The 288,358-nt window shown below is 42.9% G+C and overlaps 4 protein-coding genes across 7 annotated transcripts; 1 reads left to right on the forward strand and 3 right to left on the reverse strand.

Moving 5' to 3' along the window:
• Nucleotides 1–20,231: 20,231 nt before the first annotated feature.
• On the forward strand, nt 20,232–164,753 carry WDFY4 (WDFY family member 4). Its single transcript, XM_075107505.1, has 62 exons — nt 20,232–20,363; nt 26,322–26,595; nt 32,925–33,039; nt 33,644–33,747; nt 35,193–35,339; nt 35,722–35,911; nt 37,062–37,251; nt 39,341–39,501; nt 39,839–40,291; nt 41,903–42,007; nt 42,880–43,070; nt 45,640–46,250; nt 50,584–50,677; nt 56,922–57,136; nt 59,247–59,344; nt 59,725–59,932; nt 60,199–60,275; nt 60,984–61,202; nt 62,238–62,422; nt 64,810–65,041; nt 67,011–67,162; nt 67,716–67,827; nt 67,941–68,131; nt 69,740–69,892; nt 70,288–70,361; nt 71,202–71,363; nt 73,054–73,145; nt 74,139–74,238; nt 75,014–75,219; nt 75,836–76,005; nt 76,553–76,678; nt 77,137–77,298; nt 77,411–77,608; nt 79,133–79,250; nt 79,813–79,970; nt 80,415–80,653; nt 82,915–83,024; nt 83,960–84,151; nt 84,716–84,855; nt 102,390–102,467; nt 103,575–103,778; nt 104,578–104,629; nt 106,036–106,202; nt 115,231–115,379; nt 116,509–116,629; nt 119,007–119,092; nt 120,527–120,589; nt 133,595–133,637; nt 134,427–134,546; nt 135,110–135,227; nt 135,934–136,043; nt 141,205–141,358; nt 142,796–142,887; nt 149,519–149,728; nt 150,266–150,413; nt 151,248–151,405; nt 153,073–153,231; nt 157,102–157,281; nt 160,044–160,226; nt 160,842–160,929; nt 163,124–163,235; nt 164,342–164,753. The coding sequence occupies exons 2-62, from the start codon at nt 26,335–26,337 to the stop codon at nt 164,406–164,408; spliced, it is 9,573 nt and encodes a 3,190-aa protein (XP_074963606.1). The 5' UTR covers nt 20,232–20,363; nt 26,322–26,334; the 3' UTR covers nt 164,409–164,753.
• Nucleotides 123,172–124,236, reverse strand: LRRC18 (leucine rich repeat containing 18). Its single transcript, XM_075107506.1, has one exon. The coding sequence runs from the start codon at nt 124,219–124,221 to the stop codon at nt 123,442–123,444; it is 780 nt and encodes a 259-aa protein (XP_074963607.1). The 5' UTR covers nt 124,222–124,236; the 3' UTR covers nt 123,172–123,441.
• A 7,791-nt stretch (nt 164,754–172,544) lies between the features above and the next one.
• Nucleotides 172,545–213,166, reverse strand: VSTM4 (V-set and transmembrane domain containing 4). Of its 3 annotated transcripts, XM_075107516.1 has the most exons (9): nt 213,000–213,166; nt 207,180–207,578; nt 199,992–200,057; nt 198,474–198,581; nt 194,384–194,417; nt 189,240–189,346; nt 188,330–188,391; nt 176,176–176,254; nt 172,545–173,480 (listed from the first exon to the last, which is right to left on the reverse strand). In XM_075107516.1, the coding sequence occupies exons 1-9, from the start codon at nt 213,052–213,054 to the stop codon at nt 173,398–173,400; spliced, it is 993 nt and encodes a 330-aa protein (XP_074963617.1). In that variant the 5' UTR covers nt 213,055–213,166; the 3' UTR covers nt 172,545–173,397. The 3 variants fall into 3 exon arrangements, with proteins under 3 accessions (XP_074963617.1, XP_074963619.1, XP_074963620.1); XM_075107518.1 differs by lacking the exon at nt 172,545–173,480 and having other exon boundaries at nt 173,601–176,254; XM_075107519.1 differs by lacking the exons at nt 172,545–173,480; nt 176,176–176,254 and adding an exon at nt 176,262–183,110.
• Nucleotides 213,167–232,908: 19,742 nt separating this feature from the next.
• On the reverse strand, nt 232,909–256,895 carry TMEM273 (transmembrane protein 273). Of its 2 annotated transcripts, XM_075107615.1 has the most exons (6): nt 256,751–256,895; nt 251,435–251,485; nt 250,531–250,641; nt 248,301–248,325; nt 236,022–236,048; nt 232,909–235,219 (listed from the first exon to the last, which is right to left on the reverse strand). In XM_075107615.1, exons 1-6 carry the CDS (start codon nt 256,803–256,805, stop codon nt 235,174–235,176), a joined length of 315 nt encoding a protein of 104 aa, XP_074963716.1. In that variant the 5' UTR covers nt 256,806–256,895; the 3' UTR covers nt 232,909–235,173. The 2 variants fall into 2 exon arrangements, with proteins under 2 accessions (XP_074963716.1, XP_074963717.1); XM_075107616.1 differs by lacking the exon at nt 248,301–248,325 and having other exon boundaries at nt 256,751–256,866.
• Between the last annotated feature and the right edge of the window lie 31,463 nt (nt 256,896–288,358).

Genomic DNA, 288,358 nt, shown 5'->3' on the forward strand with positions numbered 1-288,358 from the left:
GTTTTCCATTGCAGTCACTTATTTCAGAATCCTGGACTCCGCCAATTGCTGTACATAAAATACTGTAGATGAAAAAATAAAGTGAAATCCATTGAGGCTAGCCAGGATGAATGATTTTCCAGAAGGCCCATTTATGCACATTAAGATTTTCAGTCTGTGAGATTTTACACTTTTCTAGGTCTTATGAAAACATAATGTACCTCTGAATGCATGTTTCTGAGTTACAGATGCGAGCCTGCTGATGAAACGGCAAGGACTGCATTACACTTGACAGTCACCTCTAGAAAGGCAAATTATTCTCCTCCATACCTTTCACAGATGTTAAGAACTATACCCCAGATGTCAGGCTCAGGTTCAGGCTTTTTCAAAAAAGTTAGCATTTTCAAAAGCCTGACTGTCTTTAAACCCAGGAGCTTTCTTAAGGACCATCCACAGTGGAACAAAAATGACAGCATTAGACGTCGCAAGTGAAGGTTTAAAGGTACATTCTCAGCAGAGATTTGGAAATACAAGGGGAGCTGGTGAAGCGTTCCTATTTACACTGATGCAGGGAGCCTGAAGCAAAGAGCTGGACATGCACACAAGGTGGTTTGAGTAATTCAGCAAGAAATCTACACCAAATACATGAACACCCCCAGCTTCAGCGTTATTGCTGCCTCCTATCACATTCAAGTGAAATCACAAGCTGTATCCAGAGCTTTCTTGTCCCGTCTCTTCATTCTGTCTGCTCAGAGAAGTCACACTGCCTCCCTTACACAATGAAGTCCTCAATGGCAGAGCTAACAGCCACTATTCTGAGAAGCTGGCCAAGCTCATGCAGAAGCTTGCAGCAGATCTCCTGACCTTGTTGATGCTCACTGTCAGCAACAGATTCTTGCAGCCTTCTCAATATCTTGCTTGCCCACTATTTACCACCTGAATCTGCATTGGCCATCCCAACTGAGAGCCCAGGGAGCGTGAACTATCGTTTCACATTCAGCTCATTCTTGCAAGGTGGGAGACTTACCGTCAAGAAGCATTCAGCCTCTTCAGCACTGCCTGTTTACAGCTCCTGTGAACAAGAGCTATAGAAGAAACTTGCAGGATTAGATCCTACTTGGTAGCATTTGTAAGAGGTTACCAGTGCTTTGCCGCAGCATTTCAAAAGTAGGAAAATCCCTGAAGTTTCAAAAGCCATCAAGCCGGCTCTTTTCATGAGTTCTAAATTCACTCAGAAATAAACCTAGCTCTGCACAGTTAATGAACCAAACAGAACAAACCCTGAGAGAATGACATATACCGCTATAAATTGAAATTGAATCACAAAGGTACACTACAGTTTGTCCCCCAAGCAGCAGTAGCCCAGAATCTAGAATATCTGTCCCATAACCAGACTTCAATATATCTTAATATACAACTTCCAGATGAATTGAAAAAAGTGGAAGAATGGCAGGCACGCAGTTGTGAAAGCCTGTGTTCCTTGCTCTGACACAGACTTCCTGCACCACTCTAGTCACATCAATTAGCTTGTCTTATCAAAGCTATAATAGCCCACAGGAACGCTGGATAACAAATATATTAAAGACTGGAAGGAGATTAGACACCCCTTAGAAGGGGGATGGCAAAAAGGCAGCACCTACAAAAGACTTCCTGAACTTCTACAGAATTGTGTAACTAAAAAATAAGTACATATGACTTTACTGGGGGTGAGGCTGTACGTATCTGATCCTGACACCTCCAGATGGCAGGAAGCTTCTTCCTTCCAAGATACTAACAGCTATTTAATGGGCTGTTGGCATTTTAAGAACAGTTCGGCACGTAATACTGCTTTTATATATATGAGGCAAAGTGATATTTGGCTGGAAGTATCTGTCTCAGAATCACAGCAGCTAGAACCAGTGGCAATTCCCCATTTTATAATGCTGAAGGAAAACCTAATCTTTACATACTTTTCTGACTGCATCTGCTTTTGCTCCTAAATGACATTAATCTAGCCTCTGTTCCTGATGGGTGGGAAGATATCCCTCTGAGGCCAGCATTAGGCTGCGAATGGCAATGATGCTCAACAAATGCCATCTCAAATGAGGAACTGGTGCTGCAGCAGGAGATCACATAATACATCCCCTGCCAGAGCACGTCCTCCAGGTGAGCAGGAGTGGAGACATCAGCTGTGCCCAGCTCCAGCTGATCGCTTTACAAACACTGCATACTACAACTCTCGGGTCTGAACAGCTCGAAGCAGCTGTTGCAAACACAGGGCAGGTTTTTCCTCCTTCCTTTGTCTTGCCCGCAGCTCACACAGAACGACTTTCCCCACCTCCTGCTTCCAGCCCTGGAAGGATAAAATGCTACAGCAACCTGCTTCTCCAGGATGCTGCAGGTAAAATTGTCACAACTGTGTCCAGCTGCTGTAATGAATTTCAGCATTAGAAACACAGCATTAGCAACGACCACAGGGGTGCAAAGCCTCTGTCGAGTCCCAGGACAGAGTACAATTTTTGAATCATCCCTGCTGCTCAGTCCTGACATTGGAGATGATGTTGCTGAACACAAGCTCAGGTCCCTTCCACCTACGCTTCGTTCTCCCCGCACCTTTGCAAGCACCGCTCGCTCCCGCAGCCCTCCCCAGGGCCGGCTTTGGCCAGCTGGGCAGCAGCCGCTGCTGCTCGGGGGGATCTCCGTGGGCAGGGGTAGAGGCTCTCCACCACTGCCGGGAAGTTTCCCCGCACCAGCAGAAAGTCCCCCTCCCCACAACATGAGGCGCAGGGGAAGGCACACTCACCTCTCCTGGCCTGCCTGATCTTGGGGCTCAGCATGCTCCCGGCGGGGTGCACCGCTGCCGGCAGCCTCAGCAGCCGGCCCTGGCCCCAGCCGCCGCCCCGCGCATCGCCGCGCCCGCCGCTCTCTGCTCAAACGCCACTTCTCTCCACTTCCAGCTCTGGCTCGGGGGCGACGCTTCACATGGGGCTACATAAACCCTAATGCATTATTTATCCAGCCTCGAATTAATTCCCATCCAAACTAGGCATTAAGTGCCTCGGTAATTACTGTCGATAAATCACTAGCACGCAGACACGAGGGCTGGACCTGGCTCCTTCTGCTAATTGGCCATGCATCAGTGTTATTAATATGCCTCTTTCAGGGAGCAGCGTTGATCCTGCACTCCCCCTCTGCATCTTCCTCTGGTCGTGCTCAGCAGATGCTTTGACTCGACAAGGATCAGATCAGAAGCTGAATCTCTTCAAGCCTGAGCCAGGGGGAAAAAAGGGCACAAAGCAAATGCCGAGAAGCTTGTATATCTGATAAGGTTGTGCATTAGAAGAAATACTAAGTGCACTGGTCCAGAGAGCAGCGGCGTGCTGGGCTGCCTGCTGAGCCCTGCATCCCTCCTGGGGAGGTATTCCGGTGAGAGCCGGGGAGCTGAGAGAGAAACGACCCACTGCTGCTCGCTGCAAGGAAGAAAATTCTCTCCTGCCTGCACTGACAGCCTGGCCGGAAGGGCACAGGGGAATGCCATCACTCCATTTTAGCACCCATCAGTTTTATTTGTACTCCTTGCTAAGCTCTCCCTCACCCCTCCCTGGGAGGAGGCAAAGTCTGCAGTCAGTAATAGGGGGAGGAAAGGACAAACATTTGATGAAATAGTTAGATACTATTAAACAGATACATGGAGGAAAACTGAATCTGAGTAGTTGACACCACCTGCCCCTGGGCTGCTCTTAGCACAACCTCCTTCCTCACCATCCCCACCTAGCAGGTCCTTTTGCAGTGTCAAAAAGGGGGTAAATATTTCCCTAGCAATGTACATGCCCTGCAGTATCACCCTGCAGGTTTATATTGCTGGGATGCATTGACAAAAAGCATCTGAGATTGGCCGCTTTCTCCTCTGCCAAGAAGATCCATCATATCTTGGGTACTGAATACTGGCCATCAGGTCATCTCTCCAATAGTGCAAGAGGTACTCTGGCCCATTCCAGAGGCTGTACTTGTCAATGTGCCACAGTGGCTAAAGATGTTCTGGACCTTTAGCTGCTTTAGCAGCTGGTGGAACCAGCTGCTTAGAAGTGATTGTAAATCTCTGGGTTCATGTCTGGGTTCATGGTGGCCCTCTCAGATTTATACACTTGCAAATGAGCCTAGCGGTGGGATCTGAATTGGGGTCTCTGCCCTGAATACACAGGCTCCTGCAGTTATCTCCCCACTAATCATCTTTTACCTGGGCTTCAGCACAGTGAAGTGATGCCTTGGCTCACAAGACTAGTGAGTGTCCTGATACTGCAGATAACCAGCAAGAGCACTGGCAGAGGAAAGTTATGCTTCTGCCTTTCTGCCCAACCTCAGTCCCTGGATCAAAAAGTCATTCCCACCAACCATTTAACAGAATTCTTTCTATCCTCATATTTTTAGCATTTCTTGTCTGCTTTGATGGTCTTTATACACATCATTTTGCAGCTTGAGCAGGAAGCCAAAAGGTGTGTACAACAAAAACAAGAGATAAAGTTAACTGAACTTTTAACCTCATGGGAAACATAGGACGCTTCATCCTCCTAAGTCATTTCCCATGAAAGCTTGATTTCCCCTCTGGGGAAAGACATTATATAGGGGCCTATATAAATAATTATCATGTTTGTGGGTAAAATGAAAACATTCAAACAAATTACAGCCAAGTTCAACACTAAACCCTAACTTTGAAGGTTTTTTTGTTAAATAAAAAAATACTCAGTGTAAACAGAGATAATCAATTTGATCCTGTTTGAAATGCTTCGCTTTGACATTTTCTTCTTAAACAAATTGCTTCTTAAAGCAATTTTCAAAAGAGGCACATCATTTAAATGACTTTTTAAAAGTTGGAAAATTCTTCTTTTTTTCCCCAGCTTACACAATAAATTCAGACCTGAATTTCTTCGATGTACTGTTTAGGGTAAATAAACTATTTGGGGGGGGAAGAGGGGAAGCTGTAAAAAATGCCAGCTGAGAGAGAAAGAACCAGTCACCTCCAGCAAGTGGTTCCATGCTGGCTGTGGTGCTTTGCTCTGGCAATTTAGAGAAATACTTCCTGAAAGAAACACTGAGAATAGGTCCAACAGAAAGGTAGCCTAGCAAGTGTCTAGAAGGAACTAGACCCTATGGGAATGTTTTATCCCTGAAGCTTGTGGACCAAACTACTTAGACTGAGCAGGATAATTAGGACAACATATCTCAATGTTATGTATTTACCGTAATTCTCCTGTGAGTGGCACAGCCCCTTTCCCTCCCACAGCTAGTTTCTCAGGGTGTGTGTTCCTCAGCTGTACTGACCTCACAGAACCACATCCCACAGGGACCCTGCCCGTGGAGCAGGGCTGGGAATGCACTTCATCTGTAACCCAAGTCAGCACTTCACCTGCAGCTGTCCCACACCACTGCCAGCTGCCCCTTTAACACACATACCTAGCAAGAGGCTTTTTGAACATATACTCTTTTATATAAAAAGCCTCTATGTAAAAGGTGACAGAGCTCAGAGTAGTCTGTGGTGATGCAGGAGGGGAAAAAGAAAAGGTTGATAATGGCTGATTTAGGTTCTTCTCTACACACCAAATTTTGTCTGACTCAGATACTGCTTCCAAATGGCAATGGTATTGACAACGTTAATTACTTGTGAAGGAGAGTAATTGCAATCTGAAGAGTACATAATTTACGTATACTGAAGTTCATCTTGCAGTTCATCTAGGGAGAATTATTTCAGTGCAGTAATTTCACTTAAAGGAAAGGATTGTAAAGATGTGAGAAATGAAGGAATAATATGTGAAAGTTTTACTTTCACTCTGTTTGCATCGGGTCTCTCCCCAATTATGTAGTCACATAGCAGAAAAAAAAAGGATACTGGTTTAGCCCAGCCAGGGATATATTAGCCCTATATTTCATTGTTAAATAAAAGCTGGTAAGCATAGCGGTGGTAGAATTGAGGAAAGAGAGACACCAGTTCTCCCCTAGCAAAGGTATCTTTGAGGGGAACTTGAAAATATCCTGCTTAGAGAATTTAGACAGAAATGCCAGAAAAGGCACATGTGCAGGCTCCCCAGCTTGAGAGTCCCTGAAGTTGGGTGCTGAGCCTCAGACTGAGTCCTTGTACCAGCAATTCTGAATAATGCCTGGCTGTTGCTGCAGAACACAACTCATCTGTGTTTTTGCTACTGAAGCCCAGGGTTGTGATACCAGAAAAATTCTTTTGCAGAGGTACAGAGGGAGTGGCAGTAGAGTCACAACAAGCAGCAGCATTGTTCTTGCACCTAAGCACACTCTACAAGGACTACAGAAACCTACACTGGGCCCCTGAAGTGCATTAACAGCCCTAACAGCCCTGACCAGCCTCACCTGGCCACCACCCACACCCTCTGCCCATAGGCCCAGGAGCTCCATTTAAGCCCAGGCTCAGGGCTTTGTATCTAGTCTAAGTTATCTTGTAAGAATATTGATCTTCAGATCAGCTATACTGTTGTATAGGTCTGGTAATGGGATCTACGGACTATTTTTTCAGCTTGGCTTTACATCTGCCTTATTGCTGTAGATCTAGCAATTGCTGGATTATATCTGATATGGGTAATGTTCATCCAACTTAATTCTGACTATGAGCTGTGGGTGGCTTTCCTAGCTTGACCCTAGACCTGCTTCATCATTATGAATGCGTCTGATGATCTGGACTCCTGATTGAACCTCACCATTTTTTTAAAGTCTTTCCTCCTTACCTCACTCAGGTACTGGAGCGACTATTCCTTACCCTGCTGTGTTATCCCTCCCTTTTCCCTGGGGAGCAAATGGCCCTTGCTGGTCATCCCATTCCAGAGCTAGGCTAAAAGTGGCCCAATTTAGCAGGCTTCTTGGAGAGACTTAGGAAGATGCTGAACTGTAGGCAATAAGACTTTTATGACTGACTGATCGGAGGCAAGAGGGGCGTTACTGATGGCTGGAGATACCACTGTGAAGGTATGTACCAGTTGTTGGAAGCCACTGCTCTCATGGATATATCTCCCTGCTTGTCCAAATACAGAATGGCAGTCTATCATAGACTACTAGAAATCAGCTGACTAACCAAGTACTGGAGAAGCACTACTATCTGCTTTTATGTGAATCTAAAAATAAATATGCTCATTAATTATCTGCTGCCTGTTTGGAATGTGGAAAAACTCTTCTGTATATCACAAGTGTTTGCCATTGATTGCTAAGCATGCATAATGAAGGAAGGTGATGTAGCCTAGGGATTAGAAAACTTAAGGAGAGGGGGGATGCATGGCCTCCAGCCTGAATGCTGACTGATTTCCCATGGCTACAAGCAAGATATTAATTCCCAGGTCCCATCCACCTCCACGCAGTGTTTTGAAACTTGGGATTGGCAAGTGATACCTAAATGCAGAGGATGATAATGATAATAAGTTACTGCAGCACGGACACTCACAGAAGATATGATTCATCTGTTGGCGCCAAGGCTGATGGCTGGAGGCTATGAAACATGTTGGGTGCTTGAGACGGAAGAGTGCGTGGGCCAGTGAAGTTGCTGAATCTGTGTGGGGGGATTGAATGGATCTGTTTCCCCAGGCTGCACACACAGCATGCTGTCACCTACCAATTATTACACAGCATATGCTTCTTCCTTCCTCCTCATCTTCTGATTCCATCTGCAGGCCAAGGACTTGTTGTAACTAGCTGATTGATATATTTTCTTTATTCATCAGAAAGATGTGTCTGGATCAAAGCCCAAGATCTAATCACCCTGGACTTTGGCACCATTGGAATCCAGATCCAGTTTATTTAGATTGCAACTTCGGTTACAATCTGTTCTCATATGGTATAAAATGGAGTTGATGGAAAAGGGTCCAAAGAGACAAGGATCATGGTTTGCATTTTGCGATCAATAACTGCAGCAGCATTGCCTCTGCAAGACAAGCTAGAATAATTAACTGTAAGGAACTGTGGGAGTTCTGCTGAAGGAGATTGCACATAAATTGACAACTTTTCAAGTATCTAATGACCAGAAGGATTTTCAGTTTGATGTGACCCCTGCTTCCAGGCTAAGTGATCACCAGTTCAAGCCTCTTGATGGTTTTCCAGATGAAAAGGGCTGCTGGTCTTCCAGCTGCCAGTAACCAATGGTTTTACTGGCAGTCTTAGGCAATATAGCAAGAAATACTCAGATTGTGAAGAGAGAATTCCCCAGTTCTCCTTTTGAGACGGCCTCTCTAGTACCAGGTAAGCTGATGATACAGGATGGAGAAGGCTGTGCACATGTTCTGGGGCAGCTCTGGAAACTGGAAGCTTAAAGGTGTTTTTGATGAAAATTAATAGTTCAGGGATTATCTAAGGCCAAGAGATAAGAAATGGAACAATTTCTTTAGGTTTGGCTAAAAATTAAGAAAATGCATAAGGCTAATGGCATCTTGGGCTTCCCAGGGGTAATGCTTCCTGGAGGAGGCAGTGAATATGCCAAACACATCAGGGCTTCTAAGAGAGGACAGAACTATGATCTTGCGGAATTACACTCAGCAAAGGGGGTTAAGGCGGAGGCTGTAAACAAGAATAATTTTGAATGTTTTGCAGAGTGAAACTAGGCAGTTTCTGGGTATCTTTCTAATTCTTTGAAAGTTACTCTTCCTTCCTTTCTAGTCACGTTCCACAAACAGGTCAGGACTAATTAATCTTTCATTTCAGGATGTAAGAGTGAATCTCTAGAGAGCAGCTACAGCTTGAGAGGAGGCTGTAACACAGCTGTCATAGACTTCAGCTGGGGCAAGAGATGTACCAAGCAGAAATACTGCTGGCAGCCAAAGATGGCTTTAAATTTTTTCTCCTCTGCAGTGATGAACATGCAGAAAGCATACCTATATCCCTGCAAGGTCTCACCTACTACTATAGCAAATACCTGAAAATCATTTCACTTCATTCAGAGAGTGCCCTGTGAGTAGGAAGAATTGGTATTTCACACGTGATCTGCAAAAGCACTTTGAGATTACATGTTATTCTTCATAGTAGATAAAGAAAGCCTGACTTGGTATTTTCTTTCCCTTTTTTTGTTTATACTTGACAAACATCAAAGATCTTGATGTGGCCCTTCTGGTTTTGCTGTAAACAGCGGTCTCTGACCATGCTGAGGGTGTGCTCTGTACTAATGGGAAGCAAAATCTTTAACAGAAATTCCTGATTCCTGAAGTTGTTGGGCAGTGCAACTGAAGAGGTGAGAAAGGAAAGGCTAGACAATTCTGAATGATCTGATAAAGATTCCCAGCTTTGTTTTGTGATACACCTTCATACATTGGAGGCAGGCAAGACTTAGATTGTAAATGTAAAAACTTTCTTAAAAACAACAAATCTCTTATAAGTCCATAGATTCCAGACTTCTCTAAGCATTATAAACAGTGAGACAAAGCATGTTCTCAGTTCTTATTTAAATTTATATATTTTCTGTTCTGTACTAGTCTTTGTGGTATCATCCTTATTACACCAAGGGCAACTCAAGGAATGGAGGTTATATGCCCCCTTAAATACCAGAAATTCTCTTGCTATTGCAGTATTCCTAAACATGTCTGCAAGCAAAGTTTTTCTTCAGTAATGAAGGGAAACATAGGGTTACTGAGGCAGGACGGCTCCAAATATAGCATCTCATTTGCCTTTCACAGGGTAAGGAGATAAATTACATATAGAAGGGACGGTAGTTGTACGGACAATGAGTGCCTGTCTTAAATTTGTGCCTAGATGATAGCTTTATTAATGAGGCAGTCAGAAATCTTTTTACCCTTGCAATATCTACTGGAGATGCCCCAGGGAAGATGAGAGACTTTGAAGTATTTGTTTCTGCTCCATACAAGATCTAGTAGATATTTTCTAATCTGAAACAGAATGGCAATGACACTGGAATTTGTGCCTTATAGCCTGGTAAAATAACGAGTAATGTAATTAAGGTAAATAGAAATAAATTATTCCCAAATTGCACTTGGCTTGAAATCTGTGTCATACCTGAATGTGGGCTACTCAGATCATTGAGGACTAGGGCACATCACCTACAAGGAAGGGTTAAGGGAAGCAGACTTGCTTAATCTCGCAAAGAGGCTAATGGGAGATGTAATAGCAACCCACAGCTAGTTAAAGAACAGTTTCAAAGACTATGAAATCAAACACTTCTTGGTAGTGGCAGATGCTAAAACAAAAAGCAAAGCCTCCAAGTTTCAGCTTAGAAACTCAGACTGGAGCCTAAGAAAAACTTTTCCACCGGGAGGGTGGAGCAGCACTGGGGCAGATACCCACAAAGCAGGTAAGATCAGTCTTCAGAGGTTTGCATGATGGCTATTGGTCTGGTGTCGATGCTAGCTCTGTTCCAAACAGAAGGCTGGACTAAGTAGCCTCCAGAAGTCCCTTCGGTCCAACATTTTTGTGAGTCTGTCTGAAAGTGTGGTTTTTGCTGCTATATTTGCTGGTCTAACAAAACGCTGCTTTTCTCTCCAACCCTTGCCTCACTATCACCTTCAGACTGTCGCAGGTCTAACAGAGCTGCTACGCAATCAAACCTGTCACATCAGGGAAATAGCAGCTGAAGGTCTTCCCTTCATCATTGCCTCTTTCAAATGGATGATTCTTCTCTCAGAAATTCTCTATTAAATGAATTCTGATATTCCCTGAACTTAATTTCCTGATTCCAATACAGAAAAGCATTTAAAGGCTTAACTTAAACCATGAGAGACTACTCACATGCTTCACATCAAAATACACGCTTAACTGACCTGCTGGATCAGAATTTATTGGAGTAGTTCATGTTGTTTGGATTTTGCAGTATGTAAGCAAAGCTTAGAGCCTCAAACTTCAAAGGAAGCTACACAACCACGTCCCAGCTAACTGTTCTGTCCAGCCCAGGTGTCTGATTCTCATTGTATTATTTACGCAGTTATGCCTCCACTTGTAACTTGACATCAGTCTGCCTTACTCAGATCTCCAACAATATTTATCTGTTTGAGTTTCCCTGACAATCCTGGGACTGGTGGGTGTGAAAGCCTGAAGAGATTACTGATTTTTCCCCCATTCGTATGTTCCTCTACACCCCCAGACCTTCCCTGCACCTTTGAGACAGTGACAGCAATATATCCTTTAGTCAGGAGCTGCAGGACCTCATGAATCAGCTGCATTAAAATGCAGTAACCTGGGCAATCACTTATCCTATCTGTTATCTATGGGCCTAGAAGAAATGAGGTCCTTGATTCAGAGAGGAGATACAGAAATGCATTATTTAAAACTTAAATGCTATCTCTGCAGAATGGATTTTTTTTCTTCTTTTAGTGGCAGGAACCAAAGAGCAGTGGATGCATATTTTAGACACTGGGGACTGAGGCTGGCATCCTCAGGAACATACCTCCTCCTGCTGTCTCAGGGAAAAATATAGTCATTTAGGCAGATCTGATTCAAAATGAAACTAGGGTGAAAACTGGAGGCTAGGTGAAAAATGAAGGGAGCTAAAAATTTCAGATGTGATGTTATTTTAACACTGACCAATTTTTCTTCTCTTTCAAATCATTTTAAGTGGAGGGGAAGAAAATAATGACATTAAAACAGAATTGTACTGATTAATGACTTCTGGACTTGGATTTTGGAGGTCCAGGTAATATCTGTGGCTCTGCCACTGCTTGGCAATGTGGCCCTGGGTATGTCACTTCAATTCTTAATGTCACTGTTTCCAGCCTGTGAAATGGAGATTGGAATACCGACCTCTCTGATAAACTTTTCAAGATGTGTGGAAGAAAAAAGCCCAATAAAATGGGTTTAATAAAAGTAATATTACTTATTAAGCAAAAATGTGACCTGAAAATTTCTTCCTGTAAATATTTTTGGATCAAAATGTAACTGAAAAATGCAAAAAGCATTTTTGTTTTTTAAAGAATAATGTGATATTTCCATGTGGGGAAAAATAATTTAGGGATCACAGTTTTTTAAAATGAGCATTCAGTTTAGAGCAGATATAATCCTCATAAAAGTGGTAATCTGCATCTTGTTTACAAGGATACCTGTTTCCTAGAAGATGACAAATATTTCTTCCCTTTCCCTTCCCCAGTATTACTAAGTGGAGCAGACTTATTTAGACTATCCAACTGTGTATTTATACAAATATCTTCTCAGATACAATCTGTGGAGGTTGTCCACTTATAGCAGCTGCAATGTAGTGAGTCTGCACAGAGATACTTCATTTGAAAACCAGAAATTTGTAGCACCAAAAAAACTCCCCATGGTTCTAAATCCTTAACAAGACAGCTCCTAAGCTTGTGTTTCTGTAGGGAATTTACAGCTTAGAAAAAAAAAAGTGTACCAAAAAGCTCTATATTACTGGATTTACAGACACAGAACTGAACTGTTCATTAAAGTTGTATGAATAGGAATTTTTTGTTGTTTAAAAACAAACAAATAACCTTCTAAAAATTATTAACTCCCCACAAATGACATTTTTCTCAGGGTATTCTGTTTTATGCTATGCTTTATTTAGCCTTACTAATATTTTTGTTTAATGTTTAAACGAAAATTCCTTTTCAAAAGAAAGCATCAAGTAGTTTACTTTTTAAAGTATTGAAAAAACCCTCTTCTATTAAATATCCTTTTTATTTTTTCCCTTGCGAAAGCTGACCCAATTTACAAGTAATTTGCTTCCAGCCAAAGGTCCATTCTTCATTCACAACCTTTTATCTGCTCTGCCACATGCTGACACCTGTATAATTTGTGCCCAAGAGTGAGAGGGTCACAGTAGACCATTATTTTCAAAGTGGCTTCTCTGCTGGGTGCCCGACCGAAACCTGTCCGTTCTAGAGGCTGGTGGGGGTGTGAAAATGTAATCCTTTATATCCTCAAATTCCTGAATGTAAATAAACAGGAAAGTCAGTCGTTACGGTCTGGGCTGTGATACTCTCCTGTCTCATTATTTAAGATGGACTAAGGACAAGAAATGGAAACTGCAATTACAACATGAAAATGAACTGCCTACCTACAGCTATATATGATTTCTGCTGCTTCATGTAAGAGCAGACCTGGAAAGCCCTTCTGTCATACTGCCACCTGGTGACGCTCGGAGAGGAAGGTACCAGCACAAAAGATGCTCAGAATGTAGTGCCCATGCAATCGCCGAGACCCACAAACCAGGGAATGTCTGGGGCACAGGCTAAAAGGCTGTAAGATATAGTTTCCTATTTATGGTCCGTATTGTGTGGGAAAGAAAGGCTCTGATATGTCTGGCAGGAATGCCTGTATTGGGCAAAGGCAGGCTGTTTGAATTTTTCTTCTTTATTCTCATCTCATTTGAGAAAAATAAAAAGAAATAAAAATAGAATATAAAACCTTAACAGAAATGAAAAAGGATAAGAACTGAAATAGAAATAAAAACACCACTAGGGCCTGGCGAACCTACATTAAGTATTTAGTTATACGCTTGTCATCTGTGCGTTTAGGATGGCTTTTAAGATGGATCCCATCTCTGAACTACTCCTTCAGCTGTGCAAAATAAAACACGAGCCATGAGACTGACTTTGACCAATGTTTTTTGCACTGGTAACTCTGCCACAGGTTCTGGTACTAGTTTGTTGGTTCTGGTACTAGTTTGTTGCTACATAGTTGGCATGAAGGGGACAGACCTTGCAGATTATATTCTGAATGTATGTTGGTCCCAGACTTTTACAAGGCAGACTTCTGCTTCTTTCAGGTTAGAGGGAACTGCAATTCCTCTAATCATTTTGTAGTGACCGATGCAATGACAGACAATTATTTAAGTTTCACCTCATGACTGGTGTCTGTTTTTTAGGCAGCTTAACAACCCTTGCTACTGAGTAAGCCGCCTCAGACCTTCATGTAAAGCCTGCCATTCACATTTCCCTGCTTACAGAGAGACAATTTTTCCAGGCAGAGAGAGCCCTAGAGACCCTGTGTCTGACTGGCACCCTAACGCACAACCTTGCAGAAGGAATTTGCCTGTTTGTCAGCTCTGAGCCCCTGCTCTCCAGCCCTGGAAGGGTATTACAGCAAAAGGGACTCCTCTCCGACACATAGCCGCTGAGGAGTCTGTTGCACTTCCCTCTTGTGGTGAGCCTCTCTGCAAGGTGACCACTGCAGTCTTCTACAGTTCCTCCCTTACTCCATGTGGTAGCAGCCCCTGCTTCAAATTTGAAAGCTGTGCTTTCAGGTTCTGCTGAATACAGTGAGCTTGCAAATAATCACGGGGCCAATGGCTAGTTTCTTGTTGCTCTACTTTGTTTTTCTAACAAAGTATTTCTACGTGTTTAGTGCCAGAGTTTAATTTCAAGTCTAATATTACCTCTCTGCTGAGCAACAGCAGCAATTTTGTGTATCCTTATAGGTCAAGTTCCTAACACAAAAGAAAACACTAGCATAGAACCTGGCTATAAATTAGGTAGAGATTAAGGAGGTTTTTCTTATTATTTACCAGCCTAGAACAGAGTTATCTGAACACCGTAAAAGCAGTCCTTTCCTAGGAAAAAAGGAAAGCACAGCCTCCAGGGAAGCTACTCAGCTTCAAGAATTGTTTTTTAAACCAGATCATATCAGGTAGCAAAACTACTGCGTTCATCAGTTTCCCCATTCCTTCTGTCCAGAATTTTGCATGCTATGGCAAAAGCTAGCAACCAAATGCAACTGGAGTATTAGTTCTGTAAATAAGGAATTAGAGAGAGGAGAAGATACATGAGTCTAGTTCAGAGAGCTAGAAGAATATTTGTGGAAAAGCCAGGCTTATCCATTAATAGGGTGTGACATCTTCTTAAGCATGCTTATTAGCTATTTGAAGGTACCTGAGTAGTTATCACTGTGTGAAAGCAGCTTTCCAGGATACATGCAGAGTCTCTCTGAGGGCGAAGCTTATAGGAGAGTAAGGTTGCAGGAGCTTATAAATAGACTTGGAAGCTGCAAAAGGAAAAATAATAATAATTAGTAGTGGACAGATCAGAGATGGAAATGTGTTTTCTCTCATACTTGTGTTGCAAGGATTTTGCTTAATTTGTTTAACCCAAACTTCAGGCTCCCTATTTCCTCTACGATGACAGTTGCTGCAGACTGTGCAAGCTCCGCAACATCCTTGCCGAGAGTAAAGAGCAGTGTTAAACAGGAACTAGGACCAATTTCTGAAACTTAAGAAAGTGGTGTTGTCTGCAGAGGTTTTGGTGCTGCTTCTGCAGAGAATGAGAAGAGTAAATCTTCCAAGAAAACAGCTCTTGGTCAATATATGTTTATGTAACTATATCTTGTGCTTTTGTCTGAGGCTGTGTCTGACAGTGGTATTTTCTGGTAAGTGCTATGTGTTAAAGTCTACTTCTCTGTTTTGCAAATATTTGTGAAAATTTTCCAGCGGAACTTCTGTATCATGATCCTTTCATTCAACAGCTTTTGAGCTGATTATGAAAAGAATTAATTCCTTTGTATCCTGTAGCAGCAGAAAGTTAATCTGAGGTCCAAGAGGTGGGAGAAGTGGTATGCCGTTATATTCTGCATTAGCCTTTCGACTTCCTCAATCTCAGTAGACTAACATGCCTTCTAGTGTGGAGATCATGCGTTCAGCCAAGCTGCCTCAAAAATTTTCCTGCATAATATTTTTCTATTCAGTAGGTGGCATTTAATCAAAATAGCAACTTCCCAGAGGAACTTTCATATTTGATACGTCTTTTTTTCCCAGGGGGAAAGATTCTGTTCATTTGATCAAAGTGTTTGTTTCTAGCACTTTCAAACAAGAATGTTGTCGCTTTTGTTACAACCAATTTTTAAATGTGGTTTCTTTTTTCTTGTGTTTTTAAAAGTTGATATTGTTTCACTAACTCTAGAATATTTTTGTGGCATTTAGTTATGCATAGAATTAAAAAAAAAAGTGTTTTAAAATTAGTTAGGGTATTTCTGTGATTATATAGTCCAGTGATTTCCCCCACCCCACCCCCCACCACTGACTACTTTTAAAGGAGCCACAGAAGATGAGCAAAGTGAGGGGCTGTCAAGCAGCAGAATTACACTTGCTGTGTAAGGGTTCATAGGAAACTACTTCAGGATTGCACAGATTGGAAAAGGCTGAAAACCGCTGCACCAGTCTGACCCCTAAGATGCAGGCTGTTGGATATACTGCGGTCCACTCTGTTTAAACTACAGAAGCATATGAAAAAAACCCCATTTTGATTTACAGACTTTTGTTGATGGAGGGAATTTGTTCCTATTTCCAATGAAGTATTTTGAAATAGCAGAATTTCATGTGACAAATTATCCTTGTCATGTAACACCGCTACCACTGATCAAACCTTACCAGTGTCAAGGTGCAGGCTGCATGCCAGGAGGCACAGAGGATGGCTTGCGGACCGCCTGGCCTTGCTCAGGTAGAAACTTCCCCAGGGGAAGAAAATGGATCCCTTTCCTGAAACAAGGTAAGAACTTGACTCCAGCACCAACATTACAAACTGCCCCACATTTTTACAGCCACTCAGTCATGGTGCCAGAGTCGTCAGTGGTGTAACTAGACCTCCCGACTGACTCAGAGTGCTTAGGCCCGAGGGGTGCGGGAGGGCAATGGGCAGAGAAGCGTTGCCTCGCAGTTACACTTTAAGTCTTTACCAGCTACCAATCTCGTGTCTTCATCAGCCTGAGCTCCATTTAATTAATTTAAAGCTGAATTTTAGTTATCAGAGCAGGTGTACAAATATGCAGGTACACGCTGCCTTATCTTCCTCAGAGGTGGTGGTGCTGCCTGGGGGTGGCAAGCCTGGGCAGGAAGGGCCCTGGCCCACTTGGGGGCTGCCTGGCAGAAGCTGGCTTTTAATTCCTGCCTTCTCGGGGCTCTGCCCTTCAGGGAAAACCTGGCCAAAGAAGTGGGGTGGCTGTCCCTGCTGCCCCGGGCCTCCCTCATGTATGTGCCGGGCGGGGAGGCACAGAGATGCTGAAGCTCACAGACCTGTGGCTTTTCGCTTCATGGTCCCCTGCTTTCGCTTCTTTGGGAAGGTTTGCTGAAGGAGCTGAATGCCTCCTTCATTGCAGATTTCAAGGTTTACTGAGGAAAGCAATGAGTGAAAACGATGGTTAAGCAGGTAGTTTAAATTTTTACATTGCTTTTCTCTGTGGTCTCTCTGTCAGCTTCTGTTCTGCCACTGAAAAGAGGGGAGAAAAAAGAAACAGGGCCACTCCCCTTTACAATGTTAAAGAAATGAAAAATGATTCAATGAACATTTTTAAATCAACGATCTTTTTATCAAGAAAAAAGAAAGAAGATAGCTGAATTTTAGCAGCAAAGATGAAGAGTGGAAAAAACCTGCAGTTAGCTGAACTTTTGGGCACTACAGTGTTGAAAGGGCCGTGCATTTAACTGGCTTTTTTTCTAGACTGAAGGTTATGAATGTGCAGCAGAAAAATGCATTGGCTCAGCAAAATCAGCTGCATTTTATTTCTTTAGTCTACAGGGAGAGAAACTTGCTGAAGGGAGAAATGCAGGCCTTTCGGCAAGGCTCTGTCCTATTCGGGTTTGCAGTTGGGCCTCAGGCAATGGCAACTGCACAGCAATTGCAGAGGACATGTTTGCTCTCGGTGTAACCAGTCAACCCATTTGGTGAATCTAATGCAACTGAAATCTACTGCAAGCTGGGCTTCAGGACAAACCTGCAGTAGCTGACCTCTAGCCTCAAACTGGAGAAGTGTTGTTCTTCTAGCCATTCTGGAGCACTAAGATAACTAAGATACCTCAGTGTGGGTGGTAATATTACCGTAAAGGCATGAAACAGGGATTTTCCACTTGTGTGTGGAGGTTAGAGTGGCAAAAAAGAGAGAAGCTTAATAAGGATCAACATAAGGGACATTATTTGATGCTGAGAGACAGATGGACCTTGCAGTTATCTCCAGATCCTTGCCTCAGGAAGCCCACTGTATGTCCAGCTCAGGCAGGACATCTCATCTCCACTGGGCTGTTCATGATCTACTTGAGAGTGCTGCCTCTATCAGATGACAATTTCTCAGTCAATAGTGGTAGGGCTACTTCTTGGGTCCAGGAGGTTACTAGTGCCCTTTCTAGAAAACTTCAACCAAGATGACAGTTCCTTTGAACTAGGTGCCCTGCACATAGATGTAAATGCAAGTACGTAAGGCACACATGCCTTTTTTCCCTGTGAGACTGGGGGGAAAAAGGATGAAGAAAGGAAGGATTTTTCTCTCAGTTTTTGTAGGTGGAGGCACAATGGAAGTGGTTGTTAATATAAGAGCCCAAACTGACAAAGGGCATTGTGGCACCACCTCCTATTACCTCAGCTATTAGCTTGTCTTTACCCTTTGAGATATTTTTACCACAGATAATTTGGTTACAGTTGTTTTGCTCCAGTGAAGCAGAGATTAAGTGGAAGGGCATGTTGAAACTCTGGACTTTCGGCCCCTTCAGCAGTTAGCGCAGAAGAAAAAAGAGAAACGATGCTTCCTCTGCTGTGTGGATTAGAAATCTGCTAATGACTGTGTGACTGCTTGAGTCCTGACAGCATCTAGTGAGGGGGGCACCACCGGGTAGGGAAGGCTCCTGGGAAATAAACCTCTCTGATCAAACAGCATGGAGGGGGTGCTGCAAATGACCTTCTCTTTTGTGGTCTTAAACTGACACTAAAAGGGTGGAAATGGAGCCCGTTTAGGCTTGTTTCTGAGTTAGGAAAGGGAAAACAATGATGTTATCTCTGGGCTGGTATCAATATTCTCTTCTGTGTCTCTGTGTTTCTGCCATTTATCTAACCACTGTGGTTTTGGCTAGATTGTAACTGGGAAAGTATCGGCTAATATGTGAACAGCCTAAGGCAGAAAAGTAGTGGATGTGTTGGCATAGCCTTCCTCCGGCTGTGTGAGCTTGCTTGGCCTGTGCGCAGAGCTGCCCAGAGGTCTCGCAGCCCCATCAGCACAGCGCTGAGCTCAGCCAGGCCTGCGCGTGGCTACTCAGTGGGCTCAGTAAAGCCTCCAGAGACAACTTCCACTGGAGCTGCCCTGGGTGTGGGTAGCTCAGAGTGTGACTTTGCATCTGCCTTGAAAACACCCTGTAGATTATACTTAGTTTGGCTAATGCTTTCCAAACCCTGGTCAACTTAAGGCCTCTGTGTGTACAGACTGGAGTGGAGTATTTTCCTCAGGATCGAAGGCGTATCTCTGTTTGCAGCAAAGCTATGGAGCTGCTTAATTCCTGGCATAACCTGTAAAGGGATGAACTAAATCATGACTGTGTTGCTGCCTCTATTGTTGATATTCCTTTCAATAAATACAGTTCCACAGTATGAGATGAGAACAGTCCTCTGGGAATGTTCTATGCCAGAAACATGGCTGCATTTAGAGAGGTCCCTTGTGGTATATAGGTAATCGCTGTCCTGTTTTATTAATTAACCCTATCAAACAGTGAAGTCAGTCCCTTCAAGATTTGCTGCTTCTACCTGCAGAGACATCATGAGTCTCCAGTCTGGATATTGCCCTACCTTAGCTGGAAAAGAAAGTTAGTTTTCCTCCTGAATACTTTTTCAGGCATTTGTGTGAAGTAGATGTTAACAGAAAACAGATGGCTTTAACCACCTAAGACAAAATCCCCTCCGGTTTCAGTCACTGTAAGGTCATGGCCCCACTGATTCTCAAGGTCACCATAAAATTCTTAGGGAGAAGCAGTTTAGGAAACACTTGAATATCCTGTGTAAACATGTTTAAACTCCACCTCCCCTTAAAAACCAATTATAAACCCTTTCAGATGTATTAGGGAGAACAAAACAACTAGGAAGTAGGCTTCCCCCAAAACCATAGATAATCTAGGCTCCTTTATGTTGTCAGTGAGTTTACAGTGCTTGTTTGGCTCTTGATCTGAGTAGCTGCCTTGACCATTTTAGTAGAGGGGTCAAGGACATAGCATTTACCTCAGCACTCAAACATTTCTTTTAAGAGTACTGTGTTTGAGGAAGGACTCTGACCACAGGTTGCACAGAGAGCATGAGCTTTGTAGTGCTGTATTCCTGTAGTAGTTTGGTAAACCTTAAATTTAAAACCAAAATGAAACAACACCCACCCCACCCCCGACACCCCTTTTCTCTGTGAATATGGTATGGGGGGTAATACTTGGTTACTCTTGACCCAGGGAGAAACATGCAATGCCCGCCAGGTTTGTGTGTAAGCTGACTTGTTCTAAGCTGCTTTGAGAGCTTGGCAGGGCCTGAGCATGTGGCTCATTTGGTCTTCACTTCTGCTTTCCTCAGGAAATAAGTGCAGCAGCTCATCAGGTGATTCACAGTGGAAAGTTTAAACAGCAGAGTGGGAGCTGCTGCATACACCAAGATGCCTAGTAGAACACAAGCAGTAACACTCGCTTCTCTGGATGTGGTTATTGACTGCAACAGGAGCTGCCATATCTAGGAGCCCAGGTATGTCAAGAGATATGCTGTGAAAGCCTAAGGAACAGGCTGTTAACTGTTGAAGGAAACTGCCATATTATCTGCAATTGGTTTGTTACAGTAGGGTCATTTTCAAAAAGCAAAGGTTTCAGCCAAGGTTCACCCTAAACAGCAGTACATGGAGGAAAAAGGATCAGCAGTTCAGTTGTATCCTTTAATCTAGAGATGATAATAAGATTGCAGGTGTCACAGGTATATCTGTTGCTGTTGCTAGTGGAGACTTGTTAGACTTGGTTCAGCTGCATGTCCTTATCTAATGAGCTGCTGTTGTGAGATGATCATAATTGCCCTGGTCTGGTTCCTTTGAGTTTGTTGCAACCATGCTATCTGTGACCGACCAGAAGCATTCTGTTCGCTCTTGAGATGGGGGCATTACTTCACTTCCAGGAGGACATCATCTCAAAAGCAAGTATATCTGTGTATATATATCTGTGCTTCTCTCTTGGCTTAGTAAGGGTATCTGCAAGTCAGAGAAGAAACAGTTCCCAATTAGATACTTAGAAGCTATTTTTTAAAACAGAAAAAAATGAAGAGTGAGCACACGAGGGACAGCCTAAGTCAGTTTTATAGCTACTTTTGGATTGCATTGAGATGGTCTTCAAACAAAAATAGAGAAATGCAGTTAAGTGTTTGAAACTGAATTAATAATTTGTGAAGTTGTACTGCAGAAATGCCTGTCCAACTTAGATGTACTCAAAAAGTAAAAACATACCTGGACAAATAAAGTCCTAGTGTAAATGAATGCAACTCATTTATTTGGTAGCAATAGTGTCACACCTTCTTGAAACAAGCTGAAATTATATTTATAATGCTGAAAAAGTAGCAGCAGTGCCCTACTGGAATGGGGCTTACTCTTTGAACAGTATTCAACCTCCTCTAATCTCAAAAGTGTTTTATAACCCCTGTTATTTGTATTTTGTCAACTATTTGTATTTCAAGGCACCAGCCAGGTTAGACTCCTATTGTATAAAACACTGTGCCAGAACTTAGGAAGAGAGAATACCTTCCCCATATAATTTACAATTAAATGGACCTGGCAAGGATGGGTAGGATATTGAATTCTGCAACTTGTTTTAATTAGTTGCAGTCCACATTTCAGAGAAGATAAATAGAGTAAGATCAAACTGTAAATCTTTTTAGTGGTGTTTTTAGGTTTGTCTCATGAAATATGTGAAATACGATCACTAGACATAGGACTGATAGGTGTAACTAATTAAAGAAAGGCAGAGGGAGCTTGGGGAGGAAGAACTGAGGTGTTTAGGAAGGACAGAGGTAAGACAGTAGTAGGCACTGGCACAGTGCTCATTCTGAGGTACTGACATTCCCTGTGAGCAGGGTGGCATGAGCCACAAAGAGGGAGTTTGTGACTGAATTGGGAGAGAACGAGAATTTGTGAGATAAGCTGTTTCATAAAATAAACAAGCAATGCCTTCTACTGCTTCTGTTATGGCATCAGACAGCTTTCCTGGGGAAATAGTGGAATCCCTGTTATTAGCATTTAAAAGGATTGACTGGCGTGACTGTGTAATGAACAGATTTATCTTGGTTGACAAGGAAAAGAAGGAGGTATTTTAAAAAGGTATCCCACAGTGGATTTTTGGGGTGCTTTAAGCCGTGTGTTTCTGATACTGTCACGGTTTTAGCTGGGATAGAGTTAATTTTCTTCACCCTAGCTGGTATAGTGCTGTGCTTTGAAATTAGCATGGAAAAAAAACTGTTGAGATAACACACAGATGTTTTGGGCTGTTGCTGGGTAGCGCTTGTACTAGTCAAGGACATTTCTAGCTTCCCATGCTCTGCTGGGTGCACAAGCAGCCGGGAGGGGAGGGGGCACAGCTAAGAGAGCGGATTCAAACTGACCAAAGGGATATTCCATAACATGTAACGTCATGCCCAGTGCGGTACCTGGGAGGGGCTGGCCGGGGGAGGGGGGGAGCAATCGTGGCTCAGGGAGGGGCAGCGTCGGTCGGCGGGTGGTGAGCGGTTGTCTCACTTGTGTTTCCGTGGTTTTTTTCCCTTTTTTTCCCCTTTCCCTTCCTTTTCCATTTTATTATATTAACATTAGTGTCATTACTATCATAATGCTTATTACTATTATTATAATTTTATTGTAATCATTAAACTGTGCTTATCTCAACCCACAAGTTCTTTTGCTCGTCCAATTCTCTTCTCCATCCCACAGGGGTGGGGGGGGAGTGAACGAGTGGCTGCATGGTGTTCAGTTGCCAGCTGAGGCTGAACCACGACAGATACTCACCAGAATCCTAGATTTTAATACTCAAGAAAAGGCTATTAGGAGAAGAAATTTTTTAAGCAGGTAGTCCTAGTACTATGGGTCTGATATTTAGTCTCATCTGCCTCTTGTTGTCTGGACAGTTGGAATAAATAAGGAGAAAAGTTGTAGTCCTCATTTTGCCTTCATGTACTTTTGGAGATTAAAGATTTCCATCTATCAAATATCTAATCTCAATATCTAACTCAAATATCTAACATTTTTTTGCAGATACTTACAATAAAAAGTGGATTAAACTCTGAAATTCGGTATGAGACTTGATTGTATTTTGGTCAACCATCTTGCTTGGAGACCCTTCTGTGATAAGAAATGATTTTTAAATATATAAGTAAACTCCTTGATCTTGTGCAAACTGGGATTTTGTAGATGTATGGGATCATTCTTTGGACTGCTGGGGGAGTTAATCGCAGATAAATATAATTAAAATGTCACTAAAATAATAATGCTTGTTCAGCCTGTAAGCTTTTAGTATCAGAGTTCTGCCTGTTCTGCCAGCTTTGGACAGGCCTTTCTTCCCTTTTGTCTTATCAGTCTGAAAAGGTGTAGCCACATTGCAGTGTGATTTTGCACAAGCTTAATTTAGAACAAAAGGGAAAATACATTAATAAGTTCCACTTCCTGTCTGTTACTGGACACTACTTTCTGAATGATAACGAGATTTATTTGATATATTTTCACTTTCCCATCTTTTAAAATCTTTACAATAATACAAAAAGTGTGAATAATAATATTTATAACTTATCAAAACTGAAATAAGCTGTTAATTTGCACTGAGGATCAGGACACATAAGACTTTTTCAAAATATTTAAGCTATCCGTAATACCAAAGACACGTGAATGTTGGACCCTGTGATATTGTGATTGGTCTAGAAGAATCATTGTCCTCCAAGAATAATAGAAAACACAAAGGATTTAGAAGTCAAATGAAACTGTAGATGCAAGAAAAGGCTATTAGGAGAAGGAATATTTAATGCAGATAGTGCAAGTGGAGGCAACAGTCTAACACTAGAGGACTGATACTTAGTCTAATATGACTTCTGTACTCTAGACTGGCATAATCCTCATTTTGTTTTCATGTACTTTTGGAGATGAAAGACTTCTATGTACACTCAAATGTCTTATATAGTCTGTTACAGTTAGGTGTTTATTAATGAAGTTGTGTGTGCGTATCTGGTTTTAATAGTTTCTGTGGAGAAAGGAAGAATTCTTTCATTACGTATATTCATAAAGTGAGAATTTTTTGAGTGACCAGCAGTGCTTGCCTTAGCTGTGCCATCAGCAAGAAAGTCCTGCTAATTATGAATAGAAAGGGAGAAAATTGGTAAACACGCTTGCAGTGCCATTCAGTGTAGTGCAGTTCAAGTATTGCTGTTGACTGGTCAGTCACTGACCTTCTGAGGCCAGCGTAAGCACTTCATTTCAGCTCTTCATGCCACAGTTTCACCATCTGTAAAATGTTTTTCTAAAGGATTTTGGGCTTCTCTATACAAATGACCGAGGTGAATGTAGACACTAGGAGGGAGTTACTTCTTAGCACTGATTTCAGCGTAGCAGAGCAGCTTCCAAGTTGAGAAATTTCACTTAGGAAGAGAGTGGTGGCATTTGGGATGGGATAGCAGCCTCATTGCAAAAAGTAACTCTGAACTATGCTCACTGAACCCCCTAGAACAGTACCCAGGCTTTCTCAACACTCTGTGCAGCTTCATGATGACTCAAGCGAGCTGAAATCCCATACCAGGGTTAAGTATAACATATGACAAATATAACTCCCACGCAGTCATGAGGAACAGAATCTTCCTGTTTACTCTGTGCACTGTCATCACACTTTTTCTGCTCACAGGACTGTGTTGTCTCAGCACAGATAATTAAGGAAAACAACAGCAGCAAAACACAAAATATTGCTGTGGTAGGAGGTTCCAGACTGACATCCTTGGAGACTGATCGAAATTTTGTAGCCCTTCATCTCCTAATGAAGGACAGTGTATGGGCTGTGGTAGAGTAAGTTACCCTCTGCTGTGGTGTGAAGGATCATCATTTGCATCCAAGCGTAGGTGTCTGCTGGGACCATCAGCTTGCTGCAGGTGGTGTGGTGCACAGTCACAATGTAATGTCACCCTCTTCACCTCTGCAGTATGGAGCTCTGCCGTGAGTGTGGAAGTGAAACTTGTTCATCTGACTTGGAGCCGGCAGGATGCAAACAGTAAGCAAGCTTCATAGCTGATGGATGGTAAAGGAAGAGAATCCCAAATGTAGTATTAGTGTTGGCTCAATTTCTAAACCAGTCTCTCAATAGCCTTTTTCAAAATTTATTTTAAGGGTTGTATGTATTGGTAGTGCAGGAGATCTGACTGATTTTTTTAGTTACTCTTGCTTTTTGACATTTTTATTGACAAGCTAGAATGGCAGTCAAAGAGGCACTATAGAGAAGGAACCTATTTCCTAGAAATGAAGGTATAGTGGTGTTTTCCTTTGAGGGGCTGTAATGATGTGTTAAAGATTCTTCTAGGGTCTCAAAAGACAATATACTTGGTAAGTAAAGTGATGAGCTACACTCATCTTGGTGACGACTCCCAGCCCACACTATGATAATTTATGTGTCATATTTTGAGTAGTCGGACAATGTCCTAGACGCCAATAAGCATATGGCTGATTTTAATGGAAACTGGAGAAGCCTGATTTCCACTGGTGTAAGCATTGTGATTATGTAGGCTCTGGGTAGCAGGGTGAGCTCACAGAAGGCTAAGGCAAAGGAGCAGAGTTGCTGTGGATTCAAGGCTGTGTCAGTGACTTCCCAGAAGACTATGGATGAAAACAGGCCTGGAAAGTAGATGAGAGGACTTGGGGTTGAGATAAGGGTACCAGAAGGATTCCTCTACCTATAGTGCGAGATGAACCCATTGCATATTCAATATGATGGAAATGAGGCTGCTGGAAGCACCTTGCTCCTTCATTGAGGCATATTCATTTCAGTTTACAGGAACAGCAAAACAGGTAAAGTTGTAGTGAAAATACCTACCTCTTGTACAGAGCTGTACATCTGCAGGATAGAAGAGCTGAATGTGGCTGCCTGTATGGGCCAGCACACTCACGCAGGGAATCCTTGGCTTTTCCACACAGCTCCTATTCCAGCCTGTGCTTCAACCCTACTCTAGGTGGGGCATGCATCAGAGATGTGCAGCTTAGTATAGCGTCCATACTCAATGAAATGTGTATCCTGGCTCTTGGGTAATGCTATTCTGTTAGAGATATGGTGATGGTAATAGTTATGACTTGTTTAGAGTTGTGGTGACTGAAGTATAGAGAGAAGATTGGGCTCAGTGGCAAAGTTGAGGCTGGAATCCAGATTTCCTGCATGGTTTACCAGTTTGTCCTGTCAAAGCCCAGATGAGCTGTGTAGCATATGCACATGTGTCTCGTGGGAGAGAGATTGTTCATGTGATTGCAAGGTGGTAATGCTCCTGTCCAGGAGCAGAGAGCTTTGCAATCAGAATTGGAAGAGTCAGTGGCTGCCGGCACTTCCATGCTTCTGAACTCCCCGACTCTAATAATTAAGACTGTCAATGTCTAGTTTCGTGGGGCAGTTGGCTGGTAAGAGATGATGCTAACTGTAAATAACACAACATCTTTACCTTCAGGTCTCATTTCAGCATGGACAGAGCAGCTGAACTCATGTGGCAGCTGGAGAAGTCACCTGGCAAAGCAGGACAGCAAGAGCAAAGCCCTGATGATGGAGACAAAGCAGAAGTGCTGGGACAGCCTGATCACAGCAATGACAAGGCACCTCAGAGCCATACCCTCCAGTGGGAGACTCTAAGCAGACAGTTTGTGGAGTATGAGCAGGTGGCTCCATTTCTTATCCCAGAGGAGCAACAGAGAAGGCTGCTGGACTTTCTTCCACTCTTCTTAAAGGTCTGTTCTCCTTGTTGCCTTTGGTGCAGATGCCAAGGATATAAATTTACGTTGCTTTGTCCGTTCTGTGGTCACCCTAACTGCCAGTGGAGTTAATTGGAGCATGATCCCTTTGTCTAGGTGATAATTACCTTAATTCCATTGGGATCCTGGGAAAACGGTTTCTTGTCCTCCTTTCATCTAACTAGCCTGCTACGTTAGCATGAGAAAAGTATATGGGGAGCACTGCTTTACTTTCATGAATGGCTAAATTCTATTCTTGGAGTCAAGGGGTATGTTGGTGCATGTTTCAAAGTGAGTACCCTGTGAAGAGGTTACTTCATGTCTGCCTCATCTATTTTATTACGCAGGGCAGCCTGAGCACGGTTTCAGTCTGGGAAAACATGGCTGTGGCATGCAGCCAGCTAGGGGAAATGCAGGAGTACGGTCTTAAGAAGGAATTTTTGGCTTAATGGCAGTGCTGATGTCTAATTTTAGTGCTTGAGAGAGGAGTTGTGTTCTAGGCGGGGAAACTGTGGCATGAGGAGAGGAAGGTCATACTGTAGGTGAGGTACACAGCTGAGAACTAGAACATCTTAGTTACCAGGCTGCCCTACCCACGCCCTAGAGCTTCCATCAGGCAAAAGTTTCTGAGATGGCCATATTGTTAGGTGAAACTGGAAAAGCTCTGTAGTGAATGGGAACCTTATGGGTTGGTTTTGTTTGCTAGAGTGTGTGAAATGTACAGGGTGACAGAATGGCAGAGCTTAATACTGAGAGGAGCAGAACACCTGGCCTTTCTTTAAATGAACAGTGGCCATGTTGTAGTACAGAAGAACTGGTTTTCTCTTTAATTACTTTAGGTATTTATGTGTATGGAATCTGTGTTTTTACACTCCCTCACTATGTAAGTCTTTCAGAAAGAAAATAAAAGCTTCTTTTTGGTGAAACCATATTTTAATCATGGCATATTTCAGCCATCTGTACTTGTGAGTTTTCAGTGTTTTGAGTGACCAAACTGAGACCCACCTGTTCCTTACCTAGCTGAGCCAATTTTCTAAAAAGGAGTTAGTGGGTAGGTGAGAAAAAAAAGTTAGTGACATGGTCACCCTGTTTATATGAAAGCACTGTGGGACATAAGAAGTGATACTCTGTAGTGAGAGGGACATTTTGAACTGTGCATGCAGGGAGATCACTGTGCTCAGGGCTATGAAATGTTTGGTGTCCATGACAGTAAAGGGGAGGAATAACTTCCAGATAGTCATAACGTTTCGCTGAATGGAGCATGGACCTGTGAAGCTTGTAAATCTTGCTGCAGAGCAGGACTTTGAAATCGCTGGTAGATGCTGGTGTCTGTTAACAGCAGGTCACCCACTGGTGTGAGTGTAACGCAAACAGCTGAGCTGCAGCTAGGATCTGGTGATGCCCGTGGTGGAGAGTTTGCTGTGTTTGAGTACAAGCTTGCCCTGGCCCAAGACAATGAAGACAAAATGAATAGAAGGGTCTGAAAAGGTAGTGAGTGTATAACCTGGAGCCTCAAAAGGGGCCTTCTCTTTTAATCCAAATGGCCCTACAGATATTTTATTACTGAACAAATCTTTCACTTTTCATCACTTCCTTCAGCTTCTGGATTTGTTTGGGTAGAAGCATGTCCCTCCTGAACCAAGGCTATATTTGGACAGAAGAGTTGTTGCTCTCTGCATACACGCCTGTCACTGGAAACGAATCTCTCTCTGCGTATGGCACTACATGTGCTAGGGTAGACTTTGCTTTCTTGGGAGCTCACCACTGCTTTATGAGCTCAGAAAAATTCTGGCTTTGCAAAGGGGCAATGTTCCTTCCTCAGCCTTCAAAGAATGCTCTTCAAAGTTGGGTCAGGACTGATAGTATGGCATTTTTCTGTAGAGGAGCACCTTCTTATTCCATGTATATATATATTTTTTTTTTAAATGGCTTGCTGAAAATTGCATGGCAACAAGATGCAACATTTTTGCTTGGAGCAAGAGCCATGTGCTCTGCTTTTCCTAGAGCTGTTTTCAGACCTCTTGTCTTTTTTCCTCCTAAAGCTTCATGGAGACCATACATTCTTAATGCTTTGAGGGTAGAAATTCATCCCAACAAAGATAAGCTTTGTTGTAGAAGATAGCCTCTCCAAACTGCTCCCTCCCCCTCTTGTAAGTAATGTATTATAGGCTTTTTGTGAAATTCTTCTGCTGAGGTTTTCCTGCCTCAAATTTACAGTAAAATTGAAATTCCCAGATCTCAAGGTTTCTGGCTTCTGTTGTGGCTTTAGTTTTTGAACACCATATAGTGAACATGAAGTAAGCAAGTCTTGGCGAGATGAAATTATATAGAAAAACTTCAGATTTACTGATCATTAACTAAGTATGAATAGTGAGAATGCCTTCTATGCAAAGATAATTTTTTTGAGTGAAACTTTCAAATGACAGAAGTTGTTACTGAACAAAGGTGATGGAAGCTATAAAATCTAGAAGTCTTAGGAATTCAAAATTGGGCAGCAAAGCAGGAAAATGTTTATTTCTCATGACATATGAGAAATAAACTTTAGTACCAGTGGGTCAAAGGACAGCTATTCCCCAGGAGGCAAGCTGAGTGTTGCTAAGGGGCTGGCAATGTTGTGTATATGCATGTCCACCATGTGTTTCCCTTTTATAGGGCTGAACTTTATATGCTTTAAGGTTGTAGAAAGTGATTTCCTGAGTTGTAGCAATGCTCACAAAGAGGGGATTTAAAATTCCTAAAGGATATTTTGGCTACAGAATATATTCTGAATGGAGATGCAAATTTATCATTAGCCTAACACTTGATTTTGTGCCCAAAGAGAGAGATTCTTCCCCTTCACTTTTCTTAGATGTATCAGTGGAGCTTTTCAGTGCTGTGTAGGTATTTAGGTTCAGATGTGTGTCTAGAGTATTCTGGCCTTGCGTCATTGATTTAGGAGTACATTGTGGAGGATCTGGCCCTTTAGCTTTGAGTCATCATGTCCTTCCCCATATGACTTTTACTCCCTTTATATACCAGCCTTCTGCTTTGCGCTAAGCCCCTGGGCTGGCTTGTGGAAACGCGTCTCAGTGAGTTGTACGTGTTATGAAGTTCTTTCAGAAACTACCTTGCTTCCTCATGTTTAACAGGGGACTCTGCATAAGTCCTCTCCCTCCTTGGAGAATTTTAATATCTTGTTTTTCCTTTCCTTGTTTGATCATGCAGATGCCAGCGCATCTCTGCCTTTTTGTCTTAGAGTGCTTTAGGTCTTACTCAGTTGGCTGGAGAGAGAGAGCACTAACCAGGAGCTACCTGGGATGTGGGGGGTCATTACTCACTGATACTCCTTGACGTAGAAGGAAAAGGTGTAGGAGGGAAATGCTAGTCATCTGCTTGTGATTCAAGCCTAGGATGGGAGTAATTTTAATGTGCCCTTTCTATTTTCCCTCTTGGTGCCTCAGAAAGTGTCAGAATGTACTATTACATGGCTGGCTTCTGAGCTAGCGTCTCACCATGAAGCATGCAATAGGAAGGACAGATGGCAACAGCAGACACGGGGAACTTGTGGCAGAATCTTAAACATGTAGAAACAGGCTTAAGAGGAAGAAAGAAAATCCGATTACATTGATACCATATTATTTGAATTTCCCCTGAAGGCAGACATCCTGGAATGGAGTCAGGTTGATATTCTTCCAGATACAGATCTTTTATAGGCTCAAAGATGAATATGGAGCTGATGAGGTCTGTTCTTAGAAAACAGCAGATTCTAGAGGTTGGTGTCTGACCCACAGGAAGATCCCCTGTAAAATCAAATCAGAACATTAGTGGTCTGGTCTGTAGTGAGATGGAATAGCTAAATTTTTGCACAAGTAGCATTGCTATGAACCTTTGATTACTGCTTTCTGCTACGTTACGATCTAAACTTCTAAAATTTATCCTGCGTTTTCATTTAGCAGTAGAGTGAGTATAACAAGTCCTTTCTGAAGTGTTTAGGGGGTGTTCCTCTTTGAGGCAGAGGGACAGGAATCTATCACTGCTTTCTTCTGAAAAAGTGTATAGCTTAATGACAAACAATGTATATTCCTAAGTGGCTGTGGATTTCTTGTCATTATGTTTCTTCAGTTTGCTTCTGTTCTTTACAGATCTTCCCTTACTTCTGCATCAGAAGCAGATGATTCAGTGGACTTTGCTCCTGCAGCTGATGGTCTCTGAAAATCATTTATGGTCAAAATCTGAAAAAAAAAAAAAAGCTTTTTTTTTTAATATTGTTGATTAAAAATTAATTGATAGGCACACTTTTTTATTTCACACTTCTGTAGCCCAGGAAAACAAAAAAAGAGTTGGGTGCAGTTCCAGAGAGGTCAACGTAGTAAAATGAAGCAAAAAGTAGGTGCTTGTCTGATTGCTGACAGACAGCTGGCACTTGGTGGGGAAAGAAATAGCTTGTCCACAAGCCGCCATCAGCAAGGAAAGAAAAAGTAATTGAAAGCAATGGTTGGGAAGGAAATAAAGTGTGTAGAGGATCTTCTTTCACAAAGAGTTGCACTGATTTCTTGGCAGAGAGTCTTATGGGTTATCTGCTCCAAATTATTTTAGGAGAACAGATGTCTTATTATTTTTGTTACTCTCCTTTCATCATCTGGCCTTGCAGCTTGATTTTTCTGAGCTTTTAGAAGGAGGAGACTTTTGTGAAGAAACTTTTCAAGGTTGCCGGGCACAGAGGTGTCTCTGCCTGGTATTTAGAGGTGAATGCTGCACTATTGCTGATACACTGATGTGTGTAGCATCAGTGTTCTGTATCAAAGTGTTGGTATCTGATTGTCAGAGGCCAGCTGGGTGTCATAGTATTAGTCCACTGGAATATTTTTTTTATTGCTTTTGAATTTTTTTCCCCCAAAGTCAAGGCTAAGAAACATTTGAGAGGGGATCTGTTTGTCAGACTCAGAGCAGGGAACCATCAGTTGTTTGCTGTTGTTCCTTTTGTCACTTTTGCATTGAATCACTTGTCCATTCTTAAACAAGTAATTTATAAACTTATTTATAAATTGTTTATAAATTTGTCAATAAATTAATTTTCCTTGTCTAGCTATGCATTTAGGACTATGCCTTCCTGTTTAGGGGTGCTTATTGTAGCATAGAAAATGTTTAGAAATCCTTATCTGGTAAACATTTACTGTCATCATGTCAGCATTTTAGAAGGGCATCTTCTTCTCTATTAGCACTGATCTGTACTCATGGTGTAAGCTGGCTTGTAATGTTGTAAATTCCTAGCTGGGCAGGGTTGTCACTCCTTATCCTCCTTAAGCACGGTTGTACATCTTAACCTCATGGGTGGATGGGTTAGGCAACTCTTACTGCTGCAAAATCACATCCAGTGCCTTTTCAGCTAGAATATACCTGTTTTTTTCAGCTCCTTTCCTCATGTTTTCTTTTATTTCCTTAGTTTGCAACAAAGATTAATTCTGTCTGGCAAGAAATGCTGATTTTATGAGCCTTACTTTCCTCCACAAATAGAGTAGAATTGAGAGGCAGCAACTTTGTGCATGTATTGAAAGAAACAGCAACACCCCCAGCCCCCAACCCCAAATAAACAAAAAAAAACAAAGGATTTTGTTCTGTGACTTTTATGAATTTATTGACTTGAAAGAAATAGTTCAGTTTCAGGTGAACCTTGGCTAGTATACTGCTACCTGGGAGCAGAAGTCCTGTGTGTCAAAAAGACACCTTGGTTTCTTTCTGACAGATGAGTTGCAAATGCTCCGTGAGAGCAGCAGTTCCAATCCCATTTCAGTCTTGAAGTAGCTGAGACTGTGCAATGACTTGCTGAAGAGGGAAAATGCATTTTTTACTTCTAATTTTTATTCAATTGAAAAGTCAGGTTTTGTTGATGACTAGCTTCAGTTTTGGGGAGACCAGTTTTTGGAGAAGGATGTACTTTTACTGAAAAATCCTTGGACAACTGTAGCCATAACCTCTTCAGGGTACAGGGTGTTTATGTTGTATTTCAAAAGGGGCTAACATGCTTTTTGATACAAATAATTAGTGGCACAGGGGCTATGACAAACATTTACAGTGTTTTTGTTGGATTCAATGGAGAAAATAATATAACACCTCTCTAGTAGGTGCATTATGTGATTCAAAAGGTAGTTCCAGGTTGAATTTCTGTGTCTGTAGTGTCGGGCTCCTGCCTGTCTGGCAAATACTGCTTAGTGGACTACACTGGCTGGGGAGGGACTTTTGCAGGGGAATGTTAGCTTTATGTTTGTTTGCTTATATTTATTAGCACTTCTCAATCTTCCAAAGACATGCTCTATCAGAAAGCTTTAACAGTAACACTTGAATTTCAGGCCTGGGAAGAGTCTGGTGGAGTAATTGTATTCCCCAACATTCAGCTGTTAGCCAGTGAGGTTTCCAAGCTCCTGACAAAAGAAATTAAGAGGAACCTCAATGGCAAACCTGCAGGTAATGATCCCACACCATATCCACTGGCTCCACTTACTCTGGGAATATGCTGTCATTCAGCCTTCCTCTGTGCTTACCTTGAGGGAAATAAAGGGGGAACAGGAAAATGCTAAGTGTAGCACGGCAGATCTTTTAGTAGGTGTGAGCTAGCACTGGTTTTGGATGATTGCACTGAAGATCTGCCCTTGTATGTTGTGCTGACCTTGGTTTTGGAACTTTTGTAGCTGGAAACATATAACAGTGCAGCTATGCAGTAAAAGAGAAGGCTACATGCTATTCTGAGGAGCTTTCTTTAATGAGAAAAATACTGCTAGCCACACACAGCTTTCCTGGTGGCCACTGCACATTCTTTGCACTGGTCAGCTGGCAGACTTCCTGAACTGAGCTGGTATTTCCAGTGAAGATCGTCCGTTTGAAACATGTAGTTTACATGAACCGACCTGAGCGTGATGCTGGATGAAAATCCTTTTATGTCCTTCTATGCACTTCAGTGGACTTGTGCTGCTGTGATTTTGTTAAATTTGTCAGATCTGTTAAGAAAGGATCAATGCAGCGTATTCATCTTTCATGAAGGATTTAAAGTTTGATGTTTTTATGGTAACAGAGGAAGCTCGTCTGGCTTTGGAGCAATTGCTACAACGAAAAGGGGAAGCAGGAGATGGCCGTTTGCTCCTGAAGTCGGTGTATGTTCTCTCACAGACTGACTTGGTAAGAGAAATGACTACAAAGGGTTTCTTTTTTGTTTTGTCTTGTTTTGGTTTTTCCTTTTTATTTCAGAGAAGCTGGGTAGCCACCCCAACAGTGGAACACGTAAGTCTCAATGTTTGTTATCCCCGCTGCTTTGTGCTTCAGCATGCCCATGGTATACAATCAGATAGAGGACACACTACCAGGTTTACAGTCCAGGCTTTTCTAAAAGAGGGAAGTAAGTGCTCAGTGCTTTCAGATACCCTTTTTGTTTTGATCATCAGGCACCTGTTTTTTTCTAATGCTCCTTTGATTTATCTCCACCACCCACTTACGTATCACTGCTTTTCAACATTTTTTTTGTCACTCCAGCTTACATATCAAAAAGATGCCTAGTAAGGACCTGTCTGTCTGGTAATGTAATGGTTGGATTTTCCATCCTCATATCCTCTCACTTCGAAGCATTTCAAAGCATTTCACAAACTCTACTTGTACAGCCATCCTGTATGCAGACTGGTCTAATCAGTACACCTTGATGGGCATCAGGGATGCCTGACATTGAGCTGAGCAGTTTGTCTCAACCCTTTTTCAGATATGTGAAAATAAAATCTTACTGTCAGCTTCTAGTGGACATGGTCTGTGTCATAAGGTGCTCTATAAAATTATATATTGTTAGAGCATGAAGTTTCTGATGAGGTTTGGGTTTTTTTCACAGATTTAAGACATTACCATTTTTTGTAGCGCACACACTCACAAAACTTCATACCACAAACCTCACTTTTCTGTTTAATTTGCTGCTGATTTTTGGTTTTATTATCATGTGCCCAGCAGGCACACTGGGACTACTCTAAGTTGTACACTGCCGTAGTAAACATGGAAAGAAACTAAGTGTTGAGAAACACTGTGGAGAAACAGTGCCTCATGTATTTCTAGAAGCTATAATTAGAAGTGTGCGTGCAGTTATTCAATGTTACAAAAGGAAGGGCATTACAGCTAAAGTGCTGCTATGGTGCTATGGTGGGTCAAGGAGGGAGTGGAGAATTCATGCTTTTAACATATCAGGCCTCTGTAGCTGCAGGTGTCCTGTGCACTAACGATAAAGGGGGCACTGTCTGCCCCTGGACTTACTGCTATTTTAGCTGCTAGTTAATTTGCAGGTTGTGTGCTTTATCAACTATAGGTCTCCTTCTGCAGAACGTAGAAAGTACCTCTGTCAAAGCTGGAGTTCAGCTGGAGTGAGAAGTCCTGGGAACAGCTATGGCAACACGCAGTCAGTGTGTTTACTTCTGCCAGGTGGTTTTGTGCAGCCACGCTGTGTGACTGCCATGCTGGTGTGCCCTAGAGCACTTGTAAGGACAAAACACTCCAGTAGCTCTTTCATCTGCCATGACCACAATCAGTGTGTAGAAACACAAGGAAACTGTGGGCAGCTTCTGGAGGGGCTGATTTTTATTTTCCTTACTTAGAGAACTATGTGGAACATCATTGGATCTGGCCTTCCAGCTGCTCTGATGCAGTGCCTGTACCTTTTCTTTACTTGTCCTCTGAAGAAAACCAGTGATGATGGAGAGGCAAGTGAGGATGACATTCAAACTCAGGAAATGCTTGTTAAGGTGAGATGTGGCTCTGGGGGTTCATTTGCCCTGAGTAGTCAGGTGTTCACTTAGGCTTTTAGCTGGTGATTGATTGAAACTGCCAAAAAAGGGAGTAAATTTGGACTGAAAAACCATTGAACAAGCAGCAGGAGCAGTATAAAACAATCTGAGATGATGCTACTATATCTCTTTTTTTGTTAAACAAAACACATGACTTTGTAAGTGGGGAAGAATCCATTAGGAATATCCTAGCGGTAGTTTTACTTGTTCATTTCACTGCATCCTTCCTCTCGGCAGTAGTATCAAACTATAGCCCCTGCTCCTTCCCCAGTGGATTTTTCTTAATCTCCCAGATATGTGTAGAGGTGTTTATTGTATGTGATGTTTGTTTGCTTTTCAGATAATGCTTAACATGTACAGAGAGGAACAAGGTGTAGAGGAACTTCTGGCAGCTGATAAGCTTCAGTCATTAATTATAGCAACTGCTTCCCTCTGGGACCAGTGTAACCACTCATGGAAAGTACCTACAGGCCATGTGCTGAGAACAATTTCAAAGGCTCAGACCAAAACCAGCATTGTCTACCTACAAGGTTTGGTTTAGTAATCTGGCTTCTCCTTTCCTCATAGCTCCACTGAGAATCAATTCTCAAGAAGAGTCTTCCTGGGATAGATTTTTATTTCTACATTATCTGGTAGTCAGTCAGCTGCAAAGTGTGGGCTCTTGGCTTTCTAGACAGGAGCTTTATTTTGTACTGATAGCCCTCTGGGAACTGAAGTTTTTTCTACACAAGAAATGAAAATACAGGCAAGAGCCAATCCTATCTGATCACACCAACGTAGGCAAGGACAAGATGTATTATGGTATTGTTAATTTGTGTGACTCAATGTGTGACACTAAGGCTCATGCACACTCTAAATACAAGGTTGAGGACACTGCCAGAGGAACGGTATCTTTTGGGACAGCATCGTGATTGGTTGAGCTACATCCTCGTTTCTTCCTAGGCTTCATTAGAGTAAGAAATTTTATTTTTTTTTTTGTAATTAAGAAGTGCAAAGGCCATGAGTCTCAATTTTAGGAGGAAAAAAAAATTATAATCCACCCTTTACTGTCAGTATTCCTTGTCATGGGGTAACTGCATATAGGTACATTTATTTTTTAAAACAAAAGTTTGGCTTCCTCGGTGAGATTGAAAGCCTAAGGAACGATAGTGATAAGAGTCCATTTGTGCTAAGAGACATTTTGAAACTGTCCTGGAAGGACTGGCCATCAGATTAGACAAGAAAACTAGGCTTCATTGCTCAGAGCAAGATGTGTCTACCCCATTACATATGCCTCATTGAGGAAAGAATTAATCTGTGAACTCTGCAGAGAATGTGTGATTGACTTAGTATAAGACAATTAAATATGTCCGCCTCAACTTACCTTGTACTTAGCTGGGTTCACTGTATATGAATTTTGGTGAGTACATGGGTTGGAAGTTTATACTCCTGAAATTGAATCAGCTTATGGGGTTTAAGCAAAGAAACGTGAGCATACTTTAAAACCAGAAATGTTCTTCATGTAGCCTCTGAGATGAGTGTGATGTTCATATATCCTCTTGTCTTTTCTTTCTAGAACAAGAGTTAACAGCCTCCTATTTTACTGGGAAATAACTTTTCAAGCTTGTTCAATTTTTGTGTAACTTTGAACTTGTTTGACTGTCAGTTCTTAAATACCTGCTATATTTTTTCCCCCAACAGCTGTGGACTGCATCAAAATAGCTGTTCAGAATCTCTTTAAACTGGCTGATACCCTACCTGCTTGTGATGTGTGTGAAGCTGCTAGTATTGTCTTGTGCTTTGTGAAAGATTCTTATCCCATATCATCAGCTTTATTAACAGAGTTTGAAAATAATGATGGCTACCAACTCCTGCTAAAAATTTTACTCAGGTAAGTAGAGGGGTTTTTAGTGGGCTTCTAGAGGATGGTAAAACTTCATTTTCAGAACGCATGGTGTTCTGTTGTAAAATATGAATCATGTAGGTAATCCTGTGTGGATGCAAAGCCAGTAATAAAGACCCCGATATGGGTCTTCTGTTGCTGTTTTAGGAAGGGAAGCAGTACATAACTTCTACTGAAACCATAACGGAAGTTAACGGTAGGAGAAATTTGTCTACAGGTGGGATAGGGACTTACTGGACACAAGACAGAGGCTCTTCATCAATTAGTATTAGAGGGGATGTAGGTCAGGGACATTTGTCTCGGTTAAGGTGAGATCCTGATCCAGGAATGCAGTCAGCTAGGGAGGGAAAGCTGATCTCCTTGCTGTGCAGAAAACAAACAAAGAAACCTGCCCAAACTTATACCTGAAATGGTTACGTTCTTCAGAACTGAGATGAATACCAACATATCGGGACAAATCCCCACTAGTTATCCTAATCAGAAGTACAAAGTAGAATCTTCTACTCTCCTTGTCTCCTTGCATTGTCTAACCAGGCTCTGAGTTTTGCTAAGTCAAAACAGTGCACTGTACCACCTCCCCAGAAGCACTTAGGAGCTTTGTTCTGGTTTTCTTTAATATTATATAAAGAGAGCATTTCCAGATGTTCTCAATCTATTGTTGTTTCCATTCTGACTTTGCCTTTTCTTGTACTTCTCCAACACTTCCAAGAACTTTGGTCCCTGACCAATGTGCTAGACTGAAGGGAGGTATTTTGTAATTTAGATCTAGCGGATTGTAATTTGAATCATAAATCTGAAGATGTCCATAGGTGGGTATGATTTCTGATGTTTTTTGCATGGCACAAAATTATTAACCTACAATTGGAAAAAGTTTTGCCTTTTTCTGACTATATTTTCTTTAGTTACCATAGATTGTCTAGCTTTCCCATACAAATAATCTGTGTCGAGATGTATATTTCTGATTACATTCTAGCCAGAGAAGGGCAGAAACACCCAGTCTTTACCATAAGGGCTATGACTGCCCCCATCCTTTTTAACTGATGCAATTAGGCTGGAGAGACAGAAATAGCATACAGGTGTTCAGGGCTTCAGGTTAGTCTCCCTTCTCAGCATATGCTGGCAGAAAGGAATAGACCGAGAGCTTCTTTCCTGAATGTTCTGTGTGACCACGTTTTCTCTTCTCTGATGTTCGGAATTTCTTTTTCAGCTGAAAAGAATCTTGCTGATAGCACTCTTTCCTACCAAAACAGACAGCAGCATTTGTCCTGGTCCCCCCCACCTTTTTTGTTTTCTTGATTTGAATAAAACAGAACATATTTGTTTTTCTTCTGAGATCTTCCTAACTTCCAGGATCTGTCTATTGTTATGCCACTGACCCATGCCCAAATGCTGCAGCTTTCCTTTAAGAACTGACCCCTCTAAGCAGTACAAAATGGGATGACATGATAAACAGCTGTTTATCTGCCCTTTGACAGGCTCTCACTTCAGACTAAACTATGGCAAACCCGGGGTTACAGTTCAAACTGTTTCCTTACATAGGAGAGGCTTCATGTCTGACTCACAAAGCTCAGGCAATACAATATTTTTCCCTTCCTAAAGGCTGAGATTTTTCTGTCATTTATCTCAGTTAGCAAGTCCCTTACCTTGCCAACCATAGACCTCCCTTTTAATGCGAAGAGTTTGGTTTAATTCTTTGATCTCTCACAAAATTTAAGTTTTTACTCCCCAAAAGAGGCATTCTTTTGGAAGGAATTACTTTTTTTTTTAAAGTACATGTAACTGGACTAAATTCCAACATTTATCTTCCTTTTCTTCAGAAGACTCTTACAGTGTCACTTCAGTTTTCTTCTTCAGTTTTTAAGTTTTGTTCTGATTCAGAATGTGCCACCATGGTGTGGAGTTACTGTTTGCAAGATGGTTAAACAAGTCACAGAAATCAGACAAAAACACAGTAAAATCGAGTGGGGAGGAGTGGGGAGTAAAATGGGTAGCTCCTGTGTGCTCAGTACCTGGTGATATATGTAAAATGTTTGTATTAAATGCATGAATATATGACTGTCCTAAGTTTTGTTCCTAGATGTGATGGGTTGCAGCAAAATGAAGGAGACCCCTATCTGGATGAGATCTTGGACATGCTGACTTGCCTTACAACCTGTGGAAAAACTGAACTGAAAGTTTCTGGCAATATTGTACACCCGCAATTACCGCACTTTGATTTTGAACAGACGCGGTCTTCTGGTATAGTGTGTATATATTTCTCTATGTGGCTATGCAGGCAGGTCATAGAAAAATGAAGCGCTACTCATTACATGTCTTAAGATGAAGAAGTATGAGATAGCATCGTCTGATCTATGTGCTTAACGCTGCAGGAGCCTCAATGCTACCTACATCAAACTGGACTGACCGTGTCAGCTGTAGGGTCTGATACAAGGTTGAGAACATGCCACCTAATCATAACCCTCATGTCTGTGACTCCTATTTCCACCCTCAGACATGATTTAACATTATAGTTATGGTGCTTGCAGTCTTAAATAGCCTTGATTTAAAAATGATTTCACTTGGTTTTATCCCACAGGAATGACAGTGAAAAACCTCCAGGCTTTTCAGGTGTTGCAGTCCATTTTCCAGAAAAGTAATGATGAGCACCTGTGCAGAAGAGTCTTGGCAGCAATTGGTACCATCTGGGCCTGGGACACAGTGAACTTCTTTCTTCTGGAATGGACACTACAACCTATCAACCAGTTTACTGACATAATCCATTTCAAACCACACCCAGTCCAAGTCCAGTTCTTCAGACTGGTGGAGTCCATAGTGCTAGACCTGTCCTATGTCCCCCATGAAATTTTGAAGAAGGTTCAGTATTTGATAAAGGAAAACATGGTGCCATTCTGCACCTTAACAGCTCTCTGGTGCCTTCTCAGCATGACCAAGAAGGACGTGTTATTCAGTGACATATTCCGTGACTCTGGGCTTTTAGGCCTACTGCTGGCACTTCTGAGGAAGCAAGCCAAAATCCTGAGGAAGTCAGGTACAACGTAATGTCATTCATAATGGCTGTTGAAGTAGGCAGATCAATAGGGATGGATGAATCTCTTTATACAGTCAATTTATAAATTTTATATACTGGGTAGCTGGATTTTGTCTGCAAGCCAAACGGCCCAAGTTTATGACATACTAAGCTGAGTCCTCTCTGAAATCTTAGCTGATTATCATTCTGTTCACTAGCCAAACAGTTCTGGGCTATTCTTCACCAGTAGACAATGAATTTTTCTGGAGGGTACCATTCAGCCCACCCTTTTAAACAGGTCTCAATTTGGGGTTCTCTAGAATGCCAGCTTGAGAGTAGGGGAAGAAAGAGCTTTCCACAGTGCTTAGTTCCTCGGAAAATAACATTTAATCCTGAGGACTGATGATGGAAAACTGTTTCTTGAATTTTGGCCATATATTATCCACAATTACTACCACCCATTGCCCTCTGATATAGTTACCTCCTGTTATGAAAACAGGAAGATAATAGTCCTGGTGTGGTAACTGTGGGATACAGCTGACTTAGGGGAGAGACTCACCTATTTAAAAGTTTATACCTGCTATTTTAAAGGAAAAAAAATGCATGATAGCATTTTTCTGTGCTTATGAATTGGGAGATACCTCTAAATTTCAGTAATAGTTGTTTAAAAAAGCAGGAGGGAACCAAAGTAGTAGGTATCACTTCTGATGCAGCAAGAACGATTGAATTATTTATATGCATTTATTTCAAGCAACAGAAAGTTTATGAATTGTAACAGAAGTTCTGGAGTGCAGACGTCCGTTACCTGCAAGGACACTTAGATTGGTATTCTTTCTATCAGAGAACAAGAGTTTTGTGCAAGAGCACTGAGATAAGGATTGTAAAGATAAATACCAAGAAAACGTACCTTCGGTTATGAGCTGGTGCATCGGGGCTTTCTTCTGTCTTTGCATTAATATCACTGCCTTAGATAGCTAAGTGATCTAAACTTTGTTGAATGGCTATGTATTTTGTAAATTGAGACACGCGGATGGAGGAGGGCAGGTAGGAAGACACAGCATGAAATGATCACTACTTTGCTCTTTCGGCTTCCAGAAGTTTAGCCTGCAAACTTCAAGACTTTTAGATCTAAAAATAACCCACCTTATGCTGTCTGATCCTGGAAATACTTGCCTTTGAACATGCAGAGGGTTTCTGCTCTTCGTTTTTAGTTTAGGCATTTAAGTACTCCGTGCTACTATAATATTTTACAACTTCATAGCTCATAATCTGTAATATTCTTTTATTTGTGTGTGTTCTTACCAGGTATCACTAAACATGTAACTCTACATCAGTTGGGAAGAGGAAACACCTCTGTAACCAGTATTACCTATGGTTATGCTGGAGATCTGGGCTGCAGAGCATAGAATCAGACCTGTGTTTCCCAATCCCAGACTAGACTGATGACTAGATCTAGATAATGCCCTGTCTGTATTTTGTTGCTTATTTCAGGGTTCAAGTAGCCTGTAAGTAATACTTAAGAGAAAACTAGAATTTGATGGAAAATGGGGTTTCCTTTTTGGTTTAATGTATTTTAGCTGCAGTTAACTATGTCTTGTATAAACTGTATTATGACTTCTAATATATGGACAGCTGGAACCCATCTGCCTGGCCTGGAAGAAGGCACTGAGAAGGAGTTAAATGCTGTGATGCTGAAGATGGTGGCTGCCCTTACAGCGGGGTCTGTGAGGAACACTGGTAAGACATGACATATGACTGCATTACCTTTGTGGTATTTGGTGGTAAGTGGCTGCAATGCCTCTTAAGGAGCAGCAACGAATTTTCCAACTTTTGTGCTTTAAGAAGTGGAGGGCAAAAGCTAGAAGTGTAGGGATAACAGAATTACACCAGGAAGAAATGTGATAGAGTTGTTCTCATCCTGCATAGTGAGCATTATCCCAGTAGTCACCCTGCTTCCCTTATCCATGTGGATACCCCTGAAGAATTTGCATAGAAAACACAAACTTTCCTTGTGGAAAATGAAACTGCGTATGAGTTTTGTGTATTGTTTGTTTATCCAGATTTTCTACCATGTTATCAATTATTTGAAATCTTGATGGGATCAGACACATGCTGAGCAACACTTATACATTTAGTATTGGCATACCTAAGAGGCGTATGGGTTGGAAATCTTGTGAAAAATAGTAATACAGAAGTGAACTTTTCTAGATACTGGAATCCACTCACTTAATTTACTCTTGAATCCTAGAATCATCATGTTTGCAGCATCTTACACAGTGCAAAAATATTATCTCAAACTATCAAGCAGTCCACTTCATAAACTAGAGATATTTAAGCTGAAAACTAATGAGGAGCCTTTTCCTTTTCAGTCATTATTGTATTGGGAATCTGTCATCTCTGATGATTAGAATCCACGGTCATCCAGTCATTTTATCCCTAGTTGCTCCTGTGCTGTTCAGTTTCTGTCATCTTTAGCTTAACCAGCTCTTCTTGCCTCTCCTGCCGTATTTGTAGAAGTGTGACACTTCACACCAACACTGCAAATTGGCATGTGAAAACTACAAATAAATATTAGTTTAACTAACAAATGACACCATATTTGTCCCCAGTTGTTCTTAAGGACTATGGAATGGTACCGTATATCAAGATATTTTTGGATGATGAGTGCTACAGGAGTGCTACTCTCAGCATCTTGGAGCAGCTGTCAGTCATCAACTATGAAGAATATATGAGCATTATTATTGGGGCCCTCTGTTCTTCTACTCAAGGGGAACTAAATCTGAAGCTAGATCTTCTGAAGGTAATTAATGTGCCTTCCCACTTGGTTGTTGCTTTCTTGGCAACTGCTTGGCTTGTTGCAAACTGCTCTTAATCTCACCCCTAGCCCTTTGTTTTTTCCAAGAAGGTAAGTGCAGAAGAAAAAAGAACCATGGGCCAGTTATTGATTCTGGTAAATTCGGGGCTTTGATTTTTAGCAGTGCGTGTGTGATTGGCACCTTCACTCAGTATCAGATTGTGAAGTATTTTGAAGACTTAAATAGTAATGCAGGACAGAGAAATGGAAATGGTGAGGGCACAGCTGTATGAACAGTTCTATGTAATGTGACAGATAAAGGAGAAACAAATGTGAGTGAAAGTGGAGGAGATGTGCAGGGAGGATGTAAGAAGAGGTAAAGGAGTAAGACTGGGAGGAGCAGGGTTGGCATGAGATGAACAGCTTGATTCTGATAAGTTTCCAAGGTTGAAACTTTGTTATCTTTAATTTTGTCATCTCTTGCATACACCAGTGTCATGGAAAAAGTGAGATGATGGAAAGAAGGTGTCTTATGCATTTTAGAGGAAAAAATTAGAACTATTCATAGCCTCTATTGAGTTTAAAGAGGGTCTGATCCATAAGCAGTGAGGCGGGGAAAGAATCAGTGTGGTTTAGATCACAGGCATCAAATGGAAATGCAGCGGTGTTGTAAGCACTGATTTACAGTTTCATTCTACCTTCTCTACAAAGCGTGAACTGAATTCACCTTTCAGTACAATATAGAAGCTGCTTCTGTTATAAGAACCATGTTACTTAAAAAAAAGTGACAAAGTTTATAGCTTTGATTTGAAACAGTAAACTTTAACAATATTTGTGGAAAAGTTGAGTACAGTGTCCAAACGAATATGAAAATAAATGCAGCTTCAGTGTCTAATTTTGACAAATGATAACTGTATTAAAGCATAATGTAAGCAAATGAATTTATTATCTACATCCTTTGGGACTGTGATTGTGTTACACATAAATTCAGATTGATTTGCTAATATATATTTAGCTGTTAAAGCCTGAGCCCAAATGCAATTAGCACTGCCGTATTCCAGCGTGGCACGTGGGCAATTATGAGGAATAACAAATAATGGAATGTGAAATAAATTCTGTTAACGTTAACTGAATTAGGGGGTTTCCAGCAGACATCAGTTTTATAGATTCAGGACAGAGGAATACTAACTCATAGGCGATTAAATTCTAACTGAGTTAGAGCTGGAGGAAATGTGGTTACTGTTGACCTTCTCTGAAATGTGTTAAAGCCATCCTGATAACTTCAACTCTGAATTATTGAATTTACTCCCTGTTCAGAAGTCTCTGCCTGGTTTGATACATTATCATACAAAATTGAATGACAGTAATAGAGTTCCCCTCCCTCTTCAGTTCTGGCAACCCTTTCTCACAGTCCTAAGTCCTGTTACAGGGAGATATATTTATGTTAGAAACTGTTCCTATTCAGCAGGTTGTGAAGTGAGCCTCTTTCTCTGGATATCTGTTGGGAAACTTTATATGTAAAATTAGCCCTTTCCAATGTGAAGAGGTACAGACTCAAATCTGAAACGTCCCTGGTGCCTGAAAGAGCATCATATTCAGAAAATTAATTGAGGAACATTCCCAAAACCTGGGATGGATTACATTCAAATAGAGTAAGACAGTTTCCCTGAAAGCTCTTTTTTCTCGCTAAGTTTACTTTCACCACTACAACTTTAAATAACTTTTCTAGGTTTGTTTTAAAATGGCAAGCCCATAGTATTCAAAATTTACAAGTGGTATAGGGTAGTGTTCATGCATGTGTAATATCGTCAAGTGGCATTCGCCTAAAACATGCTTTAAGTCCATTGACATTAAAGAAAATCTAATGACTTATCTTGGGATCTGACTCTTCATGGCTTTTTTTCCTCCAAAGTGTTGTGCAAACTTTAAAAACAGCTTTGCTGAGAAAGGGAATTATAACTGCCTTTCTTAATGAGCAGAGCTTGCTGCTCGCTGTATTCTTTGGGCCATCCTGTGTCGCTTTTTTGAAAAGGGTCTGCTCAGTCCTATAAGCAAAAGGCTAGTGTGGCTTCTCGTGTATTCAGGGCTGTAGGAAGGCTTGCCTATAGAGAGCTGTGCCTCCTTCTCAGTTTCTGTATAAGGTTATTTACAATTTAATTTCTGTTTTCATTTATTTAAGGCAAAGGCAGATTTCTTGAAAGAGTCTGAGACTGATGAAAGAATAGCCAAAGGTCTGAAGCTACCAGTCAAACTGACTAGGATATGTAACACAGGAAATATTTCTTTGCTTACTCCTCTGAGCACTATTCCTTACCAGTCAGGCTGACTCCATGGTTGCTCCTGAGGGTGAATTCAAATCTTGGTTGTTTGACCGATTGGGAGTATGGGGGAAGGGAGGAGGAGAAAATTTGTGCAGTGGTGACCTTTGCTTTGACCAACTATTCCTTTTTTCTTCAAAGAGTGAAATTTCAGTGAAAGAGGCTTGGTACAAACTTGGAATTTTAAAATATTCTAAAGTTTCTTTGTCCCTTTGTTTAAGCACTACTTCTGTCTCCTTTCTTGCCAATGTCTGTAGTCACTCCTGAGGATACTGGAGAGTCCCAAGAGCCATTCAGCTTTCAGAACATGCAGTGGATTCAACGGACTCTTGTCCCTTCTCTCAGACATGGAAGGTGCATTGCAGGACCCTCCATCTGGGCTGTGGACAGTAGTTGGACAGAATTGCATATTGGAGCTTGTTTTCTACACGCTTCAGGGGATAACAGCAGCCCTGCACCTGGACCCTGTCAACAGCAACTTCTTCCAGAAGAATGGTCTCTTTGAAAAGATGGCAGAGGATCTTGGGTCACTTGGATGCTTCTGGACACAAGGGGAATGGCAAACCCCTCTGACCCTTAAGAGGACAAGGACATTTGCAGAATTCTTGGATGCAGCTTTCAGCTCTTCAGAACCTTTCCCTATGTGGCTAAAGAACTGCATATGGATTCTGAATTTTCTTGATCACATGGTCAAAGGAACCCTCCATCTAGAGAGCTACTTCAAGGAGAGAAAGCCAGAGATGGGAGAGGCATCAAGAGATGATCAGAAGGGACCCCAAACTCAAGAAGAGCATCCTGTTGCTTTCAAAAGACCAGGCAACAAATTAGCTGCCTCTGCCTATAGGTTATGGGGAAACTCTGAAGAGAAGTAAGTCTTTATTTACTGCAGGAAATAAAATAATAAGACTGGTATCTGCATTTTATTTGCTAGTAAACTGAGGTAAGGTGTGAAATAACCTGCCTAGAGCAGACAAATCAGAGGCACAGTCCCAACTCCCAGGCATCTGCACACAAGAAATCACCTCTTTTTGAAGGTAAATGGTGATAAACACTGGGCCATAAGTGTTCAGTGGAGAAGTGGGACACACAACCCCGAGAGCTGTAGAGTTTGTGCTGAAGGTTCTGACACATGCAATGTGGGAGCAGGGCTGGGCTCTAAGGAAAGGGTTGCTGGGACCTGAAGCTTGCGTTTAGTCTCGGCTTGAATCTGCCCCAATCAAGTTTTACTTTTTCAATTATGTGGAAAGCTGTTTCCAGTCACCTGATAACTTGAAATAGGTTTTATTTTTAATGTATTTTAAATGCTGCCCCATTCGTATGTGTCCAGGCACATGTGTACAGATGCACATGCTCTCACTTATTTACTTATACAGCTGAAATACAGAAAATTGGAAAAGGGATAGTAATGCCATCTGCCTCATATAATGTGGGATTACATCAAAATATATATCCTTTGCAGGAAGGAAAGACTACACCAGAAATCAACATAGGTGTCAACTGGAAATCAATTCTGAATAACTTGTATTTCGTAACTTGTGAGATCTTCTTGCCCCTTCAAGCTTTATCTTGGATCTCTCAGTCCTTTTCTCAAAAATGTTTCTGGTTGGAGTTATGCTTAAAAAGGCTAAGTTTATAACTGTGAGATCCCTTCAGGCCTTATTGTAGCTTATTCTACAGTCATCTTCCAGCTTAAAGACCAAGTCAGGTCTGTCACTCATAGGTGTCACTGAAGTCAGCAGAACTTTTGTTCCCTGAGTACTGAGGCAGTCTGATTCTGGTCATATGTACTTGCTTGAAGCAGCTAGAAAAACTTGCAGTAGATTAATTTGCTCCTTGTGCAACTGGTTTTAAAATAGTCATGGAGGCTTTTGTTCCCTTTTACCACTCTTCAAATTATACCGGAAGCTTCTGGCTAGAGGCTCAGTGCTGGGAAGAGGACTTGGTGGCTCAGGAGGAATGAATAATCTTTTCAAAGTAGATCTTCCTAGCCCTATTTGGGAGAATGTGGGTCAATGTACAAGAGTGTATGGATGGTGGTGACTGTGAGGAGTCCGTAGCCTATAGCTTAAGTGTGTGTATAAGGGATGCTCAGGGAAGATAAGGGAGAAAGAGCAGACGAGTGGCCCTGCTTGGAAGGGTATGGCTCTGTCTTCTCCTTTGGCTTGTCCTTCTCAAGTTACTAGATCCGCAACATAAAGCGAGGCTTCCTAGGTCCTTGTGTTGTTTTGCCTGCTGGGCTGTGAGGCTGTGCCATAACTGAATGAATACCACTTGTGAAGAAATTAATCATATAAATTGGGATCCATTCAGTTCACAGTGTCTGGTTTGGGAGAGTGTTTAGCTTTGATTCTCTGATGTGAAGGCACAAAAGGAAGCCATATTAGCTAGAGGTGGCTGGAAAGTGCCCAGGACAAGTGTATGCAAACATAGCAGAGGAACGTGTACTGGCAAAATGTCAATCTTCAGGCCACACAGTCTGTATCCTTTTCCAGCAGTAAATTTTCTAAAAATAAAAATAAGAAATCAAGTTCCCAGAGTTTCTGCAAGCCTGTGGTTCCCCTGATGCAGCTTCCTCTTAGCTCTACTCCACACTTGCACTTCCTCGGGAAGAAGGCTTCAGCCTGGGGCTATGCAGCTTCAAAGGAGGAACTTGAATGTAGTGAGTGTAGGTGGCCTGTGATGCCCCATCCTGCAACATGTATTTAAGATCCCTAAAGGGAGGGAAAGGAGGTGATCCTACAGGAGCCTGTGGCAGAGGCAAAGGGAAACCAGCATTTTAACTGGATAATATTCTAACCCCTTTCACTGTCCAGTGGTCAATGATGCTGCAAGCTGCTGGGCTGTAGGGAATCGACCCTTTCATTCACATCTGAGAAACAGCCCTCTGTGTTCCTGCTCCTGCATTAATGTTTGAAACACCTTCTTTAACTGACGGGGTCTCTGTTTATCCTTTTGCTCCTGGCAATTAGAGATATCTTACTGCAAGCTGTGTTAACTGAGGCTGATCTCTTTTTGGGAGGGAAGCCCCTCTTTGTGCCCACCCTAGCAGAATGGCTGCTGCAGCTGCTGAAACCACAGACTTACTGTGCTAATGGCTCTTCAGGTTCTTTGTGGCATCTAATTCTGTACCCAAACTGTCCTATTTGTCTTATCTTTAAGTAGTAGCCAGTGCAGAGCAGACATGGGATTCATGCCATGGTACTGGTGGGGTAGATGGAATGGAATCATGGGGCTGACTGGAGAGCCCTAAGGCATGAGATATTTGCAGGAGTGAGGAGCTGGTACTTGGAGACAGCTTTTGTACCAAGACAAGCCAGAAAATGAGGGCCTCTTGGAAAACCACAGAGAAGGCTGGAGATAAGGCTTATATAATATTCTTAGAGAGGGGCAACTGTGCAGTGCTGGTAGGGAAGTTGAGATGTAGTTTGATGCTGGATAGGGACTTTGGATTTTCCTTCTTTGTTCTTCCTTCTTAACAACCCTGGAAAGTGCTAAACCTGCCAGGCAGTGCTCAAAAATAAGAAAACAGCTCCTTATAGTTATGGCAATGTCTTTACTATTTAATGATTTTATTTATTTTTAAAGGGTCACTTTCTATTATTGTCTTCTGATATTCAATATTTGTTCACTCACATTTTATCTTTGCTATGCATTATATGGCTTATAAAAGCTTCGGAGGTAACTATATTTCTTCAGTGCCTAATCCTTTAGGAAAACTGTGTGTTAGGAGAACTGGACATACTGCCTGGCAATGTACTTCTACAGTGCTGGAGATGGAAGTTGGAATTGAATTGAAAGCTTGGGAAGTCAGTCCCTGAATACAGTGGCTTAGGATACAAATGAACTTGTTCTGGGGAGCACAGCCAAGCAGGAAAACAGACTGGAATTTTGATCCTATTGATTCTAGTGGGCCTGGATTCTTCTTTTAAAGGTGGTTCGGGTATTTTGGCAGAGATGGGAGGCGAGCATATTTTCAGTGTGTACTTTTTTCTTGTTTGACATTTAAAAACCCACCCACATTCATGCCATGTCATGTATGTGTCCACACTGGAGCCGTTGCTGAAGTAAGAGTTTACACCAGATCTGATTTTGATTCATTACACAGGAAATAATGCAAATGAGCAATTTCTTTGAAAGTATCTTTCTTGAGGGTGCAGTAAGAATTATTTGTCACTGTGTGGCAGTGTGCTACACATTACTCGCTGCTCTGTCGTCTCAGATGAGCCTTTTTGGAAGTGGCTAACATGCTGATTACAGCCTTTTTACCCTCCTTTAGGTCCCTTGTAAAAGCTTTTATTTATACTCCCTCCTTTACCTGTATGCTTTGTTTTATACAGTCCATAAAGCACAATATGCTTTATCTTTTCAGTCTAATTATGGCTGTTAGATGTTGCCTTTGCTTTTTCTCACAAGGTCCGTTTGAGACAAATGTTTGACAGTGCACCTCACAGCTCCAGGTCAGAGGTATACCCAGAAGTGCTGATGATACTCTGAATGTGGCAAGCCTGCAGCACCTAAACTAGAGTTATTGCTATGCTGTGGCTTCATCTTCGAGATAGATCTGACCCTTAGCCTGCATCATGGCATAAGCAGATCTTCTCTGTGGTAACTCTGATGCCTCAATTCCTTCCTGTGCCTGAAAGTACAAAGGTGATACATGGCAAAAATGAAAAGTGGGGGGGAAGCACGGATATTTAACTTAGTTTTACTAGTTTAGGCAGATTCTGGTGTTGGAAGGGGAGGGTGGCGTACTGATTTCATCAAGACTGTCTCATCTTTGCTTATTGCTATTATGGGTTGAATGTACTGAAGTTATTGTCTGATGAAAGCTACAGGCTGCTTGAAAATAGAAAATATAACACTAGTTTGGGGCTGATGCATCAAAGAGATCCCTCTGGTTGTCTGTTCTCTGTCCTGCAAGTACCTTCAATGGCAAAGCTTGTTTAAAGAGGCTGCTGCACATCTTTGAATGTTCAGGTCCCTGAGATGTGAGCTCATGAGCGGGTCATGTCCTGCCTTTGTTACTCAGAGGAGGCTTCCAGCTCTTCCAGGTCATCTGTCTTGTTTGCTTAGTTTCAGATGCTGAGCCTGGTTACTGCTAGGAGGATTTAGTGCTGTACTCTCCTGGAACATTGTTGGACCCTCTTTGCTGTTGTTAATGATAATCATGATTCGAAGCCTTACACGTCTTTTTCCTGCAGGTGGGAAATGGGAGACTGCACCATTGTACATCCAGGTGCTGTCTGTGTTATGGTGAGGTTGCTGCCAAAGCTGTACAAAGAGGGACACTCTCAGGTGAGTCTGAACATATCGAAGTGCCATCTAAACAGTGTCTACTACTCTTCTGTAGCTTCATTTCCAAGAATTGCTTACTCTTTGTAGATGTGGAAGTATTAAAATTTACCTAGAATACTGGCAGCGGGAACAGCGCAAACTTCACTGAGTCAACAGATAGAAGACCAACAACGGCTCTTGACTATCAGTTTAACTAAGCGTTTCTTTACCTGTCTGATGCAGCGCATGTGTCTTGGTCCTAGAATGCTTACTGCAAAGGCACAAGTGTAGAAGTCCCTTGAAAATTGTTTAAAATATTGCTAATGGACCTAGCAACCAGAACAGTCTGGCTTTTTAGGCCTAACGGTCCATAAACTTTCAATGCAGCTTAGAATCTGCTTTGCTTTGTCAAACCTTCCATGCACAACCCCCTCTGAACAAGCATATTGCCTATATTGTATCTGCTGTCTGGTCTAAAATATTTGAATACATGTAAAGGACATACAGAGAGATTGAAATAAAACCAGCTTGTTCATCCAGCGCTATGGAAGGTGGGAGTGCAAATACCTGCTGGCACATCCCAACCCTGTGTATCCCCAAGCCATCAGCTAGTGAAATTTTGTTAATTACAGTAATTAATTTCTGAAAAACTAGTAGAACAGTTGGATGAGAGAGTTTCTTCATGACACTCTATCGGAGTTGGTTCTAGGGCTGAGGTCTATGAGAGAGAAAGCCCCTCACCCTCAGCAGATGGCAGTGTTCTGAAAAATATGAAGGGCTAGAGCTCAAATTCCAGTCATTTCAGTTCCATATTTAAGTGTATTCATCTCTCTTTCCTTTCTCGCTCCTCTTTTCTCAGTCAAAAAGAAATTATTACTAATAGTGTTTGTTTAGTATTGCTGTTGTGAATAGGATTGCCCCAGGTAAAATGAGACCACTGTTATGTGGGGCCCTGAGTCAGATTCCAGCTAGGAGTTAACACGTGTTCTGAGGAGTTTTTCGTCAAGTGACCCACAAAAAGGGCAGAGGAAAAATGGATGTTTTCTGGCTAATTCTATCTAAAAGTGGGTGAGAGAATGAGTAGATCCTCATGTCCCATAGCTTGGGTAGCTCACTGATGCTGCCGCGTAGTGACACAAAAGGTGGGACTTCAGTATCTTTAATCATAACATATACTTCTGCATGACCCTTGTGAAATGAGATGCCACTTGGAACACAGGAGTCAGGCAAGAATGGATGCAGAAGGTAGACCTCAATGGCCAGTGAAGGGGAACTGCTTGGTAGAAGGATAATAACTGAAGGAATTTCCCTTTGAATGGATACATTCTGTCCCAAACATGGTACTATTCTTTCTTTCAGTGCAACAGCGATATGACAGATAATTTCTTTATTGATGGAGGTTTTTTACTGCGGGCTTTCATTTGAAAAGCTGAAGGGGCTTCTTGCTCTGGGTTTAATACTGAGTAAAATAGTACATTTTTAGGAGCAATGATGAAGAACAGACAGTAACTCTTCTCTTTCTGCTTGTTTTAGTACTATGATAGATTTTCTAGGCCCAGGTGTTCAGGAGTAATCTGGAAAAATCTTTGGAATCAGTTCAGGTCTTGCAAATCCTTTGCTTTCACAGAAATGGCAATGAGAGAGCACTGCTTTTACAGAAACATTAATGGAACTCAGTAAAATTAATGTACTTTGATCCTGACCTCAGAGATAATATCCATTTCCTGCCAAATTTGCTGCTTATCAGTGACCTTTGTCAGACCCAAACAGGCATGGGCTGAAGCAACATTGAGCCTGTCAGCATAGAAAAAACAGTAGCAGACAGTAAAACAGGTGGTCTTGCACTTCAGCCACTTCTGACTGTCTAGAATGACAATTAAAAGCTGAGGAGAATAGATCTGTGGTTGTATATTGCTGCCATTCCTAGATATGGTCAAGAATCATTTGAATGTCATATGGGTATGAAAATTTGCTTAAAAGCCTCATGTTCGTGCCTAGGACTAGTACTAAGCCAATTCCCATCAAACTGCATAGTTTGACCAAATACAAGGTGGATTTTCCTTTTATTAATACGCTGCCTGTTCCACGATGAAAGATAGCCTTGTCGCATGTTTCAAAAACTAAGTACAAGGGAGACAGGTTAACATCCACTTTAGATATGTGGCTCAGGATAGTCACAGTTTCCCTTCAGACATATCTCATCCTTGCCTGGCATTTTGGAACTGTGGCTTTTAAGACTTCAGAGTGTCATGCCAGATCTTTCCCGTTTGCGGTGTCAGATAAGGAGATCTAGATCTGACAAGACTGGGTAAGGGAAAGAAAAGAACTTGAGAAGAGAATCAAAGCATAATTCAGTTCTGTGTCATCATCCTGGCAGCTTCCTTGTGAGTACGGACAAAAAATTCCTCACATTATTCATTATGTAAATTATCTATACTTTTGTTAAATAATATTATTGCTTCCACAGCTGGATTTGTCCTCTCTATTTTTATCCATGTCTCTCCTGTGATGAACTGGGGTCATATTCAGATAGTTGTAAAACTAAAACGTGCGTCAATAAGGACTTTGCACCTCTTTAGAAGACCTTTATCTGGGTTTTAAATTTAGCCTAAACTAGTTGTTCTTACTGCGGATGTTAACAGCATAACACTTTCCAAGTAATTGTATTTCTTAAAAATGTAAATTCTTTCTAAACTGAAAGGTCTCTGACACAGTTAGATATGGCCCACAGTAGACTGTGTGACATTTGAGATTTGTCTGCCTTCAGACATATATTACTAATATCACTGCTACTGTAACTGTTAATATCTCAGTGAATTCCTAAATTATTGCACTGCATTATCTGCACAAGGGAGTTCTTTGGGTATTCGGCCAGAGCTTCATTCCCCTTTGGGTTGTGCAGCCAAGGCTTTAGGAGGTAGGAAAGGAGAATGGACCAGAACTCCGGTAAGAAGGAGGAGACTAGAAACACCCTGGCAGTGGGTTCTCCAGCCTGGGCTGGTAGCTGAAGGTCAGCTCCTTCCCCTGGACACTTTCTTGCAGGCTTTGCTCCAGCCTTGTCTCCTGGGGGACTTTTCTTTGCTGAGCCTGTTCTGATTACAGCACAACTTGAAGAAAATGCACAGCCTGTCTGCATATTCCTTTACGAAGTTATTTTTGGGCTTTTAGTAAGAAGTTTGCTTGTTCATTGATCAACCAGCTTCTGAAGCTTTCACTGTTTATACAGACCAAGCAATTTTCCTCCTGTACTTCCAAGCCCACAGCCTGTCTCTGAAGTTGCACTAAAATCTTGGTAATGTACCCTGGATTGAAGAGATAGCAACTCTGCCAAGAATCCCTGGCTAACTATACTGAAGATATTTTTCTGCTTTGTCTTTTTTTTGTGCAATCATATCATTTGTAAGGTGGCACACAGAGACAGCTCTGCCTTCCTCTTAGGTGTCTGATGAATGTCATATGATAGCGCTGCACAGTAGCTTAGAAAAATGAGGAGGAGACACTGCATTCAGCTAATAGTGCGGGGGGGGGGGGCAGAATACTGCACCTAAAGGTAATCTGGAATTTGGTGAGCAAAAGGTCTGCCAGATCACAGAATTAACAAAAGGATTCTTAACATTATGAAGGCATTTTGTTGCCTGGCTTCAAATCGTCAAGACTTGCAAGTGTGTTTTCTCTAGAAGGGATGGACTAGAAGGCAATAGTAGCCCTGGTATTCACATGAGCTGTAGCTTCTCTTACACACAGGCTCTACTAAGGGGAAATGTGAAAAGCCTGATGGAGATGATATAGTTTATCTGAGGCATTTAACTAGGCCCTATATAGGTCATGTTTTTAGAAAAGTAGAAACAGTTCACTCAGTTCATAGTGTTTTTTCCCCTGTCTACTTGCAAGGAGTGTATGAATACAAGTTATTCTGTAATTTTGTCAAACCAGTTATATACCCTCAGCAAAGTAAGTTTTGCTTGTTAAGGTCAGTGGTGAGAGTTAATTAACAAAATATTGTGATAGAATGGGAATGTTCTGGCAGCTGGGAACTATGCACCAGGAATTTGACCTGTGATGAATCTATGAATTATTTCCTTTTGATAACACCTTAAGGAAAAAAAATTGCAGGCGATTTTAGAAATGTCTCAAACTCTTTACAGAAAATGGGTTTTGAGCTGATGGATGTCTACCTTTTCTTTCAAAAGCATGATTTAAAATCCTGGGTCACTTGGAACTCTTTGAGGCAGCACTTCTTTCGCTGCCTTGATTTCTTCATTAGTAAAACTAAATCTCTGGGGTATGTTAGGAAGTTAATTCTAATTTTCTATGAAGGGCTGCTAGCTTTTCAAGTGAGACACGCTCCCAAGACTGAAAAGTAAGTTTGCTTTATGCAATTGCACACAGAATTATTACTGTATCATTCTTAAACCTAAGAAAATGACAACCTTTTGAAATGAACCCACACTACCAAGGGTTCAAAATTCTTGCTCGTCTTAAACATAGCGTAATAATTTTCAAGACAAATAACAGTGAATTAAATTCAGCTATCAAGTCTTGAAACTGTGGGCTCTTAGGAACAAGAAACTGGGAACCACTTAAACAGATTGGACAAATTTCTAGGCGACATTTCTTCCTTAAGATTCTAATCTGAGTTAGAGCTCTGAGCCCAACTACATTCTAACCGCACCTTCAATATCCTGATTCATGGTGCAAGTAATATGTGTTAGGAAAATCAATCCAGACATATAAAAACACACAGCCTGCTTTCCTGGCCACCATTAATAATATTTCCACTAAAATATCATTTTACTGGAACTAAGGTCCATGAAAATGACACTTTTTATTCAAAATGAGGCAATACTGGTATTGACAAAGCTGCTAAGCTGATGAAAACAATCAATTTTTTTTTTTGTATGCCATTATGCTTTTACTGGATTTATTTTGGAGTAAACCAGTGGTTTCACTTAGTCAAGACCTGCGTCTTTCTCTGTTTTCATGTGGTTTTATACATCCAGATACTTTCCTGCAACTAGTCAAAAATGGAGTAAAATAGTAATTAAAAGATCCAAAAAGTTATAAGTGATGCTTTGATAAACTGCAGCAATAAGTGCCTCTCTGTGAAGAATAGTGTAGTTTAGTCTGGTGGATGATTTCTGTATCTAATGAGACGCAGAGTGAAAGTTGTGTCACTGAGAATGAACAGTGATTCAGAGAGAAGAAAATGTTATCCAAAGAACTCACCCTTCAGATATCAAAAATAGGGTGGGTTGGTTTTTTTAACAAAAACAATATGTATGTTGCATTGGATGTGTTATAATATTATTTTCTAGGTGCTGTAATTGGACTTTTGTTTGCTGAGCACTTTGAAAACAAATAGCTCGTTGGCTTTGAATTTGTCCTGTACTGGTTTTGAGTTTGGTCCGGATGCAAAAGAGCTGAATTCCTTTTTACACTTAATAAGCTAGCTTATTTTGAATCCAGTGAAGCTGATTCTCATTCACGTTATAAAATCAAATCCTAATGTCCTAACCTGCATGTCTTCCACTATTGTTGTCCTTTTCTTTCAAAGTTTGCATAGATATTTCTTAGAAGAGCGTATGAGAAAGCCAAAGAGCTCTTGGGGGTGGGGAACAGTTCATCGTGTAAGCTTTGTGTTTAAATAGGTGATGCACAGTTAGTTTTATGTGAAATCTGGTAAGGTCAATGGGGAGGCTCCATTTCTAATTGGGAACAAATTGCTCTAAAGATAATTTATGAGAATTGAGATATTTCTTTAAAAGCATTAAGAAATAATAATGAAGTAAAGCTTCGATTCAGCAAAACATGTAGAGAAGTATTTGAAATTGTGTTTCGTGATACTGCTAGATACAGTTTTGTTTAATAACAGTGCTTTTAGAACAAAGAGTAGATCATGTCAACCTGACTCTCCACAGGCTTAATGTTAAGTATATTCTGAGTTACTGTGTTGGTCTTGGAGCTTATGACTAATAACCTGCCCTCGGTGGGGGTCCCTTCTTTTGAAGGAGAGCTGATTGTTCTCTTCCTTCATTACCATAGTGTTGTGGCAGGCAGGCTCAGCTTGGATGGCCAAGCAGCTACTCAGATGAACATATGCACACTGTTCAAGCACAGAGCTTTATAGAACAGCTGTGTGGTTGTACTTGAGCCTCTGGCCTTAGAGGCTTCTTTTCTGGGCTGGATTTTTTCACCCAGAGATTTGACAATTACCGTATACAGTTTTAGTTCCAGCCTGCTGACTTCAGTTCTGTGTCTGTTTCAGCTTTCCCAGGAAATCCAATGTGCTGTGGTTGACCATATCCAGTCCCTGGTGAAGTCGGAGAAAAGCCGCCAGGTGATGTGTGGATCAGGCTTGCTGAGCACCATCATAACTTCCTGTCAGGCTGCCTTCCGCAATGAGAGCCATCCACTGCACCTGCCCCTCACTAGAGTGTTTGAGAAGCTTGCATCACAGGCTATTGAGCCAGATGTGTTAAGGTATCAGATTGTATCTAATGGAACCAATTTACTTTAGTGATGCAAATTTTTTGCAAAGTTTGTGTAATAATTGGATACCTCCTGTAGTGCTCTGATTCAGCAAGACTCTTAGCCTTTTGTTTCAAGTCTCAGTTAATACTGCTTCTGTATTGATCACACGGTATATATACCTAAATGGCTTACTGAAGACTGTATGAGTCCGTACCGTTCTGCTGCATCATCTCTGCAGGGGTTGTAAAGCCATTTATGAATGGTAACTAGTTAAGTAATTGCAAAACAACTAGGCTTATTCAGGATTATTCTCTCCTGGTATTCATATGGAGGAGCTGTTTCCTAAACAGTAAAAGTGACTTTCTCTTAGCTCAGATCCATGTAAATGGCAAATGCAGAAATAAAAAGTGTAGTCATGCTTCTCAATCTCTGTTGTTTCTACTTTGAGGATGTGCTTTCTTCTTTAATGCTCACAAATGCTAGGCATAAGAGTACTTACTAGGCAGAGTACAAATGGAGTTGGATATGCAGTGGAGGATTAATTTTATTTTTACTCAAATACAGAACAGAATTTATTTTTTAAAAAATGTAGTTTTTTCTGAAAGATCAGTAGTGTGCAAAAGTATTTCTGAAGAACATAAACCTTTGATTTTTTCCAACGGGAAAACCTTGAAAGGGGAAGTGTAACGCAAAACAAATATTTGTGACAAGACAATGGAAAACATTCCTTTTGTTTTATTTGGGATGTCTTTAAAATTTGGTATCCAACAAGAACTAATGGAATCATAGAACAGCTTGTGTTGGAAGGGACCTTTAAAGGTCATCTAGTCTAACCCCCCTGCAGTGAGCAGGGACATCTGCAACTAGATCAGGCTTCTCAGAGCCCTGTCCAACCTGGCCTTGAATGTCTCTAGGGATGGGGCATCTGCCACCTCTTTGGGCAACCTGTGCCAGTGCTTCACCACCCTCAGTGTAAAAAATTTCTTCCTTGTATCTAGTCTAAATCTACCCTCTTTTAGTTTAAAACCATCACCCCTTGTCCTATCGCAACAGGCCCTGCTAAAAAATTTGTTCCCATCTTTCTTATAAACCCTTTTAAGTACTGGAAGGCTGCAATAAGGTCTCCCCGCAGCCTTCTCTTCTCCAGGCCGAACAACCCCAAGTACCTCAGCCTGTCCCCATAGGAGAGGTGCCCCAGCCCTCAGATGATTTTCTTAGCCCTCCTCTGGACCCCTTCCAACAGGTCCATGTCCTTCTTGTGCCGAGGCCTCAGATCTGAACACAGCACTACAGGGGGTTCTCAGCAGAGCAGAGGGGCAGAATCACCTCCCTTGACCTGCTGCCCACACTGCCCCCGATGCAGCCTAGGGTGCGATTAGCTTTCTGGGCTGTGAGTACATGCTGCTGGCTCACATCCAGCTTTTCATCCACCAATACCCCCGAGTCCTTCTCTGCAGGGCTGCTCTCAATGTTTTCATCCCCCAGCCTGTACTGATACCAGGGGTTGCCCTGACCCAGGTGCAGGACCTTGCACTTGGCCTCATTGAATCTCATGAAGTTCATGTGGGCCCACTTTTTGAGCTTGTCCAGGTCCATTTGGATGGCATCCCATCCCTCAGGCATGTCAACCGCACCACTCAGCTTGGTGTTGTCTGCAAATTTGCTGAGGGTGCACTTGTTCCCACTGTCTATGTCACTGATGAAGATGTTAAGCAGTAAAGAGTACTGGTCCCAATACGGACCCCTGAGGGACACCAGTTGTCGTTGTTCTCCATTTGGACATTAAGTCATTGACCACTACCATCTGGATGTGACCATCCAGCCAATTCCTCATCCGTCAAAAACATTCCACCCACCAAATCCATGTGTCTCCAATGTAGAGCAAAGGATGTTGTGAGGGACCATGTCAAAGATCTTCAGAAGTCCAGATAAATGGTATCTGTAGCTCTTTCCTTGTCCACCGATGTAGTCACTCCATCACAGAAGGCCACTAGGTTGACAGGCACAGAAAGTTGGCCTCCAGAGAGCTGAGCTGTATTTTCATGGTTGCTATGACTCCAGAGTGTCTGCCTTGATTGTTTTATCTTTTTTTGGTTGCTTTCTTCTTCTTTCATGTTAGGCAATTTCTTTCGTTGGGAGGTTCTCCACCACTACTTTCCAGGACCAAGGCCCTTTCGAGTCAGGGGAGTGATTCAGCTAACACAGCTCGGAATGAAGGTAAGCACACAATGAACAGCCTGTTGCTGATACAGTGGTTGGGTTATACATGTCTCTGTAATAACAGGAAGCAGCTGTTGGAGTAGGTTGCTTCAAGACAGTCACAGTGAAATTGGTGTATGCCCGGATGTTTTAGACTGGGTATTGCCCAGGTTGGGTGGTACTTGACCAATGCTGAGAACTGATGTAATGACCAGCAGAGATCAAATTGTAATACGTGTACTGAAGCCAGATGCTGACATAGGCTCAGACTTTGGATGTGTTAGCTGAAGAGCATGCAGTGCTGTTCTTGGCAGTTATGAATTTAATACGGGCAAAGCCTGTGATTCAAAAAACTACTGGAGACACTGATCTGATTAGGCACTACATTGATCTTGTAGGTTCAGAAAAGGATGTGGTGGACAGTAAAACAGATTGTCAGACAGTTGTGCCTGTCAGCAGCTCTCCTTGGGTGTCTAAGGGATCTGCATTGGCACTCCAGACTGCAATGAGTCTCATCTCCATGTCGTCACCTCGAAACTTCCAGTTCCGCAGCACTGCTTTGGCTCCATCGTTTGTGGAGTTTGACATGTCCATGGAAGGATATGGGTAATGCTGTGGTTGCTTTTCTCTTTAGCTGCTCTGCAGTCTCCAAGCCCTTATTCTGGACACAACAATTAATCGTGTCTCTCTCTTAGTCAGTCCTTGTGCCCTATCGCTGCCTTCCTTGCAGCAATGTTGCCACCTTATTTTGTTATTGTCTTATTGCTGAGACCCTAGACTCTGCATTGCTACCATGATTCTGCACTATTCACTGGCGACCTTCAGGGATCATTTTACGTTTCTGATGAATGGGTGCTTGCTTGTTTTTGTAGGTGCTTATATCTCCCTACCCTGGCCACTGTGATGGGACCGAGTGCAGAGCAATCCGTCTCAGGAGGAATTGGCATGGGTAAGCACTTTGACTCACCTACAGCTTCCTGAAAGCACTGACTTTTCAGCACCACTGAAAGCATTCAACATTTGTAACAAATGGCAGTAAATAAGCTGTGTGTTTTGATAGTCTTCCATCTCTGTATCCCAGGCCAGCTCTGAGCTGTACAACTCAGGCTGCTCACCAAAATGTAGTATCAGATGCAGCTTAGTAGTGTGATGAGTTAACATTAACATTAGCAATAAAAATTTAAAGCAAACTGCCAAAAAACCCCAGTCGTAACAAGTAAAAGCCACCAGATTTTAGGGTAATCTCCCACAGGAGTAGAAACTGTCCGTAACATGAGATGGGATTCTCCTATAGATCAAAATCCTCTATTAGGTGAACTGGGAAATAGCTGTACCTCTTGCTTCCTGAATTTTGTGAAGCTTGAGAAAACTTGTTTCTGTTTCAGTACTTCCCAATTGATGAGCTCCGTCGCATGGAGATCTGGTAATTATTTCTCATCAGTCAATTTTAGGTCACTTATACATGTGCACACACTCACATGTGCAGCCTCTATGATATTGAAGATAGACAGTGAAATCTAATAGAACAGGAATTAAACCTCATATTCTAATGTTGGTTCTCACATGGTTTGGGCTACAAATGACACGGAAAGCAGTTTGGTGATGTCTACACAGGGAAACCAACTTCCTTTCTGCTTTTTTTGTTTCCTACCTGCAGGCATCAGAATGTTCCCTCCCTCAAGTGGCCTGACTCTCTCCTGCTGGTTTCTGGTTAGCAAGTTTGCTTTGGTGCACAACAGTCACCCACTCCGTTTCCTCACAGTCGTGAGGCACATGTCAAGAACAGAGCAAGAATTTGTTTGCTTTTCAGTAAGCTTCTTCCCGCAGGACCGTTCTTTGGTCATTTCCACAGAAGAAGTGGAATTCCAGCCGCTTGGTAAGGCTCTTCTCAGTCATGCTGCAGTGCCGTGTCCTCTGATTATATGGAATTTGTTAATGAACAAATTTCATCTTCTTATAAGTACCCAGAATGTTAATGAGACTTTTTTATCTCTTCAGTTTTCTTCTGGCAGCCTGTTGTGATTGGAAACCTTGGTCATATTTCAGTTTTAAGTTTGCTGTAGGCACTGAGAATTATTTTGTGGCCTGCAACATATGATAAAACTTATAGATATTCTAAGGAAAACTTTTGAATGTCAGTTATGGTTGTGTGCCCTTGTGAGGACTGGGCTTGAACCGGCTGGTCCCTGCATGTTCTGTGTGGCAGTTGACAGGTTTGGAGAGTAGGACTGAGGAGTTTGGGAGTGATCTAGCTTCATAATCAAACAGCTTATTTCCTCTCCTCACTTTTAGAATGTTTTCTATCATGCCAGCCTATTAATCTTTTTTACTTCTAGACATTTATCCCTTTCTCCTTATTGAGTACAGTAGGTGCTTCAAATGTGAATGGGATTGAACATTGCAAAGGAGATTGGGAATGGAGTGGGAATAGAAGCTGGGATTTTTTCACACACTGTTGACGTTGTGTGAGTGCTCCGATTCCCTGAGACGACATTAAAAATCCCATTTAAAGCTTGCCTCTTTTCATAAAAACTACAAATTAATGTACAGAGTTTTATCATCTCATGAATTCACTAGGATTTTTTTTCTGTCAGCTAACTCAGTGAATATCCTGAGGGGTTCTCTTAGAGAATATGTTGGCTTTGTCCTAGTTCAGTCTAGTTTTGCAGCATTGAGGCAGCTAGCAGGTGTTATTTGGGAGTATAGCACACTGTTTGCTGGAGGGATCTTGAGAGCTGAGCAAGCGTCAGGTCCTGATAATAGACCATCAGGGAGTGTTTTAAAGACATTGAACAGAATAGCACCAAATCACTTTCTACCCACAGAGTCATGTTCACATTTGATAGCTGTGTCCCTGAGGCAGGGGAGGGTGAGACTTTCTGTTGACTGACCCCTGTTTTTGCTGTTACAGATATCATGGAACCCGAGGGTGAGGTGCTAAATCCCTCCCCGTTTCCAGGGCAAGTCCAGTTTGGCTGTGGCAAACTGCTGGTCACTGGTCAGTGGCACCATCTCACAGTGACAGTTGCTAAGGAAGCAAAGAAAAGCTGCATTGTGTCAGCCTATATAAACAGTCAGATGATTGGCTCTGCAAAGGTAAAGGCTCTCCGCATAGATCTTATGCCTGACATTTTCCTTTCCTTGCTTTTCATGTTCATCTCCCCATGCACATACCATGACTTTTCAGTCATAACCTGAGACACTCAAAGCATGGTGATTCGCATACCTGACATGTGCCACTCTGTACCATGCGTGAGTGGAGTCAGAAATCCATATAAACCCAGGGGTATTTGTGCCGTTTTTCAAAAGTATGTTATCAGTTTATACTGATGCTTTGAACTACTTCCCCCCTCCCCCCTCAGAATGCAGATAATGAGGGCAATTTTGACTGGGTGCACTCATCTGAGAGTTCAGGTTAGCTTCTTTGGAGGTACCTCAGGGTTATGTTGATGAAATTCAGTTGTACTCAGGCCAAATTCTTCTGAATTGGCTAGTGTGTTTGAGGATCTCTCAGTTTACACCCAAGATTCTCAGAAGTTGTCAGCTATGAAAGTACATCACATTAAGGTGTGACCAGAGAAGCCTAAACTAAAGGTCCTTTGGATTTAGGCTAAAACCTGCAAAGGTGATGAGTTATGTAGGGAGCCTCCATTTTTAAAGAAAGGCCTGGAAAAAGGGAAAGGTTGCAGAGAAATAAGCTTTTGTGACTGGCTAGCTCTTTGCAATTATCCCAAGATGGATGGAATTTCCTCAGGCATCTTTCGTGGGCTTGTTTTAAGCTGTCCTCTTCCTGTTACACCCGTTGAACAATCAGCTGAGTCAGTGGACTTTTTCCCACTGCCATTCTAAGCATTCAGGAACAGGTAGATGTCCCTCTGAGTTAGTTGCTCAATGTGTGAGATAGCTCTTGAATTAAAATAATACTTCTTTTTTCAGTTAATAGAAATGAAAGAAATGTTTCAGTTAGGAGAAACTTGTAAACTTCAACGATCTAAACTCATGAGTTCATTGCAAATGTTGGTGTAGCTAGTATTTCCCCTAACGTGCCATTTCTTGTGATCTTGTTACATAGGAGTTGGTTTCAGGTTGCATGAGATACCACAAGAAAGCAATCCAAATGCACCTGAAGGGCTCATAATCTACAGGATAAATGAGAAGAGCCCGTGGTTTATATTATCATTATGCTCCTACTTTTGAAGCTAATCTCAAATTATTTCTGAGATTTCATTTTTGGATTTTGAATGCCTCCAGGCTGGCAATGTTGAAAATGCAGCCTATTTCTATTGCAGCTCTGGTTGGTGTGGTGCTTTTTTGTTTTTAGACTCCTTTTATTAATTGAAACTTGTAACCTTGGTCTCTTCTTTCTTGTTCCTATTTCTAATCAATTTCAACACATGTAAATCTCACTTGTGTGTTTTTTATACTTCCCTTGTAAAAGCAACCTGTTTAATTCCAAATATTCTCTTTCCCATACTTGAGAAAAATGATCTGTCTTCTAAATGCCTTTTGGGACCTATATCCATTTCAAGAATGAAAATTTAATTTAATTTGCCTTCCTTCAAATGAGACTGAAAGTCATCAATAAAACTAGGCCTAAGCATTGCAATTGATTAAAGAATTCACAGCAAAAGTGTTTAACATACAGTGAAACAGCTCATAATAAATAAAACAAGCCTTTAGTAAATAAATGATGGTCCCAGTGCTGGGGTCTCTGACATGAGGGAAGCCTTCATCTTGATGTGTACAGTGAAAAAAAGATTGTGTAAGAAACAGGAATTGCACAATAGTTGTTAAATACCAAAAGCTATTTTTGGGTTGTGGGGGTGGGTTACGGTGTTGTATCAAGTCCTGCCTTCTAATATTGACCAGCTCTGTCTTCTGCATCTCAGTAGTCAGAGATCAGTAAATGCTAGGAGTCTCTCATCCTAACAGCAAATTGTTAAAGGTGGGGCGAAGCCCTGAAGTGCAATACAGTTTCTATCCAAAAATTTCCAACTACTTCCTACTAGAGCTGTCCATGTTTAAATAAAATAATGGACTCAATTTAGGAAGCTGAATCCTTATTTTGACAATATAAAAAATAAATGGTCCAATTTACTAAACGATGTTGCTTTCACTGAAGCTGACTGGTGCACTTGGACACTCTACAGTTTTCAAAAACTGTTTATTATCTAGGTGCCCAGTACAAGGTGTGATCTGCAACTTGACTTTCTGTGTTGGAAGTCACAGTCTAAGTAATGAAGGTATGAACAGGAAAAATAAATCTGGGCTCAAGATGGAGGATTTTTTCCTAACACTTGAAATGATTTTGACTGCTTTTTTGAATAAAAAGTAGGCTTGAACATTCCAAAATGTTTATGCTTGTGATACTTCTGAAAGTCCAGTTTCTAAACAGTAGCTGATAATTGTGTTGCACGACTGACTGGGACTTCATTGAAGAAAGAATTGGCAAGTCCCCTCAGTGAATTCTTCCTCGGTTGCAGATGCAGTATCTCCAGCCCTTACCAGGTAGCTGTATTTCCATGGAACCCTCTTCCTTTATTGATGTCTATGGGTACATAGCTACTCCTCAAATTTGGAAACAGAAGTCCTCTTTGACCTGGCGCCTTGGCCCTACATACTTGTTTGAAGAAGCCATCTCTGTGGAAACCATGGAGGTGATTAATAAGCTTGGCCCACAGTACTGTAGCAATTTCCAAGCAGTACAGCTTCAAGGTATGTGATAATTCTCATATCCATCACTATTTGTTTGGCAGGGCAATGGTCCTCTTATTCTCATAATCTGCTTAGTATTCCAGCTGTGCCTAGAGCTCTTTCTAAAAGTGCGAAACTCTGTATTCCTGAGTGGTGTACAAGACTAGTAAGATACCATGAAGATCTTGTAACTCACTGTAAATTGGGCAGAAAAAGAAGGGCAGGAATCAAGCTGTAGACAGAGCTGGAGAGTAAAGAGGGATAATATGCCCTTGAGGTGTAAGGCTGCAATTTCTGTTGGACAAGCATTAAAGCAGCAGCTTTGTAACTGAGACATTCTGCATTTATGGTGCTACAGAAAAACATGGCAGAAAAAGAAACATAATTTTTAATTGCAAATGCCTGCAGAGTTGGAGAGAGCGTAGGGGAGAAGAGGGGTAGAGGAATAAGTTACATTCCATTTAATGAAGAGGCTTTTTAACTAAAGTATACTGTTAGCTTCAATTATTAAACAAGCAGAAAAAACATTTCAGTTATTGATTACAGTTTGTTCAACAAGTAGTGCGTTCACCTCTGTACTAGATCTCGGGATGAAATGGCATGTTCATCTCCCATTTGAAAAGAGCAGAATAATCCCATCTGGTGATGCTTCAGCCTAAAGCAAAGTGAAAAAAGACTGGCTGGAAGTACTCCTTCAGAAAGCTGTCTGTCTAGGCCAAAAAAATCTCCACGTCAAGCATGGGAAGGGGTTGTTGAAAGAGAAATTGTATCAAAATACAACCCTAAAATAAGAATATTACCAGTAGAAGTCAGAATGGCCATCTGACACCGGTGATGCCCTGATGCAGGGAAATCACAGGGCACTGTACAAGATGTGATCTTGTCACTGTGAAATGATCTCTTCCCCTCCACCTCCACCCCCCTGCCTCTTTCTTTGTTTTTGGTTTGGGTTTTCTGTTAGTGGTGGTTTGGTTTGGGTTTTTCGGTTGGGGGGTGGGGAGGTGGTACCTAACATCTCCCTATTCCATAAAAAAACCCAAATAAATTTTTCTAATGGAAATTTAGACTTAAAGCTTCAGCACAAACCCCGAGAATATTATAGTTTATTTCTTAAAATTTGTTTTAAGGAAACAGCAGTTGAATTGTTTCAGCAGTGTTGCATCCCATCTCATCAGTATCTCTTTGCTTCTCGCTAATCAGCAGCAGCTGTGTGGCGGCTTATCCGTAAATCCATTTCCTACTGGAAGGGAAATAGGTGACACAATCTTGGGATATTTCTTCCGGTTAATCTTCACGTGGAATACGTGCTAACTCTTTTTGCCTATAAGGGCTGTGTCACCAGCATTAGTAAACAGCTCCATAAATCAACTCTTTTCCCAGTCTATAAAATTGTCAAAAAGGCAAGATTCTTTTTAAAAAGAAAGGTACACATAGTTTTTCCAAGTGCAAGCAGGAATAGAAAACTCTTTAATGAAAAGCATGTGAAAATTTCATACAATCATTAAACTGCTGAACCTGGTAGTTTTTACGAGCTTCTCATATGTTGTGAGTTGGCAGCTCTGAAGTTTTGCCTCTGTCCTTTTTCTTCCACATGAATCCTTGCTCCTAGTACCCTTGAGAAAGCTCACAGTACCATGAAAGGCATCTGAAATGTTTTCTCTGCTCAGAAAGCTTGCTTGTTTTGTGTGGACAGAGAAAGGTTTATTCTGCACTTCTCTGAGCTTCATGAGATACTGGGAGAGAGGATGCAGGATTTACACAAAGCAGTACCCAGAGGAGACAAGCCAAGCATGTCTCCTACTGGCGCTTATGCGGGCAAGCTGCCATGGACTGTGTTGCAAAGGGTGAGGGCTTTTTTCTGATTATAGCTAAGTCAAAGTCAGATTCCCGCCTAAACTTTGGTTTCCTCCAGTTATTTTTCATCTGCCTTTCTCCTCGCATGTTAAGCATGCAAAGTTCCTTCAGAGGTTTATAGTCTCTCTTGTTTCAGGTGAGGACCAGTACAGTGATCTTAGTCCTACACCTCTGGTGGCAGAAGAGAAGATTTCTTTTGGAATCAATGCCATGTGCTCCTGTCTCACTACGGTCCAAGATATAAAGAGCTCCTACAATGAAGTAGATGGTCGGCTGATTGCTAAAGAGGTCACAAATTTCCCTTATTTGTCTTAAACACATTTTTGTCTTTTTTCCGATTGGTTTCCTACAGCAAAGTGTTTGACTTTGCCTTAATTGTCTATCTTCAGGGACTTTTCTTTTCCAGCTTCTCTTCCCAATCCTTAACTCCATTCTACCTATGGTTTTGTTTTCATCTGTGGAGAGGATTAGATTGGACAGTGTGAACAATATGTTAAAAGCCTTTCTTGAAACAGCAACAGAAGCCACAGTTTTCAGGTCTAATGATAATTTGTTTCAGTCTGTGATTTCTTAATGCCTTCACAATGATCTTTCACATGCTATTCTAGCATTCTTGCCAATGCCAGGCCTACTAACATGTCGAAGTAATGGGGTTGTGTGATATTTTAGGTGGGTGAAAGTTTGTCTTAACAATCAACTTTGAAGGAAAAAAAAAAAAAAAAAGGTTTTCATAGTCTGACAGTAAGAAAATAATCTAAAGGATTAGAGCGTCTCCTTGTTACTTTTTATCTCTGTAATACTACCATGTTTTTTCTTAAGATGACTCTCTTATCTGTTTTAGATTGGGATTAACTCTCGGGACAGTGCAACTCCAATATTCCTGGCTAAGAATATTGCTGGACACCTCTCGGGTTCCTTGCGGACAATTGGGTCAGTTGCTGTGGGCCAATATGGTAAATGCACTATGCCTTAATGTTTCATATTTTTTAAGAGTTGGGCCTTTCTCTGTCCAATAACAGATTTAGTCCATGTAACTTCCTGGTAGAGTAACTCTGCAATTTCCTAGGGGTAAGAGTGTTCCAGTCCTGTCCAGCAGCTACTAGCCTGAACTTCATCGGAGGCCCTGCCATTCTCCTGGGTCTCATTGCTATGGCCCGTGATGACCACACCATGTATGCAGCTGTCAAAGTCCTGAACTCCATCCTGAATAGTAGCCCAATGAGTGAAAAACTGATGAGGCACATGGGTGGATACCAGGTAGATACTCTTTTGCTCATTCATTCTGGCTATAGTCTTGTCCCAAAACCTATCAATGGCAATGAACCAAGCATATCCTGGCTATCGGTCCCTATGGTCGGAACTTAGTAATTTATGAGATCTTTGAGAGGGGGTATAGGATAGTGCCCTAAATCCTGGGCTTACAATCTCTGGGAACCTCTGTAACAGTATATCTGCTGATGTGAACATGATGACAGATGCCTGTTGCTCAGACCTGACCTAATAATGGAAGGTATTATGCTGCCCATATTAAGATTACTATAGTTAGTCAAGTCAAGGCAGCAGTTTTGAGTGACCACCCTTCGCCTTTTACCAACACAACTCCTCCCATAAGAGACCACTTCTCAGGCAGGTCCGCTTCCTGCCCTTGGCTCATCCGGCATAAGATTCCTCTTTACAGAGTGCCCAGTTTAGGGCTGACAATGAATTCCTATGACTCAGTCTTAACTGTGTATTAGAAATTGTGCTGATATAAATAAGTGCTGCCTGGATTTCAAACTATATTGATTAGGTCTGTCCTAAATCTTTCAAACCTGAAAGCTATGCAGACTGAAGAGTTTGGTTGTCTCAGGGCTTTGGAAAACCAGGGCAAATTTTAATCACTATATATGCAATATTGGATGAGTTAAGGCTCAAGTGTGATGTTTCAGTTCAGTATCATTTACTTTATGCTGCGTAGGCTAAGCAGAGTCTTATGGAACAGAGAAGATTCCTCAACAGAGATGTTTCCAAATGAGACACTTAAGATTGGGGTTTCATGAATGATTAATTATATACTTCCCATTTTCCCAATTTATGAATTATTCATAAATTGATCCTGATCCGTATAAATACATTTGTTGTATTTAGATATAGCTTGCCCAATCCTTTCTTGTAGGTGAATGTCAGCCTTCAGATTGTGCACAGGCTGTTCCTTTTGACTTTATGCTAAATAGTGTTCTTTCCAAGTGAATGATCATCATGTTGCAATGGAGTGGGTTTGCTCTTTGTTTGGATGTCTGAACCCTTTTTTTTTTAATCAGCCAACTAATAAAAATGTGTCTTGATACATATTTTCAAATTAATGTCTATTGCTCCCAACTTATTCAAAATGTAGTGACTTTCTGAACGTTTTTCTCACTGTGTCAGGAACTCATTGAATATTCAAAGATAGACTCAGTTGAGAAACTGGCAACGTTTCACACAAATGTCTTTTGTTTGAATTAATTTTTTTAAAAAAAAACTAACACCATTTGCAAGCGGCTGGGAATACATCCACGAAGAATAGTGTAGAAAACTTACTGTGGTTATTTACAATCATATTTGTATGTTGCTTTTTGTAAATTCCATTCAGCATAATATGGCATGTATTTTGCTCCTGTTTGATGCCACCGAGTTGTCAAACTCCTTCAAAAACTTACCCTTTCACTTACTGCACAAAATTTTATGCCTGGACTGAAATATTCACTTTCTTCCTGATGCTTGTGTAAGATGTATGCATGCATGACTACAACAGCCAAGTAAACTGTGCATTTGTATTGAATTTAAAAATTATATATTAGTTTATAAATACAGATTTATACTGTTATTTAATCTTTTTTTTTTCAGTTGCTGACCTATCTTTTGAAGAAGAAGACCCAGCTGTTAAACAACAGGATTTTACAGTTAATATTCTCCCTAGTGGGCACAGCTGAGCTTGGCTTTGAGTCTTCAGTCATCAAAAATTATAGTGCATTCCAGTATGTTCTCTGCAATTTTGAGGTAAAACTGCTAATGTTATTTTGTGTTAAAGATAGCTTTATAATATGAGGTTTGTTCATATCACCTCCTGGATCCAATATTTGGGGTGGGGTGGGGTGTGGTGATGTTCCACACTGTGGTTCACCAGGGGAGGTGGTCCTGCACTGGCAGGTCCTCTGTCACCATGGCATACCACTGCAGTTTCTGGAGTGTTCCTGCAGATCCTGAGGGCTTGCTCAGGAGCAACTCCTCACACTGGCAGGGATTTCCCAGTGCCTGCAGGCTGCCATGGCAGAAATGACTGAGCGCTTATGATGTTGTTCTCCCTGAACTACTTGTAACTGTTTCTCTGCCACAGGTTACTGTCCCCTCAGCTCAGCAGAGCAGTAAAACCTCCGCTTTCCTTTGTCTTTCAGCTTTGGTTGAAGGCACCAGAAAATCTTGACCTTGCTCTTTTTTCACATCTTGTGGAAATCTTGAAGTCCTCCAGGTACACAAGCTAGTGTTTGAATCCGTAACATGTGGGACAAGCTCATCTGTAACCTTAAGGTGGAACTGTGAGGTGGATATGAAGGGTCCAGTTCTAGTTGGAATCATTTGACTCTGGGAGTGAATCCTTCCTGTATTGCTCTTTCAAGGCTGGAGTTAGTGTTTTGATCAGCCCCTGAGATGACTGTGGGGCCAGACTGGGAAAAGCTGTCTGGTGACCTGGTTCACATGGAACCACTGCTGTACAATGGAAGTTTAAATGTCTGCTGGGGAGGGGAAATCTAAATGTTTGAATAAGGTATGAAATAATAAAAAAATTTATAAGTGAAGTTGTGTTTAAAATCAAAACACAACCCAGGAAGACTTTCTTATATCAGTGTACTTCTCAGCTGTACTCAGCTGCACTACAGTTAAATGTATCTGAACAGACATAGCATGGCAGAGGGGCTGAGTAGAGCAGGGTGCTGGATTCCTTCTTTTTGGTACCAGAAAGCTCTGTGCAGAGCTGCCTGGTGTCCCTTGCTGAGCTTTACAAGAATAGCATTTATTTCCACCAACTCACTGCTTGAAAATTCAATAATGTTGTTTCTTTGAACTTGTTGAAATGCAGCATTTTCTGCAGGAGAGGGCAGATGGGAAGAGTAGCAAACACACAAAGAAGTCTTCAGATCTCCATCACTGACACATATTCAATTTGTCTGACAGTGTTTGAAATGTTGCCAAAGCAACATTAGAAGCCAATGGTGCAAAGTATCAGTGCAACCTGAGAATCCTTTTAGCTGAAACCCAGCAAATTTGGTTCCTTCCAGTAAAACCTTTTAATAGTCCCTGTGTTTTACAGAGATGGATGTCAGAATGCTGTAGTTGCCTACCAGGTGCAAATGGTGCCCAAGCTCGTTTTCCTTTTCAATGACCCTGAAATCAGTAACTCCAGGATCACCGTGGCCTGCACTATTCTCTCCCATCTGTTGCAAGGATACTTTAACACAAGAGATGTTCTCAGGTAACCTTCAAGTGTACAGATTTGTCTCAGTTTGCAGATGAGCTATACTCCTGACAGCGTTGGAGAGAGCTCTACAGTAGAACTCCCCTTATCTTTGGTAGGAGCCCCCAGATCTTTGGCAAGTGCAGGATCCCCGCTGATAAAAAGCTTTTTCATGCTTTCAAAACAGAGTCCAGTCCAACTTTTGTATTTATGTGATGATGGGTTGGATGATGACCCTTAACAATGACAGCACAAACAGTTCTGCTGGTATGACTAGGACTACTCAAAGTCTGTACTTAATATCTGGTTTCATTAAAGCCTGCCCCTAAAGCAATACTTTAAAAAGCAACAACTTGGCCCTAGTGAATTACATACCTAATCCTGTGGGCTTGGCTTATATCCCAGTAGCTACCCTTTTTGTTCTTGCATTTCAGTCAGTTAACATAGGGTAGTCAGGATTTCATGAAGCAAAGAATATATATCCTTGTTTGCTTTCCACAGAGTGTAAACACTGCTCCATTTTGTATTCTCAGCCTAGTTGCATCAGCCTGTAGCCTATGAACTGAGGAAGGTCCACACAGTGCTGTCTGCAGCCACCTACCTCCAGGGAAATGTACTGCACAGACAACAGCTCTGTTGTTTAAAGCTATTTGTCCAAATAAAAATTAGAAACAGAGTTGTATGTGGAAGCTGTGGTCTGGGCAGTCAGGCCTTAGCTCTGTTGAAGAGTACATGTGCCTCAGGTAGTTACTGTGGAGTAAGCTAATACGTGAATTTACTGCTTGCCATCTGTTTTGTGGAATTACCCGTATGTGTGTTCCTACCCTGGGCTTGTATGTGTTAGCCTATTCTTTTTTCATACAGGTGTGAGCAGTGGTTTTACTATATCAAATTTGCCATATAGTAAGGAGTGTGAAGGAGCATTTTTTTTTAAATACCATTATTTGTTATTCTATGGTAACTTGATTGGTTGCCAGGCTGACAAAGTGCTGAGTGAGTGGATAAAGACAGTCCCTATCCCTCTCCTTCCAGCTCCAGGAGAGCAGAGACTATAGCAGGCTCTCAGCAGCACTGAAGGGCGCTGTGGTTTCTGCCGGTCCCAAACTTTTGACACATGTAATGGAAATTGCTGTGTGGACCGTTCCTGGAGAACAAGTGGTGTTCTGTCCCTTAAGAAATGCCTTTCTTGTGGGCAGGAGGAGGTTATGAACTTTCAGTGCATATGTCACATTGATTTATCTATCCTTAGAACCAGGTAATGTGCTAAAGCAAACTATGAGTGAAAAGAGATTGCCAGTCCTCCTCCCTGAGCAGCTGCTGAGGTTTCTTTGCTCTCTATGTGCTTGGAAACCAAATGGTGATACTAGTGATATCTGAATGCCACAGGGAATTCAGAAGCCTTGGTATGAACAGAGTGCTTAATTCAGTAGTGAAGTAATGGTGAATGGTGAAAGATCTTTAAAATCAAGAGGTAAAGAGAAAAATGTTTCCATAATAGAATAGACACTACTTGCATCTGTAGATAAATGTCCTTTTTATTTGCTTCCTTATTTATGAACTTTTGTATTCCTATTCCAACCCTACTTCTGCAGCTGTTAGAAGTTCTGATGGTTGTTATTAACAGTTGTTACTTTGAGATTACATGCAAATCATTAATTAAATGAATGTCTGTCTGCTGACCAAAACTGGTTCCATCTTTCTCTGGAAGGATTGGATTGTTCCTTGTTTACACTTTGAAACCTTCTTCTGTGGATGAAAATCAGATTTGCCTGGATGGTGCAGCTGAGATGCCCAATGAAGGTGAGTAGCTTTGGAGTATGTGTTCTGATAAATAAAGTACTTCCCTCCTTTCCCTGGGCATGATGAACCCTAAATGCAACATGGTGCTTCTGCCTCCAGTGACAGGAAGAGACATAATTCAAATGACTTAATGTGGAAAGGGACAGACTGCACTGAGGTGACCTGAAATTGTGGAGAAAACTTGTATTGCTGCAAAGGCATGGTGCGAAAAATAGTGACATGACAGTCACTGTTGATATATCCAGGAAGGCCTGACCTACAGCAAGACCCTCCTCCTGTTAAGGGAGTTCCCCTTTTGTCCCCTCTCTGCTGATAAGCCAGCAGTACTTTGGTTTCATTGTCCAGAGCCTACATAATGTTGGGTTTCACAGATATACACAGAGATGAAGGCCACTAAGTTGAAATCGCCCCCAAACCGGAGCAGGAATAAAATTTCACCTGGCATCCTGGATTTTCTGTGAACGCTTTGCTACACTTACAGTTGTAGCAAATAATAATGTGGAGCTCTGCACCTTCTAAAGTATCTGTGTATTTATGCCAACTTTGTGTGTGGGAACTTCCAGTCAGCTGGCTTTTTTGTTGTGACCTTTCACTTGAGACTCTAAACAATATATTATATTAAGGAGACACGGATAACCAGTTTATATATACAGACATCACAGCTAGGCAATACATGTCAGATTTCCTGTTTACATTTCCCTCTCTAGTTTACCTGAGATTGCTTCCTGTGGATTATTATTCAACATGTAGTCTGGATGAGTTTTAAGTAACTCTGAAGAGAGGACTTTGACAATGTAAACACTGGTCATTTCTGATGTTAGCAGGAATTCTTGTGTCTAAAATCTGTCCTCTGCATCTTTTTATTCTGAAAAAAAAAACCCTGATATAAGTACTTCCATTGGGCTAATCTGGTGCAAACAAGATTGTTCATCAAAGCAACAGAACATGTGTTTTGTCTCTTCATTACTCTTTATTACTTTCTGATATTTGTAGCCTTAAGCCAAACATCTGGAAAGACAATCTGGCTTCGAAACCAGTTACTGAAGATGCTGTTAGATGTAATGTGCTCAGACAAATTTCATCTGTCCTCTGAGTAAGTAGAAACAAATAAGGAAGGTGTGGACAAGTGTCTCTGTCTTCTAGATTTTCTCTTTACTGGTGTTTGACTAGAACTAAACACACTGGTAATATATGAGTCTCAACGAAATAGTAAGTAAGAGCAGACTGGATTCAGACAGAGACCTTTTTGTCAGTGATTTATCTGGCATTCACACATCTGATCTCCATTCTGAAAGAAAAGCTTAATGTTTGCAGAAGTAGTGTCAAAGGAGGAACTTGGATATTGCTGTTTCTTCTGCATTGCAAGGGTTGAAGAAATCCCAGCTGTCTTTGAAAGTCAGTTCAATCTAATGTGGGATTACTTGCACCCCTCTGTCGTAACCATAAACATGCAGTTACTATAGAATCATAGAATGGGTTGGGTTGGAAGGGAACTTTAGAGGTCATCTAGTCCAACTCCCCTGAATCTTGGACTTCAAAATTTAAACTGGAATTGTGAATTTCATAAGATCTAGTCTGTGATGTAGTTTACCTCGGTTATTGATATACACTCTCAGAAGGAGCTTCAGGTTAACAAACTTTTTTGTCTGACAGCAATATTGGATTTAGTGGGAATTAAGTGGCTTGAACTGTGTGGATGAGTCTGTTGTTGAATCTTTGTAATTCTATCTTGTGGTAAACCTTTAATGAGATTTTTTTTTCTAGAGAAACTTGAGCTTCTAAATCACTTAAAGGAGATTTTATTTAAAATATTTTCTGTCTTTCACCATGTCTCCTTTCATGTTCTTTTATTTTCCTGTTTGTCCTAGGGAACAAGAGGATACATTTTTGGCACTGGGGCCAGACTGGTTTCTGCTGTTCACACAGAGCTACCTGCACTCTAGTACAGTTGTGCTAGGAACCAAACTACTTCTGTGCTTCCTCCACAATCGTGTGCTGCTGAAAAAATTCAAGGAGGGGATAGTGGCTGGGCGCTGGCTGGAAAACAGCTCCGCAGGGTTGAGTATTCTAATGGGTATGTGTTGGTTTAATGCTCCCAAAACAATCCCTTGATCCAGCTCAGTGACAGGAGATCACTGAAGTAGGTGATAGGAGAATTCCCACTGATCTCAGTAGACCAAGAATTTATATTACTTTCTAGGGCAAGCTTGTGCCAGTACCTCAGCTTTTCTGTGCTGAAGAGTGGAAAGAATTGCTTCTCCCTTGCACAATAGTTGGCATTTCCGATTAGCAGTTGCAGGGTGACAGGCCTTTTTGATTTGCATAAAATCAGGCTAGTTGATAAGCCTGTGGGGTGTTCAGATGACAGCTTGTACCCTGAAACCTTCAGTTTCTTTAAGACTTGTTCAGCTTGCTTTTTGATAACTAGACCTGTGGTTCTGAGAAAGGGAAGAGAAAGGAAGAAGAGTAATTCAGGGAGAATCTTCTGTAACAGTTTTTCCCACTGTCACTTTTGTTATCTGTTAGTCTGAGGAAGGTTTGTGAACTGTTGATATTGCAGCCTAGCAGAGTACTGACTGGCCTGGGACACAGACAAATGAGGATAAATTTAGGTCAGTAACCCTTCCCCCAATATGGCATTCATTTTTAGACACTTCCTCAGAACGTTTTCCTTTTCTTTTCTTTTAAAGATAATTTAAAAACTCATCCTCCAGTGCCTGAAAATGGCTCCTTCTTGATTTTTGGGTTTTCCGTGTTGCAAAGATGTCTCACCGATCACGTCCACATCCCTGAGATCTACTTGCTCGTGGCAGGGCTCTTTCTGGCAACTCCACAGCCTGAACCACCCGAAGCAGCCAAGGTACCAAAAAAATAGTGGACAGCATGAAGCTGCTATTGCTTTATTACTTTGGCATTTTGTGGCTTTTTCTGTGAGAGGATTCTCAGGCAAGGTAACCCTATTTGGTTTTTGTACAGCTAAAAGTGGTCATTCATACTTTAAAAATTAAGTTAACTTTGATTTAAGGAAATTTGTGTTTGCAACAAACTTGTTCACACAGGCGTTAAATGCCATTTACCTACTGTACTTTAGAAGGCAATTCAGATTAGCTTCCCTGTCCTTACATTTTCAAGACTCATTAAGATCTCGGAATTAGTGGATTTGGGTACTTTCCCCCAGTGTCCTGAGAAGCCATAAGGCATTTTTGCCCTGACAGTGCCAAAGATATCTTTCAGAAGAGGACAATCCATTAGTGCTATCCTGGGGAAATGCATTTGATAGGAGAGGGAGGAACTGCTGGAGGTGAGGACATTTTGGTTTTTTTCTGATGTAGAGAGAGCAGGCATTGTTCTTGGTGTACCATCAATAATTCCCATCTCTTCTTGAAATTTATCTCCTCCTATTGTAGAAAGATCTTGACTCTATGTTGCAGTGGATCTTGCAGCACCATCTGTCAGAGAATGTCCTCAAAATTGGGTTGTGTGCAGAGGCAGCTGCTTTACTGCTGGAAATGGTTAGAGTTACTGTGGACAAGGTAAGCCTTTTGTTGCAAGGGCAGTGCAGTGTGAAGGGCAGAATAAACTGCCTGAGAGTGTCAGATGTCAGCGGCAATCCTTACCTGTAACCCCTAGCTGCCTTCTTGCCCTCACAGGGCAATAGTGAGCTTGGACTTCAGAGTGTCAGCACTGCTGTTGGCTTGGTTACGTTACATAGCCGACGATGTGATGGGCTCATGTTTAAGAACTTCTGGACACAGATTGATCTGACCCACAGTATTACCCATTTTGTTCGTTCTTGATGACAAAAAGTCGATTCCTTTCTGATTGGGTGTGTCTTCAGTCTACAAGCTGTGAGTTAGCTGCTTGTGCTTTGCATGACTTCTCTGTGGCCATGTCATGTTTGCTTAGCTGTTTAGGAATACCTAGAAAGGAGCAAAGATGAGATTATATGAGTGAGAGGAACGCTGCCTTGACTAGATGCATGTTTGTTCAGCCTATTGCAGATGCAGAAGCCTCCTGGGAGATTGCCTATCCAGGGAATGTTATCCAGTTTCTGTGCTTGATCTATCACAGTTATACTCAGGACCCCGTGTGGCACTGTCCTGACTTCTTGAAAACTTTGGGTATGATTGCTTTCCATTCTGGACCACCCAAGGTACGTGCATTTGAGCCAGCACAAGCCCTTCAGATCAGAAATGGGTTGTTAGGAGGAAAAATCATTTTACTGGGGAGATTGAGTTAAAATGCATTGCTGTCTGCTTCCACAGGGAGGCTCTGAAGACCTTTTGTCTCCTGATGGTCCAGCCATCGCTGAAGGGAAAGGCTGTGCTGATCCCTCCTCTGTCCCGCTCCTACCACACCCTGCCAAGAAACAAGTGTGGGATTTTGTGCGAGTCCTCCTGATGGACAGTCTTCTCAACATCCCAGCAAACAGACAAGGGCATCCACTTGAGCTGCTTCTTGAGGTCTCGCTTGTAGTCATCGGGCTTTGCTTCTCTACCTTGGACTGGGGGTGGAAGGACAGGACCTATCCTGCTAGTGGCCTAGTGAAAAAAGTGCTAACAGTGATGAAGAGGTGTACTCAGTCAGCATTTCTAAGGGTCTAGAATAAGGCTGGGATCACAGCTCTTAGAGAGCATACACTACTTCCTGGCAGATCTGGACAGCCTACTTAGTGGAAAGGAATTCCTACCTTTTCAGTAAGGAAAAAAGGCCTTTTCTGCCTGCACTGCATGCATGTGAACTAAGAAAATGCTGCCCCTAGACAAGAACAAGGGCATTTTTCGGGCAACCATTTAACATTGAAGTAAGGCATGAAAAAATTTCTGTTTTCTGTAGTAATACCTGTTTGTCATTAGAGCAGCCCCTGAATTTTTTGAGAACAGAATACTTCATATGGAGCGTTCCTGTGTACTGATTTTTTGAGACAATTTCTTTTCAGTGCTCGAATAAACCAAAACCAACTGTCTTCACTTTTAGGACAGATTAATACAAGCTGTAACAGCTGAGTCTGTATTATGGTTTTCAACAAGCACTAGAAAGTGTCGAAGTAGTCTGAAGAGAGGGAAAACAGAAAATTTGGCCTTCAGCTCCAAATTGTCTATAGTCCAGGTGTCCCAGATATGAGTTCTGATGCAGACTTAGCTTAGTAATACAAACAGTAATGAGTATAAGCTTGACTGCAACTGTCATGAGTTAAATCATCTTGTGGAACAGCAGTTCCCTAAAGGCTTATACAATAACATCTCAAAGCTTGGTACAATTTGAAATAGAGGATGGCTATTCTGATTATCTGAATCCTGAGCCTGCTAAATGGAGCTAAAGTTCCCTGAAGGCAAGATCTCTTGGGAACCACCTGTAAACACAGGTTCTGGCCCTCTGCAAAACCTTGTTTGTCTTCAGTGTCAGAGGGCGACAGTGCTGTCAGCTAGAGAGTGTAAACCTATGTAAGATTTCCTCTTTTCCCAGCTCAGGTATGAGATTCTGCCATCTCAGCTGCTGCCCAGTGACTGTCCACATCTGCACTCTTGCTGAATTCTGTATGAGAGGTGCCTTGTTGCCTTTGCACACAGGAGTACACCAGACCTCTGCATTTATGTGTTACTGTGGATTAGCTGTCACAGATAACTTCTCAGCCTGCAGCAGCTGTTCCATATGCCCACACCAAGGGCTAAAGTGTGCAAGTGAGGTGGAGTAGTTGTCCTTGCTCTCTGTGTGTGCTGTTTTTCCCCTCCTCTTCCTAACACAGTGCCTAGGTGTTTAAGGGAAATGTTGGGCATCTTGAATTATCTCAGATAGTACTGATAGTCTTTTGGAATTTCTACTTGCTTCTTTGAGCAAAACTTTTATGGAATCTGACTACTTGGCAGGCATAATCTGCCGAAGATCCAATGAAAACAAAGGCCTTTGAATAAAGGCTGAAAGTGAATTTCAGTCTGATTTCCTGCCTGTTTTCCTGATGTACTAATATGTATATGGTCACCATATAGGCTTCTCCAGAGGATGCCAGCAGTGAGCAGAAGAGATATTTTCAGACAAAAGTTTTACTGTCTGCTATGGATGTCTTCCATGTTACCAGCCAAGGCGAGGGTAAAACAAGACCAAGAGGTGAGTGGCGTATCAGATCATTTGCCAGCCGCTATTTAGCATGTAGCTTTAATTGCTAGAAAGGTTTGGAAACAGTAGCTAGAAGGACAGCCCAGCCTGCTGAGCCGGACTGTCCATTCGTTCCTGCTACGCCAGTTTGCATAAATCACTGTAGTTCTACCGTTTTTCTAGAAAGCCTCTTCACTTTTTTCTCTCTCTTTGAGAACAGGTTCTGATCATTAAAAAGGGAGTATTTAGAAAGAAACCTAGGTTTATACTTGAGCACTTCTGGAAGCAACCCTGATAACTTAGTGTTGCTGCTCTCCTTTCTGAGTCATTAGTTAGACCAGTCCTTCATGACAGTATTTTAGTGAGATTGGTTCCGTCCTTAAGACGGAGCCATTATTTTCAGTCTGAGTAAGGTATTTCTACTAGATCTGGAGTTTTCTTAGACATATCCCAACTCTGAGGCATTATGTCATGAGATTGTTCCTTCTCATCTCTGTTAACCTCACACCTCACAACAATTCTTTTTGCATTTCAGCTTGTTTTGAAATAATCAATGCTCTTGTATTCTCAACAGGGACCAGTGATCCTTATGGCACCCCAGAATCAACTGCACCTGTATCCATGATGAATATTACTTATTGTGTTCAGAAGCTGGTTGAGAAGCTGAACAGCAAAATGTTTGCTGCTGACCCCAAGCAAATCCTGATCTTCACTGCCAGACAGATCATGGGGGTGAGTCACATGAAATCTTTTTCCAGCTGTTATCAACATGTTGTAATGTGCTCTGCTTCACACTGAGGTTGTGATACCGCAGTTCTCAAGAAGATGGGTGTAATCCATTTGGTGAGTGTGATTATTCCTCTTGCATGAGCACATAATGGCTCTAAATGACAAGAGCTGCACTAGATGGTGCAGCATATAGAAGGGATAGTTAGCTCTTTTGTGCCACTGTCTGTTGGCTACGTACATGTTGCTGAACATGAATAAATTAATCTCCTTCACAATTCTGGGGACTTCAGCAGAAATACAGGAAAACTGAATTTGTATCTAACAGGTAGTTCAGGGGAGTTTTGCTGACGTGAGTTTGCAACAGCTTAAATTAAGTGAGAGGAGTGGATCCTCGGGGAGACAGTTCTTTGAGCAAGCCGAGTACTGTTCTCTTTTGTGTTTTCACAGGTCTTGGAAAGCTCCGTTTCTCAAAAGGAAGTTTTCCTCAGTGCCCTATACAGCTGTTTAAACAGAGCTATCCTATACTGCCTATCCAGACCACAACTATCGCTGCCCGAACAGTTTAATCTCCTCAACACACTCAATGTCCTGCAGGAGCAGTGGGACATTATTTTTGCAACTTACAACTCAAATAATAATTTCATCGTCTGCCTAATGTACTGCCTTTGCCAGCTGAATTCGGGCAGGTACAAATGCCTCTCAGCATAATGTTTGTTTACGTCTCTGTGCAGTTATCTATGGGAGTGGGTGCAGAGGGGGAGATTTCACGAAACTTAAGCAATATCCATTTTGGGGAATCACTAGAAACTGAGATTGAGCTTCATTCAGCTAGACCAAGCAAGCATTTGACCCATTGGGCTTAGTGCTCTGGGGGTTTAAAGCACCATTCTGCTGTACATAGGGCAAACCTTCCTCTCTGATTTGGAGTCTGATGAAGTGGCAGAGTAAAGCCACTTAGGGAAAGATAGTTGATTTCCTCATGCCCTTAAAAAAAGAATGAAAAGCAACAGAAATGTTTTGGTGTAATTTTTTATCATTTAGTTTGGAGGAGGAGGAGGTTACTAATATGCTTAGTATTCTGGAGGGAACGGATTATCTTTTAGCAAGAAAGTGGAAGAGAGAAACTGTTCTTCAATCAGAAGGCTATTTTCTCCTTGAAACACTAATGAGCAGAAAATTTCCTACCACCTCAGAGGCAGGCTAGTATGTGTGTTTGTGTGTTTATGGGTGTAATGGTGGATGGTAATAATGTAATGCTTAATTCCTTTTCTTTTTTTTTATTTTGAAAGGGTGTTTCATTTCAGAGACACCCAGACAAGCTTGCCTGGTTGTCTAAGCAGAACCCTTAAATTTGCACATAGGTTTAATTGCTACTCGTTATTAACCAAAAAATCTGTGTGCATCTGTTTTACTCATCCAGCGTTTCCAGCAGCTTGCTTACTTCGGAGTAGTAACTGCAGTTAACAAGTTTGAACTGATTTCAGTGGAGCTGGCTCACAAGCCCATCATTAAAATGAGAATCTAGAAATCTCCCTGGGATGTGGGCTACCATCACTCCACGAGCATGCACGTGGCCATTCTTTGAGACACCTGCATGGATTAATTTAGAGATATGTTTTTTCTGATCAGCAGCTATTCTTGTGTGGGTACCTTTAAAATATACATAAAACTGTGCATGGATATTGTGGATCTTTCTGTTATGGTTATTGTTATTTGGATCTGAGGTGCAAAGTCCTGGTCACACTGAATTTGGGAGTTTTGCCGTTGACTTGGATACGGCTAGAACATCCATACCCACTTTGCTGTTCTTACAGGTGATGTGTCAGAGGGACCCTTGTTAATGTAAGCTGCGGGGTTATTTTGGACAACTTTGTTTGTCAAAAGAAGTAAATATTGGCTAGTGCTTTAGTCACACTAATGATGTTTGTTTCAATGAGAACCTTCTGTGCTGCTTAGATGATCTGAATTGAATCCATTAATACAGTATCACGTCAGAAGCACATGAGCTGCACTTCCTGAGGTCTTTTCTTGATTGTTCTTATTCCGGTCAGATAATAATTTCCAGGCCCAAACTCTTGAGATGGGGTAAGGATTGTTTGTATGTAGCAAGAGCATAAACATGAAAAAAAAAATATTACAGAAGGGTTGGTGTTAGACAAAATCCAAACATAGCAGATCCAGGGAACAGAATTGTGGTATTTAAAAGAAAATCAGAAATAAAAATGGCAGCTTTGCATACCCAAGAGAATTGACTCTCCCGTGTAGTAGCGCCTGTTTACAATTGAAAGAATGTACTATGTTACTAGTGGCTATATATAATATATATCTTAATGACAGCACTTCTGTACCAAGTGTACATTGTCTGGATACCGTTGTGAAGCCTATTGCATTTATTTTAAGTATTACTGTTGTGCAGAAATTCCTGGTGTCATTTACCTACTGATGGGTCAATTATCTGACACACACCCTGCACAGCCCCCAAAGCAGCTCTAACTCTTGGCCATAGTGATGTTCTTAGTTAAACACATTCACATGACACTAACTTCATGGTGCTAAAGTCTTTAGCTTTTTTGTGCTAAGTGCTTTATAAACTGAATGCAGCCCTGTGTTCCAGATAATTGAGATGAATGGTAGATAAAAGTGCACTAAGGGCAGGGATAAGGCATGTACAACAGAGTGTTCCATAGGATCTTGATGAGTGTTCCTTGACTTTGAAAACCAGACTGGCAGTGATTTAGTTCCCACTTCCTTTAAGTTCTTCAGTATCATGTGATTGGTGTAAACCCCTGAGCGTGGGAATTTCAGTCTACTAAATGAATCAAGTAGGAGTGGATGTGTAGAAATACCTTTACCATTTCCGCTCTCCTCAGTTTGTTCTAATTCTGGTTTCCTCATCTGCCCTCTTTTTCTTTCCTCTATTTTTTTTTTTTTTTTTTTCTGGTCACAGCTATCCAGAAGGTTTTGGGATGGATGCAAAACCAAAGTTGGCTTCATATCACCAAATTTTCCTTGCACCCAGTGAAGAGGAAAAGGGCAACCTGCCTACTCCAGATGATGGTAATTTATGGCACTTGTTGCCTTTGGCTTACAGAGCAGGAAAGTGCCTGGCCTAAATAGTTATCAGAGCAGCTCTTGCAAGTGCTACTTAATTGTCTCTTCAGTGTATAGACACTGCAGGTACAGCAAAGAGAAAAGAAGGTTGTGCTAAAAATTACTTCTGTTCGCATTATCTATTTTTGTTTAAAATTCACACCCTGCATACTCAGGAACAATGGATATCAGTTTGGAGGTCTCTTCCCCATGCCCCCATGTGGTGGACAGTATCAGGGCCCAGATATATACTATTTTCTTTTTTCAAGGCCTATACAGAACTTGTGTCTGTCTGTTGTACACAGGAAGAAGCGTTTTGATCATTAAGAGAAACACTAGAAAAAATTTTGGGCAGGATTCAGGGTGGGAGCTGTCAGCTGAACCCTACAGCAGTGTGATGCTCTTTTTTTTTTTTTTTAAATATATATTGGCTTAGATATGATGCAACCTAATAAATCTTATTTGCAGGGAAATACAGCAAAACAGCTCAGCACTTCTTTGTACAACGTCCTGTTGCTGTGTCAAATTGTTTCATGACTTGGTTACCTTCCCCCACTGTCTCTACCAATGTTTGGTAACAGGATGCTTTAGCACTCTACATATAAGATGATCATAAAAATTCCAATGAGATGGTTTTCCAAGGCAGAAACTAGTTAGAATCATCTGTCACTCCTACTTGTTTCTTTCAGGGAGTTGAAATATAGTAAAAGAAATGTCCTGGTGTTTTCCCTATTAGACTAATTAGTCTGACTTAGAACCTATGGAGCCTGTAGGCGAAAGGGAGGAACTCCACTGACTGGACCAGTGCTGTTGCAAATGAGATGCTTTTGGTTTATTTGCTGTTTGACTTGTTACACACAAAAAAAAATGGTTCTTCATTTGTAGTTTCTTTTGTTTCCTAGTCCATCAGGAGATTCTGAGAACAGTAGAAATCATCTGGAAGCAGCTCATTTCTCAGAGGCGGCAGGCTCTGGAGGACACTTACAAGATGGATCTTTCTGTAAAAGGAAATGACAAAGAAAGGGACATGAAGATAACGGAGATCACGCCTTTATGGGAAGAAATTATGACAAAAGCTTGGCAACACTTGATAGGTCTCTGTTCTTCTATGGAACACTAATTGTAGTAAGCAACAACATTGCAGTAAATGTAGCACTTAATGGGAAGTGGCTGATTCCTTGGTTATACCCTTCCTCTGCACATCACCTGCTAGACAAATCAGATTCTCAGTTTCTCTCACCCAGGATTGTGATTGCTTTCTATGTCACGCCCCAGCCCTTCTGTAATCATCTGGTGGTGTTGTAGGGCTTGTGCTGTACTGCAAGAAAGAGAAATCTCCTTAGACTGCATCCCATTGGAGAATTTAAAAAGAGGAGGATATTCGGGTGAAGAACGGGATCCCAATGTGTGTAGTGCTGCTGCAGGAATTCAAAGTTCATATCTTTATAATGACACTGGTCTATGGCAGACCTTTTGAGGCTTTTAAAAAAAGACTTGAAGTACGTGTTAATTCAGTGGTCCTTTTATCCATAGAAGGACATGCCAGCTGGAGTGAGGCACTGCCGTGTTGTTGTCTTGTATATGTGGATACAAACCCTCTAACTTCCCTCAGGCTCAACTTCAAGTCTTATGAGCTTTTTTTCTGTTCTGGCCCACAGCATCTGAGAAGAAGATTCTCCAGAACAAAGGAGGGCCAGGCCTGTCACAGAGCAAGCACAATTCCTGGAGCGAAAGCCTCTCTTCAGCTATTAGGTTGATGCCTGGCCGAAACACAAAAGAAATAACATGCAAATCTGAGGTAACTTCTGCTTTTTGTCTTTTCTGGCTCTGTCACTGGCTTGGCCTTTGATATGGCTCCGGAGAGTTTGCCTGGACTTCAGAGTCTTCTGAGTATGTCTGTTGTCATGTTCCATTGTAAATTAGACACCTATTTCAGTTAAGGTTCCTTTTCTAGACTGCTAGAAATAATCACTAAGAAATAATCATTGATCTGAAGAACTTGAGTTGGCAGCCTTAACATGGAATCACAGAATTGTTTACGTTGGAAAAGACCTTTAAGATCATCAAGCCCAACTGCTACTTTTCACCTGAGGCCTAATTATTGCACTTTAAAGGAAAAACCTAAGCAACGTGTGTGTGGTTGTTCTCACAGGGCTCTGCTTGTATCAGAGCAAGGTGAGGAGATGTTGGCTTTGCTGCTGCTTTTGAGTTACATCACTTATGTAAAACTTGTCCTTTGGACACTGAATTAGTAGAAAGGATAAGGTATTGCCATAGTACTGTCCTTTCATTTTCTGTTCAATATGAAGTATTAAAGGTCCGAATTTTAGTTTAGTCTCAAGAAATAAGGAGGCAAGTGTTTATAGAAACCAGGGATGGGTCTGGAGGGTATGCAGCATTCCTACCGCCAGCAGTGCCACTGGACTATCTTTTCCATGCATAAGTTCCTCCTTTGCTCAGAGAGGGCCATTTCCATGTTTTTGCTGGGCATTTGTCAAGAATACAAATAAAAAGCACCAGTCAGATGTTACTTGTTTGTGTGTTAGGGCTACAGTAACCAGCTATAGGGTAGGGTAGCAGTGCATTGGCAGAGCATTCAGAGCTTTGTAGAGAGCTTAGAGTCACAGAATCTTTAAGGTTAGAAAAGACTTCTGAGATCAAGTCCAACTGTCAACTCAACACCACCATGCCTCCTAAACCATGTCCCTAAGCACCACATCTACATGGCTTCTAAATACCTCTAGGGTGGTGACTCTACCACCTCCCTGGGCAGCCTGTTCCAGTGCTTGATAACCCTTTCAGTGAAGAAAGTTTTCCTAATATCCAACCTAAACTTCCACAGCACAGCTTGAGGCCATTTCCCCTCGTCCTGTCACTTGTTACCTGGGAGAAGAGACCAACACCCACCACGGTACGACCTCCTTTCATGTAGCTGTAGAGAGTGAGAAGGTGTCCTGTGTTACTGCAGTGCTGAACGTGTTACGTTCTTTTTTTCTCCTGCTGAGGAGACACTGAGTCTGTTACAGCACCAGTTTAGGGGGTCTTAACCTTCTAGCTCAAGCTGTAGCAGGTTGCAGCTTTATCCCCAGTGATGACTGCTTCATTTCCAGGTGCGTTGATCAGGAAGGCTATGATACACAAGTAATATGTCTGATAGTACCCTACCGAGCTGCAGGTTTTTTCTCAACATGGCACAGCATGCTTCTCATTCCTTAAAATCACTTTGCTGCTTACAGAGTGAGCAAGTTCTTCCCAGGTACTCATGTAGACTGTGATGTCATACTACCAGAGCATCGACTATTTGCCCTGGGGTCTGTTTAATTATTTTTTAAAATTAATTTTGATTATTACAGCTGATTACACCTCAGTGAGCAATGTAATTGATATTTGTAAATGTATCCCAAGGAACATTTTGTACAACATGCTTTTTGCTGTTGAAGGTTAAAGACTCCGTTATTGGTTTTTCCCTAAATATGCCCACATCATTAGTTCCTCCAGTGAAAAGGTTGCCATCTGGAAAAGGCAGCACGGAGACATTATTCAGGCACAAGTGCATGAAATTGGTGTTTCTGCATCTTCTGTCTCTCTTCTGCAAGGAAGCGGCTTGTAATTAAAGGAGCTGGGTTTGGAGGAAACATTACTCATTTGGTGTTATTCCTTATCATGTCAAGGACTGACAGCTCCACAGCTCTGATAAATTGTTCCTCTCAATGAGATGCGAAGCTACAGTTCCAAATGTTCTTTTCCACTCTCCCTCTCCCCCTTTTTCCCTCCAGCCTATCTTTGAATGAGTTTGATTCACTTTTCAGAAAGATGAATTCTAAGGGGAAGAAAATTAATTTCTCTGCTCCTCAACAGCCGCCTTTCTCCGTACACTTCACAGGCAAAGTATAAGGTGGGATTTTCAGTTTCAAAGGAAGTTGGGAGAACAAGTTATGTTAAAAGTAAATGGTATTTGTGCTTCTTACTCCTATATTTGACCTTACTTTGGTAGTTACTTTAAAGGTGATGTAATGTGATTTTTGTATCATTTGCGGTGTCTCAGGTTCCTTCTGTATTCACTTGGGAAAAATCTTCAGATACTGGCCTCTGTCTTCACTACTGCTAGTCATGGACCTATGTCCTATAGCAGGAGGCACCTGGCTGAAACATTGAGGTAAAAGTAACAGTATGAACTACATATAAGGGCTTTGTCACTCACTATCTCATAGAAAAATAAAAATCTTTGCATTTACTGAGAACTAAGCACGGTTGTTCCTAACTGAGCAAAACTTAGTAAATTTGAGAAAAGTGCAGAAATGCAGCCAGGATCTCAAACCTTTGCTCAGTGGAAAGAAGGCTGGTTACTGGGTTGTTAATTTGATTCCTTTAAAGACTGAAGATAAACAAAGAAGTTAAAGCAGTACTAGCATTTGCTGCAGATTTAAAAAACAAACAAACAAAAAACACACAAAAAAATCAAACCAACAAACAAAACCACAACAAAAAACCAACCAAACAAAAAAAAATACAAAACTCCCCCCTCAACACTATCAGCTTTTTCCCTGTTGTCATTTACAAGATAGCAAGAGTGCTTTTGAGACCCAATACTCAATCTGGAAAAAACAGCAAAATGCAAACTCTTGACTCCCGCAAGAGACCGGGCCCCATGTTTCTGCTGTACTTTCACTCAGGATCCCCAGCATAAGTGAAGGCAGTTCCCTGCTATTTGGTAGTAAATGTCAAAATTAGCAACCAAATGCAGCTGTGTTTTCCCTGTACTTCTGATTCCACTTTGCTCTCTCATGCTCTGCTCTGGCTTTTTCTGGAACGCGTGATCAGTCAGAAAGGAGCACGTGATCACCTTTCTGGTTGCAGGAGGGTGATAATCTGCTATGGTAGTTGCTATCTGGTGCTGTCTTGGGAGTAGTCATGCAGAAGCAAGAGGAGCACTGTACAAAGTCAGATTTTTTTTAATGCCTGCAGGTGAAGGAGTTGGGTAAGTTCACCAGCAGAAGAGTCTGTAAGCCTCTGAATATGGTGCCAAAGGTTTCCAAATCATTGACTTTCCTGTTTCAAAGTGAGCCTTTTGATCTCTTGCTCTTTCTCCTCCCTTCCTCCCCCAATCCCCCCCTCCAATGTGGCTGTCAGAATCTAGGATATGTATTTAATTTTTACATTAGCAATGACTGATTGTTTTTGTCTTCTTCAGCAAGCTGCAAAAGCAGCAAGGGACCACTATAACAATCATATTTCAGTAAATTGTGAATCACTCAACAGCTTCTACCATGCAGCGTCCTGAGGTTCTTCCTGAGGATGAGTGCCTGAGCAAGGGTACAAGCAGCATACTTCTACCTACCATAAGACACACTGCCTCAGGACTGTAGATATAGTTGTTATCCTTCGAGCAATGCAGAGCCTCCTGAATTATACAGCAGGCCTGATCATGCCTGTCCTCTCTTGTTTTGATTCATTAGTGGCATTCCTCTATGCCAGAGGCCCACATCCCTTGAGAGAATGAAATAGAAAAGGTCTTTTTAATCCCAGTGTTCAGAATGAAGATGTTAACAGAGACCTTCTAACTTGTAATTGCAAACCCATGAACTTCATCATAGGAGTTTGGTCAGCAAATATACGCTTGTGAAGACAGCTATAGATGAAGAGCCAGCATCTGACCTTTGTGTGCTGGTTTTGCCTCTCTGTCCATTGCAAAAGAACTCCTCCTAGTTAAGTTGGGAGAATGCAACCTTTGAATGCTAAAGATTTTTGAACAATTTAATAAATACCTTGGTTTCTGCTCTGCTGCCCTCAGTGCATGCAAGGTCATAAGAGCTAAGAGCAAAACTAACCCATTTAATGGTGTAGCTCTACAAACCAGAAAATACAAAGTCCTAAGTTTGGCTTGACTGGGAGTGATTAATTTTTCTTCAGTTGTTTTTGTAGTAAGAGCCCATCTCTTGTGCTTACTTTTGTAAGCAACAGGCGGATCGTTAAACCCACAGCAAATCTGTAAAAGATAACTGCATCAATCTGCCAGAGAGCGCCTTCTTTGTCTCTGTGGATAACTTTCTGAATTCAGGAGCTCCAAGAAAAGACCTCTTGGCTGAGACTTAAGTCATTGTCAGACACAGAATCTACTTCAGTTCCTGTTGAAAATTCTTTCTTTTAATTTTTTACAATGTAGTATTTTATTTACACTGACAGCTAAGCAGTCTTGATGTACCTGCCGAAAAGAAACTGCAAGTTCATTAACTCATTTAGGAAAGTGGGTTGTATATTCTTACCTTATTGCTGAGCAAGAAGATAGTGATATGACCAGGGACCACTGGAATTCTGCATAGTTCCCTAACAACAGATATCCTTGGTTAAAGTAATAGCAAATGTCCCTCGGGCAAGCTCCACTGAAAGCTCTGTCAGGTCCTGCCTCTGTAGTTAGATCCCCAAGAGGAAGAATCAAATCTCTTCCAGGACTCAATGTTTCTTCTGAAGTCTGAGAAAGGCTGAGGCATGTTTCAAACAGCGTGTTATTTCAAAGTCTTTAGTACTTTCTTTAGTTTTAGATTTATAAGAAATTTAAACTTTTAGGTTTCTCATTTGTTTGTTCACCAGGATTTTCTCTCAGGCCAGCAGCTAAAAGTGGTGTTGTTACAGAAAATTATTCATTTGTTACACGAAAAAGAACAATCTTTTCAAATTTCACAGTCAGCAAAAAAAATTTTTTTAAATTGTTTCACATGTAACACTCATTTTTAAGATAAGTATGGCTAGGATACGAGTATCTCTAGCGATTAATCTGTGGCAGTAATGCATTGTATTTTGGGAAGTATTTAAATATAAAATTTCTATTGACTTCAGAGGGAGTTAGCTCCCAGGCTTAAATCCCCTCCATGTTGGAAATGTAAATCTCTATAACACTTAGGAGTTTTTTAATGTGTTTTGCACAGTACTAAGACTGACTTACTTAGTACAAACACTAGCTGCGTCACATAATCAGCTAGTCCTGTCACAGGCACAGAATTAGTCCTGTCTGGGGCAGGGCTCTCGCCACACACGAGTCCATCGGGACAGAGCACTGGGGCTTCATTCACTCCTGGCCGTCAGTCTTGCTTCGCACTTTTTGCAGCCATCTTACAGGTTTTGCATTTAGTGTGGGGGAAGGGGGAGAAATGATCTGTTTTAAGTTAATACGTACAGATCACACTCACCAATTCCTGGGCGAGATGCCTGTGTGCAAAAGTCTGTGTTTTAGAGGGTAGATTTAAACAAGGCTTTTCAAGCAGAAGTGTTTAACGTTGAACTGGAAGGCTGATGATGTATTCCTAGGCTCTTGTCAGGGCACAGAAGGCTCAACCCCAGGACGTAAAATCAGCATTAACTCCAAATGCTGTGTGTCTGTGGGTTTTGACTTCTGCAGGAAAGAAGCCTTATCCTAAGTTGATGGACGTGAATCTACAGAGACTTGGCTGTTATCACCCAAAATGTCAGTGGCAACACTAGCAGCTGAACCCAGAGCTAAACAGTGGACCAGTGCCTTTAAACACTAGCTACCTCTTTCCTGCATTATTATAGCATCTTTCAATGAATGACTGTAAGATCAAGGCTGATGCTGACCAGCCTGGGTTTTCAAACAGTAGTAGAGCCACCACAGCAGAGAGTTCAGTGGGGAGGTACGTGAGGCAGCGGAGGGAGAGCGGGGCTGAACAAAAAAAGCTTGCTAATTTGCAATGAAGGAGGGACAAGCTCAATTTAGCAGTTCATGGTAGGTGAAATGAAGAAGATAAAAATATTTGAAACATAATCACTATTATTTAAACAAATATTTCTCTTACCAGGCACTCAGTTGGTCTTTTATCAGCTTTTCAAGTTAACTGAGTTAAAAAAACCCCAAACATATAATGACATTTCTTTGAAAAGTGCATCATTTGTGTAGCATCTTTATCTTCATAATAGAAGGATAATTAACATCACTAATTATCTAATTAAGTTCATTAACTATCCACCAACAGTGCACCGTGAAGTTGACATTATGTTCTTCTGTCAACAAATGCTTTGATTTCTTAGGAAGTAATTAAAATGTAAATTAGCATGTCATTAAATGCACAAGGGAAGTTTGGAATCAAATAATCATTTCAAAACTGCTCATAGCACACTTTTTTTTTTTACTTCAATGAAAACAGGCACTTTACTATTAATGATGTATATTAAACAATTTCCATTATAATATTATTGTCTTGTTTAATAACTGGTTCAAAGCTAAATTACAGCTGCACCAAGCTGGAGAAAGTTTCTTCAACTTTGAACAAAGCAATTTTTATGTCCTCTTAAGCAGATATCTGACACACTGCTCATTTATCATTTTCTGATTGTTTACAAGATCATAAAGAAATAATTCAACAGGTCAATAAGATAAGAACTACATTAAAAGATAAAGTGCAGAGCTATCTAATTTCATGTAATACAAATCACTGAACTTTCTGAAATATATGGGAATAATTTCCACCTTCGTTGAAGATAGCTGTTCAACAGAGAAGGTGGAATGTAAGGGTTGTGTGATGATGAATACAAATTATTAGGCTGACCCAGACCAACACGCCGCTCACCCTACAGTCTGTCTCCTAAAAATCCAATACTGGCTGTATAGAAGACGGTGAGTGACGGCACAATGCACAGTAGGCAATCTGTCCTCGCAAAGGTGTTCCTTTCTTGATTAGTATCAGTTTCATCTTAAACCTGAATACAATAAATAATCTCTTCCCAAACCTTTTGTGGATAACTATTTTAAACTCATTGGTGTCCTGTTGCAGTTAATTTAATTCATGTAATTATACATTATATACATTAATACATTTAATTATACATACTTCATTTAATTATACGTTGTATGAAAAGATGTTTTCTTTTATGTTTCCTGCATATTTTTTTTAAACACACTTTTGTCTTCCAAGCTAGAGATTGTCTCTGGTTCAGGCTTAAGCTTGGATATAGGATTTCAGTGAGTGGAGTTTAATGTTTAAAGCTGCTGGCATTGAAATCTCATCTTTCAAGAGCTGCTGGTTGCAGAGTTTTATTTTCACATAACAGAGATGATGCCAAATGAGTTGAATGGTGTTAATGTGGATGAAATCAGAGTTTTATTTGTTTGCAGAGGAACCCTAGAAACAAGTGCTAGCAACTGAAACAGAATTCTTTTTTTATTCTCTGCTGAATCTAATGAAAGAAAAATAATTTTTCATCTTTCTTGGTTCATATATGTCCATTTTCTTCTGGAATTTTGATGCGACATCTTATAATAATTACAGAAAGAAATTGTTTTAATTAAGATGCTTTATAGGGATTGTTTGAGTCAAAAGCCTGAAGTGGCAATTTAAACCGAATCAAACTCACACTTCTGTTTTAAAACTTTGGGTGGAATCAACATTCTCATCCATAGTTTTCCCACAAGAAAATGACTTTTCATTATTTTTTTAGTTCCATATTTGTTCTATTTTTAAAGACAAATAATGGTTTTTTTCAATTGTGCTATTTATTATTAATAATCTTTATAAGGAGAAGAATTATGGCCAATTTTGCTTATCAAGAAGCTATGAGTTTATTATATATGGTGTCTTGTCTCATGCAGGGAGCAGTACAGAACGCACATAGGAGTCTGAGTGCCCAGGAAGTTAAGTGTGAGTTTCTATCAGACAGCGGGGACTGAAGATACCTGAGTGTAAACTGGATGGTGCTACATGCAAGTAGAGAACAGGAAATCAGGGGAGGTCCGAGAAATCCCTGCAAGATGAGTATAGGATGCTGACCTGTGCTGAAGGCTGTGACCATTCAATTCTTGTTGTTCTCATCCTTGCCTCTCATGTTACATCCATGTTCTCTGCTGCAGGGTAGCCTGTCGAATCCAGGATTTTTCTACAGGCACTGAAAAACTCCAGAATTAATCTTATCACCTTTAAATGTGTGTCTTTTTAGGAAAATGGGTAATTTTAGAGGTCAGGGAAGAGATGTTTCTTTGGAGGCTTAGAAGTGCACATTTTTCTTGAATAGAAGCCACAATTCCGATGTAATCAGAAAACACCAACGCATAAGGCTTTCGGTTACATGCATTGAGATACTACGTAATAAAGCCCTAAGTTATATACCCCTGTAGGACTTCATAGAAAATCACCATTTTAAATAGAAATAGGAAAATGGAGACTAAAAACAAGTGAAGGAAAGAAGAGGCCCTGTTGTTGTTCCCTATAATGCCAAAGTCTGACCTTCAACTTTTGCTAGAGGTAAAAGCTAATACCTCTGCTGTAACAGGATGGAAACTGAGCCCTCAGGAGGTTAGGCGAATTATCCCGAAGTCACAGAAGTCATTCTCAGAGGTAGAATTCAAGAACACGTCTCACCTCCCATTGTGCTTTTTTTGCCATTAGGAGAGAAGTTATCTGTTCTCCCAGGAATTCATCTCTTCAGTAGTATCATCTGTTGAAGGAGTGTGTGTATGCACACATATGGACATATACACATATATATATATATAGTTGCTATAGAAGTAGAGCTGCTTCTGTGCTGCCTGAATTTAGCTGATAAATAGAGTGTGGAAGTCTCCTCACATGTACACCATACTCTGGGTTTATCCTCTTGAAACCCACCCCTGTGCGTGGGTACATTTATGATGCACTGAAATATGGAGGTTTTTCTCATTAAGTTTGCTATTCCCCAACCAACTGGCGATGCCAGGAATCCATCCATGATCCTTAGGAGCAGTTGGCATTGTGCATTAGCCTCCTAGCGGGTTGAAGCACAAAGCTTCCATGCAGCACTTAACTGCTGGAACTACAGTCTGTTGAAAAACTAAATGAATTTTGGCAAAGTAGCAATAAAATCCACACGGCAATAATAATTTTGTGATTCAAAAGAGCCTGCAAACAACCCTCAGTGTGGAGAGTATATGCTAAGGACTAGGACAAACTGGTCTTTGATCTGCTAAGGAAAATGTTATCTGCCTTAGCTTAATGCTTGTTATCTGGTGACTAATGAAACCATTTTTCCTCTTGTGAAATGAACCTGCTTGCTTCCTAGCTCAAAGTCAATTATTTGAAAAGTAGTTTGGTCACAAAATGGGTGACTCTGCACAGGTTAGCCGCGTACCTGGTCTCTGATTCATTGCATTAGATTGAGTAGCAGTAGTAAACTTGGAGATGTTATGCACTTCGTCACTGTATCCGAATACAACAGATGGTGAATTGGAGACTTCACCTAGCTCTAGTAATTTACTATAACACTCGGATTCTTCTCTGTAAAACTGCTGTCCTAGATGTAATCCTATCCTCTGCTTGTGAGGCTGATGAAGAAGGGATTGATTTATTCTCTGTGACTTAGCAGAAAAGGACCAGAAGTGCTGGGCTTTAATTGTGTATGTCAGGAGGGGAAATTCTAGTTAGATGTGTGGAAGGAGCAGCGTAACAACTGAAGTGAATAAAAGAAGATAGTTTTCACACCTCAAAGTTTAGGTTCAAAACTGCTGACAACCTAGCTCTGTAGCTGTGGAATTCATAGTGGTTCCGGAATTTTCCATTAAAAAGGTTATTGGCTTTAGATGGTGACTGCAAAAATCAGTTTCTTTTGTGAGAAAGTATCTCCTCCTAAGTCCCATCATCACTGACAGAAGATCCAAACTGGTTAGGGTCCATGCAGTCCAGAGGGCAGAGCTGGAATACACGGCTGTTGAGAGGAGCAATGCTGCACCACAGGTGGGTGCCGTTTGATGTTGAGCTGCTGGAAAATACATACTTAACTAAAACCAATTTGCTCTTTACAAAACGGCATTTTCTTTGTGTTCTATTCCATCAAAAATGCAGCTTTTCTCTTTGATTTAAGACAGGAAGAGTGTATTACACTAGTATCGTGTCATTTTTCTCATTATAACGATGCTAATTTCCAGATTCCCTCTTTTGTAGTCATCACACATAGAGGTTTTAAGCATGTTTAATCGCCACTTCCAAGGTCCAAGTGCTTCCATAGCAGACAACCTGTATACAAAAGTTGTGAAGTATATGCCTAAACATATCTGAAACACAGTGATTTCTTGAATCACCATCGTGAAATCTGTTTCTGCGATGCACAAACTCTGCCACTGTCACGTATGCCATTTCCGTACAGTTTGTGTCCCTAAGAGCTCCTCACCTGCTGTTCTGTTCTTCTATGTCCATGGAATACCTTCTAAAAACCTAGTGATTGCTTGAAAAACTGTAATTAGATCAAAAAGCCTTCCATGTAGAAATGTGAAAGTTCACGTTAGAAGAATAAGGTATGTGGACTCTTCCTGTGATACAAGATCTAATATTTGGTAAATCGCTATATTAGAATATGATCTGACAGTGGGAGCATAAGAGTAGAAGGGTTCGTCAAATTGTTTTCCCCCTCCCGCTACTGCATGCTGTCACCATAGACACCCTCTTTGTGGGCTTATCAGGCTGTTTCAGATTAATTCAGATTGGGTTTTGCCCCATCACCAACCTCCCTTTCCCCGCAACCAAGTCGTAGTGGCAGGATGTTCCACAAACCCATTTGTCTTAGTTTCCCCATCTGTAAGCTAAAGACTTTGACCGCCTTCATAAAGACCTCCAAGACGTACTGGTGAAAAGCACTGTATAAGTGTAGATATTTTTTGTTATATCTGCGATGCTGTATGAATGCTTTTACTGCATGTGCTAATATTTATAATACTTGTTTTGTTCAGAAGAGCTAAAGTGGTAGGCTAATATCACTAGCTCTAGTCCTTGACAACAGATGATTAAAACACATGCTTCAAAACACGTGTGTGGGTATTCTCGCTATCATCCATGGGACTGTTCCCTTGGCACAGTGAGGGATCTGGATAGTTGGGCTCCTCCAAGCCTTGTCTTGAAGTTTATTTTTATTTATTAAGAGTTTTGGCACATACTGTTGTGTGCGTGTGTGTTCTGTAATACAACACATAGACTTTAATTCCCCAGGGAAAGCCCCAGAGCGCAGAGGTCCAATGACGTAATGTTTCTTTAGGAAAGAACCATGGCATATGTGGCGTCTGTATCATGCAATATGAGTTTATTATGGCAAGCCTGAATATTTATAGGGTGCAGGAGTGTTAAGTGAGAGAGGGGTGTATATATATATAAAAAAAAATTAGACATAAAACATTCTAGAGCTCAGCAGAGAACTGTTAATATTTTTATTTTTTTTTTACTTTTCAACTATTTCTTATTGCAAGCAGAGTTTCAATTGCTTTAGTTGAAAGAAATTATAGAATATCCACTCTCTGGGTTTTTTGGCATGCTAATTTCTCTGCCAGCATTTTTCTCCTTGCTGGTTTTCCTTTTCCCCAGTCCTAATAATTTTCTCCTCTATTTGCATGAGGTCTCCATGCAGCAAGAGGAGAAATGGTTTTTGATTCTGTGGTTTGTTTTTTCCAGTAGGGAAATAGCTTGTAAATTCCATCACCTTTTCGAGCTCTAAATATTGGCTGGGGAATCTGAGGCAGCAGAACGACCTGATTCTACTTAGAATGTGATTGTCTAAGGCTGCGAAGTAGAGAAGGCTGCATGAAAAAGACTTAAACCATGGTATCATACTCAGATATTTAGGCCAGGATGGATCAATATCGCCTTTTGGTCTGCTCTTCCCTAGAACACAGGTCATATTTCTTGCATTTACAGCTGCTTTTCTGAATGTGAAACTCAAACCTTATATGATATTACACAATATTATCAAAGCTGGCATATTGTTTCTGTTCAAGATCGGTATTAAGCTGGCACTGTTACATTTAATCTCCTGCATAAAGAGTTGCCACCTACAATTTTTAATGGAAACTGTTCATTTGTTTGCAGCTTCTTTGCACTAGTTGTTCATTAAGCCTTATAGTGTGATTGTTCTGACTGAACACTGAGTAAATAATAGCCTGGTCTGTATTCTCCATGTTTATTGCGTATCTTTTTTCTGGTTTTGTTTTGGTTTGTTGGTTTGTTTTGAGGATTTTGTGGTTTGGTGTGTTTTGGGTTTGGTTTGGTTTGGTTTTCCAATCACAGTGATCTCCAATTCTGTTAACTGTTCATTTCGTTTTACAACCAGATGGTTTTCTTGTGGGGATGACGATCAGAGACACATTCCTCTGGCTGGGGATGGTTAGCTGTACCTCATTTGGAAGCCAAAGTGGCTAGTCTTCAGTTCACTAGACGTGGCTAGCAAATTTTTCCTTCTTAGGCCCCTTCATGTATTTCAAGGGCTAGGAGCTGTGAGTCAAGTCAGTGAGAATCTTTCCAGTGTGGGCTTTGACCTTAGGGGTCCGATTGGTGACCATGAATGAAATACAGACTATAAGTAACTTTGAAACAGCTGCCAGTAGAGCACTGGCTCGGCTTGAATAGCCTGTGGGTATCTGAAATAGTTGTTAATACTTGGAGGAATTGGTTGTATATTCTGAATGGCTTCTACCCTTTGTCCACATGGAGCTGGGATCTCAGCTCTTCTCTACTGAGTCTGGCTCAACAGCACAGAGATGCTGTTGCTTTCTAGGTCAGCCTTTATGGGAGTTTTATATGAATTATGGAATAGTTTTGTGAGGCCACAACTGTGATTACAGGTTTAATGATGCTTTAAACAAACAAAAATGTAATGACTTTCATCAGTGTAAAACAGGAGCTTCCTGCAGGGAAACACCAATAAATGTGACTTCACGGCGGGGGTGCAGACCTGGCTGGCAGCCAGCAGTAATCGGCACACCACATAGACCTTGCGTGTTAACTTAATTATAGCACAGTGCAAGCAGCAGCTAGACAGTTTGCTGTGAGGAATCACTGCCAGCGTGGCACAGAGTCCATGCATTTAAAAGTTACCCATCTGATCCACGGCTTTAGGTAGTGAGAGGCTGGGACATTCACAGCCAGTTTAGCCTCACCAATCGACTCTCAGCAATCTCACCTTTGTCAGGGAAGCTTTCATGGGCATGAGAGCCTTTGCCTGGCACTGGGGGCACTCTAACCACTCCTGTATAGTCTCTGAACAGCTTCTGCCTTCTCTGTCACTACTGATCCTCAGGAGTTTATCAAAGGAACAGATACTTCTGCCATTCTCTGTAATGCCATTAACGGTCAGCCATTCTAATTCCTTTTATTTTTTTATTTCTTTTTTTCCTTCTTTTCTTCATTTCATGGCTCTGTTGTACCTATTGTAAGTTCCTGGAAAGGGTAAGCAATCTTATTTTGGCTTCAAAATCGTGTTCAAGTAAGCCTGCGTCCTCCATACACATTTAGCTGGCACATGGAAAAGATATTTATGATTCAGTTGGATACTGTGACTTTTGGGATTCTGTTTGTTTCAGTAGTGATTAGGAGTGTCATCCTGAGACAAGTCCCAGTGCACTGTACCATTGACTTCAGGGGGGAAAAAAAAAAAGGTTGTTCTTTCAGAGAGCTTTTGGTTTGGAAAATTTTAAAGCAAGTACGCCCAGAAGATCAGACGTGTTGTCAGGTAGTTGTAACAGGATAGCTAGAATCTTTTTCCAAGAAATACACTGTCAAACAGGAGAATTTTTTATCTGTGACTGTTAGTAAGAAGGCTGTGATATTGAACTTCCCCCAGTAGCTACTTGTCAGCAGTCACATGAAGAGATACTGAGCAAGGAGAGAAACAGATAGAGCAGCTATCCTTGTGTTTGCATAGGAAAGTCTGAGTTACAAGACTGTAGAACAGTCTCATGAGTGTTGGACAGCCTGTTAAAGCAGAATCCCATGCTGGTTCTTCAGTTGCCTTCATGCAATAAGATAAAACAAGCCAGAAGCTTACTCAGCAGTTGTTCAGTGCTTCAGCTATGTACACAGCCTTTCAGTATCCTTTGTCTCTCTGAACAGGCAAAAAAATGTCATGAGAACAAATGGTTTACTTCAAGTCTTTTTTGGGACTCGGAATTTCATAGATGGCTAGGAGAAAGGGGGGAACAAACCTAGCATTTTCAAAGCTGCAAGCTTGTCTTTAATCAAAGTTTAACAGGTGAATTTGAGGAATTAGTATGATAGTGAGTATTCTAAGTGGTGTTTTGTTGTTATTTACATGATGTTAGTTTGGTACCTGAGGGATTCCATTGAGTTTAATAATGTTTCTGCTGACCATTTCAAAAGAGAGGCTCAGATAGGGGTTGCTGTTTGAAATTTTCTGGTTTGTGTTGTGTAAAGGTCTTGGCTATGTAAACCTCGTGAGCCAAAACCTGTGGGTTTTGGTGGAGTAGGTAAGTAGTAGTCCAGGAAGACTGGACATTCTTCACGAATGAAATCTTAAAGGCACAGAGCAGGCTGTCCCCATGTGCCAAAAGATGAGCCGGTGGGGAAGACCAGCCTGACTGAACAGAGAGCTTTGGCTGCAACCGAGGAACAAAAAGAGAGTTTATGACATTTGGAAGAAGGGGCAGGTAACTCAAGAGGACTACAAAGATGACATGAGGTTATGCAGGGAGAAAATTAAAAGGGCCAAAGCCCAACTATAACTTAATCTGGCCACTGCTGTAAAAGACAACAAAAGAAATGTTTCCATAAATACATTAACAGCAAAAGGAGGACTAAGAAGAATCTTCATCCTTTATTGCATGAAGGGGCAAACATAGTGACAAAGGATGAGGAAAAGGCTTAATGCCTTTTTTGCCTCAGTCTTTAACAGTAAGACCAGTTGTTCTCCAGGTACCCAGCCACCTGAGCTGGGAGACGGATGGGGAACAGAATGAAGCACCTATAATCTAAGGGGAAATTGTTAGTGACCTGCTACATCATGTAGATAGACACAAGTATGTGGGGCCAGATGGGATCCATCCAAGGATACTGAGGGAACTGGTGAAAATGCTCACCAAGCCACTTTCGATCACTTATCAGCAGTCCTGGCTAACTGGGGAGGTCCCAGTTGACTGGAAGTTAACAAATGTGACACTGTCTGCAAGAAGGGCTAGAAAGAGGATCCAGGGAACTACAGGCCTGTCAGCCTGACCTCGGTACTGGAGAAGGTTATGGAGCAAATCATCTTGAGTGCCACCACATGGCACATACAGGACAACCAGGTGATCAGGCCCAGCCAGCATGAGTTTATGAAAGGCAGGTAATGTTTGACTAGCTTGATCTTCTGTGACAAGGTGACCCACTTAGGGTATGAGGGGAAGACTGTGGATGTTGTATACCTAGGCTTAGTAAAGCATTTGAAATTGTCTCCCACACCATTCTTCTGGAGAAACTGGATGCTCATGGCTTGGATGGGTGTACTCTTCAGTGGGTAAAAAACTGGCTGGATGGCAGGGCCCAAATTGTTGTGGTGAATGGAGTTTAAAACAGTTGGCAGCCAGTCACAAGTGGTGTTCCCCAGGGCTCAGTAATGGAGCCAGTTCTGTTTAATATCTCTATCAATGATGTGGATGAAAGAATCGAGTGCACCCTCGGTAAGTTTGCAGATGACACCAAGTTGGGTGGGAGTGTTGATCTGCTCGAGGGCAGGAAGGTTCTGCAGAGGGATCTGGACAGGCTGGATTGATGGGCCGAGGCCAATTGTATGAGGTTCAGCAAGGCCAAATGCTGGCCCCAGCACTTGAGTCATAATAACCCCATGCAATGCTAAAGGCTTGGGGAAGAGTGTCTGGAGAGCTGCCTGGTGGAAAAGGACCTGGGGGTGTTGGTCAACAGCTGGCTGAATATGAGCCAGCAGTGTGCCCAAGTGCCTTGTATTAGAAAGTGTGGCCAGCAGGACTAAGGAAGTGATTGTCCTCCTGTATTTGGCACTGGTGAGACCACACCTTGAATACTTTGTTCAGTTTTGGGCCCCTCAGTATGAGAAAGACATTGAGTTGCTGGAGTGTGTCCAAAGAAGGGCAACAAAGCTGGTGACAGGTCTAGAGCAGGTCCAATGAGGAGCAGCTGGAGGAACTGGGGCTATTTAGCCTGCACAAAAGGAGGCTCAGAGGAGACCTTATCACCCTCTACAACTACCTGAAAGGAGGTTGTTGCAAAGTGGGTGTTGGTCTCTTCTCCCAGGTAACAAGTGATAGAACAAGAGGAAATGGCCTCAAGCTGTGCTGGGGAAATTTAGGTTGGATATTAGGTAAAATTTCTTCACTGAAAGGGCTGTCAGGCATTGGAACAGGCTGCCCAGGGAAGTGGTGGAGTCACCATCCCCGGAGATATTCAAAAGCCATGTAGATGTGGTATTTCAGGGACATGGTTCAGTGGTGGACTTGGCAGCACTAGGTTAATGGTTGGACTTGATGATCTTAAAGGTCTTTTCCAATGCAAACAATTCTATGATTCTAAGAGAATGAAACCCATTTCATTTCCCTACTCCATGAGTTTAAGGATTCCACCCCACTGGACCATTATTCATGATCTTAGCCTGTGTAACTCTGAGGTTAGTATTATAGTCTCTGTTCTGTGGTTGGATCGGTAGAGGTTTAGGGCTATGGTGTGTCTTGCTGAAGATCACATAACAATCTGTCTGCAGAGTGGGGAACGCAACTTGCAATCTCTTGACAGCAGTTCACTAGTCTTGTGCTTGCATAGAAACCCTTAGCTTGAGAAGTTCATTCCAATAAAACAGCAAATGAAATGTATGACTGTTAATGTGGGTTCACTGTTTTGTGAGTCTAGTGCATCCTAGAAGGAAGTTCTGTCTGCTTTGTAGGCTGCTTTGGAAAACACGTATTTCCAGAAACACCTGAGTTTAGGGCATGTCTGTGTTGTGTAGTGGAGCAGCAGCAGTTATGTGTGTCGTCTTGCACTAGTACAGCTCTACAGGTTTCCAGTTCTACAGCTAGCTCAGACATCTCTGCACCACAATCCTGTTAAACAATGTTATTTATACTCGAAGGCACTGGTTGCCAGAGGACTTAGGCTCCTGAATCCCAAAAATGTTTTTTGAAGCCATTGGTTTCCTGTCTGCAAAAAGGGCACACGGACCATTCCTTTGTCTGCACTTTCTGCTTATGCAGCAAGGAGCAGGTGTATAGTTACAAATCTGGATCCTTACCTCAGTTGGGACCTCTACAACACGTAACTGTCCCTTATGCTACTTGCAGTACAAACTAATTCAGCTCCAAAAGGAGGAGCCTTACATTTTATTTGTGGTTTTCTTTCTCCTTCTGAGTAGTTTCACTAATGACCCTTGTTAAGATCATGAATATGTATATCTTCTTGGTGTAAGTGTGCGACTTGCTTTCAGATGATTGCCTCATGACTGTACTGTCTGGAGAGCCATCAAACTTGCAGATGCAGGCCATGTTCCCTAATTATTCTTGGAAAAGGCAGATCAACTAATGCCTACTTCTGCCCCTCACCTGCAGCACCTTGGTGTGATGTGTTCTGATGTTTCTTCTAGGAATTTGTGTCATGTATGGAACGATACCGAAGAACCGGGCAGGAGCTGTATGCCTCCTTGTACAAGAACCACTTACAGGTAAGTAACGGGAATATTGTGCAACAGCTTTCTGTTGTTGAAAGGATGCTCTTGGACTACCATGAGAAATCAGGCATTTCAGAAGTGAGATGAGTAGCATGCCCAAAGAAATGCGGGGAGTTGATGAGTCAATACTCCGTTCTTGACATCACCACTGCAGTGTGGTATAGCGTCACTCACCCGTCAAATTGCAGATCCTTACTTTATCTTCAGGAGCCTTTTTTCATAGAATCATAGAATTGTTAAGGTTGGAAAAGACCCTTAAGATCATCAAGTCCAACCACTAACCTATCACTGCCAAGTCCACCACTAAACCATATCCTCAAGCACCACGTCTACCCTTCTTTTAAATCCCTCCAGGGATAGAGACTCCGCCACCTCCCTGGGCAGCCTGTGCCAATGTTTGACAACCCTTTCGGTGAAGAAGTTTTTCCTAATATCCAACCTAAACTTCCCCTGGCGCAGCTTGAGGCCATTTCCTCTCGTCCTATCGCTTGTTACTAGGGAGAAGAGTCCAACCCCTGCCTCGCTACACCCTCCTTTTGGGCAGTTGCAGAGAGGGAGAAGGGCTTCCCTCAGCCTCCTCTTCTCCAGACTAAACCCCTCCAGCTCCCTCAGCCGCTCCCCAGCACACTTGTGCTCCAGACCCTTCCGGAGCTCTGTTGCCCTTCTCTGGACACGCTCCAGCACCTCAAGGTCCTTCTTGTCCTGAGGGGCCCAAAACTGAACACAGCACTCGAGGTGCGGCCTCACCAGTACTTTTGTTTAAAGTAATTATTCCACTCTCACAGTGGCAGAAATAAAAGTGAGGACTTTGTCCTTTTTTCCTTAACAACCAGTACAACTTCTCAAGAGGTCTCAAGCTCATAGCCAGTAAAATCACACATTTTTGTATTTGTCACTGTATCTTAGTTTGACTAGTAGCATCTTCCACAGCACACCTTCAGTGGTCAGTTGGACCTGTGATTGTGGGATCTGCAGCGCTCCCTCTGCAGTGGTCCCCTCCGGTAGTTTTGGTAGATCCCTCAGAATCACTGGGGTGGTGCCACTGCCAGATGGCAGGAGGGGAGCGTGCAAAAGGTGGCACGAAGTCGTTCTGTCCCACAGATGCTGCAGTGTGGTTACAGCAAAGCAGCCAAGGACTGGATGATACTTGAGGAGCAACTTTTCTACAGAAGGGGCCCCTGGGGAGGTGCATCACAATCCTTCAAGCCACGATGGATTCTTGATTGTTATGAAGGGCCTTCACGAATGAGGAGGAGAATTCAGCATGCGAACACCCAATCGACAGCAATGCGAATGAAGAGTGAGGTAGAAAGCTGTTGCAGGAGGTGCACAATTTCTGTAACAGTTGCTGGTGACTTTATACCCGCCTCCTTCCTCTGGTTCTCATTACCCAACTCATCAATATGCTGTGCCATGTATAGAGAACCCACTGAACGTGTCTGATTTTGAGAGAGTAAGAGGGCCTGCAATGTGTTTTGCAGCAACAAAATGATTTTTCCTCTTTTCTGATATCAGACCTCACCAGAGAGATGAGAGTATAACCTGGCCATACTTTTCTGCTTGTAATATCTCATGGGTATAGTGCTTCCCAGTGTATGCAACAGAGTCCAGTTAGAAGGTTGCACCGTCCTGTTAGTTTTACATTTATTAGGGTTGCTAGAACTGGTGGATGGTCAAAAAGGGAATTAGAGTGGTTTGAACTAAGCATTGAACTGTATATGTGGGGTATCTGTCTCTATAGTGTCTGAGTGCCAAATCCTATCAACCAGAAGCTGAAGAGGTTCCCATCTCTAGGACATTTCAAGCTTTTATGAGAAGCTTGGATTCTGGCTGATTTCTGTAGACTGGGTGGTATGTTTTTTTATTCTATAACTGGCCTGATGCAGGGTCTTCTTTGAAAAGATGGTAGTCCTTTTGCTTAATTTTTGACATTTGTTCCTACATTTAATTGTTCATTTGGGTCCTTGCAAATGAGTTTATTTGAATTTCCAAGACATTTATTGGCAACATAGTTCTAAATCTGTGTTTTTTCTCTGCAACAAGGTTCTGAGTTATGTTTACCTGCCTACATATTTCACTCTAGTCATACCTAATCTCTTTTCAGGTTCTGCTAGCAAACAGAAGTGCAACAACCCCCACTGCTGAAGTGAATCCAGGTAACCTTTTAGGATTAAATTAAGTCATCAAGAGGAAGGACACAAACAGCCGAAGAGAATTGGAGTCAGTGTATGGAGTCCCAGGCCAGAGTTTAATCTAGTGAAAAAAGCTTATTGTCAGTCCTCTGGGCTAAAAAGTCACTTGAACATCTGGGAAAAGACTGATGCAATTATTATAGGTGGTGTATAAACTGTCTTCAGAATTTGTTGCTCTCTTCTTGCCCCCAGAAAGAAATGGAAGCAAAAAAAGCTGTCTTGAAATGAAAGCTTTGGGTGTTCTTGGGCACCTGGAAAGCTCCTAACTGCTTAAACTCAGAAGGAGAAGTGCAGACTTCCCCTGCTTTTAGTAGACACAGCAGTTCAACCTCTGAAATAGTATTTTAAATCGGGTGATCGATGGCTCAGAGAAGTGGTAACAGGAATTTTAATTTTCCAAGAACATGGACCAAGAAGATTAACATGTCAAATTACTTTTCAGTGTTCAAAATAGAACCAGATTTTTCAAAATATGGTCATTATGTCAACATTTTTCATTTTTCAAGGCCAGGTTTTTTGTTATGTGAGACATGAAAAGAATGTGGGGGAGGGAAGAGAAATATGGTAAAGTAGTAAATAGTTTTTCAGAGAGAAGAAAACAAAACAAAACAATGAATGTTGAGAAAGAACTGGGGTTTGGAAATGTTAGCCAGGTCTAAGGCTGTGGATTTCAGCCACCTGTATGGCTCTTCCAAGTCAAGCCTCTAGCGTACACTGTTGGAAATAGGCAGTATTGTTGTATATTTTTTAGTGTGATAGGGCCTAGAAATCAAACGAGAGTGGAGCTTGTTGTTCTAGACTCCAAACAAGATTGATGTTCTAGGTAGTTTCTGCATGAAAGTGGTTGCAGCCTACCTCAATAGGGCGGCTGATCATGCCTCCCCTAACTGCATGCACTGCATGAATTTGCAAAACTCGGGACATAGCTTGGGCAAGATAGGAGTGAATTGTCCCTTCTTGGGTTCTTTTAAGATGCTGCTCAGTGCTTGTCCCCAAAGGACTAACATCTTCAGTTTTTCCTAATTTCATGTATGTGAACAGATTCCCTTTTTTTAAACTATTTGCTTATCAGATGATCAGCCCAACACACTGCAGAAATGAGAATAGATGCTTTTGTTTAATATGTTTGAATCTTCAGTGACTATAGGAATTTAGTTTGAATTATGACTGACAGCAGCTACTTGGTTTTAGTTCCCTGAACTAAGCATCCTTTTTTAACAGTCACAGATTTTACTTGTCTCTTGCCTGTTTTTTGCAGATAAATAATGTTATTTCCCAAGGTAGAACAGATTGGGTGAAAGACTGAATTGCAAATACTTTTGGTGTCATCCAGTTGACACTAAAACTGTAATCTCTTTTGTCTGATATAGGAGAGCTGATGTTAAATGGAGCAGAAAGGGAGATGGATAAGAAGGGGTCGGATTGTAACCAGCTAACGTTCTTCCCTGCTCTACATGAAAGTTTCCATTCAGATGACTTCCTGGAACTGTGTGTGGAGAGGCAAATTATATTGCAGGAGTTTGCAGAGAGTGAAAAGGTAGGAAAGATGAACTAGAAAATGTTCACTGGGGAAATGGCCTTTTAGAGGGTGAATTGGATGTGGAGGCCTCCCTGTTCGTTTCAGTTTGGGGTTCAGGTGTATTCAGGGTACAGTAAACATCACTATATGTTTCCTTGGAGCAATTACAATTTTCCAGCCTCTGTATGAACTCCTACATAGACTTACTCTTGAAGAGCATTTAACATTAACTCTTTGAAGTAACAGAAAAAAATTTGGGCATGTGACCAAGGTATTCTCACACCTGTGAGACAGTATTTTCTGAATTTGCCTAAGACATGGCTTATTGTGAGACTCAGAATTCCTGTCCTGCTTCCCCACATTCACTCATGCTCTGAGCAGTGCCTGGATCAAGTTTATTTATTACCTCTGAAAAGGTGTGCCAATTTTGTATAGATTACTAGTTAAGTGATGTTTAAACCTCTTCCTGCTGAATACCAAAAAATGTTTCTCCTTCCTTGCGTCACATGCCTTTTTGTTCTCTGTCTCCCTATGAGTACTGGACAGATTCTTCCCTCTAAGGACATAGAGACTTTCCCTGCTTCCCCTTTGGTGCTTCTGTTGCGTGTCATGTAGTCCAAACAGTGCTGTTCCTTCTTTGTTCTTGTGCTGGACTGGGTGCCCTTCTCCCAGGTTTCTTCCCAGCATAAGGAAGAGGGAGGTTCAGGAACGCTGGGGGACAACATGAGCTGTGGAGTAAATAGGGGTGACTCTGTTAGGGGGGCAGTAACTTCGGTCTGGTGTTCTCAGTTTAATCCCTTTGCTTGAAAGCCAGCAACCTGCCCTTTGCTTTCAGCATAGTCCCCACAATGGTGACTCCAAATCACATCCTTGATGTTGCATACGCACTGCACATACCCATTTTCTGCAGGACTGTGAGACATTTTGTCATATGAAGTGAACCTGGCCTTATTCTCTGATCTTGTCTAGTGCACCCGTTTCTTCCAGTTCTTCCAGTGGCATCTTTCCCCCTGTTGGCCCAAGAGTTAGCATTCCATAGTGGAAGCCAAGGGTCAGACTTGGAGTATTTAAACTCAGCCTTGACAGTGCTGTGATACATAGATATAGAAATAATTATTTTATTTTTGTCTCAATACTATTGCTGAATTTTCTTGATGCTTTGCCAGTGGCTGGGGCTCAAATTTGTGCTTTCTAACATGATGGCTTCCTCATGCTATTACAGCTGTTGGTACACTGTCTGTCTATAAAACATAATTCATTTTCCTGCCCCTCCTCCTTCCTCCCCCCACCCAAATTCCTCTCCCCAGCAGAAGGAGACAAGCATGAAAATGTGAGGCATGTTTTCCGTGTGCTGATTTCATTTTGAGCCTTCAGGCTGTCTGTCTCTTCTCCATGTAACTCTGCAGGAAGCCATCAGAAACGCCAGGCATGTTTTTTTCCAGCAGCAGTCACCGTGTTGCCGAGCTGACAGAAGTATTAAAAAAAGCAGTAGGGGGTGACATTAGCTGTCCTGCGCTCACTTAGTGCGCCGCGGTCCTGCCTTGTAAATGGCTGCCTCGTGAGCACTTTGCACTTTAAGCAGGCAACTGGAACCATCTTACCTACTGCACTGCACAGAAAAGTCATTGCAATGCTTTGGCAGATAATAGATTTATTTCTGAAGCACAGGATTAGCCCTTCTCTGGAAAGTGGTCAATCTTTTATAATGTCACCCTGTGCTATTTTCATGCATTACCATTAAACAGACACCTTTGTATGTATTCAGATTTGTGAGACAGCTTTTTGCAGAAGCAGCAGATCAAATGCTGTTGACATTGTCTGTTGGTTCGGTCTCTGTTCCTCCGCAAGTTAAACCAGGAGAATATGGGTGCAGGTGGGGTATTGTTATGCTAATATCATCTAGTCTTTTGTTTTATCTTTCTTGAAAAACAGACTAGAAAATGCTTCTAGGCATTCCTGTGAAAATATTTTTAATTATTTAAACAAGGTAAGTTTACCACTTGGACTGCGAGAGAAAGGGACTATGAAGGAGAAAACAAATGGCTATAGTTTGAGTACAGGCTAAAGGAAGGTACTGAGAATGGTTAGTCCCTGAGAGAGTGGAGACTAATCATATCAGGGAGCAGTCATGCTCTGTGTGTTTGAACATCACCCAGACAATGCAAAGTTCAGCCTTTAGATGTGTCTTTTTTGTCGCTTTTTTTTATACAGGGACCACTGGGCAAAAGGACTGCTCTGGGTGTGCGTGGGAAAAATGTGACTTTGAACTCAAAGCTGGGAATTGAGTCACCTCATTGCTGAATGTTTGGAACTGGTGCTGTAATTCCAGTAGTGTAAAGTAGTATCTATGTATATGTGCCCAAAGCACAAGATGTTTTTTTTCTACACACAGGTCTGTAATTCACTAGATGAGTATATCAGACTGCAGGTGTAGGCTTACAGGCATTGCTGTCAGGGCTGTCATCTCAGAAGTTAATGAAGTATCATACTCTGGCTCCTTGGTTATACATTTTGCTGAAGCTCCATTGAGGTATAACCTTGTGTGTACAAGTGAAGATTATATTTTGCATGTATCTTCAGTATACTGAGACTGTATACACCATAGGCATGGATGGAGAGGTTATATACGATGTGGGTGATGTTACACAACATGCTGCTGCAGGATTGTGCAAGAGAAATGCAAATAGGAATCTGTCCTGACCTAATCTATCTACTCGCCTACCAAAAGCCAGAGCCAAGCCTTTAAATAACCCTGGCTTACCAGCAGAGACAGGGAGATTGGATTCCTATATCTGTAACGTGAGCCCCCAACTGCAAGATTGCCTCCCTGATCTTTACAAGCCTAACGTAGTCCTGCCAGGTTGCTAATGTGCGGTTAGCATGTAAGGGATGAAGAAAGTGTTGGAAGGCTTGGGGAATGATTCTGATGTAGAAACTCTGAAATTTGGTGAAAAGTAAGCCTCTGTTTGCCAGCAAGTCATTTGAGACAGTAAGAAATCCAAGCAACTGGGGTCATGAATCTGAAGTTACAAGAGGGCATGAACTAGAAGAAATCTGGGCACAATGCGTTTCCTTGAAAGAGGGGCTGGAGGGAGCACGGGAGATGCCAAGGACAATCATAGAAGGGACTAGCATAAATCAGTTTGAGGGAGTGGGATCCATGGTTGGGAGAAAGGAGCTGATTAAAAAACAGGCTCAGCTGAAAGAGGGAGCAGCTGTCAGGTTCAGCATCTAGGACTGGCAGAACTGTGCAGCAGCTCTGCTTCCACTTGGTGGAGCCAGTGTTTTAGGGGTATTGCATGTACCGCGCAGCTACGCAAGGCACCAAGACAGCCTGTTTTCATGGGAGCACTGTTACATTTCCATCCCAGTGCGAGGAGGCAGCAGTAAAGAACTTCACATGTGCTGATGTGCAGTGGGAACAGGGACTAGCTATTGTGGTCAAAGCAGAGGATTAGGAAGCCAGGTCCTTGGCACAAGCCATTTCCCTTTTCTGTGCCTGTTTCTCCTCCTCTTCCCTCTCTGCTGCAGGAGCAGAGATTGTGAAGGCTACCTCACTGCAGGAAGGAGTGCTGAAACTCTTCCTGTGTTCAGATGGGAGCACTTGAAGAAGGACAAGTTGTTGCAGATGATACTCCTCTGACTTGCCCTATCTGGGTTTCTGTTGCAGTCGAGAGGCTGCTGGAAGCCCCTTCCCTAACCCACGCTCCTCCACCCCTACCCCAGCTCCATGAACAACTGTGCTGCTATGTGCAAAGGAAAGGGTCTGACTCGTGCTGTAAATGTAACAAAAAAAAAAAAAAAACCCAAACCCCAGAGCAGCTTCAGTCAGATCTTTGCTCGTCTGGATGTGCTCCTTCACTGTGCTACTTGTGCTCCACAGATACCTCCTAATATTCCCCCTTCGTATCTGCTTTTGGTGTGTTTTTTTGGTGTTTGCCTTGACGAAAAATGACTTTCAATCTTAAGGTTGTCAAGCTGTTCCCTGGATCTCTGCAGAGCTCCTGACAAATGCCCAGGGTCCTGACTACCACCTCAAGCAAGCACAGCTGGTCCCCTAACAGTTAGTCGCTTCCTGTAGCATGATGCAGCAAGGAAAGGAGCAGGCAAGCTTTGCTGTGGTTATTCCTGAGAGAGTGATGGGAGCAGTGGGAATGCCATGAACTTGAGTGAACTGACCTAAGGGGAAATTTAAGGGTTCATATTAGGTTTTGGCAGCATTTTCTTTTTAAGAGGAGCCTGGAGAGAGAGAGAGAAGTCTGGGTGTGCAAGAGGTATGAACACAATTCTATTAGAACTGGCTTCCAGATGCTATCATCAGCTAAGGGATGCCAGCTTCTCAGGCTGGCAATGGGCCGGGACAGATGGCAGCTTTCATCACAGAAAGAAAGGACAAAGAGCCGTCCCGGTGCCCATGACCACGTACAAGACAAGAACCACCTTCTGCCACCCCCACTTTCTCCTAAATATCTGATACTCTTTCCTTGTAGCATTTGGGAATTTGTTAAAGCCTGAGAAATGCATGCTGAAGAAATACCTCCCACGTGTGGTTTTTGCTCCAGTGGAGTAAGGGAGGGAGGGTGAGTGGAGGTTACCTGCAAAAAAGGAATGTGTCCTGGGTCTTCCAAAGCAAAGTTGTGACTGCAAGGCCTTTTTCTAGCCATTACAATGGTTCCACTCAAGTCTGAGCAGAAGAAAATTGATCCCATGTTTGTAACAGTTAGATGCGATCAAACTTGAGCCTAGAGCCCCTACCACTAAAGAGTAGGTCAAGTAGATTTAGTTTCCTTTGGTCATTGAGCAGCTGGAGAGAATGAAGCAACCTGTCATGTATTCTTAAGTTGTGATTAATGAGATGTGTGTGTGTGACAGTTTCAAAGTAACGTGAGACTTCAACAACAAGCAAACTAACAATCATTGCAGGAAAGTTCTTGTGAGTGGCACAGAGAGGCAGACCTATATTGCTCTCACGTACCATGATAACACATATCTGTTTCCCTAGCAAAAATTGTGAAAGCAACGTATTTGATTTCACATGCTCCTGGTCATTTTAAACTCTGTGGCCCTAAATAACATTGACCTTATGTTACTGACAGGTCCTTTACAGCTGATGCACCGTGGAATTTATCAATATACAACAGAAGGGCAGAAGGAGTATATATCTGCAGGTTTCATCTCCGTGGTTCCTGATACAGTGAATGCGTTCCTTTTCTGTGTATTGTGCAAAGTTTTTGTACCTTTTGCTGAGCAAGTCATTAAAGACAGCTGTGAGTGTTTATAGGGAAACATGAGATGTGACAATGAGGAGGAGGAAGGGGCTTCAGGAAGTCCATTAAGCCACTGGTTGCTGAGAAGGTATATGAGGATCAACAATCACTCTGTACCTAGCACTTTTCTTATAGTCTTTCCTTAAGCTTCTGTTACTAAGACGCAGGACAGTTGTATAGGTGGATCTCTGAACTGACTTGGAGTAGCCATCCTTTTGTCCTTATCCTGTAAAAAATGCTACGCTCAGGAGATTGTGTGGCATGGGTAAGTGTGTTCCAGTGACATGATTTTGTGACCTTAATTTTCTTGCATTGTATTTTTCCCTGGAGGGGCCGTGCTAACACTACTAGAGTCTGCAGGAATAGATGGCTAACCGCCTCCAGCGTTTTTGAAAACTGTGTACAGACTGACTGTGTCTTCAGGCAGGTAATTCCTTTGGAAATCTGGCTCTTGAACTCCAGAGCAGATATGCTTTTATGGCTATTTGCTTAAATACAACTGGAACATTTACAAACAGCTCTTCTGAAAAACAAGAAAAAGGGAAAAAAACCCATACCTTTAGTTTTAATTCCCTTGTACATCTGAATGAACAGAGCAATTAAGAGATGACGGGCTTTGGGCAATACCTTAGAAAGTAATTATTCAATTATTTTGTGTCATGTTTGCTTCATTGATTAATGATTCTAGTGGCTCATAAACTGGATTCTGTTCTGTTTTGACAGAAAATGAAAGTTTTTATTTAATCTATATGAATTTCAGGCTGCTTGGTGTTTCAATGCAAGACTGTAGGTACAAGACTGTCCTGGTGGGGGTTCTCTAGTACACCTCTTTGTCAGATCTTTATTACTCACCTGGCATAAAATGAGCCCTGATCTCCAAATGAGAACAACTGACTCAGCCCAAGGGCTCTAGTATCTCTAACAGCACAGATATATTTAATTCTGTTGGGGGTGATAACATAAAATTGAAGAAATGGATTTGGCACTGGTGACTGCTACTGGTTGGATAGTCCAGAAGATAGAAGCTTAGAGTTTAAGGTCTGAGAAAGAGAAGTACATGCTCTGTCCCCTCTCAAGGCCTACTAACATGCCCCAGTCCTGCCTTAGGTGGAGTAACAAAGTGATTACTTGTGACAGACCATATTAGCGCTCATAAGTAGGCCCCCTTCACCATACACGTGCCTCCCCAAACCACACACATGCTCTCTGGCATACGGGCTGGGTTTGCTGAGGTACATTTCTTAGAAGTCTGGATTTCAGTTTTGTGTCCATTTCGCTATTTTGCACAACTATCTGATGTTTCAATATTCAGTTACCTTCCTTTTGGGAAGAAGCGATCTTTCTGCTATTTAATTACTTCAGGAAACCCTGTGGTTCGCTAATGTGAGCAGAATTCCCCAGTATTCTCACTGCAAGCATACGTGCAAGCATACGTGCCTCTAACCACGTAACGGCATGCAGGCACACAGGCACTCCGGTTCAGAGTTCTGTGGTTGGCACGTCCACCCAGAGACAGGCATTCTTGCGGGACCTGCAGGGAGGTGATGGAAAACAGCTACCTTCTTCTTAGCAATGATTTAGAGGGGGAAGACAAAGAGATTTAAGGAATTTCCATTAAAAATTGCCCACGGAAATCTTCCAGCGTTGTTTGTTTTGTTGTTCATTTTTTTTTTTTTAAACCCAGGATGAAAACAACCTTTTCTGCCCACTCAAGTGATTTCAAAATGAAACCCTCCATTTTGTTGGTGAAATATTTGGTTTTCAGTAAAAAAAAATTAAATGTAGAAACAAGATTTTATTTCAGTTATTTACAAATGTAATATTTATGTTCTGCTGACATCCAAGACCGAAAGCTTGTGTAGCAGTGCAGGCCTGCTTCAGCTCTCCTGAGTGAGTTGATGTGTATTTTGGGGTGGAGGCAAGAAAGGTTGTAGATTTGGTTCCAGAACTAGTGAGGTAGGAACAAAGGAAAAAGCGAAGGAGAACCATAATTACTGTACGTATCATCATGTAGACTTTACATGGTCTAGTAGAACCAATGCGATTTCTGTGTCTTTTTTGCACACACAAAATGCAGGACCCCTTTTCTTTTAAAGTTTGGCAGAGGTAAGTTCATTGGGACCTTAAGAGAAAAAACAGACTTCGTGATACTTTGCATACTTGTCAAACAGTTCTCTCAAGAACATTCCACTAGATTTCTGAACCAGCACACTTCTCCTATTATATAAATACCTCTCAGATCTAACCTCTCTGGTTAGATCTGCAGCCCTCTGGTCCTACCAGTTTCAGACCGACTCAGATTGCAAAATTTTGAACTCATTTCTGGATTGTACATTGTTCAGGATTGTGCTGACGTACAGGGGGAGCTCAGCAGTGAGCAGTTCTCTTGGTATGTAAGGTAGTATTAGATTTTGGGAGCATTAGTGTGGTGTTGTAGTATGAATGTTTGAAGGGATTTTGCAAATAGAGGGTTCTTCACCTGAGACTGGGCTAATAAGGCTGACGATTAGCTCCTGCCTCCTTCCCAGGAAGGTAGAAGATACTGGTTCAAAGCTCTGATCCAAACTGGGTACAGCAGTGGGTTGACCTTGATCCTCCCAGCTGACTGTGCTAACCAGTGGACTGCTCTTTTGGAGGTATTTACAGAAGACTGAATTACAGACAAGAAAAACAAGGAACTTTATGCCTCTAAATGTTAGGACAATTCTTTGCAATGAATTATTGCTTGATTTAAAACCAGACCTTTAATTTTCCTGCAGCCCACAATTTTCTGGATCATTGGGCTTTTCTGGTCTCTTTAGTGGTCTGCTTCCTTTCTACACCATCTCTCAGCCATAGAAACTGGTCCAGAAAAAAGGGGCTTTTTCTTTATCAAAACCAGTCAATTCCAAGAAGCTTTCTACGAACTGGCATGTATGACCAAAGAACTACTTTGTTGAAAAATTTCCAATGCTTCTAAACTGTGGGTTAGAAAGTCTTCTGCTTTAAGGGCCAAGGTAATTTGCTCAGGAGAAAGAAAAGAAAGTGAGCCTTAGGATGCTAAGGGAGGGTTTTTAAACTGTTCCAGACTGTTTAACTAAATCTTCAAGACAATTAGAAGCATAGATTCATATATTTTGATTGGCCTTCAGTATAATGTAAGATGGAAAAGTGCCAGTGCAAGGAGTCTAGTGTTACTGAGATTTCAATCCACTATATGCTGATTCAGCTGGCCACGGTGAGATACAAAGAGTATTAGATCCTCTCCTTGCTCATTGCTCCCTGGGATCTCTTTGCAGGATTTTTTCAAGTATAGCTTTCACTGGGATCTAAATAAAATTTTTGCTTTTTCTCTGTATTCTAAATATAGATATATTTATTATATGCCACTGTTCTTCTGTACGATGCTGTGTAAGTCATTTCTTTCCTCAGTGCTTCAACCCCCCACCTGCATAGTAAGTATTGCTGTCTAAAAAAGTTTTGCAGGACTAACTCCTGCAACATTTGCAAGCTCTTCATGTTCTGTAGTGATGTTGCTAAATATAACCACAGATAGATGGGGAAGGAACAGATTTACTGCGGGGAAAGGGCATCAGACCCTCCCACTACAACTACCACAGAGTCATGCACTGTCAGCCATAGGGTGATTTTTGTGGCTGCATCCCTATAGACCTGCCAATCAAGATGGCAACTGTTCTGGTACAAACATGTGTCCTTCTGCATCATTGGGTCTTGCTCCCTGCTGGCCCTGTCTTAAGTGTTACCCACTCCTGATTTAATTATGCTTGCTTCCATACTAGGTCACGTTTAAGTGCTCTGTGGCAGTTGTGCAGGGACATACAGCGTTGGAAGGAGTGCTGCTCTTTGGCAAGGACCACTTCTACATCTGCGAGTGCTTTGTGTTATCCCCTCTAGAAGAAGTCTACTGTACGCGTCACTGCTTGTCCAGGTGAGTAATTTTTTCCTCCCAGAGAGCTGCTTCGTTAACTTCAGTATTGGCACATGGAAACCTGAATTTGCACAGACTTTGGGGGGATTTCAAGGGGGGTATTAGCAAAGCAAGACATTTGCCGTCCTTTCCATCTGTTCACGGAATTGTTTAACACAACTAACAGAGATGCTTGTTCACAGGCTTTGGAGGAGCAACAAGGACTCCCAGCTCCAACAGATGGAGGTGGTGGGCAATCTAACACATACGTTGCTGTTTTTCAATTCTTTTAAAGTGTTGTTAATGTTTCTTTCTGACTGGCTCCCATCTTTTATTCATATGGAACAGTCATTACAAGAGCCTTTAGCTTCATTGTCTCATAAGTTTTTATTTGTTTCTCCAAGAAAGAATCGTAATTAATATTTGGCACACTGCTATCATTTTTGACTCATGATTTATTGAACTGATCAATATTGAAAATTAGTCTGTTAGACTTAGCTCTTCGCATATGCTGTGAGCTCATGTGCAAAGCCCAGTGGGACAGTGAGTAACTCTGTGTTTTTACTCCCTGACTGTCTGCTCTACATCCGATTCTAAGTCCAATATCAGTCAGTCTGATCAGGTGACTTAAGGATCGATTGGACTGGGTCCAATAAAAGCTTAGGTTGTTTTTCTAAGGGATTTGCTCTGGGTTAGGGTGTAGATAGCAATTGCAATATATATACACAACTAAAGTAATAATGGATTAATTCTTTAATTATTAGTTCCAATTAACTGCTGTTTATAACAGCTATGTGTCCATTGATGCTTGCCCTTGACCCAAGCTTTCAAGTTTCTCCCACCCAGCTCCTTCCCTTGCTGCTTCTCAGACTTCACCGTGTGCAAAACATTGCTGTCTGCCTATTTGCATGCACCAAAATAATTCTAAACCTACCCTTAGCCTCCACAGGCTCTTTATTTTATTTTGGGAACTAGTACAAAACCTGTCTTCAGTATTTACCTTTGTTTTCAATTCATGTATGCCCCAGCTGGTCTTGCTAGCTCTTAGTATTTTTATTCTTCTTTAGGGAGGACTTGGCTATTCATGAGGACTCTCCTGATCTTCTTTGTTTCAAATTAACTTCTCTTTCTTTATATTTTTCTCTTCCAGCATTAGTGATCCATTTATTTTCAACTTATGTCATAAAGATCATGCAGTGGGAGACCAGATGTGTTCCCGTTATTCATATAATGATATAAAAGAGATTCATCTGATGCGCTTTCTTCTGCAGGTAGGAACTAACATGCTTGGTCATTTGAGGGAAAGCTGCAACAGCAGTAATGACGTGTGACCAAAAACTACTTGCACAATTTTTACTAAGACTGCTGAGATGTCTTCACTTGAGTCGCAAAATGCTTTTGTTCCCATCATTGCTTCATCAGCCTTTGGTAACACAAATTCCTTCCTGTATTCACCAGAGCGTTTAAGCACCCTTGTTGGCTCATTAGTTGTTAGGCTAACAAAGTTGTTCGTGGTTTACCTCAATGTTTTTGAAAATAATAGTTGAAGTCAATTTCCTGTGTTTGGATGGAAGCTGCAGTAAGTGTCTGACTTTCACTATACTCGGCTCCCACAGACTTTGGCAGTTTTGGACATCAGTGGACTATGGGTACCTGTAACGTGCTTACCCTGGGCCTCTCGGAATAACATTCAGGTGGTACATGTGAGTCAATACATGAGTCATAAGTTGGAGCAGAAGATTTGAATATGCCTATAGCTGCACTACCGAGAAGCTACTCATTACCAGTGGTACCCTTTTAGTTTTGTCCAGTTTAGATGAGCCTGCAGTAAGAATCACAGAAGAGTTGTAGCAAGAGCTTGTAGCACCAAAGCCTGTACTTGTTCTAGAGGATTTTGGTACAGTGTAAAGAGTAATTCACAGATTTTGTTTGACAAAAATATGGAGTTTTGAACCAGCCATATCTGTTAATTTGAATCCATTTTTGGAAGGTTGAGATTCAACAGAGAATTAAGAAATCATTTTGAAAATTCAAAAGTTGGAGAAAATGGGGTTGAAAATTGTGTTCTATCATGTAGTATGGCACTCATCCATGACTCAGCCCTGTCTTATTTTCACTTATGTATGCAGAATGGATAGTTTTAGTAGGTGAGACATGCTTCAGGGTGTAGCATATCTCAGTGGTTAGCTCACTCTCCAAGCATGTATAGGAACGTTAAGTCTTGTTCGAGTAACTGTGTGAAGTTTATTTTTTTTACATCACTGTGAGCAACCTGAGCAACAGAGCTTTCACTTCTTCTGTTTTGTGAACAGCATCAAAGTTGCCAGTGGAGCCTTGCTGTCTTCTCATATATTCACGTGTCTGTGTATGCAGGGATTTTTTTAAACATGTGAAATGGAAATATTTTGTGTGACCCAAAGGGAAAAATGGAGATGAGTAAAAACAGTCTTTGAATGGGCCTGGGCAAAGGTGGGGCTTGTTGGTCTGAGGTATTTTGGTGGGTTTTTTGGTTGTGGTTTGGGGGGAGGGGGGGTTGTTTTGTTTATTTTTACTCTGTTTCAGTTAATGAACTGAAACCTCAGGTACCTGTATCAGGCTCTCAAATTCTTGCACTGGGACTCCAGTGAAAAAATACTGCAGAAAAAGAAGGAAACTGATTCCACATGCTTTCCCTGTAGGACAGGTAGATCAGCTGTTTGGTCAGCTACCGTGCCTCAGAGAGCTGATCTGTTCGTGTGCACAACCCAGCTCAGAGCGAAGCACTGTGAACCCACACGGCCTGATTCTGTAACGGTGACACTTGAGCAGACGTGGTTTGGAAAGCCAAGCTTCAGAGCAAAGGCTGCAAGCTGTTCATTGTCATAGCTGCTCTCATATTACCTTTCTGCTTTATACTTCATTGGTGAATCATGTATGGGGCCGTTGCCGTTGTGGTGTTTTTCTAGGTTTGTATTGCACCTGCCCTATTTGGATTGAAACCCATGTCTGGCTTTTTAGACACTATGTGTTATAGCTTTACTTGACTGACTTTGAGTAAAAAAGGACGACTCACTGAGTAAATAATAGGATTATATGCAAATGCCCACATGACATTGTGGAAGAAAGGAGGCAAAGTTTTCAACTTTGATTATTTAAAGCTTCAGTGGCAAATGTCATAAACTTCCCTTCCACCTCTGTGGCTTCTAGTCAGGAGAAATTATTTTGGCATTTCTGTTGAGCTCACTATTTGTTTAGAAAGCAGCATGGTTGCTTTCTAAAAGAAACTCCTATTTAGCATGCCTTTTTTATGTTATCTTTCTCATGTAATTAGAAGTTAATGGTACTAGTGTCTTGTTAAACACACTGAGATTTCAAAATAAAAATGCTTCAGAAGCAGCAGGAGGAGGTCAATGATGGAACCAATACCTGGAGTTTGGTTTTGCTTCAGACAAGCATTTGAACTCCTAGTCAACCCAGTGGGAGCATTCCTATAGTTGGAGAAGTTGGGATTATTAGGCATATTTTGCCATACTTTCTCACGCTTTTCAAGGCCTTTTTTTTATTTCATTTTTTAAAGCCCTGAAGGAACTGGCTAGGCCATGTTGGACTCTTTGCAGCATTAGTCTTTGCTCTGCAGCTCTTCACACTGTAAATGATTTACCTTTCCAGGAGATCGCCTTGGAAGTATTCTTCAAAAATGGTTACTCCAGATTTCTTGTCTTCCATGACAGCGACCGAAATAAGATATTTAAGAGGTAATTACTATTTCATAACAACATGTGAACACCTGGGTGGCACTCTTGGTCTCTTGACCCTATTTATCCTGGCCTCAGATGTCTGCTGTGTGCTGCCCCAGGGGCTTTTTCTTCAGTTGCAGTTCCTTGGTCTTTAACAGGTTACACTTGAGCAAAGCTATGAAATTTTCCTTTTGCTGACTTATGAATTCTTTGGAGCATTATATAGTCATTGGTTTGTCAAGGGAGCTAATGCATGTGCAGGACTCCTTTAGCACCCAGTGGCGAGTTGTGTGTCCCTGCATCCCAGGAAACAGCAACTGTAGCTGTGCTGCTTCCTCTCGCTGAGCTGAGAGCATCACCTCCATCTCACCTCACAGTACTGGGTGAAAGAAGGTTTCTTCCTGCTTTCTTCCAACACACTAAGTGTCATTAGATTCTTTAGGAATAAAATGTTTTTGTACCTCTGACTTTGCATCTTTGGTGTGGCATGAACTTTTAATTTTTGTTTAAAATAGATTTCTCCTTATGCACTTGTCTTGTTTGATGGAACTTGAATGTAAGACTATGAGGTGACTAATTTGCACTTTGTTTTCTGGCTTTGTTTTCCTACTGCAATTCTGGCTGTAATGTCAGGTTTATTTTCACTTTCCTTTACACAGGAAAAATTCTTCAATATGTAGTACTTCCTGTGGCAAATTCTGCAGCCTGGACTTGAAGATTGGGACTGTTAATTTCTTAAAAATCATAGCAGTTCCTTCTGCTCCTGAAATCTCTGAGCGGTTTCTAATGGAGCATTACTGAAAAAGTCAATGCAGATGTATCCAGTCTTCCTTTCTAAACTGGCTGCATAGTGTGGCTGCTTAGAATTACCAGGTTCTGCCTCAGAGACAGCTGCTTTGTTTAGCCCTTTTCTTTGCTGTCTCTCAGCTCTGACAAACATCTCCTGGGGGAGTCGTGCAGAGGCAGTTCAAGATAATGTTCTGATCCTCAGCTGCCTGCGTTGCCCCTCAACTGAAGGTCACCAAACCTATGTATTTCAAGGTTTTAGTACATCTGACATCATAAACCCCCAGTGAAATTAAATAGGAATGGCCAAGATGTGGGTTAGTATTCCTTTCTGCCATTTTTGCTAGATAAATGTCTGAGTGGGTTCTCATTCTCTGGCTTGAATTAATAGGAACTTAAAGCACCTGCTCATAAGTCCATAATCCTATATATCAATTCAAGTCCCTGTTTGGGAAAGAAACTGCTTTTATCCAGCCCATAGGCAACTTCTTAATATTGAACGTATGCTTTTGCTGTGTTGTCTTTCAGCTTTGTCCTAGGTTAGAGTCTTAGTGAAATGCTGTAGAAGGTGGTTGCTGTCAGGACATGACATAGATTATATACATATGTAATGTTTACAGATAACTGTTTAAATAATTAAAATGTGACCTTTCATATCTCCTATAGATTTTGCTCTTTCCAACCTGCTTTGAAGTCAAAGGGGATAACAGAAGAGTCCCTGAATATAAGGTAAAACATAGGAAGCATTGGATAACTGTAGATAATAACTGCAATTGTTTGAATAAGTTGCACCTTAAAAAGATTCAAAGGTGTCCCCAGAACTCCAGAAAGCATTCTAGTGTACAGCATACACAGTACGAAGACATGAAGAGTGTGTTGAGTAGCTGACTGTGCATAGTTGATTAATAATTATTACCTCCTTAATATGACTTTATTGGTAAACTCTACACAGATGGTTAGTGTGGGAAAGAGGCAGTCGGTGAGGTTAGAGATAATCCATAATGCTTCTGCGTAATGGTCTCTTTATTGTGTGGTTAGGGCAGACAGTGACAGATGTACACATGGATGTTTTGGCATATTATAGTAAACGTGAGTGGAGATTCCAACTTGCTGTCCCTCAGATTTACCACTGCAGGGAAAAAAGCTTTCTCCTAGTGGGAGGCGATTGAGAGCATGTTTCATGCTGACCTTGAGTTACTTGCATACCTGTAACTCTTCTCAGTTTGGATATCTGAGGAACGCAACCCTAAGTGACTAATTGGTGTCCTCTGAAATGATCGCCTGGAGGTTGGAATACTGCTGAGACCTGAGGGGCAGCTTGCCCCTATGAGTTGCTGTGGCCTGTGTCAGAAGTAGTCTTTTTTTTTTTTTTTTTTTTAATTTTCACCTCCTATCCTGTAAGTGAACATTTTCACCCCTGTGTATGAGCCATCAGCTTGCAAAAAGTATCAATGAAGTATGCAACCAGCTCTGGCTAGAGCCTGACCTATGCCAGAGGTGATGGTTGACTCTATGGAGCATGATCTGTGTTCTGTGTAGAGTAACCAATAACTGACCCCAGGGTTTCCTTTGCCCGTGCTTGCTGGGTGGACAACGGGTGGGAATGTCTTGAGGTAAGATGCATTACAGCTGCAGGAACTTTGGGCTTTAGCTGGGCTTGTTATTGTGAGAAACACTTGTCTCGTTTGGTTTCAGACATTGAAGCAGGCTGTATGTCTAGGTCTGAAGTAGCCTGTCCTGAATCCCACAGGGCTCTGCCTTCAGTTTTACTCCACTGCCTGTGAGAGGACCCTGCACACCTTTTTCACTCTGAGAATGTAAGGGGCCTTTGGCATAGCCTTGGCTGGGCCATATTACAGCATGAGATGAAATAAAATAAACATAAGATAGTGCACTGCCTAAGTAATGGTCCCAGAAATGTTGTCCTTAAGTGGAAAGTTAGAGAAAATGACCACAGTGGGCATGCTTCCCTTTACCAAACTCCAGTCTGGGAACTGAAGTATTGAGGACTTGATGAGTTTTTTTCCCTTGTTTGAGTTCTGGAGCTGCTTCTGTGTTAGAAAAATTGAAAAGCAGCACAAAGAGCTCTTTCCCCATCTAGGGAGCAATGGCCATCTTCCATAGCATCCTAGCTTTCCCTGCCCTGTCTGAGACAGGGAGGCAGGTCACACTAAGCTCTTTGACCAGACACACTATTAATAACTGCACAGCTGAATTATGGAAAGAAGAAATTACCAGTTTGATGTATCATATGATGTAACATTTCTGGGAAGCCCCACATCAGTTTTCCACCTAGTCCATAGGAATAATACACAGAAGTTCTGACTCCCAGGCTCTACTGTAGCCATTTAAAAAATGGTAATGGACTGTTACTGGACAACTGAGTACTTTGCCCCTGGCACTTTATTCTTCATTTAAATACACTTAAATGTTTGCCGTCACCATATGTTATTATGGCCACAGCCAGCACCTCTTCTCGTGTCACGCTTGACTGCTTTTATAATCTGTTCATTGCTTGTACCTGTATATTGCTGTTTGCAGGCTGTCAGTACTCTCTGCCCTAGGGATGTGATTTAAGCAAGTGAATGTGTGTGCTCAGGTGCACACACGCATGCACACATGTGAACAGAAAGCTAAAAGTACTGTGGGGACGCCAGACCTGATTTCATCAATTCACCATCTGACTTCTGGATCATGGAAGACGGCGACTCTTCTCTTCGTCACTGCTTAAGTGATATGCCCAGGACCCTTAAAAAGAGCAATTTTTTCCCTATCTCTTTTCCTTATCTCTTCTCCCTTCTGTACCTTCCTTGGAGGGAGGCTTAGAGGCAGACAAAACACTATGAGTATAGGTACTGGTGCTGATTGTGTTGTGCAAGTTAGAGATCGCTTCACACAGGTATAGCACCCAAAATCCCAGATAACTTGCTTATGCAGAGTCTGGCCTGCCCCTTGATGGCAAACAGGATCACTGGTTTTTAGCTCTAAGCACTGTGTTTGCACTGCTTAGGTACTCCTGAGCATAACATTTGTGTCTGCTGCCTCTGCTGAATTGGAAGGGGCTCATGGTTCTGGCACTGTCAGTGCCTGTCTGAGGGGTTGGTGGCAGCCACCAGCAGCAGAGGGTTCCCATCTCTCTTCCTTTTCCTCCAAATGGTATTTACTGAGACTAGTTTTACTGTGTCTCACCCTATGAAAATGAACAGAACTAATGTTTGAGGCTCAGTGGTGGCAGTGGAGTTACTAGAAAAACCTATCTTCTTGAAGATTCTTTCACTGGCTACGTGACACACAAAAGACAAAAAAAAAAAAAAAAAGGAAAAAAAACCAAACAAACCCAAACATGAAGAACATGTTGTAGGAAGAGGCCTGGGAGAAAATAGTCCTTCTTTTCCCAAATATACATCTGTTTTAGTTGTTTTGGACTTAGTTTTAGAAGCAGCAGGTCTGTGTGGTCTCTAAAACAGAGTAGATCTTTAAAGTAAGAAAACTGCAGGAAAAGGGAGGAGGAAGGAGGTCAGCTTTTTATTAGCTTGGGCTGGATTTCGTGGCACATGGTCTGTGGAGTGCCTTGGTATTTTTCAGGCATGTTCGCCTCTTAACCTCCATTCTTCTTGGTTACCCTTTGCAGAGGAATTGGGTGTAAGGAGTAAAGGGAAACTTGGCTTCTTTGAGGGGCTGGGTGTCATGTTCTCTAACTTGTTCAGCTTGTCCCTCTCATCCTGACACATCTTCAGGCAGGAAGCGCACAGGTCTTTCTTCTGTACTAAGTAAAGTGTTTCTATGCGTTTAATGGAGTCTGTGCGCTCTTCTTGATTTGTTGAATCTGGGAGAGGGTTTCTTTGTGCATTCAGTTTCTTGAGTTTGGGGAGCTTTTTCACACTGTTTGGGATGGTGGTCAAGGCATTGTCAAAGAGACCTATCTCCTTAAGTTCCTTCAGGGCCCCAAGACTGGTAGGAATACTGTCGAGACAGTTCAGGCCAAGATTGAGAATACGTAGGTTCTTGAGAAGGTTCAACTCTTCCGGCAGATTTCTGGTGGTCAGCTTGTTGTTGCATATATTCAGGTAGAAAAGGTTCTGAAGTGTACCTATTGTCTCTGGTAGCTCCTCGAGCTGATTACTATGCAGGTCCAGCCAGCGCAGTTTCTGGAACTTCTGGATGCTGCTTGGAATCTTTTTTAACATGTTTCTGCTCAAATCAAGTTCATCAATGTCAGCCAGTTTCAGAATGCATGTGGGGAAGGTAGTGATACCCATCTTGCTTAAGTCAAGACGACGCCCTCCGTCAAATGATATCCGGATGGAATTTTTTGCAATTTTCAAGGTGACCTTCTTCCCTTTTGCTTTCCCCTTGGCCATCTCTCCACTGAGAGACAGACATACACACCAGACTCTGTGGATGGAGTGTGGGAATTCCAGTAAAGCCTTTGGAAGCAGTCGCTGTTACTCCCTAATTAAAAACAAAATAATTACGTAGTTATGAATTAACATGTGACTGCTGGACTCTTCAGAAGTCCTTTTTTTAAGGTCAGGACTTTTCAACCCTAAAGCTGCAACTCTAAAAGTTCTTCCTGAAAGTGTTTTGTGTAGGTGAAATTCTAATAATTTACAATATTATTTTACTGCATTGTAACATTTACATTGCATTACAGGGCGAAATTACAAATGGGAGAAATTTGCTGATTTTCATCCCTAGATACTGATTTGAGATCAGCGTGCAACAAACCTGAGTGCAGTGTGGTGCTATCCATCAGCCATTTGAGGATCAGAGCAAAATATACTGTGGGTCTCAATCCAGTCCTTAGGGACTGCACCGAAAGAAGCTATCCAAAATTGTCCTTATTTTACCAGGCCAACAGGTTGCCTTCTTTACAGGCCTGGATGCTATTGAAAGATTAAATATTTAAAGCAAATGACTAAAAGTCTTGCTTTAACCAGGACCTCAGGAACATAGTGGGCTCCCAGATTTGCCAGAACTGCTTGCAGTCCACACATCACCTGCAGAGCAGACTGCTACGGGGGGGTCTGTGTCAGTGCTGCTTAACGACATGTTAAACCAGGCCTTGGTAAGTGTCTCCTGCGCTTTGAGGACAGACTCCGGATACTCTAACCTTGTCTTTCCATCCATGCTGTGGGATAGGTGGACTCCCGCTGCAAAGGTGCCCTGCCCTCAAAAACTGCGTGTGGGTGTTCTGGTCAGGCTTTTGACTCATACGGTGCTCAGCATCTGCTACATGCTTTGTCGAATTGAGGCCTGTATGAGTAGTTGTCCACTGCGGTCTCAGGTTTCATGAACTGTCTCTCTAATCGAAGGTCATCGAATACAGCTGCTAATTATGGCTAGTGACAAAGGAAATAGGCTGCTTCCCTGGAAATGGATGACAATGTCCCTCTCAGCCAGTGCGCAGAGAAGAGCGCTGGTTACAGCTGGCTAATCGCAGGATGGTCTGGGTGCTCTGGCATTTAATTGTGAGGAGTCAAATCGCAGCTTTGATGAATGATCGTTTGGGACAAAATATGGATTTGTCTACAATACATTTCCCTATTAGAAAGGCTTCATTACAAACCCTTCAGGCTTTTTGGCTACTCATTAATCATGTGCAAATACATGAAGGGGGAGCTTAGGCTACAACTAAGGCATTTCAGCTCCTTTTCAATTACATGCCATAGCCAAAAATAATGTAAAAGCAAGGCGGATCTCTGCCAGTTACCACCCTCCCTCCCAGGAGCTCTGTAATGAGGCAGATGCTTCAGAAAATCCTGAAAGCAGCACAGTGGGGTCAGTCTTGCCCTGAGGATATGTTCCAAAATTGAATCTTTGTTATTTTATATAAAAATATTTAAACACAGTTAAATTTTCCTATGTCTGTCGCTCACACGTTACTGTCTCTCACCAGTACTTACAGGGCCATATTACCATTATATCTGAAGGCTTTTCAATCTTTGCTGTATTAAACCTTACAGTACCCCAGGGGCAATAGCAACACTATTCTTTCCATAGTGCAGGCTGGTAGCAGAACCAAAGTACTCCACAGTGGAAAATAAAGCACTTTTTCCACCTTTGTTGTTGATAGCTTAAATAATTTGCCCAGGAGCGGGTAGGAAGTTCTTGGACATCAAAAAAATAGGTTTTTTTTAATCACAATTCACTCATTTTAAGGATTTGATGCAATATTCTTGTTGGCAATTCTGTGAAGATAAAGTTCAGCTGCATGGGAAAAGCCAGAGTACCTACTGCTGGTACAGGACAGCCTGAGTCCCTTACTGGTGCACACGGGTTGACTACCATGCTTCAGAAGATCTGCAGGGAAGCTTCCTTACACCTTGGCAAGATGGAAAGAGAGTTTCTGTTTCCTGCAACCGATATGAACCTGGTGACTTTTGTGTCCAACTTTCTTTTTGTTTGAATTTTGTGTTGGGTGAGTTGACCAAAACATTCAGTGCATTTTGATCAGTAAAGTTTTTCAGCCAAGCACGCCTTTAAAAAAAAAAGAAAAGAAGCCTCAAGGAAATATACTTTTTTTTTTTCTAAATTCAAAATGATAATTTCTTTTAAAATGCTTTTTAAAACAGCTTTAAAACTTTCAGAAAGAAAACATTTTGTTCCATTCCTAGTAATTTTTTTCTATTACATTTAATTTAAAACCAAAGGGGGAACGTTGATCCAAAACAGTTTCCTTTCTTAAAAATACCAGCTAGCCAAAGCATCAGCCTGTTCTGCAGCTGCCTGCCCTTGCTGGTCCCCTGTCCTCTGTGCTGTGCGAGCCTGGGAGCACTAGAGGGAGCCTGGTGGAGGAGGCTGGGTGCTGGAGGGTTGTCAGGAATAACTCCAGTTTAACCTTTTGGGGCTGGGTACTCCTCTGTCAATATCCCTGGCCAACTTGTTACAGAGTTTGAACCTGGACCTTTCAGATTTTTAAGAGGTCGAAACAAACAGATCGGTGTAATTTTCCTGAAGACAGATCTCTCTGTATGATGCCCTGGATAATACCCAGGCTTCAAAGAGATTTAAACACCTGAAGGTAGGGTCAGGTTTCTTTTAGTCAGACTTTTTAAAATCCTACCACAGGCATCCAGGGTGCACTGATGAGGAAAACATGAGTCGCTAGGGAGTGCTCACGCTTTACAAGTGCTAGTTCCTTCGGTTTAAAAGCGGGAGCCACGTTTCAAAATTACTAAAGGGTCATTTTCAATCCCAGAGATAGGGATTACCATTAGAGTTCTGCAGAAACACTGCAGCTCACCAGACAGCTTGAAGGGGGTGAATAGCTCTCTTGTCTCTGCATGCTTGTAAACTAATTATCAGTGTTTCACAGGGCTGTAGCTGGAGATAATGGAGCTTACTTAGCCATGTCTCATTTTCTTTAGCTCTGTAGAAGAGGGCTCCAGTTCTTTAGCCACTGATATTAAAAATTCAGGAATCGCAGGAGCCCTCCTTGCTGTAAATGTTAATTATGCCTGTTCGATCTCATGCTTGCAGTGCACCTCCTGGGATAGCAGAGGGAGGCGTCCATGTGTTGCCCTACTGCCTAACAAATGATGATGATAAGAGGGAACTCTAATCATTTTCGCTCAACCCTCACCCTACATCCAGGATCACCTTCTGAGTTGCTGGCAAGCTTTTGCCCAAGGGTGGAGGTGCTGCATTTCGATGTGATACCGTCTTGCTAAAGAGGACCTTGACTAGAAAAATGCCTTTTTATCCACACTTGGCGAAATCTTCAGTCTGGGTTGTGCTTTTGAAAGCCCAGGGCTAACTCTGGAGTTTTATGAGTATTTCTCAGGCCCAGAGTGGATCAGGCTGACCTGATACAGAAATAGAAATGAATAGAAAGTGTGTGTCAAGGGCATTATGCTGTCTGTGGTGCCTTGTGTTGCTGGGAGCTGCAGGGAGGGAACAGACCTTGAGCATCAGGACTAGGACTGTCAGTGTCTCTCTGAGGCAAGGAAGGATCAGACATTACTCCTTATGCGCACTTAAGCACTTGCACAGGGCCCAGTCATGACCCGTTGTAGCTTAAACCTGTCCTAAGGAGGAGATCCGATCCTAGAAGAATATGGATTTGGACTCTGATGGTGCAGTCTCTTCTATCCAAACCTTTCTCTTCCTTTCTCAGCATAGGGCTGGCAGGAGCAGAACAGACCACCTGCCTGAGACACTGTCTTGGGTGTTTCAGGACCTCCTTCCCTGTGGTTCTGCTGGTTCTCTTCCTCCCATGGGTTGCTGCTTCCTACTTCACTGCACCCAAAGCTGCAGAGAACCATCTTGATCCCATCTTGAACTAGTCTGTGAGAAAAATTTCCTCTGTCATTCCTCCTGGAAGTCTGCGTATTGCAGAGCAGACTTGCCAAGCCCAGCGGAGCTCCGCACGCCCTGCACCTCTCCGGGGGCAGGAAAGCAGTGAGGTGACATGTTCTGATTCACCCATGGGAATAGCTCTGTGGAAATACTTTCATATAAAGCTTAAAACCAGCATTTGTACACTGAATGGTTTTGCATGAAGCCAAGCAGTTCCAGTGAGAGTAGGTTTTTATTTCCCTGCTTACAAGCCTGTTACCATTTCTTTGTTGTTAGATACGAGCTGTTGTTGAAGGGAGATTAATTCACTGACTATCTTAAATGCAGTCTCTTACTAACAGGCAGATTTAGACCAAATCCTGTCATGAGCAAAGAGATAGAGAGGGGTTTTTTTCCTTAATTTTCTTACTTTTCTAGATCAGTTCAAAGCCAGTGTGCTATCCCATAGTGCAAGCTCACGTATAAAAGCAAGGCCCATGAAAAAGAAACAAAAATACTGTTTCATCTTAACAACTCTGCCAGACTGCCCCCCTGCATCAGATCTTACCGGCTAGCAGCTAGGAAGATTTAGAAGGTGAGGTATAGATGTCACAAGCTGCTCGGTTTTTTCGGTAGTGTGAGATGAGCCTTCATGCTCTGTTACTGTGAAGTCGTCCTCTGCCTACTCTTCTTTGAGTAATGTATTAGTCTTTCAGTCTGTAAATAAAGCAGGGAGCACAGGACAATTTCCTTTTCACAGTCCTGCAAATTCTGAATCGTACTTCCTTGATGGAAAATGGCAGCCCTTCAAGAAACTTGCATACGTGAGTGTGCGGGGCAGGAGTGGCAAAAAGGACTTCCCCAGCTCCAGGGTCTCTCTGTTTAATTCTTCTTCTGCAGCCTGAGAGACTCTTGTTCCTAAGCAACAGCAGTGCTAGGCCCTTGGAGATCATTAGCATAATGCTTGGTTCCAGCATGCAAGTTCAAGCTGGAGGGAAAAGAACTGAACTAACTGCCTGCAGTGCCTTGGAAATGTTAGATTTCAAATTATGCAGAAAGAAAAAGCATCTGGACCTGGTTAGAAGCTGTTCGTCAGCTTCTAATGTTGCCTTAACTGTCCATTTTAGTCACTTGGCTATTTCATTTTACTTGGCTGTTACACAGTGTGAGATACTTTTATGGGCGTGCTAAAACTTGCAACATTTGTGATACCATCTTTAGAACGTGCCAGATTGGAGAGGTAGGGACACAGATGAGCTGCAGATTATATTCATCTATCTGTGACCCTTCAAAAGTGCAGTTGGTACAAAAATTCCCCTCTGTAACGTGAATTTACTGGAATTTGCCTCTATGACTGGGCCTACCAAGCTCAAGCTTTTAGTAACTGGTTTCAGTAATTTCAAAATAGTATCTGGAAAAAAAAAAGAACTATGGAAGAGAAATACCTGTGTGTTTTGTGGCAGGTATTGTCCACAGGAGACACAATGCTGAGATCCCTCTTGCTGATAATGGGGCTAGAATATTATTGGCATAAAGAAGCTGAGAATGTTGATGTTGTTGCCTGATTCCAGGGTTGGAGGTTGCATTCTGCTCACCTCAACGAATTCACTGAATCTACCTGATTTTTTTCTTCTGCGACCTGAAGTGTGCCTGGGTGCAGCGCTTGCACAGTGGAAATGTTATCCCTTTGTCTGGATTAAGCCTGTGAATACACATGGTGCAAACAGTGTTCTGTAAATGAGGGAGATTCCTTTCCCCCTCCCCAGCCCCTTCAAGACATCCTACTTCAAGGAACCCTACTTTAATATTATACTTACTTATAAATTATTTTGTATTATATCTCTATTCTTTGAGCACAGAGTAAGAATACCCTGAGGGTGGAATGGTACAATCAAACAAGGAGGACCCTGTACCTTTTTTCTGAAGTAATCTAACCTAACACTTTCCTGAGGCTTGAGAGATACCCAATTGTTTCACAGGGAAAATTGATGTTCCTTTTGACCTCTTCTTTCCTCTTTTAATAGTAGGAGCTGGACCCAGGTTGTGGCATACCAGGAAGGGGATATTCTTCATACTACTGGTAATTGCAAGGATTCTTTAAGAAAAGTGGTTTGAAGAGACCCTTCACACTGTTTTGCAGACTTAAGAAGTCTAGAGGATGGAAGACATGAAGCAAATGAAAGCAGCTTTGTGAAGTCTAAGAACCAATTAAGTTTATTGGAATTTTATTATTTATTTCAGTGGAGGCAAAATCTTATCCTTTGAGATTATCTCATCTGCAATGAATCTCCAAATGAGTTGAGGTCCACCTGTCTCTAGCAAATGGAGAGCACTGGCTATCACAAGAGTGAGATCATAGTCTGATGTTAATGGAAGAGGGATTAATAAATCACTTATGCACAGTGTAGCCAAAGGTGGATCATCATTAGTACACATCATGTTCAGATGCTGCAGTGCCTAGTGCCCTACAAATATCTTATAGATTTAGATCTAGATGGATATGTAGGTACTTCTCTTGACTTCACGTAACTTCACCCCCTCTTGAAGTTTAGTTATTTACATTTATAGAGCACTTCTCCTGCCTCTTTTTAAAACCAGCCTTTGATTATTTATTTATTTTTAAATGCACTTGCTGCAGTTGCTTTACTTTGAGCTTTTGCTGTCCTGGCTACGGGGTGTTGGCTGGAGGAATGCTGACTGATTACCAAGGAAAAGGGAAGAACAGGCTTGAGCTGCCTGCATTGGAATTCATGTTCTAAAACCCCTGCGAGTCAACAAGGGAGAATCAGAATTCCAGATCTCTGGGGACTTGGACAGAGCATCCTGCCTGGCCCCCTGAGACCCAGAAGGACGGCTCTTACAGCAGAGCGCCTATATTTAGCTTTACGTATTTTCATGATGTGGTGAACTCATTGACCTCTTTGAGTTATATAGGAGCTTCCAAAGTCAGCAGAAAGAGGATTGATTTGGCCCTTGTAGAGTCCTTATTAGCTGTTCAGGGCTTGTGACGAGCAGAGCAAGAGTTCCCCTACAGGGTCATGGCACCCACAACCCAACACATATTATGCAAACTTGCATAACATACACACAGACTAGCCCAATTTAGTCCCGTGTATATTTTAGTTCCATTGTAATGGTCCCACTTTAAAATGTTGGAGGACCGATGGATTGAGCAGGTTTGCACATTACATAACTCCTTGCTTTCTAACTCAGCCAAAATAAACCTGGGCAGTTTTAGTGAGTCTGCCCCTGTGGAAAGGGAAGAACCTAACCTGATCCCTCTGCAACAAATGCCGTAACCCAACCACACCTCAAATAGTGCCAGGAGTCCGGATCCTGTTCCAACCCTTTGAGATACTCTCTCTGAGTTCCAAATGTCTGTTGGAGACCTTACAAAGGACAGTGGGGAAATCTACGTATAGTGTGAGAGGGATGAATTGTAAAGGATCAGCGCTCAAAATATGTGTTTGCTACTTTAGAATTCCTACATTCTTGAGCTATGTGTGGCTCAAACTGAGGGTGCAAAACCACCATAACTCTGTTCTAGTCAATGGACTTTCTTCTGGTTTCTGTTGTGTAAATTAGGCTATCTTATAATCTCTTCATTTTTTTGGACAGAGAGCGAAGATCCTATTTTCCCACATCAGATATGAACTAACCTTTCGTTTTGCCTGGTTTCTCTAAAAAGAGCCTATCATTGTTAGGTTTTGTGTGCTAACAGGAGAACTAAACAAAGCTTAGGAGTTGTAGGCCATGAGCTAGAATTTGTCCTGGGTTTCATGTTTGTTCATTAAATAGGTTACTACTTAGGCTATACAAACTCCTTCCTTCAGCTACACACTTGTCTCTGAACAGAGTGCCTAGGCAAGCAATAAAATACTATGTTGAGTAAACCGTAGTGTTTTCCCTTTATGTACACTATTAACTGGTCCAGGATTGAATAGGCAGTAATGATTCATAATCATGACAGGTAGTTTACAAGAATTTGCTACTGCAAATTCAATAAAATTCTAATGATCATAGATGATTCCAATATTTTATTTAGATCTTTGAGGCTGCTTTAGGCCTAGCTTTGTTAATTTCTGGTGTGATCCTATACAGAGCATAAGAGTGCAAAACAGCAGCTAGTTATACATGTATCAGTTTTATAATCTACAGCTGAACTGATTTCCTTACACTTTGAGATGTTAGTAATCCTGTCTCTGAGCTGGCACGTTAGGATTAACGTTGTACACTCAAAGAGAAAAGCATCTCCTACCACCAGTTAGCATGTCACTAACCCTGTTTACTTTGGCAGATCTTTAATTTTACAAACTTTAAGTTTAAAATGTTTAAAGTTTCTTTAATCCAAAAGATGTCACTTGCCTCAGTTTGGTCTCTAGGATTTGACAAGAGCAAGTCCATGGTCTTCAGGTAGTGACACACCTTCTAGCTCAGTGTAGTTGAAATGTCACCTTTGCTTGCTCAGAACCTTCAACCCTTTCACATTTTCAGGTGAGTTCCCCTGTTTAGAATCTGCCTTCTGCTGGTTTGTTTTTTGTTTAAAGTTTCAGTAAGAAGTTGCATTTTGAGGACAAAGAAAGTGGAAAAAACATATTTACTCTCTTACTTAAAAAAAAACAACTAAGAAATGGTAACCCATTTTTTAAGGACTACATTAGTTTCAAAGTGCTTGATGCAAAGAGAATACCTGTGATATGGAGGCTGAGAGACCTCTGTTTTCAAGCTAGTATTTTCAGAATGCTTCAGAAAAGCATGAGCCTTTGAGAACACGGCTTCAGAATAGAAACAGACAGCCTTAATGATACCTGTCACTAGCACTCTAGCTCTACAGTGGGATGACAGCGGGAGCACAGACTGGTTAGCAGTGTGGCTTAGCTCGGAACAGCTGAGGAGGCTGCTGTGCCCAGGTGTCCATCTGCCCCTCCTGCACGGACATCATCTCTGCCTGCAAGTCCGCTTCTGAATGCTTGTAGTTTGCTGTGTGGCATCACCACTGCAGTTTGCAGCGATAACTTAAGGCAAACAGAATCCATCCTAAATGCCACCACCCTACTTCCTTCTTTTTTTCTTTATTAAATATCATACTTTAAGTGGCACTGAATTCAGGAGCAGACTGGCAAGTGGCTTAGGGAGAGTCAGCATATCACAGGGCGAGCGACTGACTGATGAACTCATCAGCCATCTGAAGCTGGGCCATCTCTGTTCATGAGGCAGAGCCTGCCTTCCTACTGAAAGCAGTAAGGAAACTTGCATCCTGCAGCACTAACCTAACTGATGACACTCTGGTTTTAGAATGATTTGGTCAATGACGAAACTTCAGCATTCTAGTGTTGGTGTTCTCTCATTTCTGTGGGATGAGAGCAGGGGGCACAGGGAGCACAGAGGTTAATATGTTGACTTTCTCTTGTGGTTGTGAAGCAGGTTATTTCAATCAAATGTTTGTCCATACAGGAAACACTCAGGAGGGGAAAAGACAATGCTCCAGAAGTGGCAGGTAAGCTAAATCTTGGTTGCGCATCATTAAGCGAAGAATATCAGCACCTGTCTGTGTGTCTGCACACGGACATGTGTACGTATGTACTTCATGGCCTAAGTTGCTCTCTTGCTGCTGGAGGTGAGGTTATTGGCAAGAAGATCAGAGTATTTACACCTGGTTATTGCAGAGGTTTTGCATAGGGTGCTACTGTCTGGCAGATTAAGTGTGATTCTATGCGTGTTTTTAAACTGAGACTAAAGAGAGCCACCTAGTTGATCAACCCTTCACAGACCACCTGTACATCTAAATCAGTGCACCTCTTGTTTTCCCAGATGTTTTGCTGGGCTGAGAGATGCATTTAGTTTCCTGTACCCCTGATCTTGGTGACCCAAGACATGTTGAAGAAATCTATATCTTCTTGTTTATACGTAGCACTTTGTGCAGCCTTTTCTGTACAGGCAGTTGTCCAGGATTTTCCAATATACAGATTGCATGAATTTGGCTCACTTTTAAATTTGGGGGAAAGTGTTCTGTTATGAAAATACAGCATAAAAGCAATGGGTTGATTATAGACAAATGCAAATGGCCTGTCTGAACAAGAGCCAGAATGAAGATTCAGAATCTGTTGAATGGGTTGTCATATATGAGATACTGTGCTGATGTGCATGGCAACGGGTGACTGATTACACTACATATAGTTCTTGTCCTGGTGGGTGTGGGAACCACAGGACTCTGAGGGTGCCTTTGAGGCATGGTATTCAGGGGTGGGGTTAGGAGATTTTAATGCTTGTTTCCTTTCCCTGGCAGAAAAGGGAGATCAGCAACTTTGATTACCTCATGTACCTGAACACATTGGCTGGCCGCAGCTATAATGATTACATGCAATATCCTGTGTTTCCATGGGTCCTTGCTGACTATCACTCCGAGGTCGGTGCTTGCTGCAGCGTTCTGTGCTTTCTCTGATAGCAACCACACAACGGTTTGTTGAATGATGTCATTGAAGCCGAGGGGTCTAGGCTAAGGGTTCAAAATTTGAGAGAGTTAATTTGAACTGTACTGATTATAGATTAGCCTTATCTTCAAATTGGCATGCTGAGGACCACATTCTGCCTCAGAAAGGCAGATTAACATCTCTCAGCTACCTACCTAGTTAAGGCCTGGCTGCATTGGCTTAGCAGTCAGGCAGGAACAGGCTTCTGTGACCTGACAAGGAGGTTTGGACAGAAAAGCCTTGAGAGCAATCTGCAACCTGACAGGTCCTTCATTTGTGAAGCTCCTTTACATGCTGTCCTTTCAGTGGCACATGCTGCCACTCTCTTTCCAAGTCCCATCCCAGTTCTGGAGATGGATGTTTTAGCACTGCGTTTGTGGCCTTGTATAGGTGACACTTCCAGCACAGCCACTACCCAGTGTCGCTGAGCTAGTAATGATGTCTAAAATGAATCTTAATGAATCTTAAAATCCACGTCTGTGCTGCTTTTGCTTTTCAGACTCTAAACCTTACTAATCCTCATACATTTCGGGACCTGTCAAAGCCCATGGGAGCTCAGACTGCAGAGAGGAAACGCAAGTTCATCCAGCGCTACAATGAGGTGGAGAAGAGTGAGGGTGAGTGTTTTAGGAGACTAACAGACAGCAGAGGCTTGAGTTCCCTAGGCCCTTGGGAATGCTGATGAGTCCCTTGGAAAAGGTCACCCAAAAACTTTCCAGAGCTGTGGTGAAGGGAAGCACCACATCAAGGAGATCCTCCTACTTCTGGATACAAACTGGTTGAGGATTCAAATAGAAATTACTCCTGCAAGCACTGCCTTACATGCCTTGTACTGCTGCATTCTGCCCTCTTCCCTTGGGCAGGAAGAGAAGCTACAGCATAAAGCAGCATTCCCTAGAAAAGACTGCTCTGTTAACTAAGCTGCACACATTTGTCTTGTCTGTTAGCTGAGCTGCGTGTAGAAGACTGCTGCACGCAGCTTAGCTAACAGCTACTGTAAGAAAAGGAAACAGGACATTAAGGTTGTTGACCTCTGGAGATCAAGACCTTTTTTGGTACTAATGGGGAAGGGGATGGTCTGGAAAATTAGAGGCCTTATTCTTCAGAAAATGAAATGTGGAATGCAAAAAAAAAAAGAACATACAGAGGTGGTAGTAACTGCACACTCAATGCAAATATGCACAGTGTGCTTTTGCTCACAGATCCTTGAACACATCTGCTTTAAAGATCTGCACCCTATTTAATTGTGCTGTGGTAACTGGATGCTCTGGGCTTAAAATGGTGATATTTTGCACTGAAATCTGATTTGTGTCCAATTTGCAGGAGACCTGTCAGCCCAGTGCCATTACTGTACTCACTATTCATCAGCAATTATAGTGGCATCTTACTTGGTCCGAATGGAGCCATTTACCCAGACCTTCTGTTCTCTGCAGGTAAGGGGGCAAGATAGTTTCCCTCCTACACCTCATTATGAACCATGTAGCACATCATAGTGGCTGTGTAATGAAGAGGGATTAATTCTTTTGACATTTTCTGTATACTCAGTGTGGATTCTGGGCTCACTGAAGGTTCTATCCTGTGTCTGTTGAATTCAGTGAAAACATCTTAATGGGAGCGTGATTGATGCCTGATGATCTTGTTTCTTTCTGAGGGAGAAGGATTATTTAGTTTTGGTCCTGTGATGCATTTTATGAGAGCTGAGGCATACAAACACCAAGACAATGTTTAACTAATTTTCTGAACGTAAGCTTCTGACTTTGAGGCATATGAGACTTTCACGGTAGGGATTCTAAGCCCAAATGTCCATACAGGAATGTGGTTATGGGTAAGGACTTGGAGCTGGCTGCGGTGGCATTAAGAGCATTCCTAGGCCAGATGAGGATGCACAGGTTCTGGTGGGTGGGGAATTATAGGGATCATGGGATCCGCTCCCTGAAGGAGAAGTGGGGTGAGACTCCATCCAGTGCTCCAGAAGGAATGTTTTGTTTTAGCTTGTTCTGAACTTGCCACTGGTTTAGGGTGCCAAAAACACTCCCTATGGGACTGAGGTTCATGGATACTGAACTTTGTGCTTACCTTCCCAGCTGGTCAGCATACAGGCACACCAAATTTCCTGACTGCCCTCTTCAGCAGGCGGTTGGGGACACACAAGCACAGACGCTTGGGCTGTAGCAGTTGTGACCCTTATTTCTGTAATATGTGTTGTTTTATAGCAGGGTCTACCAGGACAACAAGTCCTCAAAAGTGTATTTTTTCAAGGAGTCTCTTCCTAATATCTGTCTATCCTTATGGAGCAATGTAAGGGAGAGAGCTAGGCCAGAACATGCGACACTCAGAGACTGCTGTACATATGGTGAGGACTGGCCATGCCTCCTGCAGCTCTCCAAGTGCTTTGCTGTTGTGCTGGTCTTTTTTCCCCTTTTTTTTTTTTTTTAATGAACTAATACAACTAAAGCGCTGTGCTAATTAAGTAATAAGCCCTATGATATTGGTTGTTACCAGCAGTAGCTGATGGGTTAGTGAACCACCTGGGGCAATGGTTACCATCACCCCCTGTGAGCCATATGTTAGCTGTAGTCATGAATGACTGTGGAGCAGTTATTTCTTGTTGTAAACAACAAAGGCTGCTGTATGTCACTGGCACATTTTCCAGGCATAACAAGTTCCCAGTCTGAGTAGCTGCTTTGCAGCAGTGTTTATGTGTGATCTAGCAGGTAACCAGCTTTTTTGTAGGGACACTTACCTTCAAAGGCTGCTGGTCCCATGGTGGCTTAGGAATTGCTAACTGTGAGGTGCAGTCGGGCAAACAGCAGGCCTGAGAACTGTACGCTCAAGTCAAGAGCAGGTTGGAAAAGGAGTAATCCCAAACTTAAGACCTCAGAAGGGTGCTGAGTTGGGAGCTGTGAAAGCTTCTCAGCATCTTAAAAGGTGGAAAAACTATGCTTATAACTGCAGACTGCCAGTCTGAATGCACATGACAAGGAAATGCAAAAACTTGGGTGCACACCTTGTGAAAACTGATGTTGGCGTACCATCCTTTTTCGCAAGTCAATGATTTGATTTGCACCTGACCACAGAAGGCGGCAGTGAGGAAGCATTGCCTCTAGTAAGAGAACTGTACAGGAGTTTACAAAACCTTATTATTTCACATTTTATTTAAGTGTATTGAGATCTGACTCTGGAGAAAATTGTGTATGTGCTTTGCGTATTGTACTCGAATGGATGAAAGACTGGCTTATCAGACAGGCGTTGGATGGTACCTTCCACTTCACCTTAGTCAAGTACCTCCCAGAATTCCTTTCAGGTGTCGATCTCAGCACCACAAAAAAAGCAGCAAAGGTTTCTGTGTTAAGTGTCTTTGTTGGAAAGGCTTTCTAGGACTCTATGCCCTCAATAATTAGTGACACTGGCTTTTGATTCAACTCAAATTTTATCCCCTTTTATTCTTATCCCACTGTTGCATTTCAGCTAGCCAGCTGACCTTCCCTGGCATTTACCTCTCAAAAAGAACAGGGTTCTTACTCTTCGTTATGTCACTGACTCTTGAACAGTCGTTTAGGCACTGTCGGCCGGCAATTACTTCTCAGCAACTCTGGGGGTGTGGTAAGTCTTTGCACCCTCGTAAGCATCTCTTAGAAACATTTTTTGGTCTTTGGGTTTAAAGCACCGCCAAGGATCTTAGGATGTCTGGTTTTATAAACGTGAGTAGTTCTAACTTCTCTCTAGAGATCACTTTGACTCTAGTTGCTTTGTATGTACCCTGCTGAATTGTAGTTCTAAAAAGTATATATTTCCAGTATTCCTGACGACAGTATACGGCCCCTACTCAAAGGAAAGAAAAGAGACTTACTGTATCTAGCTATAGAAAAGCCATAAGAGTTTATGTCAACTTGCAAACTAAAGGCATAAAGCAATTCTTGATTCTCTTTTTCCCTTTCAGTGCAGTTTTTGCATGCAGAGAGAGAGAAAACTCATTAATTCTGATATAAATATATGCAAATAAATTTATTAATATAGGAAATGGGAAAATCAGTTATTGCTTCCTTTATAAATAATACAGGCTTAAGTTTTAAAGATATTACTTTTCCCTAAAATGAATTAGACAGCCAGGGAAAAAATCACATTTTTTCGTAGTGGTAATATCTTTAACCAGATTTGTCGCGCTAACAGCATTTCCTATGTATATATTATTTTTATTTAATACAGGTAATCTTTTTATTACAAATCATATTGTTTCTCAGGAGATTACCATCAGCTCTCATAAAAGCTGCAAAAAAAGATGAAAAAGCATCAATCACCACCAGACACAGCACGCTGTGTGCAGATTAAATATACAAAGCTCTTTAATATGCTTCAATGAGATACTTGTTAGCTGTTGATTTATTTATAGTCCTTCTTCTACTCTGTTTTAATTTCAATTTGAATTTGACTCCAAGGGTCCCTGCCTAATAATGATCAAGAACAAGATGACCTTGTGCATCAGATTAACTCCAGCTAGGCTACTCATGTGATTAGCCACTTTTTCATTCAGTCCCTGGAGTGGGTGCGGGAAGGCTTCACAGTTGTCAGTGGTATAAGGAAGGCGGCCATCAAATACAAGGAAGTAAAGCACAACTATGCTGTCATTTAGACATGAGGTTGGACCAAAAACCTGGTCAGAATTCACCTCAGGATCTTTCCATCTGGAATATGTGTTGACTTTTGGCTGGAGTCTATCTCAAAAGACAAGCAAGGAGACATGGCTTCAGAACAGAGGGTTTATTGACTTCTGTGTTTTGGTTGCTTATCCATGAGGGTAGTTTCTCCCCAGCAAAAAATAATGGGAAATACTGTTTCTTGACGTGCAGTTCCCAGACTTAGCAGAGTCTGTAGATTCAAAGGAGTTGCATCATAAGTGTGCAGGTACTTAGAGGGGTCAAAGGGGCCGTGGTCCTTACCATCAGAATCCAATGTAGGTACTGCTGCTCAGGGTTTGTCTGGTCCATGGGAGTGGGATCCCATTCTTACAGCATGAGGATGCTTAGGTGTTGTTTTCCTATTTAATAAACTGCAAGTCAAAGACTCAGCTGACTGTTATTGTGCAGAAGGACAGCATCTTCCTCATCTGGCACATGCAACAGTCTACAGGCAGAGAGAAAACTAACCAAAAGCTATCAAGTTTCCTCAAGAGGTCAGCCATAAACAGAACCTGACTGCACCTCATATTCATTAACAGATTTAATCTTGCACCACCTCTGCCTTTTAGTGTCTTCATTCTGCAATCCTTCTGTCTCGTTCCTTTTGCCTAGTGAAGGAGCTTTGAGGATTGAATGGCCGAGGATGAGCAATCATTCCTACGTTCTCATTGCACTGTGGAACTGATTAAAGATACTTGTTCTATGTCTGACAATCTCTCTTGAGCCCTGGCAGTGGGATGTAGTTTTACGCCCCATGACATATAATACAAATTAATTAACCCCAATGAGAAATACATACATTAGCCTGGGAGCATGCTGCAGCTGGGCAGCTATACTGCTGTCAGTACCTGAACTGGGTACTGAGAAACAACTTGGTTCTGTCACTTCATACAGTTAAAAAGTCACTGTTTTTCTGAAACAGCTTGTTCGTTCTGACAAACTCATTCAGATGATCTCCAACAGCTGATTCTTTGATTCCATTATTCTAGCAATTTTATTTTAAAATAAATCCTTTCATGCTCAACGTAGGGATCCCTGTATAAAGGTGAACCTGGATTTTCACAAATAGATACAGTATCTGAAATATCATCTAAAAGTCCTGCAGGAATTATGGTTCCAATGTAAGGCACACACTCCTGAGTCAGTGAGTTTGATTTTTGTTGTGGGCCGCTTTTTTCTTATTGTTTTTTCTTTCTTTCTTCTTGAAGCCTTAGTTCAGAGTCATGTCCAGGGCTCTAAGGCTGCTTTTGTCTAGTGTTTGACTCTCATTAAATTAAACATGTTCAAATGCTCTCAGGACATGAGGTAGTTTGTTTCTCCTTCCTTATATAGTAATTCAGCTTGGGACCCAGACATTCTTCCCTTCTTTATGCTGTCCCTCCTTCCCATGAGGAATGAACAGTCCCCGCAGGCTCCTGCCCCCTGGGCCTTTCCCGTTTGCCTGGAGCTGATGAATGCTGTTTCGGTGGTACCCTCTTTGCCCAAAGGCTTTTCTCCGGAGGATCGCACATGAGTGTTCACAGCTATGCGGGTCACAACTGAAGTGAAAACACTGAAGTTGTCTCCACCACTTGCAAATCACTTCAGGATAAAAGGGGTGAATTGCCTTCAGAAGCATTAATAATGGGTATGCCGATATTCTCAAGCTGCCCGTGATCATTTCTGCTTGCCTCTCTGTTACTGGAAGCTATACTATGCCTTCAAGCTTTTATGGTATTCTCAACCTACATACCTACAAATCAGGACTAAGACAGCCCCTAATATAAGATCACAGTCTTATATTATAGGGCAGATCTTGAGATATCACCTAACCAAACGTGGCGAGCTGATTATTGCAAAATTGGCTAAGCTTCTTCAGCTGCTTTTTGTTCAACAGAATATTCACACTGCAGTCTTTTTGTCTGCTTCCATTTCACAGGGTGGGAGTTTTGATGTTGCAGACAGGATGTTTCACAGTGTCAAGAGCACATGGGAATCAGCATCAAGGGACAACATGAGTGATGTCAGAGAGCTCATCCCTGAATTCTTCTATCTGCCAGAGTTCCTAACCAATGCTAATCACTTTGAATTCGGTAAGTGCTAGAAGGGACTTCGGTGTTCCCCATCCGCTCTCCAGCATCCTGCCAAGAGAAAAGATCCAGATCACATGCTGGGAGCTGGTCACTAGACTATGCTGACTGATAAGGCTTTCTAGTGATGACAGATCAATTTTTATTAAAAGAAGGCTAAAAGAATACAAGCTTCTCATATCTGAATGATATCAGAAGAGCCATGTTTCTATCTCAGAAGGAACTGTAGTTCATATTAGTTACTGCGCAAAAGAATTGCATATTTTGTCAGACAAAAGTCAATTTTAATATAAGCAATCTAGTTGGCTGCTTTTGAAAATCTGGTTTGTATCATCACGTCTATCTGGCTGTGAACAATACATTAATTTGACTTTTGGAGATGGATCAATAAGTGGTGTAGGTGAAAGGTCTTTTATTAAATCTCGTGTCTCTGGTGATTAAAGTTGCCAGATGTCCTCACTATCATCCTGAAAAGTTCTGCACTCCACTTTACAGGAAATTCACATCATTTGCAATGTGAAACTGCTTTTTCTGGTGGACACAGGCTGGTTAACAATTAAGGCAGAGGAGAAATACTTTAAGAATCATCCTAAATTGTTAATGGCAAAGGATAAGTAGCCCATGGTGTTGAGGTCTAGCTATAATTGTATTTAAGATCACAGTGAAATGAAACATGCTAAGAAAAAGGCAGATTGTAAAAAAGATGTTAGAAGATTGTTAACAGATAAGAAAGAATTGGGGCAGTTTCATCTTGAAAGGAGGCCAAGAAACAAAGCCTGGCTGAAATCAAGACCCAGTGACTGACCTGAGTGGAATCAAGTGGAGGGACCTAAAAAAGACACCAGAAACTTGACAATAAAGAGAAAAGATACAGGAAGATTTTACAATAGACAAAGACATGAACGTGAATCTGTTCACTGCTACACTGTGAGGAAATTTGCAGTCCCAGACCTGAGCCTTAACTTAGATTTTAATTCATCCAGTTGCGTAACACCATGCTCTGGTTTAAGAACATATGCTCGCCTTCTGAAAGGAATCAGATTGCAAAATACTTGAGAACGAAATCCCTCCCGGTGGCTGCTTTAGTAGGAATATCTGGCAGTTAGGCCCATGGGATTATGTATAAAAAGAAAGTTGTGCCAACAGGTCTGTCTTGTCCGAGTTTGCGGTCTGTGCTAAAATAGTTTGTGCTGAGGATGTGAATATTTTCACTGTATTAGCGACAGTTACTAGAACATACGCTCAGTGCTTTATTACTAGATCCGAAAGAAGGAGAAATTGGTTCTGTGGTGTTCTATGGCACTATATTTGATGTAGAACCTGAAATAGTATGTGTGAAAATCACCTCAATTTCCTTCGACTTCAGTGTTTTAGAAAAGCTGTCCCTATTAGCAATGCGTGTGATTCTTGTTTTTAATTCTCCCTTTGTAACTCCTGCAGGCTGCATGCAGGATGGAACCGTGCTGGGAGATGTGCAGCTTCCTCCTTGGGCAGACGGGGACCCCCATAAATTCATCCTCCTGCATAGACAGGTCAGAGGATATCAAGATTTGTGACAAAATGCTGAACTGGGTCCCTCTGAAAATGAAACTCTGAAGGCCAGAGTCATAAACCAAAATGGTAGATCCAAATGCATCCTGCCTTTGCAGAGTTCATGCTGGGTTCTGAACTTCGCATGTCTACTTGTCTGCCTAACAATTCACCCTGAATCAAGGCAAACCAGGTGTCGTTTATATCTAGGTCTGTGGCATGGGCCTTTCTCAGCCCGTAGGCATGTGTGAACATAACATAATACGTGCACGTGGCGTTTATATGCCTGCAGTTCCATGTGGTTGCTAACCAGCTGTGTGTTTGTTTAAACCATCTACCTCCATCTCCGAGTCATGCCAAGACTGCAATTATTTTTTTTATATTTTGACAGGGGGAAAAAACCTAATGTGATTTCCTGCCTTTAATGGATTCAGCCTTGGCAATTTGAAAACAAATAGTTTTAAGGTCCTGAGACTTGCTGCAATTAGTGCTACCTATTAATAGTTAGAAAGTCTTACTACTGCACAATGTCACCTGTTATGTAGAAGTGAGTGCAAAGAAGGCTGTTGCATTGAACGCAGATTTTGCTGCTGAGTATCTTGGTGCAGGTGTCTCTTTTTGTTAGAATTAAAAAGGGAATGGGCTGCACTACAGTGCCCCTGCATTAGCTTATCGGATTTCCTCCGGCAAAAGGAGTCAATCTGTACTTGTGAGTGCGTGCAGGTGGTGGTTGTGTACAAGAAGCATGATGATCATATGTGTGAGCATTGGTGGGACTAAACAAATAGCTGATGATTTTCAAGGTATTGCATCATCCTGGTCTGTCATGTGTACCTTCAGTTTCTGCCTCAGTGGGTTCTTCTCACCCCTCCGATGCCAGGCAGGCCCCGTCCTTGGGGGTTCAGCTTTTGCTTTTGATAGTCTTTGTAGCTGATTGCATCCAAACCTGTGGCTACAGCCAACTTCTCTGTTTTGATATCTCCAGATAAGCCTCTCCTCAGCTGACCACTCCAAATGCTGTTTACTAAATCCTGTCTCTGACTTCCTTACTGACTGCCTTAACTTCTTGTTCCTGTTTTTAAAAAAAAGAGTGTCCTACTCTTGTCTTGTAAATATTCTTTTCTCTACTGTTCCCTTAGCCATTGACAGCAACCGCCATGCTCCCATTAAGTTACCATTACTTTCATGTCCCTTGCTTTGCATTTCTCTGCTGCTTTCAGAGTCCGTGCTTTTTGTGATCATCCATACTACTAAATAATTTTCATGCTTTTGGACATTCTCTTGAATCTTCATTTCATTCTTTCTGATGTCCTGATACCTGGTTTCAAGTCAGCACAGAGACAACTGGAAGGGGGCCATCTTTATTGTCTGGCATTACCTACAAATCTCCTTCCCCAGGCCCTTATATTTTCAATTTCTGTATGGCTCCACTCCTCATAGAATCATAGAATGGTTTAGGTTGGAAGAGACTTTTAGAGGCCATCCAGTCCAACCCCCTGCAGTGAGCAGGGACATCTGCAACTAGATCAGGTTGCTCAGAGCCCCGTCCAGCCTGGCCTTGAATGTCTCTAGGGATGGGGCATCCACCGCCTCTCAGGGCAACCTGTGCCAGGGTTTCACCATCCTCAGTGTTAAAAATTCCTTCCTTACATCCAGTCTAAATCTACCCTCCTTTAGTTTAAAACCATCACCCCTTGTCCTGTCACAACAGGCCTTGCTGAAGAGGCTGTCCCCATCTTTCCTATAGTCCCCCTGTAAGTACTGGAAGGCCGCAATAAGGTCTCCCCGCAGCCTTCTCTTCTCCAGGCTGAACAACCCCAACTCCCTCAGCCTGTAGGCTCATACCTAAAGTGTCTCTCCTTTCCCTCTTGAGACCCTACATATCTCTGATTTATTTGTTCTGGCCTCTTCTTACATCTCCTTCTCCCTGCAGCCACCTGGGTGCTGTCAGTAATCTAACCTTAGTCCCACATTAGCAATGCCATTTTTATCCACGTTCAAAAAAAAAAAGAAAAAAGAATCCTTTGTAAGCTGGTCTATGGGCTGAGAATCCATCCTGAAGAAAATGTTCTTCTATTAAACCAGTTTTAAGAGAAGAGGTTCCTGATAGTGTGCACCATCTGCTTATCTTTTAAAGAATTAATTGTTGTTAAAACATTATATTCCAAAGACAATCAGTGCTTTGTAGCACCTGCATCCCGTTCTGTCCCTATAGGTTAATGATGCTGCAAACATTTTGGCTTGTGAATAACTCTGAGTATGAGACTGAGCCTGTTCAACTCTGGATACATTCACACATGCTCAGGTTACTCCTGTGAGTGAACACGGATACGATCCGAGCCTGTGCTTGACTACTTTTTTGTGCAGTAGTCCTGCCTTTGTTTCCTTTCCAGGACTGTTGAGCATATAGTGAGATATCTCTTTTTTTGGTTTAATAATTAAGATGCTCTCTTTAGTCTCTGTTGCGATCTGAACACTTCACTTTAAATATGTGTGAGAACAATAATGCTAAAAAAAATACTTGTTTTTATGTTCCTACTTTACCTATTTTGAAATGGATAACTTTTCTATATACTTATTGAAAATGTTGTTTTCAGTCATTTTGAAAATGCGATTGAAAGTAGTCACTGACCACATTTTTGCCCCAGAATCCTTCCTCAAAAGCTTGTGAATTAATACTATTACAAGTTATGTGGTGTGGAGAACAGCTCCTTACTATTATTAGCAGGTTTCAAGTGTCTCCCTGCCTAGTAGCTTGACTCAGTGCTGTGCTGCCACACAGTTTAGTAACCTAAGCCAGTACGTTGAATTTACAGCATATTCAGTAACTATTCAGTCCTTTTACAGAAGCTGCATTAATCTTCGTGTTCTTTGTTCTGCCTTGTATTTCTGTAGCAGTTACATGTGTAACTCAGACCACAGCTCAGTATTACTGGGCTGACAAGCACACAGTGAGTACACCTGCCTGGGAAAAAAAATGTACAGAAGAATTTTTCACCAGAAAACTAGTCAGGTTGCAATGGGAGTGTGTCAGTAATAACAGGAAAATGTCTCAATAGATCATTTCACCTTTCTGTCTTTGTTATCAAAACATTTCAGAAGGATCTTTCATTGCAATGTTTACATTAGATTACAGGCTGAACTGAAAATAATTTATTTTATGATGTAGATGTTATAAGTAATATTGAATGGTGTATAGCTTTGTTGCTAGTGAAATACAAGGATGAAGTTTTTCCAAATTTAGATTTGGGCAGGGAGGATTTTAATAAACGAAAAATTTTGAGAGTTTAGCTTTTTGTTCTGATTTGGAAAGAAAACACTATTCAGTGTCTGAATATCCCCCAGAACCTGGCTTCCATTTTTCAGTCAGACTGTCCCATGCCTGTTTCCAACTTGAGGGGCTAAGAAGAGAATGTTTTTGCCAAAGAACTGAGAGACAGAGAGATTAAGAGACACATTCAGACTGCTTAAGCTCCTGTACATAATAATAGGCGACACTGAGTCAGGCACCTCTGAAGGTGCCTAGAGAGTGATTTAAGAGGCTCAGAGCTCTAGTCACACTGAAAGGTAGGGGAAGGGAAGAGAGCCAAGTTTTTCTCAGTGTCTGTAACCACATGATGATACATCTACTATGAGGAAGGAGATCCTTGTGTAAGTGCTGTGTGCACTGCAGGACTGCTGCTCGAAGTACAGTCCTTGCGAAGATGAAGAGTTGAGCCTAGGGAGTGCCCAATCCCTTCCTGTTCAGGGAAGCAACTCAGTGCTACCCACTGCAAATAGGTGTTGGCCACTGGGGTCAAACATTGTTCCCCAGTGACTTCAGTGAAGGCCTGTAGATTTTGGAGTGCTCTGGTTCCTTTCTCTGCTCTGTCTCATGCTGTCTCTGTGACCTTCCAAGGTGCTTGGGCTCTGTTCTCCAGTTTCCCAACACTGCCCTTCCCTACCAGAGGTACTGCAGACAGGAATCCACGGACGCCTGAAAGCTGCTGCAATTTTACACTGACATTTTTTTAAATAAAATGTAGGGAGAAATGCAGTGGCTTGTGTGGAGTATAAAGTACTGAGCTGTGCTCCTTATTGCTTGTGTAATAGTGAGCACTCCAAAGGCACTTAGTTACAATGGGGAACATCTGCTTTCCCCTTGTACTTTGGAGTAAGGGTGCAGTTTGGAGATGAATCTATCAATCATCGCTGCATAGCGTGGTTTTTCTCTCATTGTCGAGTGATCTCAGTTTGTGTGAACTAGATTTGTTTTGGATGAAACGAAACCAAAGGCTGCGCTCCAGATGCTGGTGGCATTCAGCCTGTGGGAGCAGACTAGATCTGGTTAGAAGTAAAGCCCCCACAGTGCACGTAATGTGGATACTGGGCCCTCTCTACCATCTGTTCTGTTCTCAGATCTGCCTCTACTGAGCTGCACTATTTGATAACTTTGGTACAGTTGATAAAGCCACACAACTTTTACAAATTAATTCAAATCTCAAATAGAAGTTTAGCAAATAAAAGTTCATGCTTATAAATTCATGTTCTTAATGATTTGCCAGATGTCTTATGGGCTGTCAGTCCAATATTCTCTCTCCAGCCATAGGTGGCACTAGATGTTACACGGGAGCGTGCAAGAAATCTTGCTGTGGAAAGAAAGTTGATTAGCCTGCCTGGTAAAGTTCATCTAACCCTGAAGTAAAGAGTTAGAGACGTTGAATTCTGAAACTTGAGGGGTTTTGTTTCCTCTGAAGTCATCCACAAGACTGAATGTACTTGTTACTGGTATCATGGTCGTTTTTAGGAGGCTTCACAGTGAGTTTGGTGCATCAAACAGATCCAGGTCAACACTCTTCTGAGATTCGGTTATTGCTTTAAAGAATAAGAGAGCAAAGAATTGTTCTTGACATAAAACTGTGAGTAGCTCCCTGTTTCATGCTTAATAAGTTAGGAGTCTAGTCTACTAAAGAAATTTATTTACTTCCTCCAGAGACCGCAAGTTCTCCCTCCCTGGCTGGGCTTGTCACAGTGCTCAGTGAAATACCGAGAGGCAGCACAGTTGCAGCTCTGTTGGTTGCTTTGTTCTGCTCTGGCAGTGATGCCAGGCAAAATTTACAGTTTGTAATTCATGGACTAACTGCTTTTATTAATGAGGATGAGTTCAGAGTCTGTTCATAAGTATTTTCCTGTTGTTTGCAGGGGACAGATTGTATGCCATGCTTGTTCTCTGAGCTGCCCTGTGATCATTATAGCTGTGGGCAGGGTCATTTAAACCAGCTGCACTGGGCTAACTGTCTGCTCTGTGAAATGAGCCATTGTTCTGGATCCCATTAGCTTGTTTATTTCTGCTGTGCTTTGGGTGGGATGGTCTGCTTGGGAGACCTTTAACTGAGCATCAGGGATTATTGCACAGTCAAATGATTTGGAGATAGGAAAGTGTTTTTAATAACGCTTAACACCGCTGCTTGAATCATTGGGCAAAGCCATTTGGGAATGCACAAAAATTTGGTGAGGCAGGTGATGGCAGGGGCAGTAGCATTTAGTGAAGCCTCACGGGTAAGGCTGGTTAACCTGGACGTGGGCAAAGGTTCTGCTCAAACTTGTGTCCACAGCTTATGACCTTGCTGTCTGGGTCTTCCAAGCACAAGTTTTCCACTATGATCTCAATGAGCTTTCTAGGGAGCCCACATTGGGGTGGATGTTTTGCCTTGTAGCATCTCTCCCAGTCTTCTCCAACAGTAATTGTTTCTTCTGGTTCCCTTAATCCACACACCTGTCACTATGGGTGGCAAAGGTAATCAAAGTTAACCATTTCTTATTTTGGGGAGAAGAGCTCAGACCCTGAGTTTTTCCAGAATGAGGAAATGTGGTGCTGCAACTCTATCTGCTTAAGCCCTACGAGGGTAGCAAAATGTTTCTTGATCAAACCTAAGCAGTCTTGAAGCTTCTCTTTTACAGCTGCCCTGCTGCGCCACAACTCTGCTATTGCAAAACCCGTTTCCTGTCTTGGCTTATGATAACCCTTGCCGTTTCAGTACAAGCTTTACATTCTCTTTGCTGATTCATGGCATGCAGCCTCTCCTTCTGTACCCTTCAGACCCAACTTAAAGCCCCTCTGCTAGTCATCTCCCTTTCCAATCTATGTTTATATGGATCTTCCCAAATAAAATCTCTGCTATTCAGTGTGATTCATAGCTAAGGCATATTTCTACAAATAGACAGGTAGGTTTATCTACACAGCAAAGTGGTGGTACCAAATACTAACAAATGTTTTGCTCATTTAAACCGTTTCATGCCAGTAACAGTATTGGTGAAGACAGGATAGCACAGGCTTTAATGTATGCTGGAAGCTGGAGGGTGTGCCAAGATCTCTGGAGTGCTTGGTGGAACCCACCTGTGTCTCTGAGGATATTGCTCCTGGTGTCTGCTAAGTCAAGCACACTACACTCTGTCCTTCCTTCTCCTGTGGGGATCCACCTTTCATCTCTGGTCATGTTTTGTGAGGATGTGCTGAGAATGATGGTACTGGAGGAACTGAAAGCGTGAAGATTCACTTGCAGAGAATTTAAGACTCCAGCAGGGACTGGAAAGTGGTAATGCATTTGTAATGGGTGCACTCTACTGAATTAATTAATTTAATTTTGCTTTCAGGCACTGGAAAGTGACTATGTCAGTGCACACCTACATCGCTGGATAGATCTTATTTTTGGCTACAAGCAGCATGGCTCATCTGCGGTGGAGGCAGTTAACACCTATCACCCTTACTTCTACGGAGACAAGATGGACCTCAACGTTAAAGATCCTCTGATTAAGAGCACCATCCTGGGTTTTATCAGCAACTTTGGACAGATACCGAAGCAGGTACCACTTTATCATGAGAATGGAGAGCATAATTTATTCTGATCTTGTAGTATTTCAACTGGAAAGCAAGAATAGAAGCTCAATCAGAGACATTTTCTGATGTAAAACTGTGGAAAGATGAAGAATAGACTTCTCCATATTGTGCACTGCATCAGTATGCCCCCACATACATGCGTGTGATTCCATTGTCTAACCATTCTGTTCTGTTGTATGCTATACAGCTGTGACATCAAATCTGAATTCTGCCCCTTCAGTACAGTCACACGAGTAACCGCTAGTCTGGCAATGGGTGCCATCAAATAAAAGGAGCTCAGAGTCTCCCCTGTACTTTTCTCTCTTCCGAGTCACTGGGATTAGCTTCGATCTGTGAGGAAGGGACGTAGTTTGATGGGAATGTAATAAGGGTAAGATTTTATTTTAATGAAGAGGTTCACGTATGATAGTCCTGGAGCCTAGGATTAAGGATTTAAACAAAGGTCTCTCCTGCCTGATCTGGCACATAAAGATTCATTTTTTGATGCCATTCCTTTGTTCTAGCTCTTCACAAAACCACATCCATCCAGAAATGCCCAAGGGAGAAGTTCATCGGGAAGAGAGACTGTTCTGTCCCTGCACTCAAGCGGCATTCTTCCTCCCTTGATGAGCAGCCTGCAAAATCTGAAGCCCTCACCAGTTACAGTAAAAGGTGCTTCAGGGGCTGTGCTCCATTTTCTGAGCTAATAAGTGCAAAATTCTTGCATGGGGTGAATCTGGATTTTCAAGAACACAAAAAGTAATCATGCGACTTTGTATGAATTGACACAACCAAGATCCCTTCTGCCAACTGTTGTTTGTGTGTGTGTTGTGAGTGGGCATTGAAAACACTCAAATACTCAGGACAAATCTTGAAACTTCTGTTGTAGAGTTCAGAACAGATTATTTTTTTTTTATAAAACACCTAAATCTTTTCTGTCTTCTACATTCTGAATATGTTAAATTGAAACATAAAGCTTACAGTTTCCCATTCTCACTCTCCTTTTTTGCATTCAACAGCAAAGTAAATACTGTCTGTCTTTCTCCATTTCTGGATTTTAAAATCCTCATCTTTTTCTTAATCTGTTACTTTCCTTACCATGACAAGGCTGGAAAATTTCAGTGTGTCTACTTTTTCATCCCATGGTGGCGTTCTTGATATCGCCCGTCTTTGTGGGCTCCCGTAGCTTTACTGCAGAGGCTGTTGGTGGCGTGCCTGGCATAAGGCAGTCTGTCAATGAAAAGGAGCTTAATGACAGTGCTGGTAAACCCCCTTCTTTGGAGCATGTCACTCCCTCTGCGTGGATTTATGTGGTCTGTTGGAGAAGAGTGTTTCCACTGTTCTGTCTGGAATCTCAGTTGTAGAGTAGAATTCTGTCTGTGGGCCTGGCCCCAGCACTGAGCCCAGCTGTGGGACGTGCCAGCCTCACCACACAAGCTGTGCAAGGAGGAAAGTTAACATAAGTGCTCTAAAAACAACAGAATTAAATGTTCTCTGTCTTGTCAGACTATCCCAAGGGAGCTATTGGACAAATTGTTCATACTGAGAAAGGCATTCTGGCTGTCGAAAGAAATAAAGTTTTGATTCCTCCTCTTTGGAGCAAAACATTCTGCTGGGGATTTGAGGACTTCACCTGTTGCTTTGGCAGCTATGGGTCTGAGAAGGTAAGAAAGAAATAGCCTAAGCATTCCAGAAATTAATGATATGTGTTGTCTTTGGCTGGTTTGGGCACCCATTTCAGAGGCTGTTGGGGGGCTGACTTCAGAGGATTCTGTATAGGACTTCCTCACAGTCGCGCTTCTTGAGGAATCTCAAGTTGGATATCCCAACAGAGTACAAAATCATTCTACGCTGCTGAAAAATGTGGCATTTCCCCTCTAAATTATCTCAAGTTTTCCTTCCAGTGTCTGTGTTGTCCGTCAAAATGAAGGAAAAACCCCATTTCATAGGTTGTAAGGACAATACAAGGTCTCCTGGCCACTGATTAGGAATTTCATTGTGCAGAACTTTCTGCTGGAATTAAGATGGGACCATCTGCCAATTCCCCTCTGGCTCCCAAGCTTAGCCCAGTGCATTCATTCAAAATAATAATGTCTTCTATTCTAGAAAGTTAATATTCTTACTTCTTTGCTGTTAAAAATCAATGGTCTATGTCATCGCACTGCTTGTTAGGGCACTTGACAGATCCAGTTTCTTCCTCGACCACAAACACACTGATTTTTTGGACGTGTTTGGGACAGCGTTATGACACACAGACACATCTGAGTTAGCTTGGGTACCAGAATAGCAGAACGTGTTCAGCAAGATACTGGCTTGGGTATTTGCGCAAGCCACATCGTTATGTTTTTACAGACATACCCACAGTCAGTGGAAGTGAAAAAACCACGAGATGTATTTTACTTTCTGCTCCCTGTGTAAAATTGTTGAGAGTTTTCTCCTTTGACTTCAATTAAAAACAGTGCTTAGCAATTCATAGTGCTGCTGTAGGTACAAATTGTTTTGTCTCTTCAAAAGTCAGGGTGTCACTGAGCCTAGTGACACTGAGCACAGTGAGTGTGATTACACAGTCGCTATGGGAAGTAGTCGGGAGCCCAACTTGAGTTCTCTCTGGTTCAAGAGTGTCTCTGGGCATGAGCTTAAAAGAAATTTTTGTCTACACTGTAAGTAGGTAAAGGCTTGCTCTGCCTGTGGTATGATTTTTGTAGCTGTGCCATCCAGCTCCACCAGAATCCCTGTTGTGTGGGAGAGAGCTAACGTAGAATGTGAGCAGAGGGATGCCTGTGCTATGATTTAGCAATGCGTAATAGACTTGACCTTGGTTTAGGCTGTTTTGGGTGCTGCTAACAAAGCCTTTGGCCCAGAATGGAATTTAGTGCTTTGGCTTTTGGCTTTTCCACCCAAGTAAGAGGAGGGTTGCGGGGCCTGGCACTGACACTGTTAGCAATGGCCATTGTATTCTGAGCTTTCTTTCTAATCTACATTGAATGGTTGCATTCTGTCACTACGTGGTGGCAGAATGAGTTTGCTAGAAGTTATGTAGGAAGCCTGTGGCACAAGAGGGATTGGGACTCAGGTCTCCTCAGACATAAAACACTAACCTTTGTCCAGCCTTTCTGTTTGGCCCCTGGAGGATGGCACAGCTGCGTGCAGCCACAGCCTGTGCACGTACATATCATGCAGCTGTGCTGTGAGCACAGATACTGGTTAAGATGAGCTTTTCTTTCTTGTATTTGAAAAAATGGAGACTCAGTTCTGAAAAATGGAACCTGGTATTGATAAATGCATGGTATCACCACGTGATCATTTGACTTAAAGCTGCTTTCCTGTACAGAACGTGACTACGTTTGAGTGCATGGCAGACTGGGGAAAGTGCCTCTGTGCAGTGTGTCCTTCAGCAACTACCGTCATCACATCTGGAACAAGCTCAGTTGTGTGTGCCTGGGAACTCTCCTTGGTCAAGGACAAAGTGAAATGTATAAACTTGAGACAGGTGAGTATTGTGTCCCTTTTGCTATGGAAACTTAAGGAAAACCGAAAGATTAGTTCCTGTCTCTCAGGTGACTGGCAAACACCTTCGGGTGAAGCAAGAAGGCACAAAACCCCCTGTAATCAGCAGTATCACGTGACAGCCTGTTATCAGGTCAGGAGCTGATAATATTCCTTATACCCACAGTTTATAGTTATGACTTCTGCCTGGGTTTTTTTTCCCCCCTTTGGTAGCATTTCCAAAGTTTATCATGATAAAAGAAACAGTGAAGATAAGGCATGTGCTCTCCTCACTTGAAGGGCAGCCAACCCTCGGATTATTTTCAAAAACCAGTATCACCTGGAGAGGCTTATAGTTATTTTTGGGCTGCTACAGCAATGGGCAGGATCTCCAAAACAGCCTGCAAAGTTATCTGATGGGGATGAAGGCTCAACTAGGCAAAGTTCTTCCTGAATTCAGACATAAAAAGTTTAGCTGTTACTCCATGAGGTAGGGATGCATCCAATAAGAATGGTACAGTTTGTGTCCTCATTGTTCAAAGTCCTTTAGTGGCTGTTGATTTGGAGCTCATCTATAGTCATCAAACAGCTGTATAAATGCTATTTCATTTACAAAAGAGAAACTCTCATGCAAGATTTGTGTGGTTCAGCTATGGTGGGTTCTCAGCTTTACAAGTAAAGCTAGAGTAGACCTCTATTGTGTCTGAAAGGAATCATGGGACCCTTTTCCCCTAAGAAATCAAGAGGAAGAAAATGCTCTGCTACTTTTAGGCAAACTAATAAAGCGCTAATTGATCAGCAAGGTCTCCAAGTGTTAGAAGCTGCTTCTGTTCATTTGCTCTGGAGGGATATTCAGACAATATTTCAGTGGTTCCCATACCCTGAGCCAAAACATTTTATATGTCATTAAATTATGTGAACACTTCAACATCTGTTGGGATGCCAGAGAAGTATTTAGACCATTTATCTGAAATTCTTGTGTGTTGAAATTAGCAGGGAAACTGTTTAGAACCGCCTCTCTTCTGAGGTTTATGACATTTCCTGCTTGAGAAGAAACCAGAAATATAAGACAGGATCTTCAGTGACGACTTTTTAATCCAGCTGGTTATTATTCCAAACCAGAACGTGGACATAGAAATAGAAGAAATAGCAGTAGAGAAAAGCATAAGTGGCAGTATTTACCAGCATCAAACTAATACCGGTCAGGGGGTCAGTTTGAGTTTCAGGCAACTGTTTGAAGAGGCTGTCTTTTATCTCCAGTATAATGCCTTTCTCTTTAACAATCTAAAATCAGCTTTGCTGATGTGTTCCACTGTGATTAATCTGGTATTACCCAAACTCCACAAAGTGGCATGAGATCATTCAATGACAAATTCTGTATTTTTCCCTTCTCTTTGCTAGCAAAGGCCTTTTTTTGATGACTGTCTGGCATAGATGTAAATTTGAACTAAGGTTCTAAATGTCTTCCAGTGAATTACTTGCTGCTTTCATATAATTCACTGCTTCATGGTGGCTGCTTTTTCTGCTGAACAAAAAAATTGTATCATCTTTCCTGAGAGAGTGAGCTTTGCTTAAGTAAAGCTGATGTGCTATAAAGCGGATGCTATTCACTTACCAGCTGTCTCATGGGACTGACACATTCTGGTTGAGAATGTAGTAAGGTACAGAAATTATATTTCAGCAGAAAAAGTCACTTTTCCCTCTCTAGCAGGGGCTGCTTCCACAGTTTTGTGAACCACTGAAGATTGAGCATAATAGCCTCAGTATTGATCCATGCAATTTACCAGTTGCTTCAGAGTTCATGAGCAGAGTGATCCATGCGATCCAGCCCCCAGAATTTCTGGGCCAAATGAACCACCAGACTGGGAGAAGCATCGGGCAAGCTGCGCTGTCTGCCACACAGACCTCTCAGGGAGCTGCTGAGTGTGCCTGTGAAGCGTCTGTGTCCGTGTTAGCCAGTTAAGTTGGATGGTCAAACTTGGTTTAAGTTTTCATGGACTACGCATTCCTGCAGTGAAACTGGTCATCTTTTGTCTTTTGATATTTGTGAATTCGCTCTGGAGACAGGCCTCACGGTTCTTACTGCAGATATGCTGCAGGATATTTCCCATTAAGGGAAAACCTGTCAGTCTTTGCAGAGCAATAATGAGGAGACGGTAGAGAGCTAAAAGTATGTGACTGTTTTTGCATGAATATGCTTTGAGACCCTTGTGCACTGAAGCTGAGATTATAACTGGTCTCAGGTCTAGCCCTCTCTTCCACATTCAGCTTGTATTTAAAGCACTTCACTGCCAGGTAGGGTCTTTCTGGGTTAAAAAGAAAAAAAAAAAAAGTGTTTTATTAAAACTTTCACAGGAGCTTAGCTTAGCTTGACTTGGCAGTTTGTCACAGTAGGTATATGTTCTTTCATGCTTTGGAGGAAGAAGAGGAAATTTGGAGCCCTTGAACCCGCCCTATCCCAGCCCTTTTTGCAGAGTTCTTGTGCACTTCTCAAGCACAGGCACCGGGTTTCACCCAGTCCTTTGTAAAGAGACTGTTCTACAGCCAGTCCAAAGCTATTGCTGAGCCTCCTTTTCTAATCTCATTTGACTGTTTCTGACTGCTGAAAACCACTGTTGGAGATGCCATTTTGTGCCAGTATTTTTAGTCAACAGTTCCTGTGCATGGAATAAATCATAAGCTAAAGGTCGTCTCTCGCAGTTGCAGGTCACCTTCAGTAGTACATAGCCTGTTGCAGCTCAGCTTCTTCAGTGGATTAATGTTTGAATACCGTTGTCCTAGTAACCTTGGCAAGTGGCAGCACATGTTAGCCAGCAAGAGTTCAGGCTCTCAGTCACATGCTGGAAAAGCCTATAAGATGTGTTTGCAACAATCACCCGGGACATGTGGCTCTCCTGCTCCATGCTGAACTGAGACAGAGCCTGAAGGTGTGCTAATTATGTCGTGTAGAGAAAGCCAGCAGGGAAAATGCATTGACTGTTAAAAGCAACATTAAAAACTGGTCGGTCTGATTTTTCACAGTAAGGCAGCTAAAAATGGAGCCCTGAAAGGCCTTTTAGGAAAGCTGTGAAGGACTCTTCCTCTGTTGCCCTACAGGCCTTACTTCCCTTCGTGGTTATGCAGCAGAAATGTATACTGCTGTCACTCCAGAATGCTGCATTAAACAGTTGTCATCAGTATACTTCTAGCCATGATTTCTCTCTGTGCTATTGAGTAGCCTAAAGTGTAGACTTCTTAAATAAAACTCTTTAAAGCTAAATGAAACTGGACAATGTCTCTAGAACCTATAAAACAAACAAACAAAAAAAGGATGTTGGATAATGATGAAAGAGAAAGGAATTTTTATATGGCTTTAAAGTAAAAATTATCCCCAAATGCTGTTTTTCTTTTTAACTAGAACTAGAAAAAATACTAATACTTGTTCAGAAAAACAGAAAGAAAAGACTGGAAGGTTACTGAAATACAACCTGATAAGTTTTGTTTCAAAATGTTGGGTTTTATTTAGATGTTGAGAAATAGTAATTTCCAAGCATACATTTTACTTAAAACTGCATGGACTGAAGTGAAAAACAATGTTTTGTTGCTGAGCACAAAGCACTGTCGTAGAGTCTGAAACGTGTACCAAGGGCTCTGAGTTAATGTGCAGCTTGGAGCAAATCATTTAATCTCTGGAGACTCAATTTTCCTCAACCACAAGCTGAGGACGAGGATGCTTCTAGAAGATCCTTTGGGATTTACCCCTCATACCTTTTTCAGTTGTCCAAAGAATGACTAGGTTGCTTGTTCTTACTAGGCAAATGACAGCAGGACTGTGGTTCCCCTGTAAATCAGCCACCTTCTGCTGTGGTTTATTGGCTGCTTTTTCCCCCACCAGGCTTTGTATGGGCACACTCAGGCAGTGACCTGCCTTGCAGCATCTGTGACCTACAGCATCTTTGTGAGCGGATCCGATGACAGAACCTGCATCATTTGGGACCTGAACCAGCTGACGTACATAAACCAGCTTCCTGCCCACGAGGCAAGCCTCTCTTCTGTTGCCATCAACAATTCAACAGTAAGATCTTCATTTATCATCTTTCTTCTGATGTATCCATGAACATTTCATGATAATTTAATGGGTGCTCTTCCCAACATAAAAACATCCTGAGAGTCTGATACATTGATTTTTTTTCCTTTCTACAGAGATTGCTAATAGGGTTCTTAATGATGAGAGGCGAGCACTAAAAGCAACATCTTAAACTGAGTAGCTAAGAAGTATCTTTGTATGGGTAGATAGCAGGATTAAACTACTTTTAGTTTGTGGAGGATGAAGTATTACCCTAGTAGCTCCTGGATTTGGCCCACCCATAACGTTATTGCCTCCATTATTTCATTAATTTCTCCTGACATTCATGCAGCAGAGCCAAGTCAGCTGCGATGTTAGCCCTCCGTCTGCTACCTCAGCTGACAGCTTCCTTCACTTTTGTGGTGACAATGTTGGCTTTACTTTCTCTTCTACTCTCAGGTGTGGGGGGGGACCCTTGATAGCAGCAGGTATACGTCTGTTGTGGACTGTGCCTGGCCAGAATTGTATGCGTGTTGATAGGAAAATATTCTGTATTGGATTTTACTGTAAACTCTCTGGACAAGATTTTTTCCAACCTTCTATCTCCCAGAAATCTTGCTTGCACATTTATATTTTCTCTCTCTGTTAATGTACTAGAGTAGGATTCCAGCTGCTCAGACAATCCAAGGTTCGATCCAGTACCAGAGCTTGTACCAAGAGAGGCACAACAGTTCATAGCAGTAAGGAAGTAGGCAGACAATCTCTACTTAGTCTGTGCAAAAATAGCCATCTCATATCAGAGCTTTGTCAACCATGCAGTCTGACGGTTAGCAGCTGAGGGTGGGAATTTACATAGCCTGTTCAGCGTCAGCTCAGCTCCCAGCCCCACGGGTCCCGGGTAGTGTAAAATGGCCAATGGCTTCATCAGGCCAGTTCCGAATACCCTGGTGATCCCTTATGAAGCCAGCTGAAGCAGTGCTATGTATTCAGAAATGAGGGGGTGGGCTGGCACAGACCATGGGCTTGAGACCCCAAGAGGACCGAGTCCTCTCCTTTATGCACCAGCCCACCATCGACAGCAGCCTTTTCAGTTGGAAGCTCCTTTTCTGGAGCTGACCAAAACCAAGACGGTCTGTGCCAGAAACAGTCTGGTGATTGATCCAAGAGTGATCCAGCTTGTTGGAGTGCAAATGGTTAAACTGATTGGACAGTTGTCTGCAGAAAGGCTCGTTTAACAAGCAAAACACCTTAGGAAAGTATGACTGAAACTTCAAGATAAAAAAGATGAGGGGGTCCATATGCTATGGACGAAAAAAATCTTCACGTTAGCAGAACAGGATATTTAATTCGGAAATGCTTTTTTGTTTATATTTTCTATATATATTTATATATTATAACATGAAGATAGAAACAAAATGTTTCCATTGTGCTAAATTAAATATTTTGATTGACACAAAACTACATGTTTGATAGCCAGGTTTTTTCCTGGAAAATCCAGAATGTTTTGAAGCAAGGTTTTGAAGGAAATTTCTGAACCACATATTTCCTGTGAAACAAGAAACTTATGCAGCTCTTTGTTATGTGACTGTTGGTTTTTATACTGCTTGAGCATCTAGAAGCTCCATTTATAGATCTAAACCTTATGGTGTTTGGTTCACGTAGACACAAAATAAAAAGGCTGTCCCCAAAAGTTTATAAGCTAAGGAGGATTGTACCAGCTTGCTGTAACTAATGATTTCAGTTAGTTTTAAATCCCTGCTCTAGACCTGAGAAGCACTGTAGATCATTAACAAGTGCCTGGACATTATGTACTCACATGCAGTATAATCTCTTTAATTATTGCCAACTCTGTTTCGAATGCACTGTCCTTGTTTGATTATCTTCAGAATTCTGCCCTGAAGTGTGAAGAGCCCTGGCCCCAAATCAGGCAGGGGTGAGGTGCTGTGTTAGCTGATTTAAACCAGATGCATGCTGCTCATTTAAGGGCACGCTGGCCTTTGCCAGAATCAGATGACTATGGTGATGGTGTTCTATTTAGCTGGTTCTTAGTACGCATCAGGGGTGGAAAGGCTAGGCGGAATTTCAATTAGCAACTTGATCAAAAGGCACTTTTGATAAGGTCGTTTAAAACTGCAGCATTTGCTCTTGGTTGTGTGTGTTTCTTGCCCCTAAGGGATTACCTGGGTTTCTGCTTGCGTGCAGCCTGTGCTAAGGCTGTGCACCTGCACAGAAGGGAGAGGAGAGATTCAGTTGCAAGAGATGCTCTCGGCATCAGAAGTGCAGCTCACAGAATGCTGAGCTGGTCATTGGTCAAATGCAAAGCACAGTCTAAAAATGCGATGACATTAAGCTCCCTGTGAGGGGCAGAGGAGGATTGTGAAACCACCAAAGGCTTCGCACTAAGCAGGTGAACACCGTGTCCTTGTTTAAGAGAATGCTTATTTGTAAAACTTAAAAGAGCACTAGTCCTGGCTCAGAACCTGTGCTAGGTGTTGCCTGTGCACAGTCCCTGTCCCTGACAGCCTTTGTTTCTGCATTATCTTGCTAAATCTGAGACAGTTCGTTTGGGTTTCTGCAATGTAAAAATATCAGAATTTTTCATGAGGAAAAAAAGTAATTTTTTAACTATTTCTGGTTTAAATCATCTGCCCAGAAGAAAAACAAAAGTCAGAATTTAAGTCAGAACCACTCTGTAATTTACAATCGGCACTGAATAGCTGTGAGGAGGATGAGTGTAGGATCTTGAAACACCGCCTTCTGCTTTGTTACAGGGTGATATTATCTCTTGTGCGGGATCTTACCTATATCTGTGGACAGTCAATGGCCAGCTTCTTGCAAGCATTAACACCACCTGCAGCCCCGAAAGCCGTATTCTTTGCTGCTGCTTTGCAGAGGTGATGGACTGGGACATACGCAGCATCATCATCACGGGAAGCACAGACGGAGTGGTGAGGGTAGGTAGATGAGGGAGAGGAAAGGGAATCCTGATTCGCTGTAGGCCAGAGGCAAAATTCTATGTCCTGAATGGAGGGACAGAGCTACTAAAATCCCATGCCACTTTCTTAGCAGGGCAGCACAGGGCTTAAGCTAAAAATCAGAGTAAAAACTTTGCTTCCTACCAACTCTGATCCTCCTGAATGGAGGATTCTTTGCCATTCAGGAAGAGTTTTGGAAATGTGCTTTCTTAATTCTCTTGTGGTTATAAAAGCAAACATTACATTCCCCGTCAGAAAAATGTTTGAATTTGGTTTCTGAGATTTGGCTCGTAGCTCAGTTTGAGTCACACTTTCTCAGGAACAGGAATTCACTGCTGGTTCCACCTCCAGCCTGGTGGGAGAGCTTCCTGGGATCCTCGTCAGCGTGGCAGCCCCCGCAGCCCCCCCAGCTCCCCGCATGCACTTCTCCTGTGTGATGCCAGCACAGCGCAGAAGGAGAGACAACTGCGAAATCCTGTTCTGACATCGGAATTCCAATTTCCACCCCTTGCCGGGAAGCAGGCTGCCACACCTCTCTCTTGTTGCATTGTTATAATCCATGTTTTTTCCATTTTTGCCTCCTTGCTGGCACAGCTGTGGAAGACTGAATACACCGATGCCCCGGGCCAAGCTGCGGGACTGAGACCGCAGAGAGGCACTACGGAAGAGCCAGGCAACACGGGTATGACCACGGGCTGGGCTGTGAACTGCAGGGCGACTGTGTGCTGCAGATCTTGTTTGGCTGTGAGGAAGAAGAGGTGGTGTGAGCACAGTGGCGTGAAGGGGAGATGGTGCAGGCAACTGGTGCACTGTTACTATAACCAGCAGCAGCAGGAGTGGGTAGCCACTGTCCTACCCTAGAGACAGAGACCAGCCCTGAGCCACCAGTCTCAAGGGCACATCCTGTCTGGATGAAGCTGGAAGCTCCTTCATAGGCTCTGTCATGGGTTTTATCAAGCTTGATAGACTACCTTTCTGCATAAACCTAGGAAACCAATGAACTCTCCTGGCTCCAGAAAGCCCACTCCCTTGGCACCTCTGCTGATTAGCCTGTACTAAAGTATCCTGGCACAAGGTCAGAGTGGGCAGGGCCAGATCCTGCCCTGGGATGGCACAGGGAAGTTTGTTGCCTTTGCCACCTTAAAGGAGGTCAGAGGCCCGTCAGACTGGTCAGAGGCCAGCAGCAGGCCCTACTGCATGGAGTTGTTTTTTCAAGGCTGTGCCAAGCTGAAGCCAATACCCTTGAGTCCTTGAAGAGCTGAGGTTAAGATGATGATGGGGCTACGGTGCTGACATGTATTAAAAACTTAAGCTCATTTCTCTGTTCTAACAAATACTGGAGCTGAAACCTGCCAGGGAGCTTTAAAGGCACATCCTAAATAGCACGGCTTGCTTATCTTCGCAGCACATCTTACAAGAGAAATGAATTGTGGCGTTAGTATGTATAATTTACACCACTTATTTGCTGTGATCCTCATTATGGACATTCTCTATTACTTCAATTTTAGGCACACGATTTGTGTAAATATAGAGCTAGAGATGTAACATCTGCATAAAAGGATATTATACAGTAATTGGGCATTACCGCTGAGATCTTCAGAAGCACTGTTCATGTAACTTGGCATCTACATTACTTAGATTGCTACGTTGAAAATCATCATACATACAGAGGCATATGGGAAATGCCAAACGAGATGCCCATCCAACCTTTTGTCATGTCTCTGAGAGCAGCTAGAGCCAGATGCTTCTAGGGAAGGCGCAAGAACACCAGAGATGCCAGATGTGAAATAGTCTGGTGGTGGTAGCTACAGGTTTGGTTTTGTTGCAGTCTCTAATCAGATTGCTTTAAATCAAAGCAAAAGACTTAAAATTCCTTCCCAAATCCTTCTAGTACTACATAGTAATTTTGCAGCTTCTTTTTACGTGTACAAACCTCCAATTTGTTTTACAAATTTCCTACATTCTGGCCCGTAACTTCCTGTGGCGTTTATCTCCACGTCCTATTTTCTCAGGTGCAATTGCATAGGAATGTCTTTGAGCAAACTGAGATTACAGCTATTTTTAAAATTTATATCTTAAACAGTTCTCCAAACTAGGACTTAAAAGCTGCTCCTGGGAGTGCAGCAGAGTCAACAAGCATTGAGCAGGCATCTGGTGATGCATAGAGCACACACCTGTTCACACAAGAACGTAAGGGCACATGTTCACGGACGCATAGAGCACCAGCATTCCTTATTAAAGAGTTGAGAGGTGTAATCAAAGCAGCTCCCTTAAACCATTCAGGTTACTTTAGAATTATTTTAAATGGCCAAATATTCCCAGGTCTCATTCTCTGCATTAAAGAAAATAAAATTAATACAAAACACAGTCATTGAAAAGACCAAAGTAACTATGATTGAGTTACGTTGTTAGGCGTGTGTGTATGTATGTGTGTATATGTGAAACGTTCTCAGCATTTAATTATTGGTTCTGTTATGAGCAGATTTAGATAAGTTGATAATACCAGGGCTTTATGTAATTTCTTTTTACTAGGCAATTATGGGCTGTATTATATCCTGGCAGCAAGGTATTGTGGGGCATCTTATTAAGCATAGAGCCAGTGAAAACTGATGAACAATTTTGCTGAACTAGGCATGCAATTTAGAAAGCAATAATACACAAATCCAATTTAGCACACAATTGATACAGCCGCACGTCAGCACATGTAACTATCATAGCCACAAATTAAATTGGGATGGGCCTATTTTGCAACAGCACAGGCTGAGATTAAATATATTTGTTCTCAACGTAACAACTTGCTGACCGTAAATAATAACAATCCCATCCATGCTGCCCCCAGACACTTCCTAAATATTTATTTTTAAACCACACAACAGGTAACAAGTGTGGAAAACATCTTGTTCTCTGTCGGGAACTGAATCCCAGCCTTGCCTTGACTGGAAAACCAAGTAAGAGCAGCCCAGCAGTGACAGCGCTGGCTGTATCCAGGTACTGTCCCTCCCTTTGCATCTCGGCTGGTGTCCGGCAGAGGGCACGGCGCCAGCCTCGGGGTCTCCATTGCTCAGCCCCAAATCAGCAGGTTGTTTTATCTTATTCTGAACTTTGTATCACTGCTGGGTTTTTGGGGTTTTTTTGTGGTTTGGGTTTTGTTGTTGAGTTCTTTGTTGCTGTTTGGGGTTGTACTTTTTTAAAAATCTCAGTCACATCACTCTGTCTTAGCCAAATGCAGTTGCTCTGGGAGCTGGCCTGGCTAACTCTATTAAGCGAAGGATGTTGGGATCGTCAGTGGACAGACAGAAAACAACCCAGAAGAAATAGAAGCTTTTGACCAGAATAGTTGTAGAGATCAGTAGCTGCTACACTGTCTCTGCACCACAGAAGAAACACTATCCTAGGAGTTACTGGAGATGCTTTCTCCTTAAAATATAAGCAGGAAGTTTTTGGCCGAACGACAACTTTGTTGCTAAAACTAGACTTACTTTGCACAGCCAGCAGTACGTTAGTTTATTCAATCCCCCTCCTGCTGTTTCATCTGGCTGTAATATCTGCCATTATCTCCTACCCCAGGATGTTACAATGTACTGTAAAAGAGTTGCTGTGTTTCTCTCCAAAAGGTTTGGCATTTTGATAGCTGCTAAAGCGATTCCTATATTCTGCATGCTCAGATTTAGAGCACTTCGAGGGTGATGCTTATATGTATTGAAAGTAGGAAAGTTTGGCACTGCATGCGGCAGAGATTTCAGTGGCTGAACCCATGACAATATGTGCTAACATGTCTGAATCCTGAATCTAGCCAGCAGATTTAATTAACGTTCATGGATTCTCAAGATCAGTGGAGGGTAAGAGCTGCTGATCTGGCTAGATTGTCCACAAATAACCCACTGAACTCCAGAAAAGTTTGGATCTGATTCAAAGTTCGGTCTTTGAAGTATGAATCTTTGTCTTCTCTAATTCATTGTTCTTCAAATTTAACATTAACGATAACCTGCTCCCCTGAATGTTGCATCCTCCTAACCGATAGACATACAGGAGACAGCCTCCTATTTGGATCTTGTTCTTAAACATTTTTCTCTTCTTTTTCTTTCTTTCTCAAGAAATTCCTCCAAGCTCCTAGTTGGTGATGACTGGGGAAGAGTCTGCTGCTGGTCTGTAGATGGGTAGGAAGAAATAGCCAAGAACTTTTGTTTTTTCAGCCTTTTGGATGGAGAGATTAACCTTCAAAGCATGAGAGAGTCAGAGAAACCAGAAGCCTATGGTGTGGGACTGAATCTCAAAGGAGTGGTTGGACTGACTCTGCAGTCAACTCTGATTGGAATTAGAGACTGGACTCCAAAGTTGTGAGAGACACACTGACAGACGTGCACATAGACAGTGCGATTTTGCAGTATTTGTCACGGGAAAACTTTTGTATTTTAAATGTTATTTTAGATACTGAATTTGGCATAATACATTGTATTTCACAAAAAAAAAATAGCTAGCAAATAAAACTGCCTTGATTATGCCAAAACTGCCTTGATTACGCCAAAGAGCAATGTAGCTTAAGAAAATTAACATATTCTAATTTTAATACCATGAGATCAGAAAATACTGAGGCTTCAAACAGACCTTAAGTGAGTTTATTGCAGCACATTTGTTCTTCTTAACATACAAGTATGTTAATATCTCTGTTCCTACTCTTCCTCCTTCCCTGAATCTGCATGAAAATGTAGGCATGCCTTCGGAAAAGCTCTTTTGTTGGCAAAGTGAAGGTAGGAATTCCCAGGTTGACAGCGGAGCCCAACCCCCTGTGAACACGTGTTATGGTGCAATTTTTAGTTTCCTAATCTCTGACTTGTTTTTTTTCCATAACGAGCTAGGTGGGTGAAACGCATGGAATGGGTGAGGATGAAGATCTGACACAGCTAATCAACATATTCTTTCATTCTCCTCCTTCACTTCCTTCTTTCCTAGCCTTGTTCTCTGGAATATCAGTACATGAGACACTTCAGGCTTTACCTTCAGAATCACCCTGCATAGTGGAAGTGGGTATATGTGGTATAAGAAGGCTGAGGCCATAGTGTAACAAATTTAAGTGCCATTTGTGTCCCTAGTGGAGATGGAGAAAGTGTGAAAAATCAAACTCCTTAACATTTTATGCGAATTTGAAGGTGCTAAACTGATAACTCTCCCTCTCCCCTGCCCCTCCTTGACCTGGTAAAGAAACTGAGTACCTTCTCTTACGCACAGAACGGCTGATTAGCCGCTTATGCAGAGCAGCTTCCTGAACACCACAGACTGGGTCAGGGCAGGAGCCAGGATGAAGAAGGAGGACATTGTGGCCATGAAGGCCTTTGTGTTTGTACCACCCAACACACCCCTGAACAGGCAGAGCCAGGAGAATTCCCTGACTTCGGCTGTCCTGGGACGGGCTAGCACTGCAGGAGAGAAGCCCTGTGTATGCTGCACTGGACAGCCAGAGACTGAGGAGCGTGAGGAACTGCTATATGCCAAAATCTTGGTGCTAGAGACTTGCCGACATCATTAGGAAGAATCTGGAGTAGAAGACTGGTCTTTACCGGTCTTCCTCTAACACCACCATCAACTTTCTTCTTCCTGTAGTGCACTGCTTTGTTCGTGACTCGACTTTTGAATTATGGTGCTGAACGAGCAAGACTTCCCATGGCAGACAGCTTCCTTAAGAGTGCTGAGACATGTTCCCCCCGCAACCCACCCTGCAGCTCAGTCTAACCTCCACAGTGAGTGTGAGGTAATTGCCTGTGGAAAATGCAGTCATTAGAGGCTAGCTCATGGTGCAGACATACAAGGAAGGCTACACTGTGTCTACACAGATGACCTGGCTGGTTATCCTTTCTATCCTCCAAGTGTGTGACTTGCTCACTCAAACACTAGCCTTTCTGTGCTCAGTGAAATATACTCTGAAAACAGGCCAAAACGCACCAATGTTTTTGCAATCAAAGTAACCTGTTGGAGCAAAGGTGGGCCATGCCTGACTTTCCTTTTCCTGAGGACCGGGGAAAGGTCAATTGTCATAGAATTCAACAAAATTAAGTACACTCCTTTTCTTTCCCCCTCTGCGCATTCCTTAAAAATAAGCTGTGATTTGGATACACAGACAGCAAGACTTGGACTCTGGTCAACTGTGCATACAGCTTTACTGAACCAGGATCAGGATGATTAAGAGCCATGAAAGACGCTTACTACCTGTGTTTTCATCTACCCAGTAAGCACCCTGATAGCTTGCTAATTGTGTCTTCTCCTTTAGCTTTTTCACGCAGCCTGTCTTTGCCAATAGCAGCTACTCCCATTCCTAGAGCGGGCGCTGGCACGTACTTCGCAGCCTGGGCAGCAGCACTAATGGTTCCTGTTCAACCTGACTTTGGTACAAGAGGCAGCCAGCTGTAGGCTAGCCATGCACGGATTCAACAGGCTTATCTCTTTGTGCCTAGCATCAGTTGTCTCACATCCTCAGGAGAAGGACAAGGTGCATCAGCTGTTGTTTTGGATCATGGAGAACAAATCCAGAGCATGCATGTATGAATGGAAGTCAGCAGGTAAAGAATGAATGTCTTCCCGAGTCATTCAGGCAGTTTTAATTTGGGATAATATAAAAGGCAAATAGATAGAAATGGGCTGCAATTTCCTCCTGGTGAAAATTCTGATTAAGAGTGATTTGCTGTACACCAGTGCTTGGTTGAGAAAGTTTTGGTTTTTCTCTAGCTCTGGAGAATTTTTCCCCAGAGTGATACATCACGGAAAGAAATGAGTACTGTAAGTACCCAAAACACCACTCCTGGCTTGCAGAGTCAAGATTACAAATATAATCATGTTGCAGTCATAAAATTTCCTAGGTCTAATACAGCCAGTGTGTGTGTCGGTGGCAGAGCGTTACCTGGTCATTTTTCTGCAGGCAAGGCTCTGTGACATGAAGTTTTTGCTAGTGATTTGTAATACATGGTTGAACAATTAGCTGAAACCAACCCTCTTATAAGCACCTACGTTTATATTTGTGTTGGTTTCCTGTGTATTTGGTAAATGATGAATGCCCATGAAATTCTGTCAGCTCTAGGAGTGGAGGTAGCTTTCACTGGCGCATACGCAAGGCTTGGTGTTAGCTCAGGGGCAGCAGTGGTGCCTGCTGAGTGGGGATCCTGATGTGATGCTGGTTCTCTAACAGCTGCATGGGATGTAGGCGTAGCAGATCTAGAATGTGCTTGAAAAAATTAGGCAAGCAGAGCAATTCCACAGCAAATATTTTCAGCATAACTCCATTGTTACTGTAAGTGGCACAGTGAGAACATCACCAGCGTTGTAATTATCTCAGAACCAACTTTTGCAAGGGGTAAGTAGCTCAGGGTGAGAATTACCCTTAAAACAAATCCAATCCCATTAGGATAAGAAATGCAGAAATAAGACATACTCTTAACTCTGCCCTGTAGGGAAACCAAGAAGAGAAATGTGGAACAGCAGAACCTTTATGTGACTTTAAAAATCAGTTTAATCTAATTGTGGACCATAAACCCTAAAATGCCTTAATCACAGTTATTTGGTTATTACACAGACCATCTTGCTTCCTTTTTCAGCAATAGAAGTCTTGTAAATGTTACAGTGAGCATTAAATACTGTCTGATTTCTGTTGGCTAATAAACGCTAGTGAAGCAATATTTGCAGAGCTGCCTGTGCACTGCAGGGCTTTTGCTTCCTCATAAGAAAGAATTTGCTCAAACCTTTTTCAAGAAATCCATGCAAACCAATCTGTAACTCCCACAGGAAAGCTGCTCTGCGATTGTCACCACACGCTACTGTTCCCAAGCCCTTTTCAAACAGGTATCTCAAAGCTTGTTACAAGAGGGTAATGGTAAGATCATCATCTCATTCAGGATCGCTCACGACTGTCACAAGGGAAGCTACCTGAGAGCCATGCGAGCTAGAACAATTCGCCAGGAATATGCTCCCTTCTGCATGAAAATGCAGCCTGTCATGCTTCTCTCTTATCTTTCAGAAAGGACATCCCAAAGAAATCGAAAGATAAAAAAGCCCCGAAAATTTCTGGTCCTGATCCCAGCTCTCTTGTCTCCTCCTGCTTGGTACTAAGCACCTCTGAGGCAGGTAGCTGGAATGATTTGTTTGCTTATGGTCACACTCATCACTTAGGGATCAGACTAGTGGTTGCGTTACCGGTGTCACCCTTCAGACGTGTGCATAGCAATTACTGTCATTGAAGTCAGCCAGGCTGATGGGGAGGTGTGAGAGGGAACAGGGCTGGTGGAGGAATGCCAACCTTCCCTGGGCTTTTTGCCTTACAGACAGGTTGCCATCGGAGCTCTTCCCAACCGTCAGGAGGCTCCTGCAAAATTGACACGTGAATTTTTTAAAAGGGAACCCCCTCATTCCCTGCACCGGAGTTAAATGTCTTACGGAAACCTGGTGTCCAGAACCAGGCCGCCTTCAACAGTACATCGGGTGACCACGAGTAACGCTTGCTGTGATGAGTACTGAGCAAATGTAGGCCTTGCGAAGGGGACAAGCTGCACCTGTGTTCAGTGACGACGTGATATGTTTCACACTCAGATGTTGCAGCCTTATGCATGTGGAGGGTTGGTGGGGCAGGGCAGTCCCTGAGGGAGCAACGCTGAGCGTGTTGGCTGGGTAGCTGGAGCTGAGGATGCCAGGTGAGTCTCTGCAGTTGCAAGATCATTGTGAGCTCTTACTGATGGGGGAGAAGCTACCTCTGTGCGGGTGACTGCAACAGCAGCATGGGAACTTTCCCTGTTTCCAGTCAGAAATTGTTTCCTTGTTCAGTTTGGGCAGGAGGCTCTAAGGACTTTGCTTCTCCCTCATACATCTATTCCCTGGCCAGGAGGGAAAACAGAGAGTCATGCTGCCATAGCTACTCCAGTTTTGGTGGGATGCTCAGCTCCCATGGGGGGAGCACAGGGATTAAGGCACTGGAATGAACAGTGAGCGTGACCTTCGACCACTCCTGTGCTGCGTCCATTCCCCACAGTCTCCTGGTTGTGGCAGTCTCAGGTGGAGAGGTGGTAACAAGTTAGATCTCCTCTGCCAATGTCTATCTCTTTAGACCCCCTTAATTTACTGACACTGCTGGACTAACCAAAATAAAACGCAGCCAAGGTGTAGTCATTTAAAGTTCCCTTCTTCGACTGTCACAGTTGCAGAGCACCAGATCTGGTAAGCAAGCAAAAGGCATATCTTTATTGTGGCAGTGGGACCATGCATGTTGTAAACAAGGGGTTCCAGTAGTGTTATTGAAATTACCAGAGTTGCTTCCGGGCTATGAGGTCATTTGGTTGGGAAGGTGAAATCCTGATTTACTCCAAAGCCTACGTCTGCTGGCAGGCTGGCTTCTGCCTGTAACCTGGCATCTGTTGACTTTGGTTGTGCAAGGGCTCAGTTGCCACCTTGCTGGGTGTAGCAGTCTGTGGTGTTCGTGGTGGGTGTCTGTTTGAAGCTCTGGGCAGCTTTTGGCTCTTGAGAGCCCGATTATGAGCTGAATATATACTCTGTATTTGGGCTGTATATTTACAGGCCCTTCCCCGTGGCAGTGCTGGGACTGTGATAAGTGGGAGGAGGCCCACTAGAAATCTACTCAAGCAGGTCTAATTGAACCAAATAGAACGGCTCAGTAGAGTGGAAAATAGTCCTCATATATCTACCCAAAGATAATGACCTTTTAAATAACAGAAGCAATTTTATTTCAATACTCCAATTACTCTGAACTCTCAAATGTCAAAGTGCCGAGCACTTTCAAAATAACTTAATTTAGACATTTATAGCACTTAGACACTGCTAGTTTCTTATCTAACCTAATTATGGGTTGTACAGGAAATTGCAAAGCATCCCAATTAATGTTATTTTTTATAGTGATACATAGGAATGGCCTTTGCCATTTGCCGTCATCATGTGCACAGTGATTTACTAATTTTGGCTTTTGAGTTAGTTCCCTGGCAGGACAGAGCTCTTCTATCCTCTGGTTGCTCTTTGAGAGCAAGCAAGGAGGAAGTAGGGGTAGGAGTGGCCGTAGCTATGTTTGCCTGACGGATCTGAAGGGCATGTGTTCCCGTGAGAGCAGAGTGCCATTGCAAGGTATGAACATTTAAGGCGTAGAGGTGCTATATAGAATAATAATGGCTGGCTGTCAATCTTGTTGATCCTCTCTGATCTGAGTACTTAGGCCAGGATTCTCCACTTACTTGTCTCCCACAGGACTACTGAAAGGGAATGAGATTTATAAAGCTTCCTAACTGGGTGCCTGAGAAATCCCTTCACAGACAGTGCTGAGCAGTTTTCCTTCTACTTCCTATGCACAACAGGCAGAATCGGAGGTGGAGGAAGTGGTGTACCACCACTGAGCAGTACCTTGTGACTCCTTGTTTGCTTTTGCGGTAAGGGGAGGACACATGTCCAGTTACCATGTTTGAAAGTGATAACTATTGCCCATCCCCGTGTGGTTTTTTTGCCCTGTGTATTTTACGTGTTGTCCTCGTTCTGTGCTGTGCTCCCCACCCTGTGAAAGGACAGAACCGTTAGCAGGCAGATAAGCTCTTGAGGGCATCCTCTTTCCTGAGAATAATCCAAAAGGATCAACAGCTAATTTCTCAAAGTTGTGAGGCTGTGGGTAGCTGCATAGTAGCTGCTGTCAGCTGTGCCCAAGACAATGCCAGCCCAGAAAAGGAAGGCAAAAACCCGCAAAGGTCTTGTGCAGCTCTAAGTTCAGAGCCCTAATGAACCACTGTGCTCTCATTTGCTTCCCTATGGTAAAATATTGCTGCAGACAAGATAGACAGGATTTTAACATGGTTTAACAACTCAAATTAAATCCAAGAGGGAAGATCTGAGCATGACTCAACAGCTTATGTTCAAGAGGGGCACAGGGAACAGGCGTGCAGGGAGGTAAGAAGTCCCCAAAGTTTTTCCCTAGCCAGGACCAGAACCCAAGTGAGCTTGCCTGGGGACTCTGTGCACGACCTTCTGCTTCCCTGGTGTGAGATGCAGGAGAGTCCCAGGTCCTGCACAGCAGGGAGAAGTGCAATTGCAGTGACTAGCTGTGTTATGCACTAAAATGTAAACCTGAGCAGGTCTCAGCTGGAGGCTTGAAAAGGGCTGCCAGAACATTTCTGACTGGGGTGGTCAAAGACTGAAAAGCCTCTTGTGGGGTTTGCAAACATCCCAGTAATGCTGGCGAGGAACAAGAGAGGCTTAACACAATATGGTGCCAAGACAGGTAGGGTTCTTGCCCTACCAATTGCTAGTAGTCAGTAGAGCACTAACTGCTTCAGCAGTTAGCCTCGGAGTGAACACGCTGGAATGTGAAACTGCTGTGAAGTTTGCTGAAAGAGCTGGGGCGCCAGGGAGAGGGGTTGTTTGAGACCCACATGTTGGAGCTATGGTATGTTTTGTGCATGCACTTCAGCAGGCATTCTCCTCTGTGGGCTATGCTCAGAATAGGATCTGGGAAGCCAGCTCAGAACCCAACCTAGACATTCCCTGAACTTCTAGGGCTGTTTTCTCTGGAATAATTTGTTAATCTTTTCCAGAGAAGCGGTATTGGGAATCATTTGTTCTTTACAAGAGGAAAGCCTGACAGAATTGAGGTTGTTAATTCTCTTGTCAACCTTCCCTTCAATAGTCTTCAAATATTGAGAAGGCTGCTAAGAGGAAAGGGAGATGTTCTGTATGTCTTCCGGGGAGAAGGCAAGAAGATACAGCCTATATGCTAGGAAACATTTTGAACGATTAGGGCTGTGGAAATGGATGGTAAGGAGAGTACGGAACATTATCACTGTAAGTTTCTAAGAAGAGCCAAGACCAACCTCTACCAGGTTAAATCAGGCCGAGTTGGTCCAACCTTGAGATCAACTGGTAGACTAGATTACAATCTCAAAATCTGTTCCATCTGCATTTTCTCTTTTTTATTGTGAAAGGAGTAACACAAACATGGAGTCTTCCATTTACATGCAGTCTTTTGATCTACCCTGCCTCCCAACCAAGATGGACGCAAGCCAGGTGGTGGAACAAACCACGCCAAACGAGTATAATTCAGATTAGTGTCAGGAAACTCAGAAAAGCAATGGTTATATAGTGAAATTTAGGAATTTTATGTTTCACCCTGGCAGGTTAGACTGAAGCCAAAAAGGCTCTTTGCACTCTGATGTCACTCACCAGAGGTGTTTTGGAGATGCCCCCAAAATATAACATTTGACCTGCAAATCGAACATCAAATGAGACCTCATCCGGTATGAGTCCTGCTATGCCAGCAGAACCTGCCCAAACCCTGGCTAAGGACACAGGTTTATTGAACTTCTTAATGAAGAGAACCCCACAATTACGTTACAGTTATTCTAAAACAAATAATTTGCTTGTAATTACAGAGATAATTACATTCTGACCACACCTACCAATTAGAAAGTTGTAATAAAGAGTAATAAAACACCTTTTCCTTGGGCTGCAGAATCAACCCCCACACAGCCCGCGACACTAATATGATTTACTCCTATTTGCTGATGGAGGATTCTAGTAATAAAATTTAATGTGGAGGAACAAGGTGCATTTAACCAAAGCTGTAAACATCTCTAATTCTATTTAAAGCTATAGGGTGCAGTACATTAACATTTAACAGTCTGATACTAAATTGGTGTGAAGCTAATAGAGCTGTATTTATTAAAATTTCAGCACTAGGCCATGTTTTACCAATGACAACAGAAGGAGTAACCAAAATAGTATGACTCAGCAGACTCCAACTGCTGCTTAATAAGGTATTAAGAGTCTTCATGGGAGCTCCTGTCATAAAAGAACAGTGGACCACATTCAGCTCTGTTGCTGTTCTGCTGAAGCCAGAGGGAGTTAGGCCAGAGATTAATTCAGCCTTGTGGTTCCTGTTAGAAGGAGCTAAATCCAACTTATTCTGCGTTTTTTCCCACTAAAGCACATTATATTCAATGAAATTTTCTTCTATGTAGTCTTTGAAATGAGTTGCTTTGATACTTAAAGGTGTAAAATTAATTGCAAGGTAAAGGATGATGTTTTTCTTTCTCCAATGCTATGACCTGTCATTAAATCTGGGTGGACACTGCGTAAGAAAAGGCATAGGAAATGTCTGCTCAGGAAGATGGGTGTCCTGGTCTCCTTTCACTCAGCTGCTCTGTTGCTTTTCAGGATTCTGCTGCCATCTGAAGCTGGTCACAAATGGAAAACGCCTTAAAATCATGGAATTTTCTGCAGAAAGAAAAATTCAATTCCCAGCTATTGGGGTTGTCTAAATGCTGAGTACGAGATAAACACATATCCTTGAATCGTTCTCTAGCAAGCAATAAATCCTACACAGACGGAGAGAACTTATCTCACCAAAAAAAGTAATTTATTTAGCTCAATGAACTATTATTTTGGGGAATTAGATATCAAACATAAACAAGAATATATAGAGTATTGATACACAAAGAATGGCATTCACTAAAATACTAGGGATAAACATACAGTAGCGGATTTTTCTGAACAACGGGGACAACGGCCAGTTGAATGCACAAGGAATGTTTATGTACCAAACTTCAGAAAGTTTTCACAACTAAGTGGTCAAATCATTAATGTGTTAGGGTTTTATTTTTTAATTCCAAAGGAACCACTAATAAATTCTACACTTTTCTAAGGCCTTCCTTACAGCTGTCTACATAAGAGACGTCCTCTCTGAATAGTCAAAGTCTGTCTGTTCCAAAATTGATCAATATTTTCCAATATTTGATCACTCTTTAGCACCAATTTCGTTTTGGTCAATGAGTTGATTGCTGTTGTCATTGAAAGTTCTTCACCTGACCAGAGAACAAGGAAAGAGACCACGCCATCTGTGTCGGTGATTAAACTCCTGGCATATTGAAAAGGTGAAACAAACATTTTCTTGACAGCTCATAAAAGCAAACATTAAAAATGCAAATAATTACTAGCAAACCTGTTGATAAAAGCTGGCCTTAGTTTGGTAATAACTGTTTCGATGAGGGACTAGAGCTGGGATTAGTACTGTACATAATGGCCAGCCTGACAAGCTTTTCTTAAATTCTTTTTTTATGCAAGAGATTTTTATCTAACATGGAAGCAGGTGCCGGCATTTTACATTTACACATCCTGGCTACACAGCAGCAGATCACGTATGCTGCCTAATCTCTACACCCGTTCAAAAAAGTTAAAAAGCAGTTTATACGGACTCCTTCTGGTGAAACCCTCCCAAAGGCAGTGATGTGCTCTCTCCCTTTGCCATGTGCCCCTATCCCTGCCCTGTCACCCCTGCTCTCCTCTCCTGCCCTCCCAAGGGTAACAGGAATAAGGGCACGAGTGTTCCTGCAGTGGTTCCCAGCTGTGCTCTGAGCCCTCGTGAGAAGTTGCTCGATCACTAAAACGGCCTGACGTGAAGGAGAAAGCAACATGGCTCACCTTGGTTAGGATTTCAAAACCTAAGGCCTGCAAGTGCTACTCAAAATCCACACTAAATACTGCTGAATGAGTGGCCTGACAAGAGGTTCCCTTCCAGACCTGGAGAGGACCTGGCGCATGCCAAGTATCAGATCTCCGTGGCCTGATGGTGAGCTAAGGAGCCCACGCTTTTACGTCTCCGTTAACTCTGTGGTTGGTTACTCAAGGGCTAAAGCTTCCCAAGCGCTGAAAGATGTTGGGCACCCAGATCTCCCTGAGCTTTGGAGGAATTTGGGCACTGGAGATTTAGGAGCTGGAAAACATGACTCCAGCTATCCTTCATGACTGAAATGCCCAGGATGCCACAGAATAGCCCATTTTCCATGAATGTGTATCAAAGCAGAAAGAAGAATCCCTTCTCAGTTACTGAGAGGTGAAGAAAAAGGAAGAGTATTTTGTGCTCTCACGTTAGGCTCATTCCCCTCTCTCCTGAGCTCTGGCATTTCCAAAGAAATAACTCGAAACTTTGCGAGCAGGGCATTAACAGACTCTGCTCCATACTCAAGGAGAAGCTCTGTGATTCCTCCTCTAGATCAGCAGCCCGGTAATGCAGGTCACAGGAGGAACCTTTTGCAGGTTTGGGAGCACAAATCTAGACCAAGGCCAAAAGCAGCGTCCTGGCTCTGGCATAGTCTTTTACTCACGATCAAGTTTTTCTTATTCCCAATCAGAATTAAAAAAAGATCAAATTCTGGAAAATGTTCCCAAGCTATAAATACTCTTCCTCAAATAATTGGGGTTTAACTACAAATGTTTCCTTTGATTTGTTTTGAAATGTTTGATTTCTAGCACTTCAGAGCTTTACTAGAAGTAACATAATTGTCTAAAAGCAATGTCACTTAGAAAGGGAATTTGAAAATATAGAAACCAAACCTTTTCATAACTATTTCTGGAGGCGGAAAAAAGCAGAAAAAGTAATTTCAGCGCTTTTTTTTCTGTAGAAAAAAGTCTCAGCTTTACTGAGTTAACATTCTTCTGATGGGAAAAAAAAAGCATTAAAATAACAAATCTTCTGGTCAGTGGTCTGTGTCTTCAGCAGCCGCTGGTGTGCACGGATCCTGCCGCTAGTCCTTCTCAAGCTTGCTAAGGTGTTTGCAGCTGGACTCATCGCATTAGCATCAAAGAAGGAATAATGTTTAGTATTGAAAATGCCCAGGTGGAACTTCAGTCCATTTAAAACTGGGGGGCCAAACACTACCAAGGGCGTCTCTGGGATGTCACGCGTAGACCAGCTGCTTTTTTCTATGATTACTTTCAACCACATTTTGTTTAAAAGTCTCATAGAAAAATAGAAGTGCATGAATGGAAATAAAAAAATATGGACATTTGTATGATTCTTATAAATAAACAGCACAGTAAGAATTAAATAGAACACAGACAAAGGACATTTATACAGGCATGAGCTATTACAGCTTGTTCTCCTCAAAGAGTATCTGTGCATAGACCGTCGTACTGGGAATGCCTTTGGCTTCCTGAATTGGCTTCATAAGTTCAAGTTCAGCATATGTTAAATTCTCCTCTGCGATTTTCGGCTAGGAAACAGAACCAACAAATAACAGTTATAACGTAGTTAATACTGAATGTAAGACACCCTAAGTATTCTACAGAGTGGGCTATATTTCTTTTCTCACCCATGATGATTTTTCTGTGCTGTTAATCAGTTTAGTCTGTACTAGTTAGTTCACAGAAGATGAAATAAACATAATCTTAAAGATAAGAAACAGGAAAAAGTAGGATTTTCAGGTTCATTTCCAATTTCTCCTTGTTTCCCAAACACGGAACATATTGGTTTGACAATTCAAATACTGCAAATTTGAAAGATGTGCATTAGCAAAATGTTCACTTTCTTTAATCCTAAATTTCCCAATTTAATTGTAGTTATTGCAGATTTCACAATTTGAAAGATATATGCCAGATTTGTTTCCCAGCTGTTAACCTTGGACCAGTTACATCCCTAATCACAGCCACTCACAGTTCTTAAGAGAATCAAAAAACATGTTAAAAATATGCAGAAGGCAGCAAAAATTGGCAGAATTGGGTTACTGTCATTCCAAAGGGTTTTCATCACTTTCGCCATGCTGTAGATGACTTCAGAGTTCAGAGCAAAGGCCATACCACCAAAGCTGGCTGATGTATTATGCTGGTTGAGCTTTAGACTTAAAACTATGAAACTTAGCTAAGAGATATGTTATCAAGAAAACAGAAAACACAGGAAGTTCCACCTGAACATGAGGACAAACCCCTTCCCTGTGCGGGTGCCAGAGCAGGGGCACAGGCTGCCCAGAGAGGCTGTGGGGTCCCTTCCCTGGAGACATTCACCCCCCGCCTGGACGCGGCCCTGTGCCCCTGCTCTGGGGGTGCCTGCTCCAGCTGGGGGTGGGACGGGATGGGCTCCAGAGGGCCCTGCCAACCCCCGCCACTCTGTGGTTCTGTGATATCAAATTCATGTCTGAAAATATAGCAACAACCAAAAGAGTTGCTGTGGAATTGTAAGTGGCGCCCTGGTACCTGAAACTGATTTCAGCTCATCTCTGGAAGATTAAAGTCTGTGCTCGCTGAAATGGGTGAAGTGCTAAGGCCCTTTGCGAGTGAAGAGCTGGAGAATTTGTTCTTTTAGCTTCTTGGGTACTGTGTTCTACCTGAACATAACTGATGTCCTCAAGTTTAAGCCTAAAAAGGACAAAACTAAAAAAAAAAACATTTCAGCCATGCAAATTTTTGCAGTCACAAGCATATATTGTAGAAAAGGTGGTATCTCTGAGACCAAGGAAGGCTTTGCCAGTTGTAAACTGAAAACTGGCTCAGAGTTCATAAACCAAGAATTTCTGTACAGAACTTAAATGTTATAATGAAGAAATTGGCAATATTTTCTAACGCCAAGAGTTTCCTTTATGTTTCATTTACTGCTATTTATTTCTTTCTGATTTAACATAAATGATTCCTGTTTCCTTGAAATGTGTTTGAATAATTATTAAATTGTCTTCTGGCTAAAAAGATAAACATCTAATATCCTCTGAAATCAGTCCCCGTGCTCCCCTGCTTCCTGTCTTCTGCATTGCTCTGCAACCCTCTCATTTTGGCTTGACAGTTGCTCACACTCTGCATTTCAGATTGTTTCCCTATGGGTGGATCAGTTTCCACTTTTCCAGCATTAATTTAATCTTATTTCTTCTCTGCAGGTCTGATGCTGAAATGCTTCATGCAGCAGCTGCTGCAAGAGGTGTCACTGAAGTCAGTTGGTCTCTGCAAGTGAGTAAAGGCCATCTGCAGGGCGAAGTGTCTGCAGGACTGTAATCTTTGCATTTGATTATTCACACGGTCTCCCCTCCCTCCCCCTCTTGCCAGGGTAGTCCTATATTGATCTCAGCTTCCAGTCTTCATTCACTATCAAATGCTCCACTGTTGACTACACAGAAAATGTCCCACTTTCATTGAATTCTCCGGTGTAATTATGTAAAAGAACTTCCTGTGGATCCCAGCCTGATCTCGTATGTAACAGAAATGGAATCACGCATTTATTTTCTCTGTTCATGTATCGCGACTGGACTGAACCACGATGTTTATAAAGACATCTGTCCTATACTGGCTTTGGCTTAAAAAGTTAAGAGAAAACTCTTGGTCAACCACTCTGATACTTAATTTTTTGTATTCCCTGCTTTTTTCTAGCCGGAGAGCATCAGCCTCAGTTTTCTAGGCATTTAAGTTGTTCTTGCCTTTTATGATACGTTAAAGACTCCTTTTGAGATTTCAAAACGGTATTTGCCCATCTGCTCAGTAGGTAGTACAGAGGCTAAATACAGGAGATAAGTTGAGGCTGGACATCACAATAACACCAGCAAATGCTGGAGATTTTATTATCGGTGTATGATAGCACGTCTGGTCTCTGTTTGAAGGTATTGGGAGTTTTGCTGCCAACTTCAGTGCGTGTCACCTCAGACCCTCAACGCAGAATGATACGCTGCACGCGAAAAGCCGCCTAAAAATGAACCTCATGAAACTTTACAAACGAGCTGTTGGTCACTGCCAACGTAAAACTCTACATTCCCTCAGGCTGACCCAGTGCATCTTTTGAAGTAGAAATATTTTCATTGTTCTGTAGAAATCAGTTGCTCGGGGCAAGCTAAATCTGTACATGCTTCCCCCTTTGCTGTTTAATTGTATTTCATGTTACGTTTCCATTTAGAAAATGCCGTGTGTCCTAAAATAGCCACCCCAACGCCCAGCTCATGTAAATTTTAGAACTAAGATTTATGAAATCATATTGTCCAGGTGTTTTATTACATTATCTCAAAATTGCATTGTTTTCCAGTGTAGATTATCTTTTTATTCTTACTTTATTCTATTATGTTTGGATATGAAAAATAACACTAGATTCCCCAAAACAGGTCATTGGGCAGTAGTGGCTGATGTGTAGCTTTCATACATTTTTATGATGTTCCTATAGTAAACATAATTTAATAAAACCAAAACACACTAAATAAATAATTGCATCTAGAAAAGCAATAAAACCAAATAAAATTAGTACTTTCATAAGTGGAAAAGGTACTTCAATTACTGCTACAAGCAACAGCACACCATAAAATGTGTAGAATAATTTCCCTTATGCATATTTCTAGTATGTAATAATTTGATTGAAAATATGAGGAAACACACAGGAGGTTCAAAATTGTGAAGGGTATACAGTTTTTCAGCAAAGGATGCGTAATAACAGCGCACGGAAGCCAACCCTACTTTAACGTACCTATGGTAGCCAGGGCTTTATTCCGTATGCTCTTCTCTACTTCATTTATCAACCACATGTTTAATTTGATTTTGCTGGTTTGTTTGTCCAAAACCAATTTTTTTTTTTCTGAACAGGCAGGGAGAGAAAACTAATTCTACAGTTTCATCTCTCATTTGGATGGGATAGCATTTTGGCAGTGTAAAGCTGGAGTCCTGCCACCACCTCCTCTTTGGAGCAATGGCGTGACTTTAATAACTGATGTTATAGGTGGGACTGATACTAGGGCAGAAGAGGAGGCGACAGTGAAGGACTGGCCATTCACCTCTCTCTTTCCATCCTGGCTCCTCGCTTCGGAGGTCGATGGGATTTCTATGGCTACAACAGCCTTTCCCGAAAAATTACACCATTGTTCTAAAGTAACTTTGAAATGATTTCTTCAAATAGAATTCCATTCCAATGTGCCATTTCTAGATATAGCCTTTTTCTTGTACGTCTGTTTTCTCATCTTGGGATCACACATTTTGCAGAAATGTAAACTGGGAAGAGTCATCGCTTTCCAGTGTATCTTCTGGCAAATGCAAAATTATTCCTTTTCCAGACTTCTTCCAGTTTAATTTTAGTTTATTCCAGTCACAGGGGTTCCCAGGGGCAACTATTTGAAAGAGTTCACTTACAGGAACATTTTTCTTAATAAACAATCTACAAAGTCTATCGTGAATATTTAAAAGAAACTAAAGTATGTGTGTATATATATAGTTTTGCTTTTATTGGGTTTGTCCTGTATGTAGATGCATTAGAAATCACCTAGAATGGCTGGGCTTTTTAATGAAAATTACTCTGATTTTTATGTCGTCGTTACCAGGAATGTCAGCTTTGCTCTTCCTAGGCTTAGCTGGTTTGTTTCTTGGCAGCCTCAAGGATGTTTACTGTGAGCACTGTCAGGTTGAAAGCTCTTGAAGTTTTAAATGAGACTACTTTTATCTAAATTTGTAATCGGGTATGAAGAAAGCAAGCAAATAATAACCTCATAAATTTGTCTGGAGAAACAACTGATGCCAACTTGCACTTGTGGATTGCTGCAATCTCACTGTTCCATGACCACACCAGTTATCATGAAGACAAAATGAATGTGAATTTCTTATTAAAAAAAAAATAATAATCCCCTAATTCTAGTTTACTATCAAAAATAAGCAGAAAAGGGCTCACTTCCCAGTTCGCTTCAATCTTAAATTTTAGTAACTTTTGCTGCAGACATTTGCCTTGTGTGTATGATCACATGTGATGGAGTTTTTGTTTGGGATATGACGCAGAATGACTTTAGCATGGGACCAGGGCACGCAAATCACGTTTATAGACCAAACAGAAGTTTCACCTCTCAGCTTTCTGGATTTAACAAGCATATGTCCCAGGTTCCAGTCAGAGCTTCGTAATATTTTTAGTAACTCAGGTTTCCTGCAGCAGCCCTTGCAGATGAAACCCCGCCCGCACCGGCATGCCCAGTGCTCGTGGGTGAACGGATTAGGTCAGCAAGGATAAAACCTTGCCGGTTATGCATAGGTTTGCTGGTCTGATTGACCGTACGTGGCAAATTGCCACCTATGGACTGGCCACGCTGTGCGGGAGGGTGCACCCTGCGGTGCCAGGGGGATGCTGTAGGAAATGCAGATGGGAGAGGTACAGCGTCAAGAGGTGGTGGTGAGGTTTGTTTGAGCCAGTTTCTGGGAACTGCGCCTCTCTCCAGGTTACTCCGCAGCACAAAGCAAGCAGCCCTGCCCGAGTGCCGTGAAGTAGCTCTTTCTTAGCAAGCACATGCTGAACTACCATTTTTTCTCTCCCTTTCTCTTGCAAAGGGCAGACTCAGATCTTTGGCCTTTTCCCTTTCATATTTGAGAAACATCCTGTTTTGATTCACACTCTAAAGAGCTCCACAGGAAAAATGCGGATACTGTCCAGATGGCACAGCTCGGGAGCATCCTGTGTCACCGCCTGAGCACACTCAGTCAGAAAGCGTCTAGACAGGGCTCTCCAGGCCAACTGGATGGGCTCTGGCCACAGGGACAGATTGCTGCTTCTCTCCGCGTGAATGCCGAGATGGGAGGAAACCGCATGCCGTGTGCAAGTTAAGGCGAAGGGGCTTAGCCCATCTTTTCCTCTGCACATCTCCTTTTCCTAAGCATCTGGTTGGGGTTTTTTTGGGAAGCTGTGGAAGGGGATGGTGTATGGCTGCCAGCTTGGCCATCGCTGGGGCATCAGCTATGGAGGTGACGGCAAGAGTGTGCTGAATTCAGCACGTGTGATGGACAGGGTGCAACTCCCTTGCCTGGGCCACCGGGGAGGGGGAGACAGCACATGCTGGCAGTGGGGTTGGGCAGGATTTTGCAAAGTTAGTATTGAGGAAACTCACTGCAGCTTCAGAGAGAAAAGGATTAGCCTTTGACAGTCCTGCTTTTTAATATACACTGGAAAACCACTCTCTAGAATGTGCGGTCTTTCTTGTGCTGAAATCAATGGTGCTCCTCAGGGCCAAACACTTCGTGCTCATACCCTTTGAGCTTCGGTGGGACGGCTCCCTCATCAAGGCAGTAGCTTAACTCAGGAGTCAGAAAGGGATTTTATTTAATTTTTTTCTCTTCAGAGCTGGGGCTGTTTACCAATGTCAGTGCCTTGATTGCAGGCAGAAAGCCAGAGATTCCCCTGGAAGAGAGGAGCTTCAAAAATTACTTCTGCAGACCTTCATGAAAAACTGAAGCTGGATCTGCAAGATGAGTTATCCCCTAGAAATGCAACTGTTGGCCAGTAAGAGCACTGAAATATCAAGGGAGCCATTGTCTTCTCAGTGCCAAAGCTGAGAAATATTGACATTGGAAAATGCTGGGAGTAGGAAATATAACTTTCAGTGCCACTATCAGTTTAAACAAACAGGTTCTTTCCACTAAGACGCCTATTTTTTGCTCTCTAGAGTAAAAAATACTTCGCAGACTCCCTGGAAATGGTATCTACAACAATTTGTGAGGCCTCTTTCAGCATTGCATCTAATTTTGTTATTGAATCCCACAGAAGTTATGATAACAAAGTCAGGCGCCAAAGATGATTTATTAAGTCCCATTGAATGACTTGACTTTAAAGAAACAAAATCCCACAAATGTAGGGCAGGTTGTGGCTCTAAGGGGTGAGCCCATCCAACTTTCTTCATTAACAGAATTCAATAAACCTGGCAGAGGTTTGTCCATCCTGTTTTAACAGCTTTTGGGGAAGCCTTTGCCAATATTTTATTCCTTTTACAATTGCAGAGATATGCTGGGATTCTAAACCAACTTTGCTGGAAATCAGGCTGACTTCTTATCCTTCAAGAAGGCCCAAGGAAGTAATTAAGGGTTTTCAGTTTTCTGGGGACGCTTTTATTACTCCAAATGTGTTATCACAAAAAAAAAAAAATTATCTGCTATGGGATTTTGTAAATATACAAACCTTAGCACAATTCTAGAAAGAGATTTTATGTATTTTTACGAACTGGTCCTTTTTGGGGGCAAAGATAGCAACCTGTGATCTGAATGGGAAAGCACGCATATAACCCAGCAGTTTGGAATATGTTGTGTTCTGAGTGTCCACCTCAACGTATAAATGATATTCAGGATCCTATGGATATCTCACATCCTAAGGAGAGACTGAAAAAAAAATAAAAGGATTATTCATCTCACAGAGAGAAATTGTGTGGACTGGATGGAAATATTCAAGAATCACAGGGAGTCAAGGAAAAGGCTCACCAGTTCTTTGTATATCACACGTACAATGTTATTTGAAATCTGTGGAGATCAGTAATGCCTTAAGAAATTGAGAACTGAAATCATTACCCATTGTTACATATTGTGGAGGAAACAATTCTTCTAACAGAGGATGGCATTGGTTTTAATTTAAAATCATCCAGGAGAAAAGAAGACCTGATTGTTCCCAGATCCAGAATCCACAAATTACTGAACGAATGTGTTTCACCTTTTTCTTTCTCAAGGAAAGGGACAGTGGTACCTACAGGTTAAGCATAATGAGGAATCCTACTGTTTGTGCAAGACTGGTTTGAATGATGTAGTGCTTAATTGCAAGATGAAAAATAAGATGGGGAAAAAAAATCAACTCTGCCCATCAAGAACAATCTTGCAATGTGTAAATTTGCTCCCAGCTTGCTGCGAGGCTGAAGCTGCAGGGCAGCAGGCTGGAGCGCGGCTTAGAAGGCACAAAGTCCCCAGCAATCAAAAACCAAACAAAAGCAGCTCTCTACATTTCACAGCTCTGACACGGTGATCAGACTGCAGATAATTCACTCACAAATCTAGACCCCTTTCCCAAAAAGACTCCAGTGTCACTGGTTCTGCCATACAGTGGACCTGGTTCGTTTGCTGTACGATGGGGAATGCGCTCCTGAAACCGGAAAGTCAAAGGGATTTTTCAGGTGAAGGGAAGTTAAGCTTCTGGGCACCTTTAGGAGCACCTGCCTTCATTATTCGATTCAGGAGTATACACTGATGTAAACACTGAGCTAAACATGTAATGCGGAAAGCTTGATTTTGCTGAGTACCTGCAGGCGACGGGACCAAGTCACAGCCTTCTCAGTTCCACAGGTGACAAATCTATGACAAGTTCCTGCTCAAAACAACACCCTTCTGCTTCGTGTACATGGCAGGAGCGGGGAAGCTGTCCTTTGAATGAATACTTGCAAATTCCAGACTTTCAGACATGTTACTCATTAGAGTAAGCGCTTTCAGCGCAGCGGCTGTCCTGACCTGCACCGGCTGGCACTCAGCACGTTGGCAGCACTTAACCCATAATGACAAATAAGGATGGGATTTTCAAATCTGCGGAAAGAAACCTGAGCTTCCCACTTCTGTTACTTCTGTAAAAACCTGGGAATCCAGACCTCTGAGCTGGCTTTGCAAATCTCAGCATAGAATATGTAAGTGGTGCCTGAAAAAGGCAGGCAGGCAGAATGAGTGCAGAGGATTACGTTTTCACTCAAAGTTAACAAAATGACTGCCAGAAATTTCCCTCAGTCTTAGATAACCATACACCCTTCCTGTTTCTCAAGTAGCTTTTATATCACCACCATCAAAAGAAAATCTCAGCAACCATGTGGCGCCGGGCCACCAGTGATCCAATCCATGCCGAGATAAACAATGCTGTCTACGCTGTGTGAGCTGAAGGTGGGAGGATGCTTCTCTTAAATAGCTCAGCTGTGGTCACTGAAAGCAGCTCTGCTTCAGAAGTCATACAGGACCAGTGTGTATTCTGTGGTGGGGAACAAAAGAAGCCATATACACTCCAGTAAAGAGGTTATTCAAGAGGTTAGTCAGTGTAGGAACAGCAGAAGCCCACTCTCATGTGCTGTGTGCTTTACATGTTACAATGAGATTGAAGAACTAAGCCCAAGGGAATAATTTATAATACAGGATATATTTACCTGATTTCAAAGTGGGATGATTATATGACTTAGAAAAGGCCGTGTAAGTCAGCAGCAGAATCAGGAAGATTCCCTATAGCCTGTCTTATCCATGCAGGTATTCCTCCCCTTAAAATTTAGTGTGAAAATGATGAAGTCAACAAAAATTTTGCCTAAGTAAAGACTGCAGGATTCGGTCTAACCTGAAGTCTCACATCTTTCTGTTGGCTCCAATGAATCACACAGGAGCTCCTGAGCTTGGTGGTGCAAACCTTCATGAAAAGACACTGAAACCTTTTCATTTAGATTATGTTCTATAACTGACACTCTTGGGCTGTGACAACTAATCTCCAGAAGGCAATGAAAGGCTTAACCGAAAATTTGGTTGAGGAAGTATAAGATTCATCCCTACCAACTCAAAGGGCTAAGTACTTAAGGCTGCAGCAGAACAGCCCTCAGAGAGCAGAATTTGTGGGCCCCTAGAATTTTCTTCTTCCTAATGACTCTCTGTGCTTCTTGCGTGCTATAAAAAACATCCCTTTTTGCATTTCAGCATCTCTATTTCCTTTGATCTGTACACATTTCTCATTGATGCTAATAGAGAATGACACTGATGGGCAATATTTTTTGCAACAAGGGGAGCATAGAATTGTTATTCTGGCTAAAGCAAAAGCAATATGATTTAAGCAGAGTTTTTAAAAGGCTTTACTCAAGGCTGTGCAATTGAACATGATACTAGGCTTTCTCTTTTTTTTTTTTAATTTTCATTGAGATTATGTCCATATTTTATCCAGGTTATTGTATTCTTGTAAAATTATAGTGCAACCCACTCTAGCACTTTAACAACAAAAGAAATTCTCTAGCTTATTATAAACATCTTTCAAGAAACCAGAAGCATATGTCCTCTGGAAATAATTTTGCTGGTATTTAGGTTATTACAAAAAATTTCCCAAAACACTGGAATTATTTTGTAATGTTCCCTTATAATCTAGCTTGTTTGCTTAGGTTTTCTAGAACATTCTCCTGGTGCCCGGTGTGGTACCTTACTTGGGTTGCAAAGGGAAGCTGCAGAAGTCCAGAAACTCAGCAGTCTGAGTCTGTCTTTGCAGTGATGATCACCTAGTAACTATGTGCCATCACTGAAAAAAGACCTAGTGCTGACTTCAGCTGTGCAACAATTACAGTTAGAAAGAAAAAATTCTTTTATCCTGCAGAGATTTGGCAGGATGACGACAGAACATTTTTTGTGCCAAAGCAGACTGAAAATCTAAAATCTGAGAAATTTTTGAGAATTTAAAAAAATGGGGAGGCAAGTATGCTGAAAATCAATAAAATGTTTCATTTAGATGAATTTGTTATGTCTTTTTCTCTAATTATTACCATTTTGTTTCTTTGTTGAAACTTCTTTTACTTCAATTACTTTAGTTTCCTCACTGAAAAATCATTTAAAAGCAGAAAAAATGGATTTTTTTTTTCTTTTTTTTTCTGAAAATACTAAAACATAGAGTTTAACTAACTGTGTTGTAAAGGGAGGCAAGAGGAACAGAAATGGGAAACAGCTCTGGGGTGTGTCCTGCTCAGCTTCTGAGTAGTTTCTTATAGGCTAACCTGGGTTTAGTTTACTTTGCCCCTTGAAGTATCACTAGGTGAGTTTGGGTCTTGAAAATCCTTTGGATACTATTTGCTGGATTACTTTTTGACTTAAAACTAACTCACATCCATAGATTGTGTGTTTTCTGCCAGCTGCAATGTGTCTCCAGGTGCACTTTGAGGTGAAATATGAAAGGGAAAAAAGCAGAGCTGGACTCGAGTCCAACAGCAAGGCATTAACGCCGGGTCTGCTGGCTGCATGCGGTGTGCGGATCCTCAGTCACTCTAGGATAAACAAAGCTGATTTCATTGTTCGAAAAGGCTTTATTCCTGCTCACCTCCAAATAGTTTGAACCTTGACTGGGGTCGCGTAGCAGGAAGGGAAGAGCTAACAGCTATTTGTGGCCCACATCCTTGGATTTATTCCAGAAAGAAAAAGCATCTGGAAACAGATTTACCTCAAGTTTGGCATGTGTTGATGTGCTTTATTGACCTGCAGGAAGAGTCTGAGTGCTTTAACTGATGAGAGCTTTTCCTCAGAGGGCTGAAGCCTGACTGATACCTGGCGGAGCCGCGTGCCTGGGCACAGCAACTAATGCAGTGTGCACGGCAACGGGTGGCTGGCATCCCCTGGGGCCAAGGGCCCTGTCTTTGTCCTCTCAGCACAGCTTTGGCCTGACACAATTACTTACATGGATATAAGTTTTTTTTTCACAGACATTTAAAACTCTACCTCTTCCTCTGCAGAAACCTGGCCCGTATGAGCAGAGCCTGCCAAGGTGCAATCCCTGCAGGACCAGCAGAGGAGAGGTGCGCTCCGTATCCAAGCAGAAGTATTGCCTAAGATTTTAGCGGAGATGTTCTGAAGTCACCTGGCATTATGCCCAGGTACCCTGGCTTGTACCCTGACCATGCTTAAAAGGGCAGAGGTTATTTACTGACAGCTGGTGGGAAGGTTCCCAATTCTAACCCCATCTAAAAGTGAAGCCGTCACAGAGGCGTTCAGGTTATTCACATGGCCTAACTTTAGGAATGCACCTTCACCTAAGTTAGGGACTTAGTCACTCTGGGCTCTCTCTATTGCCAGAGAAGGGAGAAAGGATCCCCAGAAGGCAATTCAGAGCATCTAGCCTGAATTAGTAGGAGCATTAGGCTCCTAGTCTAACTCACCTCTCTTTCTATTGACTATACAGGGAGCCTAGCAGACCAGCCTCTTTATAGAGAGATCTGAAAATAGTTGGTAAAAAACTCTGTCTCTGTTACCTTGGATGTCTTGTCCAGGTATTGCTTTGTTACTAAAGCAAAGAAACACTCTCCATCTGATTTGTTTGGCAAATATCTGCAGGTTTTTTTTTTCATACAGAAACTCATATCCAACAGAAACTTCGATATGAGTTTTTCTTTTCCTTAATATGAGCTATATACATACATCTCATTCCTGCAACTTCATTTATTCCTGATTCACATCACTGTAGGAAAGAAACAGGTCCCCTGTTTCTGACTTGAAAAGTCTCAAAAGCAGCGTGACCAATGCGGTTGTGATTCTGTCAGTAACTGGTATTCTTTCAAAAGCACCAGCTGCCAGAAGCATGTGAGAATCAATAACAGGTTTCATTTAAGAACAAGCTAAATTTGTAGACACGATGACTGCTAGAAAGCTGGAAAACAGAATCCAGTGTAACTCAATGATCAAAATTAAAAGAGCCAAGACAATTCATCACTTGAAAAAGTATTACTTAGGAAAAAAGGAACTGTATGATTTTTAAGCCAATTTATAGTTCCTGCACCTAGAGTTCTGTCAACATTACAGCAGTTGTATTGAGAGAGAAGAACATGGAGAAAATAATGTCACAGAAAATTACTTACCAGGATCAATTTTCTTTGAGGTTTCAAGAGCTTGGGCTTAGGAAAATTATTGGCTATCGGAGCTATGGGAATAAATATTAAGGGATCATTTCATTTTACCATCATTCACTGTCATTTTAGTACATGCATTAGCAATTTATAAATTACAGATTAGTAATGGATTGGGAACAAATACATGTACTTATACCAGAGTTTAACTGTATTTCAGGTAACGTATCTTACAATGAAACATAGGGCCTATGAATTAGAAACATTCTTAAGGTTAAAGAATCTGATATGCAAAACATGCTGTTTGTGTGCAGAAGCCAGAGCAACTACACCTCTTGACACCTGGTCACTTGTGGTCCAATGCACAGTAAAACTTTGGGTCCTTTCCCTCCTCTCGCTCAGTGACCCAGCGCCGGCAGCAGCGTTCAGAAAGTATGCCCAAGAGTTTGTGTGGTTCACCCTGGAGGCAATTGCAAATCCTCTTTGAAAGTGAGGCTCCCCAAGAGGTTGTTTATCTGCTCGGCTTGCTTGACTTCTCGAGTGCACTTGCAATTTTAAGAGTGCAATGTGTCAGCTCTCTCAATCTAACCCCAACATGAAATTTCGTCTTGCCTAACTTCAATTTTCTCTCTGAGCAGGGTGAATATTGATACAGTTTCCCCTCTCTTCTCTGATTAGTGGGAGCTGAGAATTCTCGCCTGGACTCAGTGACTAGCTTCTCAGTAGCTAAAGCTGTAGGGAGGTGAGAGCCTGGTCCCAGCAGCAGGCACAGGCCATTCCTCCCCCCGCCGACGGGAGCGAGCCCAGGTCACCCACATGCACGCGCTGTGGCAGAGTGCAGGAGTCCTGACTTCCCACGTGCTGCTGGCCCTCCGTGGCTGTGCTCGGGATGGGAAATACCTCTGCAGCTCTGTTTTCATACCTTTTGCTGGGATGGCTGGTGGCTGCTCCACTCTCTCTTTCTTTTTCTTTACCTTCTTGGGCTGTAGAGGGGATGTGCTTGTCACACTGGTAACTGTCTCCCCTGAGCTGCAAAGCAGAGACCCATAGGTGAGGGAAAAGTGAAAAGGCAATGGAGGGAAAGAGTTTGTCCCAGTGAGCTCATGCAAACATGTCACCTTCCATGTGTAAGAGTCCCTGACCAACACCTTGGATTTTGACCTGGCGATATACTGAAAAACCTCTTTCAGGAGTTGGAAATGCTCTGGGTCTTGTGTTTTTTTCAACCATACAGCCTGGCTGAGAAACTCAGGAGTCCGATCTGTCCTGGCACAGAAAATGCAAAGTGTCAGGTTTAAACAAGACTCATTTCATAGCACCTATTCCTTAAAAAACATGCCTGACCCCACTGCTGCACCAAGGATGAGGGCCAGAGGCACAGACGGGTTAGGTGACTCGCATAAGCTCACACAGAAAGCACACGGCAAAGCAAAATCTTCGGTGTGGTTTCTGGGCTACGGCTGAGGGGCCAGCAGGCCAGGAGAGCGTGCAGCAAGCCCTCAGACATCTGGAAAAGCTAGCTTTGTAGAAGAGGCTGGTGCACTCAGGGCACCTAAAATGGAGAACCTGTGCCCCGATCTCTGAACTCAGGCATTCTCCAAGTACATCTGTGCTGAAAAAGCACTAGTAGGTATAAGGGAAAAGTACAAGCTATATTGTAAACAGACTCCTGTCCAAGAAAGTTTCTGCGTTTGAACTATTACTGTTTCAAATCCTCTAAGTCTGGGTTTTTTACCCTTAGCATCTCCCAAAGTCTGAGGTTTCCTGCTTTGAATATTTAGGGCTTGGATATGCACTGGCAGCAACTGGCAGCGAGTGTGAGCTCAGCTGCGGGAGCTGTGCAGGCGCTCCCAGCTTGCAACTAACGCGAGATAAAATTGTATGGGCTTAACTGGTAATGAAAGAAATCTTAACTTACAGCTGGGGTGGGAGGAGAGTGTGTGGCAGTTAGCTATGCTGATGCGGTGGTGGAGGTGACTTGGTAAGCAGCTGTTGCTCAGATGCATCTGACCATGGGCTCGCCCTGGGAAAGATTAACGCAGTATGGCTGTGGGGACCTTTCTGCTCTGTGCTGGTGAGTTACACCACGCGATGGGATGCAGCCAGGGCCTCCATAGGCACAACGCTGACAGCACTGAATTCACTGAATTTTAAATCATTTGTCCCAAGTTGCTGTTCCTCTCCAGGTTCTTTTGCATAATGAAACATTCTCTTTATATTAATAGAATAAAATACCCAAACTGGGCCAAAGTCTTAATGAAAGTTAAGATGTCTCTGCTATTGCCCACACAAGAATAACAAAATAACAGACATTATCATTTTACACAGCTGTAAATCCAAATGAATGTCACTACCATTGGTAAAAATCACTCTGGATTTACACTTGCATAGATTACAACAAGCCTCTGGTTTGCTGATTTTCCTGAGGAGTTCTCTTTCGTGTACTCAGCCCAAAACATAGGTTTGCTGCCAAACTTTTTTTAAAGTGTTTAAAAGATAAAATATTTTCATGATTTATAAATAAATCACGTCAGTTATGTAAACTGAGGGTTGTATTAAAATAATTTCCAAGCCTGCCTGCACACACTGCCCACAACAACCATTTGTTTCTATATTAAAATCAAAACATGAAGTTGTTTAAAACCAGCGGGAAATGAAGCTGTCCTGCCTAGCTCCATTGCTCAAACACAGCAAACTGCAAAGAATACCAAAAAGGGGGCGAGAATGACTGTTTAAGGTATTCTTTTGTTTTGATAATCCAAGGTCATTAAAGCAGATGTGTAGCTTAAAGATACTTTCATTCTGCTCCAGCTACTTTAAGCACAATATATGAAAAGCCTTAGTGTCAATTCATTGCATTAGTTATTATTCCCGATTTGCCACTGAAGAAGTGAAGCTGCAGAGAAATGTTTTTGTAGCTTATGCTTTTCTTTTAAATGCCAGGGCCATAGAGGGTTAACTAATTCTGGGAGATACAATAACTGTACTTGCTGTCTTAGAACTGGGCTCCTCAAACCAAACAAGGAAGCTCAGAAAAGACTCCTTGGCTCTGAAACACTGCCTCTTTGTAAGCTTGTCTTGTTCTACGGCTAAAGGGAAAGTTGGGTTTTTTATCTCCAGCTCCTCCTCCGGCCTCCTGGCTTCTATTTCAACAGTGTCACATCGCACATTTCTTGAAGGAGCTAATGATTTTTTAGCGAGCAAGGAAAAGACAGGAGTTTGAGGGAAAAGATCCCGTGGAAGGTGTCTAACAATCATGGCACCAGGACGGCGGTTTCCCTGGAGGTCACGGCTGGTGTTTCTGGAACATCCCTTGCCAAGAGCAGGCAAACTACTGCCATTCGGGGCTTTACTATCCTTACTCAAGTCAAGGATGTGGGACTTTTTCTGTGGTTGTACAGGCCAGCTATTCCCTCTTGCCTGCAGGGGGGTGACACAAACTTCACCCAAGTGAACCGGGAGCTGCTTTGATGTTTCCCAAGCAGGGGAGCTGTGAGAGAAGGTGCCAAGGGGGGAGCTGGGTACTCGCTTCTGCTTCGGCCTGCCAGGGTTTGCTCCTACGCTCTTAGATTGGCACTGTGGAACCAAGGCATGGGACGGGGAGCTTTCTGAGGGGAACGCTTTTTTCACCTCAAATTATCTGCCTCCAGAAGAGCAGTCACTGAAGGACTGGAGGGGTCAAGCCAAAATAAATAAATAAACGACAGGAAAAAAGTTTCCTGTTTTCAAAGCTACACCTCCTGGGGGTTTCTGGATCTGAAAACTGACAAAATGAGCTAATAACAAGGAAGATAATAATAAGGAGGATATTTAAAGAAAAGAAAACCCCAGAAAACAGAATTAGGTGGTTTAGAAAAGCCAAAATAACTGTACTTTTTATTTAGGTATATATTTTTAAAATGTGGGAAAGAAATGGGTTTTGGTTAACTAATTTTTTTCCTTAATTTGTTATTGGTCAAGTAGCAAATCAAAACCCAAACATTTGCTTTGTTCTAGTCAGGAAATCTGGATTTCATTTTCTTTTCTACCAAGGCCATTTTGTGAGACCCGGGGCAAATCACTTAGCCCTTTGTGCTTCAGATTCCAATTAAGTAAAAACACCATTATGATGTCAAGACGTGAAATATTTTAAGATGCTTAGGTATTACTGCAGTGGGAGTACCGACATTTCTTAGACACTGGACTATTAATGTAATTTTGAAACTGGATTCTGCTCTGAGTTTGAAATATCACTAAGGGAGTTGGAGCTGAGCCTGTCTAATCAAGACTGAGTTTTGCACAGCGTATTCATTTTGACTGGCAGGAATCTCGCGCAAATTAGCTCATCAGTTTGGCCTAATGGATATTTAGACACTGGGTTTTGCGTCTAAATGTGTTGAATTAAGTTCCAAGACAAGGAATGCGCAGGTGAAAAGAAGTGAGTTCAAAGGAATTGGTTTGTGTTTTGAGCAGAGGAGTGGAAAATAAATGGTACTAAGTGCGAAACGTAACAAAAACGATGATACTGCTGACTCTTTCACGGGTATTTATCTTTAAAGCCCCGAAGTCAATGCACTTCAGACATGCATCTGTGGGATCAGGGCTTTCATTAGCGTAGCTCGGCACACTGAACTACATGAAACCTTATTTTTCTTCATATAGAGCCGTGTATTTCTTTCCCTTCCAGAGGCTCTGTTTTACAGTGAAGAAATCCTGTTGGCTTGTTTCCCCCCTGCTATTCAGCCTCCTAAGTTTAGTGTTTGCAGGAGTAACACTACCACATCATTTATTCCCAGAGAGGCAGATTCCATACTACAAGTCTTTTTATCTGACTGCCATGCTCCATTTTGTCAGTCATCTTTTCAGTCGAGTCTCATTTTTCTCCCCTTCGTGTGCTCTCTACCAAGCTACTTTGATTTCCTCCACCTCCCCCTTCTTTTTTTGTGTGTGTTTTTGTAATTCCAACTTTGTCCCAGCAGCTAATAAAGAAGGCGAAAGAGAAAACATCCAGGGAAAAATGAAAACTGCTGAGCTGTCTCTGTCAATTTTTGGTGTGGTGCAATGGCCGGTCAGGGTCACAGAACAAAGATCTTTCCATGAATAACATGCAAGTTTCAGTTTGCGCTGGCCTTTCCTGAACTCTGTTGCTTTGTTGTGACTTCAGTTACATCCAAGTGCTGGTTAGATTGAACACAGCGGTAATCCCATGGGAATGCACTAAAAATTACCCTGGTTTTGGATCTAGGGTCTCGGATATGCTGTACTTGGCATTGAACCTCATAGTATCTATCTACTGAGATATCATCGTATCTCAAAGACACTATGAGAAATAGTATCTCTGATACCAAGTGGTACCGGATTTAAACTACAAGTAAAAACACATTTTGTGTCGCTGAAAACGGAAACAGCTGTTCTTCTGTGTTGTTCTGAGGCATCCCTCTTTAATCTTTTTTGTTTGTAAAATACTCCTGTCTTCTTTTCTTTACTGCAGTTCCAGCACAGTTTATATCTCAAGAAGATCATACGATGGAAATCCGTCTTATCACACCACACAATCAAAAACTTTCGGCAGCGGGTGGTATTTAAAGGGACAGCGATTAATGACAGCAGCAGAAGTAGAATTTTTCCCATCTCTTGGCATCTTCAGCTGGGAATAGGCTGCAGGCCTAGAAAATCTGCTTTTTGAGCCCCACTCCCTGTTCCTGGGTGCAGGAATCACTGGGTAACATTGTGGTTTGTTTTATGTACAGGGATGGTTTAAGTCTTTGCCATCTGGTGAGGTGTCAGGAAACCCTGGGAAGCTACACAGGATGAAAGCAGGATTCTCCAGAAAGAAATTCAGAGCCTCAAGGAGAGGCTTGTCACTGAAGCACCTGCAGGACCTACAGCTCGATAGCCCAAGCACATCTCCCTTATCATGCACAGCAGATGTCGGCCTGCAGGAACGTGTATGAGTCATGGACCCAGGACCCTTTATCCTCCTGTAGGCATTTTTGGAGAACTTTACTCATCTTCTCTAACATACATAGCAAAACACAACCAGAACTGGTGCCTTGGGTTATAGTAAAGAGAATCGTAATCTCCTACCTGTTCTGGGGGCATTTCACCAGGTAATGCTTCACTGTTAAAAAAAGAAAAAGAAAGCAAATGTGGCTTCACACCAACACAGGTTATGAGTTACAAATGGGCACTGCAGATAGACCTGCACTGCTGAGACCGTGGGGGGAACAGGTTGCTACACTGGCAGAGCTGCTAACCATCGCCATACATTATATTCTGTGTTAAAAGGTAGTCTGACTCAAAGACATAGCTAGGCCTGGGAGAGGGGAATGTATCAAAGAACACCAAAAATCTGCTGTGGAAGCGCTGGGCAGCACACATTCCAGTGGTCGGCCCAGCCAAAGACAGCTTGCTAAGGAAAAGCACAGCAGGCCAGTAATTTTACTTTGAAGACTTTTATTTCCCTTGTGGTGCCTCTATTTATTTCCAGAAGCCTGAAATAAACCATGCACCCACAGGAGCCACTGCTGTTCCTAATGTGAGCTAGGCTGTGGCCTCAGGCATGCAGGGATTGCCTCCTGGGATGGGATCAGAGGTCCAGTCCAGCCACTATCCTGTCTCTGACAGCTGTGTGTGTGTGAGCTGTATAAACCCTTCTGCTTCATATTCATTTGAAACAGTAGTCATGAGCGAGGGCCCCCCAGCTGCCCCCCAGCAGCCTTTTGGGACCCAGGGTTATTAAGATGCTCTTTTGTGGCTTAGTGGCTTCTGTGCCCTGCCCAAGCTGTGGCACGCGCTGAGTGCGGAGACATGCAGGCAGGAGGAGAGGCTCTGGATCTTCTGGTTGACCTACTGCCAACTTATCTCTCGGAAGGAAAGAAGGGTGCATCCCTGGGCCATGATGTGAAGTTGAATACAACATAGACACCCCACTCCCTTCACGTCCTCTGTTCTTCAAAAGGCCGTGAAAGCCAGACAACAGTGCACTTACATGATTATGCCCCTCTCGACAGGAAAGTTTTCATGTTTGGTCTTATCTAAATTCTCCCATTCTAAGGAACCTACACAGCTCCTAGATAGGTGCATTTTAGTCCTAAGGAAAGGGGACCTGAGAGCACTAGGAACCGGGGCTAACACAGGGGCCATGTCTAAGTCAGCCAAGGCAGCGTTTCCATCTATCTGCCTGGCCTTTTTCAGATGTACAGAACAGTAGGCCTGACCCTTCGGCAGTAAGGGGATGCTCATGCACACCGTTGACATGGTTTTATGTGTCTCTAGGTATGTATTGGTTTGCTTTGCCCTTTGAACCAGGGATTGGGAAGAGCAACCACTCCCATAACAGACGGGCATAGGTTTCTACCAAAACCACAGAGGGGTTGCCAGCTGCAACCATTACTGCTTCCCACAGCATCTCACAGCTGCCCTGCACTCTGCGCCAGCCCCAGCTGCAGTGCCCATCCAATCAAACCGAGAGCTCCTCTGGTGAGGAACTGGGTTTGGTATTACCCTTCTAACATCAGAGGCCTGAGGTGAGCCAGGATCTGCGCAGGTTTCATAGACAGACACTCCAGAGGGATCAATTCTAGTTTCATCTACTGCAAATCGCAACTTTTAGTTCAGGTATGAGCTGCTCTTTGTCCCAGGCTGGGCTGCTCTTGTACAGGGCTGGGCAGAGTTCTCCCTCCCTCTTCTCCTCGCACTTACTCGGGTGTCTGCCTCTGCTCCCTGGGTGGGGTTGAGTTGGGCTGGGTTGTTGTGGGGCGTGGTGGGGTGTGGCAAGGCAGGTGATTCTCCTTGTGGTATTAGGGCCGAGGAGCTGGGGGAGGAAGCTGCGGTGGTGGGAGCTGTTGGTGCCTGTGTGATGGGGTGACTGGAGAGGCTCTGGGAGAAGCCCTGATGGAAATTTGCCCAGCAAGGTGAGGTTAGGAAATAGTTTTGATTGTCCTGGGCCCCTGGCCTGGTCTCAAGGGGCAGAGCAGAGCCAGGCTTCTCTAGAAGGACCTCTGGGGAAGATGGTGTGGCAACTGCCTCACTGAAGGTGGAAGAAGGCTGTGCTTGGAGCCTTCCTGGAGGCTTGGGGTGATGCAGAGGGAGGACTGCTTTACTCTGCCTGTCTTCTTTCCTCAGGGAAGGATGGACATCATGATTTCAGAGCAGGCTCTTTTCACATGAGTACTGGCATCTGCCTGGTCTAGCCCAGGATGGAGGTACAGAGTGCTGAGGATGGAGAGGAGGTAAGATAATGTTTTCTGAGGAGCAATGCCTTATCCTAACAGTCTGAATGAGAGAGCACTGCTGTTGGCTGACAGGGTGGGTATCTTGTGGTCAGACCCTAACCCCTGGAAGGTGCCTCTAGAGGCGGCAGAGGAGTGTTGAGGGAGGAGGGGGCTTTTTGTGCCCTATTCTCATGTGCTGAGTGCTGCTCCCTGGGGCAGGGGTTCACGGCTGAGCCTGCTGCTGTGGCCCAGAGGTTGTGGGCAGAAAAAGCAATGTGGGGCTGGTGGAGGCTCTGTCCATCACTGATGTTTCTTCTACTGTTCCATCAGGGAAATCTTAATTCCCTGATGCTTGACTGGATGACGAGCCAATTAATGTGGGTCTGGACAACACTGATCAGGTGGTCCTAGCTGACAGACTTGCCTGAAAATCTTATCCTTGTATACTGAGTGCCTGTCTGCTAAGCTTTATTCTGTTATATTTCCATTGGATCCATAAGTTTAATGCTGCCAGTGTTTACTGGATAATGTTCAAAATGGACACAAAAATTTGGTAAAGCCCTGCAATTATTCAGATATGAAGGTAGTGAAGAAAGGTTTTAGCAGCTCAGAAGAAATTACTTTTTCTCTGTTGTATGTGCTTATTCTGTATTAATTCTTTATTTAACTGTTGTCGGTTCAATGTCCAGAGACCTTTTCTCCAAGCTGTTTCTATGCTTACACCAGCATAAATCACCAAAACCAGAAGCAAAATCTAGCCCAGTGTCTGCTCAAGAAAAACCAGGATACATGAGTGTGTCTAGTGCTTGTGGCTTCAGGGTGACTCACCATGACCAACGTACTTTACTGTGGGTACCCCCTTGGCACAAAACCTTTGTCATCACTTAACAGGGTAGGAAGAATAACACTGAACTTCCTCCTTCCTCTTGGCAAGCAGAGCTGTTGGGCTCGCTTAGAATCAGAGTTACTCTACTGAGCACGCTACTGGGAAGATGGAGCCACAGCCTGAGATGTATTTGTGGTCAGGCAAGGACTTCTGTATACATCTATTTTTGGCTTACATGTCTTCTCCCTCATGTATCTGAGTCACTCATTCCTTCTTGGTATGTGCGTAGTGCTGAAGAGGCAGCAAAGTCACGACTCTCTCCTGCCATTAACAGGACAAATCACTAACCAAACTCTTTTTGAAAGCTTCTGTTCAGAGATGGTCCTTACACTCCCTCTAACGTGGTGGCTGATAAGCATGCTAGTATCTCATCCTCACAGCTTGTGTGAGGTCTCCAAATAAACCACTCAAACTGAAATGACAGTAGAGCTACTCCACAGATCTGAAATAGCACTTTTGATTACAGTAGGGCTGTTCTCATGCAGGTTTAGCCTCTGAGAAGCCCTCTCTGAGGGTAAGAATGGAATGGTAATCCTTGATCTTGAAAGATTGTTATGAAAAGGCACATCTGAATGACAAAATGTTGCTTTAGTTTTAAAGAACGCTACGGAGGAGAGCGCTGATAACAACCCCTATTTCCCAAGAATGTTGACAGCTAGTCAGGAAGGGAGAAGAAAACAGAAGATGACCGCTTCGAAACCCCTCTGAACTTGTCTGCAGAAGTGTCACTCACACAAATTGTTAGCTAGATCTGGTCAGAATGCAACTTAATGATACAGCGCTTGTTCTTTGAAAGAAGTTCCAAAAACCTTCCATTTATGTTTAAGCAAAGCTGAAAAATTTTGAAAAGTCCAAAGCAAATTTAAAGTGAAAATGCTATTCAAAGGGAGCAAACTGCTTTTGTTCTAGTTTTGCTGGCAGAAATGGTCTTTTCTACCAATATTTTTTTGTTGTTTTAATAAAATCAAGGCAAGTAGATATTTATCTTCCCTGCATTTTCTGCATTCTCCTTCCCCCTGCCCCCGTCCCTTTTTGGTAAGGGCCTTGCAGTCAGCAGGAATGACATTTCTCTCACCTGTGGATCTCCTCTTGTTCAGGAGTGACTGACAGAGAATGACAAGTGTAAAGAGGAGGACACTGACGATTCCTATTGAACACACGAAGACGGCATACACGTACAGATCTGAAAGCCAAGCACAAGTGACGGTCAGTGTTGCAGCCGTATGCTTCGTGCTTACAGGATCATAAAAAGTTACGTCTACAAGGTCTGAATAGGCCCTGGCCCAAAAGGTTTAGGGTAATAGTTCAGAAGTAATGTAACCCTCTTCCCAGCATCCTTCTCAGTTTAAAATTTGGTTGAAGTCTCCGTAAATGAAAATAGGTGTAGTTATGAGGGCTTGCTTTCTGGATGGAGGAAAGGGCTGGTTTGGGGGGGGGTTCTCTTTTTCTTTCTGCTACTTTTTTGGTGGGGCAGCTAAAAACCAAAAGGACTTCAGTTAGATTATTGCCCAGTTCAAAAAGCTGTACTGTGTTGTGTTTTTTTAAAAAAAAAAAAAAAAAGTGGTGGGAATGCTGAGTGGTTGAGGAAGAAGGAATAAACTCTGTGATTGCTACTTCTGGTGGCAGCACTGGCTGGACATTTTTGTGTTGGTTTTTTCATATTATTTTTTTTTAATCAACGGCCTCAGTCTCCCTTTATGGCTTTTACTGAGGTGCCATAACACATTCCCACTAGAGCTGACAGGAGTTGTACCATGGCAGATCAAGATGGAGTATTTTATTCAGAAGGAGAAGAAATGTTTAATGACTTATTTCTGCTTTTACTAGAACTTTAAATAGAGTACTTAAAGGATGCTCTACCCATTAATGTCTTGAAATGTCCTTAGGGAGGTATAATGGCTTCTTTCCTGCTTCACAGAGGAGAAACTAAACCTCAGAGGTCAAGTGTTCTTGTAGAAAATAGCATTGCTGGAACCAGACCCCTGACCTGCAGTTCTGTGCTCTGTTCCCCTTACACAATACAACAATATAGTTTGTAAATTGTGGTTTAAACAGTAAAGGTCCCCACAGAATCAAGGCCAGCTTGCAAGCGAGCGCTACTGCCTGGCAGTTAACGCAGCAAAGTGGCTGTGAGCTGGTGCTCCACTGGAGCTTCACATTGGGGCAGGAGGAGGAGGGAATCCCAGCTGGCTGCAAATTCTGGAAAATACTGCTTATCTGGAAACTCAAGGGAGCTTTAGGCTGCTCTTGCAGTGCTGGCGAGCCGTTCCGAAGGCTAGTGGGAGTGCAGAGTGCTTGGTACCTCTTCAGAGACACTGAGCACCTTCCTGGGTAAGGGGATTTATTTGCATTGTGTGAGTAGCCAGGCATAGGTTATCCTCCTATTGACCATAACAAACATATGAGAAACTGGAGCTTTCCCTTCTCTTTTCTCCAGCACCCCTTGTACTCTGTGGCATGCTTTCTCCGGTGAGACCCGAGTTTGCACAGGAACTAGCAAAATTAGGCCTGATTGGGGAAATTTAGTTGTTAGTTCAGTTCAGTGCTACAGTACACCTTGTATACAACCAGCAGCAGTTAGATGTACGTTTACCTTCAAAAAACTTCCAAGCATCATGGTTTTTCTTGAAAGTGGGATCATCAGAAGATTTTGAAATCACTGGAAAAAAAAAAAGACACATCAAGAACTGAAAATGTGTGGCATAAAATATTGGGGCCTCTTGAAGTAAATGTAGTTCTGCCTTAGACTTCAGTGCACCAAGATCTTGCCTTATCTCACAGGACAATTACCTTTCAATGAAACGCTGTACTTATAAAACAACATTACAAAAATGTCTTCCAGCAAATCTCATCTGGCTTGGCACCCCTCACAAGTGCTGTATGGCCTCCCTGTTGTCATCTTATTCTGGGAAGATGCAATGTGTGGCTCTTCAGTCATGAGGAAATCATGGAGACATGCAGTGAAGTACAGCAGGAGGATGGAAATACACTTCAGAAGAGCCTAGGCCTTAGAACAGGGTGGCAATGTGCTTGTGGCATTGTGGGGATTGTCTGGGTATCCCAGGGAAAAGCTGCTATTAACGCTTCATGTAGCTGATTTCATTCTCTTTGTTCTCAGTGAAGCAGAACTCATACCTCTAGTGTCGCCATTCGCGTTTCTCTCCCAAAACAGGCTACTTCTGCGAGAGGAGATGAACAACTTTTGCTCAAGAGAATGGGAATTTATTTTCCCTTGTAGTTATATATTAAGAAGGATTTTTAACACTGTAGTCTAAGTCTTAGAGGTTAAGGGAAACAAAATAACTGGAAAAGCAGTAGCTGCACTGGAGGACACACCTCTGAAGGCTTCCTGAGAATTGACTCGGAGCCATTCACAATAAGCACAGCTTTTTTTAAAAAAAGAGGGAAGTCATTCTAGCAATGCTTGGCACTGAAGTAATTTCTGCGCTATGATAGCATTTACCCAGCTTCAGGACTGGCCCTATAGGTCCCTGATTTTGTCCAACTTCCCTTCCAAAGCTCTCGTGGATGTTCCTTGGCATGTGAACTGCCCTGCGATTCCTACAACAGCACCCAAATATCCCATTAAAGTGGAAGCACTGCTCATGAGTTCTTTGCCTTCCTTCCTTCCGAAGTTGGCTTCTATGCCATGCCTTCTAAAGATACATGGATACGACACCTGTATGCAAAAAAGCCACCCGTGCATGCATGGACTTTGTGAAGCACATCCAAACGCTTCAGAGAGAGCCTATCTGAGCTGGGAAGCAGAACACATCTGCCTACCTTCAGCGTCCTTGGCTTAGGTGCAGGAACAGATCATCCTGAACATATTAATTCATGTAAACTGCTCTCACTGCTGTATCAATGGTCATTGCCTGATGAGTGCACAACAGCCTAACTTCTCAGCCGGAGTAATTCCCCTGCCTATGGGTGGGGTTTCCTTCCTTGACAAGGCAGACTGCACAACCACAAGTTGTACCAGCTCACCTTTATATCCTGCAAAAAAGGCTGACTGAATGACTGTTCTAATTCAAGTAAGAGGGAAAATCGCTGCAGATTTTGCACAGAATTGCACTCTGTGCTTCAGGAAGAGGAACAGACTACAGAGCTCTGGGCAAATGGATGAATGTCAATATCATAACAGCTGTAGAGCCTAGTACTAGAATCCAAATGCTCTGACTGCTGGATCACTGTTTAAAACCCTCTCTGCTCTCCCCAGCCAGATTGTTTATGTGTGCTGACATTTTTTGATGACATCAGATTAGATGATCTCACTTACAATCCATGATATATATTTTTTTTTCTCTGCTAGTATTCATTGCAAGGGAATACAAGTCTGGTGATGTCCTTCACATTGCCAATGAGGTCTGAACCTCCTTCTTACTGGAAAGTAATTCATTAAGGAGTAGGGATGTGAGGTGTGGGTCTACCCCAGTGGATACGGAACTGCTTTCAGGACTAATGAAGTCTTCTGTTTAGTTGTGACGGGAAGCTTATCCTGAATATTCTAACGGAGCTACTCATTTGCTACATGAAAGCATCACACGTGCAGATTTTCAGCAAGTATTTTAGAATACCTTGCCTGAAAAAAAGGGCTTTTGTCCATTGGGGGGGGGGCAGAATCTTACATTCCTGTATCTTGCAACATTTTTACTGTTAGAAGATGCCCCAGGTAACTAATACTTAATAGAACTGAGACTCTGTTCTACGGGAAACTCTGACACATAAACTTCCTGACAAGGCAGATTGTTGCGATCATCTCTACTTGTTTGTGTTGTCCAAGCCAGTAGGATTATAGTCAGGCTGCCTAATTTTCTACGTTTGTCCTCCTACATGTAGTCCTGTCTCTTGGATTGTAAACTATCTGGACCACGTATTGCTGTTCCTAGGGGATGCGCAGTACCTTGCATAGTGGGCTTGAGGGATTACCCAGCTGTAAATGATGGTTTGGAGGTGCTGCGTATTCTTCTGAGAGGACTAGTCTCTATTTTGAGTTTTCTGATAGGAAGGCAGTGGGAAAACCATCTTTCTGATGTCTCTTTTTTTTCCTCAAATAAACTGTTTTCTGGTGTATTCTGTGTTATAATGAAGACCACCAACTTGGTTTTAGGCTAACATTGACCACACAAGTCCAGGAAAAGAAAAGATGCCTTTGATAAGAAGATGAGGGAAGGGGAAAAGGTTCACCTTAGCTTAGAGGGAAGATGTTGCGTGGCTGGAACAGGAGGTGATTCTTGGCAATCTCAGGACACATGCTTCTCTTTGTTTTACTACCAAGATTTAACAGCAGCCTTTTTATAAATCCTATTTGATGTCTTTCATTCACCACCCCTAAAGGGGCAAACTGCAACACTTCAAATTTCAGCTGGGCCTTCTGAAAACACTACATAGTTGCTGTAGTTGACACGTGAGGCCATGAACAGAAGACCCTAAGGATTTCATCCCCATCAGATGAGGCTCCTTTTCTGAAAACATGTATTCTGTCCCTAAAGGAGAAGCCAGATATGGACCTAAACTTTTAACTGCCATCATTACACATTAAGGAACTGTAGCCTGTAACTCAGTTGCTTCTCCACAACTCCGATACGTGTATCTGTATAAATCCGTGTCGCAAGAAAATGCATTTGCAACTTCTTAATGGCCTATACGTGTTCACACCTGCAAACTTGCTAGCAAATAACAAAATCTGAATATAATAGCAGTAGATACTAAAGACCCAGTCATAATCTGGTAAGGTCTTTTGCTTTGAATAGTGGTGGCTGACAAAGGCTAGGTACTGAACTGCTTCAGGTTTTTTTCTGCTTCAAGAGCAAGTCAGATTTTGAAGAAGCAGAATGACCCTTTTCCATTCCCTCTGGAAACTTCTGTCTTACACAGTGGCCTCCTTTTCCTGTGTGAACAAAAAAAAAAAAAAGGGATGTAAATCCTATTTCTGCATCCACTTGACCTGCAAGTTTCTAAGAAACTTGCCTGGTGCTTTAGCATAAAGATACTAATTTTGAATGTGGGCATAACTGCAGATGTATTAACTGGAACAAAATGCTAGACAAAACAGCAACTATGATTTCTTTGAATACTGTTACCTTATTTTACATAGCACAAGCAGTACCATTTAAGTATCCAAATGTTTCAGGCAATTTGCGTTACTCCTTTTGCTGCATCCTGGATCTAACTGTAATATAAGGAAATCCCTTTGCAATAAAAAGTGTAACTGATCATAATATAAAATACAAACTGTGTTTGGAATAAAATTTCCTTGAAAAGCCCAACTGCTACCATTGGGGAAATTGGAGACTTTATCCCCACTCCGGAAGAGTTGCCTTCCCTCCCAGGCACAGCGAGTCCTGTACGCTCACACTGCATTACTGAATGCTAGCTAAGGTGGGCCTTGGTTTTCAGTCAAGAAGCTTGTAGCAGTAGAGCAGTTGCTACGGCGTTTGAAGACATGTCACTTTTCAGATGTCTTTTAGCATCTTTAGTCTGGATTTAGAATTAGAATAAATACTCTTCCGGGGGGGGTGGGGGGCGGTGTCTGCCTCGGATCCCCACAGGGCACACTGTTGGTGTGTTTAGTCTACAGGTGGTCCTGCCTTCCTCCCTTGTCTCAGGTTTCCTGCTCTGCTTTTGGTTATGTTTGAAGCAGAGGGAAGAGGTACAGCTGACCAGACAGTGTGAGAAAGACAAAGTCACGAGTCTGAAATCCCCACCCTGATTCATAAATCATACTAAAAAATGGGTGGGGGGAATAGTATTTAAGGGCTGGACTGAATAGTTACAGTTTTCCTTCTTTGCAATAACTAGATTGATCAGAACCCCACACTTTAGCTAAGAGGAGCAAGGAGAAGTTTCTGAGTTATAGTTAGCAATAGCCTGAGCGGCTATGAAAGATGCAGAGTGGCTTTTTGTGAGCAGGGCCATGACAGGTGGTCTGACAAATTTTTATATTACTTTTTCTTCTGCTGCCTTTTTACCTGGAACATGTCATTCCCTTTCCAAGCACAGTGGTCTATTTTGCAAGTCCTTCATGTAAGAAACACATTACTTGTTATCCAATCTATCTTTCAGTGTATTACTCTTGGAGAGATGTGGTCTGGCGCAGAGGATTTGAGGGGAAGGGTCGGTATAGTGTACGCCCCCAGCTGAAACAGTACTTTCACTCACTGCTTCTCTCTGTCTTGACACCAGACCTGGCCCTCGCTAGCTCCCACCCCTCAAGTTATCCTCAGAATTTCTTCCCTAAAGCACTGGAAAAAGGTGTGGTCTGTCTTCTAGGAGACTCCGGGATTGTATGGTGGCCTCCTAGCCCTGCTCGTAGGCCTGCCTGCCTCAGCCCTGGCCATCCATTCGAGGTGCTGTTGGAAGTGACAACACCTGGTAGTTACTCTCAGCCTCTCCTCCCCCAGCACAGCAACTGAACCATTTGATCTCTGTAGGTTGAGATGTGAGCCTTGGCTTCCCTTCCCCACACCAGCTTCCAGCTTTGCCCCCTCTCAGAGGTGAGAGGCTGAGGCAGTTGGGGTGACCGGTCCTCCTGCTTGCCAGTTCCTTCTTGAGAGTGGCTGAATCTCTCCTTTCAGCCGAAGGGGTGAAGGAGGAAGAGACAGGGAGAGGGGGAGGAGAGCCAGCTCCTAGCCAAGCGCAGGAACAGCAGGGAAGAATGACTGCTGAGCAAGATAATGCGTGAAGTCTGTAGGCCTAAATCATGCGAGCAATAAAGTTTCATTTCATATCCCTGGGTTACAAGACTAACCACTGTGTCATGGCTCCAGCCACCCAACATGGGCTCAGTGCTTGTAAAACTTAATGCTCTCCAGAGATTAAAATGGCTGAGTTCAGGAGATGTTGGGCTCCGGTGTTTTTTATTCCTCCCCATTCGAAAACAAAGGAGTGCAAACAGCAAAACAAAAAAAATCAAACAAGAAGCTGTTCTTTGAGCTGTGAAGCTAATGAATTCTGTGTCCCATACCCTAATGGCTCCCCTCTCCACAGCAACCTTAGTACTGGCCAACTCCTCCTGTGGTATGTCCAGGAGCCCCAGTTTCTGACTGCAATGTGGAAGGTCACTGGAGACATGGTAACTCAGGACAATAAGTACCTTTTTTGTTCTTACAGCTTTCCTTCAGTAAGGAAATTCATACAGATCTTCTCTCCCTCCCGCCAGCCAATTTCACATTACTTGTACAACCTTAATATCTTTAAGAACATTATCTCATTAAAATCAAGCCATGACTAGGATTTTCTTACTATTTTCTTACTAGGTTTTTCTTACTATTGTTTAAAATTGATCCATGGTGTTTGCTACTAATCGAAACAGAACTTCAGCTTTGGATCATTAGTGTTTTTATCATTGCTAGTAATAATCAGTTAATTACGTTATGTTAATGCCAAATTTAAACATTTCTGATCAACACGAAGCTGCTCTTTATCTCTTGTTGTGTTGGGTTCTTCACATCTTTGCTCTCATACTTCTGACACATCAAAATGAAAGCTTGTGATACCTGAGAGCTATCCACAGAAGAAGATCATACACTCACAAAGATTATTTTTCACTGTCACATTTGTCCCCCTGGTGTGTGTATAATCCAAAAGTGATACAGAAACCTGAATGACAACAGTGAAGTTGGTGTTGACAGAATGCGCTTTGGATCAAGACTACATAAACACATTTGAATCTATCTTGAAAAGGCCTGTAGTCAACAGAGTTCCCTCAAAGCAAAACGGGTTTCAGAGGACAGTTAGGGCCAGTTTCCCCAAAGTGTAAGTTAGGTAAGTGGGATTAGGGTTTCCCAGCTACAGAAATAACCTTTGCAGTCTAAACACAACAATATAATTTAGCATCAACCGTAATGGCAGAAACTTTGATTGCTGGATGAGCCTCTTGAATTTTCAGGCTTATGGACCAAGCAGTCACACTTGATTTTTGGCATTATCTTTAGCATTGGCCCTGTGGGAAACCAACTTTTCTGTTTATTAAACCACAAGCCGGGGGGCTAGTTTGCCAGCTAGTGCTTATGGCACAACTGCTGAGCTCAACCGCTCCTTCAAAAGAGTCTGTTCTCTAAAAGCCAGTTTCCCCCATCTCTGCAGATGTGGGTGTGCTGGCATTTGATTTGTGCCAGCCCGTCCCAAAGAGAAGGGCTGTTTTCAACTTGGTTCAAAACTCTCACTCATTGCTGATCATATCTTCATCTGAGGTTCAATACCAGCAGGCTGGTCACTGCTTTTCTAGCTCTTCTTTCTGACTACAAGTGCTGTAAACAAAAGTACAGAAGTGATACTAGAAATGTTACTTACCAACTGCTGCTAGACTAGAACTAAAAGCTATGAAAACACCAAGAGAGAGGAAAAATATAGATCTAAAATATAACATTTCTGTTTGTCTGATTCACTGCATATTTTCCGAAAATGAGTTAAATTCTCTCTGTGTCTGCCTCTATTTAAATAATAATGGCATTTCTTTATTCCCACTACCAAAGTTGTAGAGACCTGTAGCTGAATGTAAGAGAGTTTTAATTACTGCTATCCTGGTAAAAGGCAAAGGAAAGAGACTATCTTCTACAAATCTACCAATCTTCTCACTTGTTTACATCTTATTATGGCCTGAATAATGTTTAAATTGTAATGTGTAAGTAAAGAAGTTGAGTATTAGGTCGTCTTCTCATATCCACAGATAAGGCTTAAAAATAATCTAACTTCAAATGCCTTATGGGTGAACTTGCAAGAAAAGAAAAGGGATCATGGGACAAGAAAAACGATGGAGTTGAAATCAGTAGTGTCTCACCTCGGATTTCAGTAGCTGCTGTGCCGTTTGACCATGCCGTCCACTTATTCCTGTGTTTGCCAATTTCCTGGACTTTGCATATATAATGTCCTTGATCTGTTTGCTGGAGGCTTAGAATAAGAAATTTGTACATAGTTCCATGTTTCTCTTTAAGGAGATGAAGTCTTTGCTTGTGGAAATGATGAGTATAATTTCCATAGTACTGGACAGACCCAAACTTTGTCATTTTGATCATCAGATACTCCTGGGTAGGTGATGCAGCAAAGACCCACCGCACAGCCAGCAAATTGTCTGTCTTTCTCTTTTGAGAAATGTGGCAGTAAAGGGTAGCATTATCTCCCTCGGAGTATCGCACTGTTGGTCCGGGAGAGACTGTCACATTTAAAGCCTCACAAACATCTGCAAAGGAAATAAAAGACACTGAGAATCCTCGGTACTGGCACCACAGCACCATAACCTGCCCTAGCACGCAAGTCCGCAGCAGGTAAACTGATGGCGTTCCTTCAGTGCGTGGCAGTTAATGAGCTTTTAGAACCTGACATCTTCCACCTCTCTGTGAATGTTAGAGATAGTACAGGGCCTTCCTTCAGCGAGTCTGCCCTAGTATTCTTGCTGTTCCTAATTAATAAGCTAGGGCTGAAGTGGACACCTTGCTGCTGTCAGAGGCCCAACATCACATCATCTTTTGTCAGTCTGAACAAGCGTTAATCTAAAACCAGCTTGGAGCAAGAGCCGAGAATGTCTTTTGGAGAGCTGTTCCATGGCCAGCTCTTCAATGACGGGCATCCTTCTTGGGATATCCAGCCTAATGTTTCAATAGCCAGTGTTTGTCCATTTGTTCCTGTGCCAACTTTAAGTTTAAAAAGTGTTTTCTTCTCTAGTGCTTTCTTCCTGACTCATATAGAAACCAATTATCTGGTATCTCAGCCTTTGCTTTGTTGAGCTAAAGAAGCCGAGCTCTGTTAGAGTCCTCTAGTAGAGTAGCGTCTCCACTTCCTTATTCACCTGAGTAGCCCTTCTCTGCATTGGTTCTAGTTTAAATGTTGCATTTAATTGTAATGATTTTAATTTTTATTAGTGAGGGTGACTGGAATTTTATAGACTGCCTAGAAAGCAGCTCTCCAAGCTCTCCATGCGAAATAGCCATGGTACTTCCCAGGTTTGAATGGGATATACCTTGCCTGGTATATCCCAGAATTATGTTGTTCTTTTTCATTATATTTCCACGTGTGATTATGTGTCTGTTTATAATTAATTAATATATTTGGGCGTTTTCCCTTTATGTCATTTGCAATTCTGTTCCTAGTGTATCAAAGAAATTCTTACTAATCCCCAAGTACCTGACTTTGTTTTACTAAGTTCTGCTCTACTTTTGTTACTTGATCCTGAGTTTTTCCTACCTGCTATCACACTTATGCTAACTTGATAGGGTCACGTAATTTCAGTGTGCATGCTTCTGCCTACTTTCAGAAATAATTTGTGCAAACCTTACATGACACTGTTCCCTAGATGGTCACTGAAAGACTACTAACCTCCCTACATGCCTGTAACCAGCTCCTCACTTTACAGTTCCCCATGGCCTCTGTTTAAGTAATATTCTCCTTGTCATAATCAAATAGTCTTCAGTCTGGGTCAAATCTGTCAGATTAGTCCTTCTGGCTACAAATTTAATTTAATCTGACATTACTTGCATGACAAAATATGACATGAGATTAAATTGGGACAAATTATTGTTTCATTCTTTTCTGACTCTTGTTTTTCTGTTCTTTGGCATGAACCTAGCTTAGACCCGTTGTTTGTCTCTCTGCTTTGTTTCTAACCATGGCCGTTATAGGTGAAGGTTGAAAGAAGTCCATAGCTGCTCATTAGAGAGAGATTTTTCTTTCCTGACCTGACTGATTTATGCTGGGCTGATTCCTCTGAGGCATGGGAATCAACACTCATTTTATTTCCTTCCTAATGTACATTAAGAATGTTCTTATTAGTCATAACAGGGACTGATCTATTTTTGACCATTGGTATATTGTGGCAATGCGTTCCCTAAATGACTTGTAGTGTGTAATCTACCAGCCTGATGGCATCCACCAAAGAGAGAACCGTATTCCAACAGTGACCAGGCGCTCCTGAAATGCACTCTGCAAAGCATGAAACGTCCTCTAAAATGTGACTATTAGGCTTCCTGTTATGTGAATATACTGTACTCAATTACTAATGAGAATTGCAACTCTGGGAGAATGATTTTTTCACTTCTGGACATTTTTCTAGCACATCAGCTAGGAACGTTTTTAACAAAGGGGACGAGTGTTTTGGCACAGACTCTTGTCTGACATCAGCTCCTGAAACACAAACATATATTTATCTTCAAAATAAGCAAGGAAAGTATTCCTATTCTATTTCTGAAGGAGTACTGGAGGCAGAGACACTGGTTTTATGGCCTCAGTGAAGCTGTGAAATGGAGCAGTGAATCACCTTAAAGTAAGTCCACCAAATTAAAGTTACATTGCAGCTGTTTGAGAAAGAACCCTCTGAAAATTAATAGTATAGTGATTATTTTGGGTCATTTCAATAGAAACCTCTACTGAACGGTGTATTTTTTCCAACTAGACATTTCTTCTTTATGGAGAAAACAAGTTGTATAAAGAAAAGGATTTTTTAAATTTCTTTAAGAAACTACAGCTAAGCATGCCTAGATTACTGATGTAATTATCTGTGCATGATGTTTGTGTGTGCATTTATGTAAGTGCAAAGCAAGAGATTATTTTGGATTGTCAAAAGCACACAAATAGAACAGGATGTTGACATTTAAAATTAACACTGAATACCACCAAAACTTTCCAGGCATGAAACTTCAGTTATTACTTGCTAGAGTTACCTGACCTTGGTGCCTGACAGGCAGATGTGAAGGTAAGATGGCTGCCTCTGCCATCAAAATAAGATTAAATTTTGAAGGTTGCACTGCTCAGTAAATAAGGAATAAGTTTAAGAATTTCAACACTTTTGGGGGTTCTCATAATTATTTAGTTTATAAATGTTTAGTAAATAATTTACAAGAATGTGGTTTGGGTAAATGAAAAACACAACCTTTTTCTACTGAAATTATTAACATGTTGTGAAAACTGTAAAGAAAAACAATTATGTCATTTTCCTGACATGTGAACTTCTTGTTTAAAAGCTGGCTAGGATTAATTGTGGAACAGAGGCCCAAAATAAAAGGGAAAAGAATCATTGCTTCATTCGAAACTAGGCAGGACATAGTGCCAAAAACTACCCAAGAGAAAATGCAGAGCAACTCAGATATTGTGATGATGGAAGCTTCTGCAAGAAGATAAAGCAGCATTGTATGTGGAGTCTCTGATCCCTTTCTAGCTGTTTACACTCATACAAACATTGGTATTTTATACCTAAGGCTTCTACTTTTCCTCTGGGGACGTGCCTTTTTATAAGGAGATATCAGATTTTGTAGCCTTCGTATTGTCCGATCGGTGGGAACCCATCTCGTCGTCTTTCTTCTGCGGCTCCTATTGGTGCGGCTGTACAAGTGCAGCAATGGGGCAAGATTTGCAAATTTCCTCATGCTCTTACCGTGATCTCATCTCATCTTATGTTGAACAGGATGCTTTATATATAACAGAAAAACATGGCCCATTTGCCTCTACCCTCCCACTGCCATTGGAGTGGGAACAGTGGTGGATTTTTGAGGAAAGAGGTCATTTACCTCTACGTGGAGAGGAAAAGCCTCATTCAGGGCTCCCAGAGACTAGTGGAAATGTTCCTCCTGTCTTTAGCAGGCACTGGATCAGCCCCAACATGAGGTTTACCCTTGTAATGGGCTTCTTGCCAAGACAGGAGACTCCTCCACAACTTGAGAGTAGGCTTGTGTGCCAACAGAGCACTGAATTTCTAGACTTCGGATTGCTGCTTCAAATGAGGAATCATTGTTTTTCTTCTCCTGCCTTCCCAGTATAGCATGAGGTAGCTGCTCAGGTGGAGCTCACCACAAGTTTTAGTCTTGCTTCTGCTTGGAAAGGGAAACTATTTATAGGAAAGGGGAGGAGAGTGAGTCAAAGACGTGAGGATTCCGTTGCAGTGTGCTTAATCACCAAACACATCTCCCCTATTTGCAACCAGCTCACTTAGTTGGCCCCATCCTGATGTTGTAGCTGTTTGTTCCTTTGGTACCTGCATGTCTCACTAGCTTGTTGGGAGTCAGGGAAGATTACTACTGATTAAGCTCCGTTTAAAAAAAAATCCTGTTTTAAAAATAGTCCACTTCTGCTTACACCAGTTCAAGTATTAGATAGGTTTGGACTTCGTCGTCTGCCGTATTATATAGCAAAACACTTTTACAGCACTGTCAGGAGTAACGAGTTATACTTAGAGCAGGCAGAAACCTGTCTGCCAGGGCAGTCCCCTCTGCCTGCGCAGGAACAGTAGCAGGGGACCCACAGCCACTGCTGGGTCCTTGCGTTTGGTGAGCAGCTTCAGCGCGGCTGTGTTTTTGCGGAAGAACCCCAGCTGCTTCGGTGGGGATACTCATGAGGAGCGCTGCTCCTGCGCTGTACTGCTCACAGTCCAGGTTTAGTGTTATAGATAGGTCCCTATTTCTTCCTCCTTGGAGACTTGACAGGCAGAATCTACAACCCACCCTTCGGGGCTGAGAAGAGTTTTTTCTTCAGCCCCTGCCGACAGCTAGGGATCTGCCTATCCCTAGTCTGTCTATCCTTTCTATCTAGTTCTAGGGAACTATAGAGGCGTGCCATCAGGATAGTTACTGTCTGATGTTGGATTTGCATGACCAGAAGCATATGGGATGTCTTTTATCCCTGTTGCAGCTTGTTCTGTGAAATGTTATTGTCAAACCCTGCTTTATTTTGACTTCTCTACGGTTAAAGAGTGAGAAGGGCCAGGAAGAAGCAAAGCTCTTTGTTTAAACAGAAATAATTAGGAACTGACTAGCAAGAGCACCAAAAGCAACCAGCTGTTCTCAGTCGGACGGATCTGTCTGCAAGTTTCACAAGTCAGAGGCTCCTTCTCTGAGAGAGCTTCTGCAGTGACTAAAGATGGACTTGAACCAAACCTCTGTCGCCACCGTCTCCTGCCCTTTTGAGGTGAAGATCCAAATCCAGCTCTTTTATTAACCTTAACTGAGCAGGGCTTCCCCACCCCCTAACCCTCACTGCGCCTTGAAGATCAGATCCGGACTCTGTGCCCATTTTGCAGCCTTCGGACACAGCGCTGGCCAACGCGCCCTTGACTTTGGAGGCAGAAAGGTCTTGAGCGGGGAGGTTTTTTTATAAGCAACCTACTGGTTCCGTTTCCACTGGATGTCTAGAGGCACCTGTGGAAAAAGCAATGCCCAAATCTGCCTTTGCCTCAGCTTTGCCTGCAGTTCCTCACGCAGCGGGACATCGTCCCGCCTGGGGCAGAAGGGGGCAGAGGACACACAAACTTCTGCGTAGGAAAGGGGGGAGGGGGTTGGGGGGTTTCTCGTTGTTGTTGAAGCGCGGGCGCGGTCGGGCCGCTGCCGCGGGGGCGCGGGGGGGCGGCGGCGGGGCGGCGCGGGGGCACCCGGCCGGCTGCGGGGCAGCAGGGACCCCTCCCCCGGCGCTGCCGCCAAAACCCCTCGCTAAGCCCCTCTCTCCCGGTGCCCGAGCCCCGGGCGCTGCCCCAGACCCTACCGGGGGGGGGGGGGGGGGGAAACGGCCCCCCAGTGCCGGCTCCGCGGCGGAGCCCGGGCTCCCGCAGGCGGCCCAGGGGGGCTGCCCCGTCCCGGGCGGGCGGGGGCTGCCGGGGCTGGGCGCCGGCCGCGGTGCCGCTTACCTGGGGCCGGGGCCGTGGCCAGCAGGGCGGCCAGCGCCGTGGCCAGGAGGCGCATGGCCCGCGGGGCGCCGGGTCCCGTCCCGTCCCTCTGTGCCGAGCTGCCGCCCTCCTCTCCCGCCCGGCCTCTCGCCTCCTCCCCGCCCGGTCCTCCCTTCTCCCCTTGCCTTTCATCTCCTCCCCTTTCTCCTCCTTTTTTTCCGCTTTCTTCCTTCCCTCCCTGCTTCTCTGCTCTTCCCACCCTCCTGCCCCCTGTTCAACTCTCCTCCTCTTTTTCTCGCCTTCTTTCGTGTTTCTTTCCTCCTCCCCGAGCTCAGGCCTGTGGGGCGGCACTGGGGGCAGAGAGGGCTGCTCCGGCCGGAGGCTCTGTGGTTCCCCCCCAGTGCAGCTCCCACAGGGCGCGGATCGGCGCAGAAAGCTCCGCTCCCCGACCACAGAAAGCCTCTTTGCAGGGCGGTGAGACAGCCTGGCAGGCAGGGGCTGTGAGGCAGGGTGGTGGGACGGGGAAGGCTGTGTTATGCATCCTCTCCGCTTTCCTGGAGGTGTTTGAGAACTTGCAGGCCCTCATGCCCATCATCACGCTCCTGAACTGGAGCAGGACCACCATTTCACAGAATCACAGAATGGTAGGGGTTGGAAGGGACCTTGTCCAGCCCACCTGCTTGAGCAGGTACATCTGGAGCGGGGAAGTGCATTTCCAGGCAGCTCTAGTTATCAGCTGTCTCCCTTTCTGTGGGCCCTGCTGGTGGCAGCCTGGGGACAAGGGGGTCTGGCAGGCAGGAGCGGCCCTTCAGCAGGTGTGGGGATGGATGCTGTGGGCTGTTCGGGCACCTCTGCTAGGACATTGCATGGGCACCTCTGCTAGGATGTTACTTACAGTGCTCTGGTGTTGGGAGGACTTTGCCCTCTGCTGTGGCAGCGCAACTACTGACCACTGACATTCACCCTCTCTTTAAAAAAGTTGTAAATTAATTGATATAGCAGCTTAAGGTGCATCGTCCCAAGGTCACTATGCTTTTTTTGCCAACTGGTACTATACTTCTAAGCCAGAAAGGACAAGGGAAGTTGGCACCTGGTGGTCTACTCCAGCCCTTCCCCTTTGCTCCTTTCGAAAGCACTTATCATTTGAAAACCCACAAATCTGCAGAGACACTGGTTTAAACCATCTACCAGCAGGTACGATTTAGTATTCACATTGCCTGAAGTGTGGATGATACAAACACTTTGGCATTTCTGCTCCCTGGATAGGGCAATCAGTACCGATTTAGCTACTCCACCCCTCTCCTAGTACTACTTAGGCAGGATAATACATGTCTGCTTTTAAGCACCACGTGTGCTCGGTCTGATCCTTACGAGACTGAACACTACCTTTAACATCATGCAATTCGTTTGCTTCAGGAAAGACTTTTCTGTCCGTACAGCAAACACTTCTCACAAGAGAATGATGGGTCTGGATTATGCCCAGACCTGAGGAAACGGGGGGAGTTTAAAAGTTGTACTAGGGAGCTAATTAGCAAAGGAAGTCCTATCAAAGAGAGAAGCTAATTCAAAAAGAAACAGACAAAATCACAAAAAACTGTACCAGCAGTTATTTGGTTTATTTGGTGACAAACAAAAATATTTAATTTGGTGGTCCTGGTGGAAGCTCCAGCTCAGGAAGTCCTTGGACTGCTGATTGAGGAGGAAACCAGGGGTGACTGATTTTGCATACCCTTTTCCAATGCATTTGCTGCTTGCCATAGTTGGAGAAAAGGTATTAGACTCGATGGACACTTTCCCATATAATTCTGCTAGGCTCAGTCATGCCTCACTCCACGTCTCTCATAAAGTCCTTCAGTCTACTAATCTTTTAATGGTGTGTACAACATACTGATGTAAAGACACCAATAAGGACTGCCTAAGCTCTCCTGTGAGTGCCTGGACCCAACAGAGCTTAAAGATGCACCGTGAGAATCAGCGTCCATGTTTGTCATTGTTTATCCACCATCCCAGTTACTGTTGGCACTAACAGTTCCTTTAATTGCATCAGGAACCCTGATGAACTCTGGGACAGAGCTACGCTGATACAATTGGTGGGAAGGCTTCATATGATCTATTTGCCTGTGATAGAAGGTAGAAGAAGGAGAGTCAGAGGCCCATCTAGGCTTCTCCAGTCTCAGGTGCCTGCCAGGTTACTGAAAAGATATTGTTTCTGTTTTGCAGCTTGTGATCTCTGTACCTTTGACAGTTCCCTGTGTGTTGTGGGTTCTCTCTTTTGTGTAGAATTATTTAGTTCATTTCTGCCCCACTGAAAGGTCGTCTTCAACATAAGAAGATGAAAAGTGCTCCTTATTCTTAAAGGGACATTTCTTTTAAATTTCAGAATGTACTTTTAAAAGTGGCTTAGGCTGAGAGTCTTTTGTACTTGTCATTGCATAAAATAGCTCAGGTGATGCTGCCCTTTTAGGTTTTTTTCACCAAAAGAGAGCTTTTCTTTGCACAACTAGGAATAAGCTACTATGCACAGATCTGTATCTCACCACTAACGCTGCATGCCCGCAGCCTTCGTTAAGCAACCCAGCACCTAACATACCTAAATAAATCTACATTTTGCCAATCTCTCGGCTTATGCTCATGGGTCAGACAGCACTAGTCATGCTAGTGGGCTGTGGAGTAACATAGACTGCTGACCTCCCATCTTCTCAGATTCACTGCTGCCTTGTTGGGTGATTTTATGCAAACCTGTTCCAACCTCTGGGCTGCAGCTGGGTGATCTGTAACCTTCCTTTGTGCCTGGATGGGAAGGGTTTGCTAGTAGAACGGGGGCAACCTGCATGAGAGGTTACAATTACGCGGTTTGCATTGTTTAACTGTTAAAATCTTTCATCCCTTCAACCCATTTGTAGCAGCTGAAATGTTTGTTCAAGCTTGTTGATGCTTCTTACCTGATACCATCGCAGTTTGCCCATGCACCAAAAATCCCAAGGGCCAAATGAACATGGATGCAGTACGTTTCCCTCTTTCACCCACAGGCCAGGCACACAGCTCTGTAAGCCAGTTCACCTCCATTAGCTCCTCTGGAAGCGTGCTGACGCATGTGAGCGGAGCCTCTGACCCGCAGGATATGGCTTTCTCGGCTTTGGCAGCACCTACGTGGCCTCGTTTCCTGCTGGAATGGGTCCGCTTTGATGCAGAAAGTGCCTACTCAGCACTCTGGTGCAGCTGACACAGCTCAGACTGCCTTTTCGCCCGGAGCTTGGAGCCCCTCGCTCCCTAGGGGCAGCGTTATTGAAATCGTCAGCCTCACTCTGGGTGAGACCTGCTGTGCAAATCTCCTTTGCCTCCTTACAGAGTCACATCTATCAGGAGAGGTAACCACAGCCTCTTGGCTTTTGCTGTCCTGTCCTCCCTCCCTGGCTGCTATTCTTAACCTGCCTTCGATTGAAAGGTCTTACTAATGTCCCCAAATCTGTCTGCAAAAACTCGTGCAGGATTCCTGTGAGCAGAAAGTGGCTTGCCCTTGCAGCAATAGCCAGTGCAGCGGAGGGATGCAGCAGCATCCTCTGCAGCCCGCACAGGGCTGCTTTGGCTGTGCTCTAGCTCTGGGACGGATGCCTCCACGAAGCTGCAACTGTCACTGTGTGTAGATGGACTGGGGTGGGCCGGTTGCCTGCTTTCTTACACAATACGTGTGTGAGTTTGCTATCCACCTACAGCAAAAAGCTGTCTGAACTTCTCTTTATCTGGACTGATCAGCACAGCTACAGCTTATCGTCCTCCTACGCCTCATCCAGGCAGCGTGCAAAGATGCCACCTGCCTGCCTGAACCTTAACATGGAGACATGATTATGGCCAGGTCGTCTTCAGAACCCAGCAGCTGGTAGCTCCCATGGCCCAAGAAATCCTAATTACATATGAGTGTTCAGTGATTAGAGATGTATAAAATCCAAACTGATTCAGTGTTGTCAAGCACGGAGGGAGTTTGGATCTGTATCCAAACTTTCCCACCCCTTTAAAGGGCCAAATTAACTTTGAACTGTAACGGTCCAGAGCTTCCAAACAACATGGTTTAGGATTAAAAACTCTACCTTAGTAATTTTCTATGGCTATTTCGTGGACTGCTGTGTAGGAAATACTGTTTTGTGGATCCAGCTCCATGTCAATGGGACAGACACTACGTAAGAGCTTCCAAAATGTAAGCATCATGCTTTTATAGGTCTCTGCATGTTAAGCAATGTTTACACTGTGTTTGGGGCTTTGATGCTGGTTTACTTGTTGTCATTTATGTCTGACTGATTGGCAACTTGCGAGATAGCTTGACGTTGTTACTGAAGTTTTCCTTTCCCTCAGTGTAAGGTGTCTTTCCTCTGGTTTTGGGTTTTTTTTTTGTTTTTTTTCAGGGTTGTGAATGATACTGGTGTATCTAGATAGGATCTAATCTTTTGTGTGGTGCTGCCATACTTCTCTGGATAGGTGGAACCCTTCAAATGGATGCTATAACATGTATTTTCCTATTTTCTCTTTCTTCAAATGAGAGTACATTTTTTTTAGTTCAGGAAACTTGCTTTTGTTACTACTTTTGTGATTATGTTTGGGACAGCATAAAAGCACACAGGATTTATGTTTTTCTTAGTTCTTGCGTCAGGCTTGATCATTCCAATTTGCAGGGCACTGCTAATCCTGAAAAAATGAGCTTTGTGGGTGTTTTGCAAGAGTGTTTAAAGCCTCTGTCATGTACTTCCTGCATCTTTAGGTGTGTGCAAGAGTTGAAACCTGATTAAATCTTACTGTGCATTGTCACACTCAAAGGCAGAGCCTCGGCTTCGTATAGCGATGCGTAGCAGTGTCATTTGAGGACCATTAAAAAGTCCATTGCAGTTCCAGTTCTGTTCTCCAAAGATATTAAAATGTTGCTTTTAGCTGTCCTTATTTCTGGCAGTAGGTGAGCAAATGTCATACCAAGATGGATTTCAAAGCCTTTTCAGTGCATTAATATGTTCTGGCTATGCATTCTCATGAGGCATCTGTCCCAGTTAAAACATTACTGACAGTCCTTTGCCCTGAGCTGTGAGGCTGCTGATCCCCCTTGGCCCAGCTTGGAGCGGGGGTTACTCCAGACCCGCACCCTCGGTGAGAGTCGCCCTGCGAACGCCCTGTGCGGTCCCCTGTTTTGGCTTGCCTGCCTCCCCAGGCAAGCGTTGCCAGCCAGGTCTGGGGAAGCGCAAGCCTCTCCTGAAGGCTGCAGGGACATGGTTTATCTGTGAAACCTCCTGTTTCATAGAATTTTTTCTGTGCTTTCCACACAACCTGTGTTGGCACCATGTTTAAAACTTTGTGTCCATAATTTGTCTCCAGATCTTCGATCTAAGAGACATCCCGCTCTTTGTCAACAGGAGATGTAAGAAAGACTCTAGTAGGAAAGAGCCATGATCCATCTGGCTCAGTGCCCTCTTTCTGACTGTGGCTGCTAGCAAAAACTTAAAGAAGTGCAGTGTGGGCAGGGCAGACACACAGTACTGCACTCCCAGGAGACTTTTCCTGCCTCCTATGGTTTGCAGCACTCACTGTCTCAGCAAGGCATTGTGTCTCAGACCCTCACGACTTGGACCCAACAACACTATGTGCTCCTTTGTCGCTTTGTTCCGGGCTGAAGAGACGGAAGTTTGCCAGCATATCCCTCCTCCCTGGTCAGGGTGGCTCCGTGGTACGGGATGTGGCCCTGATAGGAATAAAGCCTGGTGGTTACAGAGGGAAAACTTTCTGAGGTGAAGCAGATTATGAAAGAATCACCATGAACCTGCATGGGGGCATTCAAGCAGCCACTGCTGTCATCTGCCGCTACATGGCTCATGAACTATGAAAGCAGTGAACCAATATCAGAAGGTATAATGTACTTGTCTAGCATTCATCTGGCTGTGTTTAGATTGTCTTAAGTATTCAAATGTTGTTTCTTAAACAAATTTCCCAAATTATCAAAGTTAGCCTGGATGTGCCTTAAGAATAAAGGCTTCCACATAAATTCCTTAGGCCCACCTGCTTCTGCTCAGGCCAGAAATATGACAAGAAACGTGTCCCTTGCTTGCACCTGGTATTTCTGATCTGCCCTTGCCCAGCCACGCATACTGAGGAGAAGGATGGAGGTAGTGTCCAGAGAAATGAATGGTTGTGGAATGCAGGGTTTGGACGAAGGTGAATTAAGGTGAAGAGGTGGATGAGATATGAACCAAAACTGCTCCCAGCTGATGTTACATGCTATTTTTTTCCTATGCGTCAGTTGTTATTCCTACCTGCAGAGCTATGATACATGCAGACCCTGCCTTTTCCAGGAAGTCTCTTTGGAAAATTGACTGTGAAGCTCATACTAAGTCTGTCACCTAACAAGTGGAACCAAATTACTATCTGCACTTTAGAAATTGCTAATTCACCTTTGGAAAGAGCTGAAGTTCATTACTTGAAAGCAATTACAAACTTGAAAAAGCGTATGCATCAACTGGTGGGACCCTAGAGGAGAGCCCAGCAAGGAAGATCACAGCTCTAGAAGACACGGCCTTTGAGGAAACACTGAAAAGCAGGGGTTGCTCAGTGAGGCCTGGAAAGCATAATAAATCTGCAGGTATTTTACGGGCCTTGCAAAGAGAGGGAATAAACAACCACCCATGTCCACTGACAGTAGAATGAGAAACTGCAGATCTAAATTGGCACAAATGAGATTACATATTAGAAAATGCTTTTAGCCATGAGGTTAGTTAAGGGCTGGAATAAGGAGATGAAGGCCCTTCATTCTGAGAGCTTTTTAAATATAGTTTAGAAAAATATTTATCAGAAATGGTTTAAGTATACCCAGTCCGCTTTTCAGAAGGATGTTAGACTAAATGAGATCTGAAGAGCTCTTCTAGCCTTATTTTCTTTGATACTATTTTATGTTCTCTGTATGTTGTCTCCCTTAGTAGAAATACTAACCCCTTGAACAGACCACAGAAAAGATGTTTAAGCTCTTCACATCCCAAGAAAAAACATTTTGTCTCTGACCTACTTTGTCCTACTCAGACATCGATAGCATCTTGCCTTCCTATCTCCATTTTCTACCATGTCCCCCAAGACTTTCTTCTGTTTCTGCTTTGCTTGAGTTTGGATAATAAATCCTGCGTCTCCTGTGTTTTGCATTCTTTTAAAACATTCCAAGCTGGAAACAAAGTACCCACACACGTACCCACAGTGCAGAGTTTGTTGTCAGAAAAGCAGGGAATCCTTCCCTAACCTCAGGAATGTCCCTGGAAGATGTGCTTGCCTTTTGCTCTGTTGTCAGGAATGATGTTGCTACACTTTGGCAGCTGCTAACTTTAAAACAGATACTTTAAACTTTAAAACAGATACTTTAAACTTAAAAACAGAAGTAAAAACCCACTGTTTCTTAAGGAATTCTCTCAGTAAAGATCTTTACCAGAGGCAGTTTAATCGGTAAGCTCCAGTCAAATTTTTTATGCTATATAGGGTTGAGTAGTGGTCGAACTTGGACCTCTGAGCTTCAGGAGGAGTTATGGATGAGACAAGTGGCTACGTTTCTTGCTGAGCAGTGAAATAATGAACAAATATCCGTCCAAATATCCAGCAGTCCAAGAACTGCTTAGAAAGTTAAGTCACTTGTGTTTGTAAGATGGTGTGTCTGAAGAATTTTTGGCACAGCTTTGAACAAACAAAATATTTGACTTTCATATCTTTCAAATATTGAATATTTTAGGATATGTTGCCTTTCATGTTGTACACGAGGACATATAGTATCTTCCTTTAAGTGGAAAATGGGCTGATACTGTAGCAAGTTAAAGGCATCTCCTTCACATAGCTGTTAGGTGCCAAATATTACGTGTTCTTCCTCTTCTTTCCTTTAAAGGTAAAAATAAGGAGCAAAATAAATGCTTTATCTGTTCTTTTTTAAAGTACAGAAGTTCAGGTGCCATTTGTTAAATGAGTTTTCGCAGAGAATATGAAAGAAGCCACATCTTGCATACCGTACATACCGTATACTTGGATGCATCCTTTAACCAAACATAGACATTTTTCTTAGCAGTGTTGTGACCACATGGGTAAGATATAGGGTTGCCATATCACAAACCTAGCTTGTATTTCTTCTCTCTGAAAAGTAATCTTGCATAAACTCTCAAATTTTCACTACTTATTAAAAAAACATCTGATCTATTTTTCCTGCATTCCCCTCCTTACATGCGAAGGCAATAGACAAAGTTCCTCATGTACCTCCTAAAGCAGGGAGAAGACAACTGCTTCAACAGAGGGCCTTAGAAAGGCACCACGTTATTTGCACTGTTTGATAGAATGAGGAAGGTCCCAACCCATTAAAATTAGAGATTTTGATGTGGTGAAGTAGCAGCCAGATCCCTTTTGGCCGTGTCCCATCTGATTTGCTGGCTCCATGGCTACACGGAACAATAGTCTGTGCAGGGCAGCGGGGACGTGGGCAGAATTACAAGTGAGCACCCATGAAATTCCTCTGTGTAAGTACAAAAAAGGTTTTTCCTCTGCACTTTCTCAATGACAAAAAACCTGCATGAATGATTTTCTGTGACTAGGGCAAGACAGCTTAGAACTCAGGATTGTCCCCTGGAAACATGACAAATTATTTTTCCCACCTATGGAGGCATTAAAAGTTTATTGTGTTCATTTTAAGTCAGTCGTTCGCAAAGCTCCCTTTTTTTATTTTCAAATGGAAGACTAATATTTGCTCAGTTTGAAAAAAAAAAACCCACACAGCTGGCGGAGACCCTACGCATGGGAAATTTCTACTCTGATAGCTAAAGTCTGACAAAAGTTATTAATAATAGGAGTGGAGGTTTATGATGAGGATTGGTGATGAGGAGTGCCAATAAGCAGTGGCTTGAATGCAGTGCCAGAGATGGTACGGCAATGGGACCATTAAAATGTAAAATTTTGAGAAGGCATGATATGAAAAGCTTTGGGCAAGGTGCCAGCAAAGGTTACAACAGCAACGCTGAGAGCAGCAGAGCTGGCACAAGTCAGACTATACTGACGGGCAAATCATCCATGGCTTCGTGTCTGCTGAATCTCAGTAGTTGCAGCAGGATGGGGGCTTTTCCTGCCCCGTTGGGATTTGTTGGACAGCAGCTAGGAAAGAAGGGTGTCATTTACTGATTTGCCACCATGGTGAGTTAGTACATCCTTGAGAAGATGGTCCGTGACAATGCTTCATCCACTTTTTATTTTTTGGCATCTGGCAGGAGAAAATGGAACGAGGGGTGTCAGAGGGTGAAATTTGTAACACCACGACCAGTACATCACTTTTAGGTGAAGCACTTCAGGGTCTCCAAAATAATCCTCCCTTGGTCAGGGGAAAGATCACTCCGTAGGCATAGTCGATACCTCTCTGTTGCATTTTATGGGTCTGTAGGATTATGTTCGGAAAGGTAGTGCTCTTATTTGGAGCAGCCATTTCATCAAAATGTATGTTGTCCACAGCAGACATTGAGCAAAAGCCTTCCAGCTGGGAGCGTTATTGCTGAAGAGTGTGAACTGGGTGTCCCACACTTGGGTTGACTTCAGCAGGCTGATGGAGGGGCTCAGAGGTTTCCGTGTGCCTGAGTGGTTATGCAGAGACACAGACAGACAGTGTGCAGGACTCGGCTCCTTCGCTGGCACTTGCAACATGCAGATCTTTAAGGGAAGTCTGTATCTGAACCTAGGTAACCTCTAAAATTAAATAGGATAGGTGGTTGAAAGCATCTAAACTCTGCCTGAATGACACATGAGGTATATTAGTACCTTGTTGAAAGTCTGCTGGTGGTTTTGCTCTTGAAGTCTGATTTATTTTTTTTTTTCATACAGACTCCTCTCTGACTGTCAGTACAAAGGCAGTCAACAATTTGACTGAAAAGAAAAGCTAGCCCTGCAGTAAATGGCCACAGTGCTAAATGACCATAACACAAGCCATGGCATCTGTAAGTGATTTTCAACAAGGAGTGTGTTTGGACAATACTCTAAAGGAAAAAGATTGTAGGGGGAAAAGGGAAGCAGGATACTATCTTTTAAAAGTAATAGCACACAATGTAGGCTCCAAAATGTTCCATAATTGTTTGTGGTATAGCCTCAGGGTAGGGAAGTATTATCATTAAAAAGAAGTAATTTGAGTGAAACTGGAGATCATAACATCCCACTTACTAGTTGCAAATGCACGCTGTCAAAACACAGGTTTCCGATAATACACAGAGACTTTCTCTGCTTCTTTTGATCTGTTAGCATGTAACAAATATATTTTCCTTCTCCAACACTGAACTTAGGAAAGTAAATAAAATCAAAACCATATTTAGAGCACTGGCTCACAGAAAACATTATGCTTATATATAAAAGGCATATGTTATATTAGTCATTATAATTAAAATAATATACACATCTGTTTTACAATGAAATGTGAGTAATGTGCCACTAATTACTAACATCTGTAGTTCCTGCTAGCTATGATACTTCCATTTTTAAATGCTGCACATTCTGTGGATTAATGAAATGTGCAAAAGCACATTTTAAATTTTAATTTAAAAATTATAATACCCTGAGAAATACTTTGATTTTGCTTATATCAGCACATGTCAGGGACTTCCTGGCTTTCCATGGGTTGTTTGTTTTGCTCCCTACAGCCACCAGAACAGATGTTCAACAACTGGACTGGTAATTCTTCCCTGTGTTCCCAGAGAACCAGGCCTAAGCTTGCCTCCTCTTTAGTGCAAGGGTAGTTTTCCTGGGGACCTGTGTCTTGGAGTAGTTGTGTCCTTTCAGCTCTGTTCAGCACTCTGAGAGCTTGCTTTTTTGCTGAAAGGGGTCCCTAAAGCCTTCTTTAGTTGTTTTGGTCACTCCTTCGCTGACGGGTGCTCTGTCTTGATCACGCTTATCACGTTAAAATCAGCAATAGGATTTTTCCTGCTTCACCAAGTCTTAGAAAATTGTTTCTGGATTTTTAACTGTCCATACATCTAAATCTTATAGGTCTTTAATGGGCTTTGCCTTTGACCTATTTTATCCTCAGTGTAGTGCTAATACTGTTTCTGGCGTTACACTGACTTGCGCATCAGAGACAAAATTAGTAAGCATCCCGCAGCTGGCAGCCAAACCATGCTCTGCAGCCGTGCTCTCCAGACTTCCCCAGAAGTAGCAGTGTTGGTGTTGCCATTGTTGAACTTGCCAGGCCTTGCTTGCCACCTCCTCAAGAATTATGGCTCTCGCTTTGTTTTAAACATTGGGCATGGTTTTGGCTTGTGTGCCGAGCCACGCACTGGTGTTTTGGACTCTGAGTTCCACAGGCAGGCCCTGTCTTGATTTCTTCACTTAGAGTGTTTTTTATATACTATCATGGCCACAGTATCGAGGCAGCCTGCACTCTGTAAGCTTCAGTCGAGTCTGGGTGACTTCCTTGGCTTGGCAGATTCCAGATGTTTTGCAGAGTTTATTTCTGTGTCTTTCACAAGCCCGTCTCTGACTTCTGTGTATGTGCGTGTGTCTTAACGCCAGTGAAGAACTGTTCTTTTACCAGGGTCCTGGTTAGTCAACTCCCATCTTCCCCAACTGCCTTTCTCATCCCCCCCAGAAAAAAAGTTCATCTTTCAAGTCTTAGATCTGTTACAAACTCTTTTGCATTTTATACTTTCCATTCGCCCTGCATTAACAAATCTTGTTCCATTTTTGCATGGAATGCAGTCCTCCTCAAGTTTCTGCAATCCATTTTCATTGTGAGCCTCTTGGCTGTCTTAATTGAAAACTATTAAAAACCTCAAGTGTTTGAGATCCAACTTTTATCAGAAATAAATTGACTTTCTGCCCAGTATCCTTCTGGTAGCATTCTTTTTTTGTAGCTGTAGAAACTGTGCAGGTCTTCTGTAAGGGTTTTTTCACTAGTAGGGAGTTTACCCACTCTGTTGTTCATTCCTGCAGAATAGTTTGATTCTCCCCCGAAACTGTATTTTGTCTTGAGATAACGCCAAGCCTGGGAGCCTGACAGACTGTAAATGTGATATCTGAACGTGTCAGCATTGCTCTGCATGAACCTCCATCGAACTGAACGTTTCCTTCTACACGTCTCATACCAGCGCTGGTTAAAGGCACAGCTCCACACGTGCTGCGAGCACTCCTTTTTCCCCAGGACATTTACCTTTCCACCCCTCTCTTCTCTGCCCCACAATGACATTGAGGAGGAGGAAAAGCAAAAAAGCTTAATGCACCCTGCAGCCCAGGCCTGTGAATTCTTCCCAGCTGCTTGCGGAGTGATAATGGACACTGTACAGACCAAAAAGGGAGGGAGGGAATCTGTCCCAATAGTCTTTAAAGCTTCGCCTGTTCGTTAATGACACCTTTGAGAGCTAATGAAATAGTTTTGAGATACGGGTCTGGGCTCTGCTAATGCTCATGAGTGTGAGCATATGAGTAGTATTGCGTACTCCAATGGGAAGTTTACTTGGGCAAAATTCCCACTGAGGTCAACTGGGCTCTCTCCAGAGCAATCCTTGCCTAATAAATCCCTTAATGGTAATAATTATTGAGTTTGGGATTGTGGTTAAATATAGGAATATTTTAAATTAAAAAATACTTGGGCTGTGCTCTCCTCCTGACTGCGCTGCTCCTTCCTGCAGTACTTCCATCAAGTTACTCCCCGTCTTTGCTGGTATATAGCTGCATGCAGAATCATGCCTCCTATTACGACTTGAAATAACTCATGAAAAAGCCTCAGTTTTATACAATTTATTTCAAATATGAATTTATGGCTTTAAACTAGTGAACAGCATGGCATCTAATGAGTCCTGGAGTATCTTAACCATAAAATAAAATTAAGGAAAGTTCTTATTTTCCCTAAATGAGGGTGTGATGGCAGAGTGGTTACAACATCTGGCTTTTTGCCGGAGGTATAGATTCCCTTGTGCTAGCGATGAGTGTTTTCAAGACAGGTAGAGAATCAGATGTTGCTGCTTTGAGGCTTGCCTTGGTCATCTGACGTGTAAATGGGTACCAGTCATTCCAGCTGGGGAGTGGGAAAGACTGTGGTAAAAACCTTTCTATCCTGTTAAATATTGTTTACCACAGGGTTGGCACGTATGGGGTGTGCCAGCTTGATGGGCTGAACTGGCTTGTCTTAAATTGTAGCCGTTTTCCTACTACTTCTGCTGGGAGATGCATATTTCAAGTGTAAACAGATATGTCTTGTGAGCAGCAGAACTAATGAAGTCTGCTTCCCAACAGATTTGTGTTATGCGCTTGGTTGACTTATTAGTTAAATAAGGCTATGGCTATTATTAGGTGTCAGATAATCTATGAAAAGTAATCTAGAGAATGCCCCAGCCTTGGGAAAAGCTTTGTATGGGGCTTTGTGTCTTTGCAGGCACTAAGATCCACTCTGTAGCGAGGACTAATAAGGTATTTTTCTAACTGCATGTCTTCATGAAACATACTGGAACGTAACTGTCTTGGAGGCTGCTGCCCTTCTGCCAAGTCCTGATAGAAACTGGCCAATCTATTCAAACACTGGTGGAAGGAGGCTGCCTTGGCCTGAGCCCCAAAATTCTCTGAAAGAAAAGATTCTCCAAATCCCAGCGCTTTACGGTGGATCCATGCTGCCAGACATGAACTCTGAAAGGCTCTGCCATGGGCAGATTACTACTGGGTGTGCCAGGGGATGCCCTGAGTTCAGTTATTGCAGCGACCAGTGATCATGCTCTGAACCCACGCTGCAGTCTGGCTGCAGACAGCAATGTGTAGGCATCAGTCCGCTTAAGCTGACTCTTTCAGTTTAGGCAAGGTCTATATTACCCTGCTATGGTAAAGTCATTAACGTTGCTTTAATACTGGATCGCTTCTCTTATGCCTTTTTACATCTACACAACTCGATTGCTTTGATTTTTCTCTTGAGTTCCCCAGCATGAAAAAGGCTGATTTTTACCCTCACAACGAAGTTGCATTGACTTCTTTAACGTCATTGCTTTAGTATCAATTGGCAGCGTCCAAAAGGACTAAAAGGCATAATCCCTTTTTAGGTTTTCCTCCAGAATGAAACAGAGAAGAAATTCCCAGCTGACAGGCCACAGTCAGGTACTACTGTCAGATACGACGATTTTCCCAGGAAACTGCAGTATGGAAAATAGGAAGCTTAGGAACTGTGAGGAGAGTCATATCCACGTATACTATAGATTTCTGTAGTATGTAGAAATTCTGCAAATAAATATGTAAATATTTCTCTTTCTCAATGAATTCTTAGAGTTCTTGCCCAAGCCTGAGAAAGCATTCTATTCTCCAGGGTCCTTAAGCATGTGCTTACCTCACGGAAGAAGGGATTTGAAGGAGAATTTCTGTAGAGCCCTGTGTACTTCCTATCAGCCGCTTCCATGTGGGAATCAAGCCATTTATGCATACAGTTCCTGACTCCGGGGCAATTAAAATCTCAGCCATAATGTTATATTAACACAGAATTCGGTGTGCCTAATGACATATTAAATCTTCCTAAATTATAGCTAAATTACAAAAAGGACTAATTTACCAAAACCAGTTAATAAATGTTTAGAAAAGGAAGCTAATTGAATTATCCCTTGTTTGTCAGAGACAGATAATCTCCTTGTGAGAAATCTCATTTTTTCTGAAGCATGATTAATTGGTCTGACGAGTCAGAGATTATGACAAATTACGCAGGAGGAGATAATAAATAAGTCAGTAGGAAAGCTTGAGAGCAGAGAACTAGCAGCTGTTATTTCATTTGAGGCTTGGTGCCGCTTCTGGATTCACCCTGACCCTTGTGCGGTTTCCTTGCTGCTGCTGCGGACGAGCCACGCAGCCGTCACAGCCACCCTTTGCTCCTTTCCCCGCCATGCTCTGAGCCTCAGCCCTATTCAGGTGAAGAACATCAACTCCCCAGGAAGGATACCTGAAAAACCCCATGTTTCTAGGCCAATGACTGGTTTCCACTAACTGAAATATCAAGGACATGAGATGAATTTTTTATTTTTCCTTAGTCATGGTGGGAAGGCATTTACGGCTTACACAGAAGGTCCAGTCACAGCTTCATCTTGTTCCCATTAAACTCAACGGGGAAATCAGAATCAGTTGTAGCAGTGCTCAACTCTGAAAGCAAAGTGTGTCTAAGCCCTTCACCGCGGCGTACCTAAGGGACTGCACTGCACAAGTCTGCGCTCCTTTAGGAGAAGGCTTCAGCGTATGCACCGAGACCGCTCAATTTTCGTGCATGTCGCCGGCCTGCGGTGCTGTTGTGGCTCGTGCTTCAAGCTCCAACCATAAGTAGAGAAGAGCCAAGGGTGAGATGCGTGCTGGTGCACCGAGCTGCAGGCTGCTCCGTCTGGGCGCAGACCACGGACGAGGCCGGTGCTGAGGTGCCAAATAATGTCTTCTGCTCTTCGTCTCATGAGTATCTGATCTGAGTGTCTTTCAGTTTAATTCATGAAAAGCACGGGGCAAGGGTTTCAAAATTCGATCTTAATGTTTGAACTCTGTACAGTGTTGCCTGCTTTCATCGCCTCGTTTGAAAAGCCTGGTAGAACTGAATGAAAAGTTTATTCGTTTTGCCGATGTTCTATCATGTAGGCTTGAGAGTAATTTTCCATTTGCACCCTCTTGTATGTGTAGATCATGCTATTTAACAGGAACTAGTTTTGAGTAATTGACTCATTTACAGGATTTGGAAAATAATAGCTAACTTAGATCTAATTAATAACAATGTGCTGCCTTGGAAACGGGATGATAGTACTCAGGGAAACCAACTGTAAGAATCATTTCTATGCAGGGGATGCAGGACTAAGGCAGTGATCTTGTTGGGTAAGTTTAAGAGAGGTCTCAGTATAGCGGGGGGAAAGGGAATGGAGGATAGGCTAACTCATTACTGTTGGCACTGCCTAGTAGCTGGATATACGTGACATTTGCATTTAAATGCCAATGCATACTTTTCATTACACCTCTAACTCACCTCTGCCAGCCTCTAGTGGAAATCATCTGCGCTCCCGGCAATATTCAGTGGGCTTTTCCTGCACTACAACTTGGAGTAATTTGGAGAGGAGATGCAGGGCTAGGCTTTTGCCCTTGGTAAGCCAGGAAATTCTTGGTGTGTGTCACAGAGAAGGAACTGCCGCTGTGGTAGCAAGCAGGTATGGGCCTATTGTTTCCTGAGTTTGTGTTTGTAACCCTGAGAATTCAAAAATCCCTAAGCACTCCCAGAATAATCCTGACAGTTTAGAGGTTTTTGGTTTTTTTAATCGGTACTATTGATCTCCCAGTTTCTGAGCCTTTATGATGTAGCAGGGTTCAGAGCTTCTAACTGTTCCCTACAGCCTCAAGAGCAAGGTATATTTTAAGTTCAAGTGGGGGTTGACACAACCACATGATCTAAAGACCTGGTGTCTCAGGTAGAGTATCAGGTTGTGCAAATCTTCAAGTTAAGTCATGACTGTTGGCAGCGCTCTGCTTTTTCTGTTCCTGACTCTGCTAAAGCAGTGATTTGAGGACATTGTTAAGTTCACATCTTCTGCCTTTTCATGTGCAATCACTTTTGCCTCCTTCCCAACATCAGTTAGTTCTCTCTTATATTTAGTTCTCCAATTTGCTTATCTGAAAAAGTGATTTCCCAGGCATCCACAGCCAAGTCGCTGCGAACCTGCAGCTGTCCCCAGTCCCATACCAAACGCGTCTGGTCGGCTCCTCATACCAGGACCCCCTGAGGTACCTCAGAGCCTCTCCAGCTCTACTTTGGGTGCCACATCCCTTTGGCAGGAAGGAACAGAAGCCTCCAATGGGGAAAGGCCCAAAGGAAAGAGCCGGGTATCTGTAGCCTTTGAGACATGGGGTCAAGGGCCCTCCCTCAGGACAAAAAGACGCCAGTAGCTTCCCAACTCTGTGGGTTGGAGTAGCAATGCCCCAGAGCTGTTGGAGATACCTGCTGTGTGAGGGTCAGATTCACCAACCAGCCTGACCAGCCTTCATGGTTGCTTTGCCAGTTGCTGGTAGAACCACTCACCCCGCAAACACGCAGCAGCCTTTTCTTCTAAGTAGCTGGTTTGTGTTTTATATGCATTTCAAGGTGGCAACCCCTTCGAAGGGGTCCCTGCAGGAGCCCTTGTGCACTCACCACAGGCTCCCATTTCTTCCCTGGTGTCACTCTAATGAGTTTAAATATCAAGCGCTTAAAATATACAGGGGTTGCTCCCAAAAGGGGTGAATAGTCAGTGTTTTATATTCAGTGGAGCATTTCAGCCAGTTTTAATCACAACAGAATATGTTTGCATCTGCTCCCAGCCCTGCGAGTCCTCCCTCAGTACTGTGGAGTAATTGAAGAATATGATTAAAGGTAATTATTTTAATTGCCCATTGACTCAGAAAGATTTCTGATAGCGCTGAGTAGAATCTGATCCATAAAGGAAAGGCCTCGTGGATTGTCTGCATCAAGACAGACCGCCATCAGCGGTGTGAGGGATGAAAATTAAACATTGCCAGCCTCCTGCATGTGCTGCATGGATTACGGGGGGAGGAACGCATTTTTTAACTGAAAATGTGCGCTGTGCCGGTTTGCCTGTGAAGCATTTGGGCTAGTTGTTAGTTCAACCCCAGGGTAACGTCACTGACTTTGCTGAGGCTCCTGTTTGATGCAGTTGTGAGTGAAAACACAGAGTTCTTCTAGGGCTTCAAGCCTGAAATATGATAGCCGAGGCCGTATATATTCAGTACAGTGAAACACTTAACACCTAAGCATTCCAAAACCAGCATTTTTGCTAGAGACAGCAGTAAAGAAGAATGATGGTCTAATAACTAGGTCACCCACGTTGAACATGGAAAGCGTCGTCTGTATTCTTTGCTTTGCTGATCCTGCATTGGCCTTTGGCGCAGCACTTGGGCTGCTCCATGTCTCGTTTCCTCTCTCTGTAAAGAGTGGACTTGACTTCTTAGGAGGACATGAATTGCTTTCATGCTGTGTTAGTAGCGACCATGCAAATTCACTGATATAGTGAAGGGGAGGGCAAAGGCCTTTGTAAATTTTTTAATGTATAAATATATAGTATCCGTGGAATCAACCACTTCTGGCTATGGAAGGAAAGTACGTCAGAAGATATTAAATTCAACAGGACCACTTTTGGCTTAATCACACTAAGCAGAAGTAGGGTGGTGGGGTCTTCTAGGAGAGCATTGGCACATGCTTGCAATGCTCTTAGACTTCATCTAGATGTTTGCTATTAGCCCCTGGTTATTAGCAAAGAGGTTATTGGAGAAGATGGACTTCAGTCAGACCTAGACTGGCTATTCTAATACTCCTTGAGTGACATGAGTGCGATTTTCAGAAATCTGAAGCCTCTGTAGGTTGTATAGTATAAACATCCTTTCTTTATCAGGTTTGCTAGGTAGGCACTTTGCTTTTGTTTACCCGTGTTTGGTTGGTGAGTCAAAGCATTTTTAATAGTCTCAGTCTTTTGTATTTGATTAAGTGCAGCTATAAGAAACAGAAAAAATACTCTTGACTAAAACAATCTGATTTTTCACTTACAGGCATAAGAGAGGCCAAGAAAGATTCAGGTTGCAACTGTTTTGACTGTTATGACATTTGCTATCCTTTCTGTTTGGGAGGAACCTGAATCAGACTCCTCTTCCTCACACCTTTCAGAGCAGATTTATATCAGTGTGATCTGATTTACAGGGCTCCTCGCACAGGCACTTTTTTTCTACCCATGTAGTTGTACTGAGTCCAGTGGATTTTTTGCCTGATTTATTACCAAGTTGAGTGACTCCTGCAGTTAGTCTCGATTTGCACTGATGCAGCTGGTGGCAGGATTTGACCTGAATGATCCCACTGGTGCTGTGGCACATGCATTGTAACTGCAGTCAATGCTTCGTCATTATCTCTTTAGAAATGCATGCTGCGTATGCACCTCTTAGCTCACTTCTTGTGTCTACAAGAGTCTCTTCTGAATAACTCTATTCACAAGCATCATTATATTGCTGTGCATCTGCTGTGAGGATACTGCAGGTCCAGGATGACATAACTGGGGCATGTGTCCAAATCCTGCCTCTGAAGTCCTTCCCACTGTTATCCATTCAGGGGGATGCCAGTGAGCTCAGCGAGAGCTTGGGCTGCTCGGGATGGGCAGGTGTAACCTGCGCTGGACAGGCAAATAGGCAAGCGTAGATACCTGTTGTGCTGGTTGTGCACTGCCTGGGCTGCATCCTTGATCAAGAATTAGTAGATCTATTAGTGTCTTTTGAATGAATGCCTCTAAAATGCTCCCCTTTCTTCTAGTTTTCCTTCATTGATTATTTCCAAGCAGTGCTGTGCAGCTTGGCCCTAATTCAGGAGCTGCTGATGCTGCAAGCGGTGCCAGCAAAGCTGGTTGTAGGAATGGGCAAAACCAGCAACTTGGTGGGGTGGCAAAATGGTTGCAGCAGCCTCATTTGTCGGTGCGGATTCAGGGTGGCTGCTGCAGTTGAGGAGTGGGAGGGTTAGGCTCTACGGGGCACTGACTGCTGCTGCCACGGCGGTCCCACACAGGGCTGGCAGTTACTAAGTGTGCCTAAACCTCTCAGGGGCAGCAGAAGCAGCAGCTCTGGGGGCACCCCTGTCCCCTGCTGGCTGTCTCAGCACTGCCCATCCTTTTCCCATACCCAGGGAGCCAAGGCATACACCGTAACATTTTGGGAACTCATAATCTAGTCACCACCCCAGCACATTTGCCCGATCAGGATTACTAACTGCCCTTAATTTTCCAAGCCTTTCTCCTCTCCTGCTTGTAACCTACCATTTTTTGTTTATTTTCATCTTTATTTCCCATAGTGTACTGAAACGATGTGAAAGAAACATTTGTTCACACAAATAAGGGAAGGCAGCGTCTACCCTCCCTGACCACGTGCTCTCTTCTGTTCCGAGTCTTAATTAAAATGGAAAATTAGCAGATACCTTACAAGATGCTTTATTCACTTACACATGTACACACAGAGTTACTTGCAAGTATCACATTACTGCTGTAGTTTATTTGTTAGCAAATACTGCTGATGAACTGCAGTGTTAGTGAACTGGGTAACAGACACCTAGAAATCCAGGGAGAACATTCCAACATAACAATTTTCTCTGAAAATAAACCTTGCATTTTGTTGTCCAAAATGTGTGGGAAAATTACCATCCAGTTTCCTTGTACATTTGGAAAATTGCCTGCCTTGCTAAGGTCAGAACAAAAAGATATTAAAATCCATTCAGTTACGGTTACAAGTAGCTTATTCTTCATAGAAACAAAGTTCTGATGTATCTGCCTCCTATAGTCGGACAGTGTTTTGACTCAGCATATCAGCTCTGCCTTTAAAGTGTGGGTTTAGTTACAGCTCTTCACAATCTGAAAGCTGATTATTGGATGGGAGGCCCTGGTTTCTATGATTTTTATCAAGTGATATTTCATAATAATATACAGAATTTCCAGGTTGGACTTCAGTCTAACATTCACCTTTTCTTTTTTTTTTTTGAGTTGGATAACTTCTGTTGTATTACAGTAGTGAAGAACTGGAAAGAGCTTTATTATGATCTGCCACGTGGCATAACTGAGAGCAGACACTGGCTTAAAAGTTAACTTTAGGAATGTATGTTAGATGAGAGATTAAAAACCTCCATATGTCTATAGACACTGGCCTGAGCTAAAAGTTTAGGCACATCTAATCTATTTACAGTTTGTGGTCTTTGGATCTGGCTAGTGGTTATTTGTAAGTTGCAGTAAAATAGTGTAACATCCTGCTTGGAGTCATCCTGTAATGCTACGGCACAACAGCTACGCCCGTGAAATATTGTGACCTTGCTTAATGCTGTGCCTGCCGTCTACCTGAGGCTCTCGGGCCTTGGGGTCCTGGGGGTCTCCTGAGAGGAGCTGCAGGAATAGCGGGGGACGCCCAGCGTGGCTTTGCTGCTGCTCGAGCGCTGCCAGAGCTGCCACAGCTGATGTCTGCTGCCCTGTCTTTACAAGCTGAAAGGAGAAGCCTAGCCTGAAATACGAATGTCTTCCTGCTTCGCTTGCACCTTGTCATGACAATATCTGGTATAATAAAGCATTCTTGAAAGAACTGGGTTTAAATAAACCGAACAGAATCTATAGCATTATAGCATTATTTTCTCCACTGAAACCAAAGCTACAGGCTCACGGCTTTGGTAAAAGCTGGGATGTGTTTACAAAATAACTTTGCTTTAAACCATTTTAAATTATTGAAACTATTCTAAACGTTCTGAGACGCAGCTCTATTTTTTTCTTGTTGTCACTCCCACTGTAAGAAGCTTGTAATTGGAGCCAGGCAGAGCAATTTTGGTGAAATCAAATTCAACAAAATATATGAGGCTGGAACAGGAATGGAGGGGCTGGGAGACTGAAATTATGCACCGATTCTGACTGAACTTAGTGCATTTTATTATGCTAACAAAAATAAGGATGGGTGAATTTTGGAAATGTCAGGTTAGCTTATTTATAAAACGTTGGTATGAAATGTTTTGATTCAGATGTCCAGAAACTTTTTTTTTAAGTTTGAAAAACTGTTTTCATGTCAATGTTCTAAATACAAAACATGAAAAGAAAATTCAAAAAGGAATTTTTCATTTTAAATTACCACGATTCATTTAAAATGGCTGAAATGAGCATTGCCACTGACAGTTAAACAACAGACGTCCATCCTAAAGCTGAAAAAAATATATCACTTCGGTGTGAATGGAATGTTTTCACATTAACACAAAACATGTATTTCCTGAAAACCTCGAGAAGCCTTGCTTTATTTCAAACTCAAATTAATGATTTTTAAAGCTACTTCAGTCTTTATATACCTAACGTGAAATATGGGCACGACCATGAATTCTGCTTTTGAAATGTATTGCTGCCTTTTTGATTACCCTGTATTTAACTGATTTTAGGGAAGAAACATATACTTATCACAGTCTAAGCAGGATCTATTAATGAGCAGAGCTCATCTGTTTTATTTTCCTCATACATTTCCTTCATATACGTGCTGTTGGGGATGGCAGGCTTTTTGTGTGCAGGGGATTGACGTTTGCATGCACTATAAACTCTTCCTGTAACCAATCAATCAGTCTTTCAATTAAAGAACAAAGAAAGGAATTGGTACTGGTGAGATTCCTGCCTGTGCACAAGAGACTTCTATTGATCCTCAGACCAGGTAACTGTTGGTTGCAAAGGGATTATTGATCATTTGTACTTTGCTTTCCTAGCACATTGATGTCATCTCTGAAAAGAAAGAAACACCAGAGGTTAACAATAACTTTCTGGCTTTGGTTTTACCTGGGATGATCCATAGCATCATTGTATAAACTGAGCTGGGACGTACCCAGATAAAAATTACAGGAATTCTAGCAAATTATTAATTGAGCTGCTGGAATTACATGCATGAAGTTCCTCCCACTCAGCTTTTCTTTCCCTAGATGTTTCTTTGTATCCTTGAGGGTATCTGCCTTTCCTAAGTGAATTAACAGAACAAATGTATGATTCTGGCTGTCGTGGTGACTTCCAGACGCCCTCTTCACTGCCCAGAAGGGAACCTTGGGCAGCAAGCGATGCGTTTCAGGGCAGCATCCTGCTATAAGAGCCGCTCCCCGAGTTGCAGACTCTGGATGATCGTCATTTGAGCCGCTTCCCGCTACCGCCTTGCTGCATTAGTGGGGAGCAGCTGAGCAACTCCTGGATCCATATTGTGGCTGAATCTTTCCAAGAGCTCACTACTTGAGGTACCTGCTAACGTGGGGCAGCTGCATAGGGCAGACAGCCTCCCAGTGTGCTTGGGCCTTATTTCAGGGTATTCCAGATGTACAGCTGGGAAGCTGGAAGACAAGGCAGTTGAATTACTTGCCTTAGGCCATGCAGAGTGTCTGGCAGATCTGGGCTGTCAGCAGGAACTCAGGGTAACCCCAGAGCCTTTATTACTGTGCAGCCTTTCCCTTTAGCGAGGTGGATGTGCCTTTTAAACTTCTTTGCCTAGTACTGTCACTTCACCTCCCCACTCCACCAGGCTCCCCTTTTTCCCAGAACATACCTGTTTTGGCTTGATCCCATATTTGACCTGCAAAGCATAGAGAGTGAGATAGTAACTGTGACTTTCAGAAGAGTAATCAAAAATGAGCCTTCAAAGAAGTAACATATTAGGAGTTTGGGAAATGCAGGAACTTTTCTTCCTTTCTCTTTCTTCACTGCTCTTAATCTTTTATTCAGTTTTACTCCATCTAGCGTCAGTGCTTGGAAATAAGATCTTTCCTTGCCTTGCAGCCCTCAACTTGTTTATATTAGATCTCATGACTCCACTGGGAAATGGTATTCATCATAGTCCCTTTCCTTCACTACTACTTAAGCATTTTCTGGTGACTTTGCTAAAGGAAGAACTCACGGGAGATTTGGCAGGCAGGGACGTGCTTCTTGTAATTTGCCTCAGTCCTTTTTTCCTTCTATGAGAGAACTTTGCCGCACGTGTCTTTTAGAAAGCCGTGCTGAAATTTTCTGTTCATGTGAAATTCATCGCCCTGTTAGTGTCTGTAAGAAAGAGCTAACACTTGATTCTCATCTGTCTAATGTGAACTGGGCACACAGGCCACAGGAGACCATATGGTGAGGCATATATAGGCTGGAATCAGAGGGATTTTTTTCTGCTCTGCTCCATTTCCTCCCTTATTTCCTTCTCCAGTTCTGGGCTGGGGTAAGCCAGCATAGCTCTATAAGGTGGCAGCATCTGTACTGTCCTGCAGCACTTTCACAGCTGAGTTCCCAGGCTGCCTGCTTTGCCCAGCCCTCAGGGAGCTTCCAGGGCATCCAGAGAAGGTGTCTGCTGAAGTGCAAGGAGGGAAGCTCGCCAGCCTAGCCAGTACCTGCCTGCAGCCTGGTGGCCACACTGGCGGGACCTGGGGGTTGTCTCAGCCCTCCTTCGCCTGCACAGCTCTGGTGCTTTGCAGACACAAGGAATTCCTTTTAGTGACATAGCTCTGATCTTACCCAGGAATCACGGTTATGCAAGCAACATCTTTCACCTTGTTCCAAGCAGTTTGTGGCAGCTTTTTCCCAGAAAGGAGAGGCATTTCAAAACATAATTAGGGCACCTGATATGATCTGTGCTTATGAACTTACCAAAATTTCTTCACACAAAATAACACACGTTTAAGCATGTGAACTAAGTTACACAAACTTCTGCCTGTCTGGAACCATAGCCATTAAAAAAACCAACAATTCCCCCCCTCTTCTTCTGACTATGACAACAGATTAATGCAGAACAAGGCCAGTGCAAAGTGATTTGAGCTAATTGGGGTGAATCGGCACTTAATTAGGTTCAGGGACGCTCACTTGATCCATTCCCCTGCCTTCGTTGGAGGAGGAGAAGAAGGTGGCAGGGGACTGCTGGGAAGGGCCTTGTCTTTCAGCGCCGTTCCTAAGTGATTGGCCTGTGGCCCAGTCCTAAGTAACTCAATTCTCTGCACACAAAAAAAAGCAAAGAGGAGACTGGCTGGGAGGCCAGTGCTCTTCTCTGTAGCCCCATGGAACAATAAGTCACCTAAAGAGAGTGGCTTTCTTGCTGACGCTCTCAGGTAATCTTCCCACTGTTGACGATGCCCATTGCTGCAGGAGAGGATGGTCCAGCCTTCCCCAGCACCTCAGCTGTAATATTTCACTACTTCCCTTGTGCTAGATGTCCTTGAACAGCCTGATGTCTCTGAAAATTATTTTTATGTTATGCCACATAGGTTTTGGGCAGGGCCAGTTCCCTGAGGCAGGGGAGATGTGTGACTTGCCTGACCAGAACATGTGGCTGTACTGGGAGGGAGGGGGAAGCAGGGCAGGACTGTCTCTGGAGATGGGACACTTTGTTGGTCCCATGCTTTGCTCTCCTCCAGAGTCACGGAAGCTCACTCAAAGGAACCAGTTCACAAACACTTTAAAAACAGCATTTCCACCTAAAGGGGTAGTTATTCTTCAGCACTTGCATTTCAATGTCTACGTAGTAGAGCAGATTTGGGACTGGGCCAGGTGTTGTTTTTAATACACAAAAAATAACCTGGTTACTTTTCGGCCAGTGGTTTTCTTTTTCCATTTACCAGTCTGTACAAATTTTCCACTGAAGCTGTGAGCGTCTGTGTTTAGACCCATATGGAAAGCCTTTGAGCCCATAAACTTCTGTGAACCCATGAGAAATACTCCATGAATCCCCAAGCATTTGCAGCCCACAAGGCAGAAGTCAGCGTCACTTTGTGTGATGCTTGCTCATTTCTTTCAGCTTGCTATTTGCTCTCTGACACCAGGCTGTAAAGTGCACACGGAATATGGAGGTGGACGGTTACAAGCAACAACCAGAAGAAAAAAAAATTTAGCTTTGCTGAATTTTTTCAAGTCCCTCAAGGCAGAACTCTTGGAGAGTAAGAGATCAGGGACCTGAAATAAAATTACCTGACAGACTAGTTACATGATCTTCAAAAAGGATCCATAAATAATCTTATTTCCTGAGAAGTCACTGAAAAAAAAGGCTCCTGGGAATCCATCTGAAATTAGTGGTTCCCTTTTCATATGTTTAGTGTGAACTTGTCCAGAAATTCAACGGGGCACAGGAAATTCTGTGAGTTGGAATGTGCAAGAGCTCTGACTTGATGCTGTTCTTCTCTGGCTAAGACCTGTGGCACTCTGAGTCTTGCATCAGGAGGCCTTGTGTTGTTTTCCTTTGTTTTTAAGCTGCCCTTTAGCTATGATAGCAGCTTTCATTCCTAGCTAATCCCATGTTGTCACCTCTCTGACAAGCCCTAGTCAACATAAAGCTACTCAGGCTGGACGGCAGACGGGCGCTGCCGGGGAGCAGAGGCTCTTTGCTCGGTGGCATCTAATGTTTGAGTTACCCCCGGTCTCTGTTGACAGGAATGAAGGCGGTACCTCCCAGAAACATTTCTGATTTTTTTTTTTTCCTAACCAGACTCGCAGCAGCTCCGGTGAAAGGCAGTGTTACTCGTTTATTGCTGGAATCAGTGGCACCAGCAAGTTTGCCAGCAGAGACCGCGGTGGCTGTGGAAGGAATTGCCTCCAACAGGTGCCTGAATATTACCAGGAAAGCATTCTCCTGACTCAGCAGGTTTGCGACCAACTCTTACAATCAAATGATTTAGAGCTATTCAAGACTAGCCTCAAACAGTTGTGCAGAGGGGTAGGAAGGAGTAAGGATTTCTTTCTGTTTGGCAGCTGTGAAAAGGTCAACTGCAAATGCAGCCCCCGGATCTGAAGGGAGCCCAGGCGTCCTGGGCCAGATGCTCTCCCAGGGAATGTGGAGAGTGGCCAGCGGGGAGTAAAAAATAGCCAGAAGTGTGACTCTGCCCGTCAGGCTGCTAGCTGGCATCAGTGCAGTATGCTGTATCCTGGAAAGGGTTTTAATGAATTCATCTCACCCTAACCGTCTGAGCTATACGTGTGCATATACATGTGAAACTGTCGCCGTGTGCGTACGTGTCTGTATATGAAGTATTCCCGCCATTCAGAAACGGTGCTAAGAGGAACTGAGAGCCTGAAAGTGCCTACAGAGTGTCTTAGTGCTGCTTTGTAAAGCCTGGTGTCCCCAGCACAGTGCAAAGCTTACTGGTTTTGGTTTTGGTTTTGAACTGTATGATATAAAGATTAATCTCATTTTACAGAAAGGGTAACCTGAGCCAAAGTAACTTGTCCAAGGTTGTTCAAAAGAATCAGAAGAACAAGCTTAGCTAAACAGGACAGGGACAGAACCAGGCAGAAAAGCCAGTTTATCTAGTCACTGGTGACCATTGCCTCAACACAGAATGAGTATCTACATTTTGTTTCTGCAAATGGGTATGTGCAAGGAGTTGAGACAGCCGTTGCTGCTGAGGTCATTTGCTAATTTTTTGACATTTACACGAATACCCATAGAGTTGTTTAGGCCGTCTCTGTTCGCACTTATGTTTATTTGCAATAGCATGCATTATTACGGCATTTGTGCAGCATTTGAATATTTTTCATTAAACTCCATTCCAAGGATGCATACTGAGGCAATGACTGCAGCCTTCAGTCTATCAGCCACCCATTAATCCCTGCATGGTTGAGCAAGGAATCGGGCCTGCTCCAGTGTAGCAGACTCGTCTTGGGCAGGTGGTATCTGCTTCTGAGAGAAGCGCAAATGCACTTCTGCCTAAGACGACTGCAGCCCTCAAGGTTGTCTTCCTCTCCCGTTCTCCCAATAGTTCTTTGCTGATATTTGGCCGTGGTGGCAATGTGAAGGGAGGCTCTGCAGTCAAAGCAAGCCACAAAGGAATCTCTTTTGATTGATTTTACAAGGCTTATTTAGGTCATGGAGGAGCCTAAGTGTCTTTGCTGGCTCTGTTTTTCCTTATTTGTAAACCTCTAACAACATATGAAAACTTTACGTTGACCTGATGATTGGGTTGTTTGTAGAATATATTGGTTGGCAGAGTGAAAGACCTTGTGAAGGGCTGCTTGCGGACAAAAAAAATTTTAAAAAGAGTGGCAAGTGAAAGAACAGCTTAGGATACAGCTGAGGGATGTTAAGAGAAAACGTTCAAGTCTTTGACCCCAGAGGTGTCAAAGATTCTGCTGAATCTACATGACTGATTTTCTCCAGATCCAAGACGATGACAATGATCATCGTCGTTTAAAAGGGATATTCCCGGGAGAGGAAAATAAAAAAGACACTTGTTTTAGGAGAACAAAGACAGATGCATGCAACTTAGTAGCTCTAAGGAAGTTGAGGATTACTGAAGAAATCCAGGATGTTGTTTGGATTACTGGGGATTTAGAGAACAGGGGTGCATGTAGGGTGCAGCTAACATTTGCCCTTTGATGCTTCACTTCTGTTGTTGCAAGGCGCTTTATGACCATGCATGAGAAGGCTACTCTGAGCTGGTCACAGCTCCTGTAAGGAGGAACTGTAGCACTGAAACTCAGTTTTGCCTCCTCCACAAGTCGAAAAGATACTTGGGGCACACAGGAATGGAACTGTGGAAGATGAAGACTCGAGGCCAGAGGGTGCACTCAGACAGCCCTAAACAAGGACAGGGATGCAGTCAGTCTGCCCAAGAGCAGTGGTCTGCAAGGTACGGGGCAGCTGTGGCATACTTTCTGTTGTATAAGCACCACCATTTCTAGTCCTCCACATGGGAAGAAACAGACATCTGCAGGCCACGACAAGGGGTGAAGAAAAGCCCAGTGAGCACTGGGAAAGCCAGCCAGGATGGAGATGAGAGAATAGATGGACTAGGAGGCAACAGAGCTCTGCCATTTCCATCAGCTACAGTGATGGTCATAGGCAGGTGAAAGCTGGATAGAATTTGAAGCGTTTTGGTATGTTCTCTGGCACTTTTTCATATATTTTTTCCCATATCCCTCTGCCAAACCTTGTTCTTTCCAGACCAGACAATGTTTTCTTTCTAGGGCAGGAATGCCATGGCTGCACACAAGCGCAGAACTGAGCTGAGCAGGCGAAGGGAAGTAGCTGGTGGGCTGGGGCAGACCCACTGGGGTGTGTTTTTGTGGGACTATGTGAAGTGACTGTTGAGCCAGGGAGGCCCACCCATGCTGCAGTGTGAGCTGCCTTCTGCTGGGTGTCTTTCTGGCAGCTCTAGTTTCTGACAGCTGAAGCTCTTGGTTTTTATGTTTGCTGTTGAAAAGCATCTTGGAGGGTTTGGTCTGTTCCAGGCACTGTTCTGCTAATGCAGAAACACGGGACACCTCAGGAAGGCCTGCCCATGAGCGACCTATCAAGTGCTAATGGTTTTGATTGGCTTCTGATAACTCTTCCATTTCATAAGCCATTGATTTGCTTTTTCTCCTTTCTTTCTTTGTTTATTTTGTTTTCTTTTTTTCTCTGTTGCAAGGCTAGTGAGTTGAGTTGGCAATGTGAGTCTGTTGCAGTTTTAGCGCACGGCCGGCAGAGTCATGTATTACATTTAAAGAAGAAAGTACTTTTTGCAGAGTAGGATTCTTCATTGTTACATGTCCAAAGGCTAGGCTGGGAAGAGACTGAGCAGCCGAGACTCTGCACGAAAGGCTAAGCGAACTCACCTTTCAAACTATTCCATACCAACACTTGCACTTCTGGTAAGATTGTTAACACTCCTACATTTTCCTCAGTATACCACTGTGCTTAACAAATCCCTTTCCTATGCCTGTATTTCTTACCTGCATCCCATGTGTTGGAAGAGGTGAATCAGAAAGATAAGAGACAGCTGGAAGCAAGGGACTGAGGTGGCTTGTTTAAGCAATAGGAAACTTGGAATGTGGAGACTGTGATCTTGCAGGTGAAGATGGGATGCTATAGTGCCCTGGAAAGTGCCCTGGGGACCATATGATAGGCATAGATTTATGCCTGGGAAAATGTGTTCTTCTTCATATCCATCTGCAGGTGACCGTGTCTGTTACTGTTTCGTAGCGATAGACAATTCAGTGGTCACGTATTTTGTGTAATGAGTCATTGATTTCATCTCCTTCTGCAAAGGGGTCTGAACAAACCCTATGTTAACTTTTTAATGGAGATCTTAGCAGGAAGGCCACAGCTGGAGTGAGAAGTGGAGAATGAACCGGCCTCATTCCAGCTATCTCCAGGCTGAAAGGTGAGATACCTTACTGCTCAGAAAAATGTCCTCTTGAAGTCACGTCAGTGCAAAGAACATATCTGTCTCCAAGTCTGACATATTTCCACAGCAGGGAATTACTGCACTGAAAAGTAATTAAAATTCACAAAATTTGCTCTAGCATGGCTTAAAACAACCAATACGAGTCCCTCTTTCCTGCTGTCTTTGTATAAAATCTTCTGTGGAGAAGACATCTTAGCTACTCTGATTAGGAACTCAATCAAGATAATTCCTTTGCAGATTTATTTTTGGCATCATGCTATTTCAAGTGCTTTTGCCATTGAACTTGCCTATAGTAGAGCAGCAGTATGTGCTTGCATCTTAAGCAGATATGATTTCAATGGGTAGTAGAGCAGCTGAGACAGTATCGCTCCCTGGCTGCAGACTGAATGTATAGTGTTACGTGTGAATAGCTGGTGCAGTATCTGAGTCGCTGCAATGCATTTCGCTGCCCATCGTCCTGTGCAGGCTGGATCTTGATCCTTTTTCCTTGTGCACCACTCTTCCAGTGACACGTTCAGACAAGGCCAAAGCCTCTTTTCTTTTAATGTGTATATACTTATGGATTTAATTTGTAAATTTTCGGCCCATTTTCCAAAGGAACGCCCACTTAGGGCTCGCTTAAGTACGCTAGCATCAAAACTAGGTGAAATTTATTTGTGAGCTCAGACTCCGGTGATTAGACACTTTATGCCTCTCATTTGCAGCTGATCGTATCAGTGATATAACTCACGCCTACTCTACTGGCTTCCTGTTTGGTAAACGTTACATTCTGCGATTCACAGTATTTCAGACCGATCTGGACTATTTAGAGTGGAAAGAACTGCTTTCCTCTCCAAAACAGGGGATTTTTCTATCTGACTTTAGACCTGTTTGAAGGATATGAAATTGTTAGATCAGCTCCTGTTCGCTACATCTGCCTGTCAGTGCGTCTGGCTACAGACCCGAACATGAGAAAATGCTAGGAAAAAGGTTCTTGGCTCAAGCGTTTAGGCTGAGACAGTTCTGCTATTTGAAAGACACTGCAGCTCAGCAATCAAACTTGCGCATGATTGCCCAAACCTAGTCTTTGCCATGCCATCCATCTCCGGTATTTATATTTTCAAGTGGATGATTTCATCTCCCGTGTAATCTGTGGCACTGTTTTTAGAGTTAGACAATGAGGACACTGGAGGCTTTCAAGGTGAGGTAATATTCCAAGCCCTCCTCCATCCGCCTAAAGATTCTCAAATCTACCTTTTGTTCCCCAAGCATAGTCTAGCAAAGGAAAGAGAAGTTGGTCCCTTAGAAGTCAAGTGGGAAAATACAAGAGAACATCTAGATGCTGCTTTGGGTAACAAAAGAAAGTCACTGATACACTTGGCACTTGGCAGATGCAGCTCCCAAGTTTCTCTCCTCCATCAAGCACCAAAATGACTCGTGCATTGCAATTAAAACCTGATCTCCTGGTGAGTGATTTACACGGGGGCCTGTGGAACCCAGTGAGTGGCATGGGGAGTTTTTGGGTGTGCTGTTGCCCAGGATGTGTTGAGGCAACAGATTCCTTTTTGCTATTGCAGCAGGTTTTAAATATGTACATTTTCTTTTTTAGTAAACGTTCTCTGTCTCTTCATCCTTCTCCTTGTCTCTGTATGTCTCTTTGTCTCCTGTCAAAATAAATCTGGCTGCCATGCACTGTAGTTAACTCAAAATATTGCTAGCATTAAATGTGCCCAGACATTTTTATTAATACATTAAACTTGCATGAAATTTTTAGGTATTATAATTTACCAAGCTTACACCAAGATGGCATTTGAAACTGACATGAGCTATTAATTAAAAAAGAGGACATTAAATAGTTGTCATCTAAATTACTGTTTTGTTAGCTGACAGAAGCTTGCCTCAAGCCTCTCTCTCTTCTCAAGTGTTAGTAAATATCCCGCTGAGTTTAAGGACATCCCATTATGAATTGATTGTTTAAATCTTAACGTTATGTACCTGACTAAATAAAGTGGTAAATGCTGTTAATTGAGCTGTCAGTGTCATGTGGGAGTAGAAACACTTGTGGTTTAAGTATTTGGGAAAGTATCAAGGGGGACACATCAGAATGCTTCCTGATTTGAGTGGAAACCTGTTCTTGCAATATGGTGGCTCGGTTCGGTACCAGCGACTCAAGGTTCTAGCATAAAAGAAGATTATCTGCATCAAGGCCTTCATCTGGTAGGAGGCTGAGCAACTCCATCGAATATGATGGTACTGTGCTGAGTGACTCCCACTCAGAGTATGTCCCAGGTAGGGAGAGAAATTATTGAGTGGCTTGCGGAGCTTGTGGGAATAATGATACGGAATTTAAAAGAAAATTTGGCCGAAGGTGGATTTGCTGAGTGCTCTATCAATTAGATTAAGTTTTGGGTTTTTTTTTCCCTGAACAAACACTAATAATCATCACTGGTCAAGCAGAAAATGAAGTCATTTGCAGAAGATACGGCAGTTCTCCTCTCTGATCCAAAAGGGGTTGTGTCTTGATTCTCACTTAGGGTTTCAGGTTGCCTGTATCCCTGAGGGATTCAGGATGGCTATATAATTGATTGGAGTAAATCTAGAACTAGGTGATTTTTCAGATAGTGGACTTTGCTTTATCAAAGGGTTTTCCAGGGCTAGCCACTCGGCTAAAAATGCCTCAGTTCCCTGGGGATTCTAATTAATGGCAAGTAGCTAAAATCAGTTTAGACCTAATTATCATGTTTCTCTCATGACCTGAAAAAATCGTAAACTATCCCTACGACCTATGGGGAAAATAAATCAGATATTTAATATTATCAGATATATTCAGATTTATCAGCTATAGATCAGATTTATTATTATCAGATATAATAAATCAAATACTCAGAATGAATAATATTTCAATGCTCTTTTCAGGAAATAAACTGGGGGGGGCGGTGATTGTGGTGGTTTTGTGTTTGTGGGGTTTGGGGGATTTTTTTGGTTGCCATTGTTAAAAATGGCTACTCCCATATATCTCCTTCAGAGGTATAGAACCTCAAACAGTTGGGTGAAGAATGTTGCCATACAGGACGTGGCATACGAGCCAATTTTTTAGGTCAAGTTTGGTCCTACAATGAAGAGATGCCAACGTGGCTGAGTCCTATGGGAGGCTACGACATACTTCAGCTATTACTTGTGCTATAAAGGTCCAATTCCAACCTTTAGGCTATTTCCATTAGATATAGGCCAATTTAACATGTCAACACAAACTCCACCATCTGGAAGGTCCCTACCTTGAAGAAGGTTAGGAGGAAAGACGAAAAAGCACATTGAAACCTGTATGCTGTATTTCCTTGTGGTTTTCTGTGAGTAGATTGCTTGGGGTGCAGAATGATGGTGCAAAACCAGTTAAACTAGTTCTGTATCAACTATCTGAGATGTGGAAAAGTATAGCTTTATTTATAAAGCAAAAAACTATATATACTTTCTTGCTAAAAATTGATGCTATCTTGAGGATATCTACATTTCACTAATCCTGCTAAGGATTCCGTTTATAGGAGCATTTTTAAAAGTTTGCTATGGATACGGCAGTATTTTTACTGTCAGAGGTTTCCTCAAGACCAGTAGAAGGCCATACTGTTTCCTCAGATTAACACCTGCATTATAGAATCCCCTAAGGAGCCACCAAGGAGTAATACATAGATGTCCTGAAGCGAATAAGAACAAAGATGTTTTAGTAAATTACTCACTGCCACAGTAGAATTGAAAAGTGCAACTTATTAAGAAGCAATGGCGGATTTCTAGTTGTTTTCTACTTAACTGGAAAAAGTAATCTTTAACATACATAGTTTTGCCCCCAAACACTGTGGAATTACAGCTTCTCTCACTGGTCAGTGTTGGTGGTTCTAAGGCAAAGAGTTTGTGTAGGTGTCACGTTTCCAGCCTTAAGGCCAGAATTTTGACATGAAACCTGAAACTTCACTCTACCTTTTAGCAAACGCCTATAGACTGGGACAAGGAATCATCAACGGGGTCGATGTAAGGTCATCATTAAAGATGCTACCATGACAGTCAGTCACATCCTCTGGAAAGATCAGAGGATGGTATCATAGATATTCAAACTGTCTCTGAAGGAAAATAGCACACATAATAAACAGCACGGGGAGGTAGAAAAGTCCAGTGTGGAGCAGTTAATAGATCATAACATCTGCATTTCATCCAGGCAGTAAATCTACTGCCTTTGCTGTCTTTTCTTGTCTTCGTCCCTCTCCTCCCTTTATTCCCTTTTCTCCTGACTCTGGTCTCTGGCTTTTCTGTTTCGGCTTAGCTCTTTCTTACGTCCTTCCCGTTCATTGCTCAGCCTACACTGTCCTTAATACACCAGAAAGTTTACCGGGTGTTCTATGTTTGTTCTTCTGGCCATATAACAGTCCTAATCTATTCTAGGTTAATACACAGAAAATGCCAGTGTCTTGCAAGAGAATAGTGTGTTACTTGAAAGGAACCATTCTGTGACGGCTAGCTGTGTTAGGTTGGGGGGAAGTGTCTCCCTGGGAAAATAAGAGATGCTTCACAGCTGGGGCCCTTCGCTGTTGAACAGGCAAAACATTGAAATACTTGCTGCAAGGGGTGCCTTTGCTTTGATCTTCAGCTGAGTGTTTACAAAAGCTGTGCTCTCTTTATGAGGGACAACCGTGATGGGGACATCCTTCTACCCAGCTCTCTGAGAGAGGCCAAAAGCTATTTCTTAGGTCATTGAATACAGCTGTTGCCTTTAGTTCATGAGAATGCTGATTAATTTATGTTTAGGGTTTTTTAGTCCCTTATAAAATATCTCAAAGGGACACAAAAACGCGTCCACATCCATGGATTACCATAAGCCAACAGACAACTTGAAGTCCGGAGTCCCTGCTCCTGTACATCTCTACTCTATTGCCTGTCCTTGGAGGAGGAGATGAGGAGCGGCCGCTGCCTGAGCAGTCTAGCGCTGCCTCTTTTGCCTGCAGCCCATCGGGCGCTCAGAACCTAAAATGGTCTTACTCTTTCTGGGCAGTGGGGAGGAGGGTGAAGGGCAAAAATGCGTCCTTTCCAGCAGGATTGATCACTGCGTGACCTCGACCTGTAAGAGCCTGCAGTGAAGGGAGTTCCCAGAGCTGAGATACAGACACAGTAACTGCGAAATTTTTGATGAAGCCATTTACACTGGTTTCCATCTTTGTCTTTCCCTTTTTTTTTTTTTTTTTAATCTAAAGGGCTTGTGATTGTATGACGATACAGTAAAAACTTTGTTTCAGAAAAAGATGTGGAAAAGTTCTAGCAATATCAAAAACCATCCAACTTCAGCACTTTAAAAACAAGGTCTTTGACTTTGGTCCCTTAAAAATCCTTTCTTTAAATAGATTTGCTATTATAAGACATAGTACCAACTGAAAAAAAAAGAAAAGAAGCTTAATCAAAAGTGTTTGAAGGATTTTCTTTTTAAAAAGAATCTGTCTGCTGGGTTTTCTTTCCTATTTCTGAAATGTCAAAACTGTGTTACACGGAGTTTCCTTTTTCCACGCATATTCACTAGACACACTGCGTATCATGGTCCCCTAGAGGCTTGCGTGTGTGTTGTGTGTTATCATTCAAATCACAGTTGTAGGGAAGCATCATGCATAAAGTGAGAAAGGAGATAAACATTGCAGCTTCTGTACCACAGCGCCCCAGAAAACGCATGGGACAAGGACTCTTACCTTCTATCCATTTTGCCATCTGACTCTAAAGAGAGAACAGGAAAATGTGATTAGTTAAGAAACCAGGAACAGAGCGGTGATAGGCCTGCTCAGAAGTTGTGAGGATGCAGCCAGGAGAACATACTTGCAGCTGGTAAAGGTCCAGCCATCCTTTCTGAGGCAAAACTCTGTGATATTAGTAGCGTCATGCAACCTTCCTAAAGCCCTTTTTGATTCTTCTAGCTGGAATACCTCACGTCAATTTTCTCAGAGCTGTACCTTTGCTAATATTTTGGCTGTTTTGACTGTGGTTGTAACACATTCCCAGAGTGTCATGAGAAACAACTTTGAGAGCAGATGCTTGATGAGAATGAGGCGGAAGCAGTTTCTCTTTAGGCCTGCTACGTAATGCCACTAAAGCAAGCATCGGCCATCGTCTTTCAGGAAGCGGCATTACTTTGTCATTGGTATCCTCCTGGGGTACCTGGGGAGTCTGTTTACAAAATTATCCTTTAAAAGACCAGTGTTTACTGTCAATAGTATGAAATCAAGTCATGACTGATAGGCTGAGCTCACTGTGGCAGTACTGGGCCCAGAGAGCTCAGCCTACTTCGCTCCAAGCTTAATAGTTAAGACCACTCTCCTTTCCTTTTTACTAAGCAAAAGTCTGTGACTACTGTTGAAGCGGTGTGTCATGGTGAACTGCTGACTTAGCAGGGTCCGACACTTCTGGGTGCTGGGAAATTACCTCTCATTTGTTGTGTGAAGGTTGATGCAATGGTCTGGCCACAGAAGCAAATGTTTCTGGATACAGTGGACGGACAAGCAGCTCCTGGTCCTGTGCTGTAGCAGCCTGACTGAGTTGTCTCGCTGCATTTTCCTGTTTAAGATCTGGCACATTTTCGTGGTGGAAACTGGCTATATTTATGGGAATTTCTTTGTGTTTAAAAGTGGACTGTAAGAGCTGGCACTTTGCTTGCAACCAGAGCTGCAAAAGTGCTTTTAGAAATTCACTACGGAGGTGCCATGAAGAGAGCAATGCTTTCAGTCCCCAAACTTTCTTATTGTAATCCCTCTTCTTTCAGTAAGGATTATTTCCCTGCATGCTTCATGAGATTGCCTTGCTGCTTCCATTTCTGCTATGGTTTCCTTCCAAGCCAGATTTTCATGTGCTACTAAGAGTACAGACCTCTCTTGACAAGCAAAACCTAGGTTGCAAAGATTTGCCCTAGCAAGGTCCCAGGATTCTTTTCTGCAAAAAAAAGAACCGTTTATACTGATGTTCTGGTCAACCTCTTAGGACCTTGCGTTTCCTCATGTGCCCCCATCTGTTGCTATTGGATTTGCTGTGCTTTTTTATTTCTAGCTTTTAGCTGCGGTTGAGCGTTACTCCGTGCTGTTACCTCATTCCACAGATGACAGTTGTATTTCAGCAGAGAAAGAAATCATCACAGCATTTGCTCTACAAGTGCTCTGTAAAGCACTTTGGAGCCCTGTCAAGAAAGAGAGGCTCTGTGCGGAAGATGGAGAGCCATGGACCTGCATTGCCTCTGGGGAGGCCCATGGAACAAATTCTGCCTGTCACTAACTTCTGTCTACTGAAATTATGAGCATTATTCAGTTTAACTTTAGATTTTGGATTTGAATCCAAAACCATGAGTTGTAAACTGCTGGTCCAAAGTCAAAAGGAGCTGTTGCTGTCAGCAGTCGTTATGTTAGATGAAAGAGCTTTTCCCTGTCTCAGATGAAAAACTTGCTTTCCTGTGGCAACTTGAAAACCAGTCACAGTGGAACAGTTATAGGGAGTTTTGCTATGTACTTTGATGGAAAGTGCATATCTTCGAGTCAGACAGTCACATTTGAAGGAAAAGTCCTGAATCAGTAAAATAAATGGTAATTTTGGCTGGGAAGCGTGAGCAAGCCTCTTGCCCATCCTGCACATCCAACAGGCTCCTTAGCTTATGTTGAAGAGACAGAATTTCATTTTAAAAATTACTTCTTCTAAAGGGTACTCAGGCAGTAAGCCGAAGTTAATTCCATTCCTCTTGTAAGGTGGAAGGGCAGATTTAGTTATACTGAAATGTGAATCTGCAGTTTTAGGGACTCCAGCACTTCAGGCACTTGAAATAATTCTTCAAAGGAAAACCAGAGCTGTAGTACATACACGGTTCCTAACATGAAAATCAGACCTGCTGTACCAGAACATGAGATCTAGATCTCTGGATAAGAAATCAGGAGTATTTTTTCTTACCTCCAAAGTAATTGTCAATCATTTGTCTTTTGATCATGCAGATTATTACTGCTACAAAACCAATTGCTAGAAACACTCCCAGAGCAACTCCTATAATAACATACGTGAAATCTGCAAAAATTGAAAACAAGCCCATGTTAATAATAAATACAGTCTTTGTATTTCAGGTGTGACACAACGTTTCCAAAGTTCAAATGCATCCCTAAAGCAAAAATATATATCTATATATATTTTCTTCTGAAGGGGCTGATAATGCTGAGCCGGACTAGGTAGCTGAGAAGAGGCTACTCTTTCAATCCCCTACACATCCACATCACTGAACCACGTGAACCATGTGGCTAAGGGGGTCAATGCGGTTTTATGATAATGAACAAGTTTAGTCTCTGGTGCAGGTCTCAGCTGAGTTCTAGAGCTAGGGCTCTAGTTCCGCCTCCAAAGTGAAATTCCCCATCCCCACTCCCTTACCTCTCTGGATCCTGCCAAACTCTTATTCCTGCCTCCCAGCCTGCTGCCCTGCCTGACTATTCTGCCTCTATACGTCTTCACTGGGAGGAAGCAGGAGAATTTTTAAAGTGTAAACTATGAACAATATTGTGATTGTGGGCTTTTTTTATCACTGTGTGTGCATAAGGGTCCACCTTCGCCTGTCCAGCAGGAGGGTGCCTGTGTTCAGGATTCGAGTTCCAGGCTCTCTCCCTATTCTCATTATATTTACTTAAAAGTCATTTAAAGGCCACAGTAACACAGCAGGACTCTGCTGTGCTAGGCAGAGTACAAACACACGACCAGTTGGTTATCTTCTAGATATAAAAAGCATGTAAAGTCTTCCAAGCACGTTTGTTTTTGTTATATTTGCTTTGCCCCAACTTCCTGTCTGAAAGTGAAAGTCTTATCATGAACTCACCTATTTCCTCCTCTGGGTTTCCAGAAGCATAGACCTTTGCTCTCCAGAAGTCTGAAATACAAATATTGTAGCCTGTTAGGACATGAAGCAGAATGCTCTGTATTCAAGAAGAATGCTGTATCTGGCTATTTCCAAGTGGATGGTTGATCCTGGTAAAGCTTAAGAAAGGATGTGAGGCTTCCTGGAGTAGTGCAATGTGATCAGCCAAGTTAATGAGGACCTCCCGGGAATGTGACCACCTCATGACAGTTGTTGGACAGAATAGAAAACACAATTTTAAAATTTTATGTTGTCTTAGCACTGTTTCCATTCCAGAGTTTCCTCACTGCAAGCCTGACAGCTGTATGCAAGAGAAGTTGCCATAAATCAAGGAAAAGATTACAGATGCAGTAAAGCTCGTAAGACATGCTAACAAGGGAGGATGTGACACACCCCAGCACCCCTCTCCAGAAAACATGAGTCTCAGTCCTGCCTGTAGTTCCAGTCTTCAAAATGTGATTTATTGCTGGCAGAGGAGAGACTTTTCTTCTTCAACAAATTGTTACGGGCTGGAAGGAACCTTTTCAGAGACTCCCATGCCAAGTTCCCTGTTCATCAAAAGGACACCCTCCCAGCCCTTCCCCTTTTCCATAAAGTTGTGCTGCCTGATGCTCAGAGTGTGCAGGCCCTCAGAATGGGGTGGCTTTGAAGAAAACAATTAATTCCCAACTACTTTTTGAAGCAAAGAGATTCAAAGTTTTCCGAACAAAAACACACACACAAAAAAAAAGGAGAGAAGTCATGTTTAGTTTTAATATTGCTTTCTTATTATAGGAAATTGCTCAAAGTGTATGCTTAAATATTTTTTTCAGTGATGGGCATGCAAGGCTATTTTCACCAAAGTCTTTTCAAGGGACTCCAAATGACTAAGTGGTGTGTAGCTGCTTGAGGTGCCAGGAGCATGTGGAGGCTTTAAAGGTACGACTCCTGCATTTTACAACAGTATGCTGTGAAATTTCTGTCTCCGGTAATGCTTCAGGTAGAACATGAAGCCCTCGCCTACAGCTGATGCTCTTTGGCATCCGCTGCCTGGGTGACGGTACCTATGGGACCTGGTGGGACGATAGCTGTTTCGCACGCAACATTGTCTTTTCATGGGCACTCCCCGCCGGAGCGGAGAACTGGGGTGGCGTATCACCTGACTGAAACTCAAGTGGGATTTTAAGGTCTTAAATGCATGCAGCTTTCCTACTGTTAAGGGATCCAGCTCACCTCTTCTCTCTCTCCTCCACTTCTTGTGGAGAAATAGTTCTGTCGTCTTGAGGTTTTAGGGTCTCTGCTTTCATTTCTTGTCCGGTAAATGAATGCTAGAAATATGATTGCTTTTTAAATTGAAGCATAGTCCTTCCACTCCAAAATCAGCCATTTTGGTACCTTTACTGAATTTCCATCTTGAGTCTGTTTTTCAGACTGCTGGAACTCTCACTTGAGCTGAGTGTGGACTCTGGCGCTTCCACGGTTATGTCAGAAAAATCTGATATGTTGGGTTGCTCACAACAGATTTGTTTTTATTTCCTGGTCTTAATCACATTTCTAATCCCAAATTTTCATAAATTATGAACCAAGCTTCAAAACTTTGGAGACAAGCTTAAAAAAAATTCTCGAGTTTTAAAGCAAATGTATTTTGGAAGCTATAATTCTGAGCTGAAAGTCCTTTTTTTGCCAAACTTCTCTTCATAATTAAAACATCTGGAAACTTTTTTTATACAAGCAGAAATGTTTTCCCTCCAAAAACCCCATGACACTCGGAAAAGGGTGTTAGGAGGGGTGGGGAATCCAACTGCAGGTATGATCACGAAAGCTGGCTGTTGTAAATGGCCAAAACCAAAGCTACAAAGAAAAAGAAATTTAAAATAAATTTTAAAAATTCTAAAAATTCACAGTGGGTGTAAAAAGCATAGCTCCTGATTTTCCAGATTAAAAACCAGTCTCTTTGCTCTTGCCTATAAATTTATTTCATTATAAATTTAAAAAAAAAAACACCTTTCTTCCATCTTCTTAATTATTCTTTGTGCTCATATGAATAATGTTTTAAATTCAAACATAATAAAAGTGATATTGTATTACTTTTATTATCCTAATGATCATAATACATAGACCTTAATGTATGCTTTCTAATGGAATTAAACCAGTGACAGATTGTGTGTTTTATGGCAGAAATAATATTTTACATGGAATATTTTATGTAGGTCAGTTTAATATATTGAGATTAAATTATTAGTTTCTTTTTAAAAAGGGAGGGAGGGAAATCTCTGAAAACCCACAGGACTAGAGAGAACATTTTCAATTCATACTTTCAATATGGTTTTAATTAAGGTTTAATATCATTTACTGGATGCTGCTTAAATACCGTTTGCTTTTCAGGACTGCATTAGATAGCCAGCTTCTGTTTGTTTCAGTTTCTCCTTAGGTAGGAAGAAGTGGACTAAATCAAACACACGTGTGTCACTGTTTGACCTAGATCGCAACCTCAGTTTAGATCTTTTGGGGATGTACACAGACCTCTCGGTACAGAGCGGGTAGACACGATGCCCCAGGTTCTGCAGCGCTCCAGTCCCACCGCTACCTTTCTGACCCCGTATCTAAGTATACTGTATTTAGACTAATGCCCATGCTTTGAACAGACCCTCTGAACTTGGAGAATATTTGCTTCTGGGTGGAAAAGCCTCGCAGATGAACTTGATATCTCTACTTAAGTGACACGTGGCTCATTTTTCAAAGGGTCTCAAAGCACCTGACGGCGTTTGCTCGCCTCTCTGGTGTGCCTGGCTCAGGCACCGCGTGCAGCTGGCGCTGCAATAGCCTGGGCAACGCCAGAAGGCTGGTGAGAGGCTCGGGATGCGGCTCCAACCAGCGGGGAGCGTTTTTGTCTGTGCCTCATGGGTGAGGAGTGCAGACATGAAACTGCAGACTCGGCAGGTCTTGCGTTAGAGGTGGGAGGGGATGGAGAAAGAGTAAGCATGAATCTGCTGCAGCAGCCTGCCCGAGGAGCCAGGCTAGGTCTGGCATGCTGGAGCCGGGGGTGCAGGAAGCTTTTGCTTTTGGCTGTCTTCTGCCAGTGCGGTTGTTGCCCTGGAGGTAGAGCTGCTGAGCAGGTGATGGACCCGCAAATAAATACACGGGGCTGGGACCCCCTGGTCTGCGACCTCGGTTTACCCTCGGGCAGGCTTAGCCTTCCTCAGGCCTGCTGTGGCCTATGCAGAAGACAGCTCTGAGCCACACCGAGGGACGTCCTGTTCTCCCCGTGCCCTCTCCTACTTACTGCTCCCGAGGCGCCTGCCCCTCGGTCAGCGCAGGGGGGAAGGTGGTGCAGAGCACAGTTTGGGCATAAGATCAGGGAGCAGTAACAGCTCACTTTCCCCACCTTACGAGATATTGTGAACAACTCCCGGCCATACCCTGCAGTGATAAACAGCAACATGTGCCTTGTCTTTCTCAACGCACAGCACTTGCCTTAGCCCCTTTGCTTGTTGCCTTCTGCTTTCATGTGACTTTCTTCTCCCTTCCTCCCCCATCTCAGGTTTCTCCTCATTGCAGCAGATAGTGGCTGCCCCTGTGGTATTGCATCAGCCCGGGGTTCAGTGCCATTTATCTTTGAGGCAGCAAATGGGAAAGGAAGCGAGTATCTGGGGAAACCCAGAGGCAGGGAGAAGAAAAAGGGATGGCTCGCAGTGGGTGTCTGTGCAACTCCAGAGTCAAATAAGGAATGCCCGTGACAACAGAGAGGTTACAGGCAATGATCCTGCTGGAAACCGTGTCTGAAAACCATTATTAAAAAAAAACAAAAGTATTTTTGCCAGTATTTAGTGTAGCAAAATTCCCAGCTACATGTAAATTTTGTCAGATAAGCATCCAGGCAAATGGGGTCCTTCCTCGGTCCTCAAATTAGAGGCGCCTTCCTTCTCTGTAGTAATAGATGTGGATAGGAGTCACTCCTACGTGAAGACAGGAATTTGTTGATCTCCAGTCCTTGCCAGGCACCCTTCCATACAAGACCTCTGGATTTGCCGTTGTCTGCGTCTTTCGTGGAAGCATATTAATGCATTTTCCTCGTGCAAAGTGCCTTTTGCTGTAGAACATGTCCTGCTGCTCTTGAGGCTGCACCTGATTGCTCTAGACAGGTGCTACTGTATTAATTACTGTGACTCGTGCCATTTGCTGAGCAGTAACTAGTCAGTAACTAGGGAGCAATCGTTGCTGACTTTCTCTTCACATCTGTAAGAACAGTTAGTTATGCGTGTCCTGTGTGGTGGACAGTCTCCATTTCTCTGGAGTCTTGGAAGCATCTCTACAAAGGTGCAGAGGGCTTGAAGGGCCAACAAAAAAGAATAGTGAGAGTGACAAAGTGCTATGTGTACCCTGAGAAGGACGACAAGAGGATATGCACTGCTGTAGATCTATGGATAGCTTTGCTTACAGAAGCTGAGGCAGGAGCAGACATCCAGTGGCTACAAGAATAGCCAGTCTGCATGCCTCAGGTGGGGCAAACTGCCCTCGTGGGATTCCCCAAGGGTAGATGATGATTTTCTATGATTTTCGACATGAAATAAGGTGGTGTGGGAGGTGTCCGCCAGGTAAAGATCAGGCTTTAGCCACCAGGGGGGGCCTGCCCCCTTGCCTAACGTCTCGGAGACCACAGTAACCCATGTAAACCTCTGTAGCTGCTGCCAGCTCCATCCTCCCCCTTAATCCAAATTAGTCCCAACGTTAATATCACCCCTGCTGACACTTCCTATCCATGAGCCCCACTTCTTCCCTGCACAAAGTGGAGGTGAGTAACGGTGAAATAAGAGGCAAGTTGCAAGTACGAGACAGCCCTGCTTTGGACTGGCAGGAAGCGTTAGCAGCAGCCCGAGGCAGGAGCATCAAAGTCCTGTGAGAGTCACAGAGACCGAAAGTGGCTTGTAAGTAGCACGCACACAGATGAACTTTTTCCTTATACTCTGCTGAAGTGCCATTTTCTATACAGTGCCAAACGGGAGGCTCAGCAGCTCTGCCGCCTCATCTGCGAAGACGCAGGTGTTTAACTTCATGGTGTCTTCTGGGCTGCGCACAGCTGACCCCTTAGCACTCGGTCCAGGATGTGTTAGCTAGAAAACTCAGCAAAATTCCCCACTGTCTCAACAAATGTTCTTTCTCCAAAGAAGAGAGTTCTAAACAAGGTTCTAAACAACATGCATACAATTAGACTGCGAAATAAATAACCCAACCAAGCTCAGGGAAAAAAAAAAAAAAAGCTCCCAAAAGGATGGAAAAGAAATACGATAGGTCACTTACGTAAGAGAAGAAGAAATGCCATTAGGACGGGTATCCAGCCTGTTAGTAAGGTCATTGTGAAGTTTTGACAACAGAGTGGTTTAACCCAAATTTCCTGAATTTAACTCTTCTGCAGTGTCGTGAAAAAAAAAAAGAAAAAGCTAAAGCAGGTCACATGACTGTACTGGGAAGCTACAGTCACATCCTGAGCAGTTACTTTCGCAAACAGAAGTTCCCTTTTTTGGGTTGAAGTTCAGCATATAAATAAACTCCCTCTTGAAAATGTTCTGTGGAGAAGGTGGACGGCCAACATTCACAGCCTAGTTCAGCTCTTTTGCTCTCCAAGGGATGTTTAAACGCTAACATTTATTTTCACAAAATTGAAACAGTTCTACCGCAGTGGACTGGTCTCTGCCGAAGTCCTCTAAATCCATAGAGATACAAGTGGGTTTTCTGTCTGAGAAGGAGAACCTTCTAGGACAATCTCTTTCAGTGTTGCCAGCTTTTTTTTTGAATGCCAGCATAACGTTTTGAGGAGATGAGTACTTGGCTGAACATTTCCCTTTCATAATCAGCTTTTTCAGGAGCGGAGCGGAAGAAACCATTGCAAGCCGGTTGCTGAAAAGAACTTCTACCAACAAAAAATGTCTTGACATATTAGGAACTAAAGAGCAGGAACTTAATAGCAGATGATGCTTCTAATAGGAGTCAAGTTTATTCTTTGAACCATAGTAAAAAAATCAGATTTTTCTGTTCTTCAGGAAAATTCATCTTTTCAAACAGGTTAACCTGTTCCAAAAATGAATGACAGCAAAACATACAAGTAAATATTAATGCTTTTTGCTAAGTGAACCCATTCCTCCTAACTTATTTCAGGTCCGTCCTTCAGAGGTGGAAGGCACAAGAACATGAGCCTCATTTTTTTTGCAGTAGAGGTCTCTGGAGGGTCTCCGTATAGCTTTTATTTCTTGCATCTTGATGTACCTTTCTGCTTTAGATCAGTCCTTTGCTGTCTGGTATCTTCATCTCACGTAGATGTTTATAGACTCCGATCAGAATAATCTGAAAAGGATCACATCTCGAGTGAGAAGTTTAAAGAGAAAAAACTCTTGGATATTTCTTTTTCCTCCTGTTGGAGAGGAACCACCAGCAATCTGGTCTCAGCAGAATCTCACATCTTTAGGCTGGATGAAACATCTGTCTTGCTGAGTAAATGACAGCTGTAAAGCCCTCCTTCCAGAAGTCTGTTGTTAGTGGGACCGTTGTGCTCCATAAGGAATGCTGGTGACTGCATGTGTGTGGCCACCTTGGTGGAAAAATGACTGCAAATGAGCAAGATGTTCACAAGTGTTTCGTTGCTCTGACACGCTGTGAGTGAAATCTCGTGTTTATGACTTCCAGGTGTTTGTGGAGGGATAAGCAAAACACGGAGTTAGCTAACATATAAAACTCTTGAGGCACTAAAAATATAAATAAAGATAACCAATGTACCCTCTGAGGTGGCTTTAATTCCTGGCCTATTTTGCTGTATGAAGCATAGGTGGAACTGCCTGAGTGTGGTAGATGTGATAGAAAGTGTTTGTCAGTGCTTTGACCTGCTGGGGTGGTTTGCATGCATACGTGCAGGTGTGTGTCATTCACTTTTGCTCTTTTCACTGTTCCTGGTTCTGTCTGGGATCAGAGTTGAAAACACCAAAACCAAGCAAACAAAAATACCTGCACCAATTGGACGGAAAAGATCGGGATCCTCTTAAGAAACCCCCAATGTTTTCATACCTCATGCGGTTCATCTGCAAATGAGCCCAAGCTCCACGGTTCCCAAGAACCTCTTAGGGAAGGATAACATGAATGCCAACGCTATCTTTTTTTTTTCTTCTTTTTTTCCCCCTCTTGTTTTTTGTTGGTTTTGGGTTTGGGGTTTTTTTTTGTTGTTGTTGTTTCCCCTGGCCCCAGTCAGTGGTGTCAGGGGGCTCTTGTATTTCAGAGAAGCAACTAAACATCTGAGTATTTGGCTGAACTCTCTAAAGCTGCTTGGTTTATTCTGTTGCTGCTTCTCCACAAAATGCTTCAGATAGCTCAGCTAGCTGACTGCACACTACTGACTACGTATGCTTCGCTGTTCTCATTCATAGCATACCTCCAGTGAGGAAAAGCACCGATCTGAATAAGCCAGGCTTAATAAAATCCTGCTTTGTAGTGGGTTTATTCTGATTCTTGACCAAACTGGGAAATGTGGTTTCAAGCATAGTCATCATTATCAGCCTTCCTTCTATTACCCACTCTCCACCATCCGGCCACTGGGCAGGATATATATGTTTAATTAATTCTGCTTTTACCTTCGACCTGTAAATAGTGGGAGTAATGTCAGATTTATATGTTATATGAATAACAAGGATTTCTCAGGAGACCCTATCCTGGTGAAAGAGGCTAACTGTAATTTTCAGCTGTGAGTAATTGTATATAATATAATCCTAAATGGTTTTTCTTCTGTAATTTCATTAAAGTTTAGAAATTTAATTAGATTTTGAATCACTCTGAAATAAAGTAGCAAAACACCCAGAGACTAAGAGCAGTGGTTATTTTGTCCTCTGAGGCCAGAATTCTTGGTCTCAAATTGGCATGTGTTCATTAGGAGGAAGTTTGCAGAAGTTCTTGATATATTATTGTCTTTCAGAATGGACTCTGAATAGGTCTTTGGAGAGCATTAGAAGAGCACACAATTATTATACAGACTCTTTTTGAGGTTTAAGATCATCTGCCTTGAATATACTTAATAAAAATATGCCTCTAAAGTTGTTTAAGAAACTGTGGAGATAGGAAAGATGCTCCTCCAGTGCCTCGGTGCTCTTCCTGGTTTATTAGCAACTCCAGTACCTGTGTATGATGATACAGAGAGGAGTTGTTTGCTTTACTTTAATGATTAGGTAGGTTTATGGTTATTTTTTATTGCTACACGTATGAACTGTCATGGTGGCTGTAATTAGAAGCACACTAAAATGCTGTTCCTTCTCTTCCATCCAAGGCTCAAAAGAAATCTGTCCTTGTGGCAAACTTTGATTCTCTGTGGAATTCGTCCCATGTGCAAAAAAAAAAGGATTCAAACTGCACTAAACAGGACAAAGCAGAGACCAGTGCAGCAGCTTATGATTGTGTGGGGTGCCAGGATAGTTGTAGGGGGTTCAGGAAGGCGATCCTCTTAAAAGAGTCTGAGAGACTTGACACGCAAATGCCTGTTCCCTTTTTGTTTTAACTAGTGTAACACAATTTGTGTTTGTGGAGATGGCCTGATTTATACTGCTTAACGAAAAAAAGGGATTTGGGCATTTAGGAACGCATTCTCCAAAGCCTTTACCCACATAGCAGGGCCTCTTCTCTCATTGGGGTTAGTTCCTTGAACCAGAACTAGCTGCAGGATTTTCTGAGGGTAGGTCCTTAAAGCAAAAGCATGTAACAAATTGAGGCGTCAGACAGAGAGGAGAAAATTCAGATTACTTTCAGCATGGCAACAATATAAGGAACCACAACAGAGCCATAGACGGCATGAATTAAAGCATCTCACAGAAATAAGCAAGGGGAGAGGAAGCAAATGTGAAATGAAGAAGTTCAGCAGAATGAATCTAGCAGAAAACAAAAACTCTCTTTAAATAATGGCGATCCAACCTATTTGAAAAGAAAGAGGAAACTCTAATGCAATGGGATGCTTGTCAGTCCCAAAGCGGGAAGTCAAAAAGAAACCTCCAGGCTGACCAGGACATTCTGATACTGACTGACCTATGTGTAATCATTGGTAGTATCCTCTAGTTTGGCCACAGCAGGCAGACATGGGGTGAAATGGTTCATTGGTCTGATCCAAGGGGCTGTTCCCTGTGTTTCATTAAGAGCTCTCCATAAGAACTCATTATTACACAAATCCAGTCCTCGGGCTCAAAATCTGCTTTCAGAGTGTGGCAACGTAAGTCTGGGAGTCCAGCTGAAAAGATTCTTAGAAAAAGATTAAAAGTTTTTTGTGCGCTTGGCTTGATGGATATCGATGGAGATTAGGCAACCTCAGGGCAGTCTGGTGTGTGTGGACATGCTGCCTTCCATTAACTTGTCATGTCACATCACAGAACAAATTGAAGAAAACATGTTCAGGCTGGTTACTGCCAAAAATCATGGTTCTCTTGCTATGGGCATCCAGAACAAATGGAAACTATGTTTGAAAACTCACAGCTGCTCTTCCTTTGCTATTTTCTCCATCTCCTCCTCTGTCAGGATTCTGAGCTGCTGGGACAACTGGGAGGGATTCCACATCTCAGCAAGCAGCAGAATCACAGATGTCGGGTGTGTTAACAAAGGGAAACACGCCTGCACCAGTTATTTAGTGCCTTCCTCCCTCGACGTTAAGGATGGGAAATCATTCAACGTTTCAGTCTTGTTTCGGTTTTTTTCTCTCCATCTCTGTTTCCTTCTCAGTGTGAAGGAACATGTTATGTTACAGAGGCGCTGGTACATTTTAAAAACATGTTTTCTTGATTTTACTTGAGAGACACTTTAGCTTAGTGGTATTGCCAACTCAGAGAAGTGCAAGGAGTCAAAGAAAGAAGCCCTGGGACGTGTGTACTCAAGCCTCTTTCATGCAACATCAAGAAAAAAAAAATGCTGAAGCAGTCCCTGGCTCATCTGAGCAGTCTATTCATTTGCAGATGTCCCGCCCCAGATCTTGCGCTGTTCTTAGGTTTATCCCTCATGGAAGTCATAACTTTTACTGAGCTTAATTTCATCCATACTAGGTGTATTTGGATTATTCATTCAGGTGAGCTGCACCTACGTGTCATTACTCTTTGCTTCCCAGTGAAGATGATTTTTTATATTTCTAAGCTAGACTGATTCTGTGTTATGCTACAACGGGGAAAAATGGTGCTACAACGGGGAAAAATGGTGCTACAATGGGGGAAAATGGTGTTATAACAGAAGGCTATTTCTTCCATGGTGAGGGAAAGCACCTGCACATCACCTTGGGAAGCTGTATATCTTTTAGGTTAACACATAGCAATGAGCATATTAGGTGCTGGGATGGAACAGGCAGGTAAATATAAATGTGAGTTGAAAAATAAAGCTTTTTGTAGGAAACTATATGGCTAATCTTTCTACTTGAAGGGTGCATATCTGGTATTTGCGTGAAAACAGTCAAATTCATTCTAGGCTGTTTCAGACTCCTGCCACTGTGCCGTTGTCATGGCCTTTGATCCTGGGGAACCTGCTGATACTGTTTCCTGATGACAGAGTTTATAGCTCGGACTCGAGTGCAGACAACAGGAGTGTTCATGGTTCCTCGTCTCCGGTGTGCTTTTCCATACTGACACCCTTCAGCTGAAGAGCTTTGGCACCTACATGCGGTGTAGCAGGGCTTTCCGTGAGGTGGTCTTGTGGTCGGGGGGGTATGTTTTTTTCCCTCGTCCTCTGTGTGTGTGTGTGTGTTTGGCAGGGGGAGATCTGGTTAGCGCTAGTTATGTTATAAGCCACTGAAAATCTTCCTGTCTTGTCCAGACCTTGTGCTGCATAGCCATTGTGGCAAGTGTCTGTCTGGCATTTTCCCTGCATCTCTTACTGCCATTTCCTACAGGCTGGGATTCCAGGTAGCATCCAGGGAACACCAGCAATGGCAGCATTTCTTCTCCTCTTCATCTTCTTTAGACCAGAGGATTTCAATTCCTTTCTGGTTTCAGCTAAAAATTTTCTAGGAGAGGTATCAATCTTCAGCTAGTGCATTTAGCCCTATAGGTATGTTCTTGGGATTACCTTTGCTGACCCTTAAACATAATCCACAGCCTCATATGTATCTGTAGACCACAATCAGAGAAATGGTTTTACAGAAACTTGTGATCTTACTTATCTTGTCTTAGCCAACCATAGCCAGACCTGTAGCCTGTGGTATAAAACGTCTATAAAAGTTTGAGACAAATCGTCTAGTACAAAATAGTTTAATTAGGTTAAAAAGATTAATAATATAGACTCTTCCGGGCTTCTTACAAAATCACCAGCTCTCTCAGCTAAGAGAGTCTAGAAGTAGGAGGACGTGTTCACGCTTGAGATGACTGGGAAGTGTTTCAGTTAGCTAAGGAAATAGGAAAGAGGTCAGAATCCTGCCTGAGACATCATAATCTGTGAGTCACTGGGAAGGATGAGTGTGGGAACACACAGAGCAAAAGTTTCACAAGTCAAAGGACCTGAGAAGACCAAGAATTAGGCCTATGTTCTTCCAAAAGCAAGGTTGCAAATAATAGTCAACAGAGACAGAAGCTCTGTTTTGTTTTGTAGCTTGATCTTGTTTTATTATCAATAGAAGCAGGTCACATGTTAGCAGCAGCTTGAGACCATCTGAGCTGACTTGCTTTGTTGCCTGAAAGGGATTATTTTCCACTCCAATATCTCTTGGGAGTTAGCAGGTGGGAAATTTCTTTTAAAATTACAAAAACTTCACCTACTGGAAAAGACCTAAACCCTGTCTCAAATTTAGCCGAAATTGTTCAGTAAGTTCAGACACTTTTGGGAGGACTGAGGGACGTGCACACAGACAGTGTGATCCCATGAGCTTTGTTGCTGTAGGGAAACATGCCATAGAGAACCTATGGCTCCCCATCTCTCACCTGCATTGCCTCTTGGAAATATCCTGCAATATTTCTGGTCTGGTTGTCTAAAAAATGCGTGTATTCCCTTGTGGATAACTCACTGTTTTTTCGACTGTGTGTCCCCCTCTATTGCATGGATGGATTTCTTGTGTTGAATAGAAACCATCTATTACAGTATGGAAAATTCAATCGTCTAACTCTGATGATGAGGCCTGAACAGATGCTGTTACAAAGTCAGAGAACCAAAGATGGATTATTTATTTATTTATTTTAAACCAAAACCAAGCCACGCACCTAGGAAACACTACCAAAATAACGTTAGAGGAGCTGTATTGCTCTAAGATGAGCTTTTCGGTAATGCTATTTTGAGCTACCACGTGAAATTTCAGACAAAAGGTACATTAATTCAACCTGTTGCGTACTTCCATGATAGGAGGGACTTTAGTAACATGGTCCCGTGGTATGCAGTCCTCCCTGTCCCCTCTATACCTGCCTTCAGGAGCAGACCTTCACCTCATCTGAAATGGATGATGAACGAGGCAGAATGAAGAAGGCAGTGGTTCAATAGATCTCTTTATTTCCATCATTCAGTGGGACTAAAAGGCCTCATTTATTTCTTACCTACCCCGTGTGCCAAACGCAGAACAAACTTGTATTAATCCAGCAAAGCTGCTCAAATGCATCAGCAGGTGCCTTTCTCCACTTGGTCCAACTCCATCAGAAAGCTAGGTTGGGCTGGGGAAGGAGGTGGCTGCTTGTTTTCCTTGGCTGGCTTTGGCGACCCGCTCCTCTCTGTACAGGTCAGCTCCAGGCTGGAGGTAAGAGTCTGCTCAGGGAGAGCAGGGACCTTCTTCACAGGGCACGGGGATTTCAGTACCTTCAGCACGCTGTGGGAAAGCCTCTCTACATTGCATTTGTCTCATTGCTCACATCGAGTGAGCCACTGGAGGAGGAGGTTACTGCACATACTGTATATTCTCTGAAACACTGCAAGTCACAGTGGAGATACTGTAGCGTTTGGAAAGGGGCCAGAGGAGCCGGGAGGCTGCCGGAGTAAGCAACAATCCCACGAGGCTGATTAAAGTTGTCCTCGGGGGAGAGTTTGCCTCTCTGAGCCGTGAGTTTAGGACTGGGTGGGCCTAAACGAAGGCTCCAGTACTCACTGGGTATCTTGTCTGCTCCTCTGATTATCAAGCGCCTCAGCCACTGGAAGGCTCGGTGTTGATCATGTCCCTTTACTGAGGCAGCACTGCTGGAATTCCTCCTGTGTAGGTTTTCATACGGCATAAACAAAACATCCCAGGCAGCCCAGCTTTGTCGTTGTTGCACATTCTGATACACTCAGCTGTGTCTTAAAATACCTTTGAAGTGTATGATGATAACTCAGAAAGTTCCTAAGCAGCCTCTGAAAACGCCTGGGTGTTTACTCTTTGAAGGTGGCATGTGTGGTGGTGGAGCAAAATGCAGTGCCCAGGAGAATTCGGAGCAAGAGAAAAAAGGGTAAATTATGTCCAATTCCCATCCAATGTTCTCGCATCTCCTGTCCGCCTGTACTCTGTATAAGCACGTTGGCCTTTAACAAAGTGAAGTCACTGTGAGTGCTTTGTGTCAGTAAAATGGGGTAAACATTTCAACGGGCTTTGTGGTTATTGAGGAAAAAAAAAAACCCAAACACCAGAGACTGAAAATCTGCACTAGCGTTGTACTTTAGAGGAAGTCAAACCATTAGAAATTTTGAAGTAACTGCAAAGGCACAAAGATTTGCTTAGCCCTCCTCAGGCAGTATGTGATTCTAATGTAAAGGGGGGGGGTTTATTATTTTTGGCAGATGGTTTGGTTTTGGATTTGTTTTTTTGCAGATGATGTTTAGAGTTCTGCAATTCACAGAGGTCCTGGACTGAGAGGCAGATCCCAGCCACTCTCAGGGTATGTCCTGCTCACCTTAAATGCCTCCTGCTGCTACTGCTGTCACGGTACAGAGCAGCATCATATTCTGCTCTGCAAGAGGTGCTCTGTACTTCTGAAAATCAGCCCGTGTATTCTACTGCTAACTCAGGAGCTGCAACACAGCCTTTAGCCAGTGTTCATAAGCTTATGAACATAAATAGCTGTGTTAATGGTAAACCTAAGGGTGGCCAGAAAAGAAATTAGTAAGTCAAATTATATGAAAGGAACGGCACCATAGCCAAAACCGAGTGTTTCTATTGTTTTTCTAAACCACTTCTGGTTTTGTATATTAGTACTTACCTAATTTTAAGCGGGACTTGAAATGAGCAGGGCAGGACACCTGGAGTAGTCACAGTTCCTGTTTTTTAGGTTTGCCTTTTCTTGTTGTGTTTGCCTTGTAATTGTACAGCTTCTTAAGGTGTTTGGGATATTAACAGTTTTTAGAGGTACTAGGTATCCTTTTCTTTTAAGGGTGAACCGTAAGATGACAAAAATAAATTGCCCACCTGTAATAACACTTATTTTTAATGGATCAATTAAGCTTTAAAGGGCAGAAACAAGGGAGGTGGATGGGAGGGGAGGGTGGCAGAGCTGACAGATTTGTTCTTGCTTTTAGTTGCAGTAGAGGAGGTGATCCGGTGCTTTGCTCTTGTCAGCATGTGTCTGTTGTCCTGTTTTAATTATGCTGGTGTCAGGAAAGTGAAATAGGTCCTTTGAGTCCTGCATAGAACAGGATACGGTTTTGGAGGTGGTGGGAGAACTGGGAAACTTAATTTAACCATTTTAGCTAATGCAGCCACAGAGACCATTTCTTTCCATGCACCAGCTGCAGTCTAGGGAGGTGTTTGAATGAACAGCCTCATTGCTTCCCAGAAGGACAGGACACCAGGATTTCCTCTCTGGCTTCTCCCCATGTTCGTCCAGGAGAATCTACACTCACTGGCCTCTGCGGGTAGCAAAAAGGACACTTGCTGGGCTGGGTGTTGAATGTGAGGGAAGCAGGTCTTCACCGTGTGGTGCTTTGAGCAGTTTATTAGTATTTCAAGAATAACGGTGTCAAAGGCATAGCACCTGGCTCTGAAGATAGAGGATTTCGGGAGAGAATGTGTCTTTCAACGAGATATTGTTGACTTCTCTTCTAAAAATTGTGCTGACTGCAGTTCCCTTTGGTACCTAGATACCCCTCAGAGAGCACAACTCTGCTCCTGTCTCTCTAGTTTAGTAGGAAGAAAACCGTCCGTTCTTTGTCTGCCTACTTCATCTCAAATCCCAAGCTCCATTAAGGTGAGAATAAGTGTAAGGCTGACATGACCACTTGGCAGATTAAAACCAGTGATGTAGGGAATTCTGGGCCATATCTAAATATAAAAGTGGCGAATGCATTCAGTAATACGTGTTTTCAGGAAATAGTAGGAGTATCGTAACCCACTGCTCATAGCTAGAACCTGCTGCCACAGAGCCCTATAAGTACATGAAGCTCTTCCAAAGCCACTTCGCAGCTTTCGTGGCTAGGCAATAGTGGAAGGCTCGGGTTTCATTGTTGCTTTCCTCCTGGACAGGAGAAGTTAGTGTCTTCATGGCCAAAGGTCTGCAGGTTGTTTCCTCCAAATGACCTACTAAGGAACATGTGTGTTGGAACGGAGGAAACTTTTTTCATCTCTTCTGTTCCTAGGTGTAAAATAGGGCTTTCAACAGAATAAATCTTTCAAGAAAACATGCCATAAACATGGAAAGTTTGAGCTTCTATCAGAAATTGACTCCTGAAAAACACCAGTCGTTCCTTTCTGAGAATGTAGGTGTAGTGCCCCGTAAGAATTGTAACTGAGGCGGTTCATGTCCCTGTTATCCTCTCTTGGCTGCCTGTCGTGGCTTAACCCAGCAGGCAGCTAAACACCACACAGCCATTCTCTCACTCTCCCCACTGGGATGGGGGAGAGAATTGGAAAAGGAAAAGGTAAAACTCTTAGGTTGAGATAAAGGCAATTTAATAGGACAGAAAAGAAAGGGAAAATAGTAATAATGATAAAAGAATAGACAAAATAAGTGATGCAGAATGCAACTTTTCACCACCTGCTGACCGATGCCCAGCCAGTTCCCAAGCAGTGGACCCCTGGCCAGCTTCCCCCCTAGTTTACACGCTGAGCATGACCCCATATGGTGTGGGACATCCCTGGGGTCAGTTGGTTCAGCTGTCCCACCCGTGTCCCCTCCCAGCTCCTTGTGCGCCCCCAGCCCCCTCGCTGGGGGGTGGGGTGAGAGGCAGGAAAGGCCTTGGCTCTGTGTAAGCCCTGCTCAGCAGGAACTAAAATATCAGTGTGTTATCAACATGTTCTCATCCTAAATCTAAAACACAGCACTTTACCAGCTACTAAAAAGAAAAATTAACTCTATCCCAGACAAAACCGGGACACTGGGTCACCCGCTGAATTGCATTTTCGTGATGTGCTGTAACCAGAGGACAGAGCGATCCATTGCACTGGCACAGCAAAAATTCATTGTATCCAGGGATTTTTTTTTTCCCTTTACTAGTCAATTCAACCATCAAAAGGGGCGACATGAAATGTCAGATATGTAACTTCCACAAGAAAGCCTGGTAAGTTTCTGAGTAGAAATGTTCAGCTTGGATTTTTTTTTCTAATGTATGTTTGTTTTAATCATAAGGAAATCATTTGATGCCAGACAAGGGCAGCGATGACTAGTGAATAGTGGACAAATGGGCTCCTACAGCATGTTTATATTATTCCTCAAATGTATAAACATGATGCACTTTACTCTTGAAATCCTCTTGGTGGAAGCAAATTTGGAAGCACATAAAACAGAGCCACGTGAACAAACTATCCCATTCTGCCTCAAAGTAATTGCCACTTACTTCGTTTATAATATGAGCAATGCTGGTGACATGACATTAGACTCAACTGCATCCTATTTTGGTGGTAACTAATATTTGTCCTTACACTAGGCATAAATAAGCTGGGCTTCTCTTGAGATGAAGAAGATATTGCATCTTTAATGGAATATAATAGACATAAACAGCCAGTTGCCCTGCTTTGAGATTAAAATTATGTGATTTTTTTTTCCTTTGATATTTAACAAACACTGAAAAGCACTAGAAGTCATTAGGCAATCTTCATAAACTCCAAGTTAAAGTAAAACAACCATTCATCATTCATTTCCATGCAGATTCCCCCCAAATACATTATCTGCCTGTGAAGACAGTCATTTTGCTCTTCAGCCCCTGACAGAGGCTTCTCAGAAATCTCAGTCTCTGCATGGTGGGGCTGTGCCTGCCTTGCTCTGGCATGCCGAGCAGAGTGAGCGGAGAGATGTTTTTGGGCAAACGAGGAAGAAGGGCACCAAAATCCAAATTTGGATGTCCAAACTGAGAAACTTAAATATGTTTCTAGTTACCTCCCTGCTTTATTTTAGCACTTATATATAGATTTAGGTACGTGACCATCTGTTTTAGCTCCCTCAACAGGAATTTAAGCATCTACATTATGGTTTGAGAGACTTAAATTAGGCTAGAGAATCTAACCAGTGCTGTCTTTCTGACTGATCAGGCCTCAGGTCTTTCCTGTGGAGGCAGTGTTAATGATGGGTAATTAGCAGAAACAGCATCTCCATGTATAGTCACTTTGCCAGTAAAATCATCACGATATGTAATCGAGTGAGAGCCAAGGCATTCAACTTTGACTGCGTTACTAAAGTCTGCCTGTATAACAACAAAAAATAATCTTAAGGGAGGGATAAAAGAAGACTGCTCTTCCCACTAAATCCTTGAAGCAGCACAGATCAGGGTGATGCCATTCCCCTGTATTGTCCATCTCAGCTGGGTTTGCAGTCTCCACTCCCCCGCATCCCCTCATGCAGCGCACTTTGTGAATCAGACTTATTTGAAGGTGTCTTTAAAAGCCTTACGTGGTGGACAACAAATGCGAGGTGGCCATTGATCACAGCTTATGTGAAGTTAACGTAGTCTCTGGTCTTCATTGCTCTGCGGAAATCAAGCCCTTGGCCATAACATGTTTCTTTATTTCCTTGTCCCTTTTTTGTCACTTCCCTTGTTTGTCCATCAACAGTATATCAGGCGGACTAGTTCAGGGGCAATACAGGGTTGCTTAAAGGTGTTGATGTCTGGGGAGGAAAGAGCAGAACCAGCATGTGAAGTATTCACGGGCTGACTTGGAGCGATGTGAACTTGTACTATGCAAGCTGCACCAGAAAAGGGAATGTGAGGTTACGGCCGTCACTCAAGCCTGGGCAGATATCTGTCATTCCAAACCTATGCTGTGGAGGACTTTGGTTGAGGGGGAGCATTAGGGAGGGGAAAATAGAAAGCGGAATACAAGTTCTCAAGATTGCAATCTATTAAGAGGCAGAAGTGCCATCATCACAAACTCACCTATTTCTCCCCCAGGGAAAAAGTGGAAACAGTACAGATAACATTACCGCAGGTCTCTTGGTGTGAATTTTGCAGGGCTTGTATAAATCTGGTGCAGTGTACATCCATGCATCTAAATTTAGGTTGGACTCCTGTGTTCAAGGGCAACCTGAGGTAGACTTTTGCCTCACTTAGGCCCTTATTCTTTCCGAGGGCTTGCTGTAACCCACACCTGCGTATGGACACCGAGTCTCTTCGCGGGTCCAGCAAAGCAAGAGTTTGCAGGGTGAGGAGTGAGGAAGAGATCACATCTACATATGCTCGTGCTGGCCGGAGAAAATCAAAATTAGCCCCCTTTGGTGATGAGTATCCTCAAATGCCACCATCCATGCCTGGGATGCCAGGGGGAGAGGTCTTCGCAGAGGTGTCGCTCCTCCAGCCTGTGGGGCTGTTTCTGCCTATAGCACACAGCTCTGGGTCCTGCCTGGCAGCCTTTCTGCAACCCACTTCAGCTTGTTTTGTTACACAGTGCTAAACAGACAGAAGGCGTCTGTCCTCTCTTCAGTACCTGTGTGGAAGTCCCTGCTCACCGTGGCAGGGCGTGCAACAAGTTTGACTCTGCAGGGTGTGCTGTATTCTTCATTTTCCAACAGCCTCTCTGTGCCTCCCACCATGAAATGCTGCTGCAGAGGCATTTCTGAGGGTCTTCACTGGCATAGATGGAGTAGACTGATGCCTAGGTGTCATATTTGAAAATGAATTCTGCACCTCCAGTGATTTCTTTTTACTTTTACACTATTTTTCCATTATTTTCTTCTCCTTGGCTATCTAGGGAAGTCCTTGCCTTGATAACACCTGCCTGGAAATGCAGGCTGGGCTGGAGCTGATATCTTACTGACTTGCTTGGATCCATTCTCATCTCTTGGGATCTTCAGTATTAATTGTCCATTTTCTCCTTTTCTGAGATTTTTTGTTTTCCTGCCAACCCCTTTGGCTGTACTGTCTCTTAACAGTGAATGGCAGCAGAGAGTTTTGTTCAAAATTTATTTCCCTGATGCCCAATGATGGAGCAAATTAATAAAAACCTGAGTCAACACCTCCCACAGTGACTCAAAAATGGGAAGGTTTTCAGTGATCCTTGTGTTCAAATGGTCTGACACTGATTAGGGGAGGCAAGAGTTCATTTGCTATCATGTTTCTTTGGCATTCAGTTATCTAACTCACCAAGGGAAATTCTTGTCTGAGTTACGTGTCTACAGTTTAACGAGTCACTGGTTTAGTATCTTATTTTATTTTCTTGGTGTCTAAAGGATTTTTAAATTTCCCAGGTCACCAGCAAAGCCCAATCCAGAACATTTAAGGAACATTAGTAAAATTATAAGGTGTCCTTCATCTGTGAGGAGGACCCTCCCCAACAGAGACCTTTATGATTGGCATTAAGAAGTCATTCTTTCATCCTTGCAGCCTTTACCAGGGTGAAATGCGAGCACTGTTACCAGCACTCTGTAGGGATAAGCAACAGCTTAGTTGGGGCTGCAGTATTTACTTGAAGCTGCAAGGACACCAGACTTAGGGCGGCACAACCTGATCGTTATTCACTCTTGAGACAAATGTCTAAGGAAGAGTTTGATATAGTCCTGTGTCACAGGGTTTCTGTGTGGAACTGTGAGCAGGGTTTTGTGGGGGTTAGGATCTAGGGAGGCCATGGGGGAGGGAAAGATATTACCAGAGGTGAGAAGAGTTAAATAGCTGTAGGAGGATGCTGATGTTCACAGAGCATGGGCAGGGACACCTTCTCTGGTTATAGCAAAAGCAGCATGGCATGGCATGACATGGTAGAGAAGAAAGGAAATGCAAAACTAAGGGTCACACTATAGACTATGAAGTCCCATGGCTGGGGGCGGGCATAGGGGGACCAATGATATACAAGCAGATATGTTTTGTAACGCAGATTCTGGGACTCTTTGGCTAAGGAAAACTCAAATAAACTTTCAAACGTTGGGTCAGACAAGAGGACAAAGTCATAACATCGCAGGAAGCAAGACCGGAGATGAAGGTGGAAGTACCACAGTGATGTTAGTCTAAGCACAGATCCACTAAAAGAGCTTGGGCTTATTCTACAGAGCTACAAAACTGACACAGTGTTTTCTAAAGAAGGCCTGTAGCAGTCAGGTACCTCTTGCAGTTGCATCGCCTGGACTGGGCATCCATATCCCCTTTGCTCTTCAGCCTATCCTCTATCTGTTCAACAAACTCTTGCAACACCACTTGATTTGATAAAAGAAACTGCTAAATCCAGAGGCTGCTGAGTGCTGTGCTGCCGCTATTCAGGTCTCTAATGAGCTCCTCCTTGTAGCTCTAGGTTTAATTAGTTTTCATTGCAATATTAATGATCCAAACAAACCATTTTAACTTTCCTGTTGCACAGCTGGAATCTTCTTATTTCGCATTCTGCTCTATAAGGGAATCGCACCAACTTCCTTTCCCCTCCCCCATTTGTCCCATTAATATGCATTAAAATCACAGTCTCATTGGCATAGAGTTTCAGACCTGCTATAAAACTCTAATAATTTCTAAAAATGGCACAGCTGAACTAGTGACAGAGCCTCATCCAAATAATACAAAGATAGATTTCTCCCAGAGTTTGATGGCAGTGATGATTAATACTTCATTTATTTATTTACAGTCTATCAGCATTTACAAAGATTTGCTCATTCCTCTAAGCACACGTACAGTCTCTCTTGAACTCCACAGTATTACAGCAGAAATGTCTAATCTGTTAGTCTTCACCAAAAATGCCGCCTTTCTCTCTTCTTTTTTCTCTCTCTCTCAGCAGAAGGGCACGCCCTGCCCTTCCCAGCACAGATGTGAAGACTGGACGCCTCAAAGTCTTCTCCTACCACAATGGAATAGGGGCATCTCACATTTCCCTCTGAAATTCCTGATAGGGAACACTTAGAGGAGAGTCTTTCTCTCACCTTCTGGTGTGTTTCAGCTCCTGGACTCATTGTGATTTGGAGAGACTGAAATAAATTGGGTTGTGGATAGTCTGGGGACCTTCATCTTGAAGAATGCTAGAGAAGACGGGACTCTCCCATGCTGAAGGACTGACGTAGAGTCTTGCCGGCACCTTCTCCTTCCAGAGCCGTAGAAATCATGGGAACATGGGTAACAAGGAAGGTCCAGGGTCTTATTGCCCAACCTCCTTCTCAGAGCTGGTCTATAGCTAGAACTAGATCTAGTCAGTTTTGGCTTTGTCTTGTTTAGAAATGGACATTTTCTAGGAACCTGAGGATCTGTGCTCTGCAGATAGGCCGTCAGCAGCTGCATAAAAGGGTTTGCCGACCATACTGCACAGGCAGAGGTCAAGATACAACTCTGAAAGTGCCAAAGAGATTTAGTGCCACTTGCAAAGAATCATTTTCACTGGGGCTTAGTGAGCTAAGTGCCTACGTTGGTTTTGAAAACAGGGCTTTAGAGTGTGAGCATGAAGATAAAGGGGTAAGGTCTGATTGCTCGCTTTGGCATTGTCTGAAGGGTCTAAGTTCAAGAGAGCAATGAGTGACTTGATTGAAGAGCACCAGCCCCGTGGCCAAGGCAGCGGAGAGCTGGAAGTGCCTTAACCAGAGCCCCTGCTCTGAGAGCCTGGTGTAGGCAGCCTTTCCTCATGCACAACCCCCAGCTCACCCCTTCTCAAAGAGGCGTGTCCTCACAGAGCGTTTTTCCCTTATAAAGTCATCAAGCCCGACGTGAGCTAGACCCACACTGCTGTACCTAAACCAAGCGTTTATGGTACCGTAGATTTACTTGAAAACCAAAGCAATTCAATAAGCGCAGGAAAGAAGTTTCACCGTCAAGGCCTCCCCTGTCTGCTGTTGGAGACTCATCCAGGAGATATATTGGGTACTGAGGGTCAGGACTTCACTCAGCAGCCATGGGCTCTCTCCAGCTGTGTAGGACTGTGAAAATGAAACTCCCCATCTCCATCTAGCTGTGTTTAAATATAGTGGTTTTTTTCTGTCTACCTAGCTGGCTGAATAGAGGCCTTTAGAGGGTGGCCATCTTGACTGATGGGATTCATGACCCATTTGCTTAACTTTTGTGATCTCACAGGGGAAAGATTTCAATATGTGGAGGGTTATTTTGCCAGAACATTTCTCTGCAGCAGAAGTTTCTCGAATGTTTATCTCAGTGAGCTGGTTTTGGTAATGCTCTCATGCTGGTTTCCTTTCATTTTTACAAGTTTGTCATTCATTTGCTGCATTGGAGAGTAACTGTGAATGGTAACCTACAAAAAGCACATTGTCAGCAAGTTGAAACGTGTTTGTCCAAAGTGATCCTGCTGGGAAGTTGTAGATAACTAACTTGTTTGCTCCCAGGTGAGAAAAACAAGAGCATGTGTTAACCCTTCAGAAACTGTGAGAGTAGCAGGGGGCAAGAAGGAGACAGGGACAGGGAGGATGCTATGTCCTTGCTTATCTGCAAAAAGTGGAGAAAAACCTTACTTGAACTGAAAGCAGTATCAGAATCGTACCCTGACAACGTGAGAGGGTTATGCAGCCTGCACCCACAGGTATGCGTGCTCTGATGGAAGACCCTTTCCCTGGTCTGTAAGCACAGCTCATTGCTGGACCGTGTCCCAGCTGGGAAGGGCAGCATCAAGAAAGGAACATGATGGCAACAGGGAGATAACTACCCCAAGGTTGCATATAGGCAAAGTTCCCTATAATGCCTTGCTGTGGTTGACAGCACCACAATATGAAAATTAGCAGTGTAGCCACATCTATTACTCCAAATGCAACTGTCGGTTAAGATTAAAATTAGTAAGATCTCTTATCACCTTCAGCTAGCCACAGATTACCACACAAATATCTCTCTTACTTGGTTTCCTTTCCCTAACAGTAAATATCTCTCTCCACCTCTGGGAACATACTGGTGCCTCCCAAAAGCTCAAATGAAATGGTTCACTGAAACCAGCATATGTGGCAGATGTGTCTGTTGGCTGAAACTGAACCCAGGGCATTCTAGCTTCTACTGGTATTTATGGCTAAGCATGCCAGCAAGGTGTCAAACAATAAGAATATGTCCATACAGGTCAGCGTGGCTTAACTTAAATGAGTTTAACATCACTCATTTCACTGGAATTTAAGGCAACGCATTTTACATCGCATTTGCTGTAAGCTGCGGCAGTGAGCCCATGGCTAGCTGGCATGGTTTGGCTGATAACTGGTGGTGGTGGTGAACCTGTAAGCTAGTTTGCTCAGATTGAGGTCTGAGTTCTGAGAGCATATGGGTTGCTACTTATCAGTACCTACTTACCATGGGGCTTATTGCTCTCTCTGGTCTGACAACATAATTATGTGTGGTTTCTTTCTAACCCAGTTCCATCAGAAAGGGAAAATTTAGTTAAATTTCGCACTGGGAGGACTTTCATTCTGTGCTGTTTCTGCAGAGTCAGGCTTGGGGGGTCCTAAGGGGCCAGCATGATCCAGAGGGGCAAGATGGGGCAGTAAGGTTAAGCCAGAAAACTGCCGGACACTAACCTCCTGACCGGCTTGACAGCAGTCGGCACAGCCTGCGTAACTGCAGCTTCAGTGACCTGCTTTGCTCTTTCTTCAGTCAGTCCCTTAGCCAAGATAGTGCTGTCAAGCTGAAATCAAAGTAACTATACCAAGGGACGGATCTGTTTTAACAAAATTGTTTTCTAAATTGATTTAAATTGGTGTTCAAACTGTGTGCACGGCTTCCTTCAGTGACAGAAGTATGATTTTACCTCTTTCTATTCCCGATAGCTCTACAGAGCTAAACCACCTGAGGGGGGACAGGCTTGTGTCTCTCCATAGCTGGGCATTTCCACTAAAGCTGAGCCAACTTTTGATAACAAAATTGTTAAGTGATGTTTCAAATAAAAGCCGTGGGTGACTTTCTGCTCCCAGACTAAATCACACGGCACGTAGCAAAACATCATTTTATCTGATACCAGAGCATGTCTTTCATTCCTGGTGTGGCTGACAGCATCTCTTAAAACCACAAGATTTCAGGAGAGCAGAAGTTTCATATTGTTTCTATTTCCTTGGCACTTTGAATCTTTGCAACGCCAGCCAGCCTCAGGGTTTTTTTTTCTGCAGAAGAAATTCTTCTGTGAATGTGAACTTAGGTGTTTTTTGGAGGACAGAGGTCTGACTGCCTTACACAGAGACCATTTAACTGCACCGCCCTCTCTTAAAATGAAAGAACCATTCCTTGTGCTAAAAGAAACATAAAAATGTATATGTTTTGGCGATAAGCTAGTGTGTCTGCATTAAATGCTGACTCTCTTGACTCTCAATAGAAGCATTAGGGCCAGCAACCTTGCCTTGGGCGCAGATGCACTGAAAGAAAAACCCAGGCACCTACTGGTGATATCAGCAAGGGCATTTCCAAAAATTAATGATATGGCAGGAGCTAGGTGCATTTATAGTTGTTTATGAATAATTAATGATTATATTAGAGGTGTAGGGTTGACTGGGCAGGCTTCCTTCTCTTGAATTGAAATCTTGCCTCAAAATATTTGGCATTTGGATCGTGATTGAAAGTTGCGAGGCACTTCCACATTGGAGCTCATTGCAGGGAAAGACTTGAAGCTGTCAATTGTTCCAAGAGCTAATGGAGGCATTAAAAATGTAGCAGCTTACAGGGAGAAAGCAGGGCGGGTGGGGAACACATGTTACTAGCATATGCTGTAACTGGACTGTAAGCGGTCTCCACATATTCATGAATGATGGCTGACCTCTACTCTGCTAGGGCACATGTGTGCACGTCCATCATAATAACACACTCTGAACTTACTCCATCAGAGGCCCTTGGGAACATAACCCCTGTATCTGCCTCCAAATATAGCTCTGCTGGTCTGCAATATAAGGCAGCAGGGAGAGCTGCTGCATTGAGGAGCCATTTGGAAACTGTGCTGCAGTGATATCCACCGAGACCTCTATGCCTGGTTGGTGACCTTCTTCGCTAAGAGGCAAATGTCTGCAGCTTGTAAAAGAAAAAGATGCCTCTGAATGCCTTTCCACTTTTAAAAGCTCCTCAGTGGCGGCTCAGCAGAGCAAGTGAAACCTGCAAGTGGCAGTGCTTACTGTACTGGTGCTGCGTGATTGCATGCAGCCATACGTCTGGGCAGGGAGGCATGTCCCGAGCAGGGGGCTGGGAGTAATTCCTGGAGATACCTCTGACTTAGAGACAGAGCTTTGACCTGAGCCAAACCACTAACTAGGAACTCTTTCAAAGTCAGTTCCTGTGAAATTAAGGCCAGTTGCCTCCTTCTGCCTCAGTGTCCTCCTTTGTTACCCCTTTGTAAAATAAGACTACATAAGAGCTTTATACACAAGGGATTAGGGAAGGCTCATTCATTTGTATTTAAAGTACACCGGGATCCTTGGCGGAAAGTCCCTTATTAGAGGAATAATGAATACAAACAATAACAATTCTGTTATCACTGTGAAATTGCAGGGATTTGGTCAATATCACTTGACTACAGCTTTGTTTGTCCTGTAGATTACAACAAAGAACAAATCATCCTCTCTTTTGTTTTTGAACATGGGAGATGAAAATGATATACTGCTGTATTTTAAGAGAAAATTAAAACTTTAACTCTAAGGTGTGTGTAATAAAATGGCACTTTAATTCTCTAGCGTGCCATGCAGGCTTCTTCTGTTAATTTATTCTCTTCTCTTCTTTTTGTGCTTCATATAATATTCTGAAGTTATTAATGCGGCAATATATTTGACCACAAAAACCTGCCTTCTAGTGTTGTTAAGACTGTGAATTAACTCCACAAATGGAAGGCATTTCTGACTTCAAGGAAACAGGTCATGCTTGGGATAAAAGGATTAGCGACGTGACAGATAGGCCAGAACTTCTAATGGAAGGCTTGCCCAGGTGCCTTGTGTGTGGTTTAGGTCTCATGAGCCCGTGGGACTCCGGCGGCCAGTAGTGTGTCTCTGCGGTGCAGTGTAGTGCAGACACCCGTGAACACCACCACCTGAGCTGCCGCAGCTCCTGGGACGCGGCTGCTTAGCACAGCTGATTTCCCCTGAACCGCCATGCGCGGATACCTTCCTGTGCCAGGGTGAGGGTGCTAGGTGCCACGCTGAGGTCCCTGCAGCACACTTCCCAGAGCACAGCACGCTGACCAAATTCACTTGGTAAGGTGGCACTTCAGCCTTTAAATGACTTGGCTGTCACCTGTCCTAGCTGGTTAACCCAAAACCCAGCAGCAGCCGACAAAAAGGCATTCAGTGGGGTTGAATTCAGTTCCATGTAACCTACACCAAATACTCATAACTCTTCAAACACTTCCAGGACTAAGATGTGGACCTAGAAATGCCCAGTCAATTTCATCTTGCACCTGTGAGGTAGGTCATCGAAGGCTGATGGAGTGCTGCACCTTGTAGTGATTGTAGCATCAAGCCCTGAAGTCACCAGTGCCAGCCTAGGCTGTAGGTACTTGCAAATAGCTTTCCTCATCTGACTCTTTCCTTTATGCCTGTGCTTAGGCATTTGCAGGACTCATCCTGCATCCGAGGTAGAGTTTACACTTGGTGCGGACAGTGCAGCCCCTACAGAGGGCTGGAAAAAAAAATCTGACTCTTCAATAGAAGCTGCATAAATATTTTCCATCCTGGCATTTTTCTAAGTAGCAGATGTCTAGCTCTCGGTGGGCAGGGATTCTTGTCTTTAGTAGTATTGTCATAGAATCATAGAAGCATAGCAAGTCCTGAGCTGGGAGGGACCCACAAGGACCATCGAGCCCAGCTCCTGTCCCTGCACAGGACACCCCAAATTCACACCGTGTCTCTGAGGGCCGTGTCCAAGCGCTTCTTGAACATCGTCAGACTTGGTGCCGTGACGCCTCCCTGGGGAGCCTGTGCCAGGGCTCCACCACCCTCTGCGTGAAGAACCTTTCCCTGATGCCCAGCCTAACCCTCCCCTGGCACATCTCCCTGCCATCCCCTTGGGTCCTGGCGTTGGTCACCAGAGAGAAGAGATGAGCACTTGCCACTTCTCTTCCCCCTGTGAAGAAGCTGCAGACTGCAATGAGGTCTCCCCTCAGTCTCCTCTTCTCCAGACTGAACAAACCAAGTGACTGTAGCTGTTCCTCATACAGCTTCCTCTCTAAACCCTTCACCAACTTCGTGGCCCTCCTCCGGCCACTCCCTAGTAGCTTTATATCCTTAATGTCCTGTGGAGCCCAGCACTGCCCACAGCGCTCGGGGTGAGGCCGCCCCAGCGCGGAGCAGAGCAGGACAATCCCCTCCCTCGCCCGGCTGCGATGCAGGGCTCGGTGCCCCCCAGGGCACGGTTGGCCTCTGGGCTGCCAGGGCACGCTGTTGGCTCATGTTCAACTTGCCATCAACCAGAACCCCCAGGTCCCTCTCTGGGGAGCTGCTCTCCAGCCTCTCGCTCCCCACCGCGCACGTACCTCCAGGGCTGCCGTGCCCCAGGTGCAAAATCCAGAACTTGCCTTTGTTAAACTTCATACGGTCGGTGATTGCCCGGATCTCCAGGCTGTCCAGATCCCTCTGCAGGGCCTCTCTGCCCTCGAGTGTCAACAGCTCCTCCCAGTTTTGTGTCATCAGCGAACTTAATCAGTATTCCTTCCAGTCCTGCATCCAAGTCATTAACAAAGAGATTAAAGAGTGCCGGCCCCAGGATGGACCCCTGCGGAGCCCCGCTAGCGACTGGCCGCCAGCCTGATACAACCCCATTTACCACGACCCTCTGAGCCCGATCCATCAGCCAACTGCTCACCCATTGCAGTACGTGTTTATCCAGCCGTGTGCTGGACATTGTGTCCAGGAGGAGACGGTGAGAGACAGTATCGAAAGCTTTACTGAAACCCAAAAAGGTTACATCGATTGGCTTCCCTTGGTCAGCCAGGTGGGTGACCTTGTCATAGAAGGAATTCAAGTTTGTCAAGCTGGACTTTCCCCTCATGAACCCGTGCTGGCTGGGACCAATGACCACCTTGTCTTTCAGGTGTTTTTTAATAACTCCCAGAATAATCTTCTCCATAATTTTGCCAGGCACAGAAGTGAGACTGACAGGTCTGTAGTTACCGGGGTCATCCCTGTTGCACTTCATCAAGACTGGGACGATGTTTGCCAGCTTCCAGTCAACTGGGGCCTCTCCAGATTCCCAAAAGCATTGAAAAATCATTGAGAGAGGTCTCGCTGTGACATCAGCCAGCTCTTTATGTACCCTCAGATGAATCCCATCAGGCCCCATCGACTTACAGGGATCCAGCTGGAGCAGCAAGCCCTGCACACGTTCAGGGTTTATTAGGAGTTTATCACTCCCACAGTCATGGTTCTCTAGCCCAGGGCTCTGGGGGTCCCTGAGCCCATCGTTGGTGTTGAAGATCGAGGTGAAGAAACCGTTACACGTCTCTGCTTTGTCTATGTCCCTGTTTGTGCAGTGACCGCTCTCATCAAGCAGTGGGCCGACATTATTTCTGGCCTGCCTTTTGCCATTAACATATTTTTAAAAGCCCTTTTTATTGTCCTTCACAGCGCTGGCCAGCTTCAACTCTAATTGAGCTTTGAGTGCACGAATTTCCTCCCTAAAGTGGCAAACAACATCTCTGTAGTCCTCCCATGTCACCTGACCTTGCTCCCACTGGCCATATGCTTTCTTTTTTCATCTTATTTCTAGAAGAATATCCCTGGTCATCCAAGCCAGCCTTCTGCCTCACCTGCTTGACTTAATCAAAGATCTTCCAACTAGCAACATTTCTCAGAAACCGAATTGCTAATGACTACTGATTTTCCACCCTCTTTCCAGGCCTTGGTGGTCAGACCATCCGTTCCAGCTCTGTTGTGTGTCTTTACCTGATACCTGATCTCCCTGATTCTTGGCACAAGCAAGAGGGAGGTTGGTTGGTGTCTTTGCCGGTGGCTGGGCAGAGGCAGGTTGCCTTGCCCTAATCCTTTGTTGGGCTACTTCTGAAGAAGAATGAGGTACAGTTAAGGCAGATTTTTCATTTTATGAATGAGGAGTTGAACTGTAACGACTCAGCCCTGTCGCTGCTTGCAGGAAGAGAGCTGTTAAGTGGGGCCAAGCCACTGCCACCCTCTCCTCCATCCTCCAGCCCTTATGCTCAGCACACTGAGCGCTGAGGACATGCACTTTTTCCAGGGCTGTCAAATGAACAGTGAAACAAAACAGACTTAAAGGCTCATTTAACAGGAAAACAGCGCCTGTCTTTTAAGCGAAGGCAGTGTTTGCTTGTCGCTCCTGTCAGCAGCATGGGCTCTGCCCGAAAGGCCCTGTAGGCACCTGATTATGTAGAGGGGGAGCTATGTTGTTGTGCTGCAGTTCCGGCAGTGCTGGCGGGCCGTGGGGCGAGGGGAGGCGGGTTGGGTGTCAGGCCTGGGGATATCACTGCCAGCGCTGCGCAGAGCCCCTCTCTCGCACAGGGCGTGCTGCCGCGGCCCTGCCATTTCATACTCTCCTAGCCACAGTAGAAGGAGGGCATCGGCACGGGCAGATTTTCTCTGTGAGGACAACAGGGTACGTATCTCTTTAGTTCATCTTTCTGCGTGAAACACTGTTTCCTGACTGATTTTGAAGTGAAATAGAACACCCTTCTCTTATGTGAACGTCTTGCTGGCAAGAGATGGCACCTGTCTTGCTCAAACTTGCCAATGGTTTTCAGTCTCCACCTTCTTACTTCCCCTTTTTAGCCTAGCTCTCAAATCCCGTTGGGTTGCAGTGGTCAAGAATGACACTTGGGTCTGACAGCAAAGGGTTAAGCAGAGGCAGCCCGGGGGTATGGTGCTTGCCTGGCACTGAGAGCACAGCAGGGCTGCTCGCAGGGCTGCTCGGGCAGAGTGACAGTTTGCTTGGGAAGGCTGAAATGAAGGGACTTAGAGGAGAACGCTTAATTTGTTTAGGCGTCTTTGATCTGATCCTGTAAAATCTTAATCTGCTCATATTTCCTGTTGGAAAATTCACAAGGAGTCAAGAGAAATAGGATCAGACCCAGAAAATTCAGAAGAAAAACAATGTCTTTGGTTTTTTTGTTGCTCTTTGTTTTCCCTTTATTCTTCCCTTAGTTGTGTAGGACTTTCCCGGTATCCCTGCTCTCTTTACATCGCCTCTTGTGTGTACGTCATTTGTACTTCCTCTCTCGGGGGGTCTCAGCCGTTGCTGTGTTTCAGTCCCCTTTCTGCAGGCCAAAGTCCTGCCACCTCCCTTCAGCTCTCCCAGCAGTCCATTCCTAGGCTAAGCTGGTCAGGCAGGCTTCCCCTCTCATCCGTGGGGAGGACTTTGTCCTGGGACCATGATTCTTCCTCCGCACAGAAAGGCATTTCAGACCTCCCAGAGGTGTCTGCCCTCCTCCACTGCTGAGAAAGGGAGCTTAGATGGACAGTTTAAACTTTTAAAGGGCAGCACTGGATGTCACGAACTTCATCCACTGGATCTCATCTTCTTGCTCATACAGGATATTTTGTGCTAGAGCTTTTCTCTCCCTCACATCACTGATGGTGAACCATCCATGCATTCAAATGCTGAAACAAGTGTTCTTGAGTGTGTCTATCCCTGAGGGTGAATTGTTGCATTCCCACCCCCTCCCAATAACAATAATAATAATAATAATAATAATATCTTCTATTTATAGAGCTTCAAAGTTTCCCAAAGATCCACCTTTGGGATGGAACATACCCACAGTTAGATAGCGCATAGCAACCCTAGACAACAACTTAAGGCAGATGAATGTATCCAGTTGAAGCTGAAGATGAGATTTCATTTGGCAGAAGATAATTGCAAAAGTTATTAATTATTATTGTTGTTGTTGTTTACGCAGCTCTAGACTCAAGAGCAATAGGCACTTTCTAAATACTACCGGTAGGTAGACGAAAGCACAAAAGCATTATGATCATGCCATAGTAATTTGCAAAAGGCAGAATGTGCTAATAAAAATCCTCCCTTGGAGGTTCTCCCATCTAGGACTCAGCAGAAGCTGATGGCTAGTCCGTAAGGCTGGAAGCAGAGAGAGCTGGATTCTCTTCCTGGCTTTTCTGTAGATGCCCAGTGTAACCTTGGGCATGTAGTTTCGTTACTCTGAATCTAACAACATGTCTACACAGCATGTTGTAGGTGTTTAACTACAGGTGAGATCTGGAAAGCATTCCAACTCTGTGATTTTATTCAAATTGACAGTTGTTGGGGTTTTTTGTCTTAAGCAGCTGGACTGGGTGTACATGGGGCCTGGATTGATAGATCGTCCTCTCTGAGTGCAAGCGTAGGTGCTCGCTTACTCTGGTACTGGCCACCGTGGAAACCCCTAATATACTTGATGAATATTATTAAAGTCTCATGGACTTCAGAAACTAATGATTTTTGAAGACAAACTATGAGAATTTGGTAACTAAATTTATTTTATATTGATGCCAAAATAAATGGTAAAGTTGTGAAAGGTAAAAAGGAAAATGAGAATCAGGTCACTGGAATAAACCACACATCAGAGCATCTAACGCTGAACAATGTAAAAATATTGATTGAATAACATTTCATTTTTACTCATTTCTATTTACACCACCAGTTCCTTGCTTTCTTTGTATTTTCTGGTCTTGCATTACTAACATGGAAGTTTTGTATTTGTTTCTTCAATTATTTTCCTAAAAATCTGGAGGCTTTCAGAATTTGTAGCGATATTTTTTTCTGCTGAAATGTTTCACGCTTCTTGTGCTCAGCTATGCTGGAAAAAGACTAGTCCAAGGTCTGTCTCTGGAAGGGTTTCTGTTGATTGGAGCTGGCTCAGCCGTATCTGCCAGGCTGCTGCTGCAGTCAGCATCAATTTCCAAAATATCCAGCTTCCATGTGTCACACTGGAATGTCTGAGGGGCTCTTGTCCCTCAGCAGGGTTGGAATATTGAAATCAATGGGACTTGTGATCCCACACGACACGGACACCGTTGAAAGCGTCGTCAGTGGAGACATTAAGCCTTGCCTCCTTGTTCAGGCCTGCCTGCGTACAGTCATTTTCTTGATGGCTTTCAGGTACACCTTGGATTTGGGAATTACTGCTGTATTTTGAAACAGCAATTCTTTCTGTCACTAAAAAAAGATTGCAATAAAAATGCACCTTGAACTTGCAGTGCTTAAATGCTTCAGTCTGTGCTTTACACTGTGGGTAAACACTTCTGCTGAAATCACTGAGAATATCTGTGTGCGTGACATTATGGATTTGCTTAGAGCCCTGATTCTGTGAACGTGCTTAGTTTTGTTCCTAAGAGAAGGGCCCCTGATCTCTGCAGGGAGATAATTAATCACATACATGTTTGCAGGATTAGACTTTTCCTTAGGAAAAATGTTATTATTTGTTTTCTGTTTATCTTTTTGCCTGAAATGTCATTGTAAAGTTTAAAGGAAACCAGTTGTGACTTTTTTTAGAAGACAATATTTATCTTTTTATTCGCATTGTATTTTTCTTCAAATGTTTGACAGCATAAATTTTCTAATGAGTTTTGCAGACTGCAAACCTTTAAAAAGTGCCTGAAGTCAGCAGTTTATATGACCGTAATTCAAACCACATGCCTTTTCCTTAATCGAATGAGATTAAAGAAGAATTCTTTTGTTTGCATTTGTCAGTTTATGAATACCAGCCACTTCAGTACGTTTTGTACAGTGAATTTCGGTCCCAGGAATCACTTTACTGCTAAGAGTAGTCTCTGATTACCTGGGACTCATCTGGTTAACCCTCATTAAGGGGTTGTGACATAGTTTTCAGGCCTGGGGGATCATTAGGGGGGGGTTTCTGATGCTGTCTTCCTACCTACTCCACCTATCTCACCGACCCTGTTCTCCAAGTCCAGCTACAGGGAAAGAATGAACATCCGTCGCTAGATTTCCAGCCCCGCCAACTCCCCAGGCAGACTGTGCCAAGGACCTTGCAGCCAGGTCCCGGGCTCTCTCGCCCAGCCCAGGTGTGCTGCGGGCAGAGGAGCTGGGACTGGTTTCTGCAGCGAATCTGCACAACTGAGCCCTGTTTCCGACTGCCCCAGTTCTTCTTTTCTCGCTTTTCTGCAGCGGTTACTTTCTGTTCCTCATTTGGCTCCTTTCTTCTCAGTCATTATTTCGCACTGCTCGGCAGAGGAGCACATTTGCTATCTTTCAGACCAGGTTTTTAGCTGTTCTTGGCCTTTCTGTGTTCACGTGAATTCATCCCACTAACACTGATAATCTCACTGCATCACCATCTGTTGGTTTGTTAATCTTCCATTCCTGACAATCAGCAAAACCTTGAACAATTACACATTGGCTTTTTCTGAAAGGCTGAGTATAAACTTCTAGTTCTCTCTCTAGTGCTTCCTGTTTTACTGAATGCCCAATTTTAGATTACTTACTCTTCCTAAATGTACTATCATTTTAGAAATACAGTGTTATAATTCCTCGGATTACCAGAACGGGGAAAAGGCAAAAGCTGTGTTGCTTTTCGCAGTTAGCTGCTGCGCTCCGATCTGCTGGCGGACTGGAAACAAGTTAGACAACGGTGTTTGCTGCGGCTTGCATACTAGTGGTGCCCATTTTTCTGCCAAGATATGCAAAACTGAAATATGTTACAAAACCTTTTGTGGTTTCCGATACTCCTTTTCTGGGAAGGGTTTTGAGCTAGGAAGAGAGTTGGTCTGAGAAAGAGGAAGTGCGAACTGAAATTCCTTCCCTGTCTGGTTCACAGCTGGGCCGAAACCCCTCTCCTAAGCCGAGGTGGCCTTCCCCTCGCTGCCCACAAGTGCTCCAGCACAAAACCATGCAGGTAGGCATTTTGCTCCCCAGTATTTTCTGAACACATTCTGCAGTGCTATGAGTTCTTGAGATAATGCAGCCATGATTTCAACCTTCAGTGACTGATGAGGAATAAAATTCTCGTATTTTCTTCTGCCGTGTCTGACTGTTTGCTCTTCCTGGCCCACAGCAAGTGTACTCTGCAAACCACAAAACGTTTCTGCAAACCACACCCGTGTAATTCAGGCACACTCATTAGCTTATAGCAAGTATTAATGTTTTATCTTTTCTCTCTTCACCCCTCCGCACCCAGAGATAAGCCTACATTTGAACCACAGCTACCTTTGCAGTACCAGCTGTACTGCAGCATAAAAATTGCTTCTTGTAAAACATTGATATTCCCCAGCATCTGGGGGTGGGGTCAGCCCTGCAAATATTTCCCCAAACCCATCTCTCACTTGCAAAGGAACCTGGCACAGGACACTGCCAGTGGTTCTGTGGAAACTTCCATGGCAATTCATCGAACGTGTTGTGTGAAATGCGAAGTACAGCATGAAATCTGGACCGGGGTGTGGGGGCTGGAACAAAAATCATACTGGCTAGTTCACCTTGCCTGTGGTGGGGTGATACGGTGCAAAGGACTCTGAAAGCAGCCATGTGACACCTCTGGGTTGACTAGACTTCTAGCTGCTTGGGCTCTCATATGATCCCCTAAAAATAGCGCCTTATGTTTCCCATCGTTGCTGTCCAGCTATTTTAATTAACCTGTGGTCTCTGGTTTTTGCTTTGTGATTTGTAAATAGGAAATATTTACACTAGGCCAGGAACTCCACATTCCTTCCAACCTCTTTTCTTAAATTAGATGTATTTTAGCTATGTTTATAAAATACTTAATGCATTTCTCCTAATATCTCTAAATGGCACTGGCATTTACATCACTATATAATGTTTTTAAAGGGAATTAATTTTTAGATCACTGAGACTATTTACATGCCTTTTTACCCTCATCTGACCTGTCACAAGAGTGCTCATTTCTTGACCTTTAGTTGAAAGACTGATTCGTCGTCTGTTGAGGGACAGGCTGAACCTACCCTGCAAACTGCAAAGTAGCGGCAGTTCCTGCCGATTCCACTGACGTCTTGAAATGGAAAGATTTCCAAAGTAAATCGGTGGCCAGTGGGCAGGTCAGTACCGACCGCGGGTTTCGGCGGTATTAGATGGTGCTGCCTCTTTGCGAGTTTGTCCCAGGCAGAAGAGCGCTTTGCAGGATTAAAACTTTACTTGCAGAATAATTTAGCCATCTTCTGGTGCTTAGCATTTCCTGTAATAAGTTCTTTTTTCCGCCACATCTGTCTTGCACTCTCGGCAGGGTGTTTAATAGTGTCACAGTTATACAAAAACCTCTTTTGGGGATTCTGCAGATACGATCAAGGCACCTGAGGCAGCCGTCTTACTGGCAAAACAAGACCTCGCTCCTGACTGAAGAGTCAGTTTCGTTTAGGGGAAATAAGTAGGATGTGGCTGTGACCGACATCCTTGCCAAAACTGTCACTGAGGCTGTGGCTTTAGAGTCCTTCTAGCATATATTCTGTCCCTAAAAGCCATAAGAGGGCTGCTGACCCCCAGCCTGGTACCATGGCTGGGCACCTCCCAGAGTTTTAGGATGAGCGTTTGGGGCTGGAATCCAGACAAGTCACCTCTGAGTCAGCTGAGTCTGGGTGATATTGATGGGGCAGCAGCAGGAAGAGCAGATCAGGCTGTAGAAATTCTTTTAAAATTGAATTTAAGGTCATATTCACAGAGTTAAAAAGATGGACAAATAGGTGGTGGAATAAATGTCTGCCACCTTTCACAAATGCAGTCAAAGCTGAAATGTAGCAAAGTTTGCTGATTTCTTGAGAAATCTGATTTCAGAGAAGAATCATAGCATTTTGTTTGTTGGAAAACAGTACCTTTTACTACATTCTGAGGGCAGGATAAAAATAATTTTGATATCGTGTTATATTAAACAACATATTTTAAATTCTGAAAGGTGAAATCAAGGAAATATTTCTTTTTGCTTGACCTGTGCTGAAATTTTTTCCAGAGCTTCCTTTTGGAGCAGATTTTTACTTTGCCAGGCTTCATTTAAACCTGCAATAAGGACAGGCAGAGGTCTTAAAAAATTAAAATTTCTGTCCTTGTCAGAGCTCTGGGAGTCCCTGGAGTTAGGACCGATAAACTCCAGCTACAGGCAAGGGTTAAGCCCTGGAGAGAGGCTGTGGATGAGTCCTGCACCTGCCTCATTGCACAAACGCTGCACAAGGGGCGGATAAGCGGCCCTTCCAGCAAGGTGGAGGCATGGCCCCAAGGGAAGAGGCCGCAGGACTGCTGCTGGTGCTCAGGTGCTGGGGACCCTTCTGTCCTCACCCGCCTCTGCTCACCTGGGTTCATCAGCACAGAAGCTGGTTCAAACCTGGATGTGTACTGAGACTGGACCAAGAAGATACAGGCAGAGGGGAATATGATAGAGATCTACTTGTCATTTCCCCTCACACCAGGTGCAGCAAAGCCTGTGTTGGCTAAGAGGAGGTGCTGAGCAAAAAATTCAGCCTTGATCTTGTTCCCCTTTGGGTGAGAAAATACCTATTGCAATAGTGAGACATCTTCCTTCCTCTGGACCCTCAGGTCTCTGCTGCCTCCTGGAGTCAGGGAAGGAGGGTAAGTCCGAGCAGAGCTTTTGCACAAAATCCATCTGCAGGTGGAAGCAGTGATGCTTTCACATGTAGTAGAAAATATACAGATGCTCGGGCAAGTCTAATGCCTCCCCAAGGAGAATGCAAAGCTGGAAATCTCACCTCACCTCATTTTCAGGTGTTGTCTCTCCTCCAGCAAGCTGTGAAATGCAGAGATTGCAAGAGGAGGAACAAGTGAAGCACC

The sequence above is a fragment of the Phalacrocorax aristotelis genome, chromosome 12 (genome assembly GCF_949628215.1).
Source record: "Phalacrocorax aristotelis chromosome 12, bGulAri2.1, whole genome shotgun sequence".
Classification (NCBI taxonomy): domain Eukaryota; kingdom Metazoa; phylum Chordata; class Aves; order Suliformes; family Phalacrocoracidae; genus Phalacrocorax; species Phalacrocorax aristotelis.

What these genes read in the sequence shown, in the direction of transcription:
- LRRC18 (XM_075107506.1), bottom strand. Translation starts at nt 124,221, where the DNA reads ATGGCCAAGGGGAAAGCAAAAGGGAAGAAGGTCACCTTGAAAATTGCA.
- WDFY4 (XM_075107505.1), top strand. Translation starts at nt 26,335, where the DNA reads ATGGACAGAGCAGCTGAACTCATGTGGCAGCTGGAGAAGTCACCTGGC. An exon ending in AAATTTCATCTGTCCTCTGA is followed by an intron (nt 74,239 to 75,013) that starts GTAAGTAGAAAC and finishes TGTTTGTCCTAG; the next exon opens with GGAACAAGAGGATACATTTT. An exon ending in AAATAACATGCAAATCTGAG is followed by an intron (nt 84,856 to 102,389) that starts GTAACTTCTGCT and finishes TGTTTCTTCTAG; the next exon opens with GAATTTGTGTCATGTATGGA.
- VSTM4 (XM_075107516.1), bottom strand. Translation starts at nt 213,054, where the DNA reads ATGCGCCTCCTGGCCACGGCGCTGGCCGCCCTGCTGGCCACGGCCCCG. An exon ending in GAACAAGAGGAGATCCACAG is followed by an intron (nt 194,418 to 198,473) that starts GTGAGAGAAATG and finishes TTTTTTTAACAG; the next exon opens with TGAAGCATTACCTGGTGAAA. An exon ending in ACCAGCCATCCCAGCAAAAG is followed by an intron (nt 188,392 to 189,239) that starts GTATGAAAACAG and finishes TTATTCCCATAG; the next exon opens with CTCCGATAGCCAATAATTTT.
- TMEM273 (XM_075107615.1), bottom strand. Translation starts at nt 256,805, where the DNA reads ATGACCTTACTAACAGGCTGGATACCCGTCCTAATGGCATTTCTTCTT. An exon ending in GGCATTTCTTCTTCTCTTAC is followed by an intron (nt 251,486 to 256,750) that starts GTAAGTGACCTA and finishes TTTGTATTTCAG; the next exon opens with ACTTCTGGAGAGCAAAGGTC. An exon ending in GATTGACAATTACTTTGGAG is followed by an intron (nt 248,326 to 250,530) that starts GTAAGAAAAAAT and finishes TTCTCTCTTTAG; the next exon opens with AGTCAGATGGCAAAATGGAT.